This window comes from Rattus rattus, chromosome 6 (assembly GCF_011064425.1).
Source record: "Rattus rattus isolate New Zealand chromosome 6, Rrattus_CSIRO_v1, whole genome shotgun sequence".
Taxonomy (NCBI): Eukaryota; Metazoa; Chordata; class Mammalia; order Rodentia; family Muridae; genus Rattus; species Rattus rattus.
In genome coordinates this window covers 109595611-109883968 of record NC_046159.1, presented here as the reverse complement: position 1 = coordinate 109883968, position 288358 = coordinate 109595611, and the positions used below count along the sequence as shown (strand labels likewise).

At 43.6% G+C, this 288358-nt stretch overlaps 4 protein-coding genes and 2 pseudogenes across 6 annotated transcripts; 5 read left to right on the top strand and 1 right to left on the bottom strand.

Moving 5' to 3' along the window:
- Window positions 1–18773: 18773 nt before the first annotated feature.
- LOC116902913 lies at window positions 18774–19015 on the bottom strand (annotated as a pseudogene).
- A 1125-nt stretch (window positions 19016–20140) lies between these two features.
- On the top strand, window positions 20141–43201 carry Tspan33 (tetraspanin 33). Of its 2 annotated transcripts, none has more exons than XM_032906826.1 (8): window positions 20141–20475; window positions 35030–35087; window positions 35636–35760; window positions 36081–36155; window positions 38427–38522; window positions 41336–41464; window positions 41822–41983; window positions 42169–43201. In XM_032906826.1, the coding sequence occupies exons 1-8, from the start codon at window positions 20374–20376 to the stop codon at window positions 42268–42270; spliced, it is 849 nt and encodes a 282-aa protein (XP_032762717.1). In that variant the 5' UTR covers window positions 20141–20373; the 3' UTR covers window positions 42271–43201. The 2 variants fall into 2 exon arrangements, with proteins under 2 accessions (XP_032762717.1, XP_032762716.1); XM_032906825.1 differs by having other exon boundaries at window positions 20171–20475; window positions 35633–35760.
- A 16472-nt stretch (window positions 43202–59673) lies between these two features.
- Smo (smoothened, frizzled class receptor) lies at window positions 59674–82728 on the top strand. The gene is made up of 12 exons (XM_032906824.1): window positions 59674–60028; window positions 74043–74248; window positions 74866–75075; window positions 75252–75424; window positions 75721–75940; window positions 76030–76153; window positions 77353–77445; window positions 77824–77932; window positions 79481–79666; window positions 80028–80176; window positions 80904–81038; window positions 81270–82728. Exons 1-12 carry the CDS (start codon window positions 59686–59688, stop codon window positions 81701–81703), a joined length of 2382 nt encoding a protein of 793 aa, XP_032762715.1. The 5' UTR covers window positions 59674–59685; the 3' UTR covers window positions 81704–82728.
- Window positions 82729–90264: 7536 nt separating this feature from the next.
- Ahcyl2 (adenosylhomocysteinase like 2) lies at window positions 90265–236185 on the top strand. Of its 2 annotated transcripts, XM_032906823.1 has the most exons (18): window positions 179389–179522; window positions 179681–179762; window positions 188691–188799; window positions 195273–195416; window positions 195915–196015; window positions 203405–203507; window positions 205839–205933; window positions 208861–208967; window positions 211110–211226; window positions 215471–215534; window positions 215992–216080; window positions 219182–219252; window positions 221806–221900; window positions 229506–229604; window positions 233321–233389; window positions 233494–233572; window positions 234912–235032; window positions 236004–236185. In XM_032906823.1, the coding sequence occupies exons 2-18, from the start codon at window positions 179706–179708 to the stop codon at window positions 236008–236010; spliced, it is 1527 nt and encodes a 508-aa protein (XP_032762714.1). In that variant the 5' UTR covers window positions 179389–179522; window positions 179681–179705; the 3' UTR covers window positions 236011–236185. The 2 variants fall into 2 exon arrangements, with proteins under 2 accessions (XP_032762713.1, XP_032762714.1); XM_032906822.1 differs by lacking the exons at window positions 179389–179522; window positions 179681–179762 and adding an exon at window positions 90265–90679.
- An 8045-nt stretch (window positions 236186–244230) lies between these two features.
- Strip2 (striatin interacting protein 2) lies at window positions 244231–282732 on the top strand. Its single transcript, XM_032906821.1, has 21 exons — window positions 244231–244446; window positions 247859–247928; window positions 251294–251368; window positions 252336–252473; window positions 254137–254257; window positions 254886–254954; window positions 255143–255249; window positions 255902–256029; window positions 257164–257367; window positions 258555–258790; window positions 259039–259104; window positions 259469–259532; window positions 260372–260443; window positions 264031–264105; window positions 264686–264783; window positions 265356–265482; window positions 267984–268084; window positions 270119–270185; window positions 279289–279393; window positions 281276–281480; window positions 282428–282732. Exons 1-21 carry the CDS (start codon window positions 244291–244293, stop codon window positions 282676–282678), a joined length of 2535 nt encoding a protein of 844 aa, XP_032762712.1. The 5' UTR covers window positions 244231–244290; the 3' UTR covers window positions 282679–282732.
- A 2975-nt stretch (window positions 282733–285707) lies between these two features.
- Window positions 285708–287302, top strand: LOC116904423 (annotated as a pseudogene).
- Window positions 287303–288358: the final 1056 nt, after the last annotated feature.

Genomic DNA, 288358 nt, shown 5'->3' with positions numbered 1-288358 from the left:
TTCTGTCCTAGGTTACAGCTCCAGATATGGCACAGACTGAACATCTACTAGGGCATTTCAAAGTCCCAGGTAACCTTCTTTTTTGCATCTCATAGCTGAGAACCTTTTGAAACCCAGCACCATAAGCCCCAAATATAACTCTCGCTCCTCTTTAGTCTGCTTTGGTTTTCAGAGCCATGCTGTATCGCTGGCTCTCTCTCCCTCTGAAAGGCCCATGATCCTCCCCTTTCCTGTCTCCCCCAACTCCACTATCCTCTCCTCTCTTTATTAGAATCCAGAACAAAGACATTGTCCATGGAGGTGGAGCAAACATGGAATTTTCCAGTGGATTCTAACAGACGATGTTGTTTCTGTCTTCTTGAGTTAGCATCAAAGAACAGAAACCCCCCTTACTTGCTAATAGACAGACCTCCCAGAATCTCCTAGGACCCGCCATTCCTACATGTTAGACTTTTCAACTCCCATACAGCATGTTCCTGATTTATAAGTTTTACTACTTGACAGTCCTATCTCTGTTAACAACTTGTCTCTAACAACTTGGAGCCATTCTTCACTGGTCATTGTTGACATCACTCTAGCAACACAAACTAGGCCTACAGGCAAAATTCTAGCACTGAATTGATGAGATGGCTGTTTTATTCACAGCCAGGAAATAGAACAGCTGAGGTGTCCGTCAACTGATGAATAGGTGCATAAAACGTGGTACATATACATGATGGGATTTTACACAATTACAAGAAGGAATTAAAGCATGACATTAGTAAGAAAATGGACAGAAGTCCAGATCATTATGTTAAGTGAATTAAAGCAGACTAAGAAAGGCAAATACTATATGTTTGCCTCATATGAATAATTACTATACAGTTTTGAGTGTGTGTGTGTGTGTGTGTGTGTGTTTATAGATGAGTCTGTGAACAGATCATGAAACTAAAAAGGGGTAATGAGAGGAAAGGAAGAGATCTTAAGGGACATGGGTAAAGAAAGGGCAGTAGAATATATGTGACATAAACACAGACATGGGGTTGGGAAGGAAAGAATCCAGCCGGAGAGAGGTGGGAGGAGAACAAAGTGTGTTGATACCCATGTATGAAGACACCATAATGAAGGTTTTTTTCAACATAATATTTTTATTGATTCTTTGGGAATTTCACATCATTGACCCCAATCACACTCACTTCCTAGTCTTTCTATGTTCACCCTCTACCCACCCTCGTGAAACCCCTCAAAAAAAAAAAACCCAGAAAAAACAAGTCCAATTTGTGTTATCTATATACGCTTAGGAGCATGGTCAAGCTCTCTTTGTCCTGACCAGTAAGTAGAATTGAATCCTTCCCCTCCCACAGCCCACCAGAAGCGTTCCCTGGAGAGCTACACTTCAGCATCTTCATCACACTTTTAAAGAATTCTCCCCAGTGGCTTTCCATTTAAGCTATTGCTTGGGGTGGAGGGTGGGGATGTGGGGATAGGGGTTGTTACAGAAGCCTTCCTTGTCCCTCTTTCTCAACTATGCATCTTCAGTCATCACTATCACTGCCAAAGTAGCTTCCTTGCTCTTTAGTCAGTGAGAGCACGAAACATGGGCTTCCACATGGTTTCTGCAGATAGCACAGACCACAGACTTGGCCACAGCCATAGGACCATGAACCCACACTAGGCCCTGGGAGGCCGCTAGGACCACAGATATTCATATGGCCTCCAGCGGCAATACAGGTACTTAAGGCAATAAATCCAAGTGCCTACTGAGGCAAGGGTAATTTACTGTTTCTAAGTAGGAGAGATACACACAATTGCTGAATAGAGACTGTGAGCTCAAGCTATTGTCATTCAAATTCGAACTTTACTTGACACCAAGGGGAGAAGAAAATTCATCCATCCATTTGGGTAATGTAATATGCATCATGACTACAGCCGCCGCCATTTTGGCTTATGTAGAAGCTACTTTTCTGGTTGTTGTGACAAAGTTCTTGACAGCAGCAACTTAAGTGAGCAAGGGTCTGTTGTGGATTACAGGTTGAGAGGATATGGTCCACCGTGGGAGGAAGGCACTGCTTGCAGCAGAGGCAAGTGGTCACACTGAATTTACAGTCAGGAAACAGTGAACAGGAAGTGGAGCTGGGCTGTAAAGCCCCAAGGCCCGTTCCCAATGATCTACTTCCTCCAGTGAGATTCTATCTCTCTAAGCTTCCACCAATGGGGATGGGTGAAGGGGGGGGTTGGGAGACTGTACTCCAAGTGTGCAAATGCATGAGTTTATAGTCACATTTAGACTACAACAGCAGGTAAAGTTTTTCTGACGTGTAGAACTCTTCCTGGTAGAATCAAAACTTAGGGTAGTTTTCTGTGTATCACGTGTATTCAGGAGCCTGCTGAGGTCAGAAGAAAGCATCCAATCCCCTGTAACTCCTATTCCAGACTGGGAGTAGGAGTTACAGATGGTTGTGCTAGGAACAGAATTGGGCTCTTCTGCAAGAGCGGTAAACGCTTTTAACCACTGAGCCATCTCCTCGGCAAGACTGTGTTAAAATTGTGCTATTATTCCTCTCCTTTTGGTTTTGAGACTTAGACCCCCCTTTCAGATCCTTAGGCAAAACATACCCTGCTACACATCAAAGTAAACACTTGCAAACACTTTTAACACTCACTAGGAATTCATCTAAAAACGGTTACCTAATACAACCAGCAGGAGGATCAAAAATAATGCAAATGGAAAGTATTAAATAATTTCCCCAGATCTTTAAAAATTCCAGGCATTGCCTCTGACATTGTCCAGTTTTCTAGAAACAGTAAACATCAATCAGGCTTATGTGCATGTGTATACATGTGCAAAAGAAAACCCTGAAAGACAGTGGGCTTCTAGATTTTGTTTTCTTTTTTAAAAATTCTCTCTCTCTCTCTCTCTCTCTCTCTCTCTCTCTCTCTCTCTCTCTCTCTCTCTCTCTCTCTGTAGCAAAGGCCTGGAATAGGCTAAGTTAGTCTACTCCCCAGGACTAGTTACAAGTGCACAAAGTCAGTCAAGGCCTTTTATTTGTTTATTTTTATTTTTATTTTTATTTTTATTTTTGAGACAGGGTCTCCTGCTGCCAACCTCTAAGTGCTGGGATCCTAGCTGTGTCTCACCATTCTGGGTTTTTCTTTTCAAGAAATTTCATTTTAAAAAGCATCGGGAGCTAGGCATGGTGTTACCAGGCATGCATGGTACCAACCTTTAACGTTTAAACAAAATATTTAACTATGCTTTCTGTCTATGTATGAGGAGACGTGCAGCCGTGCCGTAGCGCACATATGAAGGTAACTCAGAAGTTGGTTCTCTCCCTCCCCTGTGTGGGTCCCAGGAATCACACTAAGTTCCTCCCCTTCTTCTGCTTCCTGAATACAACACTCTGCCCAGCTTCTTTTTCCTCCTTATTAAACAGGGTTTTACTTTATATCTCAGGTTGTCTTAGACTCACTCCGTGGCCCAGGTTGACCTCAGATTCAAGATAATCTTCCCACCTTTAGCCTCCATGAGCTAGAGTTACAGCCATGAGCTAACACACTTTTCTAAACTTATATTCCTTTATCATTGGCAACGTCAGACCCAATTTCTGTTTTCAGTGTAAATAACTTAGCCAAGTTCAGAGCCAGAGTGTAGGTGCCTGAGTTTACAGCTGCTCCTCATTAACGTTTGTGTCTCAGCGCTGAGCACAGTACGATGGGTGCTCACAGCAGGCTCACTACCCTGGGTCTGAACACTCCCGGAAGCACAGCTCTATTGTCGATGCAGGGATCAAAATTATTTTCATGGATATTATTATTGTGGGTTTTCATTCATGGTGAGTGCCCACAAAAGGTACCACGGAGAACAATGTTCCATAAAGAAAGAGGTGCCACAGAGAACGGCGTACCATTACAAAAGCCTCACCTTGGAAAGGTGAGTTACGGCTCGCTCAGGGACAGAAGTATCCCAGCAATTGCCATCACAAACAAATGAATTTCATAATAGAGCAAATGTAATCTATGAAAACCAATTTATATCCAGCCGCTCTTTCAAAACAGACAAATCATGTCTATTTCTGTGTAATGAAATCATATCTGTAAAGAATGGATCGCACTTGAAATGTAAAATTCAATTACACTTCAGTATTTTTATTTATTCTCCCCATGTCATTCCATTAAAGACTTGTGACAGACTTTCTTTGCCTGAAGACATCATAAAGGCTTCCCATGAGCTGGGTGCTTGACGAGGGATGCAGTCCACCCCCCTCCCCCAAGAATCCCCCCTCTGCTTCTCATTGCTCTTAGAACTCTAAGTCCCAAGTTAAGGCAGTTTCCACAGCCTGGAAAACAAAGTCTACCCACGAAGAGATAAGATACACAGGGAAGAACTGGATTCTTCCTCGAATGTCTATCTTTGCAGACTGAAGAATGTTTACAGTTGAAGGGTTTTGTTTGTTTGTTTGTTTTTACATTGATTTGTTGGATGTGTATGTGTGTTTTGCCTGCATGTATGTATGTGCACCATGTGTGCACAGTGCTCTCGGAGTTCAGGAGAGGGTGTCAGAAGTCCTGGAACTGGAGTTATGGATAGTTGTGAACCACCATGTAAGTACAGAGGAGCCGTACTTGGGTCTTCTGCAAAGCAACACATGCCTCTAACCACTGAGCCATCTCTTCAGCAAGTTCACAGTTTTTTTTTTTTGTTTTTTTTTTTTTTGGTTTTTTTTTTCGGAGCTGGGGACCGAACCCAGGGCCTTGCGCTTCCTAGGTAAGCGCTCTACCGCTGAGCTAAATCCCCAGCCCCAAGTTCACAGTTTTTAACAACCAATGAATCCTAAGAGTATGGGACCAGAATGAAGGAAATATAACATTTAAGCAGCTGATTTTATTGACAAATACTCACTTTGTTGGGATTCTCAATCTGACAGGGCTCTGGTTGTTTGGTTAGTTAATAGAAATATAAACCTGAAGGTGACGTAAACCGAAAGGTATTCCCTCTACTATAGAGCAGAGTTGTTCAACGTTGGAAGTGGAGAATGCCCAGGGCATTGTACAGTGGTTAGCAGTTAGGCCGAGACTAGGGTGAGCTAAGTGAGACCCTGGCTCCTACCTAATAGACAGCAGTAACACTCTTCTTGTTATAATGTCCAAAGATGGCTTAGATATTGCCAAGTGCTGCTGGAGGGTAAAATCAGCTCCAGTAGAGAATCACTGCTATGGAGGGAAACTGCCAAAGGCTTGGGGATATTGGGATCAGGCAGTACGTTTATGTACCGCCTCTACCCTTTCCCACGCCAGGGCCCCCAAAGCAAGGAGATTAATGCACTGTAATTTGAAGTTCTTCCTTAATAAACTCTTTGGTGACAGCTCTCTGTAGGCCAAGAATTACGGCAGAAACAACTACCATTGAAATGAACTCTCTGAATGCAGGGGAGAGAATGGGATTCTGGGTGGCCTGGAGCTGGTGGTAGCAGCTCTTCAGCAAAGTGCAGTCATCAGAACAGTCTGACCTGCAGATGTTTGGCAACAGCAAGTCGTGTCGCTACAACTAGACGGGATGAGCAGCCCACAGAAAGATTGTTCGTTTGTTTTGCGCTGCTGAGAATTGAACTTAGGACCTCAGGCAGACTAACATATGCTCTTCCTCTGAGTCATTCTCCCAAGCCTTAAACTCTTCATTTTTTTTTTTAGGTACGAAGTGTAAAGAACCTTGGTGCCTTAACCAGCTTACAGACTGGAGAGCAAGGTCCCAAACCTAGAGACCCTTGCAAGAAGTCCAACTCCCCGGGTGAATCCTGTAAATCTGCCTCTAGCTACCAGGCAGGTAAACTAAATGTGGTACCACTCTCTGGAGATCAAGGCCAACTCCAAAGACTTGAGCCTTATACCTGTGCTGCTTCTTAAGGAGTCCCCTCTTGACTGCTAAGCCTTATACCTGTGCTGCTTCTTAAGGAGTCCCCTCTTGACTGCTTGCTTGGTCTATGAAGACATGCGCATCTTGGAGAATAAAAGCAGTTTGAGCATTGAGGCGTGGCTCCGTGGTAGAGGACTTCTGTGGACTCACAAGGCTATCCAGAATGAAACAAAACGAAACAAAAACGGGGCATGGAGAAAGTTAGGAAGTTGGTGTTCAGTACACTCCCTCCAGATCGAAACAGACAAACAAACAAACAAACACAAACCCTGGAAACAATTTTGCCTAAACTTGATCAGTATAGTCAGTCAGCAAGTCTGCTATAAACTATACTAGCAAGGCTGTTTTTAAAGGACCAGCTCCTTCGGAAGGGAGGCTTTGGTCTTTCCTGATCACAACCTGCTGAGCTGAGTGCTCAGGGAAGAAGAATGAGCTATAAATCACACGTGAACAGTTGCATGCAAAGCTGTGGTAGGTAATTGCCAGTTGGTGGAGGGAGAACTTGGCGTAGCCAGGAAGTGTAATGACTTCGACACCTGATCCTTCTACCTCCACCTGCAATTACAGCTCTATGCCTCCACTTATATATGATTCCTTTAGTTTGATAAGAATATGTTCTTGAAACCAGGTGGTGGTGGCGCATGCCTTTAATCTTAGTACCGGGGAGGCAGAGGCAAATGGATCTCTGGGAGTTTGAGGCCAGACTGGTCTACAAAGCAAGTCTCAGGACAGCCAGAGCTGTTACACAGAGAAACTCTGTCTTGAAAAAGAGAACATGTATCTATATATCTATACCTCTATCTATGGCTTCCATCCCCTTACTAACATAGAATGTGTTTATTATTTTAGTCTTATGTCTCTGCATAATCTTTAAATTCTATAGAATGAAATATGGACTGTGGTTTGTAGGTCTGGATGAACATTATCCCAAGACAGTTATAGGGACTGTATATCTTTAGGTGGGGGGATAAGTATGTTTTCTGTGGTACACAGAGTTTGTATTTTGTCAGGTGAGGCATGACTTGCTTGTGTCCTTATCAAGTTAGACATGTGTAAAAGTGACATAATACAGATGCCAAGTAGACCAGAGGGTGGGCTGTGGTAATGAGTCAGACTCATCAACTTATCATTTAGAAGTACAGCTGTAGGGGTTGGGGATTTAGCTCAGTGGTAGAGCGCTTGCCTAGGAAGCGCAAGGCCTGGGGTTCGGTCCCCAGCTCCGGAAAAAAGAACAAAAAAAAAAAAAAAAAAAGTACAGCTGTAGGGGTTGGGCATTTAGCTCAGTGGTAGAGCGCTTGCTTAGCAAGCACAAGGCCCCAGGTTCGATCCTCAGCTCTGGGGGAAAAAAAGTACAGTCGTAAGCCTAGCATGAGGGTACATACCTTGGTGGCATGTATCCCAGAACTTGAGTGGCAGAGGCGGGAAGATCTCTGCAGACCAAGGCCAACATGGTCTATATGGTATGGTCCAGGCTAGGCAGGGCTATATAGAGAAACCCCGTCTCAAAAGACCAAACAAAACAAAAAAAAAAACACAGTCCCTCCGTATCCACAGAGGACACCCTTCCATGGAGAACACAGTCCATGGATACCAAAATCATTAAGTAAATGCATCACACTTGCATTTAACCTACCCATGTGCTCCTGTGTGCTGTACATCACCTCTAGGTCACTTGTAATTCCTAACACAGTGTGAATGTTATATGGTCATTATACTGTATTATTAGCAGATAATGAGACAAGAAAAGGTGGGCATATTTAATACAGACACAATTTTCTTCAAGACATCATCCGTTTGTTCGTTTGATTTTTGGATTTTTGAGACAAAGTCTCATTGTGTAACCCAGCCTGGAATCAAGCTTGTAATGATCCTCCTGCCTCTGCCTCTTCAGTGAAATATTTTTAAACCATGTGCGGGCTCCTGAGTGTGACCCCCTAGGGCCACAAAAAGAAAACTATGGATCAACAGCCAGTTGAACTCAAAGAACCTGTGAATACAAAGAACTGACAACATACGCAGATGCCATTTGGTTATCTGGATGCAGTTCTGTAAGTAAATTATTCTTCTTTATTTTGGTTGTTTGTTTGCTTGAGTCTCCCTATGTAGCCCTGGCTGTCCTAGAACTCAATATGTAAAGCAGGCTGGTCTCGAACTCACAGAGATCAGCCTGCCTCTACCTCCCCACTGTTGGGATTAAAGGCAGGTGCCACCAAGTCCGTAGCCTTTGTATAAGTAAATTCACTCTCAAATAATACAATAAAGCTATTTCTATTTGTATCATCTTGTCATGACAGGCCACCAGAAACCAATAATACCACAATTACAATCTGTTTGGTTACAACTGAACATTTCTTTGTTCTCTCTTTGTCTTTCAGGGAACACCTACTACATGGCAGTGCTGCAGAGAAAGGCGCCTATCCAGACTTTGTCTCTCAGGAGTGTACCCATTATGCCCTTGTCAAAACTACAGAATGAGGAACATCTTAATGAGGAAAAGGGAATTAGGAACCGGGCAATCTCACACTCATAACAGGCTTCCAGCCTAGGAGCCAGGATAAACGTTTTAATAGCTGCACGTACACAGCAGTGAGGTCTACTATCACTGAGCCACGCCTCGACGTCTGCCTTTCTCCTTTCAACAGCGCAGTTGTTAGCACAGTCTCTCGTGCCCTCCCCACCTCTTTACCCTCCATTACGGTTAGGATCAGAGATGCGAAGATACTTTAGCAGTGTGTTGAAAATCAGGCTTATCTTCTCTGTCCTCCGAGTCAGGTCCTGAGGCAGGTAACGGCCAGCCACAGTGGACGAGCTGAGGAGGCTTCACAGTTCGTTGTTTCTATCTCATATACCATTCGAAAACTTGCAGTGGCTGAAATCCTGCACACGTCCTGTGTCAGTGATGGTGATGGTGGCAAGTCCATAACTTAAAAAAAAAAAAAAATCGTGGTTTAAGTGTTACGCCTTAGGGGTTGGGGATTTAGCTCAGCGGTAAAGCGCTTGCCTAACAAGCGCAAGGCCCGGGTTCGGTCCCCAGCTCCAGAAAAAAGGAAAAAAAAAAAAGTTACACCTTGGATTCACGCCACAGTACGTCCAGTGAGGGGACCGTGGGTGGGCGTGGTAATGAGGCAGAATGTACAGGATGAGGATCATTTCTGCTGGGTGGTGGGCTCAAGGGGCGTGGTTGTATTATTATCCCCCTGATCCACCATAGATGGATTTTATAATGACTCATCTATTTTTATCCTTTGTGGATGAGTGTTTTGTGCGCTTGTGTATATAGTTATTTCCTTACCCAGAGGCTTAGTCCGGTGTCGAGCTCTTGCCTCTGCCTTCCCTGTTATTCCTTTCCACATCTGTACCCATCCTCCATACCTGCTCGCATGGCTTTTCCCTCCTCAACAGCAGCTTCCGTGTTCCTTCTGGCTCGGCAGAGGCCGTCTCTCTTTCTAGCTTTTCCCTTCACTTTCTTTGTAGACCATTCTCTTTTTTTAATTTATTTACTTATTTATTATATATAAGTACCCTGTATTTAGCTGTCTTCAGACACATCAGAAGAGGGCATCAGATCTCATTACAGATGGTTGTGAGCCACCATGTGGTGCCTGGGAACTCAGGACCCCTGGAAGAACGGTCAGTGCTCTTAACCACTAAGCCATCTCTCCAGCCCCAGACCATTCTTTTCTATCAATGCCAAGTTCTCTTTACCTCCTGCTCCAAGAGATCTTGGTCCTTAATTTCAAGGCATTGACTAGGACTGTCTGGCTGAAAAAGGGAGAAGCTGACAAGAACAGGCTTAATAGGAATTCTATAAAATACCAATAAGGAATTCTCTGGGACTTAAGTACATAACCAACCAATCTTGAGGGGTTGATCTAGGATCGGACAAGCTCTTCTCAACCATCTTTCTTTTCTGTTCATTCTCCTGCTTAAAAAAAAAACAAACAAACCATTTTTTTTGTTTGTCCCCACAGCAAAAATCATGTCTGTCTTCTCAAGCTACGAAAGTTGTTCATTAAAGGTTTAACTAAAATTTGGATTTGGAGGGGAAAATTAAGTGGCCCTCTTGGGATGGTGGGCAGTGCATTAATCCCATACATGAAATGGAAATTAACTGGACTAATACAGTTAGGGAGGTGGGCAGTTGAAATGTTCAAAATGGCCGCTACCTCCAAGCATGAGGCTGAAGCAGTTAAGGGCTACTTAACTTTACAAGACAAATGGTCTAAACATCTCTTGGAGTCCCATTTGTATCTGACTCCCCAGCAAGAAAGTGAGCTCTTCAAGTGCAATGGTGGCTCATCTTTGCACTTTTGCCAAGAAACACACACTTATTGCTGCATTCCTTTTTTTTTTTTTTTTTTGGTTCTTTTTTTTTTCGGAGCTGGGGACCGAACCCAGGGCCTTGCGCTTCCTAGGTAAGCACTCTACCGCTGAGCTAAATCCCCAGCCCCTATTGCTGCATTCCTAACAGTTCTGTGGACCTTGACTTACACATTAGCTCATACAAATGTTTGAATTAATACGTGAGATGCCACCATGCCATGAACACTGCAGTAACGATGTTACAGCACAACACGGTGAGACGCTTCTGGTTTCCTGCCCATATTCCCTTTCCTATTCTGAAGAGGTGGCTCAGTGGTAAGAATGCTTACAGCTCTTCCAGAGGACACGAGTTCGAGTTCACCTTTCAGCACTTATGCTGAGCAACTCACAGCCACCTGTAACTCCAACTCCAGGGGATCTGACACCTTTTCTGGCTTCTTCCCAAGTAAAACTAAATCTTTAAAAAATAATAGCAAGGGGAAGACACCCAGAGGACACCCTGCTGTCCACCTGCTGCCGTGCAGTCTGGTGCCACTGTGGTGAGCAAGCGTGATGGAGAGTGGGGAAGAAAGAGAAGCAGAGTGCTTTGTGTGCTATGGGGGGAGGGAGAACTGGAGACAGCCTGATGTTGTCACCTGAGGGCATGGGCGATGTCCCTGGTCTGGGCTGCTGCCTGGGGTCCTGTTGATATCTGAGGACTCTGCAGAGTTGTCCCAGCTCCTTAAAGGCTGCAGCTTGCAGGAAAGCTGGCCCCACCCCTCACCTGGGCAGTGTGGGAGAGCTGGCCCCAGGGTAGAAGAGTGGGAGAGCTGGCCCTGCCACTTGCTGACTGCAGTGCTTGGGACTGTAACCACTCCCCCTCCCCACAAGAGAGTTAGCCCTGGTGGAGTGTGTGTGGGAGAGCTACCCCCAACCCACCCCTGCACCCGGACAGCATGGGAGAGCTGGCTCTGGGGGTGTGGTCATAGGAGAGGCACCCATGAGAGCAGAAGAGCTGGCCCTGCCCTTCCCCTGGGCTAAGAGAGGGACCTGACAGGTTGACCAATTCAGCTGCCACTGAGGCCCAAACCCAGCGCTTTGGGTTGCCCCCCCCCAACATCTACCCCATTTATGAACCACTGGAGTACATGAAGGGGCCTTTCCTTCAGAACCAAAGCTGCTGGATCTCCATGACACAAGGCAACTACAGGATATCCCAGAGGAGTCCTGTGGAGGATGCAGTATTGAGAGTGGAGCAAAAGCCAAAGACCTGGAACCAATGACTCATTGCAATGAACATTGCAGGGAAAACTATTTGGGCAAAAGGGGATACTGTGTGACACACTGTGACACACTGCAGCCTCCACAGTGAGATTTATTTTGTTGTTTCTTTTTCTATTTTCATTTATGTTTCCTTTTGTTGGGGCTAACAGGGGTTGGGGGCAGATATGGAGGGACGGGGAGATGAGTGGGGTTAGGGTGCATGATGTGAAATCCACAAAGAATCAATTAAATAATAATAATAATGCATATGATGATGGTGATGATGGTAGTGATGATGATAACGCAAGCCAGCTTAGCAGGTAAAGGAACCTCACCACAAAGCTGAAAACTTGTGTTCAATCACTGGAACCGCATATTGGAAAGACAGAACCAGTTCTTCAGAGTTGTCCACTGACCACAGACCCCCAACTCTCCTGCCACACAGTACAAAACAAGTAAGTAAATAAGTAAAGTGGGCACCAATTGAAGAAAGTAATTGTTGACACTGAACTCTGGCACTGACACACTCACACACACACACATACACACATACACACACACGTACACACACTCATTCACTCACACACTCACACACACATACACACACACTCATTCACTCACATACTCACATACTCATTCACACACATACACGTACACACACGCACACACACGCACACACATGCACACACAATCACACACTTACACACACTCACACACACATTCACTCACACACTCACACACACTCACACACACATTCACTCTCACTCACACACTCACTCATACACACTCACACACGCACACACTCATGCACACATCCCGTCACATTCACACTCACACACTCACTCACACTCACTCATACATACTCACATGCACACACACCACACACACACATTCCTCTCACTCTCTCTCTCTCTCCACACACACACACACACACACACACACACACACACACACACACACACACCTGAGAAGCCAACCAGCTTTGATTATTTCATTTACTGAACATCCAGGTAGGTACACACAGATGGTTGTTTGGTCCTTTAGGTTTTTGTTTGGGTTTTAGGCTTTGATCTGAATTCGTTCCAGTTCTGCAGCCTCAGACCCACTGACTTTCTTGAGAAAACTTCAGGCTTCAATAAGAGCACGCAGTTCCTGTGTGAGGTCGGCAAACGTTCTGCTTTCTCTGTACTGCGTATTTTAACTAAATTTGCTCAGCTTTCTCTAAACATCATACCAAGTGTGTTCTCTTTTCTGAGCCCTGCCAATCATATTTCCATTTTGAATATGGGACTGTACTTAGTATTTATCATAGTTGCCTAATAAATTTGAAATGTGCTAAATCCAATATAATTCTAACTTAATATTCCCCAAGTTTAAGCCTTTCCTGAGTCATTAATTATTTTCAGGTTCAAAATAGTCCTATCCAATTTTGTCTTTCTTTTTGGATTAAGTTATTTTTATATATAAAAAGCAAGGGTTGTGCTTATGTATGTATTATTTAATTTATTTATTTTGAGACAGGGTCTCTCGCTATGTAGCCCTGCATAGCCTGGAATTTGCTATGTGGTCTTAAACTTGAAGAGATTTGCCTGCTTCTGCCTCCTGCGTGCTGGAATTAGGGTATTCGTCACCATGCCTGGTCCTAAAACAGATTTTTTTTAAATGCCCTAACATCTAAGTCTGACTGAAAGCATCATGTAGCTGAGTAATTCTAGGCATGGTAAACTACTGTGTCGTTTGGAATCCCATTTGTCAGAACATCTCAAAGTACCTTTTCCTTATTGGTCCCTGTGCTGGCTAGTTTTTTTCCTTTTATTGGAAATAATTTTTTCTTATATAATACATCTTAATTAAGGTTTTCCCCCTCTCTCTTCTCCACCCAGTTGCCCCCTTCTCTCCCATCTAGATCCACCTATGTCTACTTGACAAATGGCCTGTAAGCAAGCTATGGGGCATTTTCTTGATTGATGTGGGCAGGCTAGTGCCACAGGGGACAGGCCACCCCTGGTCCTGGAGATATATATATATATATATATATATATATATATATATATATATATATATATATCAGGCTGGCAAGTCAGAAGGAAGCATTACTCTGTGGCTTCTGCTTCAGCTCTGGTCTCCACATTCCTGCCTTGAGTTGCTACCTGGTTAAGGAGGCATCCTGACTTCCCTGGATGAAGGACTACAACCGTACGCCTAAATAAACTCTCTCCTCTCCAAGTTGGTTTTGGTCGTGCTGTTTTATCACAGCAATAGAAACCCTAACTAAAAGGCCCTGAGAGATGCTTCGGGGGGTTTAAGAGCGCTGACTGCTCTTGCAGAGGCCCTGAGTTTGATTCCCAGGACCTACATGGCAGCTTGCATCTGTCTGTAACTCCAGTTCTGGAGAATCTGATGACTTCCTCTGGCCTCTGCGGGCTTCAGGCACACATGTTGTACACAGAAAAAAAAAAAGGGGTGGGGGAGGGATAGGGGCTAGCGCAATGGCCCAGTGGTAACCATGCTTGTCTCTAGGATTGACAACCTGACTTCAATCCTTGGGACCTCCATGATGGGAACAGAGAATTGGCTCCCATATGTTGACCTTGAACTCTGACTTGCGCAAGCTCCCTTCTGCAAATAAACATTAACCAAACAAGCAGACAAGAAAAGGGGGGAGGGGCAGCACTTAGGGAGATGAAGGCAAGAGGATCAGAAGTTCAAAGCCAGCCTGGGATACATGCAACTGTCTATAATGAGCTCACTGGATAACTAATACCTAAATGAAGGAAGTTAAAAGTGTTATTAGGGAATTATTGCTAAGCTTACCAGGATTTGTGTTCTTACAGTTATGTTGGAGTCATTATTTTTAGGAAGACAGAATTAACTGGAGTTAAATATAATGATAGCATAAATGGATGAAGAAAATGTCAAACTGTTGAAAAATTGGTATTGGGAATATACAAGTTTATTATTATTATTCTTCCTTCCTCTTTGCGTATTTGAAAATACTTTTAGGAGAGAAAAAGAAAAAAAAAAAGAAAATACTTTTAGAGCTGGGCATGGTGGCGCTGCATCCACAGTCCCTCCAGAAGGAGATGAGCCAGCAGGATCCGTAGAGCCTGTGAGTCCAAGGCCGACCTGGGCAATATAGTTCTGGATTGATTGCAAATTTAAAATGAACATCCACAAAGCTTCAGAAAAAAAAAAAGAATGCACAAAGAGAAGGTCATACATCATAGGTATGTGGCAGTGAAAGAATTAAAATATACGTGAAAGAAAACCCAAAAGAAAGCACATCCACTTGCCGTGGGTTATGTCCAGGAGTTCATGAGCTAGAAGCTTGGTCTCTAGAGATGATGAACCTTGTGGGGGACGGGGACAGGGGTAGGGGTGGGGTAGAGAAAGACAACTGAGTCAAAGAGCACTATCCCTGAGGAGGTAATGTAGGTGTCCTGGCACTGGGAGGATTTCTGTGAGAACGGGTTCTTTTTTTTTTTTTTTTTTTTCCAGAGCTGAGAACCGAACCCAAGGCATCGTGCTTACTAGGCAAGCGCTCTACCACTGGGCTAAATTCCCAACCCCGAGAACGGGTTCTTATGAGAGCCCAGCATCTCTGCTGAATCCTGGATCCTCACTTGTCACTGTCACACTCACGGCTGCCACTGTGATGCTAGAAGTCAGGAGGCTTTCATCAAAGCTGGGTAGACGATGGCACTGCGTTCTTAAGCTTCTGGAGTTACTAGCTGAGTAAACCTCTTTATTTTATAAAGTACTTATCCTCACATATTTTTATCACAACAAAATGGACTGAGACTTTACGGATCAGAGACCATGATGTCAACTAACCGGTAGTAAATCTCACACATATTCCAGAAGTCAATCCTCTTAGTATCCTAGATTCTTCCATGCCTTTCTGATATTGCTTTTCTATCATTACCTGTAGGAAGATTTTGCCTGCATATATGAATGTGCAGCTCTTGCATGCCTGGTGTTCATGGAGGTCAGAAGAGGGTGCTAGATCCCCTGGCCTAGAGTTACAGAAAGTTGTGAGCCACTGAATAGGGGCTGGAAGTCAAACCTGGGTCTTTTGCAAAAACAATTGCTCTTAATGGCTGAACCAACTCTCCAACCCCCAAACATTGAAATAGGGTCCCAGGCCTTAGCATGACTGACTTCATGATGAAAATACCATTCAGGCTGTAAAATTCAACATGTAGAAAGTACCACCTGCCGAAACTACAACAAAGGCCCAACCCATCAGAGTCTATAGTTCTGGGAAAGTCCCTAAATGTACCAACCTTCTTTTTGGCCTCTGTAGTTCCAGTTCTGGCTAACTGTTCTGGTTGACCAAAAGTCTGTCAACCCAGAGCATAGTTTTTGTGCTTCAAAGCTCAGCCTGAGACAGGCTCAGGGCTACACTGGGATCCTGAACACCCAGTGTAGTCACTGACTGGCTAATGGAGGCTTTTTATTGGCTTAAACCCAAGCAATCTTCTCTTGTGAATACCACACAGCATAGCTTTTCGATGGTATATTCTAAGCTTCACTGTAGTTCCAAGTGTTTGTGGTTACCACTGGGGTTTCTCTAGGTGTGTGTGTGTGTGTGTGTGTGTGTGTGTGTGTGTGTGTGTGTGTGTGTGTGTGTGTGTTTTGTAGGCAGAATGGTTTTGTACACTGTGTAAAGTTTACCCTTGTGTTATTCAAATGCTAATTTCTCCGCCCTCACATCTTGTTTCAATCTGGACACAGCATTGCAATGCCTATAGCCAAGAATCTCCTGTAGACAATTATTATCATTTATTCTCTGCCTTGTTAATAAATGCTCATCACCCAAAGGTTGGGCAGAATAGAGATTAGGACAGGACGTCCACCAGCCAGAGGAAGGAGAGAGTGGGGGAGATTCAGATAGCAAGAAGGATGAGGATTTGGGGCCATGAAGAGGTCCGGAGAGATGTCACTGAAACACTCCTGAAGCCCAAAGAGCCAGATCAATAATTAATATGCAAGTATTATAGGATAGGACTGGGAGGTAACCAGGTTACCATAGAAGGCTAAGGTAAATTAATTCAATATTTACATTTATATTAAGAATAATTCCTTTACATTGTATGTGTCTATGTGTGTGTGCCTGTGTGAGTGGTGTGTGTGTGTGTGTGTGTGTGTGTGTGTGTGTGTGTGAGAGAGAGAGAGAGAGAGAGAGAGAGAGAGAGAGAGAGAGAGAGAGATGGGACCCACAGAGACTAAAAGAGAGGACACAGATTTCCCTGGAGCTAAATAGTTGTGAGCTGCCCAGTGTGAATGCTAGGAACTGATACAAGCCACCATGCCTGGTTTTAGGATGATTTTGGATAGAGAAGTACTCAAAGCTTTCGCTAATGTCTAAAAATGGTAGCCTAACTTTAGTACACTATGTACTTCTCTTTGTTTGTTTGTTTTTTGTTGTTGCTTTTGTTTTCTGAGACAGGATTTCTTTGTGCAGCCCCGGCTGTCCTGGAACTCACTCAGTCTGTAGACCAGACAGGCCTCAAGCTCAGAGATCTGCCTGCCTCAGCCTGCCAAGTGCTGGGATTTAAGGTATGTCCCACCACTGCCTGGCGCCTTTCACTTCTTTTTTTTTTTTTTTTGTTCTTTTTTTTCGGAGCTGGGGACCAAACCCAGGGCCTTGCGCTTCCTAGGCAAGCGGTCTACCACTGAGCTAAATCCCCAACCCCGTGCCTTTCACTTCTTACACTCAGATTCTGCTGTCCAGGACGGTTTGCAGATGGTCTGTAGTCCCGGCTGCTTGATAGGCTGAGGCAGCAGGTAGATTACTTGAGTCCAGGAGCTTGAGAACAGCATGAGTAACACTGAGGCCTCATCTGGGAAGAAGAGGCCGATTAAAGAGGGATGCACATCTTTAATCCCAGCACTCAGGTGAGAGAGACAGGTAGGTCTCTGTGAATTGGAAGCCAGTCTTATCTATATATCGAGTTTTAGGACACCCAGAGCTGCATAGTAAGACTTTGTCTCAAAACAAAAACAAACAAACAAACAAACAAACTCCATGATCCTCTCCTATCCCCATGCTGGGCTTTCAGTCAGCTTGATCTAAGCAGCTCTTGTGTATGAGGTCTCAGCCACTGTAAGTTTCTATGTGCAGCAGCCCTGTCATGTCCAGCAAATACTGTCTTTTAAAAAAAAATATTTATTTACTATATATAAGTACACCATAGCTGTCTTCAGACACACCAGAAGAGGGCATCAGATTCCATCACAGATGGTTGTGAGCCACCCTGTGGTTGCTGAACTCAGGTCCTCTGGAAGAGCAGTCAATGCTCTTAACCACTGAGCCATCTCTCCAGTCCAGCAAATACTGTCTTGCTGTAAATCTTCACTGCCTTTCATTTTTACAACCCCTTACTTCTTCCTCGGTGATATCCAAGCCTTGTGGTGAGAAGGGATATTGTAATATAGACCTTCCATTTACAGGTGAGCATTCTACAATCTCTTATTCCCCTTATGCTGAGCGGTTGTGTGCTTCTATTAATCACCATTGACTGCAAAGAGAAACTTCTTTGATGCACTAACCTATGCATATAAAGATAAAAACCACAGGAGGGTGTTTAACACTGCGTCCACTTAGCAGAATAATAATATTAGGATTTTTTAAAATTTAACTTAGCTTAATTTTTTCTTTTTAAGATAGGATCTCAATGTGTGCCCCTGGCTGATCTACAACTCAGTGTAGACCAGGTTTGCCTCAAACTCACAGAGATCTACCTGCCCCTGCTTCCTAAGTGCTGAGATGAAATTTTCTTCAGCTTCTTTCCAACTCTATCTGAAAACAGAGATCTTACCCCATTTCCTTCTCCAAAACTCCTATTTCTAAATCAATTCAACACCCGCTCAGCAATCTGATCTCGAGTTCTTCTACAATTCCCGTTCAATTTGACACATACGGCATTAGCTTGTGCCGCTACACCAAGCCGTGAGAAGTGATGTGCTTATTTTTCACACAACACTTGGTATACTTTTATACATCGAAGTCTGACACGCCTTTTTGCGTCCACCTGGATCTCACTTCCCCACCGTCTCTATTATTCTAAATCTCATCCTCCTCCAGTTTCTCTTGCCACGACAACTTCTAACCTGTTATGTAATAGTTACTCGTGCAGTCATTGTATTCTCACACTGGACTTTGAGTCCTACTGAAACAAAACACCAGGGCTGGAGATGTGGCTCAGTTACTATTTTTTTTTTTTTGAGTATCACAAAAGTTTATTTAGCAAAAATTTCATATGAAAATGTACATGACCTAATTCTACATCACAATCAAACAGGACTTCGGGGAGGGATGTGGACACACTGCGGAACACTGGTTAGACTCTTTCCAAGGCTTCTAACATGATGATGCTGTTTCCTCGGATGACCACCATCCCGATGTTGTTCTGTTGCCCACTGGTTGCCATCTCCACACACTCATTAATCACAAGGTTCATAAAGGGATCAAAGCCCCGCAGTATTCCTTGTGCATGCCTGCCGCCGTTTAACTTCAATGATAACTTCCTGTCGGGGAGGGTGGGCTTTGCTCATGGCGACTCCGTAGTGAGCTCAGCACAACGGCGAAGGCGTGGCTCAGTTATTAACAGTGCTTGCTGCTCCTTCAGAGGACCAAAGTTCAGTTCCCAGCACTGACATTAGGTAGCTCACAAATTCCTATAACTCTAGTCGCCAGGGTTCTGGTCTCCATCGGCACCTGCATGCACGGTGGTACATATACACACACTTACGCATCTTTAAAGAATCTTTTAAAGAGAAGTACCGCATTTAGTGAGTCCCCTTATTAGCCGTCTCTGTGTGATTTACATGCACTAACGGTTTCTAATTTGATCAACGTCTGCAGCTCCCCCCACTCAACGTTACAAAACATGTAGCTTGGGAGATCATGTTATGGACGGCAAAATCAGATTTCTCCCCAGGTTAAGATTGTATTACGTTCGTAACCAGTACAACGTCCACCACATTGTACTCGGGATTCAATCTGTGCATATCCTATCAGCATGTTAAAAAACAAACAAACAAACAAACAAAAACGAAAGATGTCTGCATTTAGACCAACGTTCTGAGAGGTTTGGACAGAGGGAATGGATGGTGATGACAAATGAGGATGGTCTGAGAATTCACTATTGGGTTATGAGGCTTTTAAAATGAGCATTTGAAGTATTCGGTTGCTAAACCGGGTTGCATCTATTCTTCGCTCTCCAGTTGTTAGTACCCGTCGTTTGTTGCTCTGATTTTATTGTCTTGACCCCTGAGGATCACCTTCTTTTCTACTCCCACAGGGTTTAGCGAATTGCTCAACACACAAAGTGCGTACTTGTTGATTTTAACGTACGTGTGGTTTGCGTGCGTGCACAGCAACTGAGCGGAGGACGTGGGTGTGGGATGCAGGGAGCATTCCTTTTCCTCATTCTTTTTCCCTGAAGCAGCTGTGCAGCCCACAGGCTTTCCGTCTAGGCGGGGAGAAGCAGAACCACTGACCCTTTAGCAAGTTGTCCCTCACAGAACAGGTGTCTCCCCCGCCTCTCCGAGGAGAGGGATGGCTGGCTGCTTAGTGACATGAGCCGCGGACCAATGAGAAGTCAGGCTCAGGCAGTCTCACCAATGGCCGTCTGGGGGGGCGGGCCCGGTTTCCTGGGAGCCGGGCGGGCCAAGCTGGTCTGCGGCCGCGGTGGAGTCTCCGCCGCTCACGCTGCCCGCCGCGGCTTCAGCGGCGGCGCCGTTCTCCGGCCGCGCGGCTCCCCGACGCACAGTTCGGGCGGCTCCCGGCGCGGCGCGGCTGCCCGGGCGTTCGGGTCCCCGTGGCCCCGCGGCTCCCGCCCCAGGCTGCAGGACGCGCAGGTGGGCCGGCGGCCGCTGGGAGATAGGCCCCCCGGGGGCAGCAGTGGACCATGGCGCGGAGACCTGGCGTGCCCGCTGCCTACGGGGAGGAGTTCTCCTTCGTCAGCCCGCTGGTGAAATACCTGCTCTTCTTCTTCAACATGCTCTTCTGGGTGAGATTCGGGGGGTCAGGGGGCACCCGGACTGTCGGGCATCCCTGGAGCGCCCAAGGGGCTGCCTGAGGCTAGAAGGTTCGGCCTGGGCTGCCCGATGCCCAGGAGCGTGTCGAGCTGTTCTTCCTAGTTTTCTGAGCTTGTGACACTTGAGGGCATTTCTCCTGGGGAGGAACACCATAGTGGCGCCGTGTCAGGAGGGGACGTTGAGGTGGGCATCATCCTTGCTGCCGATGAAGCTTTAGCACGGATGAGGATCTGTGTCAGGCCATAAAATAAAAAGGGTTTGGGGAAAGAGCCGGCTGGACAGCCCCATGGGCATATTTCATGGTTAGGGACTTTCAGGCCTGGGGGCTGGAAGGCCGGACTGGCAAAACAGGCGCGGGGCGGGGGTGGAGAGAGAGGGAAGGAAGAGAAATCCCAAGCCTTCCTTTGCCCCCGTTCCTCAGGGGCTTGTGTCAAGGGGCTATATCAGTCCCTTTTGCAGGCCTCAGTGTCTACTCCTGCCAGGGCTGAGAAGGGTTAAGAATGGTCTCCAGGTCCGGTGTATATCCCAGCATTGCCCTAAACTTTGCCCTGCCTTCTTTAAGACCAGCTTCGCCTATTGGAGCTGAGAGTCTTCAGATAATTCAAAATAGGGTGGTTGTTGTTGCTGTCGCAGTTGCTGTTGCTGTTGGGTTGGAAACTGTGGATCCTTTCCGAATCTTCTGATTGCGGTGGGAAAGTGTAAACAGTATTAACCGAGAGCTCCAGACACCTGGATTTCCAACCGTACTCTACCATCCTTGTTGATTTGACTGCTCTGGATAAATATGTTCAAGTCCGCAGGCCTTCCCTTCCTCCCAACCAAAATCTAATGCAGTGTAATTGGGAGGTGGCAGGAGAGGGCTGAGAATTCAGGGGGAGGAGGGAGCCCACTAGAAAATGGTAGCAAAGTCCTATTTCATAGCCAGAGAGTGCGTGGGCCCCCCTGGATTTAACTAAGGAAGTCCTTCCCCATCTCTCCATTCTTCTGCCAGTTTCTACTGCACCAAAGCTGCAGCCCCTGAAGCCTATCCTCCTTGCCTACCTCAGCCTGAGACCGTAGCTCAGATTTGCCAGAGGGGATAATAGTGGGTCTGAGCTGCCCCCTGGGAGAAGGAGCAGTCCAGACGTCTGAGGCCGCTGGGTGTGAAGCAGAGTACAGAAGTGCTAGCCTACTGGGACAAATGAGAGACAGCCCAGAGGGCGGTGATGACGCTCACGCTCAGCCATCGTACTCTTGGGAAGATTGAAGTTTGGGCTCTGTCACATTCTCGGAACTAGGGTAACAGAAAATCTAGCAGGCATCTTGTTAAATTTGCACATTTTTATACAGGAGAAAGTTAAATGGCAACAACGGTCAGCATTTTCACCCGTGTCCGGCAGCTGGTTAGCGGGCTCGGGCTGGTGATTTTCTACTGAGCAGGCATGCGTGTAGGGAAAGTCCGTGACTCAGATGGCTGCTACTGAGCCTGGGGTAACCAGTCAACCCATGTTCTGCTTCCCTGGGTGGTTTGAAAACAAGAAAACCCCTCACTACCACGCTGCAGGGCTGAGGGGATTACTGAGGGGAACTCGACACAGAGGGGCAGGCACCAGTGAAACCACCCTCCAGTGGGTCCTCACTTGGGCTTTCAGCCAAGGCCTTGCTCCTTGGGAGCCTCCCTCTTACCTGCTCTCCTCAGTGTCAACAGCTGGGTGTCTCTGTCACCCTTGTGTTCAGGACCATTCTCGTGGATTGTTTGGTTCCACCATATGCCCCTTTAATCGAACACAAATAACTTTGGGAGGTCACAGTCTGGAAGAGGGACAGGCTCTTAGGCCCATTTACCTTGGCGAAGAATGTAAACTATGTAAATAAAATAATAAAAATTGTGCGCGTAAAAAATAATAAAAATTGTGTTAAAATGTAAGTAAAAGTGCCTCATGAAGGCATTTTGACCGTCTGCACATGTGGGTGACAAAATGCTCCCTCACCCTGGATAAACATGGTCCTGCCTAAAAACTAAAAGAAGGTAAAGTAAAAAATGCTTCCTTTGAAATCAGAAGCTAGCCATGTTGCTACTACCCCCAAATTAGAGCAGAACCCCCACTTTGGACCTACTGAGGATGCAAAAGTTGGGGCTCTTGAAATAGCGCCTGGAAGGACAAGAGGCCCAGTTTCTTTCTGTCACCCACTTACTGTGTGACGCCAAGCCAACATATCTGTCTCTCTGTCCCTAATCTTTTTCCTCTAACGGAGGAATTTGTCTATTTCTGTGAACTATTTATAGATGAATAAATCACTTTGGAAGCTGTTTTCTCTCTTTAAGACCTAAAGGATCTAAGCATGAGTCTCTCTGTGTCTTGGTGCCTGGGATGCTGGCCGCCCTAAGGGATGGTAAAAGATGGTGCTCTTCAGGCCATACTGATTGACACTTCTCTCCTAAACCTAGAGCCCCAGTTTATTCCACACACGTGCAGCTGTCAATGCAGGGCCACTTCTCCAGCTCAGAGCCCGTTTGTGTTCCCATTCAATTCAGGGACTGGTGACCATGTGATGTCCCGTGTAGGCTTCCAGTGTCCTAATCAAATAAATTCCCCCTTTTTGCTTGGAAAGCACCCTCAGCTGGGACAGTTGGACCACTTTGCAGGCAGAGTGCATGTCTGGCCAGCTCCTGGGGAGCTGTGTAGGGGTCATGTTAGGAAGGTAGCCAGCATCCTCTGGGCTCACACGTCGTGATGGCCAGGTCCACATCTACTGCAGAAGGAGCCCTGACTCCTCCTGGGACATTTGGAATCTGATTCAGAAGCTGATGCCTCCCTTGGAATTAGAACCAATCCCTCCCGTTTATGTTTCAAATCTCATTTCCTCTTTGGCATAGGAGCTCTGATTTTTCTCCCCAGAATCAGGTTGCTGGGTGACTGATTATTGAGTTTCCATAGTCTGGAAGTAACTGCTCCAAGATCCTAGAAGTTGTATTTAAACTCTTTAGAAGTAACTGCCTTCCCCGCTCCCTCTGTTGATCACCTCTGTACAGGGTGAACACACTGATAGGGGAAACAGTGTCCTAGCCTGGGGCACTTGTTGGCGGGAGTATTATCAGTGCCGCCCTGCTTCTGTCTTGCTGGTCCTTTATCCACTCCGAGCAGCAGTTGGGTGCTTGCAGTCCCTATACTAAGTCACATGATTATTTGTCTGTCTCCCCACCTAGACCCCGTGCTCCTGAGCGTGGAGGCTGCCCTATTTGATTCCGGATTCTTATTACCTGGGGCAGGAGTGGATGTTGAACCGATGTTTGTTGCCCAAGAGAGCAAAGCTTCTTCATTGGATGACCAGTGTCCTCTCTCCCTCCCTCCCTCATAGACTTATTCTGTGAAAAGGTACCAAAGCCTTGCCTCCTCAAGCACCCTTAGTGGACCCAACTGTGTCCTCTTCTACCTGACACCTCTCCCTCCCACCAGGTCAGAAAAAAATGACAGCTATCTTCTTGAGTAGCTCCCCAGCACCACATGTGACTGCTACCCTCAACATCTGGCTTTCTTCTGTTCGTGATACATTTGAACCCCATCCCGGTCTTCCCTAGGCCAGTCTCAGCCACTGGTGAGGAGTCTTTTTTTACACTTCAGACCATAGTCAATAGAATGGTAGTTGTACTGAAAGTGTTGGCCTAATACTACTTTGTTACCAAACGCCATTTTGTACTTTACTAAAGGGCAGCAAGGTCCTACACAGCCTAGAGAAGCTATGGTTCTGCTAACTTTGGACTCCTTGTCGTATGATGATGCATGTCCTTTCAAAGCACCTTTGGAATAAATGTCCTGGTGTGGATGAAAAAGCATCAGTCATTGTAGTCCACCTCCTGACCCATTTATGGAGTCCTCCAGGCACTGAGAGTCATCGCAGACCACCTGAGGCACTCTCCTGTAACTTCTCAGAAGCCAGGGGGAAGTGACCACTCATCAAGCCTGTCAAGATCCTGTCAAGTCCTCCCATCTGTCCTGACCTACACTCTCCTGAATGCTGTGGTCGCCCATCTCCTCTTCCTTCCCCCTGCATTCCTGCACCCACAGGCTACACAGGCTACATAGGCTTCAGTAAACGAAACGATTGGATTCTTGGTTTTCATTTGTCTTTTGAGACAGGCTGGCCTTGAATTTCTTTCTTTTTTAAAAGATTTATTTATTTTATTTATTTATTATATAAGTACACTGTAGCTGTCTTCAGGCACACCAGAAGAGGGCATCAGATCCCATTACAGATGGTTGTGAGCCACCATGTGGTTGCTGGGAATTGAACTCAGGACCTCTGGAAGAGCAGTCAGTGCTCTTAACCGCTGAGCCATCTCTCCAGCCCTGGCCTTGAATTTCTGATCCTCTTCCTTCTAACTCCTCAGTCCTGAAATTTCAGACAAATTCATACCACCAAGTCTAACTTTTTTTCCCTTCCTTCCTTCCATTCTTTCTTTGAGACAGGATTTCTCTATGCAATTCTGGCTATTCTGTATATTTTTTTCCTCCCTCTTCCCCTTTGTGTGTGTGTGTGTGTGTGTGTGTGTGTCTACCTTGTTCGAGACAGGGTCTTTTATTCATGGCTGCCTGAGCATCTAGGGCGTTCTTGTCCTGCCTCCCATCTCACAGTAGGAGTACTGGGATTCTAGACATGAGCTACTAAGTCCAGCTTTCACATGCACTCTGGGGATTTGAACTAAGGTCCTCATGCTTGCACTACGAGTTTTGCCCACTGAGCGATCTCTACAGCCCCTCTTTGATTTTTTTTTTTTTTTTTTTTGAGTCAGGCTTCAAACTTACAGAGCTCTCCTTCCTTGCCTCAGCCTCCCGAATGCTGATGAGCCACCATGCCTGTCTCAGGATATTTTTTTTTTAAACAATAGAAATGCTAGATTAGTGAATCCCTGTCATCCCATCATTCTGCAAGCTGAAGAAGCAGAGGCTCCTTCTGCCAAATAGACTACACAGTTGAATTCAGTCAAACCTGCACTTCTACATGGCAAGTTCCAGGCCAGCCTGGGCACATAGGAAGACCTCGTTGCTAAAGAACAAACAAACCTCAAACCACCGTAAGTGGAGATAGCCATCACATCTCTCTGGCTTTCTTATCTTCCCTAGCAACTCTGCTGGACTAAGTCTTGGACTAAGCAGAAAGCTAAAATTTAAGCAACTTTTTGAAAGAATTTAAAAAGCGTATGACTCTTCTCATGGTCTTGTTAACAGACTATCAGACTATGAACTAGACTGGTCTTTCTAGGACTGTGAGTTTGAATTGGGTTTGGGGGAACCTCACTTTGTAGCTCATGCTATCTTTGAATACACAGCAGTCCCCCTGCCTCAGCTATCTGAGTTTGGGGATTCCAGATATGGATCATTATGTCCAGTAACTGTCAAATATGAACAGTTATACTATGGGGAGTGAGCCCTTATGGCCTTCCCTTACTCATGCATTACCTTTGAAGAAAAAGCAGCCATGGTCTGAGGAAGACAAGGTCAACCACAGACACGATGAGGAAGGAGCCCTGTTAACTTCTCCATTTAATCAAGGTGACATCATCCAGTTCAGAGGAGCAAGCCAGTGTCACACAGTGGCCTCCTCAGAATTCCAGGAACAGCAGTGCTGGGATGACACAGAGGCCCAGCATGTGCAGGTCCTGGGAAACAAGAGAAAGGGCCTTGTTTTGGTTCAGGAGGCTGTGATTTCTTGCAGTCCACCCAAAAATAAGATAGAATATCTGAGAAACAAAGACTCAATTCTACTTCCTCTATGATGGAGTCCCCGTCTAGGCTTTGGTAGTGCTAAGGATTAGGTCTGGGGGAAGAAGAAGGAAAGAGACTCTAATGGAGGGGCCACTGAAACAACCCCCAACGTCTGCAGACTGGATTATAAAATGTGGAGCCAGGCAAGGCTGGTGCTTTCTCTTGGAAGGCCCCACTTCATTCCACGCCTTCCCCTTTCGAGGTGTCAGGGATTCCGCTGAGCTTCCCACTAGGCCTTGCTGGTACCCTGTGATGTTCTCTCTCCCCTCCCTGAGCTCCACCTGCTCTGGAGATTGCCAGCTGCTCCCCAGGAGGACTGAGGGCAGCTGTTCTTCCTGTTTCATGATAGCCCCATGGGGAAGACATAAGATCAGGGGTGACTGTGGTGCAGAGATAAGAAGGCAGCCAGCCCAGTGGCTGAGGTCCGAAGGCTTTGAGGACTAGAATTAGGTTCCTATCCCATTTCAGCAACTCACTGAGTGAACCAGGAAAAGTCACTTGAATGCTGTGAACTGCAGCTCTGTAAAATGGAAATGGAAATGGAAATGGAAATGGAAATGCCCTCTTGGTTGGGACGAGGTGTTAGTATATAAGTTTAGTCTGGGGCGGGAAAACAACTCAGCAGGTAAAGGTGTCTGTCACTAAGCCTGATGGCCTGAGTTCAGTCCCTGGGACCCAGAGCATGGAAAGAGTACAACAGCTCCCAGAAGTTATCCTCTTGTCTCCACGTTTACACGTGGTATGCACATGCATGGGGGGACACACACAAACAAGTAAGTAAATGAAGTTTAGTCTGGTGCTGGCACTCACAGGAGGAACTACTGACCTTGGAGACAGACCCTAGGAGTCCCCTGCTGGGGTGAGCTTGTGTGGGAGGCCCGTAGGTGAAGCCTTCTTCAGGGAAGGGAATGGTGTGTGGATGGGAGTGACTCCAGCCAGCTTTAATTCCTTTGCTCACAGTCTCACAATTAGTCACAGAAAGATGATAATTAATTATATTAATAATTAATATCTTCTATTCTACAAAAGCTTTGTGTGCGTGTGCATATCCCCTAGGGACAGGGCTCTATCCTGTCTCCCAGGGCGGCCTCAGGGTTTGGCAGGCAACCAGCAATCAATTTGCCTGTACTTGTTGACATTGAGCTTGGGAACCTATGTTCAGTGCCTCAGCTTGGGGTCCTGAACTAGTACCATAGGGGATAGAACAAGACTTATTTCCGTGTATATATCAAATCACGGGTATCTTTCTCTAGTTTGCAAGACAAACCAAAATAACGGAGAGACTCTTTTTTCCATTTCCTGTTTTCTTTTTGAAGAATATCAGTGCCTTGGCTGTTCACCCTCTAATCAGCACTAGCAAGGGGGCAAAGAAAAGCCCCAGTCACAACCCTGTAAAGGAAACATGGAAACTGCCTGTGTTGTTTCATGACATGCAGAGACATATATGGAATAGAATGTTACGGTAGCAAAATTATGTGTTCATATGATAGAAATCAGTGTCTTGTGCTTCCTCAAATGCAATAGTATCTATGTAATATTCCTGTCAAAAATGTGTGATTTACTAGGTGTGGTAGCAAAGTGGGAGGCGGGGTGAGGACGGGTGTGGGTAGACAGCATCAGGAGTTCAAGGCCATCCTGAGCCACATAGGGAGTTTGAGGCCCGTATTGACAGGAGACCCCATTTAAAAGTGGCACACCAGAGGCTGGAGAGGTGGCTTAGTGGTTAGTAAGAACACTGGCTCTTCTAGAGGACCTGGGTTCAATTCCCAGCACCCACAAAGAAGCTTAAAACTGTCTGTAACTCCGGCTCCAGGAGATCGATCCAACACCCTCACACAGCCATACACGCAGGAAAAATGTCAATTCACATAAAATAAATAAATCATTAAAAAAATGTACCACCCCACACTTCCATTTTAGCCTATCTCCATTTTTACCAGGGCCCCCATTGATCACACTGGCCTGGGGTTCAGCCCACATCAGTGAAGCTTCACAGTAGACAGGAATCAACACGGAGACCCACAACTGGACAGTGTGTAGAGAGAGACAGTGGAGCACTGAGTCCTGCACGGGGATGTTCTCATCAAAGCCCTCCCCGTAAGACTCAGGGATCTGTGTGGAAGAGGAGACAAAAAGATTGTAAGAGCCAGAGGTGGGTGGCGGATGTCTGCAGGGAAACCATGTCTTCAGGACCAGCAGGACTGATGCATATATGAACCCAGAGACTGGCAGCCCAAGACCTGCATAGGCTCAAGTCAGACGGGGCCGCCACTAAGAGAGCTACGGTGGTGCCCAGTGGCAAAGGAGCATCCACCTTCCTGCAGTGGGCTCTCACTGAGTACATGAGCCACACTCAGGACAGGCCCAGGGGTCGTCAGCTAACAGAACTAAACCCACGGTAGATTGTGGACTTTTGTTCATTTTAGCATTCTTTTGGCTTATTGCTCTTTGCTTGCCTTGATTTTTGGTTTTGTAGGGGTTTTTTTCTCTTGAGTTTCTTATTTTTCTGGGGTTTTTGTTGTTGAGAGAGAGAATAAAGATGGGTGGGTATCTAGAAGGAATTGAAGGAGGGGAAAACATGATCAAAACATTATATGAAAAAGTTTTTAATAAAAGATGCCATCCCCAAAACCTAAGTTTATAAAAGTAAAACTTTAAGGGTGGCTTTTTATTTAAATATACCTTTTCATATTTATTTGTATTTATTGTGTATATATAAGTGTGGGCATTCATGTGACACATATGTTTGAAGATCAGAAGACAGCTTGCCAGAGGTTGCTGTCTCCTTCTACCATGAGGGTCCTAGGAATCGAACTCATATCTTGTCTTGGCTTGTCAGCAAGCCCCTCTACTCACTGAGCCATTTCACCAACCCTTTTAAATAAGCACGGATACGGACCAGTTCCTCCATGCTATCACCGTAGGTTATTATGCTGTATCTGTTACAATCAACAGCATTAGCACTATGCTCTGAACTTTAATCAGGCTCCCTTAGTTTCTCCTATCTGTTAGGATCCCACATTACATTTAACTGCTGTGTTTCCTTCCCTCTGACTTGTTTTTGATGGCCTTGAGGGTTGTTGAGGTATTGTCGTAGTATTTTGTAGATGGTCCCTTTATGAGAACTGCCTGAAGTCTGCTCATAGTGTTCCTGTGGGTTTTGAGGAGGAAGACCACAATGGCACAGTAACATTTTCCTCCAGTGATTCATCACCGTCATCCTATCGATGCTGACCTTGAACGAGAAGCTGAGGTGCTGTTGGTTGGTTTCCCCGATGTGCAATTGCTTTTTCCTCTTTTGTGCTGTGCTCTTTGGAAGGAAGACTATGCACAGTGCACTCATAAGGAGTAATGAGGTCTGGCCTACCTCTCTGATAGCTACATTTATTAGATAATCTGTATGAGTCATTTGTTTGCATCCATATAGGTGCTCAGAGAACTATTTTATACTACGGTTAATAATTTAATTCACTTAAGTTTTTACTTTAGTTTTAAATTATATGTGCATGTGTATATGACCGTGTGTAGGTGTGCGCATGCAAGGACAAGTGCCCAAGGAGGACAGAGGCATCAGATCCCCTGGAGCTGGAGCTACTGGCATGTGTGAGTCACCAGTGTGGTTACTGGGAACCAAACTTGGGTCCTTTGTAAGAACAATATGGACTCAATCATTGAACCATGTCTTCAGCCCCCATTTTTATTTATTCTGATGTTCAAGTTTTTCTGGCTTTGGCCATTGATAGCTCACTCACTTGGTGCTTGTGTCTCACCAGTGTGAGAATCCTGATTGTGTGTTGTAAATGTCTGTGTATGGCACCCTTGTGGAAGCCACAGGAAGACAGAGTGTTTCTCTCAATCTGTCTCTGCCTTATTTCCTTGCTGTAGAGTCTCTCATTGAATCCGAAATTCTCCCCTTTGGCTGGGCTGGCCGGTCAGCAGTCACTACAGATATGTGTTCCTCACTGTGGGGGTTACCAGTTTGCTTAGCCATATACCCAGCTTTTACGTGGTACTGGTGATTTGAGCCCAGGTCATCATGCTTGCACAGCAAATGCTCTTACCCACTGAGTCAGTTCCCCCTACCCGGGTTTTATTTCTCAGTGCTTTACTTTCTGCCCCAACCTGTTCCCTGCTCATCTTAATACATTTCTGCTCTGGTCCTAAACTAGCCATTTCTCGCCAGAGCCCAGGGAATGACCATTTTCATTCCAAGGTGATAACTCGCTTTATATAAGAATAAAGGGACTGTTGCATACAAATTATTTTATATCATCTGACTGACAGCTTTTCAGGAACATAAATTTTCCTAAAAGCTAGGCTCAGCTATTTTGAAAATGGTACCTAGCTTTTAACAGTTTCTAGCCAAGCTTCATTCTGTCCATTATGTGAAAGCCCACTGTAGGAAGAGAAGTGACTTTATCTCTATCCTCGGGAGAGCAAGTTATTGGTGGGACTCTTACTATGGAGATTCGGTACTAAAGATTGGCACCATAGGAAGATTACTGGAATGGGGGTGGGGGCTGTGTTGTGTTTGGTTGTCACCACAGCACCCATGCACATTCAGCCCATGTCCTTCTGCTCTCTCAGCTTAATAGGCGAGTGTCTGAGTCCATTTCTGAAGCGCTGCACACCTTTAAAGTGATGTTGATAATGTCTGCAGTGCTAACCTTGTCATGGCCGGCTTGGAGGACTCCAGGGTGGGCAGTGAGGGCAGGCATGGAGATGTGAAGGACAGAGCACGGGTCTGGAGGGCTCAGGGGAGAGACATCCTTGATGATCAGGCTAGCATTACTATTCATGACTCCATCCGGATAGCAATGTAACCTGTTTTCTATTTTACATTCCTGGTTGGCTGCACTTGAGGCTTGAAAGTCCATAATCGGACTGCACCGTGGAAACCAGGAACTCCCAGAACTGCAGTTGCCTGGGTCTCCTGGCCAGGGATTCTAAATGACTTGGCTTGCAGGACAGTCCGGACATTAAGAGTTGAAGTGTCTCCTCTACGTCCAGGTGACTTTAATGGCAGCCCAGCTGAGAGCCACTGCTTTAAGCTGTAGACGCTCTTGTTTCCCCACAAGATAACACTGGTTACAGATTTCAGGCCCTCTCGGAGCCTTATCTGCCAACCAGTGGGCTGGATTGAATATTAGTTTCTGTTTTCCTGAGCTTACTGTTTAGAACAACACAGATTTAATCTTTCACATTTCTAGAGGTCCAAAGCCCAAAACAGGCTCTCCTGGGCTAGCATCAAGGTGTCTATAATTCCATGTCCCTACCTGTGTTCTCTGGGGGAAATGTCCTTGCCTTCTCCAGCCTCTCAAGCTGCCTACATCCCTAGGTCCAGGGTACTGCATCACCCCAGCCTTGCTCCCATTGTTCTGCCTCTCTCTGAATCTCCCCCTTCCTTCCTTCCTCTGATAAGGTCTGCTTGGGACCATATTGGGTCCTGGTTGGTGGCAGTGGGGGTGGGGGATGCGGGGTGTCTCTAAACCCTAAATCCTAAATGACATTTGCAAAAGGCCTCTTGTGCAACACAAGGTAATACGTTCACAGGTTCATAGGCTGTGGGCATTATTGTCTTTGGGGACGTTGTTCTACCTACCCCAGTAGATGGAGTATAATTACATGCCCGTGGAGAGAATTAAGTTGCCTGTGGTGTGTAGCCTCTCTCCCTCTCTCCCGTTCTTCTTCTCCCATCTCTGTCTCTTTTGTTGGAGTAAGATCTCTTGTAGACCATTCTGGCTTCTAACTTACAACATATCCGTACCCAAGGCCAGGCTTGAACTTCCGATTCTTCCCCTTCTCCCTCCAGAGTATTGAGGTTGCAGGGATGCACAACCACCCTGCTGGTTTGATCTCTGTACAAAGTTACAATCTAGAAAATGTTAGCGTGAGAGGGGACTAGGGGCCACAGAAATACAGAACAGATACTCATTTTAACTTAATAGTTAAAATGACAGTAAAATGATAGTCACAACTGCAGTCATGTGTAGTAGTGAGGGAAAGTCTGTGTGGAGGCAGAGGCAGTTTTGTGGAGTGCGCTCCAGGTAGCGAACTCAGGTTGCCACACTTGCACCTGAGTGCCTCCACCTGTTGAGCCATCTGGCTGAGCCAGGCGTGGTAAGTTTTAAGGGACAGAGACATTTGCTCTTACTGTTAAAGGACTCTTCCAGACCTGGAAGTGACTGGCATTTCTGACCTAGGATTTCCCTGCTCCCCCATGTTTCCTAAGTTTGGCCTTGCTATAGGAAGTCAGCTGTGGGACACTTCCAGCCCCACATTCAGCTTTTTTTTTTTTTTTTTTTTCTTTTTTTTTGGAGCTGGGGACCGAACCCAGGGCCTTGCGCTCGCTAGGCAAGCGCTCTACCGCTGAGCTAAATCCCCAACCCCTCACATTCAGCTTTTTAAGCTGCCCTGTTTATCCCAAGCAGAATATGAAAGTTAATAATCTTTGGACCCAAATCATAGGAAGGACCAGACTTGGGTGGGAGTGAGGAGACAGTGCTGATCATGTTGGATCTGAGTCAGGACTGACCTGAGTAGGAGGCCAGGAGAAAGCACTGTGGATTCACAAAAAAGTATTTCAGCAACTTATTTTTAACCCAGGATTGACATTAACTACATATTTGTCCTCTGCTAAATAGTAAAGAATTTTCAGAAGTCACTCCCAAATGGAAAAATGTCTTCCTCACAGAGGACTAATTTGACCCTATTACCTGTCCTAGGGCCCAGCTCCCTTCTTTCACTGAAGACCTCCCAGGTGGCTCTTTCCAGCAGATTCTTGTCTTGGTAGGAGTGGGATGTAGCTGCTATGTACCCTTCCCTACTGAGCTGGTCAGGCTCCTGCTGCTGAGACCTCTCTGCCAGAGCTTGGCCTAATCTGTTGCCATGGTGACAGTGAGCTGCTGCTTAGCACCAGCCTGGAAACTGGGCTGGAAGCTGAGTGAGCGCTGGGTCTACCAGGCACTCTTGGAGGCCTAGGAGACAAAGACCCTCGGGCCCCCTGGAAGTCTCTAGTGGGTTTGCTCTCACAGGGAGGAGCCATGAATGTGTAAGGCCTAAGTCGTGCCTTCTATGTTGGAATCAGAGTTCACAGATTCCTTTCCACAGTAGAGCCAGTAAGCACACACTCTCCTGCCTTTCACATTGGTGTGCACTTTATTCTTGGCTTGCCAGGGAGTTAGAGAGCTAGAGCCTGCATCTACCAGAAAGACCTGCCTTTTGATGTGGGTGAGTTAGAATTCAGAATTGAACAATTCCTGTGTGGTGATGGTATATAATATCAGTGTCAGAAGTTTAGGTGTTTTTCAAACATTATTGTATTTAACTCTCACAAAATTTTTTTTTCTGCACTGACAATATGGCTTAGTGGGTAAAGGTGCTTGTGGCCAAGGCTGGCACCCTGAATGTGATTCCCTGGGACACACATCGTGGAAGGAGAAATCAACTCCTGCAAGCTGTCCTCTTACTTCACGTGAGGGCTGTGGCATGAGCTCACACATAAACAAACAGACGTAAAACAGTGAAACTAACCTACTTTATTTGTACGCATGTTTGTAAGTGCCCTCAGAGGCCAGAGGAAGGAACCTGAGGTTCCTAGCAGAGGTAAGGAACCAACTGGAGTTACAGGCTTGTGAGCTCCTTTTGTGTGCTAGGACTTCAAGCCAGGCTCTCTGCAAGATCAAGTGCTCTTAACTGCTGAAACTCTTCTCCAGTCCCTGAAACATTTTTTAAGACATAAGAAATACAAGTTTAGCCAGACAATGATGGCGCACATCTTTAATCCCCACACTGGAAGAGAGATAGAGGCAGACAGATCTCTGAGTTTGAGGCCAGCCCGTTCTCCAGAGTGAATTACAGGACAGCCAGGGCTACACACAGAAACCTGGAAAAACAAAAAGAAAGAAAGGGAAGGAGAGAAAGAGCAAACAGAAAGACGGAGATACGGTTATAGTTTAAATAGTTTTGGCTGGAGAAATGGCTCAGTGCTTGTGAATGATTACTGCTGTAACTCAGGACCTGCCTGGAGTTTAGATTCCAACTCCCACACAAAACATTTCACCAACACCTTTATCTCTAACACGAGATCCGAGGATCTTCTGTGCCCTCTTGTGGCTTCAGTGTGCACCACACGGACACATGCGCAGACTCAGATGAAAAACACAGATGAAAATTAAGTATATTTCTTTCTTCGAGGCAGGCTCTTGCACTGTAGCACAGGCTGGCCTGGAATCTCGATCTCCCATCTCAGCCTCCTGAATGCTGAAACCAACTGCCAGAAGTCATCGCATCTGCCCTTTGTCCTTAATTCTGTCTTCACACAGAAAGCAATGGAGACTCGGAAGGTTGTTCCAAATGGAGTTCAATCTCGAATCTCTCAGAAGTTCATACTTTGTTTTAGTTGTGTCTGTGCGTGTGCTTGTGCATGGGGAATTTTCATGTTTGTGATTAAACCCAGGCCTTGTGTGTAGCCCTGAGTTATATTTCCAGATCTGTCCAGAAGCCTGTGTTTTTAATCACTATTCTGTTCTATATTAAGCTTGTGCTGACTTAATTTCTCCATCTGTGAGTTGGGGACACTGTCTGTCTCACAAGATGATTGTGTTATAGAGCATGAAGGACACAGGAGTTTCTCGTGGAGGTAAAGCACCCTTAGTAGTGTTGGGTAGGGATAGCTGCATCTGTACCCCAGGAAAGCTGGCCTTCCCGTCCTCCTAAAAGTTTTTTTCCTTTATGTCCAGAGCTCTCTCACTTTCTCCTGACTCCTTTCCTGTTCCCACAGGTAATTTCCATGGTCATGGTGGCTGTGGGTGTCTATGCCAGGCTGATGAAGCACGCAGGTGGGTTACAGGTCTCTCTTCTGCCTCTCCACAATCTGCTTGCTCCAGCTCTGGCCCTGGGCGGAGGTCAGAGGAGCAGCTCCCTGAACCCAGTCTAACTGGGGACCACTTCAGATTGGTAGTTCACTTGGGTTTTCCTGAGCTCTCACCCCTTCCCAAGATCTGCCTGAACTAAGCCCTGGAGAGAAGCTAGGTCTGTAGAAGCAGAGAGCAGTCAAGGACTTTGCTCCCCCCACCCCGCCCCACCCCCGGCTCGTCTTGAGGTAACTCACCCTTAACTCCTCTGCAGAGTGTCCAGGAATCTGCCCAGCTAGTGAGCCCAATGCCACTCAAGTCATCTCTGGAGCAAAAGCAGCCGCTTCACTCATGAGCCTGGAAAAAAGGCTTTTCCCTAGTTCCTCAAATTACATGCCGGGACTCCTCCATCATACTTTTGTTCTCCCCTGTGAGGAGGTCTTTCCCATAATCCTCAGCAGGCAAGGAGGCTCCCTCCAGCACAGGAGCCCCCTCAGTGGGCTCCAGCTGAGGGTCGGCCTCTCTCCCAGAAGCAGCCTTGGCTTGTCTGGCGGTGGACCCTGCTATCCTGCTGATCGTGGTGGGCGTCCTCATGTTCCTTCTCACCTTCTGCGGCTGTATCGGATCCCTTCGGGAGAACATCTGCCTTCTGCAGACTGTGAGTGGTCAGGCCGCGCAGGAAAGTCTTGCCTGCTCCTCTTCCTTGTGCTTACTGCTCCCCTCTACCACCCTAGGGAGGTCCATTCTGTCTTCAGAGGTCCGATCCTACCCTCTAAGCCTGTGCTGTCCACTCCTCGCTGCAGAATTCTGCTCCGGGTGACCTAGCAGGGTGGCCACATCCCTGGCATTGTCTTAGAGGCAGAAATCTTTGTCATGTTGGGGGTGTGTCAAGAAGAGTCCAGCTGCCTCTCCTTGGCCCTGGGAAGAGCTGCTTTCCAAGCAGTGATGTTCTCTCCTTGTCTTGCCTGTGTGCCACAGTTCTCCCTCTGCCTCACCATCGTGTTCCTGCTGCAGCTGGCTGCTGGCATCCTGGGCTTCGTTTTCTCAGACAAGGTAACACTGGGAGCCTAGAGGCCTCTTAGTACCAGAGGGAGGAAGGGGAAGTTCTTACTGATTAATTAACCACTGCACTCTTTCCCCTGGGAAGCACCAGCCTTGAAAGGTTCCCCCTAGGGATGAATAAATGGCCTCTAACATCAATCTGTTTAAAGAGAGTTTCATGACTGTAAGGTGTTTTCCTTTGACAACCTCATGCCATGGAGGAGGGGAATCTATAAACATGAGAAACATTAAAATAACCAACATACTTAATGATAAATGACTAAGTAGAACTCAGGGATCAAAACCACAGACAACTTGAAGAGACTCTTATTCAAACACTGTTTATTGAACGAGATGTGGAAAGCAGAGGGAAGGCAGACTCTGTTCTCAACCATGCTTCCTGCATCTGGAGGTGGGCTGCCTGAGGCATCAATCCTAAATAAGAACCAGCATTTCCTTTAATCCCAGTACTGGGAAACCAGAGGCAGAGGGATTTCCATGAGTTTGAGCCCAGCATTGCCTACATTATGAGTTCCAGTATAGCTGATAGAGACTATGTAATGAGAAATGTATTTTTTTAAAGGAAGAAAAATGTAGCAAGATGTATTGGTGCATCCCTTTATTCCTAGCATTCAGGAAGCAAAGGCAGGTGGACCTCTGAGTTACAGGACAGCCTGGTCTACGTAGTGAGTTCTAGGACAGCTGGGTCTATATAAAGAAACCCTGTTTCAATAAACAAACACATAATAAGCCATGGGAAAAAGTAGTTGAGCAGAGAGAGACCATGGCACAAAATTATTAGGCTAAGAGCTGCTGAGCTGATCTGTAGTTGATAAGTCCTTCTGGCTTCATAAAATAGATGAGTCTAAAGAGCAATTTTTCTTGTGTCCACTAGAGGTCAGTGTCTCCACTAAGTGAACCCCTTTCTGCAAAAACAAAACAAAATTCCTTTCTTCACTGCACCAGTAAACAAGTATTCTGGGTACTAATACGCAGACAGAAGTAGGTAGAGAAAGGTAGATACCACTGCACTCTTCTGAAAGACAGTTCTGAGAAGCTGTGATGTCGGGAACACGGTTGCTCTGGCCCACGGTACCCGAGGCCCAGAGTAGATGGGCCTGCACCAACCAAAGGTCTTCCCTTGCAATGTCTGATTTCAAAGCTGTTTCAGATTAAAGATGATCTGAGGGAATATCACCTTGACCTTTGGTAGCTGCCCTCATTTTAACTTTGACCTGTGATCGCCTGCCCCCTCCAGCTCTTGGGAGGCAGTCACCTCCTTTCAGTGACAGGACACGGGCCTCTTACACTTTCCCACTTTGATGTGAAGGAGGGACATGAGTATTATCTCTCTGGCCATCAGGCTCCTTCTCCGTCCTGTATGAACAGGGATTGGAGGCTTAGTGCCTCTCATTCACCAGAGTTGACAGGGCTTCTCATTAATGCTTAGCCCTTTGAATGGTAAAGTATAAAATAAATTTGTGGCAGAGTGAGGCTCTCTAATGAGTTAATGTTCCACAGGATGTGAGAGTTGCCCAGTGTATAAAAGAGAGGCTAGAATAGGAGCGGGTGGCCATGCATAGGTATGGTAGAAAGACTGGAGCTGGGACGATGCCTAGGACTTAGGGCCATTTGGCTGCACTGACTTTAGTGGCTGTTAGCACCCAGAGTGGGACGGGAGAGCACCAAGCCTATGCCGATCCTCCAGAACAGCATAGAGAGGGAAGGGCTGCCCCGGGCCGCTGACCACACTGTGTATGTATGGAGGGTGTCCTTCCGCCTCTACAAAATGTGCTGGGACGGTAAACCATAAAGATGTCTGGGAAGGAGAGCAAAAGGCAAAGCATTAGTGTGCTGGTGCCTCTCCTGCTGCTGTGGTAAAACACCACGGCCAGGGCAGCTCAGAGAAGCGCTTCTTTGGCTTACGGATCCTGAGGGTGAGTCTGTTGTGGCAGGGAGATGGCAGCAATGGTGGGGATGGTGGCAGACGTAGGATGCTGAGGACTCACATCCTGAACCACAGGCAGAAAACAGAGCGTCCTGGGAATGGCATGGAGCTTTTAAACTTCAGAGTTCACACCGAGTGACGTACTTCCTTCAACAAAGCCACACCTCCTACAGCTCCCCTCCCAGTGCCACCAACTGCAGACTAAGTACTCAAGCATCCGAGACTCTGGGGGACATTTTCATTCAGAGCATCACAGGTGCTGATCTGTGTTTGCTGTTATTTCTGAGGGGATTAATACACTGTGAATTAACCGTGCGTCCTGATTGTACCTGCAGGCTCGGGGGAAAGTGAGTGAGATCATCAACAATGCTATTGTGCATTACCGAGATGATCTGGATCTGCAGAACCTCATCGACTTTGGCCAGAAGAAGGTACCAGCCAAGTGCGGTGTGACCACCCAGTGCCCTGGGGGAGGGGTAAAAATGTCATCGCAAAAAATGCCTCTCTCTCTAGGCCTGTGGATCTCTTTTACCCGATAAGTAATGTGTTCTAGGAAGGGCTTTGGGGGAGCAGTTGAGGGGCGGCATGTACTAAGGGCATAGGATGCTACATATAGCATTGCATATATAGGTAATATATATACATATACATGTGTACATACATACTTATATACAGATTTACATGTATTCAAATATATAATCTATAATATACATATATTACACATATATATGTAATAATACATATGCTTATGTAAAAAAGCGTGGAAAGACTATTAGTCTTACAAAAATATTCTAGAAGAATTTAAAAATAAACATTGTAAGGGATTACCTATAAGGGAATGAGGAACAATCATATTTTATTATATATAACATTAAAAACTGTGACCAAATATATGTAATCAAAAAATACTATTTTGTGCCTGGTGTTGGTTGCACAGACCTTTAATCCCAGTGCCTGGGAGGCACAGAGGCAGGTGGATCTCTGACTTCTAAGCTAGCCGGGTCTATACAGTGAGTTCTTGGACAGCTAGAACTACACAGTGAGGGGTTGGGGATTTAGCTCAGTGGTAGAGCGATTGCCTAGGAAGCGCAAGGTCCTAGGTTTGGTCCTCGCTCTGAAAAAGAAAGGAAAAAAAAAAAAAAAAAAAAAAAAAGAAAGAACTACACAGTGAAACCCTGTCTCAAACAAACAAAAAACAAAAGCCATTTTATTTTGTTTTGCTTGTTTTGTAAAACTAGGAGTAGAACCCAGAGCTGTGAACACCATGGACAAATACTCTACAACACTGAGCTACACCCATAACCCAGAATTTACCATTTTACTTATTAAAAAGATTTACATTGCTCTCTTGCTTTCCTGCCCGTGCTCCCTTCCCTTTCCTCCTCCCTTCCCATTCCCTTCTCCCATCCCTCTCCACATGCTCATTGCCCACCTCTACCCCTCTCCCTCTTTCCCCTCTCCCTCTCCTCCTCTCTACACCTCTTCCTCTTTCCCTGTCTACACCCCCCCCCGCCTCTCTTTTAACTCCCTTCCCCCTGCCCTGAATAAACTCTATACCATACTTTAAAAAAAACCTCTACTAGGTGGATGTGTTGGCACACTTGTAATCCTCCCCAGTTGGGAGTCTACGACAGAGAGAGTTTCAGGCCTGCCTGAGTTATCCCGTCAGTTCAAGGACAGCCAGAGTAAACTACTGAGACGCTGGGGCTATAGCGCAGTGGTGAGCACCTGCCTAGTATGTGAGGCCCCAGGTTCAATCCCCAGCACAGAAGGAGAAAATCGTATGTATGTAGCCGTAAGCAGCATCTGTTAGCAGAGCGTTTCCATCTTTGTCCATATGGCAGTGCACACTGTCCCTTCTGTTTGACAGACAGAGTTGTAAAGATTAGGAGTTCAAGGCCAGACTCGGCTTCATATTGAGTTTCAAGCCAGCTGGTTACAGGAACCCCCATCTCAACAACAAAACAAGACAAAAACTCTTCAGGATAGAGAAACAGCTCAGTGGGTGAAAGTGCTTTTTATAAAACCCTGACAGAGCACCTGAGCTTGATTCCAGAAAGCCACTGTGAAAGAGGAGAACTAACTCCCAAAAGTTGTCATTCATCTGGCCTTTACATATACACTATGGCGCACGCGCGCGTGCGTGTGCGTGTGCGTGCGTGTGTGTGTGTGTGCGCGCGCGTGTGCGATGCTCCCATGCATGCATGACACATACACACAAATAATAAGAAAAACAAAACCTTTCCATCTTTACTTGCTGAACTGTGCCCATTAAACACTTTCCATTTCCCTCTTGTGGAGGCCACCACCATTCAAATGTCTGTGACTATAACAGCATGTGAATGGAATTATACATATATGTGTACATATGTGAGTACTTCAGCTTGGCATGTCATAAGGTTTCATCCATGTTTTATGTGGCGTGTGTTAGAATTTCCTTTTTAAAGGCTAAGTAATACTCCTTGTGACTGTCTCATTCTGTTTATCCAGCGGTGGACACTTCTGTTACTTTCACTTTTGGTGGTTCTAGGCTATGCGGCCATGAATCAAAGTTAGAATTTAAATCAAGGTCAAGGCATCTTCGACACCAGTGCTGCATTTCTGTTCCTCTGGACCCGATATTGAAGGTTTCTTCTTGTGGTTTTTTTTCTTACATCAAGGTTTTTGGTTTGGATTTTTTTTTTCTTGGTAGCGCTGGAGTGAATCCAGAGGTCAAATTTTTTTTTTCTTTTCTTTTTTTCGGAGCTGGGGACCAAACCCAGGGCCTTGCGCTTGCTAGGCAAGCGCTCTACCACTGAGCTAAATCCCCAACCCCGAGGTCAAACATTTTTAGCATATGCTCCATCGCTGAGCACCCCTGGTCCAAGCCAGTAATCTTGAGTATCTCCTTTTCTAGACTGTTTTATAGGGCTATAAACTCTATACCATAGAACCTCTATACCAAGAGGTTAAATCTGAATAATATGTACCTCCCTCTTTCTCCCCCCCTCTCCCTCCCTCCCTCCCCCTCCCCCACTCTCTCTGTGTGCACCAGTGGGAGTATCAAGCACTAAGTCAGTTATAATAAGATAGATAAGGTATTAGGAGGACTTCTTTAGTGACAGTGACTGAAAAGCTCGAGCTCCTAGATGTGCTTACAGTACTTGAGGTGACAATGGAAGCCTGCCTTAGGCTTGGTGAGTGCCTGGCCACCTCAGTGTTGGGGACTCAATGGTTCCTACCTGTCTGGTGGGCTCTGTTGCAGTTCAGCTGCTGCGGAGGGATTTCCTACAGAGACTGGTCTCAGAATATGTACTTCAACTGCTCGGAGGACAACCCTAGCCGTGAGCGCTGCTCTGTGCCTTATTCCTGTTGCTTGCCCACCCCCAACCAGGTGAGCAAACACTGCGTGTCATTTCCTCCTCAGTAAGCTCCAAGTCACTTCCTGGTCAGAAAAGCTGTTATGGTGACACTCTGTTCCTGAGCTTAGCCAGGTGGCTTTGCAGCGTTTGTCTTCACCCCACTGTGATGGCCACATTAGCCTTTCACTCTGAGCCCACATGGGGCAGAGATAAAGGGGCAGGGGTGGAATGAGAGCACGAAAGAAAAGAATTCTGCATTCAGTCACTTTTATTCCAGTATTCTCCACAGACATTCTCTAACAACTTAGGAGGTTGGGAAAGTTGGCACGTCCGTCAGCCAGGGTTTCTTGGTGTGGGAGTACCATTCGGCTTCTCAACTTTTTCCTCAGGCAGTGATCAACACAATGTGTGGCCAAGGTATGCAGGCTCTGGACTACTTGGAAGCTAGTAAAGTCATCTACACTAACGGCTGTATTGACAAGTTGGTCAACTGGATACACAGCAACCTGTTTCTACTTGGCGGTGTGGCATTAGGCCTGGCCATCCCCCAGGTAACTTACCCGGTCCAACTGGTAGGTCTCACAAATCTCTGGGTTTCCATTTGCGGAGGCATCCAGGGATCAGCTGGGTACTGGTGTAGCAAGGGACCAGAGAGCAATGGTGCTTGCTGCACTGGGCAGGCAGCTGGGAAAGCAGGGCAGTCGATTCCTGCCTGATTTCTCTGTGCCCTCTGCAGCTGGTGGGAATCCTGCTGTCCCAGGTCCTTGTGAATCAGATAAAAGATCAGATCAAGCTGCAGCTCTACAACCAGCAGCACCGTGCTGACCCGTGGTACTGAGACTCCTTCCTGTGCTTCCTCACCATGGTGACGAGCATCCTCATGGACCAGCAGTGGAGGGCGCTAAGAGCAGCACCCAGTGCAGATTTGGATTCCAGCCCCCAGCGTGAAGGCCCAGTGGAAAGACGCAATCCCAAAGGAAGGACACAGATGGCTCAGGTCTCAGAAGGATGTGCCTCATCTCCCCGTCCCAGCCTCAATACTGCCTGAGAATTATTTTGTCCTGTTTGTAACCTTGAACATTTGAGTTTATGTTTTTTGGTTTCCTGTGGGCAGAGGTGTGGAAGTGGCAGTGGTACAGAAAGCTGTAGGGTTACTAGCTGCACACTTCGCTGAGGCACAACAGACAGCTCTGTTAAGGCTGCTGCTGAGCTAGGTGGACATAGAGTCTGCTGCCAGGGAGACCTGGCTGTGTGGAGCAGACACTAGCAGGCCTGCCTGGAGTCCAGTTGGCATAATCCCAGCTCCAGAGAGCAAGGGAGTGAAGCAGGCAGAGCAGAGTGAGCCTAGGGGTTGGATGGGGACAGCTGGGTATATGAGGGATAGAGTGGAAGGGGGTGTGTTTACCAAATGCTTGCCTTGCTGCACTCCCAGGTAGTCAGAGTGAGCTATATCCTGCCCCTCCCTCGTTGCCATGGAAACATGGCAGCAAGGGCAAGAAGTGGCCAAATTCATCCCCATCCGCCTCATACAGTGTTTGGAACCATGGTCCCTATATTCCGCATTCGGGAGAAGCTGGACTAAGCCATACATGCCCTTGAATTCCTCTCTGTCTAGCCTTCCTGCCCCAGCAAGTGGGGTTTTCTTTAACTTGGCAGAGGCGTGGCAACATCTCCCACCCGCATCCCCTGCACCAGAACTCAGTGTTTCTACAGTGTAAGAATCAGGAATCTGGCAGAAATGGCAATAAAAGTTTGTTGACATGGGCTAAGCTGTCCTACATCAATTTTCCATTCGGGCAACTAGAAGAAAAGTAGAAGGGACCGAACTATAAACTATGGGCCTGCCTTGTGGAAGAGACTTGAAACCCCTGAACCGCACAAAGCCTCCAGTTCCCTCACATGACCTACATTAGGGTTGAACCCTCCGGTCTAAATTAGGTAGAACGACATCAGGTACGGGTTCATAGGAATGGTGTTATTTTATCCCAAATCCCAACCTTAGTGTTTTGTTTGTTTGCTTGCTTGCTTTTTCTTCAATTACAGTGGGTTGAAATTCATTTAGGGTGGAGCAGGGAGCTAGGAGAGAGCACTCAACATCAGAGTGGAGGGGCACTAAGAAGGCTGGCCCATCCTCCATCTTTAACTGGAGGAACTGGATACTGATGCCCAGTCTCCGTTAGGGAGAACTCAGCAAGCACTTAGCAATGTGTGGGGCTTCCTCCGCCTGGAACAGCTTGAGGGCGGGGCGCGCGGGGCCGCGCAGGGCGGCTCCGCTACATGGGTGGTCCCCACCCATGTGACCTGGGAACCTAGGAACCTAGGAGAGCGTCCGGTGGTCTTCTTAGGGACCCCTGCAGCTAGGGCCTTGGATTGAGGGGGTCTTTGGCTTGGCCCAGGAGACTTAAAGAGAATCCTTCAGGTTTAGGAAACAAAAGCGTAGCGTGTGCCTCCCGCCCCCAGGGTTTCCTCTGCCAGCCTTCTGCGCAGGCGAGGGCTCCTTTCCAGCAGCCGCCTGGGGCCCTGGCCAATGTTTAGCTCCCAACTTGAAACAACTGAAAGAAGAAATAAAATCATCACTAATGTAAAATTAAGAGCGAAGGGAGAAGAGTTGAGGTGGGGAGCACACTTTCATAGCAAGGTGCCTTTCTCTCACAGTGCCCCAAACATGCGTTTTATCAGTTTCTTTCAATAACATGGACAAGAGTATGAATCTTGAGTTAGGGATTGGGGTGGTCAAAACTGCGGCTTTGAGTAGCTCACCAGAGTGGGTTCCGCTTGGTCTCCAATTTCTGCCAGTACCCCGGACTTTAAAATTCAGTGAATAAATGTTGAGAAACACAGCTCAACGACTCAGGCTAAATACAAGTTTGTGGGTGCCCCCTCCCCCTGCCGCACTTGCCCCTTCGCCGCTAGATGTTTCCTTGTTCAAAAAACTCCCTCTCTCTCTCCCTCTCCCTCTCCCTCTCCCTCTCCCTCTCTCTCTCTCTCTCTCTCTCTCTCTCTCTCTCTCTCTCTCTCTCTCTCTCTCTCTCCCTCCGTCCCTCCCTCCCTCCCTCCTTCCCTCCCTCTCTCCATCCTTCCGGTTAAATTTCTACGAAGTCCAATTAACTTCAGTCAATCAGGACAGCTTAACATTAATCAGCTCAGAACAGCTGATTAAATAAAAAAGTAAGAATTTAAAACAACCCAAGGTGAGAATCCAACGGTGATGTTTCACTGCCCTCTGACGTCAAGCTATGAAGTCAGAAATAGCCTGCAAGGCCAGAAGTCAAGTGACAAGAAAAGTGCCACTAATTCACATCCTATAATTAAACAAATGGCTCCTTTGATCTTCCTCCTCCTCTTCTTCCTGTCCCCTCCCCCTCCCATTCTTCCCCCTTCCCTCTTCTCCTTCCCCCTTTCCATCCTTTTCTTCCTTTCTTCCTCCCTCGTGTTTGAAAAGGTTTCACTGAGTCAACATCATGCAGACTGGCCCAAAGCTCACCCGGATGCACCTGCTCTGCTTCCTACCAGTTTTCTTTTTCAGCAGATTACCAGACGGAGAGTGTCTTAAGGAGCATGCGGCTGTTATCGCAGCAGTCTAGAAGGGCTGGCAAAGGGGATTTTTCCAGCTTTTCCCAGAGACCGTGTGAGGTCCTTGCAAGACCCCCTTCCTCTTCAGAGCACACCACCCTAAGTTCTGCCAATTTCCTGACTCTCCCACCTTTTTGTATGGCCTGTGATTCTCCAGCATGGCTGACCCATTTTAAAATCCTTAACTTGTGGCCAGTCAGATGGCTCAGGGGAAAAAGGCACTTACTCCCAAGCCTTAGTTGGATCCCTAGATCCAAATGGTAGGAGGAAAGACGGTGCTTTCATAAGATAGCCCCTGACTGCCACACGCAAGCCAGAGAGTGCCTCTGTGTCTGTGTCACACAAAATAGAATAGTGATGTAGTGAAGCTAAAAGAAATCCTTAATAACCACATCTCAAAGGCCCTTTCACCATGAATGGCTTTATAGACATTCTAGAGGAGGGCAAAGCCTGCCCCTCCCCTTACCAGCCTCAGGCATGATGTAAGGTGAGGAAGACAGAATGTGATCAGAGTTGGCTGCCTGCGAGAACGAGGTAGAAATTCTCACCTGACATGGACTTGGAACTTGCCGGGAGTACACACCTAACCCTGACGGTTAGAATGCAGGCTTCATTATGTTTTAACTTGCCCTAGGCCAGACATGTTAACAGAAACAGGATCAGTCTCAGGAGGATCAGGGCGGGCTCAATGGTGAGCCTGTAGTCTCAGCTAGTTGAGAAGCAGATATAAGAGCACTTGAAGCCAGGAGTTCAAGTCTGAGCAACATAGTGAAACCTTCACAGTGGGGGTGAGGGGGGCAGGGGGAGTGGGCGGGGGAGGGGGAGGTATACAGCTTAGCTACTTCCACCAGAAGAGGTCTAGTGTGACACCCCCATTCTCTCCAGAGTGTGTTTATAGGAAGTGGATATTCAAATGGCTGTAGACAGAGCATTTAGAGGAAGGCGTAAAACAAGGGGGGACCCAGAGCCCAGGTTGGTGTTTAAGCTCGCAGCTGCTGTAGCTCAGTGGCCAGCAGGTGTGAGATCTTAGGATCAACCTTCGTCCCCATCCCCACCAAAATCCTCCAGACCTACAGTCTTCTCACTCCATGACAGGAACAGAGCCCAGAAAGTCCAAGAGTAGTTTTCGAACATCAGTGCTCAATTTAATAAGTGAAAGGCAACACAGCGATCAGAGGGTACGAATAGAAATCATTAGAGAAACATTACAATATGGAAAGCAACCAATTTGTATCTTCCACCACACACCGCAGTACATTCCAGAAGGGTGAAAGAGCTGAACACTTTAAAAGGTAAACCAGAAAAGAAAGAGAGAAGCAAATGCTATTTGTCCAGGCTCTAGGGAACTGGATGGATAGTGTTACAGGGCATCTGCCCCACACGATCCATCCTTCCATAGGGGTGAGTTTTGAAATGCCACATTTGTACCCTAAGATCTGGTAAACGCCAGAACCCACAGTGCTTTAAGCTCAGACACTGTTGCTTCCTGACCTTGGAGGCCACAAGTCTGAAAGTGAGGTTTGCCTGAGTCACGATCACCCAAAGCTTCTAAGGTAAGAAGCTTCTAGCCTCTTCGAGGTTCTGGTAGCCCTGGGCACTCCTTGGTTCAAGGTAGCTCCCCATCCTTCCATGACTGTCTTTCCTCCTCTGCCTCTGCCTGCATTCTGGTTTCTCTCTCCCTTCCAAGCACACCAGTTCTTGACGTAAGGCCCTGCCTTACTGTGGTAAGTCCTCATTACATCTGCCATGACCCTCTCCAAAAAGGGTCACATTCTGAGGGGGCGGAGGGTAGAGCACCTTGTTAGGGAGGACACACTTTAACCCATCTCAGATACGTACAAATACAAGTCAATTTCTTCTTCCCCTGGGACTTTGGCTTTGAGAATGAGATTCTAGTCTCAATGGGAAGTTGAAGGCTGGCCCTCTGACAGTTCAGGGACTAAATAGCAAAGATCATGTATTTCCTTCTTAGAGCAAAAGAGAATAAAGCTGAGTGAAGGTTAGGAGGGGAGGCAGAGAGTGAGGGCACCAGAGCAAGGAGGCCCGGAATAGCTTACCTTCAACCTGATTGTCTACCTTGGGCTCCTGGTGGTGCCCTGTGTGCTCACAGATGGCCCATTGCCCTTGCTCATGGAAGCTCAACTTGGTTCCTCTTACTTATAAATAAAAACTTGAAAAAACAAGAACAAACAAACAAACTACGGGAGAGACGGCTCAGCAGTTAAGAGCACTGGTTGCTCTTCCAGGGGATTCTGGTTCAATTCCTAGCACCCACATGACAGCTCCACTGTCTGTAACTCCATTTCTAGAGGACCTGGTACCTTCACACAGACACACAGGCAGGTGGAACATCAATGCATATAAAAATTAAATTTTTTTTAAAAAAAACAAAAACAAAACTAGAAACAAACGAGAGAGCTGCATTCCCTTTCAACAGGTGCTCCAGTACTTTTTCATGAACATCATGCAAAGACAACCAGAGCTTCTGCCCTGCAGCTGGGTAAGGTAAAAGGCTGATATGGGTCTCACGGAGCAGAAGCAAGGTGTCAACAGGGTTACAATCCCTCCTGGACTCTTGCTTGACTCCAGGGCAGTATCTGTCTCTAAAGGCTGTTCAGTTCCTGCAGGCCACCTGCATTCCTGGGCTGTAGCCGCTTCCTCTATACTGAGTCAGCAGTGGTGGGGTGGGTCCTTATATTCCTCTCTCTGGTTCTGCAGCTAAGAAACGTTTTCTGCTTGTGAAGACTCATGTACTTAGCCTGGGCCCATGTGCATAAGCTAGTCCATCCACCCTCAGGCATCTCAGCCACTGACCACACTCACAGAGAAGCCCCTATACCGTGTGAGGTGACGTGGTTGGTTGTGTGCACTGGGTATTTAGGATGTGGAAAACTTTAGGGTTAATTATTTTGTCAAACACACAAGTACAATAAAAGCATTTTAGTATTTGTCATAAGATAGAAGGCCAATGGCTTAACTCTCACGCACTGTTTCTTATGCTTGCAAAGCTGCTTTCCTTGATTGAACAGCTCTGTTTGAAGTTCTTTCTGAGGAACACAGGGTCAACATCGTCAGATTTCAGGGCCTTTATTTAGCAGCCTTGTCATAGCTGAAGTTTTAGAAAGACAGTAAATGAGGGCGTATTCCCAGAAGGCCTGATCAGAGCCAGGAAAAAAAAAAATGGGAAAACGTGGGATGAAATCTCTACCCCACTGTGTGAATAGTTCGTTGACTTGACACAGCATAGAATCCCTGGGAAAGAATTCTCAAAATGTCTAGGTTAGGCTGACCTGCAGGCACACCTGTGAGGGATTCCAATTGAATTGATCTGTGTGGGAAAACGCACCTGATGTGGGCAGCACCGTTGCATGCGCTGTGCCCAGGACTACATGAAAGGGAGACCTGAGTACCAGCTCCTGCCGTCTCACCTCCCTGCCATGAGTGACTACAACCGGAATTGTGAACCAAACAAACCCTTTCTCCCTCAAGTTGCTTTTGACTGGTTAATTTGTCACAGCAACGGGAAAGAAAACCTAAGGCATTCATCGACAAAGTACATTTATTAAAATGAAATTATCAGAGCGAAGCAGTTGGCAAAGAAATTAAGATCTGACCAATTGTGGTGCCGCACGCCCATGATTCCAGCAAATCTCAACACTGAGGCAATCAGGAGTTCAAAGCCATCTTCAGCTACATAGTGAGTCTGAGGCTATCCTGGGCTACAAGAGGCCTTGCCTCAAAAATAAATAAACAAACAAACAGACAAACAAATAAATTAAAAGCAAAAAGAAATCAGAAATCATCTCTGTCAGTGGACTACTACAGAAAGAACCGCTACAGGACAGCGGGCAACTGAGTATTGACTCAGCAAACACGACCTGCCAGGTGCCCTCAGAGTGCTAGGGAGGGACCATGACAAGTCTCTGCCCTTTCAAGTTTACGCTCAAGTAGAGGAGACAGATTTATTCAAATATGTATTCTAACTCACACACTCTACATACCATAAAGCTAGAGATGGAGGCTTTGAACAAAACTAGCACAGGCTAGGAATACATTAACTAGCACAGGCTAGGAAAACCCTAAAGGGTAGTATTCTTGTCAAGACTTTTGGGAAAAATGTTTGTGATCCTAGCAGTTGGAAGGCTGAGGCAGGAGGAAAACTGAGTTTGAAGCTGGCCTAGCCTGTGTTTGCAAATACCAGGCTAGCTAGGGCTGTCTCAAAAACAAACAAACAAACAAATAAAAAAAAACCAACAATAAAAGGCTGAGAAAAACTTTGCTTATTAATTGCCTTCACACCTCCATGGTGAGTCTGTATACCCAGGAAATAGCTCAACCATTGCCACAATCCTTTCCCGATGTGAACCCAGCTCCTTTGGACTTCCAACATGGCTGGAAGACCAATGGCTCTGCAGGAACCCACAGATCCTCAGCACCAGACTGGAACTGCTGGAGCATTCAGCCTTGTGGCCTGAGCAACTGTTGGACTATCCAGACCATGTTATGTAAGCCAACCTAATAAATCATCTTTATTAGATGTCTTAGGGTTTTACTGCTGTGAACAGACACCATGACCAAGGCAACTCTTTTTTTTCCTTCTCCCCCCATCCCCAACCCCCAGGCAACTCTTATAAAGACAGCATTTAATTGGGGCTGGCTCACAGGTTCTGAGGTTCAGTCCATCATCATCAAGATGGGAACATGGTAGTATCTAGGCAGGTATGGTACAGGAGGAGCTGAGAGTTCTACATCTTCATTTGAAGGCTGATAGCAGAACACTGGCTTCTAGGCAGCTAGGACAAGGGTATTAAAGCCCACAGTGACACACCCACTCCAACAAAGCCACACCTCCTGATAGTGCCACTCCCTTGCCTAAGCATATACAAACCCACATTAGATTGCCAACTTTATACTCACTTATTTGCATGCGCATGTATAACCTTATATAATTTTTTCAAATGTGTAGCCTTGCATAGTCACCTTCACAGTCTAGATACTTAGCTGTTTGAGTGAACTATATCATTGCATAACTGTTATAAAAATATTCAAGTGGGAGGGCTGGAGAGATGGCTCCGGGGTACAGGGTGTTTACTCCTCCATTGGAGCACCAGGTTTCACATCACAGCACCTACATCAGGCAGCTCAGTAATGACCACGCCTCCAGCTCCAAGGGATTCAACGCTCCCTCTGGCTCTTTGGGCAATCATTTATGCATGTGCAAATGCACACATACACACAGGCATGCACACATGCACACTCACAAAGAATAAAATTAAGAAGACCAGAGAGGGGGTTGGGGATTTAGCTCAGTGGTAGAGCGCTTGCCTAGGAAGCGCAAGGCCCTGGGTTCGATCCCCAGCTCCGGAAAAAAAAAAAAAAAAAAAAGAAGACCAGAGAGATGGTTCTGTATTTAAGGTGATTTTCTGTTCTCCTGTAGGACCAGTTTGGGTCCTAGTACCAATACCGGGTGGCTGATAAACACCTTTAACTCCAGCTTTAAGGGATCTGACGCAGCGATTGCTAGGAAGCGCAAGGCCCTGGGTTCGGTCCCCAGCTCCGAAAAAAAAGAACCAAAAAAAAAAAAGGGATCTGACGCTCACTTCTGAATTTCAAAGGCACACATAAGCATTTTCACACACACACACACACACACACACACACACACACAAACACACACACACACCTGTGTGCATAAATAAATAATAAATAAATACTCATTTTATTTTTTGTTTGTTTGGGTTTTTTTGTTTTTGTTTTTTCGAGACAGGGTTTGTCTGTGTAGCCCTGGCTGTCCTAGAACTCTCTCTGTAGACCAGAAACTCTGTAGGCCTGGAACTCATAAAGATCCTCCTGCCTCTGCCTCTGAGTGCTGGCATTAGAGATATGTGCCACCATGCCCAGTTTATTTTGTGTTTTTTAAAAAAATTATAATCTTTTAAAAAGCACCTGTCAGCCATGTGTTTGTGGGTGCCCTCAGAAGCCAGAAGAGCCCATTGGGTCCTGGAGTTGAAGTTACAGGCAGTATGAGACATCTGATATTGGTGGTCTTAACTATCTCTCCATCCCCCAAACAAATTTTCTTTTCTTTTTTAAATCCTGCATGAGCCAGCTCCCTTTCATTTTAATTGACAGTTGTAAATGCTTATGGAATGGATACAAAGCAATATCTTTTAAAGATTATATATATATATATATATATATATATATATATATATAGAGAGAGAGAGAGAGAGAGAGAGAGAGAGAGAGAAACTGTCTTCAGATGCAGCAGAAGAGGTCATCGGATCCCATTATAGATGGCTGTGAGCCACCATGTGGTTGCTGGGAATTGAACTCAGGACCTCTGGGAGAGCAGTCAGTGCTCTTAAGGACTGAGCCATCTCTTTAGACCCACAAATTTTCTTTTTATTAAAAGGCAAAAATAATCGTGGTGTTGGTGGCATCACTGAGTGGTCTACCACTTGCCTATGCAGGCACCCTGGGTGTGCTCTTCAGTACTGGAAGGAAAAACAAACCCACTTCAACTGTGTCATCATACAGACACACAGGTGCTCCCCTTTATGGCCACACCCATCTCTCCCTACCATCACTAACCCCTGGCAACCACTAATCTGTTCTCCATCTCTGTAATTACGCTATTCCACAAGTGATGCAGAAATGGAACAAGCCGGTAGGCATCCCTGCGAGACTGGCTTTTTTTCACCCCGCACAATTCCTTTACTATGTACCCAAGCAGTTTACCTGTATCAATAACATTGTCCTTTGAAATTCTGGGTACTGTGTCATAAGGACAGACGAATCCCAGGTCATTCATCCTTCATCCATTCATCCATTACAGGATATTGGCTGGTTTCCAGTTTGGAGGTATTACAAATAAAATTGCTGCGAACATTTGTATACAAGTTCCTGCATGAAAATAAGTCTTCATATCTCTTGGATAAATGCCCAGGAATATGTATGTGTGTGTGTATGTATGTATGAATATATATATATATATATATGTATATATATGGTATTTTTGTTAACAGACAAGCTGTATTCACCAACAGAGTGAGTGACCCAGTTTCTCTGCAGGTTTCAAGCATTTGGTGTTAAACACTAGGGGGCGTGTGTACACGAGAGCCTGGTGTGTGTGTGTGTGTGTGTGTGTGTGTGTGTGTGTGTGTGTGTGTGTGTGTGCACATGCGTCCACACACCAGAAGAGGGCATCAGATCCCATTACAGATGGTTTGGAGCCACCATGTGCTTGCTGGGAATTGAACTCAGGACCTTTGGAAGAACAGTCAGTGCTCTTAACCGCTGAGCCATCTCTCCAGCCCATGTTTGTTTGTTTTTAAGACAGTGTTTCTCTGTGTAGTCCTGGGTATCCTTGAATTTGCTCTCTGTAGATCAGGCTGGCTTCAAACACAAGAGATCCACTGCCTCCCAAGTGCTGTGATTAAAAGTGTGTGTGACCATGTCTGGGACAAGCCAGATGCTGAGTCCCAGTGCTGAGAGGAGAAGTAGATACACGCTCCCACCCCACCCCTAACCCAGAAGTCCATAATCACTCGAAAGGAAAATTCGTTTTCTCCAATGGAGACAGCCAACACAAACGAACCCTGTAGTATTTTTGGAGATTTTTTTTTTTTTGTCTCATAATGAATGCTTTGTCTGGGATTTACACGCCCCCCCCCTTACAGGTCTTTTGCTCTATATTATGGTCTCTGATTTTGTGTCTTTATGGGATTTCTGTATGTGCTAATGTGTATGTCTCTGTGCTAATACGTGTTTCTTGTGCCTTTTTTTTGACTTTTTTTTTTCCTTTTTCTTTTTTTTTTCGGAGCTGGGAACCAACCCAGGGCCTTGCGCTTCCTAAAAGCGCTCTACCACTGAGCTAAATCCCCAACCCCTGTTTGTTTTTTCTAAGGGGGGGGAGAAGATTTGGGAGGATGGGGAAGTAAGGAGGCTCTGGGAGGTCTTTGGAGAGAGAAAGTCATAATTAAAATATATTGTATGGAAAAAAGTCTGTTTTCCTTTTCTCCTTTGGCTTTTTGAGACAGAATTTCTCTTGGTTGCCCTGGAACTAGCTCTGTAAACCAGGCTAGCACTGCACTTAAAGAGATCTACCTGTCTCTGCCTCCAGAGTGTTGGGATTAAAGGCTTCTGCCACCATTGCCTGGCCCCCCCAAAAATCTATTTTCATTAAAGAAGGAGGAGGAGGAGAAGAGGAGGAGGAGAGGAGGAGAAGGAGGATGAGGATGAGGAGGAGGAGAAGGAGAAGGAAGAAGAAGAAGAAGAAGAAGAAGAAGAAGAAGAAGAAGAAGAAGAAGAAGAAGAAGAAGAAGAAGAACTCTGCCAGTAAAAGTTCTAGTATTTTTTTCCTTATATTCCTTTTTTAAAGTTTTGCAATTGAGAGCTGGAGCAATAACTCAGTATTTAAGAAAGTTCTAAGTCCTTGTGCCAAAGACCAGGTTTGGTTCCCAGCATCCACAAAATCACCTGTAACTCCAGTTCCAGGAGATCCAACACCCTCTGGCCCCTGTGGGCACCTATATGCATGGAGTACACAAAAACTCAGACAGGCACACACACATATGCAGAAAACCAAGTAAATCTTGAAAAGTTCTGTGGTTTTAAATTTGCATCTAAATCCATGGTTCTTCTGGAGTTAGTCTTTGTTTGAGCTCTAATGGCTATGTACCATTCTTTTCTTTTGATCTATAGGTACCTAATTGCCATAGTAATCATTTATTGATAAAATTCTTGTTCCATCTTTGTTTTTGCTACTTCATCCAAAAACGAATTAGTGGACTGGGACTGGAGAGATGGGTCAGTGGTTAAGAGAACTCGCTGCTCTTCCAGAGGACCCAGGTTTGATTAGCAGCACCCACATGGCAGCTCACTGCTGTAGTTAACGCCAACTGATGCCCTCTTCTGATCTCTGCAGGCACCATGCAAAACACCTATATGGAGTGCATATATGTGAGCTCAAGGGAGTCAAAAGACTGCATTGGATTTCCTGGACCCAGAGCCATTTCACCATACAGGTGCTGGGACTTGAACCTGGGTCTTTTGTAAGAACAACTGCTCTTAACCGCTGAGGCAGCTCGCCAGTCCCTCCCCTGCTTGGTGGTTTTGGATGTACAGGCCTTTCACTTTCTTTGCTCAAAATTACCCAAAAGCATTTAATTCTTTGAAATGTTATTATAAATGGAACTGCCGCCTTAATTTTAGAGTTGTTCGTTGCTGCTTGATAGGAACACAACCGATCACTTATTTTTGGGAAGGCAGAAAGGGCGGCACAGAGGTTGCCGGCGGGGCCTCCGTAAGGCCGAGTCTCCAATTTCACATCTGTTTTGACAACCTCTCTGAGGGTACTTCCTCGATCTGTGTTCGTTTAGCTTCTTCCCTTGGTGCTCTTACCTGATAAAGAATGAAACAACGGGAAAGAACTAGGAAAAGCTATCGTTATACTCCAGGTTCTGGCCAGTGTGACAAAGAGAGGTAAAGAAGTAGCACGGTCTCAAGGATGCCGGTGGAGAGCGGCTAATGCTTTGATATCAATCCTCCGTGAGTGAAGGGCCCAAAGGCAAATCACAAAAGTCAACCGGGATTTCATGACCTTGGAACGCCAAGATATTTGAAGAGAATGAATGACTCAGAAATCAAGAAGCTACATGTAGCAAATGAAGTCCTGTAAAGCCTTGTTAAGCTGAGGGAGCTTCTCACGGCCCTGACAACGGGATTGTGCCAGGACATGTAGACAAGACCGTGAATCTTGAATCAGCATCATGGCACCACGCTACAGTGCAGGAGTACATCGAGTCACGCTGACGTGTCTTCAACAGACTTCGGCAGTCTTTGTGTTTGCAGGAAGGGATAGACCAGCTTGGAAAGGCTGCGTGCTATTCAAGGACCACTAGGAAACCTCAGTCCTACATGAACACCATCCTTTCCCATAGCCTCTTTCTACTTCCTTCTGGGTCCGGGGAATAGCACATTGCTGTGTTGCCATGCACCGGAACTTGGTCCGGGGGTTGTGGACAGCACCACCAGGACAGCACCATTAGCATTTTCTCTGCCTGCCTTCCTGCTTCCCTTTGTTAGGTCAATGGGGTCCCCCCAGAAACGAACTCTGAAGTCTGGTGACTAGAATCAAGTACACAGGAAGGTAACTGAGCAAGGAGAAAGCACCTTTCGCCTCTCCCTTTAGAGAACACCCTGCTTCAGAGAAACACCTCTAGCTCTGTGAAAAGACTAAATAAAGAATTACTGTTTTATGCTGATCAATGTTTTGCTTGCATGTACATTTGTCACCTGTGTGCCTGGTGCCTGCAGAGGCCAGAAAAGGGTGTCTCTGTGGAGCAGGAGTTACAGACCATAGTGCTGCTCCGTGTAATGCTGGGACTGAACCTTTGTCCTCTGGAAGAACAGCTTAACTGCTGAAGCATCTTCCCAACCTCCGCCTGTAGACTCTCCTCAGTTCCTTCTTCTAGCTGTGCCTGCAATCCCAGCACTCAGGACGATGAGGCAGAAGTGCTAAGAGTTCAAGGCCCACCAGGGCTAAGTAGCAAGACTCTATCACGAACAACCCCAAACCAAAACATCCATCTTCTATTTCCAGTGGGAAGGCACTGTACCACGGTCCTGTGGTTTGTGCCCTTTCTTTCTTCCTTTCTTCCTTCCTTCCTTTCTTTCTTTTTAATCTTACACACACACACACACACACACACACACACACACACACACACACACACATATATATATATTTTTTTGGTTTTTTTTGAGACAGGGTTTCTCTGTGTAGTACTGGTTGTCCTTGAACTCACAGAGATCTACCTGCTTCTGCTTCCAAAGTGCTGGGATTAAAGGTGTGTGCTACCACTGCTCACCCAACTTGCCTCTCTCTCTCTCTCTCTCTCTCTCTCTCTCTCTCTCTCTCTCTCTCTCTCCTTACTGTCTGTCTTTCCTTCTTTCTTTCTTTTTCATTTTTTTAAGAAGATAGGTCTCTTGTAGTCCAGGCTCACATCCAACTTACTATATAGCCCAGGATGACTCTGAATTTCTGATCTTCCCGCCTTCACTTCCTAAGTACCACAAGTATATGCCACCATGTTTAACCATGAATTTCCTTATCCCTACCAAGAAATTCCAAGCAAGCAATGATATAGCATCTGTTCATGACTTGAAGAATTACCTTTGGGCATTTTATGGTGCGTGCGTGCGTGCGTGCGTGTGTGTGTGTGTGTTTCCTGCAGAGACCAGAGGAAGGTATTCAATCCCCTGTGCCATCTAATATTTTAAGGCAGATAAAGGTGGCTGTCTCAGCACATATGGAGGTTCCTTCTTAATGTATGGAACACTGAGTATTCCATGAGAAAATGCCAGTAGTCTTCAAAGCTACCCTGGTGCTGTACACAGTGGCCCACGCCTTTAATCCCGGCACTTGGCAGGCAGAGGCAGGCAGATCCGAGTTCAAAGCCAACTCGGTCTAAGTAGCAAGTTCCAGGCATAGCTCAACAAAACAAAACAAACAACAGCAGCAACAACAAAAATCCCCCAAACCCCAAAACTACCCGTGGTAACAACCAGCCAGTGAGTGGGAGAAGCTCACAAAGTTAAGTGACTTAGGCTCCAAGGCCATTTTCTGTACAGCACAGATGGAGACAGGTTATAGCAGCCGTTTCATTTTTATCACAGAAACCCTGAAGAAGATCATTATGTTTTAAGTGATTTTTCCTAGGGGGATGCTATGCCCTAATGACATAGTCTGTTTTACTTTTTCCATAAATCACACATGACTTTCCACCAGATGGCCCCTTGCCTCCAGCTTCTTACCCTTCATGCTCTCACTACATCGCCTTACTAGTTATGAATGATTAATATCACTCCCCAGATCATCTGTACTTTTTTTTTATTACCAACAGTGTTTGGTTTCTGACCCCACGATAGGGGAACTAAGGTGCATATTTTACCTACCAAAGCAGACCTGGCCTCCACCTTCTCCCAGCATCCCTCAGTCCCTATCTGGCATACCCTGCCCCCAACCCTGAACTTTCTAGCCCAGGGACTGGGCTGCCTTACTCCTAGATGATCCCCTTGTATATATTCCAGACATTTTGCTCTCTCTCTCTTTTCTTCTCTTCTTCTCTTTCTGTGGCAACACCTTATCTCTCTTTCTCACTCACTCCCTTCCATCATGGCAATCTCCCTGGCCTTGGTCCTTGGAGCCAATGAACTTGCCCATCTGAGAGTAGGTTCCAATAAACCTGACTTTAATATACTCTAATCTGGCTTAAATTGGCTCAGTTGAGAGCCCAGCTCAATGGCCACAGTCCTCCTTGGCCACACGGGGACCATTTCTATCCCTCAACTACTTTCAACCATGGTCTCTGCTGTGGTCATAGTTTCCCCACATGTATTGTCTTTGTCTATCTCTCTCTTTCTTTCTTTCTGGCCCTTTCTAATCTCACTTTAGTAATTGGTTCAAATCCCACATCATTCACCTTTCACATTGATTTCTCTTTGCTATAAATTCCCATGAATTTTATAGCAGCTAATAAAGTGATTAATGTGTATATACAATTGAACTAAATGCTATGTGGATACAAAGAGTATAAGAGGATAAGGTCCTTGCACTGTGACATTGTGGATGTTTCTTGAGAGCAAGCCTTGCCAGCACGGTAAAATAAAACTCCTCATGTACCACCACCTGAGTACATCCTAGGATTTTAGGAAGGCTTCTGTTGATAGTTTTAATTGTCAACTTGATACAATCTAGAATCCTCTGGGAAGAGAATCTCAGTGCAGGATCTCTAGATGAAACCAACCTGTGTCTGTGGGTGGTGTCTGTATTACTCTAAGTGATCTGGGCAGGTCTGCCTGTGATGGGCGGCACTATTCCCTAGGCAGGGGCTCCTGGACTGTGTTAAGTACAGAGAAGGTGTGAGTACCAGTAAGCATGTGTGTATTCATTTCTTTTGCTCTTGATTATGGATGCAACCAGTTGCTCTAACTTCCTGCCTAAATTTCTCCACAATGATGGACTAGGACATGGAATTGTGAGCCCAGAATAAGTCCTTTTTCTCTTAAAGTCGCTATGTCAGGATATTTTATCACACCATCAAGAATAAAACTAAAACATAAAATGAACCCCCAAATTGAATTAAATTCTTCATATAATTCTGGGGACTCAAGTACCAATTAAGGACATAATCTGAAGTTTAGTAGCTAATTTGCTCTTAAACAACAGAGGGAACAGAGTGATCTATTTCTGCTAGGCGGGCTAGGCTGTGAACTACTCTTACAGAAACAAGAAAAGCTACGCTATTGAGTTGTCCGTTAACAAGGAAATGTTACTTAAGGTTAAGTCCAATCTCTTAGCCTCATCCTTACTTAAGGAAGCTGTGATTTAAAGGAGCTGCCTGAAACAGTGAAGAAAGGAAATGGAGCTGAATGCGAAAGAGAATGACAAGAAATTTCATAAGGCAGCTGGCAACAAGTATTCATCCAAGATGGAATGGCTTCCTGTGGACAGTACCGAAGGTGCATCAGGGACAGTATGGAGATCACGGTCCAAACTTGACACATCTGAGCAATAAAGGCTCGGTGTTGACATGTTCTCAGGCCAGACATCTGTTCCCACAGGTAACAGCAGCTACTCTGAGTGACTCCGAGGTCATTTCCCCACATAAATCTCAAGCAGGAAGAATTTGAAGAAGCAGAAGCCCCAAACTCGGTGCTTCTACACCAGGGTTCTAGGTAAAGTTGAAAGATCTAACAAAAAGCAAGAAAGATGGGCAGGGCTGGGGAACTGGGCAGGGATTGAGTGAAAACTCTTGCCTGCTTTAGGCATCTCCCTGCCACCCCTAAACCTAGAGAATCCTCTCCTAATAGTCATGTCAAACAACCTTAGGATCAGCTAAAGGTTCAGTCAAGAGCCTCGTAGCAGCAGCTCTGGGACACAATTCGCAGGCATCTTTCCCCCACCCCTGGCATGGCGAGGGTCTACAGTAGGGTAAAGATTCCTAAATACCCCCACCCTAGCCCCTTCGGGAGCTTAGGCCGCCGAAGCTGGGGCTCCTCCTCTCTAGCTTCTCTCTCCCCCTTGCTCTTCCTCGCCCAGGCCCTCCCCCAGTCTCCGCGGAGGGGGGCCGGGCTTGGCTCTGCGAGGCCCGTGCATTCCAGAGAGCAGGGCCAGCTAGAGCAACAAAGGAGCCCGGTAGTCGGCTGGGAGAGCTCAGGGGGCTGCGGCGCGCTCGCGCGGAGGTGGCTGCTGGGCCGCGGGCTGGCGTGGGGGCGGAGCCGGGGATCGACTCCCGCACCCCCCGGCCGGTGCCTGCCCTCCATCGAGGGGCTGGGAGTTAGTTTTAATGGTGGGAGAGGGAATGGGGCTGAAGATCGGGGCCCCAGAGGGTTCCCAGGGTTGAAGACAATTCCAATCGAGGCGAGGGAGTCCGGGGTCCGTGCATCCTGGCCCGGGCCTGCGCAGCTCAACATGGGGCCCGGGTTCCAAAGTTTGCAAAGTTGGGAGCCGAGGGGCCCGGACGCGCGCGGCGCCTGGCGAAAGCTGGCCCCAGACTTTCGGGGCGCACCGGTCGCCTAAGTAGCCTCCGCGGCCCCCGGGGTCGTGTGTGTGGCCAGGGGACTCCGGGGAGCTCGGGGGCGCCTCAGCTTCTGCTGAGTTGGCGGTTTGGCCATGGCCGCTGGCCGCCCCGTGCGTGGGCCCGAGCTGGCGCCCCGGAGGCTGCTGCAGTTGCTGCTGCTGGTACTGCTTGGGGGCCGGGGCCGGGGGGCGGCCTTGAGCGGGAACGTGACCGGGCCTGGGCCTCGCAGTGCCGGCGGGAGCGCGAGGAGGAACGCGCCGGTGACCAGCCCTCCGCCGCCGCTGCTGAGCCACTGCGGCCGGGCCGCCCACTGCGAGCCTTTGCGCTACAACGTGTGCCTGGGCTCCGCGCTGCCTTACGGAGCCACCACCACGCTGCTGGCTGGGGACTCGGACTCGCAGGAGGAAGCGCACAGCAAGCTCGTGCTCTGGTCCGGTAAGCGCGCGGGAGTCCGAATTGCGACGCGGAGGTGATGGGACTGGACACTGACGGAAAGAAAAGGCTCAGGCCTCAACTGTAGGGCGGGCGCGGCTTGCACCGGGAGAGCTGGAGAAATGAGTCTAAAACTTTTGGGACAGGTTGCGTGCGGGAAAGGGGACCCTGCTTGATGGAGAAGGGGTGGGGGCGAGGGACCGGGGAAACCGGCCAGTCACAAAGAGCCCGAGTAATGATGGGGTCAGGGGATGCGAGGCCGGTGAGGAGGGAGCTCTCAGCCATAGCAAAGGGAGAAGAGATGTATTCGTGAAGCAACAGTCCACGGGGATTCTGGGCAGTGTTTAGACCTTGGGGCAATCTGAGTTGGAGAGAAGAAAGGGAAGGATGAATGTGAAGACATTTAAGGATTTGGAGGGAAGAGGTGAGGAAAACTTGTAAATTCTGTGAAGGAAAAAAAAAATGTCCCCTTGTAGTAACTAAAAGCAAAATGAGCCACCTGGAAACTTGATTTCGGTCAGTCCAGGGAACCAATGATTTTTGTCTTGTTTTTACACGTTTAAGTTTCCTTATCTGAAAAATGGAAACTCTGATCCACTCGGGTTTAAAAGGAAGGAGACAGTTTAAGCAATTGTTTGTGGCTCTTTGGAAATGTGTGCTCTGGAAGAACATTGAGTCTAGGGTGTTGAGAGCATGTGGGCACCATCCAGAGTGGCTGAAAGTCCTTTACTTGGGGGCAGGATTGTGTCAGAGCCTGAAAACAGCAGATTACATCAAACACGTCCTTCCTAGGTTATTTAGGATGGTTTATCTACCTGCCTGTCACCCATCTGGACTGAGAGCCTGTAGGGTCCTGGGGAGCTGTCCTTGCCACTTTCCCATCCCTATATCCCTCACCCCAACTTCAGTGTGATATAAAAGCTATCCTTGATTGGAAAAAAGAAAGAAAGAAAGAAAGAAAGAAAGAAAGAAAGAAAGAAAGAAAGAAAGAAACCAGGAGCAAACCAGAGGGCCAGACAGTGTGCCTAACCTTAGCTCTTCCTCTGAGGCTGTGAGGATCCTACTGGGAGGTAGTGTGACCCATAGACTGACTGGCAGGCGTGTTGTCAACTTGACTACTAGGGTTCTCAGCTGAAGCTGAGTGCCGCCTGAGGTCCTAAGGTTCTTGGCTTGATTCAGATGTTGGAGGTACAACTGTATGGAGATAAGGTTCGAAAGCAACCTATGTGTGGAGATCTCTCAAGGGCGTCCAAAGGCTCTTTCACAGGGCTTGCCTAAGGCCATCGGAAAACACAGATGTTTACATTATGAACCATAACAGTAGCAACATTACAATCATGAAGAAACGACAAAATAATTTCATGGTTGGGGAGGGGTCACCACAACATAACAAACTGTATTAAAGGGTCGCAGCATTAGGAAGGTTGAGGGCCTTAGACTCGATCTAAAGCCAGAATCTAAGGCAGAAGCTATATGTAATCAACAGTAGCTTTGAAAAAAAATCCATAAATTACGATAATGTAAGGTCTGTGCGATTTCACACATACACACTTATGATAATATGTTTGCATAAATGTAGTATAGAAGGTATAAGAATGGGTTATACAGTGGGGATATAATTGTAGTCTTTAAAGTTCTATACGTGCAAAAGACTGACAGAATGAGAAAGGAACATGAAAGAAAGATTAAAAGCCCCAGGATGGCACAGGTAGAAATGCTTGCTGTGCACACCCCGTGATCTGAGCTCCAGTCCCAGAACCCACGATAGAAGAGGCCTGAGTGCTGAGAGCTGTTGTCTGACTCCCATGTGTGCACCGTGGCACCCATATTCCTGCTCGTTCCCCACTCCCTCTCGATACGAAACAAAAAAATAAATTTTTTCTTTTAAAAGATTCAGCTAGGTGTGATGGCACATGCCTTTAATCCCATCACTGGAGGCAGAGTCAGGCAGATCTCTGAGTTCAAGGCCAGCCTGGTCTACAGAGTGGGTTCCAGGACAGCCAGAGCTACATAGTGAGATCCTGCTCCACCCCCCAAAAAATCCTCCAAAACAAACCAATTCAAATAAAAACAAACACCCCCACAAAAAATTTAAAAAACAAAAGAGACATTCAATAAGGTGTCTCTGAACACCAATAAGGTGTCTCTGAACACCACCTGAAATGAGATTTGAATTTAGGAGGCAGTCATGAAATATCTTTCAGCATTAGATAATCATCAAGTCTTGTGTTGCTGAAAGGATGCTCTCCTCTACTTCCCCCCACCCGTGTGTGTGTGTGTGTGTGTGTGTGTGTGTGTGTGTGTGTATGCATGAATGGATTCGTAGGGCCTATGATTGAATTCTTCCAAGTTGCCCTCTGCAGCTGTTATCAGATCAAGGAGGAAGGGGTGCACCTTTCCCAGCTCACATGCCCAAGAGTGACTGCTGAGCTGCAGGAGTGTGCACAGGTTAGAACCATGTGCTAGCCGTTCAGGCTTTAGTCTCTCTAGCTGTCTAATCACGGTGGTACAGGGGCACAAGCTGAGCCCAGAGCTTCTGGGTCACACTGCATTCTTTCCTGCTGATGGCCCATTGCTCATTTATAGCTTTTCTCTCTTCTGTGTGTGAACTAAAAGCAGGTGCTGGCGCGGCCTGGATCAGTAAATGAGGGTGAAAGTGAGCCCTTTGTGAGACTCACAGGCAGGTTTGGGCCAGGAGCTAGTGTTTGTCCTGTCTGGAATTATAGGTCCTGACTTAGTGTTAGACGTTGTCTAACTTTGGCAGGCGGTTTTGTGGGTAATAAAGGTCTTCTAGCTTATGTTCATCATAAACTTTGGAGGACAGAGATTCAATCTTCCTGTTTTTCAGAGCCTCCCTGGGCTGAGCATACAGCCTGAAACCCCACGTTCAGTCAATTTTGTACTGAGTGCATCACATCCTGGGGCAGGGACCACGGTATATCAAGATGAAGATTACAGAAAGGAGCTCTCTGATCTCAAGAGGGGGGAGGACAACTAAACAGGTGCTAGCAATACCTGAGAGAAGTACGGTGACGTCGTAGGTGCTGAAGTTACGGGAAGAGCTTTGGGAAGCAAGGGGAGATACCCAGAGAAGCTCACATCTCACTAGTGACCTGAGGAGTAAGCAGGAAAGCCGAAGGAAGGAGGGTCGAGACGAAGGATGGGAAGAGGCAGAAGCTTTAGAGGAACAGAGAGTGGTACTTAGGAATATAATAACGGCATGGAACCGGACCAAGGCACATTAGAAGCAAAACTGTGAGGTGCAGGAGACTCGAAAGCAAAGGCTTCTCACCCTGTAGTAAGTTAAAATGCTATCTGTCAGAAGATGACAAGGAGCCTATGATAAAGGTTTTTTGTTTTTGTTTTTGTTTTGTTTTGTTTTGTTTTGTTTTTTTAGCAAGGTAGAAATGTAATTGTATCTGCGTTTTTGAAAGGTGTCTTTGGGCTAGGCATGGTGATGCATGCTTATAATCCCAGCTTTTGGGAGTCTGAGACAGGAGGCTCACTGTGAGTGCTGGGTCATCCCGTGTAGATAGTGAGTACCAGGTTAGCTAAAAACTCAAGAGTCCAACTCCAAAAACAGGGCGGGGCTGAAGGGATTGATTGATCGTTCGGTGGTTCTTACACTCACTGGTCTTACAGAGAACCTGGGTTTTGATTCCCACCACCTACATCTGGTAGCTCACTGTACCCTACAGCTCCAGTGCCAGGGGATCCAGCGCTCTCTTCTGGCCCTAGCGGGCACCTGCATATGCAGTGCATATACATGCACACTTGCATGCACACATATGCATTTGAGGGGCAGGGGTTGCCACTAGAGAGAAGGGAGCCTGGAACCTGATTATTTGTTCAGGATGTGGATGAAATAATCTAGGGGGGAGCTGACGGGGGTCAGGATGGGGGTAACAGGCTGAAGTTCGGGAAGATTACAGTGTCGGAGGCAGACTTGCTGATGCCTTGGATGCCAGACTGAGCAGGAGGAAGCGTGAGATGCCCTGGATGCCGGTGCCTTTCCTTTCTAATGGAGGTAGAGGTAGGGTGGGGACAGAAGTGTGGATTTGCCTCCAGCTTTGAGTGTGAGACTGACTAGTCAGTGGGTATCTACATGGAGCTCTGTAGACCTGGAAGGAGTTTCCATAGAGAACAGGCCACCATATACTTCCTTTACCCGGATTACCAAGTCTGTGAGTGATGAAGTCTCTAACTAGGTCATTCTGATTTCTGGGTGTATCTAGAATTCAGGTCTCTCCCGTGGTTTCCATGTTTCTGGACTTGCGCTTCTTCACTCAGTGTCTCCCTGTTACAGCCGGACATGTCTCCTATCATGCATGCCAAGCTGACCAGACAAACAATGGCCAGGCCATGAGCCACCTCGGGCCACATATGGTTTAGTAAGTGGGGCAAGAAAGAGAGGCCTGCAGCTGGTGAGGGGGTAGGTCCCTGAGAGCCAGCACATAGACGCTTAGACCACGACTGTGCTGTGTCTGTGTATACATGGACCTAGCCAGGGGCCAGCCAGCAGGAAAAAGACTGGAAAACTGGGAGGAATTTCTCACTGGTCTTTCAGACCTCAAGTTGGGATGTTGTGATGGTGGGTAATTTGCAAGGATAGTTCTGGAAAAATTTTCTTCTGGCTGTTTCCAAAACAGGCTGAGGGCAATTAAAAACACTCTCTCTCTCTCTCTCTCTCTCTCTCTCTCTCTCTCTCTCTCTCTCTCTCTCAGATATCTATATATATCTATATATATCATATATATATAGATATAGATATATATATAGATATGGCAACACTCTGTTTTGAAATAAACAAATACATTTGTGGGGTGTGTGTGTGTGTGTGTGTGTGTGTGTGTGTGTGTGTGTGTGTGTGTGTGTTATGCAAGCATAGAAAATACACCCAGTTTTCATTTTGCTTCCTTTTTTTTTTTTTTTAATTGTTTTTCAAGACAGGGCTTCTATGTAGCTTTGGCTGTCCTGGAACTCACTCTTGTACACCAGGTTGGCCTCAAACTCACAGAGATGCTCCTGTCTCTGCCTCCCAAGTGTGGTTTTAATTTTGAGTTTTCTTGCCATGCTGGGATTCGAACCTGAACCATTAGTCCTTCTTACTGTAATCTGCATTTCCTGGATTGCTTGTAAGGCAAACATCTTTGCAACTGTTTACGAGTTAAGTTTCTCTTGTGAAGTATCTGTTGAAATTACTGATCTATTTTTCTAGGGGATTGTCTGTCATTTCTGTTTGATGGAAATTCTTCATATACGCTGGGTACGAACGTTTTGTTTATTGTGAGTGTTAAAAATGTCCTCATGGCTTACTTTCCCATTCTCTGTGTTGTCTCCAGTTGAACGGAATATTTGAACTTTAATGCAGTCATTTATCAAACATTTTGCGATTCGTTCTTTTGTGCCTTATTTAGAAAAAAAAAAATCCGGGGGTTGGGGATTTAGCTCAGTGGTAGAGCGCTTGCCTAGGAAGCACAAGGCCCTGGGTTCGGTCCCCAGCTCCAAAAAAAAAGAACCAAAAAAAAAGAAAAAAAAGAAAAAAAATCCTTTTCTCCTTCCAACTCACGAATTTACTCTTTTATGAGACACTTTATAGATTTCCTAGTCACTTTTAGGCACATAATTCACCTGGAGTTGATTTCTTTAAGAGCTTTCAACATCATTTGTTAAAATCAATTTCCGTTCTCTACTACCCTGTCATAAATCAAATGTGTGTGTGCGTTTCTGGATCTTCATTCCGTTCAGGTCACATTGTCTTAGTTACCAGGCCTTTACTGCATGGCTTCACCAGTGCGACAGCTGCCACAGCCGTACACTCTCAACCTAGTATTTTTAAAACTGTAAGGTAAAACACACCGGGTTTAAAACAACGTGCAGGATCATATATCCAGAATATACTAAGAACTTCAAAACTCACCTCATTTGATAGGGAAACCAAACCAAATGGAAATAAACAAGCCGGTTTGAAAAGGAGGCAGTAGATCTAAATAGAATCCTTAAAAGAAACGAAAGAAGGCGTATGCCAAAAAGCACTTGACAGCGTGCGCACTCAGGTCCCTGATCAGCAGGGACATGCCACTCAAAGCCACAGTGAAATGTCACTCCCCCCCAGGAAGAATGGCTAACATAAAAAATATTAAAGGCAACAATGTGCAGAAGAAAAAGGAACTCTTATACAGTGTGTGTGTGTGTGTGTGTGTGTGTGTGTGTGTGTGTGTGTGTGTGTGTATGAAATTATTGTGGAAATCACTGTAGAGGCTCCTCTAAAAGCCATCCCTTTACTAGATACGTGTCCAGAGGCAGTGAGACCAGAGGGCTGAGGAGAGACAGCTTCATGCTCCCGCTTACTGCAGCATTACTCACACAGCTAAGAAATAAAAACAACCGAACCATCCTCCAATGGAAAAAGAAACATGCCCTGTGTGGTGGCCCACGCCCTTGATCCCAGTGCTCTGGAGACAGAGGCAGGTGGGTCTCTGTGAGTTCAAGTCCAGCCAGAGCTACATAGTGACACTCGGTCTGAAAAACCAGACAAATCATGGTGCTGATTCAGAATGAAATACTCCTCAGTCCTGTGGAGAATGAGGTCCTGTCATGCGAACACTCATGGGAACACATGGAGGGAAGCAGAGATCACAGTAACTAAGTAGCCACTGTCCTGTCAGGTGTGGTGAGCATGGTGGTGTCTCAGGGATGGGAAACATCCTGTGATCTGATTCCACTGAGACGGGGCCACAGCTCTGCTGACATGACAAGCATCCCAGGTAAACCGCAAGCTACAGCCCCTATTTTATAGCATCAAGTAGAGAGCTTGGTCTGTTCTTGAACCACACCCCCCCTCCCCGTGTGTGTGTGTGTGTGTGTGTGTGTGTGTGTGTGTGTGTGTGTGTGTGTGTGTGTGTGCTGTGTTTGAGACAAAGTCTCATGTACTCATGTAACCCTGGGGGCAGCTGGGAACTCACTATTATGTAGTCTGGAATTTACCATGTAGCCCAAGCTTGATTTGAACTCTCAGCAATCCTCCTGTCTTAGCCTTCTGGGTTCTAGATTACTGCTGTGAACTACCACATTTAGTTGACCATAGACTCTCAAGTGTACATACACATATATTTCAAAATTCATCCTGTAGTTTTTAGTGTTTATTTTATTGGGGGTGTGCGCATGCACATCTCACGCCCGATGCTCTGAGCTCTGTTCCCAGGTCCTACAGGGTTGAAAAAGAAAACTGACTCCCCCTACCTTGTCCTCTAACCTCCACAAGTGCACTGTTGATTACACACAATAATAAAAATCTGAGTCAAGTTGTAGAAATGTTATTTTAAAATTCTATCCGTAGAATTTTCACATAGAAAATTCGCATGGCAGCACAGCCTTTTAATCCCAGCACTTGGGAGGCAGAGGTAAGTGGATCTCCACGGGTTTAAAGCCAGCCTAGTGCACAAAGTGAGTTTCAGGTGAACCAGGGCTACATAGTGATATCCTGTCTCTGTAACTAAATAAAAAGTAAATAAATGTTAACGTTCCATGAATATAAAAACTCATTATTATTATTATTATTATTATTATTATTATTACTACTATTATTATTATAGCACTGTGTTCTTATTTTTCTTTTTGTCTCACATTTTATTAAAATAAAAAAAGAATTAGGTGTGGTCGTAAATTCTTGTAATTCCAGTTATTCTGGAGAATACACTGGGAGGACCCTGAGTTCAGTGCCAGCCTGGGAGACATACCGAGACTCCCACCCATAAGTAAATAAATAAATGAACAAAATAATAAATAATAAGGCTGGTGCGATGGCTCAGGAGGTAAAGGTGCTCACTGCCAAGCCTGGTGAGTTCCACTCCCGGAACCCACAAGGTGGAAAGAGAGAGCCAACTCTTGCAAGTTTTCCTCTGACCACATTTGAGTGTGTGCGCACGCTCGCATACACACACACACACACACACACACACACACACACACACACACACACACACCCCTACTAGAAAAATAAAAATTAAAAAATTAATAGATACAACTTGTTTCTTTCTGGGCTCATTTCCTTCTCTTCGAAGTTTTCCCCATCCTAGTAATACATGTTTTTCTATATTTTATGTTTAACTTGATTGCCTAAAACAAAAAGGAATAAACCCCCACAAAACCCAGAAGCCAGATGTGGTGGTGCACAATTGTAATTCCAGCATTCGGGAGATGGAGGCATAGGGAGCAAGTGGTCAAGCCTCTGTCTTAAAATGCCAAAAGTAAATAAAACTAAAAACCAAACACATGAAACCAACGGGACCCCACTGTGTAGCCGTGCTTGTCTGACCTAGAATTTCCTCTGTGGACCAGGCTAGTCTGGACTGGGCTGCCTCTGCCTCCTGAGTGCTGAGATTAAAGGTGGGAGCCACCACGCACTGCTTAAAGGAGCCTTCAGAGGCCGGAGGAAGTTGGATCTCCAGGAGCTGGAGCTGCAGGTGGTTGTTAGTTCTGATGTGGGTACTGGGGATATAACGTGGTTTCTGTGGGAGACCTGCAAGTGCTCATGCCTGCTGGGCCATTTCTCTTTCCAAGGTTTTGCTTTTTATCCTATTGAATTTATCAGATTGTTTTTCTTCTACAGTGTTTAGTTGTTTTTTTTTTAATTTGTTCATTTCATAGCTTTAAGTAAGGATTTTATTGTTTGTTTGTTGTGTGTGTGTGTGTGTGTGTGTGAGAGAGAGAGAGAGAGAGAGAGAGAGAGAGAGAGAGAGAGAGAGAGATGCTTCAAAAGTCATTCTCACTTCAAGCTTCGTGGTTTAAAAGACCTTTTCGAAAGCCAGGCATGATGACTTTACAGTTCCAGCCTCGGGAGGGTCACTCACGTGAACTGTCCTAAGTTTGAGGCCTGGCTGAAGTACCTAGTGAGTTCTTCACATGAACAACCACGTGAACAACATGGCCAGCCAAGATTATATAAAGAAACCCTGTCTTAAGAACAAACAACAAAACAGGGCTAGTGTCTTAGTTACTGTCCTACTGCTGTGGTAAGACAGCTGACCAAGGCAACCTATAGAAGAAAAGAATTTACTTGGGGCTTACAGTGTCAGAGGGTTAGAGTCCATGATCATCTCCGTGAGAAGCCTGGCAGCCGACAGGCAGGCGTGGCTGAAGCAGTAGCTGACGGTTTTAACATCTACAAGCATGGGGCAGAAGAAAAAGCTAACTGGGAATAATGTAGGCTTTTGAAACCTCAAAGCCTGTCCCTGACCCACCTCCTCCAACAAGGCCATACCTCCCAATCCTTCCCAAACAATTCTAGCAATTAGGGAACAAGTGTTCAAATCTATGAGCCTATGGGGGCCCGTTCTCATTCGAGCCGCCCAGCTAGAGAAATAACTCAGTGGGAAAAGCACTTGCCGAGATTGCTGTGCTTGCTGTGCAGGCGTGAGTACTTGAGTTCAGATCCCCACCTTCTATGTAAAAATCTAGACACGAATGGACACTGCTGTCATCCCAGCATCGGGAAACAGAGACAGCAGGATCCCATAGGCTTAGGACTTGGCCAGTCTCCCAAGTCAATGAGCTCTGTGTTCAGTGAGAGACCCCGTCACAAAACATAAAGGGATGGTTGATAGTCAGATGGCTGTGAGTAAAGCACCTGCTGCCGAGAACTTGACTTCAATCCCTGGGATCATGTGGAAGGACAGAACTGATTCCTGAAAGCTGTCACCAGCCGAAGTCCCAATCATGTGCACCCATGTGCAGCCCATCCCCGAAGTAACATAATAAAATGTAATAATTTTTTTTTTTTTAAAGAAAAGTAAATTTGGGCTGGAGAGATGGCTCAGCGATTAAGAGCACTGACTGCTCTCCCAGAGGTCCTGAGTTCAATTCCCAGCAGCCACATGGTGGCTCACGACCATCTGTAATGGGATCCGATGCCCTCTTCTGGTGTATCTGAAGACAGCTACAGTGTACTTATATAAATATATCTTTGGAAAACAAACAAACAAACCCTTAAAAAAAAAAAAAAAAAAAAAAGAAAGTAAGTTTGACAGTGATAGAGGAAGGTACCTGATGTTAATCTCTGGCCTCCACACTCACACACACAGGCACACACACACACACAGGCAGGCACACACACAGGCAGGCACACACACACACAGGCACACACACACACACAGGCAGGCACACACACACACACACAGGCACACACACAGGCACACACACAGGCAGGCACACACACAGGCAGGCACACACACAGGCAGGCACACACACAGGCAGGCACACACACACACACGTACACATTCACGTACACACATACAAAAAAATACCCCTCATTTACTGTCTTTTCTTCTATTACTTTTATTTAAAGAAACGTAGTTATTTTGATCTACCTGGAATTTTCTTTAAAAAAAAAAAAAGATGTATTGGGGCTGGAGAGATGGCTCAGCAGTTAAGAGCACTGACTGCTCTTTCAGAGTTCAATTCCCAGCAACCCCATGGTGGCTCATGACCATCTGTAATGGGATCCGATGCCCTCTTCTGGTGTGTCTGAAGATGGCTACAGTGTGCTCATAGAAATTAATAAATAAATAAGTAAATCTTTTTTAAAGTACAGTAAAATATTACAGAAGACTTATTATTATGAAACTTGTGTGTGCGCGCGCACCTATACACACGCATCCTCCACAGACACAGAAGTGCAGGTTCCATGATGACCAGAGATACAGATTCCCCTGAAACTGGAGTTCTAGGGTCCGTGGGTAGCCCAATATGGGAGCTAAACTCAGATCTTCTTCAAGAGCGATATGCACTCTTAGTTGCTGAACCATCTCTCCAATCCCTGGAATTTTCTTTAATGTAAGAATTGGTATTAAAAAATTTCCCCTAGACAGCTCCTAAATTGTTTTTAAAATTCATTATCTTTTGCTAGACATACTGGCACAAACCTTTAATCCCAGCTCTTGGGAGGCAGAGAAAGGTAGGTTTCTGTGAACTATAGGCCAGCCTGATTTGCTATAGATTTGCAGGCCAGCTGAACCTCATAGTAAGACTCTCGTGTTTAAAAAGGAAAAGTTTAAGTGTTTTGTTTTGTTTTGGTTTTTGGTTTTTCCGTGTATTTCCGGATGTCCTGGAACTTGCTTTGTAGACCAGGCTGGCCTGGAACTCAGATCTGCCTGCCTCTGCTTCCTGAGTGCTGGGATTAAAGGTGTGCACCAAAGCAAAATCTTATTTTTTTGTAGAATTTGTTTTTAAACTATGAGATAAAATATTTAAAAGTAGAGAAAAGGGGAAAACCGTGTCACAAAATCCAGAAAATAACACATTTGCTTCTAACAATACTCCAGGTAGCTTCCCCTTTTTAATTTTAAATGTGTTCTTAAATAAACATTCAATAAACTCTACCTTCCCCATTTTGAGGCAAGATCTCATATGTTCAGGACGAGCCTTGAACCTGTACTGTTGTCCAGAATGAGCCTGAACCTCTTGTCATCAGTCCCCGTCTCCCAGCTGGGGGCTGCAGATGTGCAATGCTAGCCCAGGTTTATGTGTTTCTGAGGGGCAAACAACACTTCGTCTGAGCTAGGCAAGCACTGGGACAACTGAGCTAGAGCCCCAGCACCATGCTCCTTTTTTGTATAGCTTTGTGAATTTGGAAAAGCATAGAGTTGCATGTTCTTAAAACCTTTTTTTTTTTAAATAAAAAGTATAGTATTGTGTAACTAACTTGTCACCATATTCAAGGTGGAGAATGGTCCCATCTTCTTTATTGCATTTATGTGTGTGTGCGCATGTGTGTGCGTGTGTGCTTGAATGTGTGCACACATGCATGTGTGTCACGTGCCATGTTAGACATATGGCGGTCAGAGGACAACTTAAGGGAGTTGGTTCTGTGCTCTCACCAGGTGGCCCCAGGATTCAAACTCAGCTTGTCAGTCTTGGTGGCGAGCTCCTTTACCTACTGAGCCGTCTCACTGGCTCCTCGTCACTTAGGCAGACAACCCCCCAATTATAGTGGTTCGCCTTAAACATCTTTTTTTTTTTTTTTTTTTTTTTTGTCTTAAGAATGGTGCAGAAATGACATGCATTAAATAGAAATCATGCCACTACTTTTGAATGTGGATCCTTTCCCAGGCGAGCAATGGGAGTTGTAATTTTTCTCTCTAGACGCTGGGCAGCAGCCATTAGCCACAGTCCCCACTCAGCTATTTGATCCCATGGGGAAATACCCAACATGCTCCACAAGGCGTGCTGTGTTGTTAAATTTGACTGCTCAGTACTTCAAGAGTTCTAAATGCATTTACTACTTAGGTTGCCTTTACTCCGTGATGTGTCAGTGGGGACATGTCCTCCTTCCAAGACAAGGCACATTGCACAGCCCTCTCACAATGGCCTCCCAATTGTCCTGTTCTCCACTCAAACCCATTGGCTCAGAATTTCTAGCACTGGGTCCTTCCTCTAAGTGATTGAAGTTCCCGGGTGACTGTGACTTCACCAGAGCAGGAGCTGTTTCCTGAGGACATTGCTTCCTAACTGGCAGGGACTTTCTTGGCACCTTGGCATACTCTTGGAGCTGTGACGCCTAGGAAAGACGAGGCTCAGACTGGTAATGAGAAGAGCTAACTCTCGGAAGGACATAGTACCTGATAGGTGCTGGGCCAAACACATAAACGGTACCATTTCTCACTCTGCTCAGTGGTGCACAAGGTAGCTCTGTCGTCTCCATTTTACAGACGAGAAGACTGAGGCTAGAGATAAAGTACTTTGTTCAAGAACACACAGCTAAGGTATGGAGGGCCTGCATCCGGTCCCAGGCAGACTAATCACAATGTCCAGACTCCTGACCACTGTATTCTATTGTGAACTCCCCACCAAAAGGTGGTGACCTGTCCCACTAGTCAGAGGCACAGTTGTACAAAATGGCTCTCACATCCTCAGAAGCTCCTCCTAGTACAAACTTGCCTGGAGTGTTGGTGTACCCAAAGTACCGGTGATTTTAGAGGGGTCATTAAGGGCAGAGAACAGAGCGCTCTGAGCTCCTAGGGTGAGCGAGTCAGGACCTAGGCTGGGTGGGGGCTTGGGGAGACATCTGTGTTTCTGTGCTGACAGTGTCTTTCCTCCCTCTGCACTGGACAGAGCCTCCTCTGTTTCTCTCCATCTGACCTGTTTCCTCCTCTGGCTCTGGAGTTCCTGGCTCCTCTGAATACCTCTTCTTAAGCCCCCATCTCTTCTCTCTCTGCCTCAGCTTGGTAAGAGTGAAAAGGGCTCTTGGGGCTGGGCATGGGGAAACATCTCTTGGGTCTGGTGAATGGGTCCCACAACCTTTCTGAGTTAGAAGGGTTTAGAAAACACCCTGAAGAGACAACCCCAACCTGAGATTCTCCGTCAGAGGCCCTACCGATTTTTATCAGGGTATTGGAAAGTGGCAGCTGTTTTTAAGAATGTTAACGGAATTATCACAGTGGTGCACATTAGTGAATGAATCATACGTTTGACTTGCCCAAAGTGTAACCAACCTCTGATCAAGAATGAGACAGTGTGGGACTGGAGAGATGGCTCAGCAGTTAAGAGCACTTACTGGTCTTGCAGAGGACCCTGTTTGAATCCCAGCAACCACACGGCAGCTCACAACCATCTGTAGCTCCATTTTTAGGGATCCAATACCCTCACTGACCTCTGAGGACACCAGAATATACATAGTATGTACATGTAGAGAAAACATTCCCATATAAAATAAAATGTAAACATATAACAAAATTGTTTTTGAAAGAGCTAGACTATGCCCATTGATTCTGGCCTTTCCCTTCCAGCCCTCTTTTAGTTATGTCCCTGGAGTTGGGGGGTGCATATTTCTGGTTGTCACAATGACTTTGGGGTTCTGCTGGCATTTAGAAAGCAGGGTCTAGGAGGTGCTAAGTGTTGTAATGCACGAGGCTGCCCTGCAGCACAAAGGCTGCCCTGTCCAGAAATGGTATGGCAAAGGCCCCGGGGCAGGTTACAGCTGCATCGGTGGTCGGTGTCCCATACTATCACCATTTCACAGGCCTCCGGAATGCTCCCCGATGCTGGGCAGTGATCCAGCCCCTGCTGTGTGCTGTCTACATGCCCAAGTGTGAAAATGACCGAGTGGAGTTGCCCAGCCGCACCCTCTGCCAGGCCACCCGAGGCCCCTGTGCCATTGTGGAGCGGGAACGAGGGTGGCCTGACTTTCTGCGTTGCACGCCAGACCACTTCCCTGAAGGCTGTCCAGTAAGTGTGTAGTCTAGCCTTGGAACAGAGCAGCACTGTACTGGATGCAGGGCAGCCAGAGATGTCTCTCCTAGGAGACCCTGTGTCTGCACACACAGGACCAATGAACCATACATCCAAGCTGTAACCCACAGTCCGGGTCTCTGTGGGAGCTTCTCTGTTGACCCAATCATGTTCTGTAAATAGTTTTTGAATGCTCACTGTTAGGGTTGGTGTTGAGGGGGTTATGAGTGACAGGAGCCTGTGTTGAGAGATTTCTGTCACGTGTAGAAGTCAGTACATACCCACATGAAGCGCTCGAAGCAGGAAGACAGAGGGGTATGAGGCAGTGTGGGTTGGAAGAGGACATCTATAGGGATAACAGAATGATCGTGATGCTATCATTTACCATTATGCGAACGTTAGCCCTTTATTTTCTAATCCTTAGGTCCTATGAGGTAGGGGCTACTCTCTCAGATGAGGAAAATAAAATAGTCAAGTAATTTGTCCAAAGATGTAGAGCCATTGAACAGTAGTGGGCCTGCAGCCAGCACATCTGCCCTTGCCTGGTTTCCCAGACATCCTTAACCCTGATTTACCTTTCCCCGTGGTATTTTCTTTTTCCTTCCCCGTGGCAGAACGAGGTACAAAACATCAAGTTCAACAGTTCAGGCCAATGTGAAGCACCCTTGGTGAGGACAGACAACCCCAAGAGCTGGTACGAGGACGTGGAGGGCTGTGGGATCCAGTGCCAGAACCCGCTGTTCACCGAGGCTGAGCACCAGGACATGCACAGTTACATCGCAGCCTTCGGGGCGGTCACCGGCCTCTGTACACTCTTCACCCTGGTGAGCAGTGCTTTAAGGGCAAGGGCGCAGGACTGACGGCCCAAGGAGCAGGGACCCAAAAATGAAATGGCTTGGTAGGGGGCCCACGGGAGCTTATGAGGGGGTCTTGGGTTCAGATCAAGGCATCTGCAGCAGAATAGACCCTCACCTCACTGCATGGCCGCTTCTCCCTTTAGGCCACCTTTGTGGCTGACTGGCGGAACTCCAATCGCTACCCTGCGGTTATTCTCTTCTATGTCAATGCGTGTTTCTTTGTGGGCAGCATTGGCTGGCTGGCCCAGTTCATGGATGGTGCCCGCCGGGAGATTGTTTGCCGAGCAGATGGCACCATGAGATTTGGGGAGCCCACGTAAGTATCTTGGGGACCCAGAGGTGAAGGTGGGAAGAGAAAGACTGTAATGCACATTTTCCACAGATAGACTTGAAGGTAGCCATAATGGGTAGGATTTAGCAGTGCCCTGTGGTGTTCAGAGTTGACATTTGTGATTCTTCAGAGATGTACCCTAGAGCCTCTTCACATCTGACCTGTGTCCCAACTCCTGGGGACCCTCCACATTTTAGTAGACTAGGACCTGGGCATAGGGCGGAGTGACCAGTAGGAAGAGTACAAAGTGGCTCTCCAAGTGACACCTCACGTCTTCATAGCTCCAGCGAGACCCTGTCCTGTGTCATCATCTTTGTCATCGTGTACTATGCCTTGATGGCTGGAGTAGTGTGGTTCGTGGTCCTCACCTATGCCTGGCACACCTCCTTCAAAGCCCTGGGCACCACTTACCAGCCTCTCTCGGGCAAGACATCCTATTTCCACCTGCTCACGTGGTCACTCCCCTTTGTCCTCACTGTGGCAATCCTCGCTGTGGCTCAGGTATCATAGTTGGGGGCTGGGGATCTGAATGGGGGTGAGCTGGAGGAAGGGCCACACCTAACTGTCCCTTCCACGCCTTCCCGCTACAGGTAGATGGGGACTCCGTGAGTGGCATCTGCTTTGTAGGCTACAAGAACTATCGGTACCGTGCTGGCTTTGTACTTGCCCCAATTGGCCTGGTGCTTATTGTGGGAGGCTACTTCCTCATCCGAGGTGAGTGGCTCAGCCGGGCCAGCCAGGCAACATGGAGCGCTGAGCACCTGCTCTGTGGAAGTAGGGATGGGAGTTTCCAGCTCCACTGCCTTCCTTTGATACCTACCTAAACCTTGGTGCAATAGAGAAGACGACCCTATAGGCAGGCAGGACAGCACTTTTGTGAGGACATAAAAATGGACCTCTTCCTCCAAAGCCATAACCAAGGTTCTTGGCTGTTTTGAGGGGAACTTGGCTGGATTCTGGACTCTTTTTCTTCCTGCTTGTCAGGATGTATTTGCATGGTGAATGCCCTGGGACACCTAGCTGGTCCACGTGGTTTGGCTTGGGGCCACTGCTTATGCCTGTTCACACTACTTTTATATACACTGTCATCTTTTTGGAGCTTGGTTTCCAAGTCATGCCAACCCCTAACATACACAAACAGTTTTCATAACATATACAGATTTACTGGTCCCTAATTTCCCCGTCTCAATCTGCCACCCCATGCTTTGCCTTGGTTTCTAGCTCATTTTGCTTGGTTTTCTTTGTCAGTTTTGGTTTCCTCCCACTGAACTGTCAACCTTCTGTTCAGCCTTCTTCCCTGCCTTTTCTGGCAGAGCATCGGAGCCTCTGGTGTATGTTTCGCATCTGTGCCTCCCATACGGTAACCGGTAGCCATGAATGTTGAAACGAGGCCAAACTGAGATGCTTCCTAAGTGTAAAAAACCCAATGTGTTTGAGACTTAATTTGAAGAAGAGAAAGAAGAAAAACGAATATAAATTAATCACTGGTAGTTTGTTGTGTGGAATGCACAGGTGGTTTTATTTTGGATATATTTGGTTTACAAAATATAGTAAAATTATGTAGTTTTTTTATGTGGTTACTAGAAAATTTGGGATTTTTTAAAATGTCACACAATGTATTTCTATTGGGCAATACTATCGTTGATTCGGTTTCATGCTTTTTCCGTCAGAATAGCTTTGACCTGGTTTCCTCTCTGTCCTTGACTGTTGTCTAGGCTCTGTCCCAGTTACTGCAGCCCATAGCACATTTGCTAATAGCTGTTCTCTTATTCTCTGGTTCCCCAAGCTTTAAGTCAGGATGGTGTAATTTGTCATAGGACTCCAGTGCCATGGGGCCCCCCTCCCTGCGCCCCCTCTACCCCCCAGGACACTGTCTTCTGTCCTGCTAATGTCTGAATTTTCTTTCTGTTTAGGGGTCATGACTCTGTTCTCCATCAAGAGCAACCACCCTGGGCTTCTGAGTGAGAAGGCAGCCAGCAAGATCAATGAGACCATGCTGCGCCTGGGTGAGTGGTGCCTGGGGGCTCTGGTCATCCCAATCCCGAGTCACGCTGGGGCCTCCAGGATGCAGAAGATCAGTGCAGAGAGTCAAATATTCAGGGACAGAGCCAAGGTGTAGTGATAGTGGAGGTGGTAACTCCCTGTGAGAAGTCCAGGTCAGGACCAAGACTGCTACCATAGGCCTCTTGCTCTTCCTGTGGCCTCCACAGTCACCTCCAGGACTTTCTGGATTTATTTTGGAGGATGCAGTTCCTGGTCTGAGGCCAGCATGTAGTCACCCTGCACTCAGCTGTCTTTAGTACTCAGTACGCAGTTGCCCATCCCCCTGGTGCTGCTGCTACTGTGTCTGTTCTGGTAATGGATCCTGCCCCTGAACTCCATAGGCATTTTTGGCTTCCTCGCCTTTGGCTTCGTGCTCATCACCTTCAGCTGCCACTTCTATGACTTCTTCAACCAGGCTGAGTGGGAGCGTAGCTTCCGGGACTATGTGCTGTGAGTGAGGGGCCCTGGGCTTGGCTGTGGGAGTGGTTGGGATTGGAGCGTCAGCTAGAATGCAGCATTGCATCTGCTTGTGGTCTCCCACCGTCCTGTCTCAGGTATGAATAGCTGCCAAAAGTGCTGTCTGCACCCCCTGGGCAGGATGTCCTGTGTGTTTGCAACTGTTCAGAAGCCAACCCATGTGCCTCTGCCTGGTTGGGATCTGTGTGCCGTCTACCGTGTGTGGCTCTCCCCGAGTCACTGCCCAGGACCAGGCTCTCGGGCAGCTCAGCAGTCTGGTCAAGTTTGCCAGTTTTGCTTGAGCGTTTCTGTATCTCAGTAAAGGTGAACCATGGCGATTGAGGCATCTCTACTGCTTAAAGGATGCCTGCTGCTCCTAGGGGTCATGGTTAAGACCTCCCTTAAAAGGGAGACTGTTTTTAGCCATCGTCAGTTCCCAACATCTATACCTGTTAGCTCCCAAATGCCTGTAACTCCCAGCTCCAGAGATTCAACGCCCTCTCCTGACTCTGCAAGCACCTGGACATAAGTCCCACACACACACACACACACACACACACACACACACACACACACACGGCATACACACACACACACACACACACACACCACACACCACACACACACACAACACACCAAAACCCACCCCCCAAACCACACACACCAAACACAACACACCCCCACACCCACACCCAAACACCACCACACACACACCACACCCCACACACATACACACACCACACCACACACACACACACCCCACACACCACACACACACACACCCCACACACACACACCCCCACACACACCACACACACACACCCACCACACACACACCCCACACACACACATACACACACACCACACACACACATGCACACACACACCAACCCCCCACCACACAAACACACACACACACACACACACACACACACACAAACACACACACAACACACACTCACGCACACCACACACACACATGCATACACACACACACACACACACACACACAAACGCAACACCACACACACCACACCACACACACACATGCACACACCACCACACACACACACCACACCCACCACACCCACACACATGCACCCACACACACGCACACACATGCACACACACACGCACACACACACGCACACGCACACACACACACACACACACACATCTAAAGAAAACTTTAATCCAATAGGAGAGAGGGATGCTTGCACTGACTGCTTTTGGCTCATCCTTAACTTTCCCCCTTTTACTTTAGGGAGCTGTAACTCAGTGATGCTGGGTTCTTGTCCCAGAAGTTTGATGTGAGGCTCAGACAGCAGTAGTTTATAAAAGCTCTCTAGATGACTCCAAAGCGTGTCACCGGGACTAGTATATAGCCCAGTGGTAGAGTCTGGCTTGTGTGGGATTCCATGTCCAACCCCTGCACCATGAGAATCACACAGTGAGGCTCAGCTCTTTCCTGTATAGATTTATGTCTGGGTGCCTTCTTACCGGATTCCAATAGCCTTAGCTTTTGACCATCCCTTGTCATAGATGCCAAGCCAATGTGACCATTGGGCTGCCTACCAAGAAGCCCATTCCTGATTGTGAAATCAAGAATCGGCCCAGCCTCCTGGTGGAGAAGATCAATCTATTTGCCATGTTTGGCACTGGCATTGCCATGAGCACCTGGGTCTGGACCAAGGCCACCCTGCTCATCTGGAGGCGCACCTGGTGCAGGTGGGGTCAGCAGCCATCTAATCTTGTCCTTCCCCTCTTACTCTCAGCCTTATGTCTTCACTCGAGGGCCTCGTCTTATGCTTCCAAAGCACAGGCTGGGCAGGGTTTGCCAAAGCAAGTCGGGAGGGCTGGTTACTTAGCAGCTCACCACTGCCCTCTAGGGGACAGCGAGGGGAGTCAGAACCAGAGCTTTGGAGGAGGAGCCGCAGGAACCCTGCATTCTAGGCATGTTCTGTTGCTGTGAAGGCCTCAGCTCCTCAGAGTCCTCAGGACTCCGGGTCCTTAGAATCCCAGGCCTTTCCACAGACTTGAAAGGAAGCGCTGCTCCTGCACTTGCCAGCCCCGCCCCTTCTGTTCTCAGGTTGACTGGGCACAGTGATGATGAACCCAAGAGAATCAAGAAAAGCAAGATGATTGCCAAGGCCTTCTCTAAGCGGCGTGAACTGCTGCAGAACCCGGGCCAGGAGCTCTCCTTCAGCATGCACACTGTCTCCCATGATGGACCTGTTGGTGAGCCTCAGTGTCTTCTCCTGCTGAGACACTTGACCTCCACAGTACCAGGCCCATTTCCATTTGGATACACGGATTGCTTGGCAAACTGAGGATCGAGGCACTCACTCACACTCCGCTCCCTCCTGGGTGCCTTGTCATGGTTCACCTCCCATCCCCCACCTCCACTCCTTTCTTCCCTTGGCCTGTTCTTGGTATTGCAATTCTCTGGGGGCTCTGCTCCCTCTCCCTTCTTCTCTGCCATCTCCAGTGACTTTTCTGAGCCAGAGTAAGTCAGGGTGCTGCTATTAGACTTACTGGTTTTTTAAATTTTTATTTTTGCACTCCAGACTTTATTCCCCTCTCGGTCCACCTCCCTCCCGACTGTTCCACATCCCATACCTCCTCCCCACCTCCCCCACTCTTCCCCCATCTCCACAAGGATGTCCCCACCCACCCCACCAGACCTCTAAACTTCCCGGGGCCTCCAGTCTCTTGAGGGTTAGGTGCATCTTCTCTGACTGGACCCAGACCTGGGACCCTCTGCTGTATGTGTTGGAGGCCGGTACTAGACTTAAGATCTCAAGTTTTACTTTTGGGGGATCAGAGGCTGCTCCACTCAGACTTTGAATGGGCACTGGTTACAGGGTGGACTTTTTGCCAGCTGCAGTAGGAAGGACTGACTAGGAAAGATGAAACGTATGACATAAGGAGGGGTCATTGTTCTTTCTTTCCTTTCATCCCCAAGCCGGTTTGGCTTTTGAACTCAATGAACCCTCAGCTGATGTCTCCTCTGCCTGGGCCCAGCACGTCACCAAGATGGTGGCTCGAAGAGGAGCCATATTGCCCCAGGATGTGTCTGTCACCCCTGTGGCAACTCCAGGTATGAGGGCTCTGTCTTCTGCAGGGAGGAGGAGTGTGGACACACTGGCTAGGAGTTCCTGGGCTGAATATATGGGGAAGGAAGGAAAGGCCCTGGAGGATCTGCAGGGGGTGCCAAGGCTTGGGAAGCCTGGAGAGATGGCTCCCAGAACTCAGGACTAGGGATTCTGGGGAGGGAAGGACGGAAAGAACAGAATAAAGCCCTAAGCTGTGTTCTTTATCCTCCTGACAGTGCCACCAGAAGAACAAGCCAACCTGTGGCTGGTTGAGGCAGAGATCTCCCCAGAGTTAGAGAAGCGTTTAGGCCGGAAGAAGAAGCGGAGGAAGAGGAAGAAGGAGGTGTGCCCCTTGGGGCCAGCCCCTGAGCTTCACCACTCTGCCCCTGTTCCTGCCACCAGTGCAGTTCCTCAGCTGCCTCAGCTGCCTCGGCAGAAGTGCCTAGTAGCTGCAAATGCCTGGGGAACAGGGGAGCCCTGCCGACAGGGAGCCTGGACTGTAGTCTCCAACCCCTTCTGCCCAGAGCCTAGTCCCCATCAAGATCCATTTCTCCCTGGTGCCTCAGCCCCCAGGGTCTGGGCTCAGGGCCGCCTCCAGGGGCTGGGATCCATTCATTCCCGCACTAACCTAATGGAGGCTGAGCTCTTGGATGCAGACTCGGACTTCTGAGCTTGCAGGGCAGGTCCTAGGATGGGGAAGACAAGTACACGCCTTCCTATAGCTCTTCCTGAGAGCACACCTCTGGGGTCTCATCTGACAGTCTATGGGCCAAGTGTCTGCCTACAAGAGCTGTGTACGACTGGCTAGAAGCAGCCAGACCATAGAAACAAGCTGAACACAGCCACTGATAGGCCTCACGTCAGAAGCAAGACTACAGCTCAGGACCCTTGCCTCTGCCCCCCAATTAGAGTCTGGCTGGCAGTGTTAGTCTCCAACAGAGCTTGTACTAGGGTAGGAACGGCAGAGGCAGGGGTGATGGTACCCAGAATGGGCTGGGGTGGCCAGTGAGGTAACCAAGCCCATGTCTGGCAGATGAGGGCTGGCTGCCCTTTTCTGTGCCAATGAGTGCCCTTTTCTGGCACTCTCAGACCAAAAGTGTTTATTGTGTCATTTGTCCTTTGTCTAGGTCGGAACAGGACTCTCTTTTTCCTCTTCCTGGTAGTTGTAATGACTACTCCCATAAGGCCTATAACTGCTCTCAGTAGGTGGCCCTGTCCAAAACACATCTTCACATCTCAGTTCCACTAGGCCAAACTCTTACTGGTTAGCACTTAACAACACACACACACACACACACACACACACACACACACACACACACACACACACACACACACACACACACACACACACCCCTCTTATTTCTGAGCTTGGTCTCAAGAGAGAGACAACTGGTTCAGCTCCAGGCCTCTGAGAGTCATGTTTTCTTCCTCACATCCATCCAGTGGGGATGGATCCTCTGACTTAAGGGGCTACCTTGGGAAGCCTCTGTAGCTTCAGCCAGGCAAGAAAGCGTCTTCCAACTTCTGTATTTGGTGGGAAGGACTCCCTACTTTTTACAATGTCTAGTCATTTTCATAGTGCCCACATTCAAGAACCAGACAGCAGAATGCCTTAGAAGCTGGCTGGGTTCCAGGTCAGAGGCTCAGTATGACAAGAAGAAATATGAACAGTAAATAAAACATTTTTGTATACGTTCACGTGTGTTTCTTTTCCCCGGCCCCAGCTCTGGTTTATGTACCTGGTCCAGAACTTCCATGTATTCCCGAGTCCTTTTTGACCAGTGGAGAGCTTGCTGGTGTGGTCATGACTGACAGCTAGGCTGATTCAGGGTAATATGCTGGCTACCCTCTCTGGCTACTTGGCTGTAAGTGGACAAAAGATGCTCGGTGGCCAAACAAAGAGAATCAAGAGCAGACATTCAGGATGCCCCTTGAGTGGCTGTGGGAAGTGTTTTCTTCATGTATATAGATGGGCACAGCTCCTGCCAATCCCGGGTCCCACCACTGCAAGGGTGGCATGCTCTGCCTTCTACCAGAGATGTTAGGTCAGGTACATTCTGAATCACAGCTTCCTTTCTGGGCAGTCAAAGGAATTCAAACACAAGGAAAGCTTATTGGTTTGCTTCTTTAAGCTACCTGCAGAAGATTGGGAACTGGATTCAAGTGACTCTAAGTTCTGTCACAAGTTAAGTTATGTAGAGAAAAGGCAGTGAGAGCCACAGGCCTGAGGATACTGTGGAGTGCTGACCTGGCTTATGAGGAGTATGCCCTTCTTCAGCTGTGTGTGACGGGGACAGCAGGTTCCAGGAAGAGGAGAAAGGGCATGCTGGTTTTACCCTAGGTGTCATGTAGATATGTTATACCACTGACAGCTGACACCCAGGGCTGGCTTTACTAGGCACTCTTCCGAGCCTTCCACAGGATCCAGCTCATGCAGTCTCACGGCCCTGACAGGTTCTTAGGCCCCTCAAGACACTGAGGCAGAAAAGGCCTCATAGGCTGCTCCAAACTATTCAGCTACTGGTAATGCTGGCACGCAGGCATGGTCTCCAGGTTTCAGGTTGACAGGGATCCAACCAGAGGTGCTCTTTGCATGGAAACAAGTTCAGCAAAGTAAAGCAACCCCACAGCCCGAGAGGCACAGGCACCGGTCCAGTATTTCTGATTCTGAAGTCCCGCTTTCTGGCTCAGCAGAAATTCACTCTCAGATTCCCCATTTTGTGTTCCCTCAGGCCACCCCCTCCTCTGCACTTACATGTGATGTTCATTCTTGCCGTCCCAGCTCTGTACAGAAATAAGGCTTACAAAAAAAACCCAAAAAAACAAAAAAAAAAAAAACTTTGACATTTAAAACAACTGATCAGTGTTGGTTATTATTTTCTAAAATAAAAAACAACACTACAGTTTTCTTTTCCTCATTTCATCTCCAGGAGCATTTAACTGTTTCTTTTCTTCATTCCTTTTCTTCTTTGAAAGGTCGCTTGTGTACAGGATGGAATATTGAGATCAGTCTGGGCCTTCAAATGGAAACGTGTATGGTTGCAGTGGCAGATTGTGCACACTAGAGGGCAGTACTAACGCAATTTGTTTTCTGTGTGATACCCAAGCAAACAGGCAGCCATACAGGATTTCTGTAGGAGTGGCAGAAGTCACTCCCAACAATGACCACCATTCCATCTAAAAGTCTTGAATCCAGTTCCTAAGGAAACACTTCTAGGTTCAAGGGGTGCCTTTGGTTTCCTGCTGCCCTGAGAACCACTTCCCTACCAGCTCTGCTTTCTGCCTTGCCTGGGTTCTTGGGTTTCCCTATCACACTCTCAACCTTAGACTTCAGTTCCTACTTCTAGTAGTTCCAGTTTCCTTCTTAATTATTTTTATTTTATGTTGACTCCAAGTATGTCTGTGTGAGGATGTTGGATCTCCTGGAACAGGAGTTACAGACAGTTGTAAGCTGCTATGTGAGTGCTGGGAATTGAACCTGGGTCCTCTGGAAGCCCCTGGCCCCAGCTTCCTTAAAGCAGACTGCACTGCCCTAACCATTCCCCCGCTCACTTGAGCTTTTGGTGTAAAAAATTGAAAAGACAAGGAAATCACAAAGAACAACAGACTAGGAACCAGGGCTGGAGAGAAAAGGCCTGCCTTGCAAGCATAAGAACCGCGGAAAAATGCAGGGCAGGATCAGCCAGATGGCCCAGCAGGTAACAGCTTGACTACCTGAGTTTGGTCCCTGGAGTCCTCAAGGTGGTATGTGTACCCATGTGCACACATATAAGCATTCATTTTTATTATGTTTACTTATTGTGTAAACGTGGGTATGCCCACGTGCCATGCAGTTTTCAGAGGACAGCTTTCAGGAGTCAGTTCTCTGGTTTTTTGAGAGGAAGAGTCTGTATTTTTCGGATTTCCTTCTACTGTTTGTTTTGAAACAAGGTCTCAGGCCTTGTTTTTTGTTTTTGTTTTTCAAGACAGGGTTATTCTATGTAGCCCTAGCTGTCCTAGAATTTGCTTTGTAGACCAGGCTGGTTTCGAACTCAGAGAGCCTGAGGGCTGAGATTAAAGGCATGAACCACTATGCCTGGCTCAGGTCTTGTTATATAGCTCGGACTGGCATGTAACTTTGTATACGTGTCATACTGGCCTTAAATTCTCAATTCTGCTTCAGCCTTCTGATAAGCTGGTACTATAAGCAGGCACCTCCATGCTTCTTATATTTTCTTATTTCAGATGCAGTTTATATATTGCTTTGTGTTTGTTTGGTCTTTTAGCTTTTTCACATTTACTTATTTCTTCGTTTGTTTATTTATGTGTGTATAAAAGCATGTGTGGGTGCCATGTGGAGGTCAGAAGACAGATTATGGGACTGGGTTCTCTTCTTGTATTATATGGGTTGTGGGGCTTGAACTCGGGTCGTCAGCTTGGTGGTAAGTGCCTCTACCTGCAGAAGTGCTTGTCTGCCAGTCTGTCTGTCCATCCTTCCCATCTATCTATCTATCTATCTATCTATCTATCTATCTATCTATCTATCTATGAGACTGGGTCATGCTATGTAGCCAGAACGAACTCATATTCTCTATGGAGTTCTACTCTAGACATTGGAATCATACTTTTTGTCTACAGAATTTTGAAATTCCATAATGGTAGAAGTCAGCAGAGGCCTGTTTTCAGAGACTGTGCTAGGCATCTAGTGGCTTCTTTGCTATTCTTGCTCTTACCTGGGATTTTATACAAGCCAGGCAAGTTCTCCATCACTGTTGTATCCTAACTCCTCTATTTCTTTTCCCCGTCTGGAATTTGGGCTTTCATTATTTGGGCTTCGCGAGCAGGTTGTCTAACTTACGTATTTTCACATTTGTGAGTTTCAAATGTGTACTTTATCTGCATCGTTTCCACCCCACCCTCTCCTATGTTTTATTTCAATCTCCTGTGGTTTTGTATTCTCTTACTGTAGTGCTAGGAATGGAACCCAGGCCTTGGAGCATGTGCAGCAAATGCTCTGCCGCTGAACTGTGCCTGCAGCTCTGCTTTTGAGAGGTAAAGAAAAGAATGTGCTCATATAAAAAAACGAGAAAAAAAAAAAAGGAACACCACAGCTGTTCAATACATAATCTTATGTATTATGCCAAAATATACATTAAAATGCATGTAATGAATATAAGCTACCATTTTCACCATCTGAGGAAAAGCTAGAAAACCTCCTTTTTTACACAGGAATATGCACACCTGTAATCTCAGCACACTTAGGAGGTTGAGGCAGGACTTGCTGAAGTTTTGGGCTAGCCTGGTCTAAATGGTAAGTTCTAGGCCAGCTAGGTTGCACAGGAAGATTCCTACCTCCACAAACAACCACCGCAACAAAAATTTTCTATTTAAAGTTTTCTAATGAAAAAAAAAACAATTCTGCTACAGGCTTTCATTTAAACTGTGCTTTTGTTTTCTGGATGCTTCCTCCTTGAAACTGCATGCTCCGTCACAAATACAGTATCATAAGTCTCCAAGTGATTTGGTGGTAGTGGGGTATGGTCTATGTAGCCTAGGCAGGCTTTAACGGCTCAGTCTAGCCCAGGGCAGCCTTGAACTCACAAAGCCTTCTTCCTCAGCCCCCTGGGATTACATGTGAGCACTACCAGTTGTTTTATAATTTAAAAGTGTTAGCCTCTACCTCTTTTCTTGTGCTGTTGGAGGGGGAACCCAAGGTCTCACTGCACACCAGGATTCCTATCTCCCTATCTTGCTTTCACATAAGAGGTTTGCTTCATACGTCTGCTGATCGGCTGGCTGCGCACGCACGGTGTGGCACTAGGTGTTCCATGCCAGACGATCGTCACTCCTTGTGATCTGGCTGGCCTATTTCCTTGCAGAATCCCTCAGCATTAGTTTCTTCATTTTCTCTCTTGGACTGGTCAGATACCTCATGGAAGATTATTACTGTCTGCCAGGCTCCTGGAAGCTGAATAAACCAGATGAAGGGAAGAGACCTGTAGGCCTAAAACGTCTTTTAATAGTTAACAGACTTGTGTAGTCTTAAGGCTTCTAATGTGATAATTCCACCTTCATGGATGCTTGGTTTGCCTCAGCAACAAAGCTGTGCCTTGGAAGCAGCAGATGAATAAGACGGAGCTAAAAAGTATGCGAATGAATAAGACGGAGCTAAAAAGTATGAAGACTGTGGTCTGATTGTTGGTTCCAGGCAATGGTAGAATCTGCATAAACAGGGGCTACACATGTGTCTCTTTTCAGGGCTCAAACTCATTATGTTTCATCACCACATCCCACTGAAGGATCACTTCTCTGCTCGGTAATCAACTCTAGTGGCTGGCCAGGTAAGCAGCTGCTGGGTATGAGCTCCTCGTATGCCAGGTGGCCGTGCTGAAGCTCCCTTGTGTATTGGGGAGGAAAGAAATCGGTAATAAAGTTGTTAGCCTCTGCCCAGCAGCTGGAGGATGGAGCTCTGGGCCCCTTCTTCATAAGAGGAAGGAAACGATCAAAATTGGACACACGAGGAGAAAGCCTAATAAGCTTTTGTGTCTGGCAGACTTTTGGGGTTTGTGGCAATAGCAGTGCTCAGGTGTCCTTCAGCACAGACCTGGAGACCTGAAAATGACAGCTACCAAATGAAGAGACTTCCAGGGTACTAGTAAGAGATGGCAGGAGCTCAAGCAGGTGATTTCCCCCTTTGTCTTATTCTTTTTTTTTTTTTTAAAGGTTTTTTTATTTATTATATATATAGCATCCTGCCTGCATGTACACCTGCAGGCCAGAAGATCTCATTTCAGATGGTTGTAAGCCACCATGTGGTTGCTGGGATTTGAACTCAGGACCTCTGGAAGAACAGCCAATGCTCTTAACCTCTGAGCCATCTCTCCAGCCCTCTTTTTTTTTTTTTTTTTTTAAAGAATTATTTATTTTGGGGACAGCTACAGTGTACTCACATATAATAAATAAATATCTTTTAAAAAAGAATAATTTATTTTATGTATATGAGTACACTGTAGCTGTCACTACACTACACTGGTGTGTAGCTACTCAGACACACCAGAAGAGGGCATCAGATCCCATTACAGGAGGTTGTGAGCCACCATGTGGTTGCTGGGAATTGAACTCAGGACCTCTGGAAGAGCAGTCAGTGCTCTTAACCACTGAGTCATTTCTCCAGCCCTGTCTTATTCTTGCTTAGAAAAAAGTAGATTCTCTCATGATGAGCTGGCCAGTGGTCTGAGGGAGCTTTTAGGGCTGTTGTCACTTTCTGAGCAGTCACAAACTGTGATCCTCTTTGCCTCAGTTTCTTTAGGAATAAAAAAGCCTACTTCATAATATGCTAAAAGAGTCAACCACATGTTAATGCTTTTTCCCCCTTTAGGTAATATTCACATAAAAATTTAAAGACTGTGCAATAAAAATAATTTTTAAGCTCGTGTATACATGTGTGTCTGTAGGACCAGAAGAGGGGGTCACATCCCCCGGAGCTGGCGTTACAGGTGGTTGTGAGTTCCCCAATGTAGTTGTTGGGAACAAATCCAGCAAGGGCTCTGAAGTTCTGAGCCAACTCTCTGACCCCTAGAAAGTGTGGTGTTGTCTCTTGCTTTTTGGTTTAATTTGCTTCCTTCCTTCCCCTCTTTCAAGTATGGGTGCTCTAGCAGCTTGCACATCTGCATGTCAGAAGAGGGCATCAGACTGCATACTATAGATGCTTGTGAGTCACCTGGTGGTTGCTGGGAATGGAATTCAGGATCTCTGGAAGAGCATGCCTTTAACTGATAAGCCATCTCTCCAGCCCCAGTCTAATTTGTTATTGTTATTGTTATCTCTTCACGGCCCTCACCCCTCCCCGACAGGGTTTCTCTGTGTAGTCTGGCTGTCCTGGAACTTGTTCTATAGACCAGGCTGGCCTTGAACTGCATGCCTTTGCCTTCCAAGTGCTGGGATTAAAGGCATGTGACACAACTGCCTGGCGTTTAGTCCAATTTTTAAAATTATAAACATTTCCTTTTATCATTAAAAGATTATTGGAGAACAATTCTTAAAAGAAAAAAATCTATCGTCAGTAGAACATTAGTTTCTGGTAACTTTCTTGTTTTTGTGCCAGGGTTTGGCTAAGCAGTCAAAGATAACCTTAACAAACTTTTGATTCTCAGGTCTCAGTCTCCTGAGTGTTGGGATTACCCTATGACCTACCCAATAGGTACACAATTTTATTTTATTTTTGTTATTAAAAATAAAGCTGACCAACAGTTAAGAGAATTTGATGCCCTTTTAGAGGACCGAGGCCCCATTCCCAGTACCCAGATATCATCTTAAAACTCTTAACTCGAGTCCTTTAATTACATGTGTGCGGTGGAATGAAAGGAAATTAACTTTAAAAAAAAACAAAAAACAAAAAAAAAAACAAAACCAAACCAGGGTCTTGCTTCATAGCTCAGCCGACCTTGAACTATTATTACTGGTGATACTGGCGATGCATGCTTCAGATGTTCAAATTACTGCTGCGTACTCCACCCTACCTTGACGAGATTTCTTTCTTTCGGGGCTTGATTTTAGTTTCTTAATTCAAGAGTACGCCAGAAATCATGGCAGCAGGAAATGGTTTATTTGATTTCTTCTAGAAACCATCCCACTGAAGAAAGGCTCCTAACGGAGCAAAACCATGCCTTCTCGCCTGGAGCCGGAATTCAACTCACCTGACATGCCGCTTTTCCTTTAAAGGCCGCCCACATGATCGCACACATGCGCACACCCCGGAGGAAATTCACGCCGTCAAGGGAGCGAGTCATTCTTCCCCCACTTTCCCTGGGGTTTCTGGCATTCCTTTCCGGAAACCGCAACCCCTCTGGAGACATTTTCCTCATCTATTCCGCCGCGTCATCCGTTTTTATACTTTTCTGTTAGTCGCTGTCCTGGGAGTTCCCTCTCCACAGACTACTACTTTCCAGAGGAAGGCCAAAAGGACTACAACTACCAGGGGACTCTGCGGCCTGTCCGCCCCCCCGCGCGCGCAGTGCAAGTTGGGTACTGAGGTCCCACGATCTTCTAGACGCGTGCAGCCCGGAGCAAGCGCACTACAGGTTCCGTGGCGCCTCGCGCGTGAGTCAGACAGGGGTGGGGCGGGCTGGAGAGGCCGGGCTGGCGGCGAGAGAGCGGGCGGAGGAAGGGGGTGGGAGCGGAGGCGATGGAGGGGAGGAGTGGGGGTATGGGGGAGGGAAGGGGAAGGGAGGCGGGAGGCGGGGCCGAGTGGGAGCTGGAGCTAGAGTCAGAGTCGGCGGTTGCAGTGGAGGCGGTGATGTCGGTGCAGGTTGTGTCAGCAGCCGCTGCCGCCAAGGTGCCTGAGGTGGAGCTGAAGGATCTGAGCCCCTCTGAGGTGGAGCCCCAGTTAGGACTGAGCACGGCGACCGTGGGCGCCATGGTACCCCCAGCGGGTGGCGGGGACCCAGAGGCTCCAGCTCCAGCTCCCGCGGCAGAGCGGCCCCCGGCCCCTGGCCCGGGCTCGGGGCCCACCGCGGCTCTCAGCCCTGCGGCAGGGAAGGTCCCTCAAGCGTCGGCCATGAAGCGGAGCGACCCTCATCACCAGCACCAGCGGCATCGCGACGGCGGCGAGGCCCTGGTCAGCCCCGACGGCACGGTCACCGAGGCGCCGCGCACGGTCAAGAAGGTACTGGGGTCGGGCTGCCTCTCTTCTCGGAGAGGCGGGGAGGGCGGGCATGGGAGCGGCGGCCCTTCACGGCACGGCAGCACCCCGTTCCACACCCTCTAGATCGTGGAGCCGAGAGTCTTTTCCCACCCTTGAACCCGCTCTTAGAGCGGCCGCCACCCGGTGCTCCGCTGAGAAGCGAAGCCTCCAGGTACCACGGGCAGACTTCGCTACCAATAACATGGAGGTAGCGCCCTTCACTACTACTTGAACGAGGCAGGGGAGGAGAAGCACCTACTACTACATCCCCCGCCTCCAGCACACTCCGCGTGTAATTTTCCGGGCTGTTCCGCGGCATAGAAAAACCTTCCCTCCAGCGATAAGGGTAGTAAGATCTTTTTCCTTGGAGAACGAGGAAGCAGTAGTTAGCTCTCATGAGAGCTCAGGAGTTGCCTGGCTTCTGCACAGATGATGACTTTCTGCCTTTCTGTGGCCAACAGCTTTCCACAGGGTAGTACTGATCTGTGCCCTTCCTTTCTAGCCATTGCAATTCTCTTGTACTGTGATTGAAGTAGGGTAATGGAGAGATGCTTCGTTCACTCTGAAGAGGTCTCTAGGATTACTAGATTGTATCTGAGGAGAATGCCTATTTCATTCCTATCCTTATTGTGAGAAGAAAGTGTTAGGAAGAAATGCCTGCTACTTTTGGAAAGTAATCATTTGGAGCTGTCAGCTTTCTTCTTGAACAGATACGTGTAATGATAATACCCCCCATATTATTTATATATTGGCTATACCCTTTACCCCCCCCCCTCATTTTATCTCCCATTATCGATGCTAAGTCGGCACAAGAGGAAAAACACAAGAGATGTGGATCATCTAAAAAAAATATGGCTTTCATTTCCTGGAAACAATATGAACACCATGATTTATATTTTTTTCATTATGATAGGTACATTTTGTTCTGTCAGAACAACAATAAAAAAGATATGAAGTGTACATTAGGTTTACTATGTAGAGTTTAGGTGAACCTTGGATCCAGCAAAACATTTTGTTGTAATTATCTCATGACTTAGGGCAGTTAACTTTTTCATTCTGACTTCTCAAAGGTAGTGCTAAATGATGTCAGAGGCGAGACTGAAGGAAACTAACAGTGCTTTAGGACATGCTTTGTCCTTTGCAGCTTGGTGTGTCGTCCTCCCCTCTCCTTGCAATTATAGTTAAGTGGAGGAATTACACTTAAAAGAGGCAGCCTGGGCTAGGGCTGGAAGTACTTAGGTCAAAATTAGGAAATCCAAAGCATATTTCTCATGAGTTAAGATGGCCTGTAACTTTGGCCAAATCTTTTTCTTGTGACTATTTCTTCTAAAGTTTGTAATTTAGTTCTTTTAAGGATAAAATGTTTAATAAGTTACTTTTAGAGTGAAGTTTACACTTAGGTACAGACCTGGGTTTGAATATAGCACTCCCTCCCTAGTATTAACTTTTGAATAATTTGCAAATTATATAAAGTAATTTCTTCTATAAAATGAGGGTATTAGTTATAATTCAGGATTGAAAATGTTTGTGTTCATCACATAGAACTTGGTACCTCTAGTAGAATCTTGATAACTTATTAGAATTTATTGTTTCTCTCCTCATTTTTTTAAGTGTATGTTACTGTGATCTTCTCTGGAAAAATATACATATTAGTAATGTTCAATAGATTCTGTATAAAGAATTAAAAAAAAAAAGCACAGGCCAGTACCCTAGAGTCTATTATTTAATTCTAAATGTGCTTCTTGGACTCTTTCCTTGTTGCTGAGCCACCTTCTTTCTTTCTTTCTTTTTTTTTTTTTTAATAAGTCTCAAAATCATGTTCCATGATTCTAGATTTACTCAGCAGCCTCAGGGCTATGAAGACAGGGCCGAGCTTGCCTCACACTTGCAACCTCACCAAAAGCCCGTGTTATTTGCTGAACACTCAGCAGGTAAAGTCCTGGGCAAGGATGCATCTGTGTGACCTAAGTAAGCACATTGCTGAGCTTGGCTTCTCTCTCTTTATTTTTTTTTTTACCCCCTCTCGCCTTTCTCTTGTCTTGTTAGGGTCTCAATCTCTGTAGCCCAGGCTACCTGGAACTAAGTAGCTGAGGCTGGCCTCTGTAATCTTCCTGCCTCAGCCTTCTGAGCACTGAGATAGCAGGTGTATGGCACCACACCTGGCCTGAACTTTTGTCTGTCTTTCTTTTTTTAAGACAAGGTCTAGGGCTGTAGACGTGGCTCACTCGATAGAGTGTTTGCCTAGCAGGCAAGAAGCTCTGGTTCGATCCACAGAAACATATAAACCAGACACAGAGGTGCTCAGCCGTAACCCCCATACTGAGGACAAGAGAAGCAGAAGTTCAAGGTCATCCTTAGCTATATAGTGAGTTTGAGGCCAGCCAGGCTGGCTTTGAACTCATGATCCTTTTGTGTCAGCTTCCTGTGTGCTGGGATTTGAAGTTTGTACCACATTTGACTTGCAGTTTTTAAAGAGCATAATCTCAAGTTTTCTTAATAGTGAATTGACTACATTTTCTCTATGTAGATGTCACTCAAGGAAAGACTGAGCTGTTTTGATTTGTTAAGTCTTTCTTGTTTCTCAGATCATCTTTATTATTTTTTTTTTTTTTCGGGGCTGGGGACTGAACCCAGGACCTTGTGCTTCCTAGGTAAACGCTCTACCACTGAGCCAAATCCCCAACTCCTCAGATCATCTTGATAAGTCTTTCTGTTCTTGACTCCCTACTGTTTTGTTAAAAGTGTGTGGAGGGATTGGGTATTCTAGGAACAAAATAGTTGCCTTTAGCTGTGTAAATGGTGACTGTTGCTTTTATTTTTTAATTAACAGAAAACTTATTTATGTTATTACATTTCCATTGATGTTTCTCTTTTCCTGTCTTTGTACCAGTTGTCATTTTTTGGTTCTGTTACTCTGGTCAGCCTCACAAAGGAAGTACGTAAGAGTCAGACCGCTCAAGTTCAATTGTCATAAGAATGAACATGATGGGGAACAGTTTGCTTGGTCACATTTTACTTTTGGCCCTTGCCTTCATCCTGTAACTTGTACTCTATAGTCAGATCTTGTCATTGTGGTAATGAGACTCGTATGTAAAGTTTTTCTCCATAAGCATACTTTAAGTGAACTCAGTAAATATCTCTCAAGTAGTAATTTATAAAATGGGAAAGTAAGTTCCATCCTGAGCGACTGTGACAGCAGTTAAGAGCATTTCTTCCATGTGTCCTTAGAAATGGATGCTTAGCACAGCAGAGAAAAGAAGGCAGAAGAGGATTTCCGAGAAGCTGAAACTCTGGCAATAAGGCCACAAGCCTAAGAACCTCAGCTAGTGTGAGCTTATGTTACTATCGGTAATGACTATGTTCAAACAGACTTCATATTTTTCTTGGCAAACCTATCCGCATTGTACTTACTTTGTTGCTGTCAGGAGAGAATGAGTTGAGCCATGTTCATGCTTTCTTGCCCTGAATTGTTTAAGCCCTTGATTTGGTTAATTATAGATTACTGAAATTGAGTGTTTTGGATGGAGTCATGGGAATGTGAGAGCGGTGTGACTCCCTTGCCAGTAGAAAAGTACAGCCTAGCAAAATGTTCAGTAAGGCAATTGGCAGTTGGACCCTAATAATAGTTACCATTAATTGGCCTTTTAGGTGCCAGGAGTTGTTACAGGCATTTCTGTAATCCTGACAAAAACATTATGAAATGCAGATGGCATTATCTCAGTCTTACTGATGAGGAAATGTGATTCAGAGAGCGTAGTGTCAACCCCAAGGTTATACATCTGAAAAGTAGCACAGGTATTTAAACCCATGTCTGTCCCCAGAGCCCATGTCTTTATCCCTGTGCCACACAGACTTTCTGAGCTGTTAGATCTTGGTCTCCGGTTTTCCCCTAGGAATCTGAGGGTTTCTGAGTGAACTCAGGTGTGTCTAAGGTGTGTCTGTCTGGCTAAGGCTTAGGTCATTCCAAGACCAAAGCGAAGAGAGTGAATCAGGCTTTTTTTTTTGGAAGAAAATGGGAGAAGACTGGACAAATGAGAACCTCACAGAATTGTAAAGTTAGAAGATATGTAGAACATTTACACAGGGAAGAAATTTAAAATTAGTGATATTAGCCTCCTGTTTGTAATTAACTTGTAACTCGATAATGTATTCCTTACCCCACCCTTTCTTTTAGATAGAGACTTACTGTTTATCCTAGGTTGGCCCCTATAGTTCTTTTTTTTTTTTTTTTTTTTTTTTTTGGAGCTGGGGACCGAACAGGGCCTTATGCTTCCCAGGCAAGCGCTCTACCACTGAGCTAAATCCCCAACCCCGCCCCTATAGTTCTATATACAGCCCAGGTTAGCCTCAGGCTCCTGATCTATTTCCACCTTCTAGTATTCTAAGCATGTGACACCATGCCTGGCTTTATCCTTATTTTTAATAATTTTAATAATTTTAATAATTTACGAATCTAGTTCCTTTCTGTTGAGCTAACAGTTTTCTTCTGTTCATTAAGTCCCTTCTCTATGAATCAGTCTTTGATTAAACCTTTGAGAATTAGAAAGGGAAGTGTACTGTTAGTTTTTTTTTTTTTTTTAATTTTTGATTTTTACATGTATTAGTGTTTTGCTTACATTTATGTCTGTGCACCACTTGTGTGTCTGGTACTAAAGGAGACCAGAAGAGGGCAGTAGCACCTGAAACTGGAGTTATAGCTGGTCTGGTTAGCCACCCTGTTGGTGCTAGGAATTGAATCCAGGTCCTCTGGAAAGCAGTCAGTGCTCCTGACCACTGAACCATCTCTCCAGCCCCCTTGTTAGGTGTTCTCAGTTTGTACTAGGCCTTGTACTTGCAGCTTGATATGTTCTATTTTATTTAATCTTTTAAAGAGCACTTAAAGATAGTATTATCCTTGTTTTATTGAGGAAACAGATTAAGAAATTTGTCTCATAATAGTACAGTAAATAATGTACTAGAGTGAACAGATTCCTAATTTGTTTGACTTTGGAGAGCAAATTGTGTAGATTTTCAATAGCAGGATGTTGCTCTAGGCCGTTGTTCCAGTTGTATGTTCTATGCTTTGAAGAAGACACCTAGAACAAAAATTTCCAGCTATTTGAACAAATTAGCAAATATAAATGGTCTACTTTCTCTTAATGAGAAAGAGGGAAGGATTTGCAACATTTTTTTTCTTATCTTTTTCTTTAAGTTTAGGGTTAGGGTTACAGTAAGGGTAAGGTTTAGGGTTAGGGTTAGGTTTAGGGTAGGTTTTGGGTTAGGGTTAGGGTTCAGATTTGCAACTTTTATTCAGAGTCCTTGTGAGCTGAATTTCTAAGTAATACCGTTCTGTTTTCATGGTAGGGCTTTTAAAAAGGTATGTGTATGTGTGTGCATGCATGCACGTGCGTGTGTGCGTGCGTGAGAGAGAGAGAGAGGGAGAGAGAGAGAGAGAGAGAGAGAGGAGATAGATGGGGGATATATGTGTGCAATGGGGGTCATGCAGAGGTCAGAGGACAACTTCATGGAATGGATCTGGCTCTCTTTTTACTCTTATGTGGATAACAAATTCAGGCTATCAGCTTTCACAGCAAGTGCCTTTACCTGCTGAGCTATATCATTGGCCTTTAAATTTTCTAATTAATTACTTCAAAAATTAACAAAATACTTATTATGTTGTGTAAGCAGGTGAGTGCTATATATTTATATGTTTACCTTGTGCATGCTTGGTACGCACAGAAGCCAGAAGAGGGAATCAGATCCTGGAAGTGAATGGAGTTATGGGCTGTTGTGAATCACCATGTGGGTGCTGGGAACTGCAGGAGCAGGAAGTGCTCTTAACTGTTGAGCCATCTCTGCTGCCCCCCCTAATTATTTTTAAGACAAGCCTCCTTTATATAGCATGCTGGCTTTAAGCCTGAGATCATCCTGTCTTAGCCTTCACAAGTGCAAGGATTATAGGCATTGTGCATGCCTGACTTACAGTAGTTCTTATTACTACTCGAGAGGTATAACCGAGATGGACGGGACGAGAGCCGTCTTGGCTATTGACTAGATCTTCCAGACTGCCCTATGTTCATGTGATAGACACAACTAGAGGACCTAAAGTTCATTCACAGGATGGGTGGTTGCAGTCAGCCTGATAAGATTTACATACTTTATAGGAGCCTTTTATGGTCCTATTACTTATGGCTGGGAACTTGATGAGACCAGAACAAAGGAGAAAGTTTCTTATGGCAGTTTTTAAGACTGAACTTCCTATTTTAAAATGTGTATTGCAGACACATTTTATATGTATATTCAGGTGCTTCTGTGTATACATGGAGGCCAGAGGACAGCTGGTTGGAATTGGTTCATAATATAGGTTCCTGGGGTCAAACTCAGGGGTCAAAGGTAGCAAACACCTTCACTCATTGGGCCATCTTGCTGGTCCCTCTAAGATTAGGTTAAGTTAAATAGCTTAAGACATGCATAATTTTTTTTCTCCCTCTTCCACAGCTGTATTGTGAACAGTTATCTATTTTCTTCTCTTTGGAGACTTGAATTAGTAGCTGGTGATTTTTAAATTTTGTTTTCAAGGCTCTGTCAATCAAAACTTTCAGTTTTGGGCACTGAGTTTTTAGAACTTATGTAAACTAGGCTGCTAGAAAACTAGTTGAGTAAAACTTTCCTTAAAACCTTTTTGAATATTGCATATCAGACTAAAACTACCTCCAGTGCTCCACGGTGGCCCTTTTGATTACTTTAAAAGAAGGAGCAGCAAGATGGCTCAACAGGGAAAGGCTCCTGTTGTCAATCCTGATGACCTGACTGAGTTCTATGTCTGGAATCCACATGGTGAAAGAGAACTAAGTCCCCAGAGAAGTTTTTCTTTGATCTCCATGTGAATCAATCTCTCTCTCTCCCTCTCTCTTACACACACACACACACACACACACACACACACACACACACACACTCTCTTACCTAATGTAATTTTAAAAATTAAAAACTATTAGGAAAAAAGGATTTAATAATATTGTTCTTGGGGGGTTGGGGATTTAGCTCAGTGGTAGAGCACTTGCATAGCAAGCGCAAGGCCCTGGGTTCGGTCCTCAGCTCCGGGAAAAAAAAAATATTGTTCTTGGAAACTCCTTTATTGGTCTTTGTGATGTACCTACAATTTGCTCAGTACATACTCTTTGCCAGACCTCTGTCTTATCTATTAATCCTCATAACAACTTTTATCAGATGAGTAGCTTTATCTTTATTTTATAGATGAGAAAATATAGGCTTAAAGAGAGTAATTAACATGCCTGAGGCTTTGCCAATCTGTGATGCCTTTGGGATCAGTGAGATGAAACATTACCCATAGCAACAGTGGGAGGCTTTGTCACAGTGCCAGCCCCTACTGCTCTGACCAAACTCCCATGTGATGTCTGCGTGAGCTGCTGTTGGGACTGCTCTGTGTAACCCTTGGACATTAGCATCTACCCTGTTACTGGAGGAACCACCATGCATCATCACATCCTTGTTTCCTTGGTCACCGATGTCTCATTGTCATCTTATACTGAGCTGTTTTACCATTGTCTTCATCCTTCAGCTGACTCAGTTCTTGAAGCCTTTCTACTTTATTTTCCTCAACATCCCATTATCAGCAAATCCCCAAGTAGCACCGGCCTTTAGGTAGCAAGGTCAAGTCACGGAGTGAGAGTGGCAGTGCTGTTAGTGTTGGCACATGGTGTCTAGAACTTTAAGATGAAAACCAGCTGTAGGCTCTCCTGTTTGTCACAATCACTCGAAATATCTTTGACAAACCAATTTGATAATTTTGGATTTTTTTTAAGCTGTGTATCCTTGAAATAGGTTTTCCATCCTGGATGCTATTTCACATTCTTTCTGTATATTCCTTTTCTGTTTATTTCAGTCCAAATTGACTTGTAGTACTTGTGAAACTGAGTAATGGACTGTCTGTACTAACCCTTCTACCTTCCTTGTTGCTGTAACCTATGGAGCTGAAAGTGGCTGAAGAAAATCTGAAAGCTAGACAGATCAGTGTCCGATGAATTGGTAATCATCAGCCTTGTGAGACACCGGCCATGTCTAGCAGTATTATGCATGTCTCTAGCAAGTCCACCTTCCCATTGCAAATGACTGTTTCATACTGTACCTCTCCTGTTTTATGTGCCCTTCTGTTTAAGTCAGTTGTAAGCGTTCTCTCTCACTACAAGAACAGAAGGCCCCACATGGAACTTCTCTGTCCTTTCTATCTACAAACCTGTGTCTGCCTGGGGCTCACCTTATTCTTTGTGTTATTGGTAGAGGAAGTGTCCTCATTCTGTCAAAGATAAGTCCCTCACAGGTGCTTTAATCACGTTCTTTTCAGTACTATTAAAGGAGTCTTCCTCTGGTTATTTCCTCTGTCTCCAGTATTTTATCAATATTCAGACTTGCTTTGCCTTCTTCATTCTGGCAGCTCTATTCTTCAGCCTTCTGACTTCCTTTTCGTCTTTCAGAATCCATCTTTGTACAGGATTTTTCTATGCATACATTTTTAATCTTTATGAACTCCTTAGCCCATTCTTATACTCTGACAGGAAGGAAACCTATTGCTGGTGTTCATTAGATTGGAAAATGTTTTGTTTTTTTTTGTTCACTCCTTAGGCTTCTGTGACACTGCTCTTTTGTTCTTTGGTGGCAGGGTCTCCTAGCAAGTATCATAGCACTTGTTACAGAGTTAAGGCTACCCTTGAGCTTCTGATCCTTCTGTCTTCTGCCTCCACCTCCCTAGTGTTGGGATTACAGGTGGGCACTTCCGCACCCAGTTTTATGACATTGTTTGTTTGTTTGGTTAGTTGTTGGTTTTTACTAGTTTTCATTTAACGTTTTTGGCTGTGCCACCTCTTCTTTGTTGACACTTCTTTCTTGGTCTTGGGACCTCTGTTCTAGTCACTGAGTTTTCTTCCCCAGTTACCCATATAATTCCTGTCTAATAGTATCGTCTATATCCCAGTAACTCCCAGAAGTATTCCTTTAGCTAAGACTTCTCTTCTGAATGCCAGTCTTAGGTTTGTACAGCTGCCTAGTACAACCAAACACAATAGTTTTATGTCTAAAACTTAATTTATCTTATATGTATGAATGTCTTATGTGCACCATGTGCTTGCCTTGTGTCCATAGAGGAACTGGAGTTAAGGTTGGCTCTGAGTGACCATTGGGGTGCTAGGAATTGGATCCATGACCTCACAATCTATAAGAACTTTTTCTTTTCTTTTTTTTTGGGGGGGGGTTTAAGACAGGGCTTCTCTGTGTAGCTCTGGCTGTCCCGGAACTTACTCTATAGACAAGGCTGGCCTGGAACTCAGAGATCTGCCTACCTCTATCTCTTAAGTGCTGGGATTAAAGGTATGTGCTGCTGCTGCCACACACCCCCCCATCAAGCAAGTGCTTTTAATTGATGAGTCATCTCTTTAGCTCCCTAAAACTGAATTTCATTAATTACCAAAATGTTTTGTTCTTATTTTCTTCTGTCAATTAACTGGTACTTGCATTATTTTTCTTTCATTTGTTTGTTTTTTGGTGCTACAAATGGAATCCAGGGCCTTGTACATACTCTGCCATTGAGCTACATCCCTGCCTCTCACAAATGCTTTTAATTATCCAAATGAACCTTGAAAATATTCTTGTAAAATATTTCAATTTTATAAAGCAGAAGTCCTTTGCTGGCCCCAGCAATTCTCATTTGCTTCCCCAGAGGTGACTTCTGCTATCCACTTGTCTTTTTAGACTTTCCTATGAATTTCCATGCATTTGTATTAAATTTATGGCCTTATATTAGCTTGTACATAAGTGAAAAGCACACTTCTCAGGCTCTTTTTTAAATATTTAATACAATATTGAAATTTACATAAATATATGTTCTTTCCATATCAACACACATATATTTATCTTATTTTTGTTTATTTTTTAAAGACAGAATCTTACTATGTAGATCAGGCTTACCTTAAACTAGTGCTGATCCTTCTGCCACAGCTTTTATGTCTGTTATATTCATATATATATATGTATATATATGTATATTCATAAATAAATAAATATATTTTATTTTACATACATGGCTGTTTTGCCTCTGTATGTCTGAACCACATGCATATAGTGCCTGGGGAGGCCAGAAACGGGTGTCAGATCCTCTGAACCTGGAGTTGTCTGTTGCTGTGAGCTACCATGTGGGTGCTGGGAACTGAATCAGGGTCCTCTGCTAAAGCAGCCAGTCCAGCTGAACCATCTCTGCAGTTACCACCCCTTTTTAACTGCTGAGTTGATGTTTATTAAAGCATTTTTCTGTCACATACCTTTAACCTTTTTCCCCTTTAAAAATTACTTTATGTGTATGAATTTTTACTTGGATATGTTTGTGTGCTACATGCACATAGTGCCCTCAAGGGTCCAAAGAGGTCAGTGGATCTCTGGAAGTGGGCTGTAGTTGTGGGCACCTGTGAGCTGCCATGTACTCAGAGTCCTGTCAGGAACAAGTGTTGTCATCTGCTAAGCCACTTTCCTAGGTCCTCTTTTCTTTCTTGATAAATAGTGCCATAGGACTTACTTTATGTATATGTTCTCTTTGTGTTCACATAGAAATGTTTCTTCAGGATAGTTGCCTACAAGGAAAATTTGGAAGCCAAAATACCTTTTGAGGGACAGATGGTTCAATCATAATCTGCTGTGTAGACCAGGGTGGTCTTGATACGATCTTTCTGTCTCACTCGCCTGAGTACTAATATACATGTACATCACCATGCCTAGCCAGGCAGTCATATTTCAGTGTATGGTGATTTAGTGTAAGGTTCAAATGTAAATACTTTTGCTATATGTCTGCTAACTCTAACAAGACAACCTTTACCATTTGTCTTGACCTAGATTAGGTTTATTTTCTTTTTTCTTTTTTACAAAATTGATATGAAGAACTCTTATTGCTTATGGATTTACAGTCTTCTCTTATAGTAAGGCTGAGAGACCTTTTTGTGTGTACCTTGAATTGTCAGTTTGCATTCCTTTTCTTACACCTGCTTGTTTATAATCATTAGTAAGTATTTAGGGAGCACTGACCACTGTATGTCAGGTTCTGAGGGTGCGGCAGTGAATACAATGGGTACAATGTCTACACTTCCAGTGGATTGTCTTTTTCATTTTTTAAATTTTTGGGACATTTATTCCTTTTGTACATGCTGCAGGTATTTTTCCTATTATTATTTTTGTGTGTGGTATGGAGATCAGACATGTTAGGCCAGCATTCAGTGATAAACCCTGATCTCCTTATTCTGTTTCTTATTGGCTTGTAACTATAACTTTTTAACTGTAGTTTTCATGTGGCATCAACATTTTATGTCTTAGTTGGTCTTTTCTATAACATGTTGATAAAAATTCTACATTTTCATGATTGTGTTTGTTGTATTTTCGTTTCTAGTCCATCTAAAGCTTCTGTTTGTAATGTAGGTCAATGGTTATTTATAATACAAAATGGCATTCTAGGTCCACAAATAAAATATTGTATTTTACCTACTTTTAGATGGTTCTGGTTGTTTCTTTTCCGTTAATCTATCTTTTTAAACTAGATTTTTGTTTCTTTTGAAATAATATTAAATAATCCACGTGGTCTCAAACTTGATGTCCAGCTGAGCTGTCCTCACAGTCCCGAGCACCCTGTGTCTGCCTCCCAAGTGCTGGGAGGATAGCGTGCCAGCACGGTCAGCATTCTTCCCTTCCACATGCTGTGCGTGTACTAGTAGTGACTAAAGAACTCCAAATTCAAGAGTGGCCATAGGAGTTAACATCCTGTTACCACTAACTGAGGGCTTACAATGAGTTACTCATAAAAACACTGGATATCTTAGCAATTTTTCTTATGTACTTGATATCATTTCCATTTTTCTTTTAAAATATTTTATTTATTAGATTTGGTCATTTTACTTTCTGTGTGAGTGTTTTGCCTGTATGTTTGTAGATGCACCACATGCATGTTTGATGCTCACAGAGGTCAGAAGAGCGCTTCATATCCCTGAAACTGGAATTATAGATGGTTGTGAGTCATCATGTATTGAACCCATGTCCTATACAAGAGTAACAAGTGCTCTTAACCTCTAAGTCATCCCTCCAGCCCCATAGTTTTAAGTTTTGATAGAAACTGGAGCCTCAGTGGCTTTTCTAATAAAAACGCTATGTGCTAGCAGTCATCCTCAGGGAGACTCATCTGTCTGTTAATGTTCTTCTACCAAGTTGGAAGAGTGTATCCCTGTGTGGGCTTTTCCTAAAACAACATTTAATTTTTTTTCTCTTTAAGGCATTACCAAGATGAGTATGTATAATAAAAGTGTAGGCAAATTTTTGGATTTTTTCCTAGTAATGGTGTATTATCTGCCTTTTGAAGTTGACATTATATGCTCTAAGTTTAAGAAGGGCCTCTTTTCCTGAACATAAATAAAAATTTGTCTTTAACAAGGTTGTATTAGTTAAAGCTTAATTGAGTTCCAGATTACTTTATTCCTTGGGAGACAGAAGTAGACTAGATTTTTTTTAACATGATTTCATATTTTTAGAAATTAAGGGCCGAATATGTTAGCTCATGTCTATAATCTCAGCACTTTGGAGGATGAGACAGGAGAATGGCTATATGTTCAAGGCCAGCCTGAGTTATAGAGTGAATCTGAGGCCAGTTTGGGATAAAAGGTTTATATACTGGACCTTGGATAAAATCTAGTACCATGTCCCTGTGGTGTGTGACCTACAGGGCTTTGTTATAGCTCTTGCTTCTCTAATGAACTGTGTGTGAGCTTCTTTATGCAAACTCACTTATTTATTTATTGTGTGCTAAGCATCGCTTAGTCCTAGGGTGATAACATCAGCAAGTTACCATTCTTGCCCTAGAAAGAGTAGAGGAAATGTACGAGGGAAAGAAGTAAATATAATTTAGTTTGATATGGGCAACCATGAAAGCAGGACTTGTAGCTTGAGGAGCTCAGCACTAACTAAGGTATCACCCCTGGAAACCAGTTGGTTTCACACGATTTTCCCTTGTTCCATCTTGAAAAGTCCAGAAATTCATCTCGGTATGTTCATAAGACATTAGCCTCTTAGGACTTGTTCATGCAAACCAAGCTTACATAAGGCTTATTTAAAACAAACTGGTAACTTGTACTTTATGGTTAGATTCTGACCTGACCTGAAACATCAGTAAGTCAGAGAGTATTCTGATTTTTAAGGTTTGGAATCCTTTGGGAGGATCCCTGCTACTCAACTGAATCTTGCTACTCAAACAGCAACACACACACACACACACACACACACACACACACACACACACACACACACACACACACACACACACACACACACACACACACACACACACACACACACACGGGAACCCTTGCCAGAATCCCAGTTTGTTACTCACTGTTGACTTCATATTTTTCATTTATGAAACTTTTAGAGGGACAAGAAAAATCATTTTAAGAGTTTTGAGGAAGGGTGGAAACATAGAAAAAGAAGTAGAACATTTTACAGACACAGAGACATAGAAACACACGGACTTGTGTACACAAAGAGATGAGATCCAGAGAGAAATGGATACACAGACTAAAAGATGGCCACATGCATTTCCCATGTGTGCATGCATAAGAACCCTCTGCTAAGTCAGCTCTCTGACACAGAACCCCATACATCTCCACAGAGTCTCCTGTATGTACTAACTCACAGACCACATACCACATATTCACACCCCGATTCCTGCCCTGTGACACCCAATAGGCAATGCTTAAAACAGATTTTTATGGAACTTCAGTAGTGTTCTCCATGGTTATTTTGAGAAAGAATAAATACTTTCTCTAAGGCACATTTAACCAGTACCTGAGCCAGAAGATGAAGCAAAAACGGAAGGGCTGCCTTTGGGTCTGTAGAACAGGGAATTTGACAAAACCTGTCTTTAGAACTGCTTGTTCCTGGGTATCATTTTCAGTTTGATGTACTTACGCTTGGTTTTCTCTCTCTCAGGAGCTTGCCTCCTAGGTTGCTGGTTAAGCAGAGTTCCAAGCTCAGCTTCCCTTGGTGCTCATTAACATACTTCCACTGTGCTGACCGAGTCACATAAATCCACCTGGGATGGGAAGCTTCACAGTGCACCTGTGTGGAGGAACTTGAACTGAGTTCTTGATGGATGTGTGGAACTGAGGGATGTAGATGGGAGGTTAAAAGTAGAAAGACCTGTTACCATGGTGGGTTGTTCATAGTATGCGTGGTGCATACATAGAGATTTGCATGAAATTTAAGAATAACTAAGGGAAGCTTGTTGTGTTGGCCCATGCCTGTAATTCTAGTACTGAAAGGTAGATACAGGAGGATCAGGATAATTCATGGTCATTCTACAGAGTGAATCCCAGGCCATGAGCTACAAAAACCCTATTCAAGACATCAAACAGCAGAACTAAAGGGAATTAATAGTAACTTTAAAATGTCTCAACTACTCTGATGTGTGTGGGAGTGGCACATTCGATTGTGTTGGTTAAGCTGGACCTGGTAGTGTAGATCAATAATTCCAGCCATCAGATAGTTGAGTCAGGAAGAAATTCAAGGCCTGCCTATTCCATAGAGGATTATATTAATTGATAGGTAACTGGTAGGTCCATAGCTAGCTTTGTCGTGAGTATCTCTGGTAGTAGGCTATGGGAAGTATTTTATTAGTGAAAGGGAAGTTTGACATATACAGCTTTTTATGTAAATACTTGAGGTTTTCTATCATACTGAGGATGTTAGATGGTAGGGATATAAATTGAATAGTTTTATGAATATAGCTTCTGCAACCTGGTATTTTTCTATTGCTGCTCGATAGAGGTATATTTATTTGGTTGAAAGTCTATTTAAATTTTATATTTCAGCCAGGCAGTGGTGGTGCGTGCCTTTAATCCTAGTACTTGGGAGGTAGAGGCAGGTGGATCTTGATGAGTTTGAGACTAGCCTGCTCTATAGCAGAATGAGTTCCAGGACAGCAGGGCTACACAGAAAAACCCTTGTATTGAAAATAAATAAATATATATATATATATATATGTATATGTATATATGTGTGTGTGTGTGTATATATATATATATATATATATATATATATATATTTAAAATGCTGAAGAGTATGGAGAAAATTGTACTTAATATTCCCCTTTTTCCCCCATACAGTATCTCTTGTAGTCCAGGCTGGCCTTGAACTTGCTATGTAGCTGAAGGTGAACTTGTTATTATTTTGTACTTTTCTTCCAAAACACCATACAGTCTACAAATTTTTCTTTAGATTAAAAAAATATTTTGGTCAGGACAGCCAGAGCTACACATAGAGAAACCCTGTCTTGAAAAACCAAAAAAGAAAAAAAATATTTTTTGGTAGTGGAGATTTTATCTAGAACCTCACACATACTAAGCATATACTTTACCTTATCTACCCCCAACCTATGGTTAGCTTTTAAAGAAGTAAAATATTGTAATAAAATTGAAGACCCTTTCTGTTTACTTTCTTAGCACTTCTCATGTTTCCTCTGCAAACAAAGACTGCTGTTAGCCAGCCTTTTCTGCTGGTAAATTCTTGCTGTAGTTGTTTAACAATCTCATTTGGAGATTGTTTATAAGTTTTATATAATGTATTAAGGACACTCTTCTACAGCCTACTTTTCCTCACTTCTTTTCTGTAGTCAGATCAAGGGAAAGAACCACAGGGAAATCCAAATTGGAAAAGAGGAAGAGAAATTCTTCTTGTTTGCAGATGACATGATCTTACAGAGAAAAGCCTAAGAATTCCTCCAGAAAACTGTTGGAACTTGATCAGTGAGTTCAGGGAGGCTCCATGTCAAGTCAATACCGAGTATTCAGTCATTTCTGTATGTATATCCACAGAGCTATCTGAGAAGGCAACCAAGAGAGAAGTCCAGTTTATAATAGGGAAAAAAGCCTAGGAATAAATTAAAAGAGTTGAAAGAACAATTTTCTATTAAAGATGAATGAAAGAAATGGAAAAGGACACCCAAAAGATGAAAAAGTCACATGTTCATGTAGTAAAAGAATAAATATTGCTAAAATATCTGTGTTATCTAAAGGTATCTGAAAAATTCAGGCAAACCAAAAATGTCTATAAATTTATGCAGTGTCTATCAAAATACCAAGGATATCATAGATGCAGAAAAAAGTTCTTGTAAAATTAATATGGAACCATGAAAGACCATTGAATAGCCAAAGGACTAGGCAAAAAGAATAAAGGTGGAACTATTATAATATCTAAGGACAGTACTACCAAGTTACAAAACCAAAACAGTATTGTACTGGTGTTCAGAAGGACATGAGACCAGTGGAACAGGGCAGAGAAACCAGAAATAAACCTTGTATGTGTACAGCCAATTGGTTTTTCAACAAAGGCACCAAGAGTTGGAGAAAGGGCAGTCTCCAACAGTAAGGGTTGGTGGGAAAAGTGGATATCTATATCTAGAAAAATGAAGTGGGATTTTTAACACTTAATATGTGTAAAAGTTACCTTAAATATAAGTCCCCAAACTATGAATACACTAGAAGAAAACATAGAGCAAATAATTCAAACTTGGTTTAGTCAAAGATTTTGCATGACTCCAAAAGCCAGGTGACCAAAAAATAAAAAAATTAACAAGTAGGGTCTTCAAACTAAATTATTCATAACAAAGAAAACTATCAACAAAGATAACAGCTTATAGAATGGGAGAAACACTTGCAGATGATTCACTGGGGACTAATATTTAGAATTTATAAGAAATTCAGACAACAGTGAAAAACAACTGAGAGCAGATGGGCAAACTTTGAATAGACAGTTCTCATGAGACGGTGCCTGACCACTTCCATGAAGAGGTGTGTGGAAAGATGCTCGGTATCACTGATGAGAGAAATGCACCCCATGAGGTACTAGCTCACCCTAGTTGGAGTGGTTCTTATTAAAGGACAAAGTGATAGTGCTGGTGTGGGTATGGAGAAAGGAAACCAGTGCAGTATTGATGGGAACATAAACTAAGATAGTCATTAGAGAGTCAATATGGAATTTTTCCAAAAAACTAAAAATAGGATCAGATTTGGTCAGCTAATCCACTATTGAATATATACCCAGAGCAAATGAAGTCGGTGCGTCAGAATATCTGCACCTTCATGTTCACCGCAGCGCTAGTCACAACAGTCAAGAGATGGAGCCAGTCAGGGATCTGTCAATGGCTCCATTGCTGAACTGCTGTATACTCACATACTCTGTGATATATGTGATGGTAACTGCAGAAAAAGAAGGAAAGCCTGGTAGTTTTTGGCAACATTGCCTGAACTGTAAACAAACAGGCACAGAAAGAAATATACTGTGTGTTCTCCTTGAGCTTACTAGAAGTGCTGGTCCATTCTTGTAATCACAGCGTATGGAAGGTAGAGATCAGAGGCTCTAGCATTCTAGGCTACCTTGTGCTATACCATGAGACCCTATCTCAAGAAAACTGAGGACTAGGGATGTTGCTCTGTAGTGTGTTTTTCTAGGATATGGAAGACCATGTGTTCAATCCTTAATCTTGGTCTACAGAATGAGTTCTAGGACATCCAGGGCTACACAGAGAAAAACCCACTCTGTTAACTTCTATTGCGTCTCACATTCCCATCACAAACAAAGACTACTACTGGCCAGCATTTTTCTGTTGGTAAATTCTTGCTGTAGTTGTTTAACAATCACAATTGTATATTGTTTATAAATAATATATAATGTATTAGAGACGGCCTACTTTTTCACTCTCTGCTTTGTTAGTTAGGGCCTTCAGTACATCATGAAAGACTGTCAGAATTTACTCAGTGGTTGAGCTGCAGGGTTTGGCATGCAGTCTTATTCTCTGTCCTTGCCGCTTAGTGATGCTTCAGTGAGCTTTTCTTACACTGTTTGGCAACAGCAACTCATAGAGTTGTGTAGGGATGATCTCTTATGTACAGTGTGGAAGCATCACATGCCAGTAAGGGGGTGATGGCCTGTCAGCACAAGGCAGGAAGTCAGGCATATGAAACTGAGGAGAGGTAACAGTCATGTGGCAGACGTAGACTAGTTTAAATGGGTTAAATAAGTTACAAGTTAGTCAGTGAACAAGCCCAAGCCAAAAGCCGTGAGCATTGTTAATAAATAACACCGAGAACTGGGGTCCGGGTGGCAAAGCCTACAACTACAAATTGTAAAACAAACCCCACTGCTTCCAGTACACCCACTGGGGGACACAGCTGAGTCTGTGTTCTTTTTTATTGTGCTGTCTTTGAGTTAATATATAATGACTCATAAATTTTATATTGTTAGAATATTTGGGGGTTCTCAGTAATAATTTATTGACTTTTTTCTCTTATGTTGGGTGGTATATTTCATTAATTATAATCTCTTCACTGTTTTTTATTTGTTCTTTTTATTTTGAGACAGTCTTCCTCTGTAGCCCAGTCTGGCTTTAAACTCAGGTAATTCTCCTCCCTCAGCTGAAGAATGCCAGAGTTCAAGTGTGTTCCACCACAGTTTGAATAGTCTCTTTGCTTGTCTAGTTGGACTGTTAGGTATGCTCTGCAGGTATGAGGTTGTCGTAGACTGTGCATCATGTTAGCTTGCACATAACAAACACTGATGCTTATGCTTATGGAGCTGAGCCTTAGCTATGAACTACTGATTTATAGTATACGTGTCTCCACTCAGCAACCTAATTAATCTCTGCCTCTTGGATATATCTGTGATGCAGTCATATCTGTAGACAATTTAGTATTTGTTTTTCAACTGTTTTAAGAAGACAAGTTCTACATTCTTCAGAACTGACTTTGAACTTGGTATGTAGCCAAGGATGACGTTGAACCTTAAAAGTTTTTTTTATATTTATTCATTTTTTTATTATACGTGTGTGTGCGTGTGTGTATAAGGCAGAGGCAGCACATGTGTGTGGAAGTCAGATGATAACCTGTGGGAGTCAATTCTCCCATTTTGTGGGTTCCAAGGATTCAAATTCCCAGTCTCACCAGGTCTTGGCCTGACCCGTGAACTTTTGATCCTTTTGTCTACATCTCTGGTTTGCTGGGATTATAGATATGCACCCCCACATCTATTTTATGTGGTGCTAAAGACTGAACACAGGGCATTATAAAAGGAAGAAAAGCATTGCACCAGCTGAGCTGTCTCCTAGCCTTTTCTTGTATGGCACAAGGTTGTTAGGTTGCCTCTGGGTCAGATAACACTGATCACTAACTAAGCCTGGGCCAGACAGCACTGATAACAAAGTGTTTTAGGCTCCCTAGATAGGCAATAGTAACAGGAACACTTGTGTGTGTGTGTGTGTGTGTGTGTGTGTGTGTGTGTGTGTGTGTGTGTGTGTATACTATATTTATGTAACTATGCGTGATACACATAGACATACAGATATATGTATCTATATAAATATACACTAAATATGTATATTACAATATACATACACATTCATATATGTATAATATATTGCAATTATAATAAATATATTAATGTCAGGATAGAAACTTGACAGTTCTAAATCAACATTGGTTTTACTTATGAGCATTAGTTAAGATATTCATCTTAAAAATTACTTTTTGATAGTACTTCTCTGCTTTAAATACTTTGTATTCTTTGTATTCCCTTAATATGCAACAGATCATTTTAACTCTGTATCCCACTTGAAGTTGCAGAATTCACAGGAGTCTGTTAACTCAGGAGGAAAGAGATGATGCTTGGAATCCATGGTCAGGTCTTTCAAGCCTCTGCCCTGCTCTGAGAAGGAGAAGAAGAGGGTCTGGTGATTGCTCAGCAGTTAAGATACTGACTGTTCTTCTAGAGGCCCCAGGTCTGATTCCTAGTACCTACATGGTGGCTCAAAACTGCCAGGAACTCCAATTTCAGGAGTTCTGATGCCCTCATCTGGCCTCCACGAGCACTTCTTCTCACATACATACATCTCTACACACAGGTACATATAGCTAAAAGCAAAATAAATCTTTAAAAAACAAAACAAAAAAAACCGCAAAACAAACAAACAAACAAACAAACTGGATGTGGTGGTCTTGCTGAGATCTGTAACCTCAGCACTGTACAGGAGACTCAGGAGTTTGTGGGCCAGCTAGCATGGCAGAAATAACAAGAGAGATCCTACCTTAACAAGGAGAAAGGAAAAATCTGACTCCCTAAAGTCTTCAGACTTTCACACGTGTGATAGGGCATGTGTTACCCCTCCTCACATACAAGAATAAGTAAAATTTCTAGAATGTTCCATCATATGAAATTATCATAATTATAGAAACAGTTTGCTGTTAGTGTGTCATTTTGCCTTCTTGAATTCTCATCAACAGAACCTAAAAAAACTGTGTGAAAGTTGTGTGAGAAGCCTAGAACATAGCACAGTGGTAGAGTGCTTGCCTAACATGTGCATGACCCTAGATTTAAATTTTGACATCAGAGAAAAGAAACTCATGGGCAGTGTGATTTCTTCTTTTGTTCACTGGGTCTGTTTTCTAGAGTAGAAGTCTGATATCACATTTGGGAGCTAGACAAGCTCACACACCATCTCCAGAACTTACTGTTATTTATTAGTATTTCTTATGTTACTTTTTTATCCACTATTTATCAAGTGACTGCATTTTCTTGCCGTCTTTACTAAAAAATTTTTTGGGAAAGCAATTTTGTCTCTGACTTTATTTTGAGACAGTTTTACTGTGTGGCCCTCACTGGTCTGAGACTTGCTCTGTAGACCAGATTAGCCTTGAACTCTTAAGATACACTGGTCTATGCTTCCCTACCTAGTGCTGTGGTAAAAGGTGTGCACTGGCATCCTCTTTTGTCCTTTATGAAAAGATTTTTATTAACTTGTGTGTGTGTGTGTGTGTGTGTGTGTGTGTGTGTGTGTGTGTGTGTGTGCAGATATGTGTGGTAAGTGCAGGTGCTCAAAGTGGCTAGACACATTGGATTCCCTTGGGTATATGGGTGTGAGATGCCCAGTGCAGTTGCTGAGCTCCGGGACTCTGAACTCCGGGACTCTGGAAGTGCAGTCCACTCATCCCTGCTGAGCTATCTTTTCTGTCCCTTGTGGCTTTCTATTCTGTGCTCTGTGTGGGCATTGCTTTGTTAGTACTAATGATTAGGTGTTGCTTGCAGAGCCAGAAAGTACATGTTATCATTTTTAGAAAATGCTGACAGTTTATGTACGACAATAGTTTTTTGTTATTTTTGTTTTGTTTTTAATAATTTTTTTTACTAAAGCCTAAGATAGTATATACTTGGAATCTAGCAATCAGTCACTCCTTTGATTCATTGCCCTTAGTAATATGCATTATTTACCCTTTTTTATACAACAAGCTATTTAAGACAGATAAAAATACCAACTCCCAGGGTTTCCTGGGATAACAGTAAAATATTGAACAGAATAGACTAATAAAACAACAGTCTGTACCTTTAGGTACAGTTTTTGTTGCTAGAACAAAATCCTTTTGTAGGTCATGAACTTTTGTAGGTCATGAACTTTTGAGTAGGCTGAGTTTTGAGGTAGCTTCAATTAAGATTTTTGGTTTTAACTTATACCACCCAGGCTTTAGATTAAGCAGTCAGAGAAAAGCACTGTGATGGAATTAAAGTAACCATGGCAACTATTATAATGTAAATGTGCCTTCTCCTGAGGAGGTAGAGAGCGTGGGTGCTTGTTAGGGTATTCCTTTATTACTTTTACAACTGGAGTGGACTAGCAGTTTACTATTTCCAAATAATGGTATAGCTGATCTTTGAACATTTTTTAATCCTGTGCTATCCGATCCTAAAAGTTTTGCCAAAGTAGTAGCACTGTGTGTTAATATATGTACAAAACTTAAGATGCATCTTTAATGTGCTTTCTTACATACACTTTGAGACTTCTGCTTCCTTTACTGACAGAATCCTCCCTTCTCTCTGGCACTGATATTGTGGTTCTGCATTAAATTTCTAAGACACAAAGGAAACCATTTAGGTTTTCAGAGAAGCACCTTCATGACTGATGATAACCAATACCTGGTTTGTGATGGAACTGTTAGTCCAAAAGATTCCAGGAGAAAGACAAGACCACTGACCCAAATCATCTTGGCCTAATTAGTTAAACCAATTAAAGCAAGCTTGTGTGTGTGTGTGTGTGTGTGTGTGTGTGTGTGTGTGTGTGTGTGTATTTGTGAAGAGATCGGCAGTGGACAAGTGGGAGATAAGGGATTATAGTCCAGTAGTTAGGGGGTTTCTAAATGGGGGATTAGGCAGGGAAATAGATGGGGTTACAGAAGTAGAACATAAGTGTAACAAAGTGGGTCAGTGACCTGAAACAAAGACGTGGCTGCAAGGTAGTCATAGCAACAACAGGTGGTCATAATAACCTTTTGAAACAAAGGTATGATTACTGTTTCCTGGAATAGGCAGTATAGAACCATTTATAGATAAGTTCAGTCCTTTAGAAACAGGTTTAATCAAACAGGAATGAATCTAGTTTGTCTTCAGTATAAGAAGGCTTTCAAACTTCAGATGGAGACAGACTGGTTCATCAGAACCAGCAGTGCCAAGGCTATTTTTTAAGCAGCCCAAGAGAGACAGCTTTCCTCTCACATCTTTTGTTTTAACCTTAGAGATTTAAGAAAAAAAAATTCTGTTTTATACTTTTAGTGAAGGTATTCTTTCTAGGTCTAGACATTATGAGGCTTGAAGAGAAGCTAAAAGTGAAACCAGAGTAATTGCAGCACGTTGAGCTGCTAAGTGCTGTACTTGTTAGTACTTCCAAGAGCCTAGTGGTTTTCAAGAAGGGCTTGTCAGTGAGCAGTTCAGGTTCTTATTCAAGGTTAATGGTTATTGTGATGATGGCACTAGATAAAACATGGCTTCCCTCAGCCCTGGTTTTTCTCTTGGTAAAGGAAGAATGAAAATGATTCTGTTGCTGGGAAATCCAAGTCATTCTCATCATAAGAGATACTCCTGTATTATTGAAGGTTTGGAACTTAGACAGATTCCCTGATAGGTAGAGGGGCCATGACTAGGTAGTAAGGATGGTGAACTTTCAAGATGGCTGGCTTCCTCCTTAATTTCCTAACCTGAGACAAAAGCCTCTTGGGCTATTTTTTTCTGTAAGGCCCACTGCTGAATCACTCTCTCTCTCTCTCTCTCTCTCTCTCTCTCTCTCTCTCTCTCTCTCTCTCTCTCTGTGTGTGTGTGTGTGTGTGTGTATGCGCACATATGAGTGCACGTACCTCAGGGGGCCAGAAGAGGTGTTGGATCTCTTGGAGCTGGAGTTACAGGTGGTTTTGAGCTGCCTAACATGGGTGCTGGCAACCAAAGTTGCATCCTCTGCAAGAGCAGTAAGTGCTTTTACCCCTGAGCCATTTTTCTGGGTCCCTGGAGATTGTTCTTGATTCTCTTAGTTGTTCTTCCTATGGTTTTACTTGTGAGATCTATTAAACTAACCTGATAATCCTCTTCTGACCCCATTTATCATCTATAGGTAATATCACTCAAATAAGAGGTCATATTCCAATGCTAATTCTCAAGACACTGCCTATCCAATAACAAGTTTTTCTTCCTTGTTCATATCACTGTACTATTATCAGTTGATTATATTAGCTTCTGTAGATACAGCCATGTGCCACATGCATGCCTGCTGCCTAGTGGAGCTCAAAAGAAGGCATTGTAATACTCTAGAAGTAGAGTAGTAGATGGCTGTGAGCCATCATGTGGATGCTAGGGACTGAACTTAGGTGTCCTGGAACAGCAACCAGTTCTTTTAACCACTGAGGTATTTCTATAGGCCTAGCTTTTTAAGCTGACCTCTCATGCTGAAGTTAATCTTGAGCTCTTTAATTATCAGCCTATTTCTACTTGTGCATTTGTGATTTTTTTTTATTGTTTCATGCTATCGCTTAATCTTTATTGATAGCCTTATAGTCATTAGCAAAATTCTTCAAGGTTGCGATCACATCTAAAGTGAGTTCAAATTCTATAGCAACGTTAGATATTTCTATCCATATTGAGATTAAACCATTGATTATTAATCTGAGAGTGGTATTTTTATTTTAATTAGTGGTGAACCTGTGACCTGGCCAATATAAGAAACGTTATTTAGATTCAATGATACATATTTGATGTTTTCTCAGTCACACAATTGTGTCACAAAAGTAAAATTGCATTTAGCATGATTCATTGATTATCTTATTTTTAGTGACTCATTCTGACTTTTGGTTCTCTCCAGAAATCTTATCTGCCCCATTGTAGGTCAATGTAGGGTTTTTCTGTCAAACTCTCTTATTCTGTATTAAAGACTGTAGTCTTCTTTTTCCTTTGGAATTAGAAATTTAAATTGAATTCTCTTATTTTCAGTTGTTACTTCTTTTCTTTGTTAGCTCTTTTTCTGTAGCTCTCAGTGCTTGAGGGTGTAATTATTTGGACTCAGAGACCTGAACTTATTATAAGCTATTCCATGCTCTTTTTACTTTCATTGCCTCTCCTCCCCTATCCCCATGTCATGGTCTAGTTTGTTCTTAACCACACATACCCTATTTTATTCTAGAATTTAAAGTTCTTTAATGCCCTCCTCTTTAGACAGGATCTCATTGTGTCGCCCGAGCTGACCTCCAAGCTAAGGACCCTGTGTGTCAGCCTTCCCAGTGCTGTGATAATAGATTATGCTATTAAACCTGCTATGGAATTATTTTCAATAAAGAGAAATAGAAGCAAATTGAGAGTTAAATGGGTTAAATTTTCTATAATTTTTTAAATACGATAAAGAGTCATGTCATATTTTTGTATACACCCTTCCTGGAAAAATACAATTAGTGTTTTCATAAGTGCTGTAGTGGTATAATTTTCTTTTCTTCCTTTTTTTTCTTTTGTTTTCTTTTTCTTCTTCCCTCTTCCTCCTCCTCTTTTTTTTTTTTTTTTTAGATAGGGTTTCTATCCTAGAGACTAGATACCAGGCTGACCTTGAACTCATAGAGATCTCTTTGCCTCTGCCTCTCCAGAGGTAAGATTAAGGGCATGAACCACCATGCCTAGCTCAATAAATGGTATAATTTTCATATTGATTTATTTATTGCATTGGTAAATATTTGGATGTCAGAGATGAGCAAGGTATATTCTGTTCTCAAGGGGGTCAAAGTATAGTTGGAGAGATACATATTAAGATTCACTGTAGACAAGATAAGGCCTAGTAGGGATCTCAGACATTCTAGGATGAGGTTGAGGAAGGAATAGCCAATTAGGAATCATTGTGTATGCTTATCCAATCTTCTACAGAAGAACTCTGTTTAAAGTAGTTTCTTAGGATAGTCATGGTGGACACACCTGCAGTCCCAGAACTTGAAAGGCAGAGGCAGGTGACTTGAGAATTTGGGGCCATCTGGACTATATAATGAGATCCTAATACAAAGGTTTTTAAGAGTATACAGTTAAGTTTTAGGGTGGGATTGGAAATACAGGAATAACACTTGTAGGTTTATTATTAATACTTGTAGGAAATCTGATATAAAACTAAATGAGCCTGTTCATCTTATGACGTACCATATAAATCATTTTTGTCTGTTATGCTGTGGTCATAAGCAGCTCCCAGATGTCAGTAGTTATTAAACATGGTTTGTTTTTTGCATATGCTGATGCCTTTTGTGTAGTTTTGTTCCAGGATTCAGGCTAGAGATACGCCTATGATTTGAGGCTTTCTTACTGTGTCAGAAGGAAATGAGGCATGGTAGAATATACATAGCATTGCTCTGAAGACTGTTCAAAAGTGAACTATGCATTTATTTCCTCCCCTCTTTCCTTTCCTCTTCCTCCCTTTTTTCACTTTCCTTTATATTATTATTTTTGAGGCAGGACCTTGTTACAAAAGTTTGGCTCCCTGGAACTTCTTATATAACCCAGGATGGCCTTGAACATGACCCCCCCCACACACACACCAGAAGAGGGCATCAGATCCCATTACAGATGGTTGTGAGCCACCATCTGGTTGCCGGGAATTGAACTCAGGACCTCTGGAAGAGCAGTCAGTGCTCTTAGCCACTGAGCCATCTCTCCAGCCCTGGCCTTGAACTCTTAGCAGTACTCCTGCCTCAGGTTCCCAAATGTAGAGATGACAAGTGCTAGTGACCAGGCTCAGTTTTTCTTTCATGTATTAACTATCATTGACTAAACAAGTTGTGCAGGCAATCCAACATCAACCTTTTAAACAACCTCCACCAGGGAGGAACGGTGACGATTTTGAAAAATAATGTAATGTTTCATCAAATTTTCTTTACTCGCTGGGGTTGCCTTGGATGCCTGATTAATGTACACTGCACACAGTAAACTACCTAAATAACGTGTACTGGCATAATGCTGGTAGCATGTAAGGAAATGAGAGGCACAGTTACCCTGGAAACTCGCCTTTGTATCCTAGGACTACCATAATCTTTTTTTTTTTTTTTTTCCAGAGCTAAGGACGAACCAGGGCCTTGCTTTGCTAGGCAACTCACTCTACCACTGAGCTAAATCCCCAACCCCTTACCATAATCTCGAAACTTTGGCTTGTGTCTGAGTCTAAAAGGAAGATGCCTTGGTGTTATGGTTTGAATCTGAAGTGGCCTCTACAGACTTGTGGTTTGGATTCCTGCTCTGTAACTTGCGCTGCTATTTTGGGAGACTGTGGACCTTTAGGAAATGGGGCTTCACTAGTGGAAGGTTTTTGTTTAGGCTTTTGAAGGTTTACCTGGCCCCTAGTTCCTGCCTCACACCCCACTATCATGCTGCCACAAGCTGAGCTGCTTCTCTGCCTTCACTGACACTGTGGACCAGAGAATTGCAGGGAAGATGGAGGAGTTGTTGGGTTCTGTCTGTCTTGAAAGTGGAGTCGATAGGATATGCTAATGTATTCTGTAGATTCGAAATTGAAAAAGGGCAAGTGAATGTTCGGAGTCTGTGGCTGTAACAATTGGAATGAGGAGTACAAAGGAGAGAAGCTGTGCAAAATGATGGTGATTGTGCCAGTGTATGACTTCTGCTGATGTGTGTAGTCAGCATCTCTGTTTCAGGATGTTCCTGTTTCTTGCTTCTGTATTACTTTCCTTTCTCTCATTGTGTATTTAACTGGCTTTCAGTGCATTCATTCAGTTTCACTCAACAAACGTTTAACAATTACAGTGGTTCAGCCACTATCAGATTGATTCTTCGGTTACAAAGCAAGCCAAAATAGACTTTGCTTTTTTACTTATACAAAGAGAAGGGAAATATGTGAGAAGGTTAGAGAAGAGATGAGAGCATAGTCTAAGGATGATGGGGAAGCTCACTGATTCTAAGGAAACTTGAAGAAATTATAGCTTGAAAGAGTCATGAATAGTCTTACTAAGATCTGATGGATATACCGTATCTATCAGAGCCATGTTGGGTAGGCCCCTCACTTCACTGAGTTTCTGAGTTATCAGATGCTGGGATGGGAGAGTGGGGAGAGCACAGTGCTGAATATTATATAGTGTGTGCAGCTTAGAGTAGCATTACCACATCATATTCATAACTGCCTAGAGTCTAATTACCTAAGTGAGTGACAAGCTCTGGCTGTGCTGGAACTCAACTAGGCTGGCTTCAAACACAGGGTTACCTTTGCCTCTTGAGTGCTGGGGTTAAAGGCATGCACTTTATTTTTAAACTTTAAAGTTTACAGTGTTTATACCTATCTTACCTAATGATTTTATTTGGTTCTTAATTTATATTTATGTTTTCCTATCATTTAATACACACATTAGCATATATCAACAGTTTATAGCATTAAGCTTTTTGAAATGAATATTAAAAGGTATTTTGTTTATATTTTTCCAGAATCTTAAAAAAGTTGTTTGTTATGTTATGACATGGTTTGTGTGTACCAAGCTGCCTGTAGCGGTCAGGGGACAACTTTGTGAAAGCTAGTTCCTGTCCACTGTAGATTCTGGGGATTGAATTTACCGTTTTCACTGCTGAGCCATCTTGCTGCCTCCCCATGTGTTAATTTCACTTCCCATTTTTTTCCTCTTTGTTCTTGCAAGGAACTCGTGTACTAGGCAAGCCCTGACCACTGAGCTGTTCTAAACTCTTTCTTTTTTCCTTTTCTGAGTAATATTCAGCGCTGATGGAAAGCTCTTGAGTTAAGTTTGTTTTTTTAGTTCAGACAGATTTATACAGTACTTGGTAGAAGATCAAAAGTTTACTGAAAAATAAGTTAAGAGACATAAGAGACTATTAGGTTATTTTAGTGCTTTGATTTGCAGTTCCTTCAACGTGCCTCACTGTAAAATCTGGATCTACCTGCTGAGTGATTCTGCCTTCTTATCTATTACCTGTCAGAACTACTTTGCCTGTGTGCCCTTCCATTTAGTTACCAGGGATTAAGCAGTTACAACAGGATAGTCAAGCACTGCATATTCCTACAGCTAGAGTCTGAGTAAAAACCCTAAGATCTCTAGATCCTCTATCTTAGATAAAAGGCAGAAAAAAATTGTTTTTAGTCAAGTTTCCCTTTTTTTTTTTTTTTTGGTGCCCCTCACCATTAAATACTTAATTAACATTTAATAAAACATGAATAGTAAAGATTTCTAGGTAGATGCCAGATAAATGTATAATAAACATTATTTTAAATCTCATAGATGAACGTAGAAAAAGGTAAAGAAAAGTCTTAGAGACAAGTGAACGTGCGTGAGCTGGGGATGGACGTAGCTCAGTGGAGTAATGCTTGCCTACAGTACAGAGGCTCAGGGCCATGAGGCCCAACACTGGAGGAGAAAAGGAACTGGAAACCAGACTCATGGCTGCTCTCCAAGAGGCCCAACAAGCAGCTGACTGAGACACATGCAGATACTTACACCCAGTCAGTGGACTGAAGCTCGGGACCCCTGTGGTTGAATTAGAGAAAGACTGGAAGAAGCTGAGGAGGATGACCTCATAGGAAGACCAGCAGCCTGAACTAACCTGAACCCCTGAGATCTCTTAAGACACTGAGCCACCAACCAGGCAGCATACGCAACTGGCATGAGGCCCCAGACATAAATAGCAGAGGATGCTGGGTCTGGCCTAACCGTCAAGAGCTTTGAGACCCCAGGCTGGGGAGACCTGGCAGCAGGGGTGAGGGGCTTGGGAGGGGTCCTTTGGAGAAGGAATGGAATGGGGAACTGTGGGAGGGCAGACCGGGAGGTGGGTAACAACTGGACTGTAAAAAAAAATAGAAGTGGGGGCTGGAGAGATGGCTCAGTGGTTAAGAGCACTGACTGCTCTTCCAGAGGTCCTGAGTTCAATTCCCAGCAACCACATGGTGGCTCACAACCATCTGTAATGAGATCTGATGCCCTCTTCTGCTGTGTCAGCAACAGCATAGTCATATACTTAAATAAAATAAATAAATGTTTAAAAAAAATAGAAGTAATAAATCAATCAAACAAACAAAAACCTAAAGCTTCAGGCTGTCATGAGATTTCAGTTTTAACAGCTTCATAGAAAGAGTCTTTTACATTCTTACTTAAAGCTTTGTTCTTTAAAAGTCACTGCATCATTAAAATTTGGTCTGGACAGATACGAAGGTGCTCAGCTCTAATCTCAGCCAGTGGATCTCTGAGTTCAAGGCCAGCCTGGTGTACACGGAAAGTTAAGAACAGCCAAAACCGCACAGTGAGACCCTGTCTAAAAAGGAAAAAATATGGCTTAGGGAAAACATCTGCCCAGAGGCAGAGAGATACCATGGAAGTTTGTGCACTTCAGGACCTTGGTTTGTCCTTGTGTATAAGTGTGGTCCAGTGCCCTTCTTTTCCCCTCTAGTCCAGGAAACCCAAAGCTCTGATAGGACCACATAATCTTGAAACAGTGACAACACCAATGGCTTTGGGCTGAAGTAAATGCTGAACTTTTCTATAGAGATGGAATAGCCTTCATCTTGGTCACAGAGATGCTCCATGTTGTTGTTCTTTTGTTCTTAATAGGCCTTTAAAATTCTCTGGGCAGTAGACTGGTTCAGCTGTAATCCACCCATACAGTGTAATACTGGTAAGCAATAGAAATGAACAAGTTGCTGCCTTGAAGCACAAGATCATAGTGTGTAAAGAAAACATGGAAGAAAGGAAGCCAGACACAAATTAACAACACTATGATTTTATTTATATGACAATGAAAACACTAGCAGGATGAAAAGTCATGAGTAATCTTTGAGGAAGAGGAAAGGGGTTAATGATTAGGAGGGCTGTGAAGATGGTTTCTAAGGTGCTGCATTTTGGTTCTTTTTAAACCTTTATTATTATTGTTGTTGTTGTTGTTGTTGTATGGGTGTTTTGTTTGCATGTATAGCTCTTGTACCACAGGCTTTCAGTACAGAGGCTAGAAGAGGCCATTGGATCCCCTGGGACAGAGTTACAGTCTGTGAGCCACCATGTGGGTGGAGGGAATCAAACCCAGGTCCTTGGGAAGAGCAACCAGTGCTCTTGATCACTGTGTAATCCCTCCAGCTGTATTTGTTTGCTTTTGAGATAGAGTCTAATGTTGCCCAGGATGGCTTCAAACTCTCTATGTACAGGAGGATGGCCTGGAACTCCTGATCATTTTGCTTCTACCTCCTAAATGTTGGGATTATAGACATTTTACACCATGACTAGTTAGTAACATTACATTCTTGACCTGGGTGACAGTTATGATTGGCGCACCTTATGGCACTGAATGGAGTATGATTTGTACACTTACTCAAATGAAGAGCAAAAAGGGAAAACGTGATGAATGTAGAAAAGATCAGATAAATTTTTACAAACATGATCAGATATAGAAAACATGGTAGAAATCAAGCTAAGTGTATCATCAATTATATGAATGTAAATTAATTATAGTTAGCAGTTACAGTACACATTGTAGGGCTGGAGAGATGGCTCAGTGGCTAAGAGCACTGACTGCTCTTCCAGAGGTCCTGAGTTCAATTCCCAGCAACCACATGGTGGCTCACAACCATCTGTAATGGGATCCGATGCCCTCTTCTAGTGTGTCTGAAGACAGAGACAGTGTACTCATATAAATAAAAATAAATCTTTAAAAAAATAAAAAAAATACACATTGTGGTAGTATGTTTCCAGGAAGGCTGGTATTAGTTCCTTTCTTGTGTGTATACTCCCCCCCCCCATCTAGAAGCAGAGGTCATTGTTCAGTTCCTTTTGAATCTGAGTTGGCTTTTTGTCACTTGATCAATAAAATGTGGGAGAAACGATACTTGGGGGTTTGGTGATTAAGTCATGAAAAAAAATGCAGCTTCCTCTGTCTAGACCTCATTAAACTTTTTTTTTGCAATGTTCTATGGAGCACATCCTGGAAACCAAGTTACCATGTTATGAGAAACCCAAGCCAGAGGGAGAAGTTCAGCCATGTGAGTGAAGGAAACATTTTGGACAGCTGACACTACAGCTGTTGTAGACATCATGTAAAAAAAAACATAGGGCCCAGGCATATTGTCCCAGTCTAGACATCTTCAACTTGGCACTAACCCACCTGGCCTCAGAGGTCACAAGGAAGACCTAAGTATCTTTGTTATATCTTCTCTGAATACTGACCCTTAGCTGTGTGAACACAGTAAAATGATTGTAGTTTTTTGCCCCTAAGCTTTGTGGTAGATTGTTTCTAAGATAACTGAGACAACTCTGTGCTGTTACAGTCTATAATCTGCTGAGTGGGGGTTAGTGTTAAGTTGAAGATGAACGGACATTCAAGAAGACTAAGCAAAGGCTTGAAACAGCAAGAAAGGTGTTGCTGAAGGCTATGAAAAAAGAAATTTTAACACATCATTGGTAGATGGTTTGTTTGGCTGTTGACACTATCATCTGTAGTAAATACCATGGAAGATGAAAAATATAACAAAATTGGAGGCCAGTGAGATGTCTCAGAGGGGGAAAGAGCTTACTACTGTACAAGATGATGAACTAAAACTCATGGGAAAAAGCTGAATGTCACCCACCCAGCTCTCCCTATGGGGAGATAAGAACCAAGTCAGGAGAGTCACCTGGAAGATTCTGGGTCAACTAGTCTACAGTATATGTCATGGCAGAAACAAGAAGAGAAATGCTGCCCCAACAAGATGAAAGGAGAGAATTGACTCCCAAAATTTATCCTCTGACTGCTCCCAGCCAATCGCCATATCTCTCTCTCTCCCTCCCTCTTCCTCCCTCCCTCTCATAGTAAATAAAAAAATTAAATAAAATTAATAAATTTGTAGGCAGAATGTTTTAAAGAGCTATTTAGCTTCTGCTAGCTGCTTACAAGGTACAAAAAATAGATGAGGCAAAAAAAAAAAGCTATTACAAGGAAATATTTTTTTGTTTGCCTATTTATTTTGAAACAGGGTTTTATGGAGTCCATGTTTGCCTTGAACTCTTGCTCCTCCTACCTTTACCTTCCAGTGCTGGGATTGCTGGTGTATGCCACCATACCCAACTATTTATTCTTTCTTCAGAGAATCTCTGTAGTCCAGCCTTACCTTAAACTTGTGGCAGTTCTCCTGCCTCTGCCTTCCAAATGGTAGGGTTACAGGCATGAGCAAACACTTCATACAAGAGGAAATACTTCCCTAATTCAAGATTGAGTATGTTGGAAAATAAAACCTCATCCCTACTAGCTTCAGATGACTATTGGCTTAAAAACATGGCTTCAAAGCAAAGATAAAAATCAAGGTTTTGTGAGTAAAACATGACCTCAAATAAATCCATTTGTTAAAACTTTCTAAAGATTGAAGGCGACACCACACAGAACCTTTCAGTTACATAAAAGCAAGTCTGAAGATCTTCAGAGTATCTCTTAAACATGTCCTTAGACAAGGGACATTTGTAGATCTTGAGATTATTTTTTTAACATTAGCTTCACACAGAACTTGAGTTGAGGGAAAAGATATATAAAATCTCAAATCTCTGTCTATTGTAAGATTCCTTAGAAAATATACAAGGCTTTTAAGAAATTGTATGCTAACCATCTATTCTGTAATAGAGTAACCAAGGGTTAGAGCCAGGAAGTGTAAAGAATTGTTACAGGGAGTGGGACTTTGTTGTCATTCAGGAAATGGTGGCTTGTGTCTGACTAAATTTCAGAATTGATGGCCTCGTTCCTGCTATTTCCCACCTTGCCTGATATTCTGAATGAGAATGTGTATTGTGGTGACCCTGAGTCAGTCTCAGTGTCCTGTGTTTGTGTGTTGAGTGTGTGGGAGCAGATAATTTGTCTCTTTAATTCAGATCAAGAGGAATAAAACTCCAGTAGCTGTACCTGAGGAACTGCATCTGAAGAGCTCCAACCAAGCTGGACCTGATTTAGATATCGAGATACTGAACATCAAGCTGATGCCATAATGAGATGAGAATTTTGAAGGTCTTAGGAGAGGGTGAGTGTATTTTGCATGTGGGAGGGAGTTGTTGGGCCCAGTGGGGGGTCTGTGGTAGTTGTTTGACTCCAAAGTAGCCAGCAGCAGTTTCTTCCTTTCTTGCCATTCAGAAATAGTCTGTTTTTTTCCTTGTGTTGAATGTGGGTTGGCTTTAGTGAGTCACTTTATGAAAAGCCTGTCATTTGTTGGGATTGCCGAGACTGGATCATCAGAAGGTTCACAGCTTCTCTGTATGGTACTCAGAATTCTCTGTCTTTCTCTCTTTCTATTTTATGTGCATTGGTGATTTGCCTAACTGTATGTCTGTGTGAGGGTGTCAGATCTCCTGCAACTGGAGTTATAGGCAGTTGTGAGCTGCCATAGGTGCTGGGAATTGAACTCAAGACCTCTGGAAGAACTGCCAGTGCTCTTAACCACCTAGCAATCTCTCCAGTCCTGTTTTTTTGTTTTGAGATAGGGTCTCACTATGTAGCTCTGACTGTTCTGGAACTCACTATGTAGACCTGACTAGCCTTGACCCACAGAGAAATGCCTGCCTCTGCCTCCTAAGTGCTGAGATTAAAGGCATGTACCACCATACCTGGCTCAGTAGGGTTTTTTTTTTTTAAATAGCAATAAATAACTGTAATATCGTTGGACAAAATAGAAAATAATCTAGCTTTGTGCAGTTTGTGAGAGACATATCTATGCATAAGGGAGACATAAGGAATCAGAGCGAATGGAAGTTAAAGTGTGGAAAAACCTACTCTAAAAGAAGCTGGTGAAGGGTATTACTGGTAGAGAAAATTCACATGAAGGCAAAAGTCATTATTAAAGTTAAAAATAATTAGGAAAACTTTAAATGAGAAATTAAGGTGACACATGACTGTAATCTCAGCTGCTCAGGTGACTGAGACAGGAGGATTGCTTGAGCCTAGCTTAGGCTCCTCTTGGCAACAAAGCAAGAATTTATTTGGTTGGTTGGTTGGTTGGTTGGTTAGTTTTAGTTAGTTAGTCAGTCAGTTAGTTAGTTTTGGTCTTTTTGGGTTATAGCAGAGCTCTGGCTGGCCTGGCACTTGATACACAGTAGGTCAGGTCTTCCCTATTCCAGCTTCTATCTTTTAAGTGCCCCCAGGTCTGACTAAGATGCCAATCAAAAGTGAAGGGGAGGAGGTGGAAGAGATATGGAGAATCTGTATCTCCATATAGAAAAATAAATACAAACATAATGTAGGAAGAAATATGTGAGTATAGTTATAGGAGTAGTTTGGTAGTTCTACATAGTGAGAAATTCTTGTAGCTTCCAACCCCGACCAGCAGGAAAGGAGCGACACCACGACGTTCTTCTCAAAGCAGTTTATTCAGGAACCTTTTAGCGTGCAAGCAGCAACAATCTCTCTCCAGCCCCCAAGCGCACTCCCTTATAACCTCCCTCAACTCCGCCTCTGCATAACCTCCGTTCATAGGTCCATGTCACATGGCCTGATCTATGGTCATGGTGCGCCTGCGCAGCTCTCACAATGGGGCGTGGCTTACTTTCAGGTGCTAGTCGTAAGACTCGGCAGCAGTCCCGGGAGCCATCTTGGAATTACCGCTACACCCGCTCCCCACAAATTCTGACTTTTTTGAGTAACCTATGGTCATATGGGCAAATACTTTTTGAGAAGATATATTAAAAATTTGAATAACCAGCAAGCTTTATTTGATAGGCATGCAGAGAGTCTTAATAGATGAGGACACACTTAAAAAATTAAAAAATATTGAATAAATGCTAAATTCATAGTAAATCTAGCCAATACCACTGAGTGGTGGATGTTAAGCATACTGTCGATTCTATTTTGTTAATGCAGTTAATATTAAAATTGAGCAAAATAACAACCAAAATAACACTTCTTGGAACTTTCTAAGAAACTGGTAGTTCAAAAAGGAAAAAATAACCAAAATTGGAAGGAAAGCTGAATGATTATGTAAACAGTGGATTATAGATAAAGAAACTTCAGAGGGGCATTTACAACCTTTTGTACTTTTATCTCTACAAGTGTGATTTGAGCCTTTAAAAATGTCTTCTGTCTCATGGTTTTTGAATAAGACATATGTTTTAATGCCTTTCTTTGGTAATTCCAATATTTATACCAGTTGCATATTGCCTTTTAGCTGTTCTGTTTTCCTGTCTATATGAGGCATTATCTTCCTATTTCTGATAAATTAGTTTAGATTCCAACAGGGATTTTACTTTCCTGGGTCCTGGGTCTTTCCCTTGTTCACATCACTTCTGAGTTACCAGTACACTTTGATCTTTTCCTTAAGCTCACTTTCATGTGGCAGCGCTCTGTCAAGAGCTGTCCTCAAATCCATGGGCTTACTCCACCCAGAGCCACATGGTTGGGCTTTCATTTCTGATTAGGGGAAGAGGCTTGGTTCCTGTCCCGAGGGGCACTTCACATTGCCTCTGTTTCAACACTGCTGAATATTTACAGGTTCTCTGCCAGATCCCACATGCTGCTGTGTGCTGACCAGCTTGCAGACTCTTGCCTTGATATCCTTGGGCTCTCAACTCAATCTTCTCAGCTAAGATAGGCCTTGGGCTCCCTGTCTAGGCGAGAGGAGACAACAGCAGGTTTCACTGATCTCAGTTCACATTGTTTCCTGTCTCTTAGGACTCCCGGTCCTTTATTACTTGGTGTGCATTGTTTCTATGTATTTGTTTCAGGCAGGTATCTCTTGCAACTCTCTTTGTAGCTCAAGATGTCCTTGAACTTGTGACAATGCCTCTGCCTCATCCTATTTTAGAGATGTGAGCCACTGTACCTGATTGGTTTGTTTTTCAGTGTCCTTAAAAATGTTTCATGATAAACATAGCTGTCAAATGTGCATGTTTGTCAAAGGACAGACATGAATTTGCTTTTTCTACACTTAAATTTCTTCAATCATTTTGAGAGATTGTTTTAGATTTCAAGTATTTTTAAGCCTGGCATGGTGGTATACACCTTTAATCCCAGCACTCAGGAGGCAGAGGTAGGTACCTGGTCTGTGTAGCAAATTCCTGGCCACCTAGGGCTAGATAGTAAAACCCTGTCTTAGAAAAATAATAAAAATATTTTCAGTTAATTCCTCGTGTTTTTATTTGCAAAACAAAGAGGTTTAATTTGTCCTCTGGTTATATAAGTAGACAAATAGTTTGCAACACAGGCCTGGGGTTTGAGCTAGACATTGCAGCCTTGTTCCTCATATTACTTTCCAAGAGTATCAGTTGGCCATTTTTGTTTGTCGCTTTAAAAGTAGTCCATCTAGCTCATTTGATTCGATCTTGTGACCTCAGGGAAGAAACCTCCTAGGATAGAATAAAGAAACTTTTTACATCCTGAGGCTTTTATAAACAAAATGAAGATACAAATATTGTTTTAAATTTAATATCTTTAAGTACTTCCACAGTGCAGTCATTTTTCCTTAAAAAAAAAATGAAGTTCCTGTCCTTTGGTCTAGTGACTGTTCCTTTATTAATAATTGATTTCTAAGATTTCCTAATTTAAGGAGACTGTGTTCTAGTTGAATAATTTAAGGGAAAGTGATGAGGCTATGAATTCTTTTAGTGGAATAATAAAAGAAAGCAAGGTGTGGGGTTGGTTGAGGAGAGTGTCTGTGTGGCTTCAGATGAAGGAGTTTGTTAGTCTTCTCAGTAGGGTCACCTCACCACAGTCAAGGAAGTGATCTGATGGAGAGGTCTAGAATAATTGGAACCATCCTGAGATAATGTGATTCTTATCATTGGGAGGATGAAAAATCACCTTGAAGGGTTCCATCTTGTGACTGCCACGCTTATTCCCTTTCCTCTGCCTATGCTCAGTTGGTAATTGAAGGGGAGCCTGAGGGCTGGAGAGGATGGCCTAGTGGTTAAGAGCACTGTGCTTCTAGAAGACCTGTGTGACTCACAAATGCCTACTTCCAGGACCAGAGCACCCGCCTTCGGCCAACAGAGGCACCTGTGTACTCTTACTTACTTACGGCCATATACATACTTACTTAAAAAAAAAAAAAAGAAAGAAATTTCCCTCCAAAATAGAAAAATCCAAATTATTAGTTTCTGGAGCTCTATTGTTTTTCAGACTGGAAGACAGTCTAACTTTTGTAGTGCCATATATAGAATTATATACTAGGAATGTCTGAAATTGTTGAGTTTCTACCAGTATAAGAAAGAGAGATCCAGTTAAAATGTCTTGCAATATAAAAATTAGAAGGTATGGCACAGAGGGGTCCAGTGCCCCCAGGCCCCGATGAGGCTGAGGTTGTGGTTGTGTATGTGTAAGCCTGACATGGGCTCCACTTTCTTCTCATGGTGGCATCCTCGTGTCTTTATGCACCATAGTTTTCCTGATGTTGCCCTCATGTATTCACAGCATTAGCTGTGCTGAGGGCCTTGTTATTTTCTTTCCCTTCTATTTGAGACTTCCCTGAATCATTCTTATAGGAGCTAACCCAAGTTCATTGACCGGATTTAAACTACAGGTTTGTTAGACGAATGGGGCAGAAATCAGAGCACAGAGACTCTTAATGGAGAACCTGAGAGGCAAGGAAACTAACATATCTCGGTGTCCTGAAATGACCAGCATCTCCTGCCCAGATTAGGAAGGAGTGTTTGCCACAGGCTTCCTGTTGTGTCAGGGTGTGGGGCTTTGGGACTTTGAAGATCCAGTTTTAGCACATTTTAATGAAAAGGAGAAAGGATCATCAGAGAAGGAACTTTAATCCTTGGACTTAGTGCCAACCTCCCTCCTGAGGGAGATGCTCTTCCGGACAATGAGGTACCCACACAGAGAGCAAGTCAGATACACTGAAGAGCAGCAGCAGGACACATAAACAAAGACACTGTAGAGTCTCAGCTTGTAGCCTGAAGCTTTCAAACAATGGAGTCTAAAGGAGGGAGGCACTGATACTAAGGGCATACTTTGGGTGGTTGTCTATTTTGATTGACAGGTTTATATAATAGTTTATCTATTGCACATCTTCTTTCCCATGATGAATGTCCTATTATGCATCAGCATAAGATGGTAAATAGGGGGCTTATCACTAAAAATTGACTTTGGGAATCCAGTTTTTGGTTTTGGTTTGGTTTGGTTTTGGTTTTTTCAAGACAAGGTTTCTCTGTGTATTCCTGGCTATTCAGGAATTTGCTCTGTAGTCCAGAGTGGCCTCGAACTCACAGAGATCTGCCTGCCTCTGCCTGCCTCTGCCTGCTGAGTGGTAGAGCTAAAGGTGTACACCTCCACCTTTAATCCACCAGGAATCCAGTTTTACTTTACTATTCATGCATCCCAAAGGAGCCTAGGCTGGATCAGTCTTTCTCCTTTCATACTGGTCTTTTGAAGAATATGACTGGGTAGAATCTGAGTTTGATGGTTGTTAAGGGACGAGGAACGTTCTCTGTTGCTCGGAGTGGGGTGTGTATACACAGTACATGTAGGTAAGGGTCTCAGCCTACCAAGTGCATTATTATTAGAAGAGGGGTGTGCATGTAGCCCAATCAAGGCAGTCCCAAGTTACTAAATTATTCCTATGTTTGCCTGCCTCCTAATAGGAAGAAAAGACACATTGTTAGATATTTTTACAAATCTGTTTAATACCTCAATTCCTAAGAAACAGCTGGAGTTAGATCCCCAGGTGAAGATAACTTTATACAATATTTTAAAATGTGTGTGTGTGTGTGTGTGTGTGTGTGTGTGTGTGTGTGTGTGTGTGTGTGTGTGTGTGTGTGTGTGTGTGTAGGTCAGAGGACACAGAGGACATCTTTGTTAAGTTGCTTCTCTACTTCTCCTTTTATAAGGGTTCTGGGAATCAGGCTCAGATTACCAGGCTCATGTGGTGAATGTTGCCCACTGAGCCATCTCACTAGCCCTTTAACAGTTATTTTCAATAACCCTGTATATGAAATAAAAGTTCTGTGGTAGAGAATTTTCCACTGTGCTGTTCTGTCCAGGCCTCTTCAGACTAGGGACACTAAACTTGTGTTGAAAGAACTTCTAACATCAAGCATCCCTTGAAAGGAAACCAAGTTTTTTGTTTTATTTTAGTTTTTTTGGGGGGTCACATTTTGAAACAACTATTGCCCAAGTATTTATATATGGGAAGAGAACGCAGGAGTTGTCAGCATTACGTACACCAGATCTCCCCATGTTTGATCAGTACAGGCTGTTTAGCCAATCAGGCGGTGCAGCTTCCAGACTCCAGACTTGCAGTGGGTGGTGTAGCCGATCCCTCCAAGCTCTGAAGTGGGAGTTAGTCCTGGTTCACATCGTTTTTTAAAGGCATTTGGTGTTCGGTGTTAAAAATGTTTTTTTTTAAACATTTATTTATTTTCTGGGTGTGTGGGCGCATGTGTAACACAGATCATGTGTGGAAGTCAAAGGACACGTTGCAAGAGTGGATTCTCTTCTTCCCTCACGTGGGTCCCAGCGGTAGGTCCTGAGGAACTCAGGTCATCATCAACCCCGTCAGTGAGCATCTTTACCTGTCACCACCCACCCTCCATTTAGCAGTTTTTGCAGGCTATTGCTAATCTTCAGGAGAGTAAAATAGAGTTCAACCCTGGGAAAAGCAGAACTAAAGAGACTTAGGGATAAAAATGGCCTTTGAAGTCATGGAATTTACGACTTTAAGACTTGAGAAGTACCTTAGTGCCCATCTAACCTAACCCTTATGTTTTAGAATAACTAAAAAGCTAAAATAACTTTTTATTTTAATAAGGGCACCTGCTCTTTTCGCTGCTGCGTCTGCAGCCATAAGTATGCTCAGGCTACAGAAGAGGCTGGCCTCTGGTGTCTTCCGCTGTGGTAAAAAGAAGGTCTGGTTGGACCCCAATGAAACCAACGAAATCGCCAATGCCAACTCCCGTTGGCAGATCAGGAAGCTGATCAAAGATGGCCTGATCATCCGGAAGCCTATGATTGTCCATTCCCAGGCTCGATGCCGGAAGAACACCTCGGCCTGACAGAAGGGCAGGCACATGGGCATAAGGAAGAGGAAGGGTACTGCCAACACTCGGATTCCCGAGAAGGTGACCTGGATGAGAAGGATGAGGATCCTGCGCTGGCTTCTCAGGAGATACTGGGATTGACCGCCATATGTATCAGCCTGTACCTGAAGGTCAAAGGGAATGTGTTCAAAAGCAAGCAGATTCTCATGGAGCACATCCACAAACTGAAGGCAGACAAGGCCAAGAAGAAGCCTGGCTGACCAGGCTGAGGCTCCACAGGTCTAAGACCAAGGAAGCATTTAAAGCACCGGGAGGAGCGCCCAAGCCAAGAAGGAGGAGATCATCAAGACTCTGTCCAAGGAGGAAGAGACCAAGAAGAGACCAAGAAATGAAGCTTCCCTCATGTCTGTACAAAGTGGCCAGGCTGTGGCCTCACATGGATCAGTCATTAAAATAAAACAAGCCTTTGTCCTTGTCCGTTAAAAAAAAAAAATAAGGGCACCTGCATCATATGTGCACATACTTACATACATGGCACACACACACACACACACACACACACACACACACACACACACCTGAAAATAAAAATAAATCTTATAATGAAACACACAATAAAGGCCAAATATCAGAGGCATAAGAGCAAGCAGTGACCACAAGACATTTTTTTTGCAGTTCCCAAATAGGTTTATATGTTAGCTATGTAGTCAGTTCCTACTGTCTGATTTTTTTTTTCTTTTTAAGGCTAAAAGAATTTGATAGTGACTGGAGAGATGGCTCAGGACTTAAGAGCACTGATTGCTCTTCCAGAGGACCTGAGTTCAATTCCCAGTACCCACATGGTGGCTCACAACCATCTGTAATGTCCTCTTCTGATGTGTCTGAAGACAGCTACAGTGTACTCACAGACATAAAATAAATAAATCTCTTTAAAAAAGAATTTGATGCCCGGGTTGGGGATTTAGCTCAGTGGTAGAGCCCTTGCCTAGGAAGCGCAAGGCCCTGGGTTCGGTCCCCAGATCCGGGAAAAAAAAAAAAAAAAGAATTTGATAGATTTCTTTTTCAAAACTAAGTTGTTAAAATTGTATTATAACAGAACAGTTAGAAATTTGAATGGTGAATAAAGTAAAAATAACCATGATAAGATTTTTCTTCTATAAAATTTTTCTCACTTTTAAAATATATTGTGCACTGCTGACTTTCCTACATGTGTGTCTGTGTGAGGGTGTCAGATCTCCTGGAACTGGAATTACAGACAGTTGCGAGCTGCCATGTGGTTGGTGGAATTGAATTTGGGTCCCCTGGAGGAGCAGGCAGTGCTTTTAACTGCTGGGCAGCATCTCTCCTTAAAAAAAAAAAAAAAAATTAAATTGAAATAGGATTATATCACTTTCCCTATCTTTCTTCCCTGTATCCCCCTTTCAGCTACCCTCCCTCAGGCCCCTCCTATACCTCCCACTCTCAAATTGATAGCTCCTTTTCCTTGATTATTGTTGTTGCATACGTGATGGATGTATATATGTACAACCTGCTTAGTCAAGTTAGTCTCTGTTGTTTGTTGGATATAGTTTCAGGGCTGACCACTCTGCACTGGACAGTCAGTAAAGGGGCCCATCCCTGGGAAAGGCTAATTCTACTAGCAGTCATTAGTGGCCTATAGTGCTTTGTCCAGCCAGGGGTAGGACCCCATTAAACTTGCCCTCCACAGTAACATGTTCGTTGGCTGGTATTGCCATTGTCCAAGTCTTGCGTGTGAAGCTGTTCAAGGAGAGGCTGTGCAACAGCCAACTTCCTTGTATTCTGCCTTTTGTGATCTTTCTGCCCCCTCTTCAGAGATGTTTCCTGAGCCATAGATGAAGGAGCTGTGATGTAATATTTGTTGGGGTTGGGCTCCCACAGTCTGTTAAATAAGGAGGGGTGAGGGACAAATAATACCAAGGTTGTTTGATAAAACCTTACGGAATCATATTATTTTGTATTTGCTAAAATTACCCACGATGCATATAAGTATATTATGCACACATATATATATATATATGTGTGTGTTTGTGTGTGTGTGTGTGTGTGTATATATATATATATATGCGCATAGTGTCCACAAAAACCACAAACTAACAAAAACCCCTGTTATTAAGTATGAGAAACTTTCTTCTGAGTGACTGATCAGGGCAGTCCAAGTGCTTCCCAAAACAATATAGGTTATTTTTTTAAAGATTTATTTGTTTATTTCATGTATGTGAGTAAGCTGCTGTCCTTGACACACCAGATGAAGGCATCGAATCCCATTGCAGATAGTTGTGAGCCACCATGTGGTTGCTGGGAATCTAACTTGAACTCATGACCTTTGGAAGAGCAGCCAGTGCTCTTAACCATTGAGCCATCTCTCCAGCCCAACAATATAGGTTATTGATGTAGTCTTTGCTTGCCTCTCAGAGGTTGAGGGTGAGCTCTTACTGCTGAAACACTGTACACATAGAACCCAGGACTCTTTTTAATAAAATTGTTTTAGCTTTTATGTGCATGAATGCTTTGCTTGCATGTCAGCATACCATGTGTATGCAGTGCCTGTGGAGGCCAGAAGAGGTCATTTGGATTCTCTGAGACTAGGGTTGTATACAGTTGTGAGCTGCCATGTGTGTCTAGAAATCAACCCTGGACCTCTGAGGGCAACCAGTGCTTTCAGATGCTAAGACATCTATCTCTTCAGCACTACAGCTGCTCCTTTAAAAAGACTTACTTACTTTTATTGTATGTTTATAGATATTTTACCTGCATATGTGTCTGTGTACTACATGTGTGCTTTGTGTCCGTGGAGGCCAGAAGAGGGTGTTGGGTCTTCTGGAACTGGTGTTAAGGATGGGTGTGAGCCACAGTAGGTGCTGGGAATTGAACCTGGGTCCCCGGGTCCTCGGCTTGAGTTAGCAGCACTTTTAACTACTGAGCCATTTCCATACATTTCTGTAACCATCCTTGTTTTTAACAAGTAGAATTTTAATGTACATTTGATTAGTCTTTGGGCAATAATTTTAAGATAGGATAAACTATAGCCAGGTATTTCAATGTACTGTCCAGTTTCTTTAAGATAAATGGAGGGACTCACAGTGTGGCCATGTAGATGAGAATGTTTGTATGGAAGAAATGACATCCTCTTACATCTTCTCTTCCACATCCAACTTCAGCATGAGGCCCTCAACTTAGAATATCAGGATTCTGCTTCACTAGCTTGCAGTGGTTCCCACTTGTGTGGTTCCTACCACAAGTCCCTGGATTATTGATATAAAGTCAAGGATTTTATAATTTCACCTGTAAACATACCTAACCTTATCTCTAACATCAATTCTAAATTAATACTTTAATAATATTGATACAATGTATATTCTCTAGTACCATTCATAAATGTGTATTTTTTGGTGTATTTGAATCAGAGCACAAATGAATTTCAGTTATTTGATTTGTTTGTTTTTCTAATTTTATGTTTAATTTTTGATGTTTATGTATATGAGTGATCTGTCTCCACGCACACCCAGAAGAGGGCATCAGATCCCATTACAGATGGCTGTGAGCCAACCATGTGGTTGCTGGGAATTGAACTCAGAACATCTAGAAGAGCAGTCAGTGCTCTTAACTGCTGAGCCATCTCACCAGCCCTGATTTATTTCTTTATATGTTCTGTTTCTTTTCTCCCCCCAGAGCTGAGGACCAAACCCAGGGCCTTGCACTTGCTAGGCTCTACCACTGAGCTAAATCCCCAACCCCGTTCTGTTTCTTTTAAACTGGGTCATTTGCCTTGTAATATCCCTAAGTCTGATATGTACTGATTACATCTCTAGTGGTTTTTGTTTTGTTTTATTTTGTTTTAAACAAAAAATAGTACTTATATTTAGAAGTTTGCTTGGGTTTCTTCATGAGTGCTTTCTTCCATTAGAAGGTACATAGCGTCTGCCTGTCTCTTCTTGTGATGTCAGCAGCATTGATCTTTGCAGATGTCCATTAAATCATTCAGACTACAAGATGCTGGTGTTCCACTTATGCCCATCTTCCTTTCCTTATAAGCCAAGGTAGTTTGTAAGAACTCTCCTCTCCTCATACCTGCTGTTTGAATGCCCAGTGTACCTAGTGGGCATGCCAGGTGAGTGCTTCCTTCTTCCTCCTTTTCAACAGTTTTCAAAATAGTGAGTTCACCAGCATCCTCCAGTGGTGACCGGTTAGCTTTGTTTTTATTGAGATTGGGTATCACTGTAAATTCTCAATTTAAACAATTTTGAGTATGTGTCAGTCCAGTGCTGTTATTATTACACTTTATTTCATTTCTCACACTTTTATGTATTGTGTTCTAGTAGAGTAGGCTTGAAAATGAGGGCATGTCTCACTACCTTCGTGTCCGCGGAATTGATGTTCTCTGCAGCATTTCAAAATGTGATTTCATTTTGAGGACATTACAAACAATGTCAAGGCTGAGTCTTCCCGATTGATCTAAAAAAAAAGAATTCTAGGTAAAGAAATACTGCAGGAATATAAAGAAAATGTTTTTGGGTTTTTTGTTTGTTTGTTTTTGTTTTTGTTTCTAAAGCGACTACCAGGGGAAACAATGCTCTCTTCTGGCTTCCATAGACACCAGGTAGGTAGGTATGGTGGCACCTGTAAACCCAACCGCTTGGGAGACTGAACTGGGCGGTTCACTGGTGTCCATTTGGTCTGAAACTCCACCCTTTGGAGAGTGTGGAAATGGTATTTAACAGCTATTACTGAGCAGACAATGGATCTTTCATTGTAATTTTCCCCTAAAAAGTCAGTCTGTTTTTACTTCTCTTGCTATAACATAAATAACATTTAAAGCTACCTTTCCCCTTAATAAAGAACTGACTGGGGAAGCCTCACACAGGCTGGGAAGTGCTCTACCACTGAGCTGTATTCCCAGCCTACTGTAGATGGTTGGATACAAAACTAGATAGATATGTTCCCATAAGTTTATCCACTTACTCTACAACACTTCCCTGACACATTTTGGTTTCTTTTTTGAGACAGGGTCTCTCTAAATAGCCCTGGCTGTCCTGGAACTCTGTATGTTTTTAATTTTTGTTTGTTTATTTATTTATTAATTTATTTGAGAGGGTTTCTCTGTAGCTTTGGCTTTCCTAGAACTCACTATACAGACCAGGCTGGCCAGGAACGCACAGAGATCCACCGACATCTGCCTTCCATGTGCTGGCTGGGGTCAAAGGCATGGGCTACCACTGCCCAGCTACAAAACTTTTAGGTACATGCTGGGTACCATTCTGAACCCTTTTACATGGACTTATGTGTGTCATTTATTCTTATCATAACCCTGCAAAATAGAGCATGCAGGAATTTTAACATCTCCGTGATATAGATGAAATCACTGAAGCATAGACATTAAGGAATTTTTGCTCCAAGTAGGTGTTTTGCCTGTTTGCTTGTTACAAAATTTGTAGTAAGGGAAAGTAAACATGGCTGAGCAGGGTATTTTCCACAGCACAGGGACTCAAATCCAGGCCTCACACTGCGCTCTGAGCAAGTGCTCTACCACTAACAATCTCAGCCCTAGACCTACCGCCTCCCTCTTTTTTCCTGCAGCATCAAATTAAACCTAGAGCTTCCTGTGTGCAGGCAAGTGCTAGGCCACTGAGTCTTCCCTCAGTTCTCCTAGGTAGTGGTCAGGCAGGCAAGTATGCCATCTTCATTTTCTTTTCACAGTGCTAGTTGAATCAAGGCCTTGTTTGGGCTAGTGCTCTGAACCATTGAGTTACTTGTATTCCTAGCCCAAGACAGACCTTCCTGTTGTTTTATTTGAGACAGGGTCTTATCTAGCTAGGCTAGGTTCAAATTTTATGGGTCCTGTTGCTTTCACCTACCAAGTGCTTAGGACTGCAGTGTGTATAGCCATACATCACAGACACAGCATTCTTAGGGACTTACTGCTAACCTCGTCTCTTATGTTGTTTCCATCCGCTAGCCTTCTTTACTTTGTGGTCCCAACCTTTTAGCATTAGGAACTTCTTGAGGGTTTTGCTTTTAGACAGGGTCTCACTCTGCAGCCCTGGCTGGTCTGGGGCTTGCTATGTAGACCAGGCTGCCATAGAACTTACAGAGATCTGCCTGACTCTGCCTTCCAAATGGTGGAGCTAAAGTTATATACTGTTATGCTTGGCTGGAAGCTCAGTTTTAATTTAAATTTTACCTAATGTGTATGAATGTTTTGCCTGCATGTATATCTGTGTACTACTTTCAAACCTGGTGTCTGTGGAAGCCAGAAGAGAGCATTGTTTCCCCTGGAACCAGAGTTAGGGATGATTGTGAGCGCCCATGTGGGTGCTGGGAGTCAATCCGCAGGTCCTCTGGACGAGCAGTCAGGGTTGTTAACTGCTGAGCTATGTAGTTATCTCTCTGGTTCCCAGTAAACTAAGTTTTAATGGTTGAGGAAAAGTAGTTAAAAAATAAGAAAGAATACTGTTAAATTTATTATAATAATTTTTTGTTGATTTCTCCAGATTGAGACGTTGAAAATACTGTTAAAACAAATATAAATTACTTGGAAATATATGTATAAGCCTTCAGGAGTCTGGCAAGGGCATTGAGATGATCTGGAAGAAATGGGAGTGATTATGAGCACATAAAACTTTTCCAAGCAGAAAAATTAAGCAGCAACTACATATTTTTGTTTTTGAAACAGATTCTTTTTGTTTGTTTGCTTGTTTATTTGTTTGTTTTGTGACAGGGTTTCTTTCTGTAGCCCTGGCTATCCTGGAACTTGCTCTGTAGACTAGTCTAGCCTCAAACTCAGAGATCCTGCACCTCTGCCTCCCTAGTGCTGGGATTAAAGGCTGTGCCACAGTCGCCTGGCTTGATTCTTGTGAGATAGCCCATCCGAGCTGTGCAGCCCACACTGGGCTCCCGCTCTAAGTCCTCCTGCCTTAGCCTCCAGAATTCCGAGATAATCGACATGTGCCACACTCATAGCACAAATATAAAGGCGTGGTAGTGCATGTCTTAGTCCCAGCATGTGGGAGGCCAGGGAGGGTGGCTGAGTTCAGTCCAACCTGGGTTAGTGAGTTACAGGCCAAAATCTGAAAACTTTTTGAGCATTATGTCAACGACTGGAAGGCTTTGAGATTTCAGGTCTTATTTGTAGTAGGATTGCTCAGCCTGGCTATTCTAATTCCAGAAAAGAGACAGTTTAGTGTGAATTGTTTTATGGTATTGAGATTATAACTCCAATATGATTTCTTCAAAATTAATTTAAGAGTATTTTCTTCTCGGAACTAAGCCGTTAGGATTCATCATTTGCTGTTTATTTGAAGTCTTGATCTTACTGTGTTGTTTAGTAGAAATAGAGAAAGATCATTTCAATTTACATGATTCCACATTGTATGGACCTAGCCAGTCATTTTGTAAAAAAAGAATGGTTAATTCACCTATTCTTTTTATTTTTATTTTTATTTTTTTTTGAAGACTGAATAGTTTGTTCTTGCTGAATTCAAATAGATGTTCAGTTGGTAGGACAATTAGTTTGTGTGCACATGGTAAATGTTATTTACTTGGACACATTTGCCTTTTTCTATTTTATTCTTAATTGGTTTGACTGCATCCCTAAAAGCTGCTCTTTAGACTGGCAGCCAAAAAATCCCACATGTCTGAGAGAAGTGCCAGGAAAATGTTTGTGCTCCAGTCTCCCTAATCCTTAATTTTTAGAGGTCACTGAAATCACGATTCTTTAGAGGGTGGTAGTGTGTTTTGGATTGTGGCATGGGAAAAAAATTAACACGTTAGTGACTTATGCATTAAACTTTTAACATGTGTTAACTTATTTAATTATTGGAATTCTACAAGGTAGATGGCCTATCAGTTTTATGCATAAAAAATTGGGGTTAATTAGCCTGTCTCAAATTTTAAGTGGCAAGACTATGATTTGAAGCCAACTCCATCTCTAAGTCTCATTCTTTCTATTATACTGCGTGTGTTTCTGTCTGTATACTACTGTAGCAGTTAAACAGAACAGGGTAACTTTCTGTCAGTGTTTCAGTAACCAGGCAGTTGATGGGATAAGTAGGCATACTAAGAAGACTGCACTTTACAGGACTTAGGTCAGCTAAGTTAAAGTGTAGATCTCTCAATGTGTGTGTGTGACAAGTCATATGTTGTAGTTTCCAAGTCTGTAAATGAAGATCACATCTGTTCCATGTTTCCAATGGTACATGTTTGTCTGTGCAAGCTTTGAAACAGAGAAATTTACTACTGTAAAAAAGTATGCATTATGATTATACATAATTATACATTATGATTATGGCACATCATGTGGCTTGGTGAATGATATTGTTCTTATAACCAAGAAACACTTAGTTGATCTTGGCAGTGTGCCATTGAAACTCAAAGAAATAGCATCTGTCAATCACAGTCATTTCTTGGAAGGAAGCATTGAAAAATGGCACAGCAGTTATTCTCCTTGACCTCTTTCTCTGAAAGGGAATTGGATTAGGCAAGCTGGTTTCATAATAGAGTAGAGCTTCTCTCTTGTCCCTGGGGAGTTTAAGCCGAGCAGCCAGACTTGCTGTGTGAAGCCAGTACAATCTGGTTTTCATGGATTTAACTAAATTCACTGTGATTAAGGTTTTATGAGGGATGCACATTGCAAAGCAGCAGCTTTAAAAATGCTACATATGAGTCAGTCCATGTCTCGAGATCGGAGAGCAGAACAGAACAGAACACCTAAGTTAGTTTGGGGAATGGTCCTCAATAGTTCCATAGTATCATAAAGAGAAGCCTAGATTTCAAAGCTGAAAAATAGGCAGAAGAGGACATCATATAGATTATGGAACTCAGTCTCCATGTAGGCAGTACTTGACATTTCTTCACGTTTTAGTTTGTAAGCTGACCCAAGGATTGTATTTCACTGTACAGAAGGAGAAACTCTGATGAGCACAGTGGTGTGCACCTGTATTCCCAGTAGTGAGCAGGCAAGAAGCAGGAGCATTATTGCAGGTTCAAGGTCAGTCTAGTCTGCATTCTAGCTCCAGGCCAGTCAGGACTACATAGCATGCCCTGTCATGAAAAAAGAAAGCCAAAACATACTGTGGGAATACATTTAGTATATAAATGTCACAGACCAAATACAATGGCACCCACCTGTAATCCCAGCCCTTGGAAAACAGAGGCAATTGGATCTCTGTTAGTTCAAGGCCAGCCTGGTTTATGTAGAAAATTCCAGCCCAGCCAAGTGTTTATAGTGAGACCCTACTTTTAAAAACCACAGTATTTCAATTATTGCCTTAAAAATGAAGACAGTATACTGTCAGAAACTACCTGAAATGCTTATGTAATCATAGGCATGCTGGGGAGGTCCCATGCTATACCCTGGTGGACTCAGCCTTGTCTTAGATTAGGCTGGTCTTGCTTCATCCCTTTCACAGACAATGGCTGCCTTTGCTAGAAGTCTTATGCAGTGCAAAGCCCTCGGGATTGTTTTACATGCTTAGTAATTAGCCTGGCATCTTGGCTCAAGCCTTAACCCGTAGCTTGCAGGAAAGATGATTGAAGTGGATTTGAGGACCGTGGGTTTTCACAGAGAAAGCTGGGGTGTGACTTCATATGCCTGTAACCCTTCCTGGCATTGTGGGGCAGAAACAGGCAGATCCTTAGAGCTAACTAGTTAGCTTAACTGAAAGCAGTGAGCTTCCAGTTCAGAGACCCTGTCTCAAGGCTGTAGGTACAGGATGATAGGGGAAAACATTTGACATCCTGCTTATGTTGGGGTAGGTGCCCCCTCACACTTTAAGGCACCACACACACACACACACACACACACACACACACACACACGCAATAGCAACAACAACAACAACAACACACTAGCAGCAACAGGGACAAAGGTCTGATTATCCTAAAATAGTTACTTAGACCCTTTTTAGTGGTTTGCATTGTGTGCAGCCAGAGAAAGTCAGGGCAATAGAATCTCAAGGTCCTGTTAGGCAATGGGTCTTCTTTCCAAAACAGGTAAACAAATAAAAATAAATAAATAAATAAATAAATAAATAAATAAAATTCTATCACTATACTTAGGAAAATCAAGGCTATAATGAGTGGAGAGGAGAGGCTGTATCAGGGAGGCAATGAGAAGCCACTGTATTCCTTAGCACCATTTTTTCATCACTTTACATCCCAATCAGCCCCACGTCCTCTTCTCCCAGCCCCACCCTCACATATGCCTTCCTCATTACCTCCTCCTCTTCTCAGAGAAGGGAAGCATCCATGGTACCACCTGTCCTGGCATATCAAGTTGCAGCAGGACTAGGTGCATCCTCTTCCACTGAGGCAGGACAAAGCAGCCCAGCTAGGGGAAGGGGGTCCCAAGGCAAGCAACAGAGTCAGACAGCCCTCCCTCCACCCCTGCTTTAACTGTTAGGGACCTGCATGAAGACCAAGCTGCACAGCTGCTGTAATCGTGTAGAGCCTAGGTCCAGCCCTGTATGCTCTTTGGTTGGTGGTTTAGACCCCACCATTATTATACCTCCAGTCACAGACTTTCCCTCTCAGGTTATTTCCTATAAAGTCGAAACATGGAAGGACAGAGGAAATCACTCTCACGTGTATGTTGGCTTTCATTGGATGTAAATATTTTGGCTCTCCACAATAACTTTGCTCAGTTGATCAAAAGGAAATGTGTAGGATATATTACCCTAGAAAGGATAAAGCCCAACAACTTAACTTCACTGAAAGAACTTAAGGCATAATACTGGTGATTTAAAGGGTGCTCAGATAGGCTGTGAAAATAAACTTAGAAAAGAGATGAACATGTATTTCCTTATCTATTGAATATGCTCAGTTTGAACTCGTACTCTTGCTTGGTGAGTTAAGAGTTGGATGCATGAGTTTTTGCTCTCCTTATATTAGTTATATTTAGTTATATTTCAGTCGAACTGATTTAGGTAATTAAAAAATGTTGGTACAGATATGCCCTCAACACAGCCCCAGTGTGGTGCTTTGGAAGCCAGTGAGCTGCACTGGAACCTGAAGTGCTGGTGTGACAGCAGTGTCAGAAGTTGGGGTTGGAGGCTGAAAGCGCTTGCCTGAGCAATGTTAGAAACTCCTGTGGACCTCGACCGGCTCAGAAGTTAGGTTGGAAGTGGTGGTGTACACCATAATCACAACACTTGGGCGGTAGAGGCAGGTCAATCTCTGTGGGTTCAAGGCCGGCCTAATCTATGTAGAGAGTTCCAGGGCAGCCAGATTGACATAGTGAAACCCTATCAAGAAGACGAAACAAGCAAACAAACAAGCCCTAAAAACAATCACTAGGGGGTTGGGGATTTAGCTCAGTGGTAGAGCGCTTGCCTAGCAAGCGAAAGGCCCTGGGTTCGGTCCCCAGCTCCGAAAAAAAAAAAAAGAAAAGAAAAAAAAAAAAACAATCACTAGGACAGCAAACATCTCAGGAAGGATAGGTTCCTACTGTTTACAGTGAACTAAACCTCCACCCTCCCTCCTTCCCTTTCTCCCCACCCCCTTTTTATTGTTTTTAGTTTACTTTTGAGATGGGATCTTTCTGTTTGCTAGGCTGGCCTCTAATTCTGAGCTTGGGCTACCGATGTGGCATACCTTTCCTTAAAAGATGAAAAAAATATTTAAGGAAGATGTTTATATGCATGAAAGTATTTGGTCATTTCCAATACATAATTAAATAGAGATGAGTAAGAAGAGAGCCTTTAGGGCTGGGGATTTAGCTCAGTGATAGAGCACTTGCCTAGCAAGCTCAAGGCCCTGGGTTCGATCCCCAGCTCCGGAAAAAAAAAAAAAAAGAAGAGAGCGTTTAGTTTTGATTTGATAGGAAAGATGTTAATCTCACTGAGAGAATATGGTTAGAATCCATTCCTAGTGGCAAGAAAGGAAAGAAAAAACTTCGATAGTCTCTCTCTCTCTCTCTCTCTCTCTCTCTCTCTCTCTCTCTCTCTCTCTCTCAAGGGAATGGATAGAGTTCACCAATTGGACACCCTTTTGTTCTCTTGGTAAGTTCTGATTCAGGAAATCTAAGGTATTTTCTTTTTAATGTGAAGTAGGAGAAGGAAGAAACCATTTTGTTCTATTTATTTAACTACATATCTCAAGAAAAGGACCGTAAGTACTGGTTAAATAGCCACTAATCTCTGATTTTCCCATTCTGGTTTGGTTAGGCGCTGTCTCCATCTACTGGTCACAGTGACTTGCTGTTTTCTGCAGTGCGTGCTTTCCCTTTTTTTTTTTTTTTTTTTTTTTTTTTTTTTTTTTTTTAAAGGAAACGACTTTATTTGGGAGATGTATTTGACAGCCGCCCTTCTTTTTTTTTTTTTTTTTCTTTTTTGGTTTTTTTTTTTCGGAGCTGTGGACCGAACCCAGGGCCTTGCGCTTCCTAGGTAAGCGCTCTACCACTGAGCTAAATCCCCAGCCCCGCCTTCCCCACTTTTTTCCTTTAGTGTTTGACACTTGTGCAGCCGGGTTTCCTGGGACTAAGTATCATACCTTCATGTAGCTTCCCTAGGAGTTGTAGACTAGTAGAGAGCTCTTGCTAACATCGGCTTGTCAGATAATTGCAGAGACAGCAGTGCAAAGGGCTTCAAGAAATAAACCAAAAAGTTGAACTCTGGGTGCTTCATTTGCATTTGATATTTGTCAAGTAAATCTAATTTATATATTAAATGACTTAAATGTTGTCAGTTCTATTTGACTAAGGTCATCATTTCCCAAAGTGCTGTTGGCCTAATTTCTTATGCTTACTTAGAATGGACTGTCATATCATTACCAGATTACACAATTTGAAGAGAGAGGGACTTGCCAGGCATGATGGCATGCACGAACCTATAATTCTAGCACTCCAGAGGCAGAGGCAGGAGGCAGAAGCTGGTGTTCAGCTACATGGTGAGTTAAAGATAGCTATGGTCATGTAAGATCTTCTCAAAATTAAACAAACAAAACTGACTTTGGTCGAGGGTTAGCAAAGTTATTTTAGGCTTCAGGCTAAGTGGTTTTCATTTTAGTTGTTTCAACTAGTGTCATACAAATGTAGCCATGGGTAGTAATACACAAATACTAAGTGCAACTCTTTCAAAAAATACCTTTATTTATGGAATCTGATATTTGGGTTTGCCATAAGTTCCATGTGCCAGATACAATATTCTTTTGCATTTTTTATGCTATTAAAAAGAAAGAAAATAGGGGTTGGGGATTTAGCTCAGTAGGCTCTGGGTTCGATCCCTAGCTCTGAAAAAAAAAAAAGAAAAAAAAAAAAAGAAAGAAAGAAAATAGAAAATCAAACCTATACCATCATCTTCCCTCTCGTGTCCTTTTCTCCCTCCTCCACACATACATATGTAGAAACTTAGTTCTTAAAAAATTAGGTATTATGAAAAAAAATCCAGGGGCTGGAGAGATGGCTCAGAAGTTAAGAACACTAACTGTTCTTTGAGATGACCCAGTTTGATTCCCAGCACCCACATGACAATTAAAGTGTTTCATAACTCCAGTTCCAAGGAAATTCATAATCCTCTTCCAACTATGAGCACCAGACATGCATGGTGCACAGATAAACATGCAGCCAAAATACCCATCCATAAAAACTAATGAAGCAGTTAAAAGATTCTAGGGTCAGGAAGATGGCTTTGCAAGTATACAAGTGCTTTCTCTGCAATGTGACCCTCAGAACCCACCTTGGAAAAAGGAAACCGGCACCTGGAAGTTGTCTTGACTTTGACAGCTGAAAGAAAGGTCAACAGTTGTCATCAGAGGCAGAGAACATAATTCACTTTAAGGATTATTTGTGTTTTAATATCTCTGAAATTGGGATGTCAGTTTAGTTGGTAACACTCTTTGGTACAGTGTGGATTACCTGGCCAGCATTTTTGCTTTTGTTCCTCTCCAGGTCCTTCTCTATGTTTAATTTACATCTCTTCCTTTAATCTTGCCCTTTGACCTAGCCTAATTATTTACACATTAGCTTAGGATTCAAGACATTTTTAGATCTTCCTAATTTCCAGCATTAAGATCCTCACATATCTTCTGGCCTTGCCTTGTGCTTCGATGACATCATGTCACATGTTCCCAAGCACACTGGTCAACATTCTTTGCCTTAGGTCTGGAATCTCTCCCTGACTTGGAATGTCCTCTGGAGATTTACTGCAACACCTCTTCTGGATCCCATCAGTATCTATACATTTCGAGAGTCACTACCATTCCCTACTGTGGTATATTTTCTATTCATTACTACTTGTAATATTATTTCTAAGTCTCTGGCCAGTGAGGTGGTTCAGAGGATAAAGGTACATTGCCACCAACACCAGTGAGCTGAGTTCTGTCCCTGGAATTCACAAGATGCAAGGAGAGAACTGCAAGTTGTTCTCTAATCTCCACATGCCTCCCTCTTCTCTCCCTGTGTATGTGTGTGTGTGTATACAAACACGCATACTAAATGTCTTCCAGACCAATCAAAAGTCTTTCAGTTAAAATCGTGAGTGGCTTGAGGGTATTTAATAAAAGTTTATTAAACTAAAGGAATTATGAAGGTTAATATAGTCTATTATTAGTATGGTTATGGAAGGAGATAAGTTTGAAGGAAGGTTTAGCAAGGAAATATCTTAGGTAGTAGTCTAATAGAGGGGGGAAACACCTGTCAACAATGAAAGCTATTTAAGTTTTTGCAGGCTAAGACATGTACAATATTAATCTGTCTGGAAAATTAGCATTGGGATATAATTCTATCTTTGTTTCAGAATTTGAAGAGGAGATACAAGAGATCTGACAAGAGAAAAGTAAATAGATAAGTAACTGAAACCCCAGAGGGCGAGAGAGAGACAGTAATGGCAGGTAAACTGGTCTGAGCTTGAAATGTGATCTGGCAGCCTAAGAAAAGCTAGTACTATTCTGAGCAGCTAACAAAGAGGAATTGTGTCACAGGTTAGGGAGCCAGCAGGAGCCCACTGGGAATATTACATTTAGCACTGTGTGTGCATGATAGAAGCAGAAGGTGACGGCTCTAAGAGCAGCTGCAGTGCTGAAGGAAGGTTAAGTTAGATATTGAAGTACACACTGTTGACTGAACTCTGGTAGCTTTAAGGCCCAGGAGAGGACACTCCTAAATATCTGGAATGTTAGCGTTAGTGCAGGAGAAACAGTATTTAGCCTAGAAGTTTTTGTTATTGTTGACGCAGGGTCTCACTATGCAGACCTGGCTGGCCTGGAACTCACTGTGGTAGAACATTCTGTCCTTGAACTTGTAGAGATGCACCTACCTCAGCCTCCCAAGTGCTAGGGTTAAATGTGTGCATCACCATGCCTGACTTTACAACTTTACAAGAGGCTGTCTGTCCAAGAGAAGTGCTCCAGATCGTCGCCTCTGGACACTTCACAGTGCAAGAGCTGCGAGGCTTCCAGTTAGATGTTGGAGTGCTTTTTCTGGAGAAATGGGGGAGAGATGTGCTGGTCTCAGGAACAGAGTTTGGCTAGAAAGTAAGCTAGAGCCATTCAATTTAAGATTTAGAAACATTATATTGAGCATCACATACAACAAAGCATGTGGTTCTTGAGGTGCTGAAATAAAACTACTGGTCAGGAACTTTAATGAATTTCATAAAGAAATTTGTAACAGTAGAAATAGGCCAACTATAAACTTTTAAAGAAGAAAATAGGTTCTATTTAAATGATTATGATATGACATAGCATGTATGTTTAGGTGAAGTTGTTCCTTGTTAATAGTGATAAGGAAACATTGAGCTGATAACATTTTCCAGGGTGTTTTAATGACAGAGAGAAGTGCTATTGCCTTGGTGGCTGGCCTGTTATCTCTGTTATTTCTCAATTGAGGATAGGATAAAGAGGAGTGGAGAGATGGCCCAGTGATTAAGAACATTGACCTCTCAAAAAAGGTCCAGATTTACTTTTTTTTTTTTTTTTTTTTTTAAAGATTTATTTATTTATTTTATATATAAGTACACTGTAGCTGTCTTCAGACACACCAGAAGAGGGCATCGGATCTCTTTACAGATGGTTGTGAGCCACCATGTGGTTGCTGGGAATTGAACTCATGACCTCTGAAGAACAGTCGGGTGCTCTTAACCACTGAGCCATCTCTCCAGCCCCCAGATTTACTTCTAAGCACTATTTTTTTTAAATTATCTTTAATCTTTTTTTACAGTTCAGTCATTATCCCACTCCCAGTCTGCCCTCTGACAGTTCCTCATCCCATCCCTTCTCCCTGCGGTCTCCAAGAGGATGTCCCTACCTCACCCCACCCCTCCAGGCCTCCCCACTCTCCCTGGGGCCTCAAGTCTTCCAAGGGTTAGGTGTGTCTTCTCTCATTGAGGCCAGACCAAGCAATCCTCTGCTGTGTGTGTGTGTGTGTGTGTGTGTGTGTGTGTGTGTGTGTGTGTGTGTGTGTGTGTGGTTGGCAGGAGGGTGCTAAGACTAGCTGGTGTATGCTGCCTGGTTGGTGGCTCGGTGTCTGAGAGATCTCAGGGGTCAGGGTTAGTTGAAACTGCTGGTCTCAATTATGGGGTTGCCCTCCTTCTACCAGCCTTTCCCTCATTCAACCACAGGGGTCCCTGACTTCAGTCCAGTGTTTGGGTGTAAGTATCTGCATTTGTCTCAGTCAGTTGCTTGTTGGGCCTCTCAGAGGACAGCCCTGCTAGATTCCTGTCTGTAAGCACACAGTAATAGTGTCAGGCCTTGGAGCCTCCCCTTGAGATTCCAAGTTGGGCCTGACACTTGACCTTCTTTCCCTCAGTCTCTTCGACATTTTCGTCACTGCAGTTCTTTTATTAGACAGGAACAATTCTGGGTCAGAGATTTTGACTTTGGGATGGCAACCCCATCCCTCCACTTGAAGTCCTGTCTTTCTATTGTAGGCAGACTCTACAAGTTCCTTCTCCCCACTGTTGGGCATGTATCTCAAAGGGTACTTCCTTTGAGGTCTCTGGTACTCCCAGGTCTCTGGTACTCACAACCCCCTGTAACTCTAGTTCCAGGGAGATCTGACACCCTCTTCTGGCCTCCAAGGGCACCTCATGCATGTGATATACTTACATGCAGGCAAAACATTCATACACATAAAATAAAAATAAATAAGACAGCTAGAAAACTGTGATTATTAATTCCAAGATAAGTTCTGTTTGCTAAGGCAAATATTCTTGGGTTTTAAACCAAAGAAACGCACAACATACTTTTACAAAACAAAACAAAATGGCAAAAAAAAAAAAAAAATCTCTTGCTTTTTTTTTTTTTTTTTAAATTTCTAGACTCCATGATTTCTAACTACCTTGTCTATAAGAGCTATGTTGCAGCTCTAAAGACAGTGTCAGGTATTTAGAACTGGTGCCAGGTCCCATTTGAACAGGCATCTAAGTCTTTTCTCATCACATTACGCACCCCCATCAGTGTGGAGCCTCCAGATGTCAACTGTCAAGGCAGACTGTGTTGCAAGATGAATTGGTTTAGCATCTATGGACAGTAAAGGGGAAAGAAGCCAGAAGTAGCAGCCCGAGTTTTCAGAATGTGATATAAACCTCTTACCTGTGAGATCATCACATCTCTTAGAGATGTTTCCCACAAGGTTCAGTTGAGAAAAATTCCAGATAGGCTCACACAGAGCCAAGGAAAGCTTGCCTGATCTTTGAAATCCTGCAGAGCAGTGATTCTTGATGTTCCTAGTGCTGTAACCCTTTAATACAATTCCTCACTTTGTGGTGATCCCCCAACCATAACATTGTTTTCATTGCTACTTCATAATTGTGTAATTTTGCTAGTTGATTTATCATCATGTAAATGTCTTGTGCTTTCTGATGGTCTTAGCTACCCCTGTAAAAGGGTTGTGGGTAATGCTACCCCTGCCAAGGCTGGACACTTGGCCGAGTGTGGCTTAGGGAAAGAATGGTCTCAGTGTTCATGGGGGTGGTAATTCGTGGCTGAACTCCACTCCCTACGATATTTGCTATTGAAGGAGATCTGAGAGACACACTACCGTGTCCTCCATGCTTACCTAGGAAGTTTATTTGTTTTGTAACATGATTTATAAAGTCTATTGTTCTTCTCGATCAGTGGTTCTCAACCTGTGGATTTCCATCCTCTCAGGGACCAAACAACCCTTTGACAGGGATTGCCTAAAACTATTGGGAAACACAGATATTTATATTACAATTCATAGAAGTAGCAAAATTATAGTTAGGAAGTAGCAATGAAAATAATGTTTTGGTCGGGGGTCACTGCAACATGAGGATCTGTGTATTAAAGGGCTGTAGCATTAGGAAAGTTGACAACCAATGTTCTAGTATAGTGTACTTTTACAACAGAGTAGAGTAGAATCTCTTTGTGCAGTACATTTCAAGACCCTAAGTGAATTACAATCCCCACCCCATGTGTGTGTGTGTGTGTCTCTCTCTCTCTCTCTCTCTGTGTGTGTGTGTGTGTGTGTGTGTGTGTGTGTGTGTGTGTGTAAAATGGCGTTTCCACATTAACTAAATGTGTATCACTCATTGGCTGTAATTACTGTAGTTTGAGGTATAACAGGAAAAATATGTTTCTTTTTTCCTCCATATTGAATAACATATTTTAAAAATAAGGTCATGAAAATATTGAAAGAAGTCATTAGCAATGGCATAAAATCCAGACTTCATAAATGAATCATAAAAGTTAACCTCCAAATAAGAGGCGAGCAAGAGCAGGAGAAACTCCTGCTTCTTGCACTCGTTAGAATCCTATATTTAAAGTTTTAAAGATTTTAAAATTTTGTATTATAGATATGAATATTTTGCCTTGCTCATATATATGTACACTGTGTGCATACCTAGTGCCTACAGCGGTTCCCTTGAAACTGGAGTCATTGCTGCTCGTGAGCCAACATTGAACCCAGATCCTCTGGAAGAGCAGCCAGCACTCTTAACCTCTGAGCCATCTCCCTAGCCTCTCAAGACATGCATATTCCTAAAGTCTATAAAATCCTATGTAAACAGAGGGATGCAGAGATGAGCGTTTTTATTCATGCCGATGGGAATATAAATTGGTACTTTTCTGGTGTGCACATTGGCAATAGAGAGTATTATTTCTTTTCTCTTGGAATTTACTCCTTGGAATTTAAAGAAATAAGCCAGGTATGGTTGGTGGTACACACTTGTCTTGCCAGTTCATTTTGTTTTGTTTTATTTTACTTTCTCTTGCATAGCGGTGACCACAATACAAAAGAGAACAACTTAACGAGAAGAATTAATTATTTTGGCTCCCTGTCTGAGATTTCGGCCCATGGTCCATTGGCTCTGTTTTCTGGATCAGTGGCAAAGCAGAAAATGTGTAAAGGACAGAGCTGTTCACTGAAAATGAGGAACAGGAAGTAGAAAAGCTACTGGGATGACAGTTCAAGAGGCCATGCTCCCAGTGACCACTCCTCCAACTAGACCTCCCCCATTTTACTGTGTCTCAATAATTCTATGGTATTCTGAGTTTAATGAAGAGTAGTTGACCAGGTCACTTATTTTATGTCTTAGAAGGCTATGCTAGCCTGAAAGACTAAATTTAGCCTCTGGAATTCAGGGGAAGAAGAAAAGCAAATCCTAAAAGTTGTCCTCTGACCTCCACACACACAAGGATGCCTATACTCACACACTTCATTCACACTCACACACACACATAAACACACACCGGAGGAGGAGGAGGAAGAGGAGGAGGAAGAGGAGGAGGAGGAGGAAGAAGAGGAGGAGGAGGAAGAGGAGGAGGAGGAAGAGGAGGAGGAAGAGGAGGAGGAAGAGGAGGAGGAGGAGGAGGAGAGGAGGAGGAGGAGGAGGAGGAGGAAGAGGAGGAGGAGGAGGAGGAGGAGGAGGAGGAGGAGGAGGAAGAGGAGGAGGAAGAAGAAGAGGAAGAGGAGGAGGAGGAGGAGGATGAAGAAGAAGAAGAAGAAGAAGAAGAAGAAGAAGAAGAAGAAGAAGAAGAAGAAGAAGAAGAAGAAATAATAGTAAATAGTAGACAAATGTAAACAAATGATTGGCCTACAGTCAACTAAAAAAAAAGAGGAAGAGAAGAGAGAAGATCTGGTCACTTTCCAAAAGTTCATCAACTGACATCCACACCTCTGAAACATGAGCTGGCTGGAGACATTTCATATTCAAGCTGTAACTTGGAAGCAGTGTGGGTTCTACAGTGTGGATCCCAGGGGTTGGATGTAGGATGTAAGTTTGGTAACCTTCTTTACTTGCTGAGTCATCTCGCTGACCCTAGGACGACGTTGTTGTTGTTGTTGTTGTTGTTGTTGTTGTTGTTGTTGTTGTTGTTGTTTGAGACTAGGTCTCTTTATGTAGATTTGGCTGTCCTGAAAACTTTCTATGTGGTCCAGGCTGACCTCAGTGATTCACTTTCCTATGCCTCCTGAGGATATCATTTCTTTTTTGTATATAAAACTTCTCTGCATTAAAAAATATCATCAGTAATTGTTGGATGTTATTTTGATAAAATTTTGTCTTTTTAAATTATCTGCAGTAAACATGGATGACTTTTATAATTAATGTTTTTTTAGAGGATATTCATCTCATAACAGGATGGCAGGGTGGGTTAAAAATGCCCCCCCCCCCCGTGTTTCTGGTTATGTTCTGAAGACATATTTCTTAGCTTGGGTGTATTCACTCTTGATCCCTGAAACTTCCTCTTGGCACTAGTTTATAAAAGGCAGAATGTTGAAACAGCCCTGTTAGTTTGAGATCTGAAGGTGCGAAATCTTTCAGAAACATGATTGCAAACATTACTCAGTTCTGTAATTTGGGAGCACTCGAGACAAGCTATGGGAGTGAGAGGTACAACAGCACACAGCAGTTCCTGGCTCCTCTCTTAGCTTTGTACTAAGTCCTCCTTTATCTCATCTTTCGTCAGATTCTGTTCTATTGATTTAAAGTCTTTTTTTTCCTGAACAGGAAGGGTTTGAACCAGTTATAAGCAAAACCCTTTTTGTGCCTTCCTTTATGTGTATTTCTGTTGCCATGTCAACAGAATAGAGCTAACATTGAGTAAACCAGTGAGTGCCTGTGTGCTACCTCCCTAGAGGGAGGTAGACATGGAGAACTAGAAGGGGCCAAATTGAGAAGAAAGAATGTTTCTCCCCTTGGCTGTCTATTTTTAAGTTTGAGAGAGTGATGCCCAAACAGCACTTCACATTGACTGCATTTGTACCAGGAATGTCTGAGAAAGATCTTTCTCCAAACCTAGGAAGGGTCCTTTAAAACAGAATAGATATTTGACCATCAGCAGCCACTTGAGAAGTAGTGCCAGGAGGATTGGGAGTTAAAGGCAGTGAGTGTGGGGCCTGCCTGGGATGCATGATGCTTTTTGTAAACACAAAAACAAAACCCCTAAAATTCGCTGCAGGTTTGTGATAGGAAAACTGGTAACACTTTTTGCTCATGTCTTTTAGTGGCCATGAATCCACCTACCTGTGCACCTATTAAAATCCACACCATTTGGTGACTGATTTTACTGTTTTGACTTTTGAATCTCCTGTTTCCTCGCCCCTCTTTTTTTTTTTTTTAAATTGTTTTTAATTCTTAAAATTGCTAAGACTATCCTCTCATACTTCATTCATAAGTTTTTTGTGGAGGGTGAATGAAAGCTGAATTTTAAGTTCTTCTGTGTTTGAAAATACCCATATTCTTTTCTTACACACTTCTGGTTATTTGGCCTGTATTAGGAATTTGCTAGTTGACTTCTCCAGTGTTGCTTATAAAGTTTGACTCCTCCAGTTTCTCTTGTAGAGCAGATAACCCCTAGTGAAGCCTTAAACATAACCCAATTAACCCTTGGTCACTGGGTTAATTTTTATTAAAATTTAATGTGGCTTGGTAAGAACTTTCTTTCTTAGATGTTGGCAGGAAATTGGATGAAAATTTCCCCTCCCATTTCTGAGATATAGTACAAACTGGATGGTTTTTCTTTTTTCTTGCTTCATCTCTGTATCTGCTTTCACTTCCTTTATGTGGTAGTTCACAGCTTTTAGCCAAGAAAGTGATCTGGCAGGTGCTAGCTCACATAGTCACGTGTTCCCAGTGGGAAGAAAGTTCTGCATACTTAATGCTTTAGACTGTTACTCATTGCACTCTCAGATCGTGTAGGGAAGGAAACTTTCTCTGCCCATCCTGATCAGGGTCACTGCCTTGGCCTGCAACTTATACCAATAGAAGATATTAGTGAAAGAGGAGCAAGCAAAAGATTATTAACAAGCAGTGCGTCTTAATATGCACATGCTATGTGCATACAGGAAATCTCAGTGGTGAATAACTGAACAGGGTAGTTAGAATGCAGACCACAGCACACTTTAACACCAACCGGTACATTTGTAGCCAAGTGACAAGATAAAAGAAAAGCCTTAGAGCTCCGCGGCTGAGTGGGTACTGAGAAGACAGATGGGGAAACCACTGTTAGACAAGGGCTAGATAGTAAGGTTTGCTTGTGCAGCCTCATTTGTTAATGTCCACATGTCTACACTGAGATTCTTCGTCCTCATCCTGGCCAGAGACATGCTACTGGTGGGGACACTTTAGGGACTTCATATTCTGTTTTCAGGTAGTGGGAAGGAATATAGAAAACTTACCTTAACCTGCTTTGAACAGTCGCTTTCAACTTAAACTAATGATTTGCCAGAGCATAAAATATGGCAAGAAGGCACATATTCCTCATAGAATTTGCTATAGCAGAGACAGTGTGCAGGCTCACCTCTGTCTGAGGATATATTCAAAGGATGGAAGCATAAGGAAGGCTAAGAACCACTGTCCTAGGTGATCCTGTCAAGTTGACTATAAATATTAGCCATCATGGCCTCCCAAGTGCTGCCCATGAGCCAGTTGTGCAGAGAGCAGGCATTTGGAGCTTTCTCCTTCACACGGAGACCTTAGGGTATATGGAAATATTCAGAGAATTAAAATGTAGAGTAACATTGATAATTAAAGGCACTTTTAATTTATTATATATCCTTCTTTCTGTGTGTTTAAGAGTGCTACAGTGTAGCTGTGTGCCCTGAGGGAATCTAACAAAGGTTAGTTAATTATAATCAACTGTTAGGACACACTGTTCTGAGTAAGTATTATTCACGTGGTACCTATGCTTGCTTGTTGTTTGTGTAAGCATATAAAATTACTATTTGACTTCCTGAAAATGACCTTCAATTTTAAAAACTAGTCATTATATATAGTTAAAATATATAGCTCTATAAATTGTCTCTTTCTCCTTACTCACCCTAGCTTTAACAGTAATCATTGTTGATCTGTGTGTATATAATATTATACATTGTATATTATACTGTATACACGTATGTTATTTGTTAAATCTTCACAGTATATACAGACTACATATTTTAAAACCACTTCATTTACAGTTTTTCTTAGTAATTGTCTAAGATCTTGTTATTGGTCCTTTGGACTGTAGCTTCATTTCTTTTGTATAGGAATGTATCAGAGCACTGGTGTGTCTTTTTTTTTTTTTTTTGTTCTTTTTTTCGGAGCTGGGGACCGAACCCAGGGCCTTGCGCTTCCTAGGCAAGCGCTCTACTACTGAGCTAAATCCCCAACCCCTTTGGTGTGTCTTTATAACTGGTTTTCTGTCTTGTTCTATTTACATTGGGTTAAAACACAAAAATTTTTCTCCCCCCCCTCCTTTTTTTTTTATTTCCGTAAGACAGGGTTTAGCAATGTGTCCTGGTTGGGCTGTAACTCACCATGCAGCCTGGGCTGCCTGTAATTTGTGGTGATCCTCTTGCTCCTGTAGTATCTCAGACAAGGACTGGGATTACAGGCCTGTGCCATCACACCCCACTGCCCCAGTTGCCCTCACCTCTTCTCTGTTCTCTGCCCTTCTACTCATATCCCTCCTTCTATTCTCCCCTCCCTTCCTCCTTTGTTGCAAGTAGTCTAAACTAGACTTGAATTTGCTAAGTAGCCAGCAACGATGACCTTGACCTTCTGATCTTCCTGCCTTCCCTTCCTGAGTAGATTCACTCTCACACAGTGCTGCAGGTCATTAAGCCCAGAGAGCTGTGCAGGGTAGGCAAGCACTCTTATCAGTTGAGCTACATCCAGCCCTGCTTCATTTATCATCATCATCACCACCACCACCACCATCATCATCATCATCATCACCACCACCACCATAATCATCACCACCACCATCATCACATCACTATTTATCTTTATTGTGTTTGTGTTGCAGTGTGCATATAGAGATAGGACGCAACGTATGTGAAATCTGTTCTCTCCTTGTATTTTTAAGTATTTTCTAGGATTGAATGAAGGTTGCCAGACTTGACCGTGTCTGCCTGGACAGTTTTTAATGAAAAGTTTTTTTATTAAAAGAGTTGAAAAGGTGGGTGTGGTGATGTGATGTCAGGACATGAGAGTCAGAGATGGGATCAGGATTTTATGGAAATATCAATCATGTTGTTGGTATATTAATTGTACTTGTGAATAGTGTTTGTTTTCTTTCTTGATTGGCAGGTTCCTACTATTTTCTGCCACTAGAGGGCACAAAGATATTGATTGAGTGTAGTCCTCCGTTCACAGTGAATTCAGACTTTCATATCGTTTTGTTTTTTTGACCTGTATCATATAATAAAATCTTCATTCAGGGATACCTTCTTATTTGGGTATATATAGCATTAAGAAATGTTGACACTGAAGGCTATATTGTACCAGATTATAAAGGAGAGATGGCAGGTGATAGCTTGGGAGAAACAGAAAGGACTGCAGTTTCTAAGCTCATGCTCATGTCACAGTCGGCACTAAACCTAGAGGGAGCAGGATGCCACACAGGTCAGTTTTCCAAAACATAATGCAGAAATAGACCCACTGCTGGGCAGACGGTGAATTATGTTTCACAAAGGAGTCGGAGTTATTTGGTGGGAAAAGGATATTATTCTTAGCAAATGGTGCTAAATATGTTAAGTATATCTATTTTGGAGGAAAAATGATCTCTGAATATTATCTTATTCCATAGGAATTAGCCAAAAAATAGATCATAGATTACACGGGAAAGCAAAGGTGAAAATCTTGATAACCTTGGTATAGATAAGAATTTCTTAGTGCATGTAGAAACAAACAAAACCTGTGTCTGGGGCAATGGCTCAGTAGGTGAAGTGGTTGGAGGAGTGTGGGTTCCTTGAACCCACAAGGTGGGAGGCAGGATGGGGTCAGGATCTGAAGCTCACAGTCCAGCTACCTGAAGTACACAGCAGAACACAACTGACCTCTACACGTGTGGCATGTACCTCACCTAGACTCTGACCGTCTGTCTGTCTCCCGCTCCCGCTCCCGCTCCCGCTCCCGCTCCCTCTCCCGCTCCCTCTCCCTCTCCCTCTGGAAAAGAAAAATTGTGATATACAGCTGAGGATGTAACTTAGCGGTAGATAGAGTAAATACCTGCCTGGCATGTGGAAGGCAGATGGCCAGCAGCCCCTTTCTAAAATAAAACAGGTTTATAAAATGGGTAAGTTAAAACAAAACTTGATAAATAGAGTTTCCCCAGATTAAAATTATTTTATGTGCAGTTGAAACAAAAATAAAAGCCATTAGCTATGAGGAAATATTTATAATTCATGAACCACAGAACTGAATCTCCATATATAATATAAAAAGAAATCTTACAGAGTTGTTTATGGTGGCATGTGCCTATAATCTGAGCACTTAGGAGGTACAGGTAGGAGGGTCAGGAGTTCAGGGTCACCCTTGACCACATGGTAAGTTCAGTGTTAGCCTGCGCTATGTTAGACACTGTACAAAGCAAAACAAAACCTTTACAACTCAATAATAGCCTACAATCGTTTTATTGTGTGTTTAGCGGTGATAGGGTCCAGCCTTGTGTGTGCTGGGCCATCTCATTGACTCTCTTCTTGTTATTTATTTGGGAGATTTTTGAGACAAGGTCTCAATGTGTAGCTCTCACTGCCTTGGGACATAGGGTGTGGTGTAGGAGCCGCACCACACCTACCTATGACATTCTTTATCTTGTTTACTTTTGTACCTAAGTACCATTTTGTGTGTGTGTGTGTGTGTGAGAGAGAGAGAGAGAAAGAGAGAGAGAGAGCGAGAGAGAGAGCGAGAGCGCGCACACACACATTTTTGTGATGGGGTCTTAGCAGTATAGCCTAAGCTAGCCAAGAACTCCTGACCTTCCTTCCCTAGGCTCCCAAGTGCTGCAGGTAGAGATTGGATTCACCACTCCTTGCTGAGTCTATATACTAATCCATTTTGACTACCACAGCCCCCTTTCCTGTGGATTCCAAACAGGTTCTGAGATGGAAGAGAAATCTTAGCCTCTAGCCATATGTATATTATAGTGTGTAAAACTGGGATGAACTGTGGCTGACGAATCCCCTTCATTTCTAATTGCATGCAGATATTTTAAAGATGAAAAAACAAAGAACATTTAGTTTGCAAAAGGTAAGAATGACATTTCTGGAAATGTGTGTAACAATTGCTTGTCACACATGATTCAGTGGATAAAAGGACCACCAAGCTGGAAGATCTGAGATCACCCTGGACTCCACATGGGAGGAGCAGAGAACTAACTCCTGCAAGTTGTCTCTGACCTTCATACACGTCACGGCCAGCATGTCCTTCCATAGTCACCCATACACACATAATGGCAAGCATATGTCTCTTCTTCCACAGACACACAAACAAGGCAAGACTGGCTGGATAGTACTTAATGCAAACAAAATAGAGTGTGCATCTTATTATGTAACCATGGCTGTCTCATTATGTGTCCATGGCTCACTATGGTAGACCAAGCTGGCCTTGAACTCACAGTGATCTACAAGCCCCTGCCATCCAAGTGCTGAGATTAAGGGTTTGTGCTACCACACCCGGACAAGATTTCTCTTAAAAAAAAAAAAGAATGTTATAGCATTATATCATAGTAACAGATTGTAAAAGATATGAACAACTGAAGTGTCTATTGCTTGGTGACTGGTTAAGTAAATATTGGATATATCTATAAAATGGAGAAGTTAAAGAGGCTCTATAGCTACTGAGAGGAAAACTGAGAATAGAGTTGTATGGTGAGATACTGCCTTTGTGTAGGAAAAGAAACGTCAGGCCTGTCCACACACAAATCTCTTATGCAAAGGGCTCTCAAGAAAGGAATCCCCAGACAGGACTTCCCCCAGAGAGAATAATGAGATGCAGAAGGAAGGGCTTAGACATCGACTGACTAAGATTCCTAAGGCAGAACCCTTGACACAGGTGAAGGATAGCTCAGTGCTTCAGAGCACTGCTGCTCTTCTGGAGGACCCTGCCCAGGCAGATCACCATCTGTAATTCCAGCTCCATGATCTACTGCCTCTCGCCTGCCCAGACATCTGTGCTCACATGCACATACCATGTGCACACTCACACCTACACATAGTTAACAGTAACACAGTACATCTTCAAAGGTTACAACAGATTAACCTAAGCGGTGACACTGTTTTCTTCTGCCACAGGTTGCTGTGGCTTTTCCCTGAGGTAGGAAAAGAGTGAAACTCCATTGTGCCCCACGTAACTTTTATCTTGAGGTTCCAGGTATTTTCTGATTATCTCATGTTTGTGACAGGTAACATAAGCAATGGGCCTCAGTTTCTTACCTGTAAAATTAAGTAAAAAGGACAAACTTTGGGTTTCTCTTTTACATTTCTCTATAGAGTTATGGTTATATACCAAGAAATCTTTATGCTTAGAATAACCATTAGACAAAGACTTAAGTCTGAACCAAGGAATGAAATTGCAGATTTTGTGTATAGATATGAGGGCACTTGCTAACCAGCCCGACTCTGTGCTGAGTAGGCATGATTTATTTTCATGCTAGGAAGCCAGGTTACTGAAGAGATAGGGCTGTACAAGATGCTCCAGGTGGCTCTGCCAGGCAGAGGTGACATTCCATCAGACAAGCAAACACACACACAAAGAAACCCTTTTGCTCTGCTGTTTTGTGAGAGGAGGAAAGCAGAGCTAACCTGTGAGGGATATTCTGCACAAATTGGACTTGCCTTAGTATCTCTTTCTGTTTCTCCTAGATTTCTATTATGACCTGCTTTACGTCAACACTAACTCAGTTGTGTATTTAGTTACTTACACTGTTCCTTAACCAGTTTCTCAGAATCTAATCTCTAGCATTTTTACCTATTGCTTCAAAGTTCTGTAGAGGATGGGATTCTTGGCACTAAGGGAGTTCAGGGCTGAGAGGAGTACACATGTTCAGCAAACATCTGAGGCTAGGGCACTTCAGATAAAGAGTGCAAAGGTACCTGGGTTTGGGTCTTAGGATTGCCTCAAATTAGCTGTGCTCTTGGGTCAATCACTTGACATGCCTACTTGTTTCCTCATTTGTGAGATGCTGATAACAAAAAATGCTTACCACATTGGGTTATTGCAAGGATTAAGTGAGGTAATACACGGCCAACTACCTTGTATTTGGAATGCTGATTGCCCTCCATAAATAGACTCCCTTTTAGCATACTACCTTTAAAGACAGGGATGTAAAGCGCCATGACATTTCTGGAACTGTGAAGAGTTAGATATACCTCATTTCTTCAAATCCCCAACCCAGTGTTACTTTCACAGCGTGCCCCAGAAGCCACAAATGCACAACAGCATTCCCCAACTCTCGCCTTGTTAGTTTAATCTCTCCTGCTTCAGAGCTGTTAGGCTTTCCATGGCAGACGCAGTATCATTTTCAGCAAATGAATATTGTCTGAATATATGAGGTGCTACACTGGGTGAGTAATGGAAGCAAGGTGTCTGTTCTCGTGAGGCTTAGATTCTAGAAGGGAAAAGTAAAAAGTATTTCTGAGCAGTGATGTGAAACTGAAGAGAACAAAGGGAATGGGAACAGAATCATGGGCCTAAGCTCCATTGGGGGACATTAAAAGAAGTGATGTTGGAGCCAGTGCCTGCAGAACAGGTTCTTTGGGTTGAGTGTTAACTCTCCTTTTAGACAGGGCCTCATGTAATCCAGCTGATGTTGAGCCCCATAACCTGCCTCCATCCCCCAAGTGCTGGGATTTCAGGTGGGGACCACCAGTCCTGCCTCCGTTTATGTGCTTGCTGTTTTGTTCACACGCGTGACTGTGCACCATGTGCCTCTTGCCCTCAAAGGCCAGAAGAGGATGTCAGCTCTCTTGGAACTAGAGTTACAGCCGGTCGTGAGCTGCCATGGGAGCTGAACCTCAGTCCTCTGGAAGCAGCCAGTGCTCCTAACCTCTGAGTCACTTCTCCAGTCCCTGTGGGACACATACTTCTGTCCCACCTTTCTGAGATACTGACGTCTATGGTCATTCTTTCCAGCTCAGCAGAGCATGTTGCGCACTGAGTTTAGCTTGAACATAGTCTGTACTTATTTGTATTCAGATATAGCTCTGCCTTCCCTCTTCATCTGAATAAGCTTGAGGGTTGTTTTTTTTTAAATTTGGACTTATTTACCGATTTAAAATTTTTATTCTTTATGTCCATGTTTGACTTCAACATTTAGGAATTTATAAGCAGAGAACTTTAATCTGTAGGCATTTCTCTTTAGTGTGTGTCACTCATTTCATTTTACTGCCTTGATATATAAAAATTCTAGATTGACTTCGCCGTAAGCACTAGGGATGTGTTAATCTCCATAACAGATGGTCTGAGAGGTCTGAGCAGTAGGCAGTTCGGATATTAGAGATTACTGAGGTAGTGGTAGCAGAAGTGACTTTCCTGGGGAGAAGACCAGCCTCCTCAAGGGAGGCTGAGCCTGGACAAACTTCATTATTACTTTTCTTGTTGCTGTGACCAAATATCTGACAAGAAGGAACTTAAGGAGGAAGGGTTTAATCTGGTTTACAGTTTAAGGGATACAGTTACAGTTCAGTGTAGAGAGAACACAGCCATGGTGGCAAGGGCATGTGGGAGACCGCTTCCTCACACCTTGGCAGATCAGGAAGTAAAGCATGACCATAAAAACCAAGGCTCACTCCCAGTGACTAACTCCCATCTTCTAAAGGTTTCCCAGTCTGAGAAAATAATACTAGTAGCTGGAGAGCAGGGTTCACACTTCAGTCCATGAGGGACACTGCACATGCAAACCTCGATGCTTCTCTACTCTCTTTTTGTTATGTTCTTGGTGGCACATTGATGGCCTGTAAGTACGTCTTGAGAGTTCACCAAATCCAGTACCCCTACAGCAGAATGTCTTCAATAATTGTGCTCTCCGGATGGCTTCTTTTGCGTGTTTTTATTAGGCCGTGTTTCCGATGGGCCTCGTTGGAGGTAGAGGTTGGAACACTTTTCTGTAGAGATTTGGGCTCCTTAGATCATAGTGTGGTGTGGAATATGCAGAAAATGGGTAAATGGAATTGACGATGACCAGAATTAAGCACTAGGGGCTAGAGATGCCTCATTAGTTAAGAGTAGAGCATGGACCGCTGGTGTAGCAGAGGTTCCGTGCTTGGTTCCCAGTTCCCATATCAGGTGGCTCATAACCGCCAGTAACCCAGTTCTGAGGGATCTTCTGTCTCACTTGCTTTTTTTTTTTTTTATCATATGAGTGCTTTATCTGCATATACATCTGCATACCAGAAGATGGCAGCAGATCCCATTACAGATGATTGTGAGCCACCATGTGGTTGCTGGGAATTGAACTCAGGACCTCTGGAAGAGCAGTCAGTGCTGCAACCACTGAGTCATCTTTCCAGCCTGATTTTCTGTCTTCTGTGGACTCCTGCACACTCACATACACACACTTTCTCTTTCAAAAGCAAAAACTTTAAAATAATTAAGAGCTAGTTTTACTAAGAACAAGATCATTTTGTTGTACAAATCCCATAACAATTACTTATTTTTTTTTTTTTTTTTTTTCCGGAGCTGGGGACCAACCCAGGGCCTTGCGTTTGCTAGGCAAGCGCTCTACCACTGAGCTAAATCCCCAACCCCCAATTACTTATTTCTAATTTCTTATGTCTCAGTTGGTTTTTTGGTGGTAAAGGGAAAGGGCTAGGTGAGAGTACTTATTCTCTTTGCATGAGGACCTGATGTGAGTTCTCGACACCTCTGTGGAAAGCCAGGCATGACTGACACACCTTCAACCTTAGCATTGCGTGTTAGGGACAGGTAGACCCTAAGGACTCTCTTGCTGGCCAGCTAACCTAGCCAAAATGGTGAGCTTCCAGTTCAGTGACCCTATCTTGGGGCAGTCACGTGGAGCACTATACAGGAAGGTGGTCTGCCTCCTGCTGTGGCCTCCACAGTCACAAGTTCAGTAAGAGACACCATCTCAAGGGAATAAGGTGGGAAGCAATAGAGAAGACACCCTAATTTCTACTTTGTCTTCTGCATTACCATGCATGGATGCCAGCAGCTGCATACACCTAGTGGGTATACCACACATGGGGAGAGACAGAGGGAGGGAAGCAAGGAAAGACAAGGAGAACAGAACCAGGGATGAAAACATGTCTGCACTTAGAGAGCTCAGGTTCCAGGCCAACTTGAAATTGCATAGTCATCGAGAAACTGTAGATTTCATTATGTTGTTGTTACAGATTTTGCTTCTTTGGAGTAGATTCTGTCAGTCCGAAAATTCACCATGTACGTTAGTCTACTCTTTTTTGGTACCTTTCTTTTTAAAAAGGTACTAATTTTTGTTTTTTGAGACAGGGTCTCTCTGTGTAGCCCTGGCTGTCTTGGAACTCACTCTGTAGTCTAGGCTAGCCTCAGACTCAGAGGTCCACTTGTGTCTGCCTCCTAAGTGCTAGGATTAAAGCCATGTGCCACTGCAGCTCAGCAAAACAACAACAGCAAACCAAAAAACCACCACCAACAAAAAAAATAACTATCTTTTTTTAATAACTATCTTTTAAAATGTCAAAAATAGTATACTCTTCTTGTTTTAAGATATGTTAAATTAGTAACAATTTTGAGGAAAATATTAAATTTATAAAAGTTACAAACACATAAGTGAACATATGTACTAATTTTTTGTGTTTCCACTGAAGTTGAAAAGCAACAGTTTATTAGGTACAGCTACTTGCAGTGGGTGTGACTGAAGATGGTAGGATCACTGCAGACGTGATGAGAGCATGTATGCATTATAGTCATGGCGTTATCAAATAGCTTACAGCCTCCAGAAAGCCCCATCTGTATTAGTGAGTGAATGAAAAAAGACAAATGACATTTTAGTATTTTGTGAAAGTTCTTTTGGTTTTGAAATGCCCCAGAGATAGAAGGGGAAGGTGGAGTGGAAATCCCCTTGCAGTGGTAGATCATGAACGGTTAGGGTGTCCACTTGTAAGGATGAGCTGACCTTTCTGACATATTTGCAGGTGACAAATAGTCATGCCTGCTTCCCCCAAAGAGCTTTTTTTAGGTTTCCAGGCCTCACAATGAGACTCTCCAAGTGTCGTCCTGTGCCCTCCTGGTGTGTGTGTGTTTGGGAGTGTTGGGGAGCTCCCAATACCTTTTCACAGGGTCCATGAAGTCAGTAATGTGGTTGCCTTTTCCATCACATTGGCATTCACAGCAATGGCACATGATCAATGATAAATCAGACTTCCAGCACGTTAGTGTACAGGCAAGGCAGTGGGACTAGACTACTGTCTATCAATTTACAGTTGAGAATTTGTTTTTTGGTGCTGGAGAGATGGCTCATCAGTTAAGAGCACCTCTCTCAGAGGACCCTTTCAGTTCCCAGCATCCACGATGTCTCTGGCCTTTGAAGGCACTTGTATTCACATTTGCAAACACAGTACACATGCACAATTAAAATAATAAAGGTGGCAGGAGCACTGTAGACATGATGAGATGAAAATATTTAAAATGTAAAGCCTAAAAAAATTATAGGCAATGTTTTTCGATTCCTTTAGACTGTCTTTGATGAATTAAAAGTATTAAGTTTATTAAATATCAACTCTGGTTCAGAATTCTTCATTCTTTGTTTTTGTTTGTTGTTGTTTGAGATAGGCTCTCACTGTGTAGCCCAGGTTGGTATTTTGAACTGGTGATCCTCCTGCCTCAGCCTCCCAAGTTATGTGAAATGAAATTACAAAGTGAATTTGCCTTCTTTTTCTTTTTTCCTCCTTCCCTCCCTTCCCCCTTTATCTCTTGGAAGTGGAATATCAGTTTGACTGGAGAAAGTTGACAGGACAGATCATGACAGTTGAGCATTGGTGGACATTTTCTAGAGAATGAACAAAGTGAGCCTGTCCCTCAGTGACTCTAACTGAGTGGTAGGGGCAGGGAGCAAAAAGGAATCCTCAAAGAACCTGGTTTCCACAATAAAAGTTGAAGCTTTCAGGTGAGAACTAGAACATAAGGACTTACATCTGTCACTGGAATGGACCATCATTTACTCAGTAAATCATCCTTGGCCTAATTGTTCAGTACAAAATCAAGTCCGTCTTTGATTTTCTCATCTCTTACAGTCTGTAAGCAAGACTGAAGAGTTCTGCCCTCAGCATCCCCACACATCTGCCTGCTTCTCTCCATCTTCGTTGCTGTCAGCCTGCTCCAGGTGTCATGTCTTTCGCTTGATCTGTTGTGTCAGCTTCTGACTGGGCTTCCCTGCTTGCCTGTCCCGAATCCATTTTCCACACAGCAGGAGATGTTAAGTATAAATTGTTCTATATCACTCTTGCTTAAAATGCTATACTAGAACCTGTTAAATTTAGTATAAAGCCAAGTCCCTGTAGTCCGGCCTGGCATGGAATTTCCTGTGTACCTGAGATAACCTTGAACTTCTGACCCTCCTCCTTCCTCCCGAGTGCTTGGATTATAGGCATGTGCCCCATGCCACCGTGCCTGCTCTATGTGGTGCTATGAATCCAACCCAGAGCCTCCTGCCCTCCAGACAAGCACTCTACCAACTGAGTTACAATTCAAAAGTCAAAATCCAAGTTTTTTATCTTCTAAAGAAAAGATTTACTTTGTGTGTTGTATGTCTATATGTGCACATGGATCCTAATGCCCTCAGAGCTGGAGTTACAAGCAGGCTTGAGCTGCCAGGTGTGAGGAACCTCCCCCTCCCACTGAGTCACTATTCCAGCCACTCGAGCTCTTTTTCATTCCGTAAAATGTTCTTTCTTACTTCAGGTCTTTACAATTAGCATTGTCTTCATTTCACAGAGTAAGTATTCTCCAATTCTTCTGACGCTGCAGTCTTTAAAATGCCCTCTGTGATGATTCTTGCTAAAGTGACTTCTTTTATTCTTTAGCATGTTTGTCATTTCCTTCATAGTATCCACCATGACTTTAATTTTCATCTACTTTATTACATTTATGTATATGTATATATGTAAAGGTATGTATATGTGTACGCATACTGTGGTTGTACATGTGATGGTTAGAGGACAACTTGAAAGAATCAGTTTCCCTTCTTGTTTCCTTTTTTTTTTTTTTTTAATCTCCTTTGCTAGAAAAAGCAGGCAAATGACTAACCATGTTAGAATGAGAATACCTACCAGGGACATCACGGACTAAAGCCATCTAGTGGGCCATCAGCTGAGACCAAAGCTCATAGGTTTTAAATACAGTTTTGGAAATTGCTTGCATATTACAAGTAAATGGCTGGCTATAGTGCCACATGCCTCCAACCCCAGCACTCAGAAGGCAGGAGGGTGAGTTAGATGCCATTCTTGGTGGTATAGCAAGTTTGACATCGGCCTAGACTACAGGACACACTGCCAGAGCAAACAAGCATGTAGGCAAAAAGAGAATAAGTAAAATGATGAATTTGGGCAAGAAAATGTTTACTATGAAGAAAAAATAGATTATAATAGAGTCTTCAAGAGCTCCTCCAAGTAAAGAACTACAAGAAAAAAGCTGCAAAGGAAACTAACAAGAAAGGTATCCTGAGATCAGAGAAGAGGTGCAGATAGATAGAGGCTTTGAAGGAGAAGGTACTGTCAGTGCAAAATCCAGACATGTGATCTAAGCCAAGAAATACCCTTAGGTTTAGCAGCAAGGACTTAGTGACCACAGCACAAATAGTTGCAGTTGATTGGCAGTCACCTGAAGATCACTGGAGAGGACATTGTAGAAAGCCAAAATCTTGGCTATGAAGCTGGATACAGGGCGCAGTAGCCGAAGTGGCTAATAGTGAGTTTACGATGGGGGACAGGAGACCTGAACATACTCTCTGCCAATGACAGAAGCCATTAGAAACTGAACAGCTGGATAAACGGGACAGGAGTTTGTTGACAACAGAGAATAGTCTCCAAAGAGGTGAGAGAAACTTTGGTCCAAAGCATCCTTCCTCTACCACTGAAACAGAAGGGGAAAGTGGAGGTGGTAATATATACCTGCAGGCCTAACCCGGGGAGGCAGAGGCAGAGGGATCAAAAGTTTCATATCATTCTTGGCTGTATAGAGAGTTCAAGCCTTGTCCAAGATCTATAATAAGATCTCTCTCCAAAGGAAAATAAGAAAGGAAAAAAGGAGAGGAAGAATGGGTGTGTATAAGCTTGTGGGTTTTGGTGGTGAGAAGTTGAAAGACCATCTTCTATATAACAATATGAACAAGAGACAGAAAGGTCTCAGTAAGGAAATGGAGTAGACTAACTAGGTTATATCGATCTATCTGTATGCTTGGCTTGTTTTCAACAACTGAATACCTCAAGCAAGGGTAGTCTTGGGAGTTTGAATGTGGATTTTTGTAAGCCTTCACTGTGGGTGACATTAAGACTTTTTCTTGCAGCTAGGTATAGCAATGTTAGCACTGCTGTAATATTACATTTCTTTTGTTTTGTCATGCTGGACAGAAAACCCAGGTGCCTCGTGTGCTAGGCAAACTCTACTATTAAACCATATCCATAACTCACGGCAGACAAGTTTGGCTAGAACATCTTTATTGTAGAAAACTGTACTTAGAAACAAAATTAAAATGACTTATGGACCTCACGAGAGATGTCTGTAGCACGTTCAGGCAAGAATCAGCTTGTAACCTTTAAGTCAGAGTAAATTGTCTTGAAACCATCCAGAGCGTAGAAGGTAGCATCAGCCAGTCCCTCTATTTGCACTCTTTATTTGCAGATTTGCCTACTATCCTACTTCAGTTTCTGTCTTAGTGACTTTTCTGTTGCTGTGAGGAAACATCATGCTCAAGGTAACTCACAGCAGAAAGTGTTTACTGAGGCTCACAGCTCAAAAGGATTAGAATTCATGACCATCATGACAGGGAAAACGGCAGCAGGCAGCCATAGTGCTGGAGCATCAACTTATATGAGGGCTTACATCTGATCCACAGACATGAGACACAGAGAGAGCTAACTGAGGATAGAGAGCATTTGACGCCCCACCTCTTCAAACAGGGCTACATGTCCCATTCATTCCCAAACAATTCCACAACTGAGAACCAAGTATTCAAATGTATGAGCCTATGGGGGGCCATTCTCATTCAGACCAGTATAGTTTCTATTGGTGTGATAAAACTAACTAAAAGCATTTTGGGGAGGACAGGGTTTATTTGACTTACAGGTTCTCGTTGATCATCACTGAGGAAAGCCCAGGCTGCAAACTCAAGGCAGGAATCTAGAGAGGAACTGAAGTGGAGACCATGGGAAAACGGTACTTAATATCCTGTACCCTTACTCCTCTAGCAACCTTTTATACAGCTCAAGTCCACCTGCCCGGAGATGGCACTGGGGACATGTCCATAGTCCAGGCTCATGGATGCAGTTCCTCCGTTGAGTTGCCTTTCCCTCAGAATTCTAGGTTGTTTCCAGTTGACAGGAACTAACCAGCACAATTGACCTCTTTTTAGCTCAATATACAAACATACCACTATCCAATCATAACCTTTGTTTGTCTCCAAGAGCTCATGTTAATATCATAATAGAAACACAGTCCAACTTGGAAAGTCCAACAGTCTTTAAACTTTTCAACACTCTAACAATCCAAGATCTCTTTAAAAATCCAATATCCCAACTGTGGGCTCCTATAAAATCTAAAACACGTTACATACTTTGTGATTCCAAGATAGAATAGCAGAACCAGGGCACAGTTAGAGTAAAAGCAAAGCAAAACCAACATCCAAGAGTGTAAACAAAGGCCTGTGGTTTAGTGCTCACCATCTGGAGCTCAGTCCCTGCCTTCTGGACTCCAAAGAGCTTAGGCAGCTCCGCCATCTGCCCACACACTAGCGCAGGCCGGCACTACTGCCACTGTCCTTAGTGTCTCCAGTATGCTGGGGTCTCCACAGTAACTAAGATTGCACCTTTACCCATGGCCTCCTGGCCTCTCTTCAGGGACTTCAACTGGACCACATGGTTCCGGGCCTCAGTTTCTCTCCATAACCCCTTCAATTCCAAGGTCTCCACTGCACCTTCACTTACAGCTTCTCTGGGCCTTTCACGGTGCCAAGTCTCAGCTGCTCTCCATGACCTTCTCCATCTTGAGCTCTCATGCCACAAAAACTAGTACCACATGGGAGACACTTAGACACATTACCAAGTTTACTTGCCAGAGTGAAATACAGCCGTGACCCCCTCTGAACCATAGATTCTACATACTAACCCTGAGGAAATACTTCCCAGGAGATTGTTACCTAAATGTCTTTTCTTAATCACAGATGATTTGCAGCCCTAGCTATCCAGTATCTGTCATCCCAGTAAAGCAAAGGCTTCACTTCTGCAGATTTTGTTTTGTTTTGTTTTGTTTTGTTTTTGAGACAGGGTTTCTCTGTGTATCCTTGGCTATTCTGGAACTTGTTCTTCCTTAGATTCTTAGTCCAAAATAACATGCTTAAAACCTTGCTACCAAGGTCCTTGATGTACTCTCAAAACTTCCTTCTGAAACTTCACTAGCCAGGCTTCTAATATTGCTATTTCTGTCAACAAAAGTAGGTTAGCAAGAGGCTAGAGAGAGATGCCTTAGTGGTTAAGAGCATTGACTAGTCTTCTAAAGGACCTAGGTTCAATTCCCAGTTCTCACATACAACCATCTGTAAGTCTGTTAGCTCCAGAGCATCTGATATTTTATTCTGGCCTCTGTGGGCACCAGGCAGGTACATAGTGTTCATACATATATAGGCACAGCACCTATGCACGTAAAAATAAAGTTAAAAAAATTTTTTTTTTGAGGGTTGGGGATTTAGCTCAGTGGTAGAGCGCTTGCCCTAAGCGAGCGCAAGGCCCTGGGTTGGTCCCCAGCTCGGAAAAACAAAAAAAAAAAAAAAAAAAAAAAAAAAAAAAAAAAAAAAAAAAAATTTTTTTTGATTAGCTCATCAAGCCAGAGGGAACAAGCCAATAAGCAACAATCCTCCATAGTCTCTGCTCCAGTTCTGTCTCTGAGTTCCTGCCTTGAGTTCCTTGCCTTGGTTTTCTTCAGTGATGCAGTTGAAACCTGTAAACTAAACAAACCCTTTCCTTCCCATGTTGGTCAGTGTGTTATCACAGCAACAGAAACCAAACTAGGACTAAAATTTATGTGTAACTTCCCAATTTCCATAGTTCTTTTGGGTTCCTTCATGGGTTATGTATAAACCAAAATTTTTTTGAGTCATCTGGCGTGCATGTCCTCAGTTGAGGTCAAACAAGATGGTTCATTGCCTTCTCAATCGCTCCTCGTACAGTAAGTGTCTAGTAATTTCTAATCTAGTTAGTGGTGGTTCTTGGAGGGTTTGGTGGCATTTTGTTTGTTTTGGTTTGGTTTTGTGGTTTTACTGTTTATAATGCCTGCCAGGATGAATAGATGGCTCAGGGGCTAAGAGCACTGGCTGTTCTTCCAAAGGACACAGATTCAAATCCCAGCCCCACATGGCCGTTCACAACCGTCTGTAATTCCAGTTTGGGGGGATGGAGGTGGGGTGGGGTTCTGATATCCTCACACAGCCATACAGGAGGCAGAACACCAAAGTAAATAAAATTTAAAAATAAATGTCTGCCAGGTGCCACATTCCTTTAATTCCAGCAGAGACAGGAAGATTTCTGAGAATTTGAGGCCAGTCTGGTATACATAGTGAGTTCTAGGACAGCCAAAGCTACATAATAGAGAGACCCTGTCTTAAACAAAAAAAAGGGAGTCAACAATTTTTGCTTCTTGTATTTTCATTTCTTAAATAGGTAATAGCTTATGCTAGGATGCAAAAATAGCCACTTTCTAATGATGGTTATACTTGATTGATTTGCTTTGGAATTCAATGGACTAATGTATTTGGTTATCATGAGAAAAGCTGAAAAACTAATGAATTTTTGCAAAGTAATTGCAAAGTAATTCGACATGAGAGTGGCAGGTAGGGGAATGACAGTTGTTCTTGTCATTAGGACTGTCAATAGAGACTCTCGGTGTGTGGGATCTGAACAGTACGTTGGAAATGGCCATCCTGCTTGTTCTTCCGTCCCATGATTTCTCAAGTCTGTTGTTTCTTTTTCTTCTGTATAGCCTGGAGATCCAGACTGTGGCTGCTTTAAGGCTGACCTTAAATTGTTCTCATTTCTGGCTGCTGCGCTTTCTCTTGAAAGTATCGCTCACAGCGCCATCTTCCCTGAGAGCATTTTATCACAGCATCCTGCAGAGACTGTGCTGCCCTACTTAGAAACCGGCTGGGCTGTTCCTTACCTGTTTCCAGTTACTGTCTGCCACTTCTCCTTTAACGCAGTGTCTTTACCCACCCGTAGTTCTCATGCAGTCCCCTCCCTTCCCATGGATGTCATTGTCTCATGGTTCATGGTGTGGAGGGGAGTCCTATTTCAGATGTCAATTCTTCCACCCCCTCACCTCCAGATCTACAAAGCTCTCTGTGTTTATCCCTGTTCTCTTCCTGTTATACATAAATATATAATTGTATCTAATATAAATATACTGTTGGCATTATTCTGTCTACTGCACATTTATTTTTCTCTTAATAATGAGCAATGTTGTGTATCCTTAATGTAGAAAATTAGAAAACGCATCAGCAATTCTGGAACTGTTAGGTTTTGTTAGTCTCATGGTGAGAATAGTGACACTCAGCAGTTGGCCCTCTGTAGTCGCCAAGTGCACATTTGTGGACTCACTGACTCCAGGGTGAAGATATTAAAATAAAAGTTGTAAGGTTGTGACAGTATAACTACTACATAGCTTTTACTTTTTATTAATTATTATGAACTACCTAGAGATAGCCAGTATCAGGCCATCCAAGACTACATAATTAGACCCGATCTAAAAGGAAAAAAAAACACAGACAGGTGTTTCCTCTCTCCCACCACCTTAGATGAGTGCTGCAGGGATCTAAGGGAAGTTGGTTGTTTCGTTTCTTAGACGTTGCCTTCTGGGCTTATAACATGGACCCCCACATGAACACAGGGCCGTATGTACTGTCGGCAAGCAGTCTACTACAAAACTACATTGCTACCCTGACCGAGAGAACTCTGGTACTGGAAATGTTCTTATCTGTGAGTGAGATGGAGGTATACTGACTTCTAAAGTTTTATCAAGTTACAACCTTTTGAATTGCGGGGTTTTGGGTTTTGTTTTTTTGTTTTTTTTTTTGTTTGTTTGTTTGTTTGTTTTTTGTCACTAAGGTTTCTCTGTGTAACCCTGGCTCTTTTGGACTCCCTTTGTAGACAACACCAGCCTCGAACTCATGAGATCTGCCTGCCTCTGCCCCCTGAGAGCTGAGATTAAAGGTGTATGCCAGTGTACTTTTTATGTAGATAAATTCTGCTTCAATAAAGTATATTTAAAAAGAAAGAATATAGTAAAAACTCTGCATTTGACATTTAATAACCACACACTTTAGAACTGTAACTGCCACTTTCAATGCTCAATTCCACAATAAAATTGAGAGTCCTGAATGTAAATTCTTTCTCATTCTGTTCTTTTAGGATTTCAGAAATTTTAAAGTAAACCTTAACTTTTCTTTAAGGCGGGTTTGAGGCAAACTGAACCCTGACCTAAGTAGGTCTGTGTTTGCTATGTCAGGAGAATTGTGGGTTTAAAAGTCCACGCTCCACTCCCAGGTTAAAAGACTTAACAGGAAGGGAAGACAGTAGCTTGGTGCTCAAGCATACTGCACCCTCTAATTGCTTGATTGCTTATCTGGGAAACCTGGTTGGATGAGTGGCAGGAAGGTGCACATAGCTGCCTGGTTACAGCTTGGTTATACTTGTTTCTGTTTGTCTTGTCACTTTCTACTCACGCCTGTTTCCTTTTCCTCCTCCTTCCCTCTGAGGTACCTGTCCTAGGTCATCTTAGTATCTCAGCAGCTAACATTCACTGTCTGTTTGCTAAACGTTAGCCACTTAAAAAACAGGAATAAGACACTAATCTCAGAGAGACCTTAAATTCTAGTGTGGAAATAAACAAATTACCAATACTGTCTCAGCGTTAATATACACTGTGGCAGGGGTTATTCAGTAATGTGCAGAGTTGAGTCTTTGTTTAACCTTTTCATCTGTGTATGTACAGTATGTGAGTGTGCACATAAGTTTGCCATGGCATGTGTGGGGAGGTCAAACAACTTTCCGGAACTTTCAGTTCTTGCCTTCCAAGTTTGTCTGGAAACATAGTTCTCCTGTGTCTTGCTGCTGTGCTGCTGTGTCCAGGTGAGTGAGCGTCTGGGATTCTCCTGTCTCAGCCTCATGTTTTCTGGAGTAGCATAAGGGTGCAGGTGCTCACCACTGCATGCAGCTTTGTATGTGGGTTCTGGGAATGCACACAGAGGCTCAGGCTTGCCTGGCAAGTCTTCTGCCCACCAAGCCATCTCCCTAACATTGTTGCTTTGATGTTTTGGGACAAGTTTTCTTGTAACCCAGGTTGACTGTGTAGCTAAGGCTGCTGAGAAGTCATTCTTAACCTAGACTGGGAACTGGAAATTGATACTGAAGGAACCAAGCTGTCACATTTGAGAGACACATTTCTGTTCTGTGAGCATTTGCTCTCTGTGTGGAAGTAGGAGAATATGGAGACCTGAGGCTCATGCCAAAGCCAAGGCAGAGCTTGCTGAGGACCTGGGACTTTATTTTGAGTACATTAGGGCAGTTTTGGAGCACTGTAAAGAAGGAAGTGATTTGATCAGATTTAAACTAAAGAAGCTACTGATAGTCGTGTATGTATAAGTGAATTCAGCATCCCTGCAGGCCTCCATGGATGGGATGATCTCAGTTCTTACTTCTCAAAGCCTCTTCTCAGCATCCTGGCCATCAGCCAAGACTAAGTCAGAATGGAATTCTAATAACTTTTTTAAAGCATACATGCACACTTGTCTTCAGATGGACACAACTGTGGTCAAACTTCAGGTAGTTGCTATTAGGAAGAAAGGAGATATAGCAAGAAATATTGTAGGCTGTTCTTTTCATTAGCCCCACTCCTCACCACGTACCAAGAACTCTTACTCCTCCTTTTCCTCTCCACTTAAATGTGGCTTCTCTGCTGCTACCCTAACTGATGTCACATCCTGTACTGACTTTTTTCTTGGATAACAGATTGTCTCACATTGATTGACTGTAGTAGTAATGGGGAATGAACCTGGGCAGGGCCCTGTCTGTGGTAGACAAACATACTGCTGGGATAGCTCCATCTTTAATTTTCCCCTGATGATAGAGATTGAACATAGGTTCTCTCTTCTTAGGCTGTAGTCATTTTGAAGGCAGAGACTGTCTCTTGGGTGCTAGCACACTGTAAACACCAATGAATATTCTTTGTCTGATTAAATGGATGAAGTTACTGCATGTAAGAAGATAAGATAGGGGTTGGGGATTTAACTCAGTGGTAGAGCGCTTGCTAGGTCCTGGGTTCGGTCCTCAGTTCCAGGGATGGGGGAGGCGGGGAAGATAAGATAGACTTGGAGCTGAGGATGTAATTGGTAGAATACTTGCCTGGAGGCCCTGGATTTGATTCCCAGCCACTTAACTGGGTTTGGTGTTACAGCCTATAGTCCTAGCACTTGGGAGGTAGAGACAGGAAGATCAGAAGTAGAAGGTCATTTTCATATATATGTGTTTGTGTGCATGTGAATAGTTACACACACACACACACAGAGAGTTTGAAGCCAATTAATTTAGGCTGCATGAGCCCTTGCCTCAAAACAAAACAACAAAAATTCAAAACTGGATTTGGGTGTGTTAGGAAACAGACTGTACATGTTATCAGTAATGTTAGTAAAGTTTACACAGCCCTGGCAGCGTCCATCTGTCCTTGCTCTTTTAAGTACTTTTTACCAATGTTTGTTTGTTTTAATATAAGGTCTCATGTACTACAGGCTAACCTTGAGCTTCTTATTCTCCAGCTTCTGCCTCCCAAGTGTGGGATTACTGGTGTGGATCACTCTGCTTTTTTGTTTTGTTTTCATTTATCTTTTTGTTTGGTGTGTGTGTGTGTGTGTGTGTGTGTGTGTGTGTGTGTGTGTGTGTGTGTGTAAAACATGTGTAATGGTGCTTGTATGGAGGTCTGGAGGTCAGAGGACAACTTCCTGGAGTTAGACTTCTCCTTGCACCATTTGGATTGCAGACATCGAGCTGGGGTTGTGTGGGGCTTGGCAGAAAGCTCACTACACAGTGAGCCCTCGCTCTGCTGCTCTACTATGCTGTTTACTTACTAACTTACTTGATTCCCTCAAAATTCCCCTTGAACAGATGAGTAAACAGGCACAAGGAGAAAAGATAATTTGTTCGAGTTACACAGTGAGTGGAGAGGTTTGGCCAGGCAATCTAATGCTACTCTGCTATATCAAGTTAAGGGCAATGTAGCTTCCTGGCACTGTGTTTATATAAACATGTATATTAATCTTTATTTTAAAAATATAAGGCCTAGAAAGATAGCTCAAGATACTGCTTTTTCAAGTACCTGGGTTTGGTTCCCAGTACCAAGATAGCAGCTTATGACCATCTGTAATTCCAGTTCTAGGGGATCCGATGCCCTCCTCTGGCTTCTGCAGGCACTGGGTACATATAGTGCATATACACATATGCTGGCAAATACTCATACACATAAAAACTTTTTGAAAACCAACAATATAAGAATAGTAGTATTATCATTTTCTAACAGATGAAGAAGCAAAGGCTTAAAAACATGTTTGGTTTGCCTGAGGAAAGCCCAGTAAGCATTGGAGCTAACCTAAAGCCTGTTAAGTCTTTACTATGTTGAATCTTCAAAACATGGGCGGTCTGAGAGGTGAGACTCTTCCTGTAAGGGAGGGTGTGAGACAGAAGGGAGGACTCAAGTTCTGCTATTGTAGTAGCATTGGCATTTCAAGCTTGGAGAGGTATGGTAGCATTCTGTTCTGACAAGATGTTTTACATAAACAACTTATAAAGGAGGTCATTTTGTGTCATGGTTTCAAATTTTCATTCATGGTCATATAACCACTTTGTTTGAAGCTGAACTTCCTTTTTGTTCTCTTGGGGCAGACAGGAAGCAAATAGAGAAGGATCCCAATATCCCTTTCAAAAGTACAACCCCAAAAGCTTAATACCTTCCAATTAGTCCCCACATCTTAAAGCTTCTGCTAGGTCCTAGTAACACCACAATCTGGTCACCAAGTCTTCAACACATCCAAACCATAACCAGGTTTGGGAGGTCTGAGGCCTATCAATTCAAACCAACATCACAACTAAGTAGATTGTTCTTTGAACCCAGGTGGCTGGGAACTTTAGCCTCTAATAACCAATACTGTGAAGAATCATGACTGCATTTTCTTATGGCCTCAGAGACACTAAGTGGGTCAGAAATACTGAATGTTGGGACTGAATGTTTGGGTCTTTCTCAGTCCACTCTTCCCCTCAGTTTATCCTGAGTCATCAGGTGATTTGCTCAAGACATAGTCAGTCACAGTAATAATCTTAGAGGATTTTCTAATTCATTGCCCTGTGCCTTATGACTCTAGGTCTAGATGCTTGAAACTTGTACCACACAGTGACTTCTCTATGTGTGTGCTTTTCTGGCTTTGACCTCTATTTTTTTTTTTTTTTTTTTTTTTTGTCGGAGCTAGACCAAACCAGGGCCTTGCGCTTGCTAGGCAAGCGCTCTACCACTGAGCTAAATCCCCAACCCGGCTTTGACCTCTAGAAGCCTTAACTCTGTGTCTTTTCCACGTTGAGCATGTACTTGCTCTGACTTTGGGTTATGTGGCAAAGCCTCAGAGGTTATGATCGTACTATCAAGACCACTAGTAGGAGCACATCTGTCATACAGGACATTTAGCTGTTTTTGGAGTTAAAACAAGCTTCTTCTGAGTTGTTTTGGTATAGATAGCGTCCGGAGCTAGTCTAGTTTGTTGAGCATGCTACATGCTGTATTCACCTACATGCTGTCGTAGAATAATTGTGTGCGGTTCCATCCATGCTCTGGCTGTGGATGGATCTTTAGGACACTTTATAGTGAAGTATAGTTATATTGGGATCAAGTTTCTAACTGGAACACATACCTGTCTCTTATGTCTTACAACGTTCATGTCAGTGAATATGCCTTAAGTTCTCAGATGAAATAGCTATTGTTTTTATTGTAGAAACAGTACAGAAGGGGGGGGGTAACATTGTTGCTTTCAAATGAAGTCTGTTTTAGTTAAAACTTACACTAAGAAAACAACAGTTATGTATGTTTAGGATGCTGACATGATATATTTTCTTGGGTGTATTGCTAATCCTACTTTCCTTCAAAGTCATTTTCTTCCATGGTTTAACACTGCCATAAAGGCAGTGTTACTCAGTCATTGTCTCTGTTTACTCAGTCATTGTCTCTGTTTACTCAGTCATTATGCAAGGAATATAAACAAGAGTGTTTGGTAATTTGCTGGGCACTGACTTAAATAATTCTAAGGGTTAGGCTCCTCTTCAGCAGTAACAGATTTTGACCTTGCTTTATTCTTAAAGGTCCCACTATTGCTACAGACCACAATGGGTTATAATTGATTTGGATCAAGGAATAGAGAGTAGATCATACATCCTTGCAGAGTTAATATTTATTAAGGATTAAATGCCCTCAAAATCTCACCATGAAATAAGTCAGTAATATTAGTCCTTATAGATGTAAGATAATGTACCAAATCTTATAAAACGAACATAAACATTTTTAATATATTGACTTATGTAAGTTGTACCTAGAGTGTTTTAACATACCCATACAGCACACTGAATTTTAGAGCTTACATTATTATTTCTTAGGCTCCTCCTACATGCCAGGCACTATAGTCAGATCAGAGTTGACTAAGCCCCAAGAAGCCTGCAGCCTGTGAAGAATGAGCACATGGGTGCAGCAGCTGTGATGAAGACGGCTAGGCCAGGTGCTGTGGCCTAAGAGCAATATTAAACAAAAGAGAAACTCCTAAACTTAGGTGAGATTTCATGAGGACATTTATTGAAGCTGAATCTTGGGGAATTTGAATAAGTGAGGATGAAGGGGTAAAGGTACAAAACACATTTTGCTTGAGAAAATGTTCTGAGCAAAGGCCTGAGGTGGGGAAGGATGTGGCACAGTAATGGCATTATTAAAGAGGTACCGTTGAGGCCCGAGTGTAGGCATTCTTCCTAAAGCCTCCATCAGACTGGGGGACAGCAGTTTTATTTTCACTTGTAGATTGGAAAGCTGGTGGTGTAGTGAGGGTAAGTCGGTGACAGCATCTCACCCAAGGCTGTCTGATGACAAAACCAGCCTGCTCATGGCTGCCACCCATGTGCTCGTCATCTCAGGAAATAGCGGGTAGTACAGCTCACCTGCTCTAGACCACTAGTCAGTTATTGATAATCTGCCTTCTCTGGCATCTTCCAGCAACTCTTCCTGTGTTCCATACCCAAAGGATTCATTCTTTTGAACTGCAAAGCCCAATGGGGGGAAGCCTGTAGTCATAATTATAGTATGATTATAAGCTTCAGAGAAATGATCCTCTGCATCAGAGATTAACACTAGTGCTGGGCCAGCAAGGAAGCTCACCAGGTAGAGGTGTTTCTTGCACAAGCCTGGTGATGTCAGTTCAAAATGTGATGATGTCCTGGTGATGTCCTCTCTCCACATGCTCCCCTACACACATATCCTGTACACACATAATGATGAATATTTTTCCCTCAGGTGGGGTCTCATATGTAGCCCCGGCCAGCTTGGAATGCATACTCAGAGATCTGCCTGCCTCTGCCTCTCAAGTGCTAGGATTATAAGCATGTGTCACTGTGACTAGCAGTAAATTTTTTAGGAGTCCCTGGTGTTTTAGGTCTATTATTTGGCTTCCTATGTTAGGGACTGAACCTATGGCCTTACACATGTTGGACAACTGCTTTACTCCTTAGCAACTCTCAGCCCTTTGTGGTACTCTTGTTTTCTTGAATCTGGCCTCATACTCACTATGTAGCTGAGAATAAATAACCCTGAACTCATGATCATCTTGCCTTCATCTCCTACCACTGGGATTGTAGGAATGAAGCACTAGGTCTGACATCTCTGTGGTCTCCTCCTCCTCTTCCTCCTCCTCCTCCTCCTCCTCCTCTTCTTCCTCATCCTCCTCCTCCTTCTCTTCCTCTTCCTCCTCCTTCTCCTCTTCTTTTTCAAGACAGGATCTCACTATGTAGACCAAGGTAGCCTGAAAGTTAGTCTGTCTTTGTTTCCACACCCTCTGTTCCCAGCCTCTACCATCCTCTATTAGATAACATCCTCTAGGAATAAATTAAGCAGATATATCTGCTCTCTCTCTCTCTCTCTCTCTCTCTCTCTCTCTCTGTGTGTGTGTGTGTGTGTGTGTGTGTGTGTGTGTGTGTTTTCACAGTTTTTCAAGTTATGCTTTATTTCCAAATTTCAGAAATGTGCAGAAAGGAGGAAGCTTGTATGGGGGAACATAATGCAAAAACAACTGAGATCCTTTCTAATCAGATGGTGTATACAGGGAGGGATACTGCGATGACATCCTGTTTCATCCTGACCCCAGACCTATGAGGGAAAATCAGTATTGGACTTGAGGCACTTGTCTGAGACCCCGGGTCTCCTGTATGCCCTCACTGAGACCAGGATTTGGAGCGGCGGGGGGGGGGGGGCGGGGATGTAGGGGGGGGGGGTGGGCAGTTCTGTCTAGCCTCTGTGAAACATTCCAGTCAGCATTGTGCTGCTTCTTTAACAAAGGCCCCTTAGACCTACCTTCCTGTGCCATCCCTCAGGGAGCCAGCAGAGGGAGCTGTGGTCCCAAAACTTTTTTCAACATTACAAGTTTTAGCTTTGCAAAAAAACATCTTCCCTGACTTCATCTGAACCCCGATGCAATAAGAATTTAACCTAAGATAGGTGGTGGTGCCAGCCCCCTGGTGGAGCAGACAGGGAGCTTCTGTAGCTGCTTGAACTTGACAACCATAAGGAACTCTGGTTTCAAGGAAACGCCTGTTTACTGTACTGATCCAAATCAGCAGCTCTCAAGAAAGGGGAGTGCCTTCTTGACCCCGATCTTTATTGATCTTGGTATCAGCACTTCCAGTGACGTGTCCTGAGGGGGCGGGAGAAAGTTAACTGGGGCCTTATACTCAGAGAAGAGAGCCAGCCTGTTGCTGAAGGAAGTCCGCACAGAGGAGATAGGCTAGAGTGCCTTGTAGGAACTGCAGTGCATCCGCTCTGATTTTGAATAACAGGCAGAGATTTTGAGGTTGGCTGGTAAGAGATTCGCCAGGCGGTTGGTGATCTTGATTTCAACAGGAAGCTTCTGTGAAAGATAAGAGCTTCTTTTAACCCCTGACCACTAGGCTGGTGGTGTTCTCTGGGGTCCTCAGGTAACCCTGGCCTTTGCAAACCAGCTTTCCGTTTTGCTTCAGGACACCCCTTAGCCAAGCCCGCACTATGGAGAAGTGGGACGGTAATGAGGGCACCTCTGCTTTCCACATGCCTGAGTGGATGGTGAGTTCTACTGCTGTCTCCTTGCGCTGTTTCTGACAGGACAAGGAAAGGACCATCTGTAAGGAGCCACTGCTGGGATCTAGGCTGGGAAAACAGTTAATGCCCTTCTGATTATCTCCTATGCACTGGGTCCCTCCTGGGTTGTAATTGCCAGTGAAGCCAGGGAAAGGCAGTTAAGAGCAGGTAGGCCAGAGCAGCAGATTCCCCGGGTGGCGGGTGCTGACCTACTGTGCTGGTGTACTGCACAGATAGATTATTCTTTGATTGTTTTGTATTCTCTTTCAAGAATAAAATAAAAAAGAATATGGGGAAAGGGAGACACAAAACTAGAACTTTTAAAAATGTTACACTCTCCCAGTACCTGGCAGAATTTAAACATTTCTCCCCTACCTGCCTTTTTTTTCCCCAGTCAACTCCTCTGAGTATGTATATTGCTATATTCTCTTATGTATGTATATACATAAGAGAACTTTCATTCTCTTCATACTGTTTTCCCAGATACCATATTTGCCTGATAAATAATTTTAGTAAAATAATTTTAAGTTGATATTTGTTAATACGAACTAGCACATAAAACCAACATTGTGGAGCATGGTGGCATAGGCCTGTCATCCCAGCACTTGCAGGGTAGCAGCAGGAAAATCAGGAGTTCAAGCCCAGCCTCGGCCTCATAGTGAGTTTGAAGCCAGCCTGGGCTCCAGCTGGTCCTATCTCCAAAACCAATAATGACAATGAATTATAACTTTTTAAATTCAGTTTCAACTGTTGATTTAAAAACCCTTTTAATTACATTTTATTATGGGTGGGAAGGTGGTTTGTGTGCCGCAACACATGTGTAAGTTAGAGGACAACTTGCAGGAGTCAGTTCTCCTTTCTGGGGATAAATCAGGTTTGGCTGCAGGCATTTCTGCCTGACGATCCATCACCAGTCTCTTAACTGTTGATTTGAAAAAACTCCTTAGTGTCCTGACTGGTTTCTTATAACTTCAGTCTGACTTCTTGGGCTCTGTCTATATATTTCCCTATTATAAACTTGTTATACTTTTATAATGCATTCTAAGTTCTCTTTAGTGTTTGTAGAGTTAGGGACTTAAAGAGATAACTATTAAAATAATAAGATTAAATATATACCAGATCTAACAAAGGCCCAGTAGAAAATTCTACCTGTACATGGTGACTGTGAGGCCAACCTGAGCTCTAACTGATCCTATCTCAAAACAAATGGTGACAGCAAATGCTTAACTTTTTGTCATTGAAAACAAGATTTGTTTATTTTACATGCATGTGTGTGCCTGCTTGTCTGTATGCTCTCAACGGACTTGCAGGTGCCAGCCGAGCCCAGGAGAAGATGACGGATCCCCAGAAACTAGAGATACAGTCTGTTGGGAGCCATCCGGTGTGAGTGCTGGAAAGTGAACCCAGAGCCTCTGAGAGAGCAGCGGGTACTCTTAACCCCTGAGCAATCTCTCCAGCCTCCGTGTCATTTTTATAGAAGCTGTTGGTGGTGTTCTTTTATAATCTTATAGCATTGCACACGTTTGACAGATACCTGATGGAAAGCAGCTGCATTCGTAAGATGATTTCAAATGCAGTAGTGATTGAGACTAGTGGCAGTGACTCACCTCATTCCTCTGGCTAGCTTTTTAACTCTTGTTTTGATTTCCTTCTTTGTTTTTGAATCTCCAGCAACTTAGTAATAACTGAGAAAGTAGGAAATTTGGTTTTGTTACAGAAGGGACCACAGTGAGGCAGTAAATTTTGTTTCTGAAAAGGAGTACTACAGGAGAACCCTACTGGACACACCTGTGCCACTCCAAAGCTAAACAAAGGTTCTCATCTACTTTCTGTAAAGGACAGTGGTCATTGTACCCAGGTAGCATGTCCTCTCAGAAAGAGCTGCTCCTGGGTCTGCTCCTTTTGCCCCTCTGTGATGTGGACAGAAATCTGTCCTAAGGACCTGAGGAGTGCTGCTTTAGGCATAATAGGCGTGTGGCCGAGGGCTTCCTGATGTGTGGAGGACATCTTAAATATTTTGATGTATCTCTCTCATTTAGCCTTTATTTAAAGAAACAGGAAAATCCCTTTAATCAGTAGAAAAGCAGTGAGGAGTGTTAGGGAGAGGCCTGTCTTCAGGAATGCCATGAGCTCAGTTGCTTTTCTCTTTGATTTTTGAGACTTTCCTCCAGATGCTGCCCAAGTCATTGACCTCTGATCTGCTCTGAAGGTGACATGTAACTGCTTAGGCAGCAGCCTGCCCTGTGCACCTCTAGTGTGTTGCCTGTAGATTTCCAGATCTCACCTGCAAACTGTAGAAGTGCCTTTTAATCTCCAGCAGAAAACTCTGGAGCCAGATCCAACGTGTGGACAAAATGTCAAGAAAGTTTAAACAAATGTCTGCCTTACTCTGCAGTGAATAGATCAGCAGTGGGAAGGCTCTGCCACAGGAGGTCACGGAGGTCACGAGGCCTCACACAAACCTTTTCTGAGGAACATAGAGCAGTTGGATCCTGCCACCCAATGTCCATTGTTAGTAATCACCAGCAAGGGGTCCTGTGTGCCTGAGATTGGTAGAGAGTTCGGGCCATACTCTGTGTAGGAATACAAGTCAGGACAGAGTATGGAAAGCCCCAAGCTCAGTAAATGACTAGGTAGATCTCGAAGGTGACTAGAAATTCCTGCTGAAACCTCCACTCCTCAGCTGTTTTCACGTGAAGGAATTTTTACGTCTGTCCAAGCAGTTAAAATGCTGGGGCATTGGAGCGCACATTCTGTAAGGATTTACTGCCATCGTTTATCCTCCCCGATAAATCCTCAGCCCCCCCACCCCCCCACCCCCGCCAGGTAAAGTATCTTGCCTTGGACCCATGGAGATAACAGTAAGTGTTGTCACAGTTCAGTGTTTTCCTCCACCACTCCAGCAGGCCTTGGTAGTCTTCCATGTGAAAGCTGGTTGCTTAACCTTGAGCACAGGGCCAGCTTGCTGCAGTATTCTTTGGGGTTAAAAGTAATCCTCTTTGTAGGTAAAGAACTCATTTAGACTGTTCATTTGGTTTGGAAACCAAATACTCTTTAGGAATATTTGTACTGTCTCTGCTTGTCAATAAAACCTAAACTTCATACTATCTCTTTTAGGGATTATAGGCATCTGTGTGTTCTAGATTATGAATTTTTGCCTTAAGAGAATAGAAATACTAATATTTTAGATTTGTGTGTCAAACCGTCTTGTGCCCTTGCTTTGTCAGGGCACATTTTACGTGTGCTGCTTGCTGTGTGAGTGTGGATGCTGGAGGAGAACTTGGCTGTTGTCCCTGGCACTGGCTGCCTCTTCTTTAGACAGAGCCTCACTGTCCTGGAACTCACTAAGTAAGTGAGGCTGGCTGGCCAGTAAGCCCCAAGGATCTGCTTGTCTTTGCCTCTCAAGTGCTGGCATTAAAACGTGGGCCACCAAGATGGCTCTTTTTACACGAATTCTGGAGATTGAATCGAAATCAAACTTAGGCAAGAACATTTGCCTACGATGCCAGAGGCTCTAAGTTCAGTTCCCAGCATCATTACTTAAATAATAACAAAAGCACCTTGCTCTTTGTCAAATTAAGATAATAATACTTCTTAGCACCTAGCCCAGCAAGGTGGCTCATCAAGTAAGGATTCTTACTATGAAAGTGATGGACCCCAGTGTCATTCTCAGCTCACATAGAAGGAGGGAACTGGCTCCCACAATTGTCCTCTGACACCCCTGCCTCCAGGAAATACATGTAGTAAAAAAATCTTTTAAAAGATAGAAGGAACATGTGGGCATGTGATACACATTAGCACACCACCTCTTCCAGAGAAATCAGAGAACATTATGCAGTATGACCTTTTCTCTGGAAAGAAAGATTATCTTTGCAAAACAAGCTATCATTTTGGCCTTTCTTGTCCTCACAAGCAGTTTCTCCTCCACTCTCCTCCCCTTCCCTCTCTTCTCTCCTCTTTTTTTCTTTCTCTTCTCACTATCAAATCATATCCCCACCAAAATCTGTAGCAGGCATCTAGTGTAGCATTCCTTGGCTCCTTTCAGAAATGAGAATCAGTGAGGCAGTTTTGCTTCTGTCCGGTTGAGTCTGTAGTTGGCATGTAGTAAGGTCACTGTGATTCTGGGAACTCAGTGACAAATTCTCTCACACCTCCCAGGAAACATTTTTTTTTTAATTTTGTGTGTGGGAGCTGTATGTGCGGTGCGTGCACATGAGTGTATGGGTGTGCATACTCAACGTATGTGCATATGCACACCCACTGTGTGTGTACACGCAGAAGCTAGAGGAGGATACTGGATGTCTTTATTCCTGTCTGCCTTATTGCTTTAAGACAGGGTCTTTCACTGACCCAGAAGCTTGGAAGCTCTCCATTTCGACCAGGCTGGCTGAGCTGTGAACTCCCAGGATCTGACTGCACACCAGAGTACTAGGGTAATAGTGCACCCAGCCATACCCAGCATTTTACATTGTCACTGAGGATTCCACCTTATGTCCCCATGCTTGCAAAACAAGGGCTCCTAACCCACAGAGCCATCTCCCCAGCCCCAAAACGTGCTTTTTCTTTTCTTCCTTTTTTTAAAGTAAAAAGTAAATGGATCACTCAATACTAAAAAGTTTTAGTTTTGAGATAAAACTAGATACTGAATGTAAAAACCTGCATAGACAATATGCAAACTCAAGTCATGGTGGTACATTTGGACAACTGAGGCAGGAAGATCTTGAGCTCCAGGCCAGCCTGAGCTGCATTGTGAGACTCTGTGTCTAAATAAATATACAAATAAGTTTTAATTGAGAGTAAACAAAAAAAAAAAAAGAGCGAGGAAGTTGATTTCCTTGATGGTAGAGCTGCTCCCTGGCTAGCCCACGGGCAGAGTGCAGCATGGGGCTTCCCGACTACTTGACATCATCTTTTTCCTTCTCTTTATAAATTCCCTCATTGTTTCAGTGGGTTGTAGTTAATTTTTTTCTAATGAGGTGAGGTTAACTAAAATCATCTGACATAGAAAGGAGGAGGTAAAGTTAAAAGGGAACCTAATTAGCAAGTTAATTATATCAGGAAAAAGTGCACTGGTTATATAAATAAGCCATTGACGTATGCATGTATGTTGGGCTTTATCTAGGGACTTGTTAAGGTTTAGAGGTCAGAGGAGCCGTGTAATGATGCAGTAAATAAAGCCAAACTTCCAGGGTTAGGAATGGCTGACGAGCCGCTAACAGAGCTGCCTTATTATTAAATCCGTTGTACGGCTGAAAGGGTTGCTGGAGCTGCTTCAGAGATAGCCACCTCCCTCAAAAGGAAAAAAAAAAAAAAATAGAAGCAAGCTGGAACCAGAGCCAGCAGAGCTGCTGATGAGGAAAGTTTAAAAGCCTTACCACCAGGGTCCTTGGACCAAAGAGGTGGCCTACTGCTAGTAATGTCACTGTCTGCTGGCTGGTAGCGTCACTATGCTGAGCAGCAAGAAGAAATACATTGTCAATAGCAACTCTAGGATTAAAGCCCAGGTGAGGCTAAGCTCCTGTTTGCCAGTCTTGCTGCGGCAGCCATTACCATCCAAGGCAAGCTGCTTATACCCTCCTTCCCCTCCTGCCCAGCCTTCATCCTTCCCTCTGGCATGTGGCAAGCTACCCGTTTTTACCAGCTGCTTTCTTCCCTTGCCTTGGTGTTAGGCAGTGCTGAAGTGGAAAAGAAGGGGTGCCTGCAAGAACTCTGGTTTCTGACAAGGTAGGGAAATTAGGTAAATCTTGGTAGATTCTGCCAAGGTGCTGTAACTCGCCGGGCAGATGATTGTTTTACAGAACGGACTGCGTGAGTGAGCAATGTATGGTTCTGATGCAGCCGCAGAGATGCCCCACTTAACTCATGTTTGGTTATCGGTGAAAAGTAAACACTTGTTATTGGGAAATTGCATAACTTACTATTTTAAATGGTTTTCTTATTAATATTCTTATATATTAAAAAGATTAAGGGGACTTGGATTTAGTGAGAACTTAAGAGCCTGTTTCCTTAGAAAGAGACAGCGTCCGTGATGGGATTCTGACAGCTGAAAGACTATGGGACAAGGAACTACCTTGAGATGACAGGGCAGCTGGGTTTCTGCATGACAGTGTTACTAGGCTAAGTAGGGGAAACTCAGAGGGAGTGACTGGCCCCCTCTAGTGGTCAATATGTACACATGCCTGTCTGTGTGCACACACATGTGGCTGTTATACCGGTGTGTATGATTGGCATAGGGAGGTGGTGTTGCATATCTGAGGTAAGATTTATCTTTTAAACCTTTTTAAAAACCGGGCCCTCTACTGAAGATTCGGCTTTATTGAGGTGGTTGGAAAAGTGTTCATTCCTTTTGCTTGATGGGCCTCTGAGAAAGAACGAAGGCATATGGGTATCTGGAACCAGGTCGATGACCTGAGTGTCAGCATTTGCTCCTGAGTTCTATGCACCTCACCTTCCACCTTGCCTGTTTTACCAACCCTTTAAAAATTACTGCATGCAGACTTAGTGCTTACTACGCTTGTTAATATTCCCTCAAGTACAGACGATGACGAGAGAATGAACTCCTCCAGGGTCCTTGATTCAGCACATGGGTGAGTAGGATATGGCAGGTACCCACGTGTGTCCAAGAATTTTACGGGTTAATTAAAAATCAGGCCATATGGAGCCAGCCTATAATTCGTGGAGAGTACAGAAAGGAAGACATTATGTGAAATGCTGTGCTAGAAGTACATAAAGAGTCATGGGCCTCCTGTTGGAGTGCATAGTAAAGGCACTTTATCCTTTTTGGAGTAAATTGGTGCCTTAGCAAAATAATCAGACTTGTCCCTTTCCACTCTGCAGTGAACTTCTCACCCAGTGACTAGCCCTGTTACCAAAAACAACTTGTGAGCTCTGAAGCACTGTGTGGCTGCTGCTGCTGCTGTTGTGTTGTTATTGTTGTTGTTGTTGTTGTTACAGCTATGGAAATGCTGTGACTTCCCTGAGACACGAGGGCTCAGCTTTCACTTTGGCATTAGTCCTCTTGTCTCAGTGACTCAAGAGTTACCTCTTAGTGCAGGAGGTGCAGCCACTGATGTCATTCTGACAGGATCCACCTGTTTACCATTAACGGTAGAATCAGTTGTCAGATTTATAATTCTTCTCTGTAAACTTTTGTCTATACCACTAATCATCTAAGCAATTGTGTAAATGTTTGGTTAGGAGAAACTTATTAATAAAATAAGAGGTCGGAGCTTTGATCAGTAACCTTCAACAACCTTCAGCTGTCAGACACACAGGTAAAATTAACACAAAAGTCACTATCAGATGCTTCAACTATAACCTGCAGAGTGTGGTTTGCGTATGCAATCAGTACAGTCGTTTACTCCGTCCACATCTGTAGCCATGGCTAATAATCAAGCATTTGGCTTTTAAATATTAAAAATTAGTTTTTTACTAGTATCTAAAAAGCTAACACATTTTAGGAAATCTTAAACAAATTAAAATGGTTACCTGCTGTAGGTGGACTGAATTAACCCACTCTAAAAGCTGTGGTGGAAGTGCTTTTATTGTTCTTATGGGAAAATTATATTCACAAAATCATCCTGACCAACATCACAAAGTATATGAATGGCATAGCCAAGATTTCAGTGAAATGTAGAATGTTCTGTCTGAATGAAAAACCTTCCTCAAAATTAGCACACCACACTGAGACGCTCACAGCTCCGGGCAAGGGTCTTTTCTCATCTAGACATGTGTGTGCACAGGGAATAGCACAGATTTCTTTTTCCAGCTTGCATTTTCAGTGAAACAATAGAAAAGGTTTCTGAATATGACTTAACTTCCTAAAAATTTAATCATAATACTGCCATCTGGGTCACAGTTATCATGTACAGAGTATATAGTCATTGATAAAAGTTGAAGATCAAAAATTATTCTTTCCTAAAATTTTTGTTTGTTTGTTTTGTTGCTTTTGGAGACAGAGGTTTTCACTGTGCGTTCAGGGAGAGCTTTGAACCCATTGTGTTCTTCATCGGCCTCCTGAGTGCTGGGCTTACAGGGATCTACCACCATCCTCAGTCCCAAGGATGTGTCCCCCCTCGCCCCCAGGCCGGGACTTTTTGCATGCTAAGGAAGCACTCTACACTAAAGCTATATTCCCAACTTTCTGAGGGGGAGGAGAGGACAGGATCTCTGTGTAAACTCCCTAAGTAGTCGAACATGACTTTGAAGTTCAGAGTCTCCTGCCTCTACCTTCAGAGTGCTGGGCTTACACGGTGCGCCACACTCCCAGTTATGCAGGGCTAGGGACTATACCAAGGGTTTAGTGCATGCAAGGGAAAGCATGCTACCTACTGAGCCACATCCTTGGCCCCAAAGAGTCGTCCTATTCAAACATTGATTTGTTCAAGCAAATAAACTTCACGGGAAGGTAACAATCTGTAATAATGCACGCTGTAATGAATTGATTCCTCAAAATACAGGTGTGTTTTCTTCATATAAGGAGTTGGCGGGCTGGAGAGATGGCTCAGCCATTAAAGGCTAGGCTCACAACCAAATATATAAGGAGTTGGCTTGAATGAGAATACCCAAAAAGGCTTGGTCAACAGGGAGTGGCACTGTTTGAGAAGGATTGGGAGGTGTGGCCTTGTCAGAGGAAGTATGCCACTGTGGGTGAATTTTGAGTTTCAAAAATCCATGCCACGCCCAGTTCCCTTTTCTAGGCCTATGAATCCAGATGTAGCCCTCAGCTAATACTCCAGTGCCTACCTGCATGTTGCCCTGTTCCTCAGTGTGATAATGAACTAAACCTCTGAAAGTGCTTTCTTTTATAAGAGTTGACTTGGCCATGGTGTCTCTTCATAGCAACAGAGCAGAAACTAAGATATGTAACTAGAGTTCTTTTCTTTCTATAATGGGGGTTCTTTTTCTTTGCAGATTCAGTTTGCTGACCAGAAGCAGGAATTCAACAAACGTCCCACCAAAATTGGACGTCGCTCTTTGTCTCGTTCCATCTCTCAGTCATCTACCGACAGCTACAGCTCAGGTGAGTGCTAAGCTGCCGTAGACCCCCCACCCCCCGTCAAAGTTAGTTGGTGTCGGCAGCAGACCTTCCACCTACCCAAGACCAATCTTTCTTGATAAATAGCCTTGAAAAAAATTACTTTGAATTAAAATTTAAACCAAAATTCTAGATAGAATCTCTGGATTTCTTGGGACCTCTACGTAGAGTTTAATTGAGGCCTCAGTTTCTGACAGAGGCAGAAAAGGATGAGGAAGGAAATTGAGCTCTTTGATTTAGTCAGGAGCATGTAGTTCACCAATGGTTTCCATTCAATGACATGTACAAAGACATTCATTTTTTCCCCACTCTTTAAGGGTCTTGTCCCTCTAGATGGTACTTACAAAGTAAGTACACAGAGTGAGGGCTGTGTGCATGCTAAGACAGCACTTCATACCTCAGCCACACATCCAGCCTCTTTTGCAGTGAAAAGTGGGGACAGGGTCTCAGCTCCCCTAGGTAGTACAGGTCCCTAGGTAGTTAACGATGATTTTGAAGTTCTAATTCTCTAAGCTGTTGTAGCTGTTCGAAGTAAGTGGGTGCTTTGCCTTCTCACGGCTATGACCTCGCATTACTTACTACTCCTTCCCTCCTCACAGGGCTGCCTTCTCACTTAACATCAGATGAGCGTTGTAGGCCCTGAGAGCAATAGCTGTTTGTAAACACAGCAGGGCCCAATGTGAGTCTGACCTAACATGAGGGCATTTTACTTGTTCTTCCGTTAGAAGGCGGGGGAGTTAGGGGTTTGCCCTGCTTATTACTTAAGTACTGCAGCTTTCCAGTTGGGTAGGTTGTCATTACTCACTACTTACATGGCTGTGCTTGTCTTCCATCCACAATAATTGGAAATGAGGACCACTGTAATATCCATGTCTATGGTTTGTATCTAAAGATGGGGAAATTGGTTCTTATTTTATTCTACTGAAGTAACTCTGTTGAAAATTCATGAACTGGTTGATTTAACTCGGGAAGCCATAATGTGAAAATGAATTATCGAATCCTCTGTAACATTGTAAGATATGTGTTTGGCATATTGTCTATGGATTGGTACTAAATAATAATGATTTAAGTTTTTCACTCAAGCCCAGTCTTTTCCCTGCACAGCCAGAGCCATACATCTGTGTTCTTGAAACCAGTGCCTACCTTCCCACCCGAGCACCTCATGTAGGGAGGATACTTTAAAAATACTGTATTCTTAGAAGAATGTGGGTGATCCCTTGGTTTCCAAGTAAGCCTGCAGTACTTGTATATAGCTCATTGATTAATAATATTAACTGCCCTCGTCCTGATAAGTTTGGACCTTGTAGATTGAACTGTATGAAATTGCCTTCTGTGCTAGCTAAATTTATGTCAACTTGACACAGGCTAGAGTCATCAGAGGAGGGAAAATGTCTCCATAAGATCGGACTGTAGGAAAGTCTGTAGGACATTTTTTAAATTAATGATCCATGTGAGAGGGCCCAGCCCCTTGTGGGTGGAGCCGTCCCTGGGTTGGTGGTCTCAGGTGTGTAAAAGAGGAAGCTGAGCACAGCCATAGGCAGTACCCTTTTGTGGCTTCTGCATCTCCTGACTCCAGGTTCCTGCTGTGATTGACTCCCTTTGGTGATATACAGCCATGTGGAGATGTAAGCTAAGTAAACCCTTTCCTCTCCAACTTGCTTTTGGTCATGGTGTTTCATTGCAGCAATAGGACCCTAAGACACCATCTTTATTTTTTAAAATTATCACACATTTGTTTTATGCCCCTTTACATGCAGGTACAAATACAAGTTTGTATTCCATGAGCATGAGAGCCTTGGTTGTCTCTATATCAGGTGTGTCTATATCACAGGTGTGTGTCTTAACACACCAAACAGTATTTGGGTCATAGTAGATGCTAATATTTGCTGTAAGGTTGAGGAAAATTGAGGAAAGAGATGACTTTTGCAGCCCGACCCACATTTACGCTAATCTTCAATACACAATGAGAATATTGTACAAGGAGGGGGTCCCCTGTCAGAGGTGGTGTCTGCACAGCACTCTTATGCTGGGGAAACAAAATTGTCAGCCTAATGTAGCCACTGAAGGATATTAAAGTCAGGAGCAAGGAATCACAACACTTGGTTTTGGAGCAAAAAGTAGAAATATCTGGTGGATGCTGGAATTGCCGTCTATGTGACTGTAGCGTCCATGACAAATGTCCATCTGGCCTCATAGAGAGCATTTAAATGACAGGATCACCTAGTTTATCTAGTTATTTATTTCCCAATCAGCCTAAGCCCTTACATAATCTCTAGTACTTAAATATTATGCTTAGAAATAAAATTTATCGTTTCTATTCCCTGTCTTCTTAGGATAGTGTACTAACCTGGGTGTGCTCATCTGGATACAGTCTAGATTATGTTTTCAGAAATATTATCTATACATGTAGTCCTCACGATAATTTCTGGTCTAATGTCTAGGAAGTATTATACCATGATCTTAGTACTTTGATTTATTGCTAATGTTTTTGAGGCAGTCTCTCTCCATGCCTTGCTGTCTTAGAACTTGTTTTGTATATAAGGCTGGCTTCAAACTCCAAGAGAACTGACCATCGCTGCCTCCTGGCAGCACTTTTTAATATAAAACTCTTCTCCTAAGCTACAAAACTCACAAAAGCAAATGAACAAAATAACCTTTTCTTCATTTTCAGACCAGAATCAGCATTGACATTTATGAAAATGTTACCTTTACAATGAGTGAATTGGTTACAGATGAGAAAGAATTAAGTACTTTACTTCTCAGGTGAGAATGAAGTACTTTACTTTTAATTAGCAGTTACAAATTTTGAGAGACTTTTAGATTTTCTTTTTCAAATTGTGTTTGTTTGCATTGGAAAACTAACATAACTTCTCACATACTTCTGGAGTCATTCATTAGTACAATCCATTCACACTCAACCATGGGTACCTACTATTATTTCCACTAACAAATAAATAGATTGGGCCCAAGGGGACCTGCCTGACTTTAATTAATTTAATAGGACTAATTCAATCATAATTCTGACTTCTTGCTTCCTAACAAGCTCCCACAGTCTCACAGGTGCTGGAAGATAACAGGAAATCAGGTGCAGCTGGGTGTGTGTGTGTGTGTGTGTGTGTGCGCGCGCGTGCGCGCGCACGCTTGGACATGTGTGCAGTAGGATGAACTGTGGATTAATGACTCATCAAGTTTGGTTCTTGAAAGTCAAAGGAGAGCATCCCACCATAAAATTGTGTTGTACTTCATAGGTAGTAATCTTTTCTGCCTATAGACTAAAACAATTTAAAGTCTATCTCATGTCCCTCTAAGATTTTTTATTAGTGGTAGTTTAGAGAAAGGGTGACCCTATGGAGCAGGGGATCTATTATACTCCCTGTTTTATATTAGAGTAATTGAAAATTGGCCATTCAGTAACCTGGGAATGAAGCGAGACCCTCCCATAATGGATTTCTTCCTTTTTGAAAGGCAGCTGTGCTCAGCACTGCACCATCAACACTACACCACTGCTCACTGTTAGTGACTGAGCTGCAGAGTATGCTGATAATTATAGATATTTTTAGAAGCTTCAAACTGCAGTAGCAGGCAAATTCAAGGCCAGCCTGTGCCTTGTAGAAAGTTCCAGGTCGATCTGGAGAGCATAGCATGAATTATCAAAAAAATAAAAGTGACAAAAATGAGTACATTCAAAACTAAATAGATGCATACCATATTAGTTGAATAAAATTTCTACCATGGTCAGGAAAACCCTTTGTTCAGTCTGGCCTGACACTGTTGCAGCCACACACTACAGCAGTGACGACGCTTGCTGCCTTTTGTACTTGCTAACCATAACCATAGCTCTAGATAAAGACCTTGGAAAAATCCCCTCTGAGGGAAAAAGCATTCCTGACTACTATTAAGGTGAAGCCCAACGTGCATGGTGGCACACATACCACCAGCACCTGAAGGCAGAGACACACCATCTTCCTGAGCTTGAGGCCAAGGTAGTCTATGTAGCAAGTTCTAAAATAGCTAGGGCTACATAGTGAGATTGTTTAAAAAGAAAGTAAAATATTAGATTCCTCAACTTTAAAATAAGGAAGTGATGCAACCATTTTATTCTTTAAATTGGAAACAAAAGGCCAACAACAGAAACTGGAACCAAGGTGCTGTGATACTCATCTTTAATCCCAGCACTTGGGAGACAGAGGCAGGAAAGTCTCTGTTAGTTTAAGGCCAGCCTGGTGTACATAGCTAGTTCCAGGATAGCCAGGGCTACATACAGAGATCCTGTCTGAAAAACAAACAAAACAGAATAAATCAAAGAAACCGTTAAAATTGGAGTGCTTCTCTTAAAGGAGTATTGCTTTGTTTCAGTTTGCTTTCCTCCCACTCCTGATTCATCTTTGGCTCAGGAAGGGTAACTATTCTGGGTTAGAGGAAGGGCTCCAGTCTCACCAGTGAACCACTCACCTCCCAAGAGCTGGAATCAAAGGTGTCCACCATCACACCTGGCCTTACTCTTTTCTTTTCTTTCTTTTTTCCTTTCTTTCTCTCTCTCTCTCTTTCTTTCTTTCCTTTTTTTTTTTTTTTTTTTTCAGGCTTTGAACCATCCATAACCCAAGCTGGCCTTGAACTCCCGCTCTCCCTGCTCTGTAACCTTGCTGATCAGTGTTTGCTACTAGAGGCACAAAACTCTTCATGGTTCTGGAAAAAAAGATTTGAAACTTTGAGTTATTCCTAATTTAAACTCTTTTTCATATTCAATTTCCTCCTAAACTTGGGTCAAGACTGGGGAAGCTGTTATCATTTCTCTCTTGGGAGTTAGGAGCATGGTTCCCTAAGCTTGTAATTCCTAAGCTGTATCAGAATATTGGCTGATGAAACAGATGATGCCCAGAAAGCTATTTCTAGCTGTGTTGCCAAAAGCACTTTGAGCTCTCTTACCGAGAGGAACCAAAAAGTTTTTGTACAGATTAGTTCCTTGTAAGAACAAAAGTCCTTTGGGGGTTTACTAATTCCTTCCCCTCCCCTAGTGCACACATTCATTCCTGTGCCCTCATGTTAGGACTTTGCTCTAAGGCAATTTTCCAGGGAAAGAGAGATCCTCAAGCCCCTGCTGACCCCACAGTATGCAGCACTGTGCCAGATTAGCTGGGCAAGGTCGGACTTGCCTTTTACAGTGTACCTTCCAACCCCTACCCAGACAGTCCCTCTGTAAGAAATCCCAGCAATGCCTTAATGCTCTAGATGGAAGTGGATCAGAGTGCCAGGCCCAGCCTACAGGGACTCTGCGATTCTGCAGCTTTCTCCCCCTAGAAGTAACGACAGTGCTAACTGCATTGAGAGATGTAAATATTCTATAGGCCATGGTTTATGTCCTCTATTCTCCCCCTAACTACCAGGATTAGAAATAACTGCCCTCTAGTACAAAGATCAAGAAGGAAATAGCATCAGATCATCTAGAAATGATTAGCAAATATGGAGACTAAGGCCGTGAACTCAGTGTCAGTAACCCTCTGTTAGCCACAATCAAGTGTGTCCCTTTTGCCCTCTAGTGCAGTGGTTCTCAACCTGTGGGTTGAGACCCCTTTGGGGCTTAACCTACTCTTTCACAGGACTCACTTAAGACCATTGGAAAGATCAGATATTTACATTATAATTCATAACAGTTTCAGAATTACAATTATGAAGTAGCAATGGAATAATGTTATGGCTGGGGTTCTCCACAGCGTGAGGAACTGTGTTAAAGGGCTGCAGCCTCAGGAAGGGAGGGAGCCACTGCTCTAGGATTCACTGCTGTTGATTACTCACCAGAGCATTGAATGTTCCAACAGAGGGCATTTTGCTTCTTTGGGAATCTGAAACACCAAGGACCCCCTCTTACGGAGGCCAGTAAGGAGGATGACATATTGAATAGTTCATTGTCGGGGTCTAATTGGGTCTAACTGGGTCTGCAAGAATAGTTCTGTCTCATCAGAGCCAGTCCTAAGAAGCACAGCTATGTTAAGTGAGACAAACTCCTTTTGTGTAGTTCTTACTTTCCCATGAGTTCCTCGTTTTTAGGTTTTATCTGTTCAGTTAGTGTACTACAAGCAAATAACTTCAGGCATTTAAGCAGCAGGCAGAGAGGGGGTGGTGGGGAGGGTTAATAACTGGCTGGCCTAGGAACTGTGGCTTTCGTGGGCTCAACTCTCCTCTCTACATGTTCAAGTGTTATACCTCTCTGTGTTCAAAAGGAAAAGTTAGTACTAGATTCCTAATGAGTGCTACACAGAGAGAAAGCCTCTCGCAGGTCTCTGGCTTGCCCTTTTTGGATTGTGGAGAGTACCTTGCATAGGTGATGAGCAGTACAACTCCATTAAGGAGCTTCCTAGAGGTGTTAATTTGGGTAATGCTAGCAGCTAGTGACACCCCACTGGTTTGCTTTTGTGAAAGAAGCCAGTCTTTTCCTGACTGACTTTATCGTTTGTTTCCAGCTGCCTCATACACAGATAGCTCTGACGATGAGACATCCCCCAGGGACAAGCAGCAAAAGAACTCTAAGGGGAGTAGCGACTTCTGTGTCAAGAACATCAAACAAGCAGAGTTTGGACGCAGAGAGATTGAAATTGCTGAGCAAGGTAAAGAAATAAATGCCTTTTACCTGCCTGTGTCATTTTGTCATGTTAATACTCCTGGGTCATCTGGCTTGTCAAATTTCAGTGTAACACTAAACCACACTTTTGTTTATTAATCTATCTGAGATAAGCGTCATTCTGGAACCTAGGCTGACCTTGCACTCGAGACAACTCTCTTGTCTCAGCCTCCCAAGTGCTGGGATTTTAGGTGTGAGTCTGCATGTCTACCTCTTGAAGAGCACTTCAAAGAATCCGAGCTCAGGAAACACTTTGGGGAGGGAGTGAAGTCCGATAGTTCTGGAGGAAACCCCTGGATCAGAATTGGCATATAGAAGACAAAACTGGGGAGCATTTGTCTCTGAAGACCTCCAGAGAACATTCAGGAACACCACCTAACAACAGAAGCTGGCCAAGGGAATGTAAATGAGTGGTTTTTATGGTTTTTCTTTCATCTCTTATTCCCTCTGTTTGATATTCTGTATTTGTGTTGGGCCTTTTCAGAGATGCCTGCCTTGATGGCTTTAAGGAAGAGAGCCCAAGGAGAAAAGCCTTTGGCTGGAGCCAAAATCGTGGGTTGTACGCACATCACTGCTCAGACGGCTGTGAGTCCTTTTCCTCTTTTTTTTAAAAAAGATTTATTTATTATATATAAGTACACTGTAGCTGTCTTCAGACACACCAGAAGAGGGCATCAGATCTCATTACAGATGGTTGCTGGGATTTGAACTCAGGACCCCTGGAAGAGCAGTTAGTGCTCGTAACTACTGAGCACCGCTCCTGCCTCCCCTTTCCTCTCAATAACAGTTAATAATTGCCAGTTGTTGAATGCGTGCAACTGCCGGCACCAGGGTCACAGCATTATCTATTAATCCCCACAGTGCTATGTAGGCAAGTATTCCTTTTTCCATTTTGTAGTCAAGGAAACCGAGGCCCAGAATGCTTGACTAATGTGTCAGGGCTGTAGAGCCGGGAAGGCACAGACTGAGCTGAGCCTGAGTATGCTAGTGAGCACGTGAATGCTTCCACCTGTCTCCTACTTCTTCCCCATCTCCTGCCCAGTGTCCTCTCTCAGGCTGTATGCATGGGAGCATACAGAGCTGGCTCCAGCAGCAAGTAAGAGAAAGCAGATTCAACCTGACCTCAACTACAGGAGCTTACTGCATTATGTGGACAGAAGTCCATCTGCAGGGCAAGCCGTGGGTGGCCTGCAGTGGGGGAGTTCTGTTTTACCTCTTTGTGATTTTCTTCTTGGAGCTTTCTCCACAGTGTGTCTATTTCATACAGGCTGACCTAAAGGTGCTTATAGCTACTTAGTCACTGAGAACACTGTGGAAAGAAAGGACTGTTTCCTCCGCTCTGCCAAGAGCAAGGAAACCTTTGCTGAGGTCTTGAAGGATAGTCCAACATGTCACCCTGAGCAGGACCCATTACATGCCCCTGCTGTACTAGTTCTAAGAAGGGGCTAGAATCCCCATGATTGCCTTAGACCAGAGATTCCTACACTCGGTAGAGTTATCTCCTATTTATAAGCAGGGTAATTTCAGTGCCCCTGAATTATTCTGAAGTAGAACTTAGATACACCATAATCTGTATATTATATGAAATTTAAAATCTCTTAATATAAAATTGGAACTACAATAGGGAGAAATAAAAAAGTAATTTACAATAAAAATATATTTCAACATATAAATGCTTAAGTAACACTATAATAGAATAGTCTGATATCTGTTCTAACTAATATTTATGTGAGTGGGTGTTTTGCTTGTGAGTATGTAGGTGTTCCATGTGCTGTAGTGCCTACAGAGGCCAGAGAGAGCACTGCACACTCTAGAAATGAGATTATAGACTATGGGTGCTGAGAACCACTCTGCTCTCAACTGTTGAGCCATCTCTGATTTTTGCTAGTTAGTTAATTTGTTTGTTCGTTCGTTTGAGGCAGTATCTCATGTAGCCTGTACTGGCCTCTAACTTGCTATCGTAGCTGAAGCTAGCTTTGAATGTTTAATCCTTCTGTCTCCCGAGTGCTGGAGTTACAGGCATGCACCACCATGTCTGGCGCTATGTCCAAAGATTAGAACAACATTCATTGAGTTTGTGAAAGAAAAAGCAACTCTTTCCAACTCCTCAGCAGCCGCAGTGAAGTCAGCATCCTCTCTTCAGTGATACGGTTGCTGCTTTCTTAGGACGGTTACTGAAACTGTATGAATACTCTCTCACTACTAAAGGTGGAGTTAGTCTCAAGGCCAAATAATTGTAAGTTAGGGTTTTCACCTACATGGACTTTCACCAGGACAGATGAAGTTTATACCAGATCAGCAAGGATTTTGTTGTAAGTGGCTATCCTAACCTTCAGTATCACAGATCCCTGGCCCTTCTCACTAATAATAACAGCAACCCCACAATCACTGTGGTAAACTAAGTGGTCCTACAGCACTCTACATCCCCTCTTTTGAGTTATCATCCAAAACGTAGTAGGTTTTGAGTTCCAAATACATTGAGATCCATAGGAAAATTGATGTGTTGAAAATGTTCTAGTGCTTTTTATGGGACTTTTAAGATTTAAGTCATCCCCTTTCTCCTTCTCTCTTTCTAATAAGACAGGGTCTCATGTAGCCCAAGTGGGCCTCAAACCTGCTGGGTAGCTGAGGCTGGTCTTGAACTCATGATCTACTGTCTCTATCTCCCAGATGCTAGAATTGTGGGTGGTGTATGTCACTGTGTTAATGGCTAGCTAGTGACTAGTGTGCATTTGCTCTCTCCATGTCTTTGTTCTGCGTGCTCTCTCTCTCTCCCCCCCTCTCTCTCCCCCCCCCTCTCTGTGTGTGTGTGTGTGTGTGTGTGTGTGTGTGTGTGTGTGTGTGTGTGTGTGTTTGTAGAGGCCAGCAGTGGGGATCTTCTTCTGTCATTATCATCTTAATTTTTGAGAAGGGTTTCTCACAGAACCTGCAGCTTACTGACTGGCTAGATAGACTGGCCAGAAAACTCCAGAGACAGCTGTCTCTGTTCCCCCATCACTAGGCTTGCAGAAGCACTCCATGGCACCCAGCTTTTACATGGGTGTTGGTGGTCAGAGGTCAGGTCTCCATGCTTACACAAGAAGCACTTACCCACTGAGCCACATCTCCAGCCTTTTGTTTTGTTCTCAGATAAAGTCTCACGTTAGCAGGGTCTCAAGCTAACACTGAACTTGCTATGTAGCAGATAAGGTTGGTATTGGTCAGACACCTGGTCTTCCTGCCTCTTTCCTGAGTGCTGGGATTTCAGACCTGTGCCACACCAAGTCAGTCAGTCAGTCAGTCGGTCAGTCCGTCAGTCAGTCAGTCAGTTAGTTAGTCAATTAGTCTGTCAGTTGGTTAGTTAGTTTAATTGTTTGTTTTTCAGTGCTGGAGATTGAACCCAGGGCCTAATAGAGACTGGACAGACATTCCTGTCACTGAGCTTTGTCCCCAGCACATCAGTCAACTTGAAAGAAACTGCCTGTCCTTCAGCACACACATGGTCACATTGTTAATGAAGGGCAGACAGAGAGTCCATAGAAACAGACAGCATCTGAATTCCCTCTGAGGCTGCTGAGTTAAATGTCTCTGAGGAAAAGGATACCCTGAGTTCCTAAAATTAATACAATAAATTAAAAAGCAATTTCTTTTTGGAGCTACATGAATTGAGCTAATGAATTGAAACAAAACACATTTAAAACCTTTCCTAGGCCTCTCACATGAGAATTCAGTGTGGTAACTTAAAATAGGAAGTCCTCTACTTACCGACTCATGTTGCTAAATTATATCTAGTACCCTTTGGGCCTCCCTCTCTATTTTCCTGAATGAATGAATTACTACTAATCTACCAATTTAATATCATTTTATTATTTCTACCCTAAATTTTTTTCTTTATCCTTATAGGAGTATATTTTTCCTTTTGTCTTTAATCTGTAATTTTTCTTTCTTTTTTTTTTTTTTTTTCCGGAGCTGGGGACCGAACCAGGGCCTTGTGCTTCCTAGGCAAGCGCTCTACCACTGAGCTAAATCCCCAACCCTTAATCTGTAATTTTTCTAATTATGTTGGTGTTAATTATATACGATTCTAATATTACTGCTATATAATATAGCTATATAAAGACTGAAGGCTGGAGACGTAGCTTAGTTAATGGTGCATGCCTGGCACCACAAAGGTTTGAGCCTCAGCACCATCAAACCCAGCATGGTGGTGCACTCCTGAGACCCCAGCTCTAGGACAGCTGGAAGGAAGAATGCAAACAAGTTCAAGGCTAACCTCCGCCATGTAGTGAACTAGCTTGTGACCCACCTGGGCTATTGGGCTAAATGAGACCCAGCCTCCCACCCCAAACAAACAAGGAGAGGAGGAGGAGGGGTCTCCAATATCCCCTCTAGTATGTACTTAATTGTGTCTTAGGTCTTCTAACCTAACTTCATTGCTGTTGCTACCAAATTATAATAAAATTAAAGCCGCAGACCTGGAGAGCCATGGCTCAGCAGTTGAGTGCTCGCTCGCTACTCTTGCAGAAGACCAGAGTTTGTTTCTCAGCGCCCATGTGGGAGGGCTGACTCACAGTGGCCTGTAACTCCAGCTTCAGTTTCAGGTATCCAACTCCCTCTTCAGGTTACAGTGAAGGAATTTACCTCTGAGCCGTCTTGCTGGTACCTTGTCTTTAATTTTTCAGATGGTCTCACCATATATATAACCTGGATTAGCCTGGAAGTATCTATGTATCCCAGGTTATCCTTACCCTGCCTCCAGAGAACAAGACTATAAGTATACACCACAGCACAAGCGTGAATGGAAGTTCTCGGTCTCATTACAGTCAAAAGTTGTGCTGGAGTTACCTGGCATTCCTTCAGCATTTTCCCATGTCCAACTCACTGCTTTCTGGTCTTATTTAATGTTATAATCTGTTGATTTCAATATTTTGATGCTTATTTTAGCCAAAAGAAGTCCCAAATGTGGCCAAAAGTAAAAAATTTTTACTTTTAAAAATTGTTTAAATCTCTCTCTCCCCCTCCCTACCTCCTCCTCTCTCTCCTTACCCCCTCTCTGTGCACGTGTTGGGCGGGGCTCTGTATATGTGTACATTCTATATATGTGCACATGTGCATGTGGAGTCGTCTTCCTCAGTCACATTCCTTCTTATTTTTTAAGGTGGACCCCAACAGAACCTAAAGCTCACTGGTTTACTAGAATAGCTGTCTGTCTGGCCAGCAAGCCTCAGGGCCCCTGCCTCCAACACCTCCCAGTGCTGGACTACAGGCACACACCATTGGGGTTACCACACACTCCTCCGTGCCAGCTTTTACATGCCTGCTGGGCATCCACACTCAGATTCTCGTGCTTTACCTAATAAACTATCCCTCTGGGTTTGTCTGTGTGTCTGTGTCTGTGTGTACACAGGTATGGAGGTCAGAGAACATCAGGTGTCAGTTTCCCTAATAGTCATCCACTTTGGTTTTTGAAACAGTCTCTTGGCTAGCCTGGTGCTCTCCAAGCAGGCAAGGATAGCCTGTCAATGGGCTTCAGCAATCTGCTGTTGTTAGCCTTTTTTTTTCCTTTTTAATTTTGTTTTACATGAAGATTCTGGAGATCAAACTCAGGTCCTCATGCTTGCAAGGCAAGCCCTTTACTGATGGGTCATGCCCCAGCCTTCGTCTTTGTCTTTGGCCCTTCCTTTTCGTTCCTTGAGTATTTCCTTGCTTCTGGTACATGATGATCTACTCTTATGTTCTCTTCCTCACACACGCCTTGGAATGAGACACTTTTAAAGGAACTCACAGGGCTACTTTCAGTGGATCTTGGCACTACTCAGCTATTGTTCCTGGATCCTCTTTCATTAATTTTGGAAAATGACTGTTCACTAACTCCAAATGGATTTGCTTTGCCCTGTTCTCTCCATCTTTGCTTTTGGGAACTTCAGTGACATGTGTCAGATAATCTGGTGATATCCCATTCATCTTGGGTGGTCTATTCTGTTTGTTTATTTTGTCTGTTTTTCCTACTCTTCTTTTTGTGTTTTAGTTTGTAATTTCTATTTTGCTATCTTTAAGTTGACTGACTCTGTCCTTGAAAATACCCAGTCCGGAAAGACTGTTGGGGTTCTCAGAACCTTATATGGTTTTTCATTGTGTTGTGTTTGTTTGTTTGTTTGTTTCTGGCATTGTATTTGACTTGTTTTTATAGTTTTTATTTATTTCTGTTAACTTTCCTGTTTATGACTATTGTTATCTTTTATTAACATAAACATTTGTTATTAATGGTAGTTTTTTATTTGTTTTGCTTTTTAAGACAGCCTCACTTAAACCAAGCTGCCCTTGAATTTGAACTCAGCAAGTAGCTAAGGATGACCTTGAACTTCTAGTTCTTTTCCCTCTTGCGTGCTGGGATTGCAGGCATGTGCCACCACACCTAACTTACTAAAGGTCAGGTCCAGCATTTGAGGCATGCTAGGCAAATGAGCTTCCAGCCTTTGTTTTCAGTCTTAAAAAGCCGAGGTGAGTTTTTCATTTCCATCAGAGTCCTGAAGTGCCTGGAATTTCAGCTGGGTTTAGCACTGCAGGCTCCGGTTTCTTTGGCAGTGGGCTGAAGATTATGGGTTACTCAGACTGATTATAGGTTACTGAAGGGCTTGCCCTGCTGTTCTCTGCTTCGCCCTCAGCTTTCAGCTCCTTGAAACACCAGTGTGCCACACAGGGGTCTCCTCAGGGGCCTGCCCTACCTGTGGCCATAGACTGCTGCTTTGTGGTAGGGCTAACCTCCTTGGTGAGGGTGAGAGTCTTGAATCTTCTGATCCAGTCAGTATAAGAAGGCTTCTGTGAGGGGAGGGCTTTCAAGGTGTCCCTATGGCTTTCTATAGCAGCCAGGTTTTTGGGTTTTTTTTGTTTTTTTTTTTTTTTTTCTTTTAGTTGGTAGGTCTGGCAGAAGATATTTTCTTGTCTTTTATAGAGAAAGAGAGAAGTAATCAATCTTTAGTATTAAAATAGTGAGTGACTCACCCTGGGCCTCAGAACGGTCCCTTCAGATCTCCCAGTGTTGCTTTCCTTTCGCCCCATGAAGAGTCTTTGCATGGCTCTCATCACAGACATGATTGCTAAACATCTGTTACTTAAGGTTTTTGCTTCCTGTGAAAGAGACTAGTGTATTGGAATCAGCCCCCTGACTCCCAGCTTTTCTTGTGAGTCCTGGGCAGGTACTCCTGGAAAGGACCTTGCCTGTGAGTATGAAAGCTTGTGTCTAGTTGGAGCAACACAAAATTCCAAATTACACATTTTCGTTCTACATTTAGCCTTTAATTTAAATTTTAGATAATTTTTCTTACCCTTGTATATGCAACTATGATTTCCTTCCATGCTTTGCCAAAAATGAAACAATCCCAGTTACATTGGGATCTCATACTCCAAATTGACCTCAAACTTTCATGGACGACCTTGAACATCTGGTTATGTTCCCTCCACTTAATCCAGTGCTGGATTCCAGGTCTGTGCAATGCACTATGCCTGGTTTGATTAGGTGCTGGGAATCACCAAGGGCTTCCTGTGTATGAGGCAGACACTCTGCATCTTCAACTCTGTGTAGTCTTTTCACGTTGAAACTATCTTGTTTTATGTATCTGAAACAGAACCAAAAACTGTATGTCTGTATTTTGATAAAAAAAATTTTTTTCTCTGAAATTCTTAATTAAATCTTACTGGGGAAAAGTATAGAATCTTACTGGAGCCTGCTCCTCTGCCTGTGTTGAAAATACTAAAGATGTTCTATAAAATACAACTTGAGAAACTTGGCCTAGTTTATTCTTGATATATTGTAATGTTAAAGATATAAACGTAGCCAGGCGTGGTGCGTGCACATGCCTGTAATCACAACACTTGAGAATGGAAGGAGGGGGAGCAAGAGCGCCCAGCTACATGACATCCCGTCTTAACAGAAGATAAACTAAGTTTTGAGCAGCTGTCTGATGCAGCCTTGGTTGTCTCCCCATCTCCACACAGGTACTTATGGAGACTCTGGGTGCTCTGGGGGCACAGTGCCGATGGGCTGCCTGCAACATCTACTCCACTCTCAATGAAGTGGCTGCTGCTCTCGCAGAAAGTGGTAAGAGCAGGGCTTTGTTCTGTCTCTATCTGAGATAAGTCTTCAAGAAGTTCCAGTGTTGGGGTTGGGGATTTAGCTCAGTGGTAGAGCGCTTGCCTAGGAAGCGCAAGGCCCTGGGTTCGGTCCCCAGCTCCGAAAAAAAAAAAGAACAAAAAAAAAAAAAAAGAAGTTCCAGTGTTTCAATGTAAAGCTTTAAGGAAGACTGACCGTAAGGCCGCTAGCTGCCTTTGAAGAAATGGATCCTGTTGATTTGTTCTCTTTGAGGGTTTCTTTAGTCAGACACGATTTAGTTAATTGGTTTTTACAGTTGGCAAATGTCTGCCTGTGTCTCATGTTCTGGCAGTCACACTGCTTGGACTCACTGAGCGACCCACAGTGAGCACCACTCTCCACTCGGTGATCTATAACCTCTGAGCCGTAGGTTGTGTCCCTGCAGGTTTTCCAGTAAATGGCTTGCCCTGCTCTAATGTTTAGTTTGTCTAGTTCCACAGCAAAAAGGACTTGGCCTGGCAGAGAAATTGACTACAGTGTCCACTAATGCTTGAAGGACAAAAGAAAAACAAATTTGGATTTTGTCAGCTTTTTCTTTTCCCTCTGTGTAATATACAGTTTGGTACCAAAACTACTTCTGAGCTCTTGGGAGATAACAGGAAAAGCCTACAGAACACACATCTCTGACATGTTGCTAGCACTCTTGACATTTCATTAGTTCTTGAATTATAAAAATTATAAAATTTTACTCCTAATATATGATAGAAAATTATAAAAATATTAAGTATATATCCAATGAATTATAAGTAGACATTCATTTGTCTTTTTTTCCTACCAAATGACTATTGACTCTAAGAGATAATTAGAAATATCTTTTCTTTCACAATGTTACATTGTGGTAGAGAAGATAACATACTTACATAAATGATAACAAAAAGACTGGTTTTGATAAAATGCCGTAGCTGCTTAAAAACCCATATTCCAGACCAGACCTGGTGACATAGTCTTATTATCCCTGCTACAAGGAAGGTTAAGGCCAAAGGATCATACTTCAGGACTTGCTTGGGAAACTTAGTAAATTTTGTCTCAAAATAAAAATTTTCAAAAAGGGGATCACACCTGCAATCACAGCCAGGTCTCACACCTGCAATCACAGCCCTGGCTCACACCTGCAATCACAGCCAGGTCTCACACCTGCAATCACAGCCATGGCTCACACCTGCAATCACAGCCCTGGCTCACACCTGCAATCACAGCCCTGGCTCACACCTGCAATCCTAGCCATGGCTCATATCTGCAATCCAGCCATGACTCACACCTGCAATCACAGCCATGGCTCACACCTGCAATCACAGCCAGGTCTCACACCTGCAATCCCAACTATGGCTCATACCTGCAATCACAGCCAGGTCTCACACCTGCAATCACAGCCAGGTCTCACACCTGCAATCACAGCCATGGCTCACACCTGCCATCCCAACCATGGCTCACATCTGCAATCCAGCCAGGTCTCACACGTGCAATCCCAACCATGGCTCACACCTGCAATCACAGTCATGGCTCACACCTGCCATCCCAACCATGGCTCACACCTGCAATCACAGCCGTGGCTCACACCTGCCATCCCAACCATGGCTTACACCTGCCATCACAGCCCTCAGAAGGGCTGAGGTTTGAGGCTGGCCTGGACTCCATGGTGAGATGTTGTCCCAAAAATTACCTACGTGAATAAATAAGGAATGAATGAGTGACTGGGACTAGGGATGAAGTTTACTGGTAGAGCACTGGCTTACTGGTATATGCTGTAAATCCAGTTTCATCCCCAACACCAGAAAATAGATAAACCTATGTTCAGTAATACATAAGTCTAAACCGATGGGTTAGAAACTTCAGATTCAGTTGGTTCTCACCCAGCTAAGTTAAGCAGCGTGCCCAGTAGACATGACACCTGACTAGGCTCTGATGGGGAAAAGGTAAGAGCAGAGAGTTTCCCAGTGAGGCATGTGGAGTTCCTGACAGAAGAAAATAAGCGGGTTTGAGAGATGGTGAGACTGCCAGCCTGAATGGCCCAAGAATGGATTTCTGGTTTCTTCTTTTCCTTCCAATAGTCCTGTGTTTAGCAATTCTTACATTCTTCCTGCTTGTCCTTTGAGCCAAGAAGAGCAGAGTAGCCACTACAGGAAAATAAAGGGACTGAAGGCAGGCAGTATTAACCAGTGAAACGTTAATCCAAAGAATGGAGCAAAATGAAAAAGTGTGGAATTGGCCGAAATCAGCGCCTCCTTGGGTTGGATTTTGTAACATTCAATACTTTTCCTTTGTTCTTTTGATTATTTTTAGGGTTTCCCGTCTTTGCCTGGAAAGGAGAGTCAGAAGATGACTTTTGGTGGTGCATTGACAGATGCGTGAATGTGGAAGGCTGGCAGCCAAACATGGTGGGTCAGATTCTGTGAATGCAGTTCATGAGGAGAGGGCCGATGGTGGGAAAGACTGGTCAGGGTACATTTCTGTCCCATGTACCCGGGTGTCCAGCAAAGCTCAGGGAGTCTGCTTAGGAAACCTCTAGACACGGAGCGTGTTATTAACTGCAGAGAGTCTTAGCTCAGTGTGGCTGAGTGCATTGTACCCACATTTCGGAAGCCGAGACAGGCAGGTCGTGAATTGAGGCCAGCCAGGAAGCTTTTGCATTTATCAGTGACATTAAAATGCTACCCAGGAGTTACACATGGTTGGCTAAAATGCAGAGTGATGCCTTGCTGTCCCCTGTTCAGTTGTTCCTGTAACAGTCACGATAATCACCAACAAACAGACATAGAAAGCACTGATGACTTCCGGATCCGAGGCACTTAGGAGTCTAGAATCTACACACTGAGTTCTCCGTGCGCTTGGAACACTTCCAAGTGCAATTTTCTTCTCTTTATTTTGTAAAAGAAAGTTTAGGGTTCTTCATTTTTACTTTATTTTTGCTTCATTATTGAAAAGATCCAGTCTGAGAGGCCGTAGATGTAGCTCAGTGGTAGAACTTTTGCGTGACACGCATAAAGCCCTAGGTTTAGTCCCTAGCTAAATAGAATTAAAAATAATAAACGCAGGACTGGCCTATAGCTCAGTGGGAGAGCCCTAGTTTACCATGCTTGATGCCCTTGGGGTGGATGGAGGGAGAGGGAGAGAGATATCTTAAATTTTTATTTTTAAATACTAAAAGCACAATTATATTCATAGAGAAAGAAAAAGGCACAACATGATATATTTCCTGCTTCACCAACATTTCTGCAGATTAGAGAATCAGCTAAGAAAGAAAGAAACAAAGAAGGGGAAAAAATGATTCCTTGCTGCTGTTGGCCATAAAATAGGTGTCACTCTGGTGCCCAGCAGAGAAGCAGCTTCTGCTGACGCCTGCGGCCCAGGTCACGTGGCGCCAAGTGCCAGCTTGAGGAGGGAGGGATGGTGGTGGCAGTAAAATGAGTCAGTTCATTCCAGCAGTTTTGGGTGACAAAGAGGGAGTGTGACTGACAGATAATGAGGATGATAGGAGGCAGGGTGCGTGTCTCTTGGGTATAAAGATAATTTTATAGTCATGAACATAGGCTGTGACATTGTACCCAGAGAGCCTTTACAGTCTATGAAGCCAACACAGCTGCTGGGAAAGTTAGTGAAGCCAGTACAAGAATCAAAATAGTTGTTGCCTCACAAGATAGGACTCATCAGGAGAGCCCCTTACCTTTCCTTAGGTTATAACTTCAGAAAGAAGAAGATTATCTGAGGTCAAGAACTTTCTGCAATAGGACAGACAACACAGGGAGCTTATAGACTGCAGTCTTTAAATAAATGCTATAAATAGAACTCCTTGCCCATGCCAGATACCTTTGTTTAAAGGGGATAGTAGGCGCTGGGATATAGCTCAGTTGGTAGAGTATTTGCCTGGACTGAGTGAAGTCCTGGGTTTTATCGCCAGCACTGTGTAAGCCAGGTGTAGTACTGCATGCCCATAATCAATCTCAGCAGGAGGATCAAGAGTCACAGGTCAGGTGGGAGAGATGGTTCATGGGTAAAGGCTTGCTGCCCAAACATAAGGAGCTGTTAGGATCCCTGCAGTCACCTAAAAGCCAGGTGTGGAGCAAGCACTCATTAGCACAGCATGGAGGATTAAGAAACAGGGAGAGCCTTGGGTTTCCGTGTGAGCCAGTCGAGCCCAAATAGTAAGCTCCAGGTTAGGACACTGTCTCCAAAGATAAGGTGGCAAGAAGGGCTGGGGAGGACAGTGGGGATCAAAACACTGTCTCTACCCTTGATCTGTGTCCCTGGCCCCTCTTTTGGGTTTCTTGGGAACGTTGGTTCTTAGGGGTTCTATTTGTAGGTGTGTAGCAAGGCTGAGTTCCAATGAGAGTCTGCCTTGGTCTCTACCCTCAATCAAGATTTGATTGAGTCAAGCAAACTATATTAGTAGTAGGAGCAGAAGCAAGACCAGATGATAGACTGAGGTTGGGTGTTTTGTGTGCCCTGAGATTCAGGATGGCGTTTTTGATACTTTAGTGTTGCTATCCTGGAAGTTTAAAGAAGCTGCATGCCAGCAAAGGGTGATGGAGTTCTGCGGCGACGTCCAGGACACATGTAATAATTTGGAACAGTCCTGAGGGCTGACGCGCCGCTGCCTTATGACTTATAGTTCAGAAACCTTCCACTGCTGATGGAAGCTCCAGTGGGCACAGCATTGTATTCATCCGTAATCCCAGCTTGGAATGGGGATGAGCTGTCCAGAGGATGCTTCTACACCTACATGCTGCACGGCTCCCTGGCTATTTTTAATTTGGCTTCTACAGAGTGCGAGGTTGAGCTAGGCAAAACCTCAGTGCTGCTGAGACGGAGTGGGAGAGTGCTTGTGCTTTGGGAGAAGTAAAGGAGAAACAACTTCAGGTTTAAAAGCCATTGTTCTAAGAAGACGACTAATTATCTATCCTTTTATTTAAACTAAACCTTAGCTGAATTTATTTAAAGGACTAAAATCAGCAGCTAGAATTGAGTTGCTGAAGATCTGCAGTATATTCAAGAACGAGAGTCTTGATGGCCTCCTGAGCTGATTACCCACAAGATAATCATGTTGTGATGTGGCTTAATAATGTAGATAATGTAAGGTCTCTGACTGAGAGACTCAGAGGTGGCCTTTCTCCCTACTCTTCTCTTAGGAGTATGATGACTCTTCTATTTGGTATTGTAGTTACTCAGGCTTTAAGTTACTTTTCATAACTATATGGACATAAGTACCTGTACATTGGTAATTAGGAGTTAGGATACAGTACTCTGAGAGACACTGACACCTACACCTTTAGCGAGACAAATGACAGTTCTGATGTTTCTGTTGCAGATCTTGGATGATGGAGGAGATCTTACTCACTGGATTTATAAGAAGTATCCCAACATGTTTAAGAAAATCAAAGGCATAGTTGAGGAGAGTGTTACTGGAGTCCATAGGTAAGGTTCAACAGTCACCCTAACTTACATACAGAATCTTATGGCCACATGTCTATAGAAAACATTACATTACACTGAAGATTGCAGCTTTTCTATACGGTAACAAGTCCAAGGTTAGACACTTACTTTAATTAACACCCAAATTGCAGATCTAAAATGGTGAGCAGCTCAGATGGAGAAGCAGGCAAGGGCCTCGTGTTTTCTTGTCACCGTGGTGCAGTGGATGCCTGCTCCTTTTGGACATTCATTCAGTAATGAGCCAGGCACTGTTCTATGCTAGAGACCCACAGTAGATAATAACCTTTGTCCTCCCTCACAGACAGCAAGCAAGGGCTTGGGTCCCATCACAAAGTATCGGTAATTCCTTAGATAAAACTAGAATCATTTCTGTTGATCTTATTCACCAATAAAGAATTGAAAGCATGAAAAAAACTTCCATTCAAAGCATACCACCATGGCTTCTTGAATGTTTTCTAATCTTTTTGCACATATAAAACTATAGCTTGGGGCTGGAGAGATGGTTTAACAGCTAGGAGCACTGGCTGCTCTTCCAAAAGACCCAGGTTCAATAACCAGTACACACATGACAGTTCACAGCTGTCTGTACCTCCAGTCCCAGGAGATCCAATGCCTTCACACAGAAACACTAATGCACATAAAAGTAAAAACAAAAAACTTGCAGCTTACAACATACCTTCGGATTCTTAGGATGGGTTACATTTTAAATTTATGTATGTGCACATGCGTGCTCACATACCTGCATGTCAGCAGTGCGGATCAAGAAAGGCAGCTGTGGACGTTAGTTCTTTCTTTCCACCACAGTGGGCCATGGATTGAACTCAGATCGTCAGGTCTGGCACAGCCCTTACCCTAAGGCTCATCACTGGCCCGGGAGGTGAAATTTTAATAAAACAAATACTTCTGTTTTTTAATGGACTAAGTTTTTAAACCCATGCATGTATGGCTATGCAATTTATGGGTTTATATATTGTTAATGAATTTGAAACTACTAATAATAGTAGGATTATGCAGGATTTTTAAAGTATTGTTTAAAATTAGTTCTTTTTAAGATTTATTTTTGTTTTTATTTATGTATATGTGTATGTTTGTGTGACTGTATGCTATGTTTGTGGGTGACCATGGAGGCCAGAAGAGGGCATTAGATTTCCTAAGCTGGAGTGACAGATGATTCCAAGCCACTTGACAGGATCAGCATGGCCTTCTGGAAGAGCAGCCACTGAGCCACTTCTCCAGCCCCCACATTACATTTTTTTGAAAAGGGATATAAAAATGTATGTGAAAGTTGGGAGAGATGGCTGAGTGGTTTAAGAGCTCTTACATTTGCAGAGGACTCGGGTTTGGTCCCCAGGCGTCCACCTGGCCTCTCACAACATTGGTTCCTCAGGTTCCAGAAGACCTAACACTCTCTTTGGGCCTGCACAGGCACCAGGCACCCATGCCTAAAACATACATATGTTCAAGTAAATCCTCAGACACAGAAAATAAAGCTAGTAACTTTTCTAAAGTCTCTGTCTTGCAATAGGAATGGTAGCGCATGCCTTGGATACCAGCAGAGGCCAGAGGATCTCTGAGTTCCAGGCCATCCAGGACTCCACAGTGAGACCCTGTCTCAAAGCAGAAGTCTTAGTCTTTAAAAATAAAAATGAAAAAGATTTATATGCAATTAAAAATTTTTTAAGATCTTGGGGCTGGAGAGATGGCTCAGTGGTTAAGAGCACTCATTGCTCTTCCAGAGGTCCTGAGTTCAAATCCCAGCAACCACATGGTGGCTCACAACCATCTGTAATGGAATCTGATGCCCTCTTCTGGTGTGTCTGAAGAGAGTTACAGTGTACTTATATATAATAAATAAATCTTTAAAAAAATTTTTTTTAAGATCTTGAAACATAGTTGGATTAAAGCTTTTCTCGACATGATTTTTCAAATATGAGCTTGATTGCCAGGCTGTATGCAGCCTCTGGAAGTGCATGATCTGTCTCTCTGTTCTGTCTTGTAGGGAGGAATTAGTTATGTCTTTGCTCTCATGCTCACCCATCAATATACTTCAGAGATCAGACTTAAACCAATAGTAGAGTGTAATGTCTTGTTGCTTTATGTTCTTCTTGCCTTCCTCCTTCCCAGGCTGTACCAACTGTCCAAAGCTGGGAAGCTGTGTGTTCCAGCCATGAACGTCAATGACTCAGTCACTAAACAGAAATTTGATAACCTCTACTGTTGCCGTGAATCTATCCTTGACGGGTAATGTCTGTTATCTGTGAGGTGATCTTGGGTTATTGCCTGACGGCTCCAGCTTCTTTGGTTTTAATTATTTCTGGAACTGTTTCATGTTTCACCACATCACACCCAGGACCATGAAACCCGTAGCTTGGTCACTATCACTCACCATTACAAGAAAATCTCCTTTACTTAGGATATTAGACAGGGGCTGGAGACGTGGCTCAATCAGTGGTTAAGAGCCCTGGTTGCTGTTCCAGAGGACCTGGTTTTGAATCCCAGTAGCCACATGGCAGCCCACAACTGTCTATAATTCCAGACCCAGGGGACCTGGTGCCCTCTTCTGGCCTCCACAGGTCCCAGGCACACAAACACATGCAGACAAAGCACTCATACACATAAAAGTAAACAAAATTTTAAAAGAGAAATGAGATTAGCTACTATTGGTAAGCAGAATTCATATTTTGTGGTGTTAAAAGGGCATAACAATGATTTTGAAAGAGATTTCAGATGATCCTATTTCAGATCGTGGTTCCCATAACGTACCATATAATTCTCATGTCGTCACTGTCATGGGATTTCTTGACTATCCAGAAACTTGTGAGAGGAATGAATGAACTCCCAGAGGCATTCCTGCTTTCTGCTCTGTGAGGGTTGACAGTGCTCACCCTGTCTCCACCCTGTGTTCTGGCATTTCCTCATTGCGACTCGGAAGACCCCATGTGTAGTTGGCATTCTGCTGCTGTAACTAATACCTGACATTCTCGACTTTTGACAATCAGAACTTGATTTTGGCTCAGAGTTTTAGAGGTGTCGGTCTGTGGGCAGATGGCCATGTTTGCTCTGAGGTGTGCAGTGAAGCAGCGTGTGGTTAGTCAGGATCCTGTGACGAAGCATTTGACTGCTTCTGACTGAGACGTAAGAAAAGAGAAAGGAAGGAGCTGGGTTCCCTCTACCCTTCAAGAACATTTTGCCAATTTCTAGAAAGCCTCCCACAAGACTTGGCCTCTTACAGTTTTCCACACGTTTTAGTAAAGCAAGCAGGGGGACCAAGCCTTCATCATATGAACCTTTAGGAACATTCTAGATCTAAATCATAGCCCTCAAGTAATTTTCTAAGTAAAACTATCAAAATAGCATAGAATATGCCAAGTGAAGTGTTTCTATCACATATGAATTAATGAAGAAGATGGGGAAAGATTCTGTAGACTGCATTCCTCACCATTCAGTGTCTGCAGTGACACCACCGGCACTGGATTCAGAAAGACCTAGTTAAATGCTGCTCCCATTACCTATTTATTAACTGTAATCCCTTGCTTATCCTCCTTGCATATCCTTCATCTGTCAAACAGTAACTTTATGACCTACTTTATGAGTTATTGTGAGAGTTAATAAGACAAGGTAATACCTTTCTCCTTTAAAAAAAAAATGTCAGGGGTGGTAATTTACTGTGTACACCCAGCTGACCTGGAACTTGATACATAGCCCAGTCCGGCCTCAATAGCACGATTCTGCTTTAATCATGCTTTAATACAGGCATGTGTAACCAAACCCAGCACCTTGCTTGTCTGTCTAGAACTTCATGTATAATAAGTTTTAGGATTAAATTAGAATCTAGGGGAGGTTTTTGCTGGGTTTTCTTTCTTTTTTTCACCCCCGTTTGGTGGAATGTTCGATGCACATTGTAACTATTGTTACCTACTATATTACTATAGAGTCACATAGACTGAATTTTCATAAATTCTTAGCTCAGTAGTCAGCCATGGAGCATCTTCATGTAAGGGTCATTGTGACAGATACCTCAATTCTGACCACATTAATAGTAACTTGTATATTTCATTAAAATACTTATCTACCCACCACTATTCTTTTAGACTTTTCAAGTACCAGATATGTGACCCTAAAGTTGGCCTATACCAGGATCAGTAAAGGATGCATGAAGAGAACTCTACTAGTTCAGAAAAGTGGAGCCCCTCCCAACCATAGTTTACTCCCTCGGTAAGAAGGTCTTAAGGTTGTACAAGAGTGTACTGAGGTGACAAGGAGCAGCAGAACAAGGGTTACAGTTAGATTTTACAGTGAGGAGTAGGGACCTGTGCTGTTCGTCTAAACTTGCTAAGTGTACAAGCTCACTGGTACCTGCAGACAGCGCCAAACTGCAACTGGGTCAAGGGCACTTGTTCTCTCAGTAGAGATGAGCGCAAGAGAGGTGAAAACTGCTCCAGAGGAAACCGCAGTAGAAGCCGGGCATGATGGCCCACATCTGTAATCCCAGTACTCAGAGGCTAGGAAGGTGAATTGAGCATTCTAGGCTATTCTTTCTTATATAACAAACTTGAGGCCAGGTTGTGCTACACAAGATCCTATCTCACAAAACCAGAAAGAAAAGGCGGGGCAGCAGAGCAGGGAGACATTTGGGCTAAGAGAGCATCCACGTGAAGAAGGTATTAATATTTAATCTTCTCTAGTTCTGAGGTGGTTACTTGCTGTATTCATCCCTTTGCATGTTGCTAGGACCAAATACCTGACAAAAGCAACATGGGGGTGGTGATCTAGGGCGTAATCAAATCATGCCGGGAAGTCATGGCAGCTGGAGCTGGAGGCTGCTGATCACATTGCACCCACAGTCAGAAAGCAAAGATGAATGCTGATGAGGGAGACGAAAGATGCTCTCTCCTTATCTGGTGCAGGACTCCCGTCCATCAGGTGGCACTGCCTATGCTAAGGGTCTTCCTACATCAGTTACCTTACGCTAGAAACGCCCTCAAAGACGTGTCCAGAGGTTTGCTGCCGTGGTGATTCTAAGTCCCCTCAAGTTGTCAGGGAGAATTCACCATCACAGGCATCGGGGAGCCCTGCCAACTCCTCCTGTGTAGTGCTGACTAAGATTCCACTTAAGGAAGGAAAATTTCCCCGAAGCTCCAGAGGAGCTCTGCTAGGATTTTCACACTGTAGATAGTGCTTTAGCTCTACCAGGGCTGTGGAGATAGAAGAGCCGAAGAGAAGTTCAGAGGGTTGCCATGACTCCTAACTAGCCCCAAGTGGCTTACCGTTTCCCAGTCTTTCCTCAAGTAAACTGTCCCTTCCTTGTCCTTTATCCTTGAGGAAAATCCTGAGATCACAGGAAAATGGCTGCCTAACTGGAGTCTATCCATGTCTGCAGCCTGGTTGTCACTTGCAAAGGAACAGTGTGAAGGAAGTTGCCAGACCGCCACATGTATAGTTACAAAGAGAGGGATGAGGAAAAGCTTCAGAAAAGTGGTCAAAGGAAAGGAGGCCTAGAAATAGATCCTTTGGGTTTCTTGCTGTGCTAGCCATTGCATGACCACTCTGCTAATCCATGACTTGGAGTGTGGTGGGCCCTACCAGACTTAACTCTTCAGTGAGGAAGAAGCATCCTCACACTGAAGTATTAAATGCAGCTGTATCAGCGCTGTGGAGCTACCAAACCATTTTTTAAAAATAGGATTCTTACTTTCTTGAGCATTTACAGACCCTTTGCACCAGAAGGGGTAAGTAAATAGATACATAAGTAGGAAGCTTTACATGTATTTGGAGAGACCAGGCATCTCAAAATTGACTGGATTTTATAGTTGAAACCCTTTTTTGTCTTGGCCAAGATTCCCAGAAAAAGTAATCTCATTGTACCCAAAGAGAAACCAGAACTCATTCCTACACAGTCTTTGCAGAAATCCTGGAGACAGTAAGAGTCAGTTTCATAGAGAACAAGTTACAAAGGTAGACCTTTCCTGCTCCAGATCAATTCAGAAGGCTCGTTGTCTATACAGTCACTATCGGCACATTTCACAGCCTCTCTGCACGGAGTCATTACTCTCCCGACTGAATCAGTGTAAGCTCAAACTGGCCACTCCGCTAAATGCACTGCTTACAGCTCATTGCTAAACAGTGAGGCAATGTCTTATTAAGTCAGAACTGTCACTTCCTAAATTAAAGTTACTGTTTCCTTATTTGTATCTTTTCTTTGTTCTCCTTATCTGTTCACAACATAGAAGTGTACATTGCTTTTTTGTTTACAAGCTTACTGTGTACTCTACATCGTTCTTTTGCACCACTCCCAAGGAAGAGAGGCAGAGTAAAGATGGAGAAGCACCGCTCCCACATACCTAGAGCTCATTAGACAGACAAAGTGGGGACTCTATTGTTTTCCCTCAGAAATGAAAGAACTTTAAAACAAAAGCACAAGCCTCAGGTAGAAAGGAACATATTTTCCTAAGTGAATGGTTTGGGTTTTGTTTTTGTTTCCTCAGACTTAAAAGGACAACAGATATGATGTTTGGTGGAAAGCAAGTGGTGGTCTGTGGCTATGGAGAGGTAAAGTTCAACCTTTTACTTGTTGGACGTTTAAAATGTATTTTGGTTAAAATGTTGCAGAGTTTTACGTACAGACAGAAGTATATTCGTGCACCATGTTAGATGGGAACACATAACTTCAGAGGGCCTTGAATTAAGTGTCTTTCTTTTCCCTTTGCATTTTTCCTCAAGTTGCTTTTCCGACTTGTTCCAGTGCTGTTTGTGATGTTCTCTTAGCTTGTGTTTTGATTAGAAGTCGTGAATGTGGGTGTTCTCGTGCATACGAATGTGCTAAGCAGGGGCCAGGGACTTGTTTATGAGCTGCATTTATTTGTTTTTCTTGGTTTTCCCCAAGCATGAATCTACTCAGCAAACTTACTTTGAGGGGAAGAAACAGGGTACCTTTCCAAAGCTTCCAGAAGCTTTGAGAAGTGTGCTTTCACTGACTCCTCCTTGTGTGTGTTCTTTCACTGCTCAGGTAGGAAAGGGGTGCTGTGCTGCTCTGAAAGCCATGGGTTCCGTCGTGTACGTAACTGAAATTGATCCCATCTGTGCCCTGCAAGCCTGGTAAGCATGACAAGGGTGCCTGCCTTCCTCTGCATGGCCAGCTGCAGTGCTGCCGTGCAACTGTGGTGCCCTCCCCCCCTTACACCCACACGCCCAGGGGAGCTGCTAAGGGAATGCTAAGCGTCCGCCTTGCAAAAGTCAAGGAGTTCTGCTCTGAGAGAAGTGGAAATTTAGAATTCCTGTTGAAATAGTAACAGGGAATGCTTTGGTTTGAGGGACAAATATCCTATTAATGTCTCTTCATATGTCATCCCCACCCCTTTGGAAATAATGATCAAAAGAGAAAAGGCAGGCCAGAACAATGGTTTACTACACTACGTGGTTATTGCACAATCCTGATGACCTAATTTCAGTCTCTGACTTCACAAAGTTATTCTCTGACCTCCATGGGTGAACCTTGACCTGTGCTTACCTTCACGCATATATCAGGCATGCACACACACACACACACACACACACACACACACACACACACACACACACGCACACGCACGCACGCACACGCACAAACACCAGTATTTTTTGTTAAGGTTCAGATCTTAATCTTAGTATTCCTGAGTCTGAGGCAAATAGAATGTGTGAGAAATTGTGGTGTTCTTAGAATTCTTAAGGCTAGAATCTAAACTTAAAATTTTTAAGTTTCTTTTTCCTCTCTCAAATGTGGATCCTAGCAGGGCACACCTTTAATCCCAGCATTTGGGAGACAGAGACAAAGGGATTTCTGAGTTCAAGACCAGTCTGGTCTACATAATAAGTTCCAGACCACCAGGGCTATATAGTCAGACCCTGTCTAAAGAATAATAATAGTTAAATGAAACAAATGAAATATAGATATCATCCTTACCTTAAAGTTCTGTGAGAATTAAGTCACCAAGTGTTAACTGTTACTAAGATTATTTCCATCATCCACAGAATGAGAAACACCACAGTCACTAAAAGTTACTACAAGTCCAAGTTTCTGTAGTGTATATCTACATTTTTTTTATTTTCTGTTCAGTGTTTACCACTAAACCTCTGGAAGAAGGACACTGAGCTAGAATAAGGTTGGAGTAACGCCTGTCCCCTTTGTCCTACCACTCACAGAGCCGAACGATAAACTGCCAAAGCAGAGCTCTCCAGTAGAACCTCTGGCTTTCTGTAGCTGGCTTCAGTACACAGGGACCGTCACCTCTCCGGTACTGTCTCTTCAGTATAGAAGCCAGAACAAGACAGTGCCAAGGACAGTGCATTTACATTGTCTCATAGCTGTGAACCCATAACTTACTGTGCCATCCCTGCTGTACAACCTCTGTGCTGAGGGTAAATGAGAGGATAGATGGAGGGATGCAGCTCTGCTTTGAAAAGAACTCAGCTAACCCCTGTGCTGTGTGGATAGCACTGTAAACATCGTGCAGTGCTGTAAGAGCTCGGAAAACCGTCTTAACAGAGACTGTGCACTGTAGACAGGAATGTCAGGAAGACTGTTAAAACTTGTGCAGGGTTTTTGTTTTATGGTTTTTGGGTTTTTTTAACCCCCCTCTCAGTTTGAAAGTATGTGTCCTATGCAAGGAGCAAGAGCCTAGCCTCCAAAGAAAGGATAGCACAGCATATTTCAGGAGCTCACAGACTAGATAATTTGGGGAATGGTAATATCTGAGGTTAGAATCAAATGGCAGTGTAATCATTTATCAGTATAAGAATTTAGGTCTTATCCTAGAGTATTTTAAACATGGAAATAAAATGTTCCAAATTGCACTTAGAGAAATCATTCTGCAAAATGATTTTGAGAGTTATAACCTAGAGTCAGTGAGATTGGGCCATGCATTGCTGACCTGACTTTAGTAAAGCCAGAATACAGGGATAAAGGGGGGCAGAACTAGGCACAGTGGCCCACAAATCTATAATCTCAGCACCTTAAGAGAATTACCTCAAGTTTAAGGCTAACCTGGTCTACAAAGTAAGTTCAGACCTTGTCTCAAAACCATCAAAAAGATTCTGTGGGGCCATAAATTCAAGAGGCTTTTAAGGAATTAAGAAAAAGAATCAAAAAGATTTGGTTACAATTTCAATTAGGAAGAAACAGTTACTTGGCTCATACAGCTGGGTTATCAGTAATGTTGATGCTCAGGGTAGGAAACAGAAGAAAAGTAGGTGAGAGTGGAGAGGACAATGAGTTTGTTTTCAAACAAGTTTGGGATCCTTCTGGGGACTATTTGCGATATCTGGGTGAGTAGTTAGTCCTTGGCTATGAAGCCCCCAGCCGTGTAAGTTAAAGATACAAACTGTAGCTGAAGTATAGATGGATGCAGAGCTCTGACTTGTTTGCTGGGTGCCTGGGTTCTAATCCCAGCACTGGGCTCAGGGGGATGTGCCCACCACATGAGTGGTGATTTGCAGCCAAAGGCAGAATAAACATGAGTACTGAAAGAACAGAGAAGGGTCCGGTGAAGAACCCCACAAGTTCCTCTGCTTAAACATGGGAAACTCCTTAGAATGTAGCCAAGTGGGATACAGTCACCTAGCATGTACAAGGTCCTGGGTTTAACCCCCAGCACTATATGAACATGGGGAATTAGGCTTTAAACAAGTCAAGTTATGCTTAATGTGGCAGAGAGATCAGGCACTATGAGGCACTGAGAAAAGTCCTTTGGGTTTTTTTTTTTCCCAGAAGCTAATCAGTGACCTTAGAACAAATTCAGTGAGAATAAATCCAATGGCCATGTGTCATTTTCTAGAAATTCATTTGGGAATCTCATGGTAGCCCTTACTTGGTTCACTATTATTGGAAGAAATAATTCCGAAGACGCAAAAGGATCTTTTACATCTCTCCTATACAAACTAGGAAAATTGTTTGGACTTTTGACTGAAGAGTAGCCCCGTTCAGATGTGCTGACACATGCCTGTAATCCCTGCACTTGAGGAAAAGGCTAGAGGCTCCTGATTCTGAGGCCAGCCTGGACTACACACGACACTGTCTTAAAAAACAAACAAAACAAACAGACCAGAAGCATTCCAGCTGTCAAGAAAGACACTGGAACTATCTGAAAAGCTCGGTGCTAGCTTCTAAGGGAAGACTCCCCATCCGCTGGCTGAGTTTAACTGGTCCTGCTTTATTTCTACAGTATGGATGGATTTCGACTAGTGAAGCTAAATGAAGTCATCCGGCAAGTGGACATTGTTATTACTTGTACAGGTATGGTTGTGGTATATCCAGTGGGGTGGGACGTAGAAATGCTTTCATGGAGCAAATGAGGGGTGATTAAAAATATTGTGGATAAAGCCAAACCATTAAAGCGAGAGAAAGGGGTTGAGAAGTAGGAATGGCTCATTTGGTAAGATACTTGCCTTAATAAATACCAGTACCTGAATTTGATTCCAAGAACCTATAGAAAAAAGTCAAGCAGGTGACTGGAGAGGTGGCTCAGTGGTTAAAGAACGCTTGTTGCTCTTACAAAGGACCCAGGTTCTATTCCTAGTACCTACGTGGTAGCTCACCACCATCCATAACTCCAGTTCCAGGTAATCTGACACTGTCTTCTAACTGTGGGAATCAGACATATAGGCAGTACACATGCATCATGCTGGCAAAACACTCATACACGTTACATAAATCATCTTTTTAAAAAGCCAGGCACAGTGGTATGCACTTATAATTTCAGCACTGTGGAGTCAGAAACATAGAAACACTCTCGTCTTCTCTTTCACATTTTCCTGTTTAGAGCTCTGCCCAAGAATAGACCTTTAGGTCATCCCTGAAGGGAAGTTTCTCTCCATCCTTTATTGCTATTGTGTCTCTGCCTATCCTTAGCCTCCTCAGACATAGCTACAAGTTAGAAGAGCATAGGCCATGATGATTACATAAGCACTCTGAGTGCATGCTCCACCACTGAGCTCCATTCTCAGTCCTGCTGTCTCTTGTTCATCCTAAAAGCAAATATTTGAGGTATGGTGGCATATGCCATTAATCCTAGCACTAGTGTTGTAGAGGCAGGAGGATTTTCTGAGTCTGAGGTCAGCCTGGTCTACATAGAGCTACATAGTGAGACCCTGTCCCCGCCCCCCAAAAAAAACAAAACAAAAAAGCAAATATGTATCTGTATAGTCCCTATAAATTAAGACAGGGAAAAAACAAAATTCCTCATAGAATAAGTGGTAGTGGTTTCATTAATTTTAAAACAGGTAGATTTTTAATTTTACGGATGAATGTTCAAAAAGGCTAGTTTTCTCAGATTGAGAAACATTACAATTGTATATTAGAACCATAATCACAGGAATTCTGGTTTGCTTTTTATAATTCTCTTAGAGAGAGGAAATGAAATTGTTTATACTGGCAAGAACTGGGCGCAGGGGCAGGACTATGAAGAGCTGTTCTGACTTTACCATCAGCCCGTGGGTCCTCCCCTCCTCCCTGTGCTAAGGATTGAATGGACTTATCTTTAGTAGCCTAACTGGGGTGAGTCCCAGCTGTGCCTATCACCAGTCCGTGTGCAGCTTTGTCTGTAGGTGTAGCTCAGGGCCTAAGGGTGATCCTCAGTGCCAAATGCAAAACTTAATGAGAAAGTCACAGGGTTGCACAGCTGTTACAACTTTTTGAGATAGAATTCATATAGCACACTGTTCAGCATTGAACAGTGCACTAAAGATGTAGAGCATGCCGTCATCTAATTCTACAATGTTACCATGCCCACAAGAAGCCCTTCATCATAAATGGTCACTTCCTGACATCCCTCACACACCTGCTGTAACTCTAAGAACCACTGATCTTTCTGTCTGTGCGTGTAAAATGAGGTCATATACTGTGTAGTCCTTTGTGACTGGCCTCTTTTATTTAACATGATGCTTCCAGGTTCCATCCATGTAATAACATGTTAATATTTCCTCCTCTGTGTGTGCTGTCCCACACACTATCTTTTCTGATGAGCATACATAGATTTGAGTTGGCGTCACTTTGGATGGTCATGAGGCAGCTGCAGACAGTGAGTCCAGTCTTCCTGTGGACTTGCTTCCTTTTCTCTAGTCTGTAACCAGGAATAAAAATATTGTCATGTTTTTTTATTATTAAAGGCAACTCTACCTTTAATGAGTTGCCAAACTATTTTTCAAAACAATAGAACTCTGTACAGTTGTAGCAGCAGTGCTTGAGGGTTCCAGCTTTTCTACGTCCTCACAACACTTTTATTATTGTATTTTTTATTATGGCTGTCCCAGTGAACATAAATTTAGATGGCTAGTGATACTCTCCATTCTTTCTGTGCTTTTTGGCCATTGATACCTTCATTGATCCTTTCAGATTATTTTTAATTGGATTATTTGTCTTTATTGCTGAGTTGTAAGAGTTCCCCTATGCATTTCTAATAGAAATCCCATTTCAGTGTTTGGCTTACAGAGATTTTGTTCCATTCACTAAGTTGTCTTTTAAACACTTCCTTAGGTCATTTATAGCAAGGACTTGTATGCCTATAGTCCAGTCTCTCTTTGTCCTCTGTTGTTTATGTTTAAAGTGATGTATGGCTGGAGACGGTCGCAGAACCTGAGGCCACAAGAATTCACTTGCATGTTCCTCTAACATTTCTGTTAAAAACTAAGAGTTTTTCTAGTTTTTGCTCTTAAGAATATGATCCATATAGAATTTGTTTTTATATATATATATATATATATATATATATATATAGTGTGGCTTATATATTATATGATGTGGGGTCTAACTTCATTCCTTTTTCATGTGTCTATCTCTTCTGTTTTTAAGGGAACAAGAACGTGGTAACCAGAGAGCACTTGGACCGTATGAAGAATAGCTGCATCGTTTGTAACATGGGACATTCCAACACCGAGATTGATGTGGTAAGATCCTTACCAGCCATCTGGGACCCTTCTTGTTTTTCATTCATTCTCTCCTTCCCAAGTAACAAACCAGAAGAAGAAAAGGCCGGGGCATCAGTTAGTCTGAACATGAGTCATGAGTATTCTAGAACAGTCCATGTCTGTTCACTTTCCAGCCCTGTGGCCTCTGCTTAGGGGCAAAATAAAGCTTTTTCACCAAAGTCATTTCAAATGATTGCCTCCATACACCCAAGCTTGATTACCTACTCATACTGTGAAACATTCCTTTCCATTTAAGAACTGATAGCTGGATAATCTCAGTATGAATCAAAATGGAGTCAGTATTATGGGGATGTTTCCTTTGCATGAAGATAAGTAGGCTGGCCCATGGGAACACTCAAATGAGAGAGATTCGTGGGCTAGGATTCATACATTGTCTTAGAATGGCTGTATCTATCAAACACTGCAGGTTTTTCTTTTCTCTCCTTTTCCCCTGGCCTAGGCCTCCCTTAACATATCTCTCAAATCACAGTGACCAGGTTATAAGTTCCTCCTTCCATCCAGAGCCACTGTGTAACAGTGTATATTTTTTTTTTTTTTTTTTTTTTTTTTTTTCGGAGCTGGGGACCGAACCCAGGGCCTTGCGCTTCCTAGGCAAGCGCTCTACCACTGAGCTAAATCCCCAACCCCAACAGTGTATATTCTTAAACCTGGGAGGTCTATTGCTGTGGTTCCACATCCGATTATACCCAACCAAACCTCTAATAAGTTATCCAAGTAGCAGTTAATAGAGGTGTTTCGTTTCTTCCAGACTTACCAAAGTATCTCTCAGTGTGACTTTGACTTTAGGTTTTTATGGCATTTTATGGCACGTCTGTCTTTCTCTGTGGGTAACTGGCTCAACCATAGCAGGCTTTCGTCTCACCGAGGGCTGCTGTGCTTGAGCTTCAGCAGTTCAGGTAAGGACCAGCTGATGCTGAGAGCCTTGTTGGATAGATAATACTTCTTTTTAGCCCTGTGTTGTATTCTTTTGTTATTAGAAATATTTGGCTAGGGGTGTAGCTCCATGTTAGAGTGTTTGCCCCACATGCACAAGGCTCCAGGTTTAATCCCCACACCACAGCACCAGAAAGAAGGATGGAAGCAGCTGCAAGGTAGCCCCCCAGAGCCTAGTGCTCTGGGGCCTGGGTGCCGTGCAGCATCACTGCCTGTCACCGTAGTTTGCTTACAGTCACTAATGCGTTGAGAGTTGGTTCCTTGGCAGTGGCAGGGCCTCTTACATTCCAGTTATGTACCATGAGGGAAGGGGCACCTTTACTGCATGGTCAAAGAGAAAAGGGGGAAGACTTTCTCTCCAAAGCCACAGGAAGCTCTGCATAACGGATGCGGTCATCTAATTGTACACCTTTACTCTTACTCACTCCACGCCCTTGACTACTCTGGGAGAGTTAGTCTTAACTTTAAACTGGGAAGTATAGGCATTAAGTACACTGGTAAGTCAGCTGATTCAAAATGAAACTTAAGCACAAAATGCAAGTATTTGAGCTGGTGTATGTGCCCACCTTTAATTCCAGCATTTAGGAGGCAGAGGCAGAGGCAGAGGCAGAGGCAGAGGCAGGTGGATCTCTGAGTTCAGGGCCAGCACTGTCTACAGAGTGAGTCCCAGGACAGCCATAGCTACAGAGAGAAACCATGTTTCAGAAAAACAAAACAAAACAAAACAAAAAAATTCAGATGTATTGGCTCCAATACCTAGTTTTCCCGTTAAAGATGGGCTAGACATGAGTAATTCTAGAATAGAGGTCAAAGACCGTTTGCCTCCAATCGCAAATATTATTGTGTGGTTGCTCTATGCCTGCTGCACATAAGTTCCTACTTCATAGAGCTTATGCTTAAGTGAGAAGGACAACTAAGCATAGTAAGTAAAGTTCTAAGAGGAGAGAAGAGTAGAGTAAGGCAGAGGGAACGGAGAACTAGGCTGCTCTTTAAACAGTGGAGCTGAGGTGGAAAGGGTCAGGCATGTGGACCTCTCGGTGAGGGGCACTGTAAGCAGCAGCCGCAGCTGGTCCACATGTCCTGAGGCAGATGGAGCCCTGCTCTGTTTGAGGGGTGAAAGGAGGCTGATGTAGATGGCACAGTGAGCACAAGACAGGAAAGGAAGATGAGGTCTGAGAGGTAACAGGCCAGACCCTTTAGACGGCCGAACAGCCCATGCTAAGAAACAGTGATATTCTGAGAAGCGGAGCCATTGGAGGGTTTTGGTGGTGGTGGTGGTGGTGGTGGTGGTGGTGGTGGTGGTGGTGGTGGTGGTGGTGGTGGTGGTGGTGGTGGTGGTTTGTTGTTTTTATGTGTGTGCGTGTGTGGTGATGTTGTTTTTTTTAGCTTTTCACGATCATGATTTTAATCAAGGACTATAATTTGAGGATATTCAGGTTTTTGAAATTTTAGACTTTAGGGGATATTTCTTTTTTAGAAACTCAACATTCATTGTCAGAACAGTCAGGATATTGGATATTTTTATTTACATTTCAAATGTTATTCCCTTTCCCAGTTTCCCGTCCATAAGCCCCTATCCCATCTGTCCTCCCTCTTCTTCCATGAGGTTGTTCCCCCTCCCCAACCACCCCTCCTTCCCGCCCTGACATTCCCCTACACTGGGGGGTCCAGCCTTGGAGGAACCAAGGGCTTCTCCTTCCATTGGTGCCCAACAAGGCCATCCTCTGCTACACATGCAGCTGGAGCCATGGGTCTGTCCATGTGTACTCTTTAGATGGTAGTTTAATCCCTGAGAGCTCTGGTTGGTTGGCATTGTTGTTTTTATGGGGTTGCAAACCCCTTCAGCTCCTTCAATCCTTTCTCTAATTCCTCCAATGGGGACCCTGTTCTCAGTTCAATGGTTGGCTGCGAGCATTCGCCTCTCAGGAGACAGCTATATCAGGCTCCTGTCAGCATGCACTTCTTGGCTTCATCAATATTATCTAGTTTTGGTGGCTGTATGTATATGGGCTGGATCACCAGGTGGGGCAGGCTTTCTGGCTTAGTTTTAATATGATAGCTTTTACTTTAAAAGGATCACCCTGGATGTTGAAACTAGGCTTGGTTTTGCCATTATTGCTACATAGACCCCCATATTTGCTACATCTGGAGCCAAGAGACACCTCCCTCTTTGAATTTGTCGTGGCATAAGGGATGGTCCAGAAAAGATGCTGATCAGAGGGCTTTTGAAAGTTAAATTAGTGTGTGATGGTACTGTCAGAGAGCATGTAAAACAAAATTTAAAGTAGATTGCTGGGAATTTGAGGCCAGTCAGGGCTGCATAATAAGATCCTAACTCCAGAGAGAGAGAGAGAGAGAGAGAGAGAGAGAGAGAGAGAGAGAGAGATAGAGAGAGAGCGCGCAAACTCAGCCAGTAATTAGAACCAGGATATTCATTCATTATTTAGCAAGTATATGCTAAATATTCAGCCTGCTCTGTACTGACTTTTAATTAGATGAAGTAAAAGCATTGAGCCACCCACGTCTTGCTGCTCGTGGAGTTTATATTCTTGTGGGAAATGGATAATAAATAAGTCAACAGTTATCGTCTGTGTTCTATTGAATGAAAACGCAAGAGGAGGGTGTTGGGAGCACTCTTCTAATTGAAATGGTCAAGGAAGGTATTTTTGTGGATAGAATGTTGGGGTGGGGAAGGCTGAATGAGAGAAAAAGCAAGACATGTGAGTGAGTACTCTGTATTCAGAGAAAACGGCCCAGCAGGAGCGCTCAGTGGTAGAGCACTTGTCTGGGATGAGTGCACACAGTCCTGGGTTCTGCCTCACCATTGCAAAGAGGAAACAAAACAAAACAAGACAGGATGGCAAGTAAGCGCTGAAGAAGCTGTGGGAGAGCCGGCAGGATGGCTCAGCAGGTATGGGCAGGCGCTGGGCAGCTAAGCCTGGAGACCTGAGATGAAGCGAGAAGCAGTTCCTGTACATCCATGATCCTCTGACCTCCACACACACACATGTGAGTGCCGACACATCCACAGAGACTAATAAGTAGATCAGTAAATACATAAATATAAATTGTTTAAAGATTAAGTCTGGCGACAGTAGCAGAGTGAACAAGAGGCAGCCCAAGGAGGCGCTGAGTAAGGCAGAGCTCTGTGGACCATGGTCACTAGAGTTTTACCTAAGTAGAAAAGAGGCTCCTGGACAAATTTGAACAAACAAATAACAAAATGTATCTGAAGTATGTTTTTTATAAACCAGTCTGGCTTTTGTGTAAAGAAAACCCTCTGGGCTTGAGTAGGTGTGGGGACAGCAGGAAGCTTTGAGAGGTGAAGGTGCTGGCTTGGTTCAGTGGTAAACAGTAGAGTTGATAAGACTCCATGTTGTAAGCGGTGGAATTTGCTAAGTCAGCTAGATGTAAAATGTGAGGAAAGGAATGAGTCTCTGTAAGTCACCCAATGTCTCTGTGTAGAATTATTTGGTAAATGTTCATCCAGATAGATCTTATCTTTTGTAACCAAAACTTAGAGAGGAAAGTCTCTATGTAACATTTATCCAGTTAGATCTGTATTGTTTTGTATTTGAGCCAGGGTCTCTCTCTGTGAAGACTCAGAGATCCACCTGCTGGCTAGCCAGAGAGTTTTGTGATCATAATTTAGAATAAATCTTAGTACTTGGGGGTTGAGGTATTGGATGGGGTTGAAGCCTGCTTGGGCTACCTAGAGAGCCCCAGTCTTGAGGGCTGGGAGTGCAGTAAGCCCCTGACTGTATCTCTCCTCTCCCAAACATTACTTAGGGTTTTCTTTTCCTCTTTGGGTAAGAATTTTTGGTTTTACCTAACTTTGAGATATTGCTTGCTGTATATTTCAGGAAAGAATAGGTCATGAAAAATGTTAGTCATTTAGAAAGCTGTATTTTTTTTTTCCTGAAAAATATGAATTCGATGAGACTGCTGTAGGCTACTTGATGGCCAACTCCTCCTTTCCCGTGTCTCCTGTCTCACATGGGAGGAAGGCAGGCCATGTGATCGCCAGCTTCACAGTTCAAGTGAGGCATCATACACACATGCTCTCAGGGCCCTTCTCTAACCAAAGAATTATTAACTAAGGCTTGCTATTGGTTCTGGAAGGACTGGAGCCACAGCTGTGCTCCCTGCAGGGTGGGAGTGGGGGCAGGGGGATGCTATGCACTGTTCGGAATCATGTAGGATCAGTATGTGTAGGCATAATACAGTTACAGGGGAACGTGCCTACAGTTGGAGCCGGCATCTGCATAAGCAACCCTCTTCCTGGTAGAGTGGCCAGTGCACAGTTTAGTGCCCCCACCCCACTGCCCTTATAAAGTGGTAGTTCTACACATTGAACCCCAAAGCACATGTTTACCACTGACCTCCTTCCCTCAGTTGTTCTTGTCCTGGCCATAGGGTAGGAAAGGAGCACACCTGCCAAATAGACGTCTCCACAGGGAGGACACGGACCCTCCCTGAGAGTGCTGGAGATAAGTTAACCAAGTATTTTTTTTTTCTTTTTTCCTTTTTCTTTTTTTTCTGGAGCTGGGGACCAAACCCAGGGCCTTGCGTTTGCTAGGCAAGCGCTCTACCACTGAGCTAAATCCCCAACCCCACCAAGTATTTTTTTAAACCTCCTTTTAAATGACGTCAAGGGGTTTTGCCTGTATTGCAGCCATCCCTGTACCTTTTACTGTACTGCCTTGTCTCAGCACTGTTTTCTTACGTTCGAAACAGCTGCCCCCTTCCTTGATTCCAGCATGTTCTTCCCAAGGAGCACTTCCTAAGGTGGCGGACTCTCGGTGTCATGTTGTCAGTTCTTTGTCTCCTTTATATGATAATTTCAATTTTGTATTTTGTATTTATCCTTAACTTTTTCAGTTGTCTGCTGGCTTCAGTTAGTTTATCTCCGTTCGTGTTATTTACTTGTAACTTTTTTAATCTGTGGTGCTAGGTAAGAACCGCATCGCTGAGCCACAGTTCAACCTTCTGTCGTTGTGGCCTCTGCTGATTATGGTCATCATCTTTACTATCTCATCCTCCTCTTCTCCTTTTCCTCCTCCTCTTTGTCTTCCTGCTCTGTCCTAATGCGTTACATAAACCCAGTGGAGTTGATACTTGGCCATTCCCTGTCAGTCTGTGCTTATTTGCTAGCATGAGTAATGTTAGAATGACCAATCTTCATTTGGTTTTGCTTATTAAGATACAATATAGCCTAGACTGGCCTTGAGCCCTTGATTCTCCTTCACCTCCCAAGTGCTGGAATTAAGGGCTTGTACCACTACACCTGGTTTATATTAAAATTCCTAGGTGCTTAAATTCTTGACTTGAATAAATATTTGTTATAGGAGTCTAAAATTTAAACTAATTGATAAAAATCAGCTATCTATAACATTTGGGTAGCTATTGCCAAATAGTTCTTTAGAATGGTTGAATCCATTTATGAAACTTAATCTCAAACTTTGCATTTCCAACATATCTAATAAAGACATGATGATCCACAGCATGAATCAGTGCAGCTCTGAGTACTCTAAAATATAATTATATGTCTTCTTGCATTATTCAATTGTTATTTCCAGGGAGGGGGAGAATGATTTTCTAAACATTAAGTGGGCACCCCATTGTATGTCTGGAGAGAATTTGGAAATGTAAAAATGAAATGATACTGGATACTGTCTGTGCAGAAAGGGCTCACAGTCTTGTCTCAGCGTTTGTCCTTTATCACAGTGCCTAGAATTGCTATGTAACTGAGCTGTTCCTCTCGTCTGAGGTCTAGTATTGGGCAGTGTATTTTTACCAGTATTTCCACTTGTACCAGATGAATACGATGGGGTAGTTTGGGAATATGGACTCCCTTTCTGTTTCAGCTTGCTTGTTGAAGAAGGAAGTAGTTGTCTAAGTCTGCACAGCCTGTGCCTGTCATTCCATTGCTGCTGATAATGAACTTTCCTTTTATTCTCTGAATATACAATACACAGAGGTGGAAAGAGGGTGAGCCACCGGGCGCTTTACTCCACCACTTGCACTCCTCCGAAAGCTACCTCACACTGACACTTAGGGCACAGAGCTTCTGTAGGGTAAACCAGCCTTTGAGCAGGTGCAAACTGGGATTTTGGGCCATGGGGGCAGAACCATGGTCCCCAGCATGCTCTTCAGGGCGTTCAGCCTTCTCCAGCTAATCCACTTGGCTCTGCTCTGCCTTTCTCTCCTCAGCACTTATGTATTCAGTTTGCACCGTATGAATCTGCACTCGTTTGCATGTTGCTTTGTATTTCCTTCTCACATATGTATTGTTTTGTGTCCCCAACTAAAATGTGAGCTTTCTGAAGGCAGAAACCATGCCTTTGGTTTCTTTTGTATTTCCCATAGCACCTTTTACTATGCTCAGCAGAGAGTGGGCGCACGGTATATGTTGTGGAATGACCTCCTGAGTGATCCCTCCCTGGCTGGGCCTAAGATTAAATTCCCTGAAATGGAACAGTCCTAACCAACCCAGGACAGGTATTCTCCATCTGGCATGTTGGTTGCTTCTTTTGACTTGCTATTTAAAATGGCTCCCTTCAACTTCTTTCTGTCCCCAATGTGGGGGACTTGTCCCAGCTAATGATGCTCTCACTGTGTGTGTTCCAGGCCAGCCTGCGGACCCCAGAACTGACCTGGGAGAGAGTAAGATCCCAAGTTGACCATGTGATATGGCCTGATGGCAAGAGGATAGTACTGCTGGCAGAGGTAAGACCGAGGCGGCTGACAAGCAACTCCGCTGACAGCGCTGCCATTCCCTGCTCCCCTCCCAACCCGTGTTCCCTGATCCTTTCAACTCTGTCTCTTAAGCACAAGTTTAACTACTTTACCAATGGATTTTACTTGTAATTGTGAAAGGTCTTTTCATTCAGCAATTAAGAACCTATTCTGGTTCCTCACTTTCACCAATTATCCTGTCTCCATGTCACTCTGCCGGTTGAGTCAGATGATGACTATTATTACTGTTGAAGGAGTTAGCAGATAGTCAGTGCAGCTCAGAGAGAGAACGTCTTTTGTGGGTTTAATCAGTAAGCAAAGTAGATATTCCTGGCTGTAACTCAGGCTGTCTTTGGTAAGCTTTGGGGAGTCGTGTCTTTGCTGCTAGTGTCTCTATTTTAGTGTCTTTTGAACTGATGAACTGAGCCAGATATGTAGCAGGTACCCAGCTTTTTCTGTTAATGTTGCTTGATGGATAGTTCCCCGTCCTGTTCATCTAGCTTACACATGTACACATGCTAGGCAAGAATGCCACCACTGAGCTACACTCTCCAGCACTGAGCTGTGCACTCCACCGAGCTATAGATTTCCAGCCCTTTTGGGGGCTGGGGGTGGGATATCATGTACATGTTACCTTTGTGCTTGTGGAGTCAGAGGACAACTTGCAAGAGTAAGTTCTCTCCACCATGTGGGTCTCAGGGATCAAAAGCTGGTCCTCAGGTTGGCAGGCAATAGTTACCCTTACCTGCTGAGCCACCTCACTGGCCCCCACACTCAGTCTTGACTTTCAACCCTTGTAGCCTTTATCTCTGTCCTACCATTTTCCTGCAGTGAAGCCTCTGCCCACCTACCCTGGGATTCCTGGGTGCTGGTGATGCTTCTTTTCCCATGAAGCTTTCTCTTTTAAGCAAAGGCCCTAAATAACAAGGGGATAAAAAGACTTTTCCTAGGTTTCAGTTTCCTTTGGTTTTGTTTCTTATTGTCAAAGAAACCAAGTATGAAAATGTAAACAACATCTTATGTAGGGACACATATGGCCAACTTTACATGCCCTTACTGTTCTTTTTATCTTTTGTCCTCATTTAGCTAACATTCTTGAATGCTTTAGGGCATGTCTGGGAAGGCGTGTGTATAGCTCGGAGAAGAACAGGTTGTTAAATGTTTATTAATAGCCTTGACGTCACCCCTGTCTGGCAACATTTCTAAACTGCCCTGGGAGGTCCCTCTTAGCAATTTTGGTGATAAAAGCCACGACTAAAGGTGTTTTTGGCTATATAGCTGAGCAAAAACAGTAGTCAGGCTTCCTAGGAAGCAAAGCAAGAAAAGACAGCATGGGGCAGGGTTTAGCTCTCTTACTGTCTTCACTGTCCACTCAGATGTCAAGGCTCCCTGCCCCTGGAGCAGAGAAACAAACAGAAGCACAAAAATCATCACAGCTTCCTAAATCCATAGTTGTCTCCCTCCCAGCCTGGAGAGATTGACCCTTGCCCTCACTGCTCCTTTCCTAAGACAGTCAAAAGAATGCCAACCCTCAGAAGAAGGGTTATTTTGCTACAAAGAATGGGAAAATTGAGAGAAATACAAGCCTTTGCACAATCATCAGTTTCCTATGACTGTCTTTATTCCTTTTTATATAGTCCCAGAAATTGTTTAGAATATTTATCAGATTTTCAGTGCCGTCATTTGGATATTTCCAAAGAAGACATGCAAATGGCCAACAGACAAAGGGGAAAATGTTCAGCATCACTAATCATCCAGAAAATGGAAATTAAGCCACAGTGAGGTATCACCTCATCCCAGTAAGAATTTCCATTATCAAAGAAATAAAAGATAAATTATGAAAAACAGGATGAGCTCCTCAAAAACTTAACAACAAAGCTATTGTGTGTTCCCATAATCCTATTGTTATACATCACAAGAAAGCAAATCAGCTTATCAGATACATGCACTCCCTTCCTCGTTGTAGGCTGTTCACATGAGCCTGGGAGTGGGACTGACTAACAGACATGTGGTACATGCAAGTGGATACTGTTTTACCATAAAGTAAATTCCTGTCATTTGTTAATGTGCAGTAATGTTAAGTGAAGTCAGCCAGGCATAAACAAATAATGCATATTCTCAATCTTGTATGAGCTAAAAACATTGGTTATGCAGCCAGAAGTGGTGGTGCATACCTGTTGTCTTGGTACTCAGGCGATAGAGACAGAATTAGGAGTTCAAGATCAGCTTTGCTATCTTGTAAGACTGAAGATAGCTTGGGGTACATAATAAGACTATCATCACCAAAAGGAAAGGTTAAATCTACCATGATTTATAATATCGAATAAATATAAATCAATAAGAGAATGCCCAAGTAAGCCAGAATAGTGCTATCCAGTGAATTTATGAGCCTTGTGTTCAATACACTGATCTCATAGAAGTTATGAGAAGAATGAATATTGGTAAGCCAGGCATAGTAGAACATTTCTATAATCTCAACAATTCAGGAGGCTAAAGCAGGAGAATTGTGAGTTATAGGCCAGTTTGGCATAGGCTGATCAGTGGATGCTGAGTTTTAGGTAGCTGGAAATGTAGATAGTTCTGGCATACGTCAGCATCCTGTGACTATAGGTTAACTGTTATGTGCTGGAAATTTTTAAAAGTTGGAAGAAAGGATTTAAAAATGATGTGTTTTGAGAAAATAGATATATGTACTCTTGTATTGAAACATTACATGGTATCCTATAAGTAGTATAATTTTTGCTTTGATATATCAGTTAAAAAAATAGATTTTGGGGGCTGGAGAATTGGCTCAGTGGTTAAGAGCACTAACTGCTCTTCCTGAGGTCATGAGTTCAATTCCCAGCAACCACATGATGGCTCACAACCATCTGTAATGGGATCTAATGCCCTCTTCTGGTGTGTCTGAAGACAGATATAGTGTACTTGTGTACATTAAATAAATAAATATTTTTAAAATACATTTTGGATAAAAATATTAAAACATTTAAAATATGGTGGCTCATGACTTTGATCCCAGCACTTGGGAGGCAAAGGCAGAAGGATATCTGAGTTTGAGGCCAACCTGGGCTACATAACAAGTTTCTAGGACAGCCAAAGCTATACAGAGAGACAGACAGACAGACAGAAAGAAAGAAAGAAAGAGGAAATAAAATGAATTGAAAAGAATATCAATTAATTATTTTGTGAGTGCCTGCTTTGTCTAGCAATCTCAGTTGGGAAGAAGTTGGAAATTGGTTGTCATTCATCCATCATTCTTCAGAGGCCACTAAGGGTCTGGTCTTAGGGTTTCTATTTCTACACAAAACATCATGACCAAGATGCAAGTTGGGGAGGAAAGGGTTTATTCAGCTTACACTTTCCACATTGCTGTTCATCACCAAAGGACATCAGGACAGGAACTCACACAGGGTAGGAACCTGGAGGCAGGAGTGGATACAGAGGCCATGGAGGGGTGTTACTTACTTGCTTGATTCCCTGGCATGCTCAGCTTGCTTCCTTATAGAACCCTGGACTCCCAGCCCAGGAATGGCACCACCCACAATGGGCTGGGCCCTCCCCCACTGATCACTGAGCAAATGCCTTACAGCTGGATCTCATAGAGGCGTTTCCTCTATGATAACTCTCCAGCTTGTGTCAAGCTGACACATAAAACCAGACAGTACCGGTCCTAATGCCCTTTCTTCCCCTTTACTTTTGATCACCAGGGCCGTCTGCTGAATCTCAGCTGCTCCACAGTGCCTACCTTTGTGCTCTCAATCACCGCTACCACTCAGGTGAGCTCTGCAGAGGAACAGTAGTGGGCTGAAGAGGGCCCTCAGAGAAGCCAGCTGTCACAGCTTTGAAAGGCGAATCAGCATCCATGTTTCTGCTCTTTTAGGCTCTCGCCTTGATAGAACTTTACAACGCTCCTGAGGGTCGCTATAAGCAAGATGTGTACCTGCTGCCCAAGAAGATGGGTAAGTTGTCCTTTCTTCCCCATTCTTACCAAATTAGTTCACTGTCTGAAGCTCGGAGGCATTAACTTCCTGTGCTGTGGGCAGGGAGGGGAGGGAAGAAAATATATCTTTGTCCTATAAATTAGGAGCTGGGACTCTAGACTCTAGTCCAAGGTCGTTTGTGTATTTTCATAAAGGTTTTTCTAGGGAGGGTCTTGCATTTTGCTGTGGTTTGGAATATCTACTAAGAATGATTTTGTTAGGGCCTGTCCCATTGCTTCACTTGTATGCTGGGAGACAGGGCCTCACGATGTAGTCAAGGCTGGCATCGAATGCACTCCTGTTTCCTGTCTGGGATGACAGCATGTGCCTGGCCTACCAATTGAGTTTTAAAGATTTTCTATTTTAAGGCATCATGAATGTAAAAATCTAAAAGGAGGGGGAAGGCACACCCCCCCCCAAATATCTCTGGCCTTGTGATATATGGCTTGTTGCAGTTCTAAGATGCTATAGCCTCTTCTTTTAAGGGCTTTAGGTTCCTGATGAGAGTTAATTATGTGGGTGATGGCTATAATAGAAACATTAAACTATCTTAAAGCTTTAAAGAGCCTATCTCAGGCACCGAGGTGACACATTGTATTTATAAACTCAGGAAATAAATCATCTCTGGTTTTGCTGTTACAAGTTGCTATATTCCCTTTAATACAGTTTGGTTGGGTTTGGTATGGAGGTATAGGTCTTTAATCCCAGTACCCAGGAGGCAGAGGCATGTGAACCTCTGTGAGTTCAAGAACAGCCTAGTCTACATAGTATGTTTCAGGACAGCCAGGGTTACATAAAGAAATCCTGTCTCAAAAAAACCAAAACAATAACAAAAACCAAACAGTAAAAAAACTACCAGAGATTGGAAGGGTGTGAAATGAATTAAATGAATAGAGCAGTCTCTCTGTATGTGTAATGAAGCCGGGAGTGCAGGGTATTCAAAAGATGTAGAATTACCTAAGCAAAGCATACATTTCTACATCCCCCCCCAATTCCCATGGGTGTTAGTTTTTCTAGAACATATACATAGTGTTTCTAGTATAGTGTAGTGTAGATAGCAAGGCAAAACTAGAGGTTGAGTTTCCCATTTTTAAGTCTGGTGCTTCTTTTCTGGAGAAAAGGCTTTAGAGTAGAGAGAGTTACTGGAAGTTGAAGCTAAAGGCAATCATTCCTTAGAGCTGAGGACCTAAGAGCAAAAGCCAACCATTTTCCCATCACCTCCAGGAGCTAGAGCATGTCTTCCAGTGGTTTTAGCCTAGCTTGAGGAGAACAGCCAGATAGGAAACGTGAATGCTTATCCCATCTGTGGTCTTTCTAGATGAGTATGTGGCAAGCCTACACCTGCCCACCTTTGATGCCCACCTGACAGAGCTGACAGACGAGCAAGCCAAGTATCTGGGACTCAACAAGAATGGACCCTTCAAGCCTAATTACTACAGGTGCCTTGGGCCCCCCAAAATCAGAGGAGGCTGGGCAGTGAAGAGCTCCCCAGAGTACAGCTGACCCTTGCATCTTTTACCACATCCCTTTACATGAGCTCAGAAAACCAGCACATTTCTTCCATGTTTCCCACCTCAGACTACTCTGAGATCCGCTTTAAACATCAGTGTCCTCCGCCCCCCTGCCCAGAGCCCCATAAATACTAGCCTTTTAAAATTACGTTTTTGTTATTTATTTTATGATTGTGTGTGGAGGTGGAGGTGGGTGTATGCCTTAGTCAAGGTTTCTATTCCTGCACAAAATATCATGACCAAGTTGGGGAGGAAAGGGTTTATTCAGCTTACACTTCCACATTGCTGTTCATCACCAAAGAAAGAGAGGACAGGAACTCAAGCAGGTCAGGAAGCAGGAGCTGATGCAGAGGCCATGGAGGGATGTTTCTTACTGGCTTGCTTCCCCTGGCTTGCTCAGCTTGCTCTCTTATAGAACCCAAGATCACGAGCCCAGGGATGGCACGACCCACAATGGGCTGGGTCCTCCCTCCTTGATCACTAACTGAGAAAATGCCTTACAGCTGGGTCTCATGGAGGTATTTCTCCAAAAGAGGCTCCTTTCTCTGTGATAACCCCAGCTTGTGTCGAGTTGGCACACAGAACCAGCCAGTACAGTTCATGTTCACGATGCATGTGTCCTGGTTGCACATGTGGAGGTCAGAGAATAACCTGTGGGAGTAAACTTTCCTTCCACCGTGTGGGTCATGGGGAGATTGATGGACTTGGTGACAGGTGCTTCTATCCTGAACCTTCTCGATGGCCCAAGGCCTTTTTTCACTGGTATGAAAAAGCCACAGATATCTATGCTTACTGTACACTAGAAAAGCCCTTGTCTCCCTGTCACACCTTTAGACAGGCCCGTATGTTCCAGCCCCACCAACAGATAACGTCAGTTTCATCTTTCTTTTTCCCTCCAGGTATTAAGTTCCTGCAATGCAAGCCAGCAGACATGTTAAGGAATAGAACCAAGCCTTTTCTCCACTACTATCCAAGGAAGAACCCAGCAAGCTGCTTCTCCAATCAGAGCTGCCCGCCGTGCTCATCCTATGTGTTAGGTTATTTATTTATTAAACTCTAAAGTCCTGTGCCTGTAGCCTTGGCCCAGAGTGTGGTTACTACTCCTGGGGCCGTGAGAGCCACAGAGGACAGGCTGAGGAAGGAAAGAAATGGGCCAACCATTCCTAGTACATCATTCGCATTATTGCCCATTAGTGGAGTCCTCAGCGATGGCCATTTTTCTTTCCAGGCTCAGGAGTTAGTTCAGGGATGCCAGACTCCTTGTTACTTAGGGTTTTCTGGAATAAATTTCAGCAGCTGCCTTTCTCAAAGCTTTGGTCCTTTCCCAGGTGAGGCCTTTTGGAAGCCACTGAATTAACAAGGCCTGAATCCACAGCCTTGATAGTTACTGTCACTGCCTTCCTTACAAAAAGGCTGGTGAGGCAGGGGTGGTAAGGTCTTGTAAGCTGCACCAAGAACTCAGCTGTGCCTGTGTCCGTGCCTACTGGGACTTCTTCTCTTACCCAGGACTCCTTTCTTCTCCTTGAATACTATATCCATTTCAATGCTTTCTGTTTCTAAGAGGGTTGTGACTCCATGATCTTAACAGCTCTGGTGTTGGCCAGGCATTTGTTTTGCTTTCTAACCCTACTAAACTCTGCTCAGGAAGTAACCAGCTCCACTGGGACCCATAGTTCTGCTTCCTTCCCATTTAACTGGACTGTTTCCTAGGAGGCCCCCCTAACTGTCAGAGAAGGAGAGCCCCTTGTGGACAGTGCTTCTGTTGTTGCCTGAAATGGCCTCTGGAGCTGAGTCGGCAAAGATGTTTGCTAGGGATTTGGGAGCTTGAGACTTTAGAGTGGGGTACAGCTTGATATCCTAAAGAAGCAAGTCTGTCTGTTTTCCAGGAAAGACTTTGGAGCTGGGCTGCAGAAGACAGGAGACTGTAAAGTGTATCCAAATGATGAAACCTACTTTGAGGGCTGGAGGTTAGCTCAGTGGTAGAGCCCTTGCCTGGCATGGATAAGGCTGTGTGCTCGATCATTGGGAACCCGGGAAAGGGATAGGCACTAGTTTGAACCTCATCAGACATCCATCCCTTTGGCTGTTGGCCATGGTGAAAGTGAGATCTGCAATCTGATAGCTTATCTTTCTTTGCTGCTGCTGCATTGTTATGATCTGGCCCCTCTGTCTAAGGATTCTGTTTCAGAGAGTTTCTTAAGTAACTCCAGCATTATAAAATAGTAATGTAAACAGTGTGAAGTTTCTCATTCTACCCAGGAGTTGGATTTTCTTTGGAGATGGACTGAACGGTTTCAAGGTTTCCACTGGGATCAGTTGGTTTCAAGAATTAAAACCTGGAGTGACCCTAGGAATCTTGAGCTGAATGCCCCCCTATTTAGAAGTCTCGAGTTTGTTTCCCATGTCTCTCTTACATTGTTCTGCTGTAAAGTCTCAAGATCAAGGTCATTCAAACAGAGGACAGCCAGAATCACTAAAATCTTCATCTAGATCTTCTCCCCTGGCTACACCATCTCCACTGTCTCTTGGTGTTTGTGTGCCCCGGAAGCTAGTCTGGAAGTGTCCTTATTTTCTAAGATAGGGAAACAGACCTGAGTAAGTGGCTGTTTACCTTATGAAATGGTATATACATTCCAGCTCACCCCAGAAGATGGACTCTAAACAGGGCATCTCTGTGGCTGTATTCTGTTGTACAAGGAAGATCATAAACACTGAAGAGTTCACCAAGATAGTCAGTTCTGATTTGTGTGTGAATAGAATGCTCACTCTCCCACTCCCACCCCTGTGTTGGTTTTTTGTTATTGTTGTTGGGGTTTGTTGTTATTTTGAGATAGTCTCACTCTGTAACCCAGGCTGGACTCAAAGTCATGGCAGTCCTCCTGCCTTGGCCTCCTGAGGCCATGTGCTACCGTGCCTGGCCTCTTAATTGGATCTGTTTAGCAAAGATTCATATCTCCGTGCCTCATCTCCAGAGCAGATTCCATTAGGCAGATATCTGGCTTGGGACACCCAGGTCATAACCTGGTGATTTTTTGCAAAGTCTTGCTCTCTACAGAGCTTCCTCTGGCTGGTACTTACACAGTACACTATGCCACACCATAGAGAAGAGATCAAAAAAAAAAAAAAAAAAAAAAAAAAAAAAAAAGCCATGTGGGTTTCTACGTTAAGTTGCACCTGGCTGCCCATAGTGAGGTATCTGCCTGTGAGTTGCAGATGGCATCTATTCCCTTCTCTCTGGAGACCTCTGTGTCATCAACCATTAAGAAAGTAGCCAGAAATAGGGATATAAGTCAGTGATAGGACACTTGATTAGCATGTGCCAGGCCCTGGGGCAAATCCCTAGTACAGCAGGCTTGTGGAGAGTTGGAAAGAAAGAAAGAAGGTAGCCCAGGACTCCTATGTAGGCTCTATCCTATCATTGTTCCCTCTAACCTTGGAATAAGAGCAAAATCCTTCTTATTCCAACTCTTCCTCTAACAAGCACTCTAGCTTCCAGGAGACGAGGAAAAGAAGGCTGGTTGTCTCTGGTTCTGTGGCTGGCCCTGGACAGAGGGGAGATATACCATTTATCTACAAGGAATTTGTGCTACTTCAAGGTCTTCTTGCTGTCTCAGTGGAAATATTGTTTCCTTTTTCTTGTTAAACAAAATGCCTCCAATCTACCTTCCCTCTGCCCTCCTCCCTCCTCATGTTTCCCTCCTGGGAGAGCAAGGCTCCCCATAGCCACACACTCCTGCAAAGCTTTTGTTGCTGCTTGGCTTTTCTCTGAACAGATCTGAAATTGCTGCTCCTGTGGTTTCCTCAGAATTAACTTTGTCATGGTTTAAAAAAATCAGAATGCATTGTTGCATTAAGCTTTTTTAATAAAGGAGAATTATGGAAAGAAAATAGGTAACACCAGCAAATTATATATTGACATTGACAAGTCTAAACATATATATATACATATCTATGTAAAACACATACGTATCTATACCAATAATCATCTAGTTCTTACTGTCATCTTACTGAAAGGAACGAAGCCTCTAAGGATCACCAGTTCTGAGAAGCTCTTGGAAATCTTTATGTCTAAGTGATTGTATTAGATCAGCAATAATGACTATGTAATCTCGAAAAATAAAGTATTCTTAAAACTGATTTGTGTCCTGGGAATACCACTTGCTTCTGTGAACTATGAATTCAGAGCTGAGAAGTGTGTGGGCAAAAAAATAGCAAAGCTACTGGTATGCCATAGGACGAAGATGTGAAAGCCGGTGCAGTTACCAGCAGGTGTTGGAGTGGCCAGCACCCTGAGAGTCTTGTTTTACACTGCTATCAAGTACCTTGTCCCCCACCACCACCACCCCTCCTTCACCCACACCTGGCTTCGTGTATGAGGAGCACACCTGGACCACAACCTTGAGGAGGTGAAGACTGGGAGATTGTGATTAAAACAAAACAAAACAAAAAACCCTAAAGCATGGATCTAGGTCACCCAATTCCACTGTTGCCTGGAGTCTGACTGTATCCAGCCATAGGAAAAAAGGAGGAAGGGAGGAAAGAAGGAAGGAAAAGAAAAGGGTCAGGCAGAGGTTTATCTTTTAAATCAGCAGCTAGAATATGAGTCCAGTTACCTGTTCTGTCCCAACCTTTGTTAGGGTAGCCATTAGGGGTATTCTGGGAACTGTGTATTCTTTATCTATGTTAAAGTTTTATTAGCCTGTTGTATTTTTTAAAAAAAATACTGCTCTGGGCTGGAGAGATGGCTCAGTGGGGTTAAGAGCACTGACTGCTCTTCCAGAGGTCCTGAGTTCAATTCCCAGCAACCACATGGTGGCTCATAACCATCTGTAATGGGATCTAATGCTTTCTTCTGCTGTGTCTGAAGACAGCTACAGTGTACTCATATAAATAAAATAAATAAATATTTTAAAAACATACTGCTCAAAGTAGGCCTGGAGAAATAACCCAGTGGTTAAGAGCACTGATGCCTTTCACATGACCCGGGTTCAATTCCCAACATCCATAAGTTAGCTCACCACTATCTGTTACTCCAGCTCCTAGGGATCCAACACTCTCTGCTGGCTCTGCAATATATGCTTTAAAAAGGTGGGGGCGGGGGGAATACTGCTTAAGATACTAGCGCACACCGATTACTGCATAACCTCCAGTCTGGGTCTCACACTAGGGCCCTATATAGCCTCTGCTGCACCATGGGCCTCATGTGCTCTATTTTATCCTGTCTGCCTACTGGTCTAGAAAACATGGAACTTGAAGACTTCCTGCAACGTATTTTTAAGCTGTCTTATTGCCAAGTACCATCTATTTAATAAAGTATTTTACCTTTGTGAATTAGCATGCTTAAATGGAGAAAGGAGTGTGTTTTGTCTCTAATTATTCCTATTTTTACCATTAACCTTCTGTCAGAAGCCTGAGTTTGGAAGTAAAAACCTGAGTTTCGGGACGAGGGAATTTGGTAGTATAGTGTTGTGGGGTTTATCATCATCATCATTGTTTAAAGGTTTTGTTTTTAAATTATGTATCTGTGTATGGATATGTACATGTGAGTGCATGTGCCTGTGGAAGCTAGAATTACCTACAGGTGGTTGTAAGCCACCTGATGTAGGGGCTGAAACTGAACTCAGGTTCTCTGGAAGAGCGTCAAGTGTTCTTAACCAATGATCATCTATACTAGCTCCAATGGTATAGGTTTAAATTAATGGCAGCATATAGTAGCCTTACATTATCTCCCAGGTATACTTCTGGGTGCTTCTGTAGCCAGGGGTATCATGATTGTCACTCTTTGGTAAAGAAGTTGAATGGCCTACAGTTTCAAATTTTCAGTTGATTGAAGTTTCCAATGACTTCAGTTTTTTCCCGAAGCACCTTCCTCTTCACGACAAGTTCTAAACATCTGTCTGGGCTTAGATTAAGCAGATAGATGTCCAGTCTTTGCTGTTTTACCATTCGCTAGGAAACGATTACATTCTGATTCCTTGAAATCTTCAAGTCCCATTTCTGAAAGTAAAGCCAGATGGAGCTCTAGGCTTAGCAGTTGTCTTTGGATAGAAGCCATGGGAGAAGACCTCCTCAGTCCACTCCAAACAGATCAGTCTTTGCCCTAAGGATATGCAGAAAAAGGAAAAAGGCCTCAAAAGCAGACCCTGTGAGGATGTTACTGACTGACTGGGATCACAGGATAATCACTTCTGGAACTGTTGATCCTAGAGTCCTAAGTATCAATCAGACTACAGGTACAGGAGAGATAGACAGTGAACTCTTTTGTAAGAAGCCCAGTAGGCTGTGCTATGGCAAGCACGTCACACTAAATCAGGGGTAAACTGGGCATGGATTGTGAATTGTAATGTAGATTGTACATTTTTAAGAGTTTTAACAAGTTATACTCTGAAAAAATCCAAAATCAAATAATTTGTGCCTTGAGCCAAAGACTTTCTTGGAAATTCACATGAGTTTATTTCCAAAGCCAAGGTATTGCAACAGGAGATTTTTGCTCCCCAGGGGACATATTGCAATGTTTAAAGGCATTTTTGCTTGTCATAACTAAGGGGGAAATGCTGTTGGCATCTTTCAGGGACAGACAAAAGCTCTACTTAACAGCTTAAAACACATGGACACTTTCCCATAATTTTTCTGTCCAAAATGTTAATAGATTGCGAATTTCTGTATGTTAAACATACAGAAATATGGTATGCAAGAACCAATGAAGAATCAGGCATAGTGGTGCACTCCTGTAGTCCCAGAACTTTGGAGACAGGAAGATCAGGAGTTCAAGGTCATCTTCAGTTAAACCATGTTTTAAGCCAGTCTGAGCTACATGAGACTATGACTCAAAAAATAAAATAAAATAAAATAAAATAAAATAAAATAAAATATAAGCATACAATCACAGTGAAGCTTGGTCCTCCAAAGACGCTTACATCCACAACGGAGAAGGGGTGGGAACGGAAGGGGAGATGTTGGGGACCATGAAAAGTACCCAGAGAGTTCCAAGGAATATGGTCTTGGTTGATGTCCCTGCTTCCCCTGCCACCTACCAAGAAACAAAGTTAAGGAAGAAAGAAAGTTGAAGAAGGCCTAGGATGATGGCTCAGTTGTTAAAACCACAAATTGCTCTTGCAAGAGGACCTGAGATGGTGGTCCCCAACCATCTGTAACTCAAGTTCCAGGACATCCAACACCCTCTTCTAACCTCCGTGGGCACCAGGAAGCATTTGATGCACAGACAAAACAACTCATATGCATACTTTTTTAAAGAAATGGGGTTAAGATGTGTACAATGTCTCGTCTCATGTCTGTAATCCCAGTACTCAGGAGGATGAAGGAGGGTTGCCATGAGTTAGAGGCCTGGCTAGGCTACGTAGTTCTAGACTATTCTGGGCTACAATGTGACAGCATGTCTAAAAAGAATTATCCCTAAGATATAGGAAAGGAGAAAAACTCCATTGTTTGAGGAGAATACAATACTGTAGTTTGGGATCCCAGCAAAGTTGGTTTGATAGCAACACATTTAATGCAGTACTGAGGGTCCAAAAAGAAGAAGTCTAGAGAAGGGGTCATCTTAAAGAGCAGCAGCCGTGCTGGCTGGTTTTGTGTGAACTTGACACCAGCTAGAGTCATTTTGGAAAAGGGAATTTCCATTGAGGAAAAAAAAAACCAGCAGAGTGACCTATATTCATGTTTATGGGGCATTTTCTTGGTTGATGGTTGATGTGGAAAGGCCTGGCTCACTGTAAGCAGTGCCACCACTGAGAAGGTGGTCCTGAGTTGTATAAAAAAGGAGGTTGTGAAAGCTAGGAGGGACAAGCCAGTAAGCAGCTTCTGCTTCCCTAGGTAAGGAACTGTAGGCTATCAGATGAAACAAACACTCTGCTACTCAAGTTACTTTTGGTCGTGTGCGTTTTATCACAGCAATTGAAGACTGAAGAGAACCAAGAAACCGGAAGTTTCTTCCGTAGAGCAGCATACTTTACTACACTGAGACGAGATTCAATATAATACTTTGGTGTTCTCTACGCTTCAAGATTTCCTCATCAGTAAAAAATCGATTCGTGAAAAATAACCTGTCAGAAAGAGGTGTGGTAAAAGACTTGGTACCCAGAAAATACTTGCAATGCTTGGCAATGATCCTTTCACTGTCTTCTTAAAGTCATAGGTTATCATAGTGATTGTTCTCTCCTATTCCCTTCATCCATTGTCAAGCCAAACCTGCGAATATATTTAGATATTATTAGGAAAGGGACTAACCCACAGCCTTCAACTGTTCAGTTACCTTTCCGGTTACCTTTAGCACTTAGGGTGTAGGGTTGGTTTTTTCTCCTTAACTTAAATATGTATTTGTATATGTGGGAATGGAGGAGGGCATCAAGGAGCATGTGTGGAAGTCAGGTGTCAGAGGACCCAGGGATGAACTTTTGACTGTTCATTCTCTCCTTCCACCATATGAGGAACCAGGGATCGAACTCAAGATTTTAGGCTTAGAATAGAAGGAAAGAGCAGCGGGTGAGGGTGGGAGCTTGCTATCTATGCACCACAAAGAAGGTGCCCACACTGCTAGGAACAGATGACAGAGAACAGCTCCTCAAGGGTGTCAGGAATTTCATTTATGTCCCTCCCATTCTCTTCGCCAAGACTTCTCTTCAGAAAGCTTCCAGAGAGGTTATTTGTGGTCTATCCCGAAGGCCAAGCCCTTCCCTGAGGCAAAGCGGGATGTTAGAGGCTTGCAGTAGCTGGGATGGGGAGTCCGGGTCTATGGTAATGATGAAACGTAGGTGCTAGGTGCGTTGAAACAGGGGTGGAGACTAGGGCTCTCAGTAAAAGGCCGCTGTGTGGGACAAGACAGCACTGAAAGAAGCATGCGGCGCGGAGCTAAGCTGCCTTGAGCTCAGGGTCCAGAATTCAAATTGTGCAGCGGACCTGGAGCCTACTAGTCCCAGGCTGCGAGCAACTGAGCATAAAAATGCCGGGGGTTCGTGGGGAAAATATTCCTTGAAAGAGACCCCACCTCTGGCTGGCTGATCAGCCAATCGTATCGTGGGGCGGGGCCGCAAAAAATAGTTACAGCCAATCGAAGTTTAGGAGGCGGGGCTTGGTTCCGGGCGCGCGCTGTGGCGGGGTCGCCCGGGGCAGAGATCTTGGAGCTGCGGTAGGCAGCCACTGAGGCGAACCGCTAAAGGGAACCTTCCTAGTATGGACGACCCCGCGGCGCCCGGGCCCTCCGGCTCTCCGGCTAATGACAACGGCAATGGCAATGGCAACGGCAACGGCAACGGCAACGGCGGCAAAGGGAAGCCGGCTGTACCCAAGGGCCGGGAAGCGTTCCGCAACCAGCGGCGGGAGTCGGAGGTGAGGAACCCGGAGATATCCGCCAGCGGGAAGCGGAGGCTGAGGTGAAGCGGCCCACAGCCTGTTCCCTTCCCGCTGCGGGTCGCCCGCTATCTAGCCTTGGCCTGCGGTTTTCCTAACCCGCGCGAAGAGCGTAACAGATACTTTCCAGATACTTGACAGCTGCCGCCCGGTGAAGCCTGAATTTGGATCCCGTTGTACGGACCGGGAACCAGCGCGTAGAGGTGCAGGGACTGGACCGAGGGGCGGGAGCCCGAGCTCTGCCGGGGGAGGGAAGGGTGGGCAGGCGGGCAGCACGCCCTCCCACTTCAGACTGCAGCAACTGGCTCTGGACTGGACCAGACCGGCCTGGAGTACCAACCTTCCCTTGCTATCTCCTGCCCTCGGGTGATGGCGGTGGCTTAGGAAGCGCCTTCCGTGAACAGCCCCTTCCCTGTCTAGGAGGGTTAAAAAAGACGTGATTCAAGCTGGGATAGGACCAGGGCGACGTTTGAGTGCAGCCGTCCCAGGATGCAGCTAGAGGGATGACTATTTAAATATCTTCCTCCTCTTCTTAAAAAGAAAAAAAAAATCTAATTAGGACAATGAATGGAATGGGTTATTATCATTCCCCCCACATCTTATCTAGCCATATTCTATCAATCAACCAAGAACAAAACTACATCCAAGCAGGGACTCGGGGGAACAAAATGTGTGTGGAAGGCGCTGTGAAGGTCATCTGGTTTAGTATTTATTTGATTCGATTTCATCTTAATTTAATTATTTGAGACAGCCCAGGGCAAAGGCTATTGACAACAGGGCTTCACTTGTCCTGGCTGGACTTGAACTCACTATGTGCTGAGGAGAGCTTTGATCTTCCTGTCTGTGTTTCCCAAGTGTTAGAGCTACAGCGCATGCTACCACAGGGAGCCTAACCTTTCATTTTACTACATATAAGACACAGTGTTGGGAGATGTGGCTCAGTGGTGGAGTGCTTATGTAGCTTACGCAAGACTCCAGAAAGGGGGTCTGGTCATCTAGAGATAAAAGGTAAAAGAGATAAAGCCAACTCCTGAGATCAGACACTTGGCAGACAGAGTGGCCAAGACCATCAAGTTTCAGTGTCTTCTGGGCCAGTGTTTGTTTGTTTGTTTGTTTGTTTCAGTACCTCCATTTATTATCTGTGTGGCTTTGGCCAAATTACCTAACCTATCTCAACTCCACTTTCTTTGTAAAATGGGATTACCACTGCGTAACTCAGAGGGTTGAGATCATTGAACATAAAGCCTTTAAAACAGTTCATGTAATTAATCAGTCAGTACTTATAACTGTCATCATTCTCGTGGGTAAGGGGCAGAGGGAGTCCTAGTCTATGTGATTCATTTAAATAATATTTCACAGTTTCCAAAGTGGTTGATTTGTCTATTTGGTTATTTGTCGTACAGAGAACAAAACTAGCATATGCACTGCCATTAAGCGTTCATCCCCAGCTGCTAGTTTCTAAAAGGTAAAAGTGGAGGGGGAAAATTGTCCCCAAAGTCACCACCTTGCACAGACAAGGTTTCTTTGCTAGGAATTTTCTTTTAGAATTACCTTGTACCTCCTCCCCCAAGAGAGACAGTGGTCTGTTTTTTAATGGAGGGAAAGATTAATTTTGGCTCTTGGTTTCAGAGCTCTAGTGTGGTGATGAGGGCATGTTGAAAGAGAGCTGCTCACATCTTGGCAGCACAAAACAGAGGAAGTGAAACATTGTTCTTGATCAAATATTTTGAGGGGATAGCAATGAAGTTACTAGGTGCTAATTGATGTCAGTGAACGAGGCAGGAGTGCCCTTCCCCTTCTAGAGCTAGCATTCCAGGAAAGGTAGGGGGATACAATATGCAAATAAATAAGATGATGTACTGGCTCTCCCTTCTGAAGTAGAGGCACCATCCTCACCCATCACAGCTTCCCTCAGGAAAAGGCTCCCATAGTGCTTTTGCTAGTAAGCTCAATGTAGATACCCAGAGTTTCCCCCGATACTGCTGTGTACCTTCTGAATTTCCGCAGCTGCACTCTTCATGCTTGGAAATAAACAACTGTAGTAATCATCTCTAGCTGGGATCATTGCCTCCAAAAGGCCTTGCTGGGAAAAACTAACTTTACTTCCAGCATCCAAGGCAGAGGATATGCTTGTCAGTATGTCCCCTGTCATCTTTGCAGTGCCCAGATCTGCTTTTCCTACCCTCTTTGTTTTCCAGTAGAGGAAAATCCTTAGGGGAGATAGTTTTCTTTTGCTGAAAATTTTGCTAGAAGGGAATTACAATTGGCACAGATCAAGAGAGCTCTATACATGCTAAGGGCGTTTCTTTACGAAGTCTTTACGATGACCCAGTGTCCTCTACTTCAGAAGGGAGAGCCAGTACATCATTCTGAGGTCATCTTATTTATTTGCATATTGTATCCCCCTACCTTTCCTGGAATGCTAGCTCTAGAAGGGGAAGGGCACTCCTGCCTCGTTCACTGACATCAATTAGCACCTAGTAACTTCATTGCTATCCCCTCAAAATATTTGATCAAGAACAATGTTTCACTTCCTCTGTTTTGTGCTGCCAAGATGTGAGCAGCTCTCTTTCAACATGCCCTCACCACCACAATGTGGGTGAGAAAAACAAGCGTTTTCCAACAATAGTTACTGATGCCAACCGAATGTCCTACACATGAATTCAATTTGACACTGATTGCCCAGAGTTAGTGCACACAGAAGAATGCCCCCAATTCACATGCAAGTCACAACTGAGGTTCCTGGATTATATACATTTCTACTTGGCCAACTGCAAACTCAGGTTACTATTACCCCATTCAAGTTTGATTAATAATTTGCTAGAATGACTGAACTCGGGGTTGTTTATACTTAAGATTCTACTTTTTAAATAAAAGGTGCAAACCAGAAACAACCCAATAGAAGAAACTCATAGACAAGGTATGGGCTTGGATGGATATGGAGACTTTGTGTTCTAAGAGTCACCACCCTCTTAGCACAGCCAGTCGTATTTTGTTTTGAGATGGAGTTTCTCTGTATAGAACTGGCTCTCCTGGAACTCAGTGTGTAGACCAGGCTGGCCTCAAACTCAGAGATCCACCTGCCTCTGCCTCCCAGGTGCTAGGATCGAGGCCTTGGAACACCAAGCCTGAGCACAGCCATTTTTTTTTTTTTTTATTAATACCAACCCAAACTGCAAGTCATTGTCTCAGGAACCTTCTCACCCCCACCCCACCTCTTTCTTTCTGTGCAGTTGGATGTGTATGTTTGTGTGTGTGAGAGAGAGAAGGCCAGAGGGTAATCTCATTCCTGAGCCATTCATCTTGTTTTTTCCGAAAAAAGTGAAATTTGGGGTATATTCTTTCTTTGGCAACCTCTTTTCCCATTACCAGAAAATTTTCTCTATTATAGGGCTCTGTGGACTGCCCTACTCTAGAGTTTGAATATGGAGATGCAGATGGACATGCAGCTGAATTGTCAGGTATGAATAGATGGGTCAATCATGCATGGAAATGTGGTCAGGGGGAGAGGGAATAGGCCTGTAATATCCCCTGACAGATAGCTAGTGAACGAGGGCTGTTATCATTATCTTCCTTTCCCCACCCCAAGGGTCTCTTTCATGTCTCTCTCTGTGAATTCTTGGTAATAGTAGTCTTTGTTCAGGCTGTTCCTCTTTCCTGCTCTCAAATCAGTTCTCTCCACTTTCCAGTATTCACTTCTCTTTTCCTGTAATCGATGTGTTTGCATGTCTGGGTTCTCGGACACCTTTCTTTTAAAATCACGTTCTATCTCTCTCTGTCTACCCAACCTTATTCCTTCTCCCAATACTTGCCCTTATTACAATTCCAGCCACAGCTGAAGGGGATTATAGGTAATTGGCTGGCTGAGTAAGGCTGGACATGTCGCCTACATCAGTCATGGTCAAGCTCTGGTCTAGGTATTTCTGGGTTGGGGTTAAATGATTCCATTCTTTTCTCAACTCTGGGCTGCTTCTTCCTGTCTGGAATTTTAGAAGAGGGCAAGCGTGATCTCCTCACATTGAGGGCCTCCATATCACACGTGCCATGAATGTTAGTTATTAATAAAGGAGCTTTGGGTGGAGATGGTGTGAAAGTTAAATATTCTGTCACATGGAAATGACACTTCGAGACACACTTTTTCAGATAAAAAGACAAACATTTTTTGCAGAAGTTCTGGTGAATAAGCACAGGGAATAAATTTTGCAATGAGTGACAGAAATAGCAAGGTTTAATAATGAACAAAGGATTAGAATCTAGAATGTGAATCTGTAGGGAAAGAAATAGATAAAAAAGAGATGACTAATCTGATAGAGAAGTAGACAAAGAATAAGAACTCACAGGAAAGAAAATCAGAACGTCAATAGATAACATGAAGGGGCATGTATGAGACTCTCTGTTTAATCCACAGAACCACAAAAGTATGTGGTGTGTGTGTGTGTGTGTGTGTGTGTGTGTGTGTGTGTGTGTGTGCACGCGCATGTGCCCATGCCCATGTCTGTCTGTATGTCGGTATATATGTCTGAAAAGATGTTCAAGGTTTTTTTTTCATTTTATTTTTTATGTACATTGGTGTTTTGCCTGCACATATGTTTCTATACTACGTATGCGTAGTCCCCAAAAGATTCTCTAGGACTGGAGTTACAGAGGCCTGTAAGTTGTCATGTGGGTGCTGGGAATTGAACCCAGGCCCTCTGGAAACAGCCAGCACTCCTAACCGCTAAGCCATTTCTTCAGCCCAAATGCATTAATTTATGGAGAAAAAATATTTTTAAAAAATAAGATACTATTTCACAACTATTAGACTGCAAAAGTTAAAGGCTGGTAAGATGGATCAGCAGGTAAGGCCATTGTCACCAAGGTTCATGGCCTGAGTTTGAATCACAGATCAGATGGTGGTGGAAGAGAACTGACTCACACAAGTTATCTTCTGACTTCTATGTGTGCAGAATGGCACTCATGCCCATATGGGCATGCACAAAATTAATTAACTAATTAATTAAATGTTTAAAAAAACTTCAAAGACCTAATGAGCATTTTCCTACACAGCTATGTGTAGCAGTATGAAGCCGCAAAGTATAAAATTGGAAAGCAATTAGGTCATATCTAATAAAGTTGAAGATGTGCACATATTATGACCCAGTAAATTTACTCCTAGATGTTCAATCTAAAGAAATTTATATTTGGGCACAAGAAAGTGTTTATTTCAGCTATGTTTTTAATTATGAAAAGTGGAAAACAACCTAAAATTTCTATCTGCAGGGGACTAGATAAACTAGCATGTAAGTATAGTTGGTCTGCATATAGCCATTAATATAATTGATTAATATCAATGTATTTCAGTATGAATAAATGCCCCAAAGCAAAATAGAAGCAAAGAAACAATGACAAAGTAATTTAGGCAATTATGATAATGTTAAGATTAAAGATAGAACAGTATCAGAGATAAATTTTTTAGATTTATTTTATTTGATGTGTATGAATGTTTATCCTGCATGCATGTCTGTGTACTATGCATGTGCCCTGGACCTGAGGTTATGGGTAGTTGGGAGCCACAATATGAGTGCTGGGAAATGAATCTAGATCCTCTGCATATACCTACCCAGTTTACAGACACATACAAATGTAGTAAAAATCTAAAAATGGGCATGTGAGAAATGCGTGCCAATTTCATGATGGTGATGATGGTGATTACTTCCAGAGAAGGAAATGATACTGGAGAGTAGTCTGAAACAAATAGACAAATGTTATATTTGCTTAATCTGAGTAGAAGATACATGGGTATCTTATAATTATCTGTAAGTGAAATGTCACTATCTTAACACTTTAAAAATAAGGACAAAGCTTAGCACTGTTTACCTTCCTGACTAGTGTTTCCTGACCTTTCTGGTCTAAATTAATAAATGTATACACATATAGTTATATTTACATTAATGAGCTAATGATTGATGTTTAAATTTTAAAGTTGAGATTTGTTCCTGGCCACCCCCAGATTCTGAAACACAAGATTTAAGAGTTCTAACTCCCAAGTAATTTTCATCCTTTAATTTAGTTGGCTGGAGTAGAGGTAAATTTCTATTGCTTTATGGTTAGATGGAATAGATTTTGAGATGACCTGTTTAATTTTAATTCATCTTCTGTAAAATGAGGGTGCAGAGTAGTGTCCTGGTTTCTGCAGGGACAGGGGACATTGGGTTACATTTTCCTGAACACAAAAGCCTTTGGCAGTGCTAGGTGCTTTCCACATAATTTGCCACCTCATCTGCCCTAGTGGACATATGTGGGAGCCTAAATTTCTGTACCCTTTAAGGAGATCAAAATGCCTCCCAACTGGTGTCTGCGTGTGCATGTGCCTGTGTGTGTGTGTGAGTGTGTGTGTGTGTGTGTGTGTGTGTTAGTCCTTGTCCTGGCTTCCTAAACAGCATAGAATCTTGTCTCCAAAACTCTAAGTTTTGCTGCCCTTCTCTTCCCTAATTTTAGGCTGCTTCTAGCCTAGTTTGGTGAGACAGAATGGACTGCAGTCCTAAGAAACAGAAGTGATGACATTAAGCCCTCTGTGCTCCACCCCTCTGCCTGGCCCTTACCAAATGTCCACGGCTGTCTTCCTTCTCTGCTGCCAGCCATCTGGCAGGAGGACAGGTTTGATAGTTTAATCACCCAGGGGCACACGAGTCTATTTTTAACTGTTCCGAAAGGGAGGAGACTGGCTCTAGATTGAACTGGACACAAGAATGTGTTGGAAGCTTCAGCTCCTTCAAGCGATGCTCCCTACTCTATGTTCTTCATCGGCGGGGGTTCTAAATGTGACTGTTTTGTCTTTCTGCTACAGAATTATATAGCTACACAGAGAGCCTGGAATTTACCACTAACAGGAAGTGCTTTGAAGAAGATTTCAAGACTCAAGGTGATGCTATACCTTTATTCACAGAAATATGCTATTTTCCTCCACGATATCCCAGTCTGATCTAGTGAAAGACTAAACCAGAGTTTGATTCTTCAGCCTCTCCACAACCGCATACTCTTCTTGCACATGGGATTCAGAATGCCTTCTACAGGGAAGATGAAACCAAGAGAAGCAGAGGGGATGGCTCAGCAAGGCTGGACTAGTACCCTCCTGCCCTGTGGAGTCCTGTGCCTAACCTAATCCTTGAGGTCTACTTCTGTCTCTAACTCTGCCACACTGCCAGTACCAGCCGTATATTCCCTCACTGTGATCCCTTCAGATGCTTCTCTACTTTCTCAGGGGCAGTTTAATTCTTAATTCCACAAATGCGTGTGGAGTATCTGTCGTGTCAGAGATGCAGGAGGCAGAGGTGGAAGTAATTTGCAGCATCTACAAATAAGTTGCATAGTCTGGTAGCAGTGGGGAGCTATGCGCGTCACAGAAGAAGCCAAGGCCAGGGGGAAATGTGGAATGCACGGTGAAGTAAGAGTGTTAGGGGCAGAGCTTTTGGTTGGGCATCAGTGTGGAAGAGGGCCTCTCGTGTCAGGATGTAAGGGTGCCTAGGAGTTGGATGTGGATGGACATGGAGGGGCACCTGAGGAAAGGCAGAGAACAGAGTATGCTGTGTGGACCAAAGTGGGAATGGTAAAGACAGAGTACAGAGTAGGTTTAGACGAGGACATTCTGGGTCCCTTTCCTGCCCGCTGTGTTTTCTTAGCTAAATAGTGAAATCTGAGCTAGGGGTGTAGCTTGGAGTTTACCTAGCATGTGAAAGGCCCAGGGTTCAATCCTCAGCACCTAAATAAATAAATAAGAAAAGGCTTTGGAGAGAAGACTCTTTGGGATCAGAGGTGGGTTTATGATCCAGGCCATCTCTAGGAAGACATGGCAGTAGCCAGTATTAACTGTGTGTGGCTTTACATTCTAGTGCAGGACACTAAGGAATGGCTGGAGTTGGAAGAAGATGCCCAAAAGACCTACGTGATGGGACTTCTAGACCGACTGGAGGTGGTCAGCAGGGAACAACGGCTTAAGGTGGCCCGGGCTGTTCTCTATCTAGCCCAAGGTAAGATTTGCTGATTGCTAGGGACAGAAGTTAGGAAGGGACGTGCATAAAGCAGATCTTTTTGGGAAGGCAGGGTCCCTCACATCTCAATGATGGGTCTTCTATGTTAGGAGTCACCTGTCCTTATAAGGAAGATCAAGAGATAGTGTGGATCCTGTTCTAGATCTCATGGGATCTACCCTTGTCTTACCAAACACATCAGGTTATTTTCTTTTTTAATTCTTGTTGAAAACAGGGTCTCACTTTGTAGCTCTGGCTAGTCTCAAACTCAGGAGATTCACCTGCCTCTGCTCACAGATGCCAAAATTAAAGGTGTGTGCTACCAGGCCCAGCTCTCTCTTTTCTTTCTTTCTTTTTCCTCTGAGAATGATCATGAACTTTTGATCCTCCTGCCTCTCCCTCCTTAGATAGGATTTACAGACATAAGCCATACCTGTGCATGTCAGGATTTCTCACATAGATATTTCCCTTCTAATCTGGATTATAAATGTATATGAAAATTAACAAGAGAAGCCATGTAGGGAGAGCCGATGCCCGGCCACCAGCACTGCAGTTTTTACGGCATTTTAAAGGTTCAAGCCAATACAGCAGCAGGAAGGGATGCTGTAACTTGGAGATAATCAGAAGTAAATGAGATTAATTGGGAAAAGCTTGCCAACCGAAACCTGTCCGCCAGGGCGCTGAGATACTCTTGCTACGGTGATGAAAATAATCTCTGAGCATGTGAGAATTGCTGGCGAACCAACAAATTGGGAACTAAAAACTTGTAGAAGAGGAAAAAAAAGAACAATAAGTGGGAAGTAAAGACTAGGAAAGGGAAGCTTGCAGTAAATAAGGTTGCACTTCTGAATCACTTAGGTCTGCTGCAATAACAAACTCCAGCTGCCAGTGCAAGGTCCTGTGGCTTAAAGGCTTTATCTGCAGCCCACACTGGGGAGTCAGGAAGTGGAGGGTTAATACACTCAGTTCTTATAAAAATGACTAACAAGATTGAGAAGATCACCTGGATCATCTCATTCCTCTTGGGTGAAATGATCTCCATGGTGTATCTCACACTATTTCCAGAAAGCCCCTTAGGATTGAACTCTTTCAGCCGCTCCCCTTCCCTCTCTCACTTCCGGTATTTCTCCTCTGGTGATTTCTGAGATGCATTCCCAAATAGACTATTGTCATTTGAATCATTATCTCAGGATCTACTTGTGGGTGGGGTGGGGTGGGGCTTAATTTAAGATCGGCCACTGATGGTACAGGAGAGACCCACTCAGCTGTTAAGAGCACTAGCTGCTCTTCCAGAGGACCTGAGTTCAATTCCCAGCAACCATATTGCAGCTCACAACTGTCCGGAATCCAACTCCAAGTGATTTGACACCCTCATAACAGACATACATGCAGGTAAAACACCCATGAACATAGAGTAAAAATGAATCATTCAAAAAAGACTGGCCATTGGTGAGCAGCACATTTGGCTTACCCAGGAGACTACCTCTTCTCTCTACTGACTCACTCATTTAAGGAAGTCCTCATGGGCCCTGCCCAGATACTGTGAGCTTCATTATTCTGTAAAGTATTGGCAAAGTTTTAAGATCATATGGTGGGGTAGAAAGAACTAAAATGCCTGCCCCCTCCCAACGCCAAGTCCTATAGCCATTATCTAATCCTCTAGGCACTTTTGGGGAATGCGATTCCGAGGTTGATGTGCTACACTGGTCCAGATACAATTGCTTCCTGCTCTATCAGATGGGGACTTTCTCAGCCTTCCTGGAGCTACTCCACATGGAAATCGAGTAAGAAGCCTTGGGGAGGGCTGGCTTAGAAACGTTCTTGAAGAATTCACATGTCTGTGGAGTTCCTCAGTAGATTTCCCTATGGGAATCCCCACTCACATCTCCACTCAAAGTTCACTGACAGTGTCCTCCTAGCCAGCGTTCTTCCCTCACTCTAGAATTCATAAACTTTTCCATTATAATCACAAGAGAAACAGACCACTTTCTGTCATCAAGCCTAATTATCTGTCATGAGTTATAACTGTCGAAGTGGCCTTTGCTGCTGCTGCTGCTGCTGCTGCTGCTGCTGCTACTGCTTTCTCTTGTGCCTGCCACCCGGGAGTTTTGAATACACTGAAATCTGCTTATTTCTTGTCAGATATTGCTTAGCATCTGTTTTGTCTCCAGCACAGCGGTAAGCATTGTGGGGAATCACAAGAGGAGTTGATACCACAGACTTTCTTATTTGCCTGTCTTCACTATAGCTGAGGATTTACTGAGGTGGCAAGGGTCTCCAGGTTCCTTAGCTGAGCCTCACTGTCTCTGTGAGCCAGGGAAGGGCAGGTATTTGTGTTTCTGTGTAGAGTAAGTGAGCATGGGGAGGAAAAGGCCTGATGGGTTCCTGTTCTTTCTTTCCTCTGCATGGCAGCAACAGCCAGGCCTCTAGTAGTGCCCTTCGGAAACCAGCCGTCTCCATTGCTGACAGCACTGAGCTCAGGTGAGTGAAGGTGCCCCTGGGCTTTGAACAGAGGCGATAAGTGGCATGTGTTACCCTTTTTCCAAATCCCAAAAGAGTGGGAAGTTACCTTTTAACTAATCTTCTCTGGTTGGACTTCCACTGGCTTCATCTGTGAATTCTGCAACTATAAGCCTTGGGCATCTCTTACGATCCTTTTGTAACCTCAGGGTACTGCTGAGTGTCATGTACCTAATGGTGGAAAATATCCGCTTGGAGCGAGAAATAGACCCCTGTGGGTGGAGGACAGCCCGAGAGACCTTCCGAACCGAACTGAGTAAGAAGTAGCATGTGAGGAGGGGCTGGGGAGAAAGCTCTGAGGGTGACGGGAAGCAGTAGAGGAAAGCAGTCCTTTTTTGTTCTTTTTCTTTTTTTAAAAAATAGCTTCTTTTCCTTTTTAAGCTAAGGATGTTGCATGGGGCATGAGGTCTGGGTTTGACTGCACCCCTGTGTGTCTTAGTTTCCTTGGTTAGAATTGAGAATAGCCATTCTTCCATTTGAATCCCATATTGAGGGAAAAAATGAGTTGAATTGCCTTAAAAACTGAACTTTGTTCTAATGTAAGTTGAAGTGGTCATCTGACAAGGATAAAACGTAAAACTATTTTTTAAAAAATATCTATTTATTGATGTTAATAAGTTAAGAATGAAGTGTGGTTCATGAAATACCTTGATTCCAGAAAGCCACGTCATCACTGTTACTTCCTGTTTGCTAGGCTCCTCTAAGCATTTCCTTACCCTCTAGGGGTGGAGCACACAATTATGCAACACCAGCCTCGATCCTGCCCTTCAGGGGAATTCCTTCTGGGTCTCACTATGCCTCCTTTATAACTACTCTGGAATTTGTCAGGGGAGGTCGAGTGCCTTGCTCAGTGTGCCCAGACTCAGCTACTTCCTCTCACTTTTCTCTTGATTCTCCTTATACCTCAGGTTTCTCCACACATAATGAAGAGCCTTTTGCACTCCTGCTGTTTTCCATGGTTACCAAATTCTGCAGTGGCCTGGCCCCCCACTTTCCAATAAAGAAGGTTCTGCTTCTCCTCTGGAAGGTGGTCATGGTGAGTGGCTGATCATCTCCATCCCCATCTCACCCAGTCCGCTCTTTCTAATGTGGGTCTCCGAGCTGGAGCTTGGCAGCAGTTAGTCCCTGTCCAATAGTCAGCATCATCAGGCTTCTTTTTCTATTGGACGGATCTGTTGGATGCCACTCTCTGAGCTGAAGATCAGTGGCGCCTTTCCCTAACAGAATCGATGTTTCATAGAAAGCACACTAGCTGGCCACTGGGGATCTGGCTCTGTCCATTACAATGAGCCTCCGACCGCTCTCTACCTGTTTCTGTAACTGGGAAATGTTAAAACTAATGCATGCCTTTTCTCCCACTAGAGGATAGACATCCTTACAAGTATATAGTTAATAATTTGTTATTTATTTTTCAACCTGACCCTTCATCCTACAGTCTTCCTCTGACTCGAATCCTACAGGGCTAAAGGAACAACATACCCTGTTAGTGGGCTGCACAGAGTAAACCACCCCTGGATTGCAGAGGAAACTGTGACTCTTGGGACATCCTGACATCTGAATGTGCTCCTTAGAATGAGAGATTGTGCCACGGATGGTGGCATATGGTTGTAAAACTTGATAGACTGAGGACGGAGTTTGCAGTTAAAGCCAGCTCGGGTTACACAGTGAGACCCTGCTTAAGAAACAAAACAAAGCGGGGGTGTCTCCTGTTCTTTAAGCTTTTTCCACTGGAGTCCCTCCCTGCTTCTAATTTCTGGGTCAATAAGTAATACTGTGTTTTATTCTGACCCTGGAGACACTCAGACTGGATCAAGTTTTTCCTTTTACATAATATTTTTTTTAAATCTTAATATAATTACATCATTTCCCCCTTTCCCTTCCCAGGCACCCATCCCTTGCTCTTTACTCTCTCTGAAATTTATGACCTCTTATTGTTAGTTACGTGTGTGTGTGTGTGTGTGTGTGTGTGTGTGTGTGTGTATGTGTGTGTATACGTGCGTGTGTGCACATGCGTGTGTGTATGTGTGTGTGTGCTTGTATGCGTGTGTGCAGGCATGTATGTGCTCGTGTGCATGCGTGTGTGTGTGTCTGTTTCTAAATACATAAACTCAGCATGCTCAGGGCCGGTACTTGGTACTGGATAACTTCTCCTTTCCTTTTTACTCTTTAGTTTACCCTTGGTGGATTTGAGCACCTGCAGGCTCTCAAAATACAGAAGCGTGCAGAGTTGGGCCTGCCTCCACTAGCTGAGGACAGTATCCAGGTCGTAAAGAGCATGCGTGCTGCCTCTCCACCTTCTTACACTCTTGATCTGGGCGAGTCTCAGCTGGCCCCGCCACCCTCCAAACTGCGGGGCCGCCGTGGCTCTCGAAGGGTATGGACAAACACACAGTAGTATTGGGGTATTGACTGTATTGGGGTATTGACTGGCCAAAAAATAAAAAATCAATATTGTAAGATATTGTGGATGTGGTGGGAAAGGGCAGTAGATAGCAATCCCAGGTTGGCCCTATAACCAGCATGAATTCTTAGTGTCTATACTTAGGCCTCTCCTCTGGCCATGCATGTGTTATTGGTCTGGATCTCAGTGACTAGAGTTGCTTAGCATCCTAAATGTGAGTTAGGTAAGAATTCTGAGAGTAGGGACCCTGAAAAGAGCATCTAGCAAATCTACATGTCTATCATGAATCACCATTTTCTTGGCAGAAAGAAGTTTTATTTTGAGCCACCATACTCCGTCTAGCCTTAGATCACAAGCTTACATCTGAGAGATTGCTGGTTAGGGTTCTAGGTAGTGTATAGTCCTGAGAAGTTCTAAGTAAGTTACACTGAACCATGACCACATTTTCATGAACTCACCTGTAATCTACCACAGTTTGCCAATTAAAGAAGTCAGGATTCAATGCAGTCTAATTGTAGGCAGTATGACTTTTTTTTTTTTTTTTAGAAACCTTTCTTTTTGTTTCATAAAGTAATGCTTACTCATTGTAGAAAATTTGGAACAAATATAAAAATGTGATAAAGAGAGAAAAAATCACCCACAAGCTTAACAACCAGAGGCAGTGACTGTTAACTTTTTGGCCTATTTCTGTCCAATCTTTTTTTCTTTATGCAATAAGATTTAGCATTCTAAGCTTACTTTCTTCTGCCTGGCAGCAAGCTTCTGTCATCTTCTTCCTCAGTCAGCCAGCTGGTGTATGCTGACAGAAAGCACACTCATTGAATGTTCACCTAAGCAGAGCATAATTAGGAAGGAAAGTGCTGGAGGCAGGCGGCAGGGGTGGGGGTGGGGGGGGGGGAGTAGGGTGTGGGGGGGTCTGTGCTTTTGAAGCCAGCTGGGTACCACACAGGTACCATGTATGCTGTTCCTTGGCCACAGTCATTTTCCCTAGGAGCACTTGTCCTGTGATTGAGTCCAGTGAGTTATAAGAATGAGATGGGTAACGCTATGTTCTCATAGCAGATAGCTTTCAACCTCATGTTTCCTAAAGTTTAGAGAGAGCTCAGAGAAGGTCGCTGTACGCTCTGTATAATTTTTCCCTCCCTGCACCCTATCCCTAGCAACTCCTTACCAAGCAGGACAGCCTGGACATCTACAATGAAAGGGACCTCTTCAAGACTGAGGAGCCGGCCACAGAGGAGGAGGAGGAACCTGCAAGTGATGGGGAACGAACCTTGGATGGAGAGTTAGACCTTCTAGAACAGGATCCTCTGGTACCACCTCCACCCTCACAGACACCTCTCTCTGCTGACCGGGTGGCCTTTCCCAAGGGCCTGCCCTGGGCCCCAAAGGTTAGGTAGGTTTAACAGCACCACTAATCCTGAGCCTTGGGGTTTCAGTCACTGAAGAGCCAGGGTGGAGGCACACATATTCAGTGTTCATTAACCTGGTGTGGTAATCAGAACCCCTGGGTCTGAAGTTCCTTCTGCCCACCTCTGTCGTCTTCCAAACGAAGGAGCAGGGACTCTGAAAAGTTCTCTTTCTCAAGGTTTGTTTTGTTTTGTTTTCTTCTCTCTGATACTGGTCCCTTCACCATCATCTCAGACAGAAGGACATTGAACACTTCTTGGAGATGAGCAGAAACAAGTTCATTGGATTCACTCTGGGGCAGTAAGTGACTAGCTACTGTAAAAATGTATATAAAGTATATTAGAGAAAGCCATGAATCCTCCTGACTAGGACTCGTAAAACTAAAAAGGATTTCACTGTCAAAGGTGTCGTAGGCTACATAGTTCATTAAGTGGGAGTCATCACCTGCAGACCACATGAATAGCTAAGAGGCTATGTGTATAAATCTCCTAATTTTCAGAAATGCTTTGGCATGTGATTATTTTTGTGACCTTAAGCAAGACGATGGACCTTGAAGCTTATATAAGAAGGTGAAGGATACCAGGAATGGATGCTGAAGTGTGTGGTCCCTGTGATTCCAGAGTATATGGGTAGCTTATGGTTTGATGTTTTGTGCCTTTTACAGGGACACAGATACCTTGGTTGGATTACCTCGACCCATCCACGAGAGTGTGAAGACTCTAAAGCAGGTGACAGGGGTGGGCTTTCATTCTTCAGGGATATGGAGCCATCAAAGCAAGCCAGAGTACCACTGCCCTGGCTACTCAGAGTTCTTCCAGAATATTCAGGACCTTCTGCATCTCCCCTGCAGGGCTTTTGGCCAAATAGGAGAAGTCAGGTCTCTCTCTATTTACCCAGTTTCTGCATTCAGATAGATGAGAACACAATTCCTTTCTCTTGTTCCTTTTGCCTCTGTCACACTCTTCTCTCTTCCCATTTGTTGCTTCCTTTGCTTTTATTTCTCTCTCCCCATAGGTCCACTAGCTTCCGAAGGCCACACATTAGGTAGGAATCTTCTTTATATCAGTGTACATTAACACACATAGAATGTGGAGTCATAATTCCATACATACATGCATGCTCATCAAACATGTATGAGCAGTAGTCCAAGGGAAAAGGTCTACTCTTGGCTTCCCCTTGCATTTTGAAGGTAAATGACTAAGTATTTAGTAGTGTCCAACAAATATGGAAATTTTTATTTCCATATAATACAGAGAAATATTGTCCATGAAGTACTGCTCAGTGCTAATTATTCAGAAGTGAGTTAGATTCTTTTCTTTTTTCCAGAGCTAAGGACTGAACCCAGGGCCTTGCGCTTGCTAGGCAAGTGCTTTACCACTGAGCTAAACCCCCAACCCCCGTGAGTTAGATTCTTGCTTCAAAAGGTTTTGTGGGTTTTTTGGGGGGGATGATAGATAAACTTGTAGAGTATTTTCTATGAAGAAGGAAAGTTAAGGAGGAGCCTGGAGAGAGGAGGAGACACGTGAGTTAGGTTCTCAACCTTGTTGCTTTTTCTTATCTCTGCCAGCACAAGTACATCTCCATTGCAGATGTACAGATAAAGAATGAAGAGGAGCTGGAGAAATGCCCCATGTCCTTGGTGAGTCCAGGGCTCCGGCACACAGCATGTGGGAGAAAGGAACTGTGTGCAGTGCTGTTGCAGGGCAGACATTGTGCTCACACTGATTCAGCTTGTTAAATACCCACACTCTATCAAAATTGGGGAAGACAATTAAATACCTAAGCAAGACCATCACAGAATGGTAGGTCCCATGTCGATGATTTAAATAGGACAACATCATAGATAATAATCCGCCACTTGTAGATTATTTTTGGCTGGGCAGTTGGGATAGATGTGTAAGAAGGTGACATTTAACCAAGATCTGAAGTATGGAAAAGAGCCAGCCATAGGAAGGAGCGTCAGAGGAGAAAACATTCCAAGTAGAGTCAGGGTGGAAAAGGCACAGAGTGCAAGAAGCAGCAAAAGAGGGCTGTCCTAACAACCCATCAGTAAGGTGGGCTTTGGACAGTGGCCTGGGGACACTTTACGTAGGGCCTGTTAGCAAAGGTAGAGAGCTTAAAGTTGATCCACAGCACAGGGGGCAACCTTTGGAGATTTTAAGTAGAGGTGAGACATTAATCTTTGGTTTTAAAAATAACACTCTACTGTGCAAAGATTGGGCCAAACAAAGAGGGGGAGGCATTAACTCATCTCAAAACAGTTAAAGTGAAAGTTGATAGTGACCCAGATTAAGGTTGAAAAGTAGATGAATGTAGGTTATATTTCGAAGAGGCAAAGAGAAGAATCAAGAATAAGTGTCACCTGGAAAGTAGGAGGCGTACCCAAAGTCATGTTGGGTTTACTAAGGTTTAGATGTCATTAACTACTAAGCAGAACTACTGGGCAGTTAGGTATATAGGTTCTAAGGAGAGGACCTGCTTCAAGAAATTTGAGAGTCATTAATTTATTACAATGTTAAAACTATAGACCTGGCTAAGAGAACCCAAGGAAGTGGGCAGAGACAGAAGAGGATGGAGCCCAGGAGAGTCCCTGGACACCAATGTCCACCAATATATGGACAGTGGGATGGGTCAGGAAAGAAGCCACAAAGCAGGAGAAAACCACTCAACAAAGTAGAAGGAAATCTAGAAGTCTGATAGCATAAAAGCAAAGTCTTTAAGGAAGGGAGTGATTGCTATGCCAAGTGCTGATAGACGGCACATAAGAACAGAAGTGCCTTTTGAATTAGCCAGCATTGAGATAATCGGTGACTTTGTAAAGGATGATCACAGTGAAATGGCAAAAAAAAAAAAAAAAGCCTGTTGCAAGTACATTGAAAAGAAATGTAAAGAAAAGAAGTAGACATCCAACAAATATTATAAAGAAAGGGAGAAACATGAGATGGTAGCCATGGGAAAATGTGGAATAAAGGGAGAGTATCATGCTAAAACATTACAATTATGGTGTTTGCTTAATTCCAGTACTTGAGAGGCAGAAGCAGAAGGGTCTGGAGTTTAAGGTCATCCTCAGCTATTTATCTAGTTGAGGCCTGCCTGGGCCACATGAGACCCTTTTGGAAGAGAGAGAGAGAGAGAGAGAGAGAGAGAGAGAGAGAGAGAGAGAGAGAGAGAGAGAGAGAGAGAGAGGAGAAGAAGAAGAAGAAGAAGAAGAAGAAGAAGAAGAAGAAGAAGAAGAAGAAAAAAAAGAAGAAGAAGAAGAAGGAAGAAGAAGAAGGAGGAGGAGGAAGAGGAGGAGGAGAGGAGAGGAGAAAAGAGGGAAGAAGGGAGGAAATAAAGAAAGAAGAAAAGGAAGGAAGGAAGAAACAAAGAAATGATCCAACAGAGCAACTAACTAAGACCTGATAAACATTATCAAGAGAAAGGAAAGAATAGGTAGGCTGGAAGGATGGCTCAGTGATTAGGAGTACTTCCTGTTATTCCAGTGTTCCTGAGATCAATTTCTAGCACCCACATAGTAAGGAACCTCTAAAGTTAGCTCAGGACACCCCAAGACCAAGTTCTCAGCACAAAGGAAATTTATTTGCTCCAGAGGAACAAAGAGCAAGGAGCAAGAGACAAAGACAGGAGATAGAGGACAAGGTAAAAGGAGAAGGGAGCAAGGGGTCAAGGGTATTTGTCCTGGAGTGGGACAAAGGACTGCCTCTGGATAGAGAGGAAACAGATGTAGCCCATAGGCAAATGCAGTTTATAAAGGTAAAAGGGGAAACCATGTGTTTGGATGAGGTGTTTGATTTTAATTGGACATATCAATTGTGAGAGCCAAAGGGGGCTTTTGATTGCTGGGCTTCAATACTGTGATAGGTAGTCAGCCTCAGGAGGAGGAACTGGACAAAATGGGAGTAGACCTTGGCAGCCAGCTTTGGGAAAGTCATCTAATGGTTTTAGCAAGGCAGAAGGAATCAGGGAGAAGGGCAAGGCCTGCCAGAGCCTTGTTGGCCACGCCTGAGCTGGCCAGAGTCCTCACGCTTGGCAGCTTCCAACCACATGTAACTCTAGAGGATCCAGTACCTCTGGCTTCCACCGGCACCTGCACTCATATCCATATACCCACATGCACACAACTGTGCAAAATTAAAAATAGTAAAAATACATCTTAGAAAGAAAGACTGTAGGAAGGACCCCAAGCCCGAGTAGACTTGGTTTATGTTCTGAGCACAGGAAGTTCTCTTGCATGTCAGATGGCAAGCAGAGACTGGCGGATCTGGTGTTCCAGAGACATGGTGTCTCTCTCATCACTCTGTCTTTGTGTGAGGTGGAGTCAGCAACTTGAGGGGCTCTGGGGCGAGGGGATTGGTTGAAGAGAGAGAAAGTTGTGAGCCTTTTGGGGAGCAGGAAGGCACACATGATAAGCTCACCAGGCTCTTCTGAAAGCCTATTGAAGGCTTATATCCATTGGCACAGTTAACCCTCCTTGCCTTATAGCAGTGACTCTCACTCTGGAATAGGGGTCCTTAAGGGAAAAAGGACTGCATTGGTCAAAGATTTCAGTGATGCCTGGGCTGCCTCTTGAACATCCGAGACCCTACTTCTGATAAAGGGATCCATTAGGGTCATGAAGAAGACAGGGGTATACATGGGGCACTTAGAAAGAAGAAAATGATGATGATAAGGATACTGGAGAGAGGGTGAAAACTAGTTTCTAACCCTTTAAAAGCTCCTTTTCATCTTTTTTCTCTGATCATGAATTACTTAACTCCATCAATACCCTCCCTATTGAATGAATCACCTACCTTTTTTGATCTCTGATTAACATCATAGGAAGTGCCTCTGTGTAGCATACCTCAATATGTTGGGTGTATTTATATATTTATAGCTTAGGTTAAACCCATATGTATCGTGTGTGTGTGTGTGTGTGTGTGTGTGTGTGTGTGTGTGTGTGTGTGTGTAACAAAGCAGTAGTCTGAGCCATTTCCTGGAGTGGAGTTCTGTCTCCTCACTGAGCCTGTGACACGGAAAGAGTGATTTAATTTCAGATACTAGGAACGCCAGACTCAAAAGACTGGAAAAAGATAGCAGAGATCAACTAAACCAGCTCAAAGAAAAAAAACTAGAGCCTAAAGAGGAATGGCCACTCATGCCAGGGCCGACTCCCATCACAGTTCTCAGTTCGCACTACCCCTCAGCAACCAACATGTGACCTTTAGTCAACTGTGTTTTCTGCCATAGGGAGAAGAGGTGATACCAGAAACACCAAGTGAAATCCTCTACCAGGGCATGCTGTACAGCCTCCCCCAGTACATGGTAAGGAGCCGGCTAGGCCAGAGCTGCCCTTTTCTACTAAGAGGGACTAAGGATCTGAACTTTCCTTGTGGCTCCTCTGCAGGCGCCGTTCTCCCTAGCCTTTCTACTGGGGCCTGGGGTGCAGAGTAAAGTAAGGTCCCCCACAGACGATGTGTCAGCTGCTAGCTAACTACCACCAGCATGAGTCTGCCATGCTCTACTACGTCTTTGGTAGCCTCTGGAGGGGAATAGTGAAGATGCTAATAGGGTCAGAGGAAGAACAAGAAGGGAGGATGTTGGGCTTATCTCTCCTACTTATTTCTCCGCATTGCCCCTCCCAGTTTGTTCTTTCTGTTCACTTTGGGAGCAACCCTGAAACAAAACAGCCTAGAAACTTGCTTTGGCCTTCTCCCTTGGCCTCAGAGACAGACCTCAGGATATATACCTGTTTGCATTACTATATGCAAGGCTTAGTCACTGAAGGAAGATCTTAGATAAAGGCTTTGAAATACTTCTCATTTGGGCTAGAGAAGTTTGGAAGAACTACCATTTTGCTGAGTGGGATAGACAACGGTGGCTTTCCTCTTTTTCTGTCTCTTAGATTGCTCTGCTTAAGATTCTGCTGGCTGCAGCCCCCACCTCCAAGGCTAAGACAGACTCTATCAATATCCTGGCAGATGTCCTGCCTGAAGAGATGCCGTGAGTGCTTCAACTGGGGCGGCTGCGAGACACCAGTGTCTTGTCTTCAGGCCCTCTCTGTCCCACTGGTGGCACTGTGGTAACAGGAATGGTCTTAAGAGAAACCTCTCCTTTTCTACATGTACCTTCCTGTCTCCTGCAGAACCTTCTACCTACTGAGCTCTATGTAACTCAGAACTAGGGTCCAACAGAAAACCTCAGTGCTGCTGACTAGTTGCCAGATGCATGAGTAGGCAGTGCCAGGGGATAAGTTTGCCAGAGACAGGACACATTAACAAAGATGATGAAAGCTTTTTCCTGGATAGATTCCGAAATGGGAACTTTGGAGACTTCCCTAGCAGAGAAGTTCAGGTTTCCTAAATTCTAACTATATATCTTCTGACTATAGATATAGATAGATAGATAGATAGATAGATAGATAGATAGATAGATAGATAGATAGATAGATAGATATGTGTGTTTTATATATATATATCCCCATGACTATCTAACCCAACTCCTTGGGTCTTTGATCCTAGGCGTCCGTCCCTTCATCCCTACCTTTCTCCTAATGCTTCCTCTTTCCCTTGCAGTGTGACTGTTCTCCAGAGCATGAAGCTAGGCATTGATGTGAACAGACACAAGGAGATCATTGTGAAGAGTATCTCTGCCCTGCTCCTTCTACTTCTCAAACACTTCAAACTCAACCATATCTACCAGGTGAGCAGCTAGGGACACTACGTCACGAGTTCCCAGTATTCCTCATACCACAGGGGCCACTCAGGAATCCTCGTACTGCTGTGTATTTTACTTCACCTTGGTTTGTCCCAAATGAGAGAGTCCAGCTATTTGTGGCATGAGTGTATGGTGAGGATATGGAGTTGGGTGTGGGGAGCCATCTTACAAAGGTGCAAATTCTATATTCTTTGTTGGTTAGCTCCAGGTCTGCCTAGAGATTCTTAAGAGTACTCCTAGCTAGTTAGAATAATTCAGTCACTCAGGAAAGGACACTGGGCATATTGGCCATACTCGTCTGTGTGTGGAACACTTTTCTGAGTCTGAGATCTAATTCTAAATGAGACACAGTTCAGACCAGACTCTTACAGACCGTACGGTCTTGTAACAGATAACTAAATGCCCAATCATAGAGTGGGGTGCTGTAGATAGGCGCTAGATGCTGTTGAAATACCTAATCCAACTTGAGGTAGAGAAGAGGCGACTTTTAATCTAAGTCTCAGAAACAGATGTAAGCCATCAAATGGGACTTATCAGGGAAGAGAAAACCAATTCAAGCAGAAAACACAATATGTGAAAGCTCAGAGGAGAAAGAACAGAGAACATTTGGAAACTAATTAAATATTGCTGGAGTTCTGTCTCAGAGTGGGGTGACAGAGATGATCTGCGGATATGTGAAGTCACAGGGGTTGGCAGGGATCACATATCTGATTTAACACACAATTATGAAATTCCTGTAATGTGCTTGACATCCTACAAAACTTTGTGAGCTTCTTATCCTAGGAGTCCTTATTTTATCCATGTTTTTTTGGGGGGTGGGAGGCGGGGGGGACTGGTAGTCTTTTTGGATATTTTTGTTTTGAGACAAAGTCTCACTGTGCAGCTGTCCTTGAACTCATAGCCTCAAACTCACAGAGATCCTCCTACCTCTGCCTCCTGAGTACTCCAGTTTCTCCCTCCCTGGTTTATAGGTGAGGAGATAGGGGTTAAAGTCAAGATTTTGCTTTGCTTTCCCACAAAGGTATTCGCCTTGGGCCTGTAGGCATTATCGAGGTACAAGGACAAGATGAAGACAAGCGAAGTGAATGGAAGCTTCTGTAGGGAGAGCGTGGGAATATGGAACCCTTCTCGCTTCTGCCCTGAGGCTTTACCCCCGTTTCCCACCTAAGCACTCAAAATAAAGCTGACAAAAGAATGAATCGTGTACAGGGAAGGGAAGGCCCGCTCAGGCCGTGACCATGGCTTTGTCCAGTGTTTGCTGAGCAGCGTCAGGATCAGAAGCAGCAGACTGGTGGCTCCCTTTCCACTAGGACGTTTCTCAGGGCTTCTCTTGGTGGGCAGTAGATAGATTTATAGCCAGACTGACAGAGAGCCTGAATGGCTTGGCCACAGTGTATGTCAGTGTGGGTAAGTCCGGACAAAACCTGGGCAGAGCTCAGATTTTTAAAACTTCCCACTTTTGGTAGTCGATATGAACCGGCTCCTTTGACCAGAACTTAGAATATACTTTTGGGTGGCTTCCAGGAAGAAAATACCAAGCAGAAGAGTGAAATAGTTATGACATAAGCTGACTCCCCACCTCCAGCCACACATTCAGGAACAGAAAGCGGTTCCCCTTCTGCTCTGCGTGGCTCCTTGCTGATGACACAGAGATACAGCTCTAGAGTCCGCTGCCGTTTCTGCCTTGTTTCTGTACTGTCCCGGCATGCTTCGGCTCAGAGTTGGAGGCGTCCTTTGTTTCTGGTGCCCCTCAGTGTATCATAAACAAAATGCAGGGTGACTAACTCTATACCTTCGCTTTTATGCCAGTTACCCTAGTAGGTCTTCCTGGACATAAACCCCATATGGATTTAAGAGAGCCAAATGGAACCCCAAGTACTGGTATTTATCTCATCGAAGACATCCTGGATTTCTTGGTGCAGTGTTTGCTGGCTGAAAAGGCTCTTGATCATTCATTCATCAATACATTGGTATTCTAAGTATCAGAAATAAGGCCATAGACTGGACAGACTACTGAAACCTACATTCCAGTGGGTACTTTGCACTGTCTCCAGCCTGACTGATGCCAGCAGTTGCCAAGAGTTAGCTGCACCTGTCCCTGTATATCAATTACAGTTGAAGCTGTGACCCAGAGATTTGGTATGGACACCAGCTCCCTCAGGGAGACTTTCTCTCCCACTGGGCTTAGGAGCAGAGTCACAGCAATTCCTGCTATTTATTTGGAGTGTTTTTCCTATGTGTGTTTACTATGTGGTTCTGATCAAAAGCTTGTAGCACCCACTGCAGGTCATAAAAGAGTCTGCAGGTAAGATAGACAGGCTAAATATGGGTATCCCCATTTCAGAAACTGACAAACTGATACTCTTGTGACAGCAGATACTCTTGTGAGTGGACGTTATATTTGTACTGTCTTTTTTTTTTTTAAATACATGCTTCATATCTTCCCCCAAATTAGCAAGCCTCTCTGCTTTGCTCTTTTAATTCAGTTTGAATATGTGGCACAGCATTTAGTGTTTGCCAACTGCATCCCCTTGATCCTGAAGTTCTTCAATCAAAACATCCTGTCCTATATCACTGCCAAAAACAGGTATGGGCTCTGGACAGATGGCGAGGGACTGCTTTGGATAACTGAGAAAATCCCTGCCTCTCTGCACCTTTGATTTCTTCTTGTGTCACTAGTCCCCCTTTCTTACAGCTTTTCCTGACAGATTCTGCATTCTTGAAGTATTAACTGACTGGAATGTATGAATTTTCCTGTGTAGTTTTGTATATTAATAATTTCAAAACTTGAAAAATATTTTGAGATGAAGCTACAAGATGAAATGTTCTGTGATGGAAGGATCTAGGAGGTTTTGTGTTGTATAACAGCTCATTGTCTGAACAGCTCAGATCTGAGTAGAAATTATAAGTTTCAGTATCTGGACTGTTACATTGCTTTGTAAACAAAAAGTATTTTACAAAATTCCTGATGATGAGCATGTGGAATTCTAATCACGGGACCCCAAGAGAGGTTCAAGATCTGTAATCAAAGGTAAACAATAGACCTTTACTTGGCTAGATTCATTTGGAGTTTAAATTTGTCATTTTTTGAATTTTCATTTTCAGGCCTGTGTATTGGTACACACACACCAAGCATAGGTGTGGAGGTCAAAGGAAAACTTGCAGAAATAGGCTCTCTTCTTCACCATATGTGTGTGGAGATGAAACTCAAGGTTGTCTGTATTGGCATTAGGAGCTGAGCTATCTTGCTGGCCCAAAATACGATATTTTTGCATTAATAATTCCACTTAACATTGGCAATGCTAAGATATAGTACAAGTTTTGTTCTCATCTTGCCAGTTAGCAGATAAACTGGTAGATAAATTTAGAAAAAAGTGAATTGATTTGCTCAAGACTAATAAGATTATTATTCTTGATAGATCAAAGGTAGATCAATCAGTAAAGGGCCACACAAACATGAGGACTTGAGTTCTGATCCCTATAACTCATATAAAAAGTTGGGTGTGACAGTATACAACTATATTCCCAGCACTAGATAGGTCAAAACTGACAGAATCTTGGCGCTCACTGGCCATCTAACATAACCAAATTATTGAGCACCATGTTTAGTGACAGTCCCTGTATCAAAAAAGTAGTTGGGGAGTGATTGAGGAAAATGTCTGTCTTAGTTGGGGTTTCATTGCTGTGAAGAGACACTATGACCATGGCAATTCTTATTAAGGAAAGTATTTACTTGGGGCGGGCCTACAGTTTCAGAGGTTTAGTCCATTATCTCATGTGGGAAGCCTGCCGACAACCTGCAGCCAGACAAATCTATTCAAACCACCACAGTGTTGAAATTTCATTGGACATTAGAAATGGAAGGAAAATTAGAAATTAGGTAGTCCAAATTCTGCATTGTACTCATAAAGGGGAAAGGAAACAAAAACAGCCACGTATTGAGTGACTACGTTCCTATGACTATGTGGTGCCTTATTTCCTGTCCTGACCCAGGCCTGATTCCATGGGCTCACTGCAGGGCTTGAAGCTTTCTTGCAATTCCCACTGTTTGCGACAAACATTATTATATAGTGTTCTAGAGCTACTGTTTGATTAGCAATGTTATAAGAAGCAGCTCTGTGCTTCAAGCTTCCTCTAGGGTGGCATTGGAACTTAGCCCCAGAGTTCCTGGCTTTCAGAAGGATCAAGAGAAAAGCCAAGAGATCTTCTTTTCACCCTCATAACCACAGATTATTTAATGGAGTGTGTCTGGGCAGCATCTCTGGGAATACTTTTATATTCACACAGATGCTTAAATGCAGAAGCAAATGAGCGTAAATTTACATATTCCCTAAAGAACCTAAGAGAGCTAGGAAGGAATGAGTCTGTTTTTCTGCTTTAACTTTTTTTTGCATCTACCAGATAGAACCAGCCTAAAAGAACTCCACAGTCCCCTGTATCTGCGATGAGACTGAAGGTGGAGTTGCCCAGCACTAGTGCCCTCAATTTCAGCGAAGGTCATGAAGCAATTTGAGAAACACATAAGTCTGCAGAAGAGGAATAATTCCTGCCCTTTTCAGAAGCAGGCACTTCCAGCTGCTGTCATTTACCTAAAGCTTGTCTTTATCTCTGCCTCTCGCAGCATTTCAGTGCTGGATTACCCATGCTGTACCATCCAGGATTTGCCAGAGCTTACTACTGAGAGTCTGGTAAGCAGATGGGCATTTGTGGCCTTTGAAATTGGCTGATGGCAGAGGCTGGCATTTGCTTTTTCATGTCTTCTCTGGCCCCATGTTGCCATGGTTTGGGAGTCTCAGATCAATGAAGGCATATTGGCAGGAGCACAGGGGCAGCAAGGGTTTAAAGCTGCTGAAGGAATTGGGAAAGCTGAGCCTGGCATCTTACAGAGAAGAGGAGAGTCAGTGGGAAACACTGAGGAGGAGAGGGAATTTAGAAAGATACTAAGACTGAGACACAATAGCTATGCTAATTAGAGAATCTCTTCTAATGTCTCTCTCTCTCTCTCTCTCTCTCTCACACACACAAAACACACACACACACATACACACAACACACACACACACACACACAAACACACACACACACACACACACACACAATCCATCTTCTTTGTGTTGTGCTGTAGGCAATTTGCTTCTCATTTTCATGTTAGTCACCAAGCCCAGGAGTATGTATCTTAGAAAATTCCCTGCCCAAGACTTTCATCCTGAAGCAGGTGTAGGCAAACCAGAAAAGTTCCTCCGAAATACTCTGGATTTTCTGAAACTGTCTGACAAATCATGTTTAAGATAAGGCACCTACTTTATTCTATATTGGCACAGCTCTTCAGAATACTGCTTTCATCCTGTTGCCTTGTAATACCTTCTCTAGCCTTCGCAATTCGAGTATAAAGTCTTTGATGAGAGACATAATATTCGCATCTATTTTTATATCTCTGAAGCCCAACACTACGTCTGTACTTTGAAGACCTCAATAATGTAACTGATGTAACTCACCCATTGGTGCTACAGCCCTTTGTCCCCCAGCTTTAATACCTACAAAGTACTGGGTCAGGAAAGTACATTATGCAAAAATAAAAAAATTCCTCTTGTGGTGAAGGTTTTATAAGTCCACAAGAGTTGGATTTGGGGGGCGGGGCAAATTAAGAACCATTTGACTCACTTCCTTATATTTCAAAGATGAGAAGCAAGTGCTCAGTGGATGAACTGATTTGTCACAGTCCACTTTTCATAGGTGACAGACCCCTAGTTAGATGTGAGTCAAAAGATCCATGTCCTGAAAAATCATGGCTGGCACCTTCTGTCTCCTGAGCAGCCAAGGAAGCTGGAAGGTTTTTCTCCTTCAGAGATGTAAAAACTTACCTAACCTTTATCATTAACATGTGTATTGACTCTGTAAAACAACTCTATAAAGTTAATATTACTATTTTGTTTTCCTTTGTTTGAGACAGGGTCTGTCTATGTAGCCCTGGATGTCCAAGCACTTGCTATGGAGACCAGCTTGGCCTTGAACTTACAGAGACCTGCCTGCCTGTATCTTCCTAGCACTAGGATTAAAGACATGTACCACCACATCTTGCCCAATAGTACTGTTTTATAGATGGAGAAGTTAACTGCTAAGACTTTATAGTTGGAAATAGCGAAGTTGGGGCTGGAGAGATGGCTCAGTGCACTGTCTGCTGGTCCAGAGGACCCAGCTTCAATTCTGAGCACCCACATGGCAGCTTACAGCCATCTGTGATTCTAGTTTCTGAAGCTCTGATGCCTTCTGTCCTCTGATAGCATTGTGTGCACATGGTGCACAAAATACATATGCAGACAAACACCTGTACACATAAAATAAATCTTAAAGTAGGAAAGTATGTCTCTGAGATTAAAATTTGGAAGGAATAATATATTTTAACCCATAAACAGTGGTGCCTAGTAGCATTAAAATTCTACTAATGGCCTGGCATAGTGGCACACATCTTTAATTCCAGTACTCAGGAGGCAGTGGCAGGTGGCGCTCTGAGTTTGAGGCCAGCCCAGCTTGTAGAGTGAGTTCTAGGGCAGCCAGGGCTACACAAAGGAACCCTGTCTCAAAAACAAAACACACAAAAGTTGTACTACTAGTAGAGTATTTCAAGTTATAAATTCAGCTTTTGTGGCCTAAATCTATTACTTTTTAAACTTTTTAAAAGTTTTATCACGTTAACTTTCTTTCTTTCTTTCTTTCTTTCTTTCTTTATTTATTTATTTATTTATTTATTTATTTATTTATTTATTTCTGTTGAGTACCTGGGTGCTACAGCACAAGTGCAGAAGTCAGAGGACAACTTTCAGGAGTTGATTCTCTCCTTCTACCACAGGGGTTCCAGGAATCAAACTCAGGTCATCAGGCTTGGCAGCAAGTGCCTTAACCTTCTGAGCCATTTTGCCAGCCCCTGAATTTTTCCTCAGTAACAATGTGTACCTTGTCTCCATTCCAACCCTATTAGCTCCTACATAGGAATTAATGAAAATTTCACTTCCACATCACTTCCGACTGACCTTTTGAGATGTGAGCACATAATTGTTTATGTGGTAATGCCTTCTGTTAAGACTTTATTAGTATCAAGAAAGGGCAAAAACATGTATCGTTAATTAAAAGTCAATGAATTTTTAGTCTTTTTGGTGAAACAATAGTGGCATCTGGTGGTTTTGTTCAGTAACCACACACCTGTTTTTTCTAGCTCCGTGCGGTTTATTCCATGTAGGTTCTCGCTATAGTAATTTATTTACCTAAACTAACAACTTCTCTAACCAGAAAAGGACTAGTAAAATTTATCTCTTCAGGATCACCAAACTGCAAGCACAAGAAATATACTGCCTTGGGCATATGCTATTTACATTGAGTAACTTCTAGCTTTTTTTCTAATTACAAAATTAGTGGTATACTTATGGGAGGAAAAAAAACCCAGAAAAGTATGAGTAATAAAATAAAAATATCCCCATAACTATATAGAATATTGTTTATATTTTACTGCAACTAGAATGTATATAATCATTTATATAGAAATACTATCAACAAACTTTACAGTCGTATATAAGTCTATTGCATGTATACGTGTGTGTTCTACTTAAGTGTAGTTAATTTGCATGTCCACATTAGGATTTTATTAAACAATTTATTGTTCAGTGATATTGGATACAAACCCAAGTATGTGCTAAGCATATACACTACCATTGATGTTTCAGCAGATATTGGATGTTTTTAATCATTTTTACACTGTGTGTATTATAATATATTACTAAAATACCACACTTATCATTTATTAGCAAATATGCATGTATTTGCAAGTATTCATAAAATGACTTTATACTGTATATGTTTGATGAAAATATATAGAAATTACTTCTTTAGAATATAGTTAAATGACAGCAAAGTTGCAGTCCATGTTTTTCTGTAGGCCTGTTAATTTCAAAGAGAAATCCTATAGGTCTCCTCTGCCTTCCTTTTGTTCCTTGTTTGTTACTGAAATCAGCCTTACTTTGCTCTAGGTGAGCAAAGCTCACCTAGAATTTGCTATGTTGCCAGCTGCCCTCAAACTCAAAATCCTTTCTCTACTGCCAAGTGCTGGCTGCCCTTTCCTCTTATCACATAAAATGGGGAGTTCCTCGGAAGCCCATTGTCAGTGCTGCAAAACTAACCCAGAGATCCCTGGGGTCTAACTTTGGAAACAGAACACTCAAAGGAATACATTTATTGCTGGGTGGGTTTATTTTGTCTCATAGTTCACAGCAGGAAAGTCAGGACAGCAGGACTTGAGACAGCCGCATATATTTCAGGAGGCAGAGAGTGAGGAGCACTGGTCAGTCTACTTCTGTTTATTTAGTCCAAGACTATTGAACAGTACCACCCACATTAAAAATGGGACCTCCCACTTCAGTACCTATTCTTGACAGTCTCTCACAGACAGGCATGCCCAGAGATTTGTCTCCAAGGTGATTCAAACCCTGTGAAGTTGACAATATTTAACAGCACGGCCTATTTTGAACAGTATGGGTGTTCGAGTTGCCCACCTGTAGATTAAAGATGAAGGAATAAAGTGATGGTTGTAAATATGAAGTCCTGGAGCACCACAGTCAGAAATTATCGTGGCCCAGTGTCACCTTTCCATGCTGGGGACATAGGTGGAGTAGTAAAGGGATAGCCAAAGCCTTCTAAAGGCCATGGGAAGTTAGCAGTGCTTCAGAATGTGCATGACCAGCCATTTGCAAAGAAATGTTTGCAATTTCCTTTTAGATCTAGGGTATGGAATTTGAAAGTTAATGTTTAAAAGGTAAAGCATTAGAAAAGTGTTCAAATTGGGCTTGATTTTTATTGAAAAGGGACATAAAATGTGTTTAGTTTACTTGAATTTATATACCAAGTCCTCTCATTAGTCCTTATCAAAGTTTTTACAACTTCCTAATCCAAGTACTTCTAGATGCTCCAGAATATTTCTATTATTTGGGTTTTCTTTTCAGGATGTAATCATTGCACTCAAATATCAAGGTGTGTAGCATTCCTTTCAGACACTGTTTAACCAGTTATGGCCCTTTAGAGAAAGGTTGTTGGGGGCCAGCGAGATAGCTCAGCAAGTAGGGGCATTTGCTGTCAGGCCTGGCAGCCTCAGGTCAATGCCAGCACCCACCCACATGGTAGAAGTGAGAGCTACTGCCTCAAGTTGTCTCTGTCGTCTTTCTCTCTCTCTCTCTCTCTCTCTCTCTCTCTCTCTCTCTCTCTCTCTCTCTCTCTCTCTTGCATACACGCGAGCGCACAGTCTCTCTTTTCTCACTCAAATAAATAAATACATATAAAAAACAGTTTTAAGGTTTTGGTTTTTTGTTTTGTTTTGGTTTTTGTTGGTGGTGTGTTTTGTTTTGATCAGGCATGGTGGTACACATCTATAACACCAGCATTCAGTAGGCAGGGCAGGAGAATTGCTCTATCTCTGAGGCCTGCATGGACTACATAATGAACTCCACGCCAGCCCCAGGCAGCATTGTGAGACCCTGTATTAATAAACAAGATAAATCAGGTTTTTGTTGTGATATTCAACATCACTGTTCAAAACAATAGTATCTCTAGTGTCAGTGTTTCCTTAGCATGAATATAGTGTGAACGTAACGTTTATGTTCATTTTCCATGAAATATTTATACAGAGGAAGGCCCATAAATAAACAAATTTTTACATCGTTTTGTCATTTTTCCTCTTGGTCACTATTTCTATAGCATGTCCCTCAGATGTCAATGTCCAAGGTGATTTTCTCAAACCCTGAGGCACATGGAGTTTGCTAAGATGCCCTAGATGGGTGATCTTGAAAGCTTCTTCTTTACCACTCACTCCACCTGAGAGCCATTTCTCCTTTATATTTATATGTAGGCCCCTTATGCAGCAGCAACTTGTCAGAAACCCACACAGTAAGGGAGTTATCCTGTATTGATGTGGGAAAGGAAAATCTGAAGTGTGTCTTCATTTTCAGTTATAAGAACCATAGTAAAAAAGAAGACTGGGGTTGGGGATTTAGCTCAGTGGTAGGCGCTGGCCTAAAGCGCAAGGCCCTGGGTTGGTTTCCCAGCCCCGAAAAAAAAAAAAAAAGAAAAAAAAAACAAAAAACAAAAAAAAAAAAACGAAGACTGGTTTACACACACACACACACACACACACACACACACACAAAAGTTTTTAATTTGCAGTCATTAAGTATGAAGACCTACCAAAAATTATTTTAGTAAGTGCAGGGTAGACATGGTGTGGAAACCCTAAAGCACAAAGTAACAGAACTAGGGTTGAACAGAGATCTCGGGCAGTTTTCCTATCGGCTAGAGAGAGCTCATCAGTAAAAGGGTGAGTGTTTAGACTCCTCGGGCTATCGCTCTCTAGATGGATTACAGAGCACCAATAATAATAACAGCATTGGCTTCTTAGTGCGGAAGCAAGAGTCATCGCTGCTGGACTTAGGTGTCTGTGGCAGGGTTTCAAGTGTATTAGATTTCACACCCTTCTTTAGCAGTCCTCCTTCTAAGGCTCCATTTGATTATCAAATCAGTCTGATGTTCTTCTTTGAAGCAGTAAACCCCAGGGCTGAAAAGACGGCCCAGCAGTTAAAGCATTGGCTGCTCTTGCACAGGATGGGTGCAGTTTCTAGAACCCAACACGATGCCTCACAGCTGCCGTAACTCCAGCTCCAAGGGGTCCGATGCCTCTTTGTACTGGGTACTGCATGCATTTGGTGCACATACAAACTCAGGTCACACACATACATATAAATTATATTTTTTAAAAGAGAAGAGCCTTACTATTTTTCTTATTTTTGTTTTTCTGTAGACATTTACCTTCTGCTGATTTGAAGAATTAAAGTAGGCATAGAAGGGGCTTCTTTGCCCTACAGTCTTCAAGACTTTCAGAAAGAGGAAAATCAAAGAAATGTCTCTTGGCAATCACGTCCAGTGTTTAGCATTCTAGAACACAACTAGAAAAGGAACAGTGAAGGGTTGGGGACTTAGCTCAGCGGTAGAGCTCTTGCCTAGCAAGCGCAAGGCCCTGGGTTCGGTCCCCAGCTCTGGAAAAAAAGAAAAGAGAAGAAAAGGAACAGTGAAAAGACTCCAGATTCAAAGGAAGTTAAGCGTTCCTCATGGTTGGGCCATGTTTGGGTTCTCCTTTATGTGGTCTTCTTCTGTATAGGCTTTCCCTCTCCGGGCCTTAGTTTTTACTTCTGTGCATGAGCAAGTTTCACAAGAACCCTGAGTCCCATTTAGTGCTCAGACACGCCAAACTGTTTTCCTCAGCCAAAAATCAAAGACAAGTTCTGTTCCTCCCCTAGTCATCTGAATTACCTAGACAGTTGGCATAGCCTATGTTTTTATTTAGTTTTAACTGGGCTATGAGCAGGTTTTTGTGTTTGTTTGTTTGTTTGTTTAGTTTTGAGACTAGGGCCTGAGCATCACCTTGACAATACTCTAAAAGGTAGGACAAACTGAAGCTTTAGACTCTAGGCACTCTACAGTAGTAATTTAATTGTGAGAGTAGAACATAGGCAAAATTTTTGTCGATTTTTTTCAGTGCTAGAGCTCTCACCAAGTGCTTTGTGCATTGTAGGCAAGCCCTGTACTACTGAAATGTGTCCCAGCCCTGTCTGTCTGTCTGTCTGTCTCTGTCTCTGTCTGTCTCTCTCTGTCTCCCTCCTTCCCTCTCTCTCTCTCCCTCCCTCTCTCTCTCCGCCCCCCTCTCGTGTGTGTGTGTGTGTGTGTGTGTGTGTGTGTGTGTGTGTGTGTGTGTGTGTGTGGTGATAACTTGCAGGAGTTGGTTCTCTCCTTCCATTAAGTGGATTCCAGAGATCAAACTTGGTCATCATTGATTCGGGGCAAACACCCTTACCTGCTGAACCATCTTGACAGTCCTGATTCTTTTCTTAAAATTTTTTTTTTTTTTTCCGGAGCTGGGGACCGAACCCAGGGCCTTGCGCTTCCTAGGCAAGCGCTCTACCACTGAGCTAAATCCCCAACCCCGATTCTTTTCTTGAGACAGAGCCTTGCTGTCATAAAATTCCCTATGCAGCTCAGGCTGGCCTGAAACTCTTCTGCCTCTGCCTCTGCTTCTTAAGTGCTAGGATACAGGCATGTCATATATGTATATAATGTATGCATATGTATTATAATATGTATTGTGATATATGTGTATATACACAGGAGCACACAGATCACATATTTAATATTAAGAGGCTATATTTTTGTTCTTGAAAAAAATGACTCTGAGTAGATACCTATTTTTATCTGATATGATCTGTTATCTCTGGTTAGATACTCAGAAGCTAGTTGTGTTTTGTTTTGTTTGAAAGAGGGTATCACAGAGAAACCTGGCTGTCCTAGAACTTGCTCTGTAGACCAGGTTGGCCTCAAACTTCAGAGATCCACCTGCCTCTGCCTCTCTCTGGATTAAAGGTGTGAGCCACCACTGCCTGGTACTCACAAGCTTTCATGCAAGAGGGGTGGAGGGATGTCTCAGTGGTCAGAGCACTTGCTATTTTTCCAGATCCTGAGTGTAGTTCCCAGCATTCACATCTGGAAACTTCCAACAGCCTGTAAGTTTACCGTTGGGGGTTCCAACACCGTCTTCTGGTCTCTGCAGTTACTCGAACACATGTGGGCATATATTCAGACACCTAAAAAATAGTTTTTTTTTTAAAGAAACATAAAGAGGGGCTGGGAACTGTGCCTCTTGCTGCACAAGCTTGACCACCTGAGTTTAATATCTGGAACCCACATAAAAATGGAAGAAGAGAGCCGACTCCATAGTGCTGTGTTCTGACCTTCATACATAAATAATAATAATAATAATAATAATAATAATAATAATAATAATAAAGCAGAAACATATAATAGAAGTGACTGGGTTAGAACGAACTGCTATTTTTCCTTTCCTATTACTTTTCCTTCTGCTGTGATGAAAACCCTAACAAAAGCCACTTACAGAAGGGAGGGTTTATTTCAGCTCACAGTTCTAGCGCAGTAGGGAAGGAAGCTTGGCAGTGGACACTGACTAGTCATTCTGTCACAAAAGGGAGGGATAGGAATGGTTAAGCTTAGCTGGCTTTCCCTTTCCTTTTAATGCATCCCAGGGCCCAAGCCAGGGTCTTCCCATGTCAGCCTAATCAAGGTGATTCCATGGGCCAGGGCAATGGCCTCTCCAAAAGAAGCACTTGCCGCCAACAAACCTGTCAACCTGAGTTTGATCCCTGAATCCCATGGGGTAGAGCCAGCTCCACCCACACAGTTTACAGCCTCCCGGTGAGCTTAGCATCTCTTTCTAAGTGATGACCACAGAACGCCTTGTAGGGCCCGACAGTGGTGGTGCATCCCTTCAATCCTAGTTCTCAGGAGGCAGAGGCAGGTGGATCTGAGTTCAAGGCCAGTCTGGTCTACAGAGCAAGTTCCAGGACAGCCAGGGCTCCACAGAGAAACCCTGCCTCACTCCCCAACCCCCCAAAAAAGTCTTGCAGGTTTGTCATTTGAGTGTCTGTTTTGTTTTCTGTTTATTTTTTATTTGTCTTGTTTGGTTGGGATTCAGGCACAGAGCTCGGCAAGTACTCTATTACTGAGCCCATGCTCAACCTAGCTTTTCAGATGAAGGATATTATGCCCTCAGAAATGAGACTTAGTGTGTAAAGGGCAGGAGTAAAGAGGTGCGTTTCCTACTGGATATTCCCCTGGCCTGACCAACAGACATGCAGTGTTGTAGGGCATGGAAGCCTTGTGTGTGCTGAGATGATGATGGTGCCCTTATTTCAGGAAGCCGGAGACAACAGCCAGTTCTGCTGGAGGAACCTCTTTTCCTGCATCAACCTCCTGAGGCTGCTCAATAAGCTGACCAAGTGGAAACACTCCAGGACCATGGTGAGGGGGGGCGCACTCCAGGACCATGGTGAGGGGGGGTGGACTCCAGGACCATGGTGAGGGGACTCTCAGTCCCAGAAGTATCCCCTCAGCTGACCTGTGCACCCTTAGTATTGTACATTGCCTATTGGAAAGCACACGCATGCACACACACACACACACACACACACACACACACACACACATTTTCTAAAACTTAAACAAGATATCAAGCAGTCTAGTTGGCTATTACTTGTGTTAAATATAATATTTATGTGATATATTTTTTTCCTTTTTTTTTTTTTCGGAGCTGGGGACTAAACCCAGGGCCTTGCACTTGCTAGACAAGCGCTCTACCACTGAGCTAAATCCCCACCCCTATGTGATATATTTATAAGCAAAAATTTTCTCTAGAGCCAGTGAGATGGCTCAGCTGGCAGAAGTGCTTGCTATGAATTCCTGGTGACCTGGCGTGCCTGGTGACCTGGCGTGCCTGGTGACCCCATAGTGGGAGGAAAAAGCTAAAAGCTGTCCACTGACCTCTACATGAGTGCTATAAAGTATTTTCGCACATGTGTAAAAACACATACATGTATACATGTGACAAAATTTAAATAGTTTTAAATCTTAAGAAAATAACAATGGCTGGAGAGATGGCTCAGAGGTTAAGAGCACTGACTGCTATTCCAGATATCCTGAGCTCAATTCCCAGCACCCACATAGTGTCTCACAACCATCTGTAATAGGAAATAAATATTTTTTTAAGAAGAAAATAACAAAAGGTCAGGTGGTGATGGCTCCTGCCTTTAATCCCAGCAGTCAGCAGCTTAGGCCAGCCTGGCTACAGAACAAATTTCAGGACAGTCAGGACAACACAGAGAAACCCTGTCTCAAAAAAATTTATCTCCAATGATACACAAGAAACTGGTAATAGTGTAAATGGTATATATGTCAGGTACTCTTTGTTTTGAATTATATGTTATAATTTTAAATTTTTTAATTAGATTTATTCATTTTATTTGTGTTTTGCCTTCGTGTTTATATATGTACCACTTTATACTTGGTACCTACAGAGGTCAGAAGAAAGCGTTACATCCTATGGAATAGATGGTTGTGAGCTATGATGAGGATGCTGGGAATTGAACCCAGGTCTTCCAGAAGAGCAACTTGTTCTTTTTTTTTTTTTTAGGATTTATTCATTTATTATATATAAGTACACTGTAGCTGTCTTCAGATACACCAGAAGAGGGCATCGGATCTCTTTACAGATGGTTGTGAGCCACCATGTGGTTGCTGGGAATTGAACTCAGGACCTCTGGAAGAGTAGTCGGGTGCTCTTAACCGCTGAGCCATCTCTCCAGCCTGAGCAACTTGTTCTTAAATGCTAAGCCATCTTCCCAGTGTGAATATTATGAACTCTAAACTAATTAGTTCTTCATTTTGTTGTATATCACAAGACTGACTGTGAACTCCTGATCAGCCTCTGAATATGGTGATTGTAGGCATGGTAGGCATGTGCCATCATGTCTGGCTTAATTTGTGTGCTGTGTGTGTGTGTGTGTGTGTGTGTGTGTGTGTGTGTGTGTGTGTGTGTATTAGACAGTGTTTCACTTACCCTAGGCTATCCTCAGCCTCCTTATACAGTTCACTCTTATGTAGAGTAGTTAAAATTCATGGGCTTAAACTATTGGCAGACAAAAATGGGCATCTCTTTTTACAATCACTAAGTAATATGCTACTAGTATTTAAAAATCTGGACACATAAATTGAATTTTATGTTTCAATTCAAGATGCTAGGGTCTCCTAGGATAGCCAGGTTTGTCTATATTGTCTGAGTAGGAAATCCTGAGGGGTTCACATGATGACGGACTGTTTGTTACCCTGTCCCTGTTTCACTGGGCAGATGTTGGTGGTGTTTAAGTCAGCTCCAATCTTAAAGCGAGCTCTCAAAGTCAAACAGGCCATGCTACAACTTTATGTCCTGAAGCTACTAAAGATACAGACCAAGTACCTTGGGCGCCAATGGAGAAAAAGCAATATGAAGACCATGTCAGCCATTTACCAGAAAGTGCGCCACCGTATGAATGATGACTGGGCTTATGGGAATGGTGAGTACTCTCATAGTAGATGGTAGGTATTCTTTGTGAACTAGGAGCTCGTGAATTTGGCTAGGCTGACTGGCCACTGAGCTCCCAGGATTTGCCTGCCTCTGCTCCTGCAACATGGTGGTTATAAATGCATACTGCTGCACCTGGCTTTTATGTTGGTGTCAGGGATCCAAAGTCAGGTCCTCATGCCATCTCCTGAGCCCCTAAATATGATACGAATTTTATGATGTGCTAAAATGTTTGCCTTCTTATACTTTTTGTTTGTTTGTTTGTTTTAGTTTTATTGTTTTGTTTTGAGACATGGTCTCACTATATAGCCCTGGCTGTCCTAGAACTTGCTATATAGACTACGCTGAGATCTGGTCTGCCTGCATCTGTCCCCCAAATACTAAAATTAAAGGCCTGCACCACCATGCCCGGCTGAGTTGGTCCAGACTGATGATTCTTTATGTTCTGCCCCAGTCTTCCCTAGGAGAAAATCTCCCCTTTTAATCCACTATGGAAAGTTCAATAAGAGGAATTTAATTGCTCTTAACAATTATAATAAATCACTAGAAAGAAATAAACAAGAGATTACAATAAAAACTCATCTTCTTTCTCAGCAGTAACTATTGTTACCAGTTTCTAATCTGCCAAATATCATTTCTGTTATAATAGTTTTATATGTGAGCATATGAATACTTTTAAAACCTGTAAGCATGCTATATATCTACTTTATACATTGCTCTTAAAAGAACATTCTGGGGTTGGGGATTTGGCTCAGTGGTAGGCGCTTGCCTAACAAAGCGCAAGGCCCTGGGTTGGTCCCCAGCTCGAAAAAAAAGAAAAGAAAAAAAAAAAAAACCATTCTGGCGGTTTCACTGTTGGGATCCCATAGACCATGCTCTGTGGAGGAGAGTAGCATCCTGAGCTGTACGTATCTTTTTCTTCCTCTCTTCCTATGTCAGACATCGATGCCAGACCATGGGACTTCCAAGCTGAAGAATGTACCCTGAGGGCCAACATCGAGGCCTTTAACAGCCGACGATATGATAAACCGCAGGACTCAGAATTTTCACCTGTGGATAACTGCCTGCAGAGTGTGCTGGGGCAGAGGTTGGATCTGCCTGAAGATTTCCATTACTCCTATGAGCTCTGGCTGGAGAGAGAGGTGTTTTCACAGCCCATCTGTTGGGAGGAGCTGCTCCAGAATCACTGATGGAGGTTGGATCCAGGAACCCATTCAGCCTTCTCCGTGAACCCCAGGAGGGTGTTCCAGCCTGGCATGCAGCAGAGACACACAGCATAATTCAGGGCTATCCTGGGTGCCATTGGGCTTGAAGGTGGTTGCAAGACTGGGTGGGATCCTGAGTCAAAGCAAATGGACCAACTTGTCCTCGGCTCAGCTAGGTACCTAGATGGCCTTCACATCTCCTGGTGGATCAGTCCTGGACAGACTTTGAAACCTGCTTTAATCTTGCCAAGAACTAGGCCAGCCTTTTGTTACTGTGGCTGGCTTTGTTAGCCACAGTAGTGAAGGGAAGCTCGTTACAGCATTTGGCCCATGACGTTCATCTCAAGCAGGGGAATAGGTACAGGCTGTAAAATGAGATTTTTCGTCTTGCCTGCCCTAAATGCCTAGGACTTGTCATTTAGCAAAGCCAACTTTAGACTGTATTTCACATTTAAAAAGTTGATGCTCACCTCTTTATAAAATAATCACTGATTCTAAGGTGATTTGAGAGCACTGCATCTTTAGAAAGGATGACTGTCTCCAAAACGCTGCATGTTACAGAACAGTGTATTGTGTAGGCTTTTTCCCTTAAGAGACTGGTGTTCCATGTAGAAAGTATTTCATGTGTATTCTGTATAGTACATTGAATGCTTTGTCATTTGGAAAGAACCACAACTAGTATAACCTTCTCTAAGAATGTCTTGGGTTTTTCAGACTATTTCAGTTTTTAAACAGCAGAGTACACTGCAGAAAATTACTTTCTAATATAACCCCAGATCTTCACCTGAGTAAGGAGAGGAGAGAGACAGGATCTGGCTGTGTAGCCCTGACTAGGCCAGACCTTACTGTGTAGCCATGCTGGCCTTGACCTTGTAGTGATCCTCCTTCCTCTGCCTGCCAGTGTCAGAGGCATGGGCTGCAGCCTCCAGCAAATCCATCTTATATGATTGCAGGAGGTTTTATTTACTGAGATTTGTCCATTTGCACTGAGTTGTTTATGAAAAGCAACAGCATCGTTTATATTTTCTCTTCTGTGTTCATTGCTTTTGACCTTTCCTTTGTCTTTCTTTTAACTGCCAGCAGTTTTAATATAGTTTGTATTGGAAGCATCACACATTTCACAGAGGATTCTCTACTCCTCCCACATAGAGAAATCACATTTTTCTCTTCTGCTTTTCAATTTAACGTTTCTTTGAACGTTTTTATTTTAAAGGTCTTCCCACTGCCCAGACACTAATGAATCTTTTTATGATGACACAAAGACACTTTATTCCTAGAGAGCTGGTCCAAACTGGCTCATCTACTCTTCCCTTTGTCAAGCACAGTCTCATTTGAGGTCACTATAAAGGCCAACATTATCCAAAGCAGCGATCAGTACCTCTGTGCGTCGGGTAGCAGGGTTTCTTTCCTACTGTGGAAAATGACAGAGAATGTTAAGTATGCAACAGATGAAATGTCTTAAAGTAATTTGCAAACCGTATCAAAGCACGGCAAGCCTCATTTCAAACAGTTTACTGAACATAGCATCAGGCAATTTTATTCATCTGGGGTCAGGCTACTATGATTTTAATATTTGCATAAAAAGGTAATTTTCCTGGAAAAAGCATCATCACCAATCTACTTTAAAGTTATATCCTATTCAATTCTATAAAGAAAAAAACAAGTTGCCTTTTAAAAAAGAGACATAAATGCTTTCTGAGGCACAGAAGTATACTAAGGTTTAATATGTTGTGTTTTATTATTTATAACTCTTAAGATTAATTCTTTTCCTTTTTTTTTTTTTTTTTTTTCGGAGCTGGGGACCGAACAGGGCCTTGTGCATAGGCAAGCGCTCTACCACTGAGCTAAATCCCCAACCCCAAGATTAATTCTTAATGCAGATGGAGAAACTATTGCACCTTGCAAAAAAGAATGGTTAATTTCAAATCACATCATTTTCCCCCAAAAGTTGCTGTGGCTAACTTTCTGGTATCGACAGCTAGCCCCACGTCTAAGATAACTGGGGTAGATCTCCCAGTTTGAGAGCTGGCCTGTGTGGTTAGGAACAGCTTTAACCCTTAATGGAGATTCCAGTTCCTACATAGAGGCATGCCATCTGTATGATTTATAATACAAGGACTTTATCTGCGACCATCTCAGTGATGTTTGTGTTGATAATATTATTCATCTCACCGAACACTTTAATAAAAAGAAAGCCCTGGAATTAGAAACTTGGTCTCTAATTCTTTAACAAGGATGATCTTAAAGTCATGTTAGAAAGGGATACAGGAGAAATACAGAACTCCAAACCCGAAGGATGTAACAAGTGTTTACTTCATCATCCTGGGTCCGGAGCCAGCCTCTTGGCTCACCCTGGACTCTGGATTGACTTTTCTCTAAAATTATTCTGGCATAGGCCGGATGGATGTCCCTACGGCATATTGTTTCACTGTGAAAGGCAAAAGCAGGAAACAAACTGTACTGTGTCAGTACATTTCAGAGCCCCTGCTTGTTGTGGCAGAAGGGACATTTGTCATTGGCTGATGCCATGCAGTCAGCTCACATGGTCAATCCTAACATTGGGCCAGAAGAGCACACTGCCCGAAAGCTGACAGGTATGGGTAGTGTGACGCTTCTATGGTCATGCTAATGAATACCTATCTGTTCCCATCCTACACAAAGTACACACAGCTCCTCCCCAAGGAAGGCCCCAAATCTTATCCAATGAGACCTTAACATCCAGAATCTCATTAGTCCCGGGCAGCATCTTTCTCTTTTTACAGAAACAGGGTCCCAGGCTAACCCTGATCGTTGCAGAGCCTGTCGAGCCTGAGGCTTGAAAACTGAATAACAGTAAACTGAATTCAGTTTAACTGAATTAATAGTGATCATTTCAACTGTGTACATACACCAGAACATCTTTTCAGGGGTTTTGTTTGTTTTCTTCTGGCTTTCAAGACAGGATTTCTCACTCTGTAGACCAGGCTGGCCTCAAACTGAGAGATCTGCCTGCCTCTGCCTCCTGAGTGCTGGGATTAGAGGCCTGTGCCACCACCACCTGACGCCAGGACATTTTGTACATCTTAAACATATACAAATTTTTGTCAATAGTACCCCAATAAAGCTGTATTGTTTTGTTCTGTTTTTGAGGCAGGGTCTCCCATAGCTCAGGCTGGCCTTGCACTTGCTATGTGCTGAAGACAAACTTCGACTTTGGTGTATATCAATCCATAATTATTCTGAGGCCTCAATTGGTTAGGGAAGGTCTTTAGGCTGCTCTACAGAAGTAATTCCCTACCTTCCAGTGTTCTCTGGGGTTAGAAACAGATTTCTTTGTACTCAGAAACAGAGGCAGGAAGATTATGGTTTGGGGACCAGCCTGAGCTACATAGTGAGGCCCTGGTCTCAAAAGAGCATGAAGGTGCTTCCGGGTCCCATGCCAGCTATGGTAGTCTCCTCTTCTTCCGCTCTTGGCTTCTCCACCTGAAGCACTGCCAGAATGTTGCTTTCTAACAAGCTGGCCCTGGACAAGCGGGACGTGAAAGGGAAGTGGATCATTATGAGATTAGACCTCGGTGTTTCTGTGATAACGAATCACCAAAGGATCGAGGTTGCTGTTCCAAGCATCACACTCTGCTTGGATGTGGAGCCAAGCTGTCCTTACGAGCCACCTGATGGCGTTCCCATGGGTGACAAATACTCCTTAGAAGCAGTTGCTACAGAACTCGAATCTCTACTAGGCATGAATGTTCTGTTCTTGAAGGATTGTGTGGGCCCAGAAGTAGAGAAAGCCTGTGCCAACCCGGCGGCTGGGTCTGCCATCCTGCTGGAGAACCTCCACTCCCGTCTGGAGGAAGAAGGAAGGGGAAAAACTGCTTCTGGGAGCAAGGCTAGAGCTAAGCCATACAAACTAGACGATTTCCAAGCTCCACTCTCCAAGGGAGGGGCGTCTGTCAACAACGCCTTGGGGACTGCGCGCTGAGCCCACAGTTCCACGGTGGGCGTGAATCTTCCACAGAAGGCTGCGCTGTTTTCTTTTTTTAAAATGAAGGAGATGAACTACTTTGCCAAGGATTTGGAGAGTTCAATCCTGGGCAGAGCTGAAGTCTGGCTGATTAATAAATGCAGAAGAGTCTAGATAAATCACTGGTAGGGGAATGGCCTTTACTTTCTTTAAAGTAAGCATAGAGATTTCGATTTCTCTGTATGATGGAGGAGGCAATATCATCTAAGGTCTTATGTCCAAAACAGAAAAACGGTCCTAAGACAAGGGAATCACCTCGTCTATTGGCTTGACAAGTTCGATGAGAATGCCAGGCCTAGCCAAGCTGCTGGGGCCTTTGGCATAACTGGATGGGCTTGGACTCACAATAGCAAGCAGTATTCTGAGGCTGTGGTTCCAACCGAGTAGGTTGTTTGGATTGGGCCTGTGCGGGTATTGAAAGGGATGCTGTTCCCAGGAAACCAAGTCCCTCGTTGATACAGTGGTGACAGTCACTTCTAGGGTTTGCATTACCATCACGGTGGAGATGTACCAAATAGAATACAGGATGAGATGAGCCATGGGAACACTGTGAGTGGGGCCAACCTAAAGCCGCTGGGAGGCTAAGTCCTTCTCAGCAATGTTTAATCTTTTCTTACCATTGTGTTCCTGCGCACAGCGCTAAGTCGGTTTAGCATTTTCTACACAAGGTTCAGCTAATGGCCAGAGATGTAGCATCAGGAACCCTTAAACAGTTGCATGGCATCTCCACTCATCTCTATGGCACTGGAGCTTGTCTTTATTCTTCAAGATCCCCTTTAATTCCTTAGTGACTAAACCATCGCACGTTCTAGAGTATTCCTATTTATAGCCTGCCTGCCTGTACAAAAGAAAGTAAGCTATGATAGCTCAGTTCTTGTCTTCATGTATGTTACTGTTCACAGCTCTGTGTGGAATCGACATGAAATTTCAGTTGTGGGTTCAGAGAAATGGATGATATATTAAACAATAAAGACATCCACTGTGGGCAAGGGTACATGGGGTTAGTTCCTTTTCTAATATCCCTTACTACATCTGAAGAGGGGATTAGAGAACTCGTCGTCTGTCCTCTCAGTGACTGAACATCTTCCTAACTGTACTTCCTGGTTAAGGACTGTTGAGGCATGGGAATCCGTTTATATTTTGAATAGTCATTATCAAAAGCTTTTTCAAAGTCTAATTCCAGTTAGCTGTTTGCCAGTAGTTGCAGCTCCTTGGCATGCCTCTCCAGATTTGATTACAGGTCCTTTGTGTAGCGGGCCTCTGTAGAATCTCTTGTCTTTGAGCCTTTTTGTCCAGTGAAAGAATTTACCGGGTTTTTAAATACCACATTCTGTTTGGTATTTACCCTATGGCAGTGTGTTAAAGAACCCTTTTGAGTCACACCATCTTCATAGTTTTTCTCATGAACTGGATAAACAGTTAACCTTTGTTAAATCTTGAATTTCTGAGTTACCTTTCCCCTGCTTGATAATAGGCCAGTTTTTTGTTCTTTTTGTTTGTTTTGTAAATGCAGCTGATACTAGCCAACTCCTACTATGAACATTTCTGTTTTCAAATCTTTTCACCCAGGTCAGACATAATGACACAAGCCTGTAATCCCAGCCCTGTGGAGGCAGAAGCAGGAGGATCACTGGGAGTTCAAGGCCAGCCTAGGTTACTAGT

What these genes read in the sequence shown, in the direction of transcription:
- Tspan33 (XM_032906825.1), top strand. Translation starts at nt 20,374, where the DNA reads ATGGCGCGGAGACCTGGCGTGCCCGCTGCCTACGGGGAGGAGTTCTCC. An exon ending in CAGGCTGATGAAGCACGCAG is followed by an intron (nt 35,088 to 35,632) that starts GTGGGTTACAGG and finishes CCTCTCTCCCAG; the next exon opens with AAGCAGCCTTGGCTTGTCTG. An exon ending in GCTTCGTTTTCTCAGACAAG is followed by an intron (nt 36,156 to 38,426) that starts GTAACACTGGGA and finishes TTGTACCTGCAG; the next exon opens with GCTCGGGGGAAAGTGAGTGA.
- Smo (XM_032906824.1), top strand. Translation starts at nt 59,686, where the DNA reads ATGGCCGCTGGCCGCCCCGTGCGTGGGCCCGAGCTGGCGCCCCGGAGG. An exon ending in TGGAGGCGCACCTGGTGCAG is followed by an intron (nt 79,667 to 80,027) that starts GTGGGGTCAGCA and finishes TTCTGTTCTCAG; the next exon opens with GTTGACTGGGCACAGTGATG. An exon ending in CACCCCTGTGGCAACTCCAG is followed by an intron (nt 81,039 to 81,269) that starts GTATGAGGGCTC and finishes TCCTCCTGACAG; the next exon opens with TGCCACCAGAAGAACAAGCC.
- Ahcyl2 (XM_032906822.1), top strand. Translation starts at nt 90,311, where the DNA reads ATGTCGGTGCAGGTTGTGTCAGCAGCCGCTGCCGCCAAGGTGCCTGAG. An exon ending in TGCTGCTCTCGCAGAAAGTG is followed by an intron (nt 203,508 to 205,838) that starts GTAAGAGCAGGG and finishes GATTATTTTTAG; the next exon opens with GGTTTCCCGTCTTTGCCTGG. An exon ending in GGATAGTACTGCTGGCAGAG is followed by an intron (nt 229,605 to 233,320) that starts GTAAGACCGAGG and finishes TTTGATCACCAG; the next exon opens with GGCCGTCTGCTGAATCTCAG.
- Strip2 (XM_032906821.1), top strand. Translation starts at nt 244,291, where the DNA reads ATGGACGACCCCGCGGCGCCCGGGCCCTCCGGCTCTCCGGCTAATGAC. An exon ending in CTACTCCACATGGAAATCGA is followed by an intron (nt 254,258 to 254,885) that starts GTAAGAAGCCTT and finishes TCTGCATGGCAG; the next exon opens with CAACAGCCAGGCCTCTAGTA. An exon ending in ACAGCCTCCCCCAGTACATG is followed by an intron (nt 264,106 to 264,685) that starts GTAAGGAGCCGG and finishes TCTGTCTCTTAG; the next exon opens with ATTGCTCTGCTTAAGATTCT.